General features: G+C 45.5%; 1 protein-coding gene across 1 annotated transcript; it reads left to right on the forward strand.

The window, feature by feature from the left end:
* Positions 1–178,292: 178,292 nt before the first annotated feature.
* Positions 178,293–180,518, forward strand: LOC123136945 (protein NUCLEAR FUSION DEFECTIVE 4). Its single transcript, XM_044556466.1, has 2 exons — positions 178,293–179,662; positions 179,780–180,518. Exons 1-2 carry the CDS (start codon positions 178,509–178,511, stop codon positions 180,228–180,230), a joined length of 1,605 nt encoding a protein of 534 aa, XP_044412401.1. The 5' UTR covers positions 178,293–178,508; the 3' UTR covers positions 180,231–180,518.
* Positions 180,519–288,358: the final 107,840 nt, after the last annotated feature.

Below are 288,358 nucleotides of genomic sequence, written 5' to 3' on the forward strand. Positions count from 1 at the left end.
CATTGACCAATACTATGTTTGTCAATCTACAATAAATTTTCTACTTATACATTTCCTTGTGTAATGTCATCACTTACCATAAGATTAGCATGTGATCTTTTGTTTCTATTTCCTTTCTTTTTATTGCAGCAAGAAAGTAAAGAAGGCAAAACTCAAACTAAACTTTATTATATCTTGCACACGATTACAAGGACTGGTCACTAAGAAAACTCACAAAAATAAAGGATCGAACTTATACTTTTATTCAACTAATAGAAAAAGATAACCATTGATCGAACTAAGAAAAATAAAGGCAAAAGATAGTGGAGATTGATACGATACCGGGGCACCTCCCCCAAGCTTGGCGGTAGCAAAGGGGAGTGCCCATACCCAATACTCAGTTTTCTTTTGGTCATTAGGAAGAAGATGGTGGTGATGAAGCAGATGCAATCCGGTCTTTGAGGATCTAGAGGCTCTCCAATCTTCAGATGACTCTCCGCAGGGAAGCGATGTGCTCCATGTGCAAAATATTTTCACGATTGAGATACTTATTCTGTATACGAACTGTATTGATGACCCTGAAGGCTGCAATCTCAATGGGGGTAAGATGAGCATAGTAGGGTTCAAGGATATCTTCCTCTACCTCGTCAAAGGGCAATGCTTGCTCGTCCATCGACACTTGATATCTGGGTGCCTCCTTGCTATTGTCCTCCTTAGCTGCTCCAACGAGGTCTTCTCTCTTCAGCTCAATCTTCATCAACCAAGCATCTTCTTCCATACGATCAGAGGGGGGAGAAGACATGATGCTTGGCTAAACAAATCTGACAGGAAGAGCAAGAAAAGAAAACAGGAGATTTCTCTACGATACGGAGGTTAACAGGTTCGGGAGGTATATATAGATTTTTATCTTGGGGAACAAGCAGAACGGAAGAAAAACGGAGATTGGAAAGTACCCGAGGTGGGAACAACCCACCTGGGCACGCCAGGCAAGCCTGGCGCGCCCTGGTGTATCATGCCCACCAGGGTCACTTTCCTGGAAGTTTCTTATTTTCCTAATTTTCTAAATATTCCAAAACTGACAAAAAATATTTTTGCAGATTTTTCGGAGTCCGTTTACTTACAGTATCACGTACCTCCTTATTTTCACGATTTTGGAGTGTTCCGGAAGGACTCTTTTATATGCTCTTCCGGTGTCAAAGTTTGAATAACATTGCTTTCTACATTAATGGGCGTACCTGATATATAGTGTTTTATTCGTTGCCCATTGACAACCTTCGGGTTAGTCCCTTCGGCGTTATTTATTTTGATAGCTCCAAATCGATAGACCTCCTCAATGACATAGGGTCCTTCCGATTTGGAAAGGAGTTTTCCTGCAAAGAATCTGAAACAAGAGTTGTACAAAAGAACATATTCTCCTACTTTGAACTCATGCTTTTGGATTCTTTTGTCATGCCATCTTTTAACTTTTTCTTTGAATAACTTAGCATTTTCATAAGCATGGGTTCTCCATTCATCTAATGAGCTGATATCAAATAACCTCTTTTCTCCAGCAAGTTTAAAATCATAATTGAGTTCTTTTATTGCCCCAAATGCTTTATGTTCTAACTCAAGCGGTAAATGACAAGCTTTTCCATACACTATTTTATATGGAGACATACCCATGGGATTTTTATATGCTGTTCTATAAGCCCAAAGTGCACCATCTAATTTCTTAGACCAATTCTTCTGGGACCTAATAACAGTCTTTTGTAAGATTAATTTTATTTCTCTATTGCTAAGTTCAACTTGACCACTAGACTAGGGATGATAAGGTGACACAATTCTATGATTAACATCATACTTAGCAAGCATCTTACGGAAAGCACCATGAATAAAGTGTGAACCACCATCAGTCATTAAATATCTAGGACTCCAAACCTTGGAAAAATAACTTCCTTAAGCATTTTAATAGAGGTGTTGTGTGATATGTCCATTTTGCATCATGCTTTTATATCGATATTTATTGCATTATGGGCTGTTATTACATGTTATGTCACAATACTCATGGCTATTCTCTCTTATTTTACAAGGTTCCACATGAAGAGGGAGAATGCCGACAGCTGGGATTCTGGACTGGAAAAGAAGCAAATATTGGAGACCTATTCTACACAGCTCCAAGAGTCCTGAAACTCTAGGAAAGTTATTTTTGGAATTAATAAAAAATATCCAGCGTAAGAAATACCTGAGGGGGAGGGGCACCCACCACCCACGAGGGTGGGGGCGCGCCCTACCCCCTAGGCGCGCCCCCTGCCTCGTGCGCCACCTGACAGCCCTCCGGTGCCCATCTTATGCTATATGAGGTATTTTACCCTGGAAAAAATAATAAGCAAGCTCACGGGACAAAACTCCGCCGCCACGAGGCGGAACCTTGGCGGAACCAATCTAGGGCTCCGGCGGAGCTGTTTTGTCGGGGAAACTTCCCTCTGGGACGGGGACATCACCATCATCATCACCAACGATCCTCTCATCGGGAGGGGGTCAATCTCCATCAATATCTTCACCAGCACCATCTCCTCTCAAACCCTAGTTCATCTCTTGTATCCAATCTTTGTACCAAAACATCAGTTTGGTACCTGTGGGTTGCTAGTAGTGTTGATTATTCCTTGTAGTTGATGCTAATTGGTTTATTTGGTGGAAGATCATATGTTCAGATCCTTAATGCATATTAATACCCCTCTGATCATGAACATGAATATGCTTTGTGAGTAGTTACGTTTGTTCCTGAGGACATGGGTGAAGTCTTGCTATTAGTAGTCATGTGAATTTGGTATTCGTTTGATATTTTGATGAGATGTATGTTGTCTCTCCTCTAGTGGTGTTATGTGAACATCGACTACATGACACTTCACCATTATTTGGGCCTAGAGGAAGGCATTGGGAAGTAATAAGTAGATGATGGGTTTCTAGAGTGACAGAAGCTTAAACCCTAGTTTATGTGTTGCTTCGTAAAGGGCTGATTTGGATCCATATGTTTCATGCTATGGTTAGGTTTACCTTAAAACTTCTTTTGTAGTTGCGGATGCTTGCAATAGGGGTTAATCATAAGTGGGATGCTTGTCCAAGAAAGGGAAGTATCCAAGCACCGGTCCACCCACATATCAAATTATCAAAGTAACGAACGCGAATTATATGAGCGTGATGAAAACTAGCTTGACGATAATTCCCATGTGTCCTCGAGAGCGCTTTTATCATTATAAGAACTTGTCCAGGCTTGTCCTTTGCTACAAAAAGGATTGGTCCACCTTGCTGCACCTTATTTACTTTCATTTCTTGTTACCCGTTACAAATTATCTTATCACAAAACTATCTGTTACCTACAATTTCAGTGCTTGCAGAGAATACCTTACTGAAACCCGCTTGTCATTTCCTTCTGCTCTTCGTTGGGTTCGACACTCTTACTTATCAAAAGGACTAAGATATATCCCCTACACTTGTGGGTCATCAAGACTCTTTTCTGGCGCCGTTGCCGGGGAGTGAAGCGCCTTTGGTAAGTGGAACTTGGTAAGGAAACATTTATATAGTGTGCTGAAATTTACTGTCACTTGTTACTATGGAAACTAATCCTTTGAGGGGCTTGTTCGGGGTATCTTCACCCCGACCAGTAGAGCAAAGAGTTGCTCCTAAACCTACTTAACCTACTGAAAATGTTTACTTTGAAATTCCTTCGGGTATGGTAGAGAAACTACTAGCTAATCCCTTTGCAGGAGATGGAACATTGCATCCCGATTTACACCTTATCTATGTGGATGAAGTTTGTGGATTATTTAAGCTTGCAGGTATGCCCGATGATGTTATTAAGAAGAAGGTCTTCCCTTTATCTTTGAAGGGATACGCATTGACATGGTATAGGCTATGTGATGATATGGGATCTTGGGACTATAAACGATTGAAATTGGAATTTTACCAGAAGTTTTATCCTATGCATCTTGTTCATCATGATCGCAATTATATATATAATTTTTGGCCTGGCGAAGGAGAAAGCGTCGCTCAAGCTTGGGGGAGGCTTAAGTCAATATTATATTCATGCCCCGACCATGAGCTCTCAAGAAAAATGATTATTCAAAAACTTTTATGCTCGGCTTTCTCTCAACAATCACACCATGCTTCATACTTCTTGTGCTGGTTCCTATATGATGAAGACTGTTGAATTCAAATGGGATTTATTGGAAAGAATTAAACGCAACTCTGAAGATTGGGATTCCAACAATGGTAAGGAGTCAGGTATGACACCTAAGTTTGATTGTGTTAAATCTTTTATGGATACCGATGCTTTTCGTGGATTTAACACTAAATATGGACTTGACTCTGAGATAGTAGCTTCTTTCTGTGAATCATTTGCTACTCATGTTGATCTCCCTAAGGAGAAGTGGTTTAAATATAATCCTTCCATTGAAGTAAAAGTAGTTGCACCTGTTACAGTTGAAGAAAAGACTATCACTTATAATGATCCTATTGTTCCTACTACTTATGTTGAGAAACCACCTTTCCCTGTTAGGATAAAGGATCATGCTAAAGCTTCAACTGTGGTTCGTAAGAGTAATACTAGAACATATACACCTCCTGAGCAAATTAAAGTTGAACCTAGTATTGCTATGGTTGAAGATCTCTTGGCTGATAATATTGATGGGCATGTTATTTATTTTTGTGAACAAGCTGCTAGAATCACTAGACCTGATGCTAAGACACATAGACTTGTTGTAGGCATGCCTGTTATTTTTGTTAAAATAGGATATCATTGTTATCATGGCTTATATGATATGGGTGCTAGTGCTAGTGCAATACCTTTTTCCTTATATGAAGAAATTATGCATGATATTGCACCTGCTGACATAGAAGAAATTGATGTTACAATTAAGCTTGCCAATAGAGATACTATTTCACCAATTGGGATTGTTAGAGATGTTGAAGTCTTGTGTGGGGAAGTTAAATATCCTGCTGATTTTCTTGTTCTTGGTTCCCCACAAGATAGCTTTTGTCCCATCATATTTGGTAGACCCTTCTTGAATACTGTTAATGCTAAGATTGTTTGCGAAAAGGATGTTGTTATGATTGGTTTAGGAGATATGTCTCATGAGTTTAATTTTGCTAAATTTCATAGACAACCCCATGATAAAGAATTGCCTAGTAAGGATGAAATTATTGGTCTTGCTTCTATTGTCGTGCCTCCTACTGATCCTTGAGAACAATATTTGCTAGACCATGAAAATGATATGTTTATGAATGAAAGAAGGGAAATAGATGAAGTATTCTTTAAACAGGGTCCTATTTTTGAAACACAACTTGCCTGTTGAAATCCTAGGGGATCCTCCTCCACCCAAGGGTGATCCCGTGTTTGATCTTAAACCATTACCTGATACTCTTAAATATGCTTATCTTGATGAAAAGAAGATATATCATGTTATTATTAGTGCTAACCTTTCAGAGCAAGAAGAGGAAATATTGTTGAAAACTCTGAAGAAGCACCGTGCTGCTATTGGATATACTCTTGATGATCTTAAGGGCATTAGTCCCACTCTATGCCAGCACAAAATAAAATTGGAGGAAGACGCCAAACTAGTTGTTGATCATCAACGACGGTTAAATCCTAAAATGAAAGAAGTGGTAAGAAAGGAAATACTTATGCTCCTCGAAGCAGGTATAATTTATCCCATTGCTGATAGTTAGTGGGTAAGTCCTATCCATTGTGTCCCTAAGAAGGGAGGTATTGTTGTCGTCCCTAATGATAAAGATGAATTAATTCTGCAAAGAATTATTACAGGTTATAGGATGGTAATTGATTTCCGAAAATTAAATAAAGCTACTAAGAAAGATCATTGCCCTTTACCTTTTATTGATCAAATGCTAGAAAGACTATCCATACACATTTTTGCTTCCTAGATGGTTATTCTGGTTTCTCTCAAATACCTGTGTCAGCTGAGAATCAAGAAAAGACCACTTTTACTTGCCCTTTCGGTACCTTTGCTTATAGACGTATGCCTTTTGGTTTATGTAATGCACCTGCTACCTTTCAAAGATGCATGATGGCTATATTCCCTGACTTTTGTGAAAAGATTTGTGAGGTATTCATGGATGATTTCTCCGTTTATGGATCCTCTTTTGATGATTGCTTGAGCAACCTTGATCGAGTTTTGCAGAGATGTGAAGATACTAGTCTCGTTTTGAATTGGGAGAAGTGCCACTTTATGGTTAATGAAGGCATTGTCTTGGGGCATAAAATTTCTATAAGAGGTATTGAAGTTGATAAGGCTAAGATTGATGCTATTGAAAAGATGTCGTGTTCCAAGGACATTAAAGGTATAAGAAGTTTCCTTGGTCATGCCGGTTTTTATAGGAGGTTCATTGAGGACTTTTCTAAAATTTCTAGGCCTCTGACTAATCTATTGCAAAAAGATATTCCTTTTGTCTTTAACGATGATTGTGTATAAGCATTTGAAATACGTAAGAAAGCTTTGATTTCTGCGCCTATTGTTCAGCCACCTGATTGGAATTTGCCCTTTGAAATTATGTGTGATGCTAGCGATTATGCTGTAGGTGCTGTTCTAGGACAAATAGTTGATAAGAAACTAAATGTTATTCAATATGCTAGTAAAACTCTAGACAGTGCTCAGAGAAATTATGCTACTACTGAAAAAGAATTCTTAGCAGTTGTATTTGCTTGTGATAAGTTCAGACCTTATATTGTTGATTCTAAAGTAACTATTCACACTGATCATGCTGCTATTAAATATCTTATGGAAAACAAAGATGCTAAACCTAGACCTATTAGATGGGTTCTCTTGCTCCAAGAATTTGATTTGCATATTATTGATAGAAAGGGAGCTGAGAACCCCGTTGCAGACAACTTGTCTAGGTTAGAGAATGTTCTTGATGACCCACTATCTATTAATGATATCTTTCCTGATGAACAATTAGCTCTCATAAATGCTTCTCATACTGCTCCATGGTATGTTGATTATGCCAATTACATTGTTGCTAAATTTATACCACCTAGTTTCACATACCAGCAAAAGCAAAAGTTCTTCTATGATTTAAGACATTACTTCTGGGATGACCCACACCTTTATAAAGAAGGAGTAGATGGTGTTACTAGACGTTGTGTACCTGAGCATGAACGGGAACAGATCATACGCAAGTGTCACTCCGAGGCATATGGAGGACACCATGCTGGAGATAGAACTGCACATAAGGTATTGCAATCCGGTTTTTATTGGCCTACTCTCTTCAAAGATGCCCGTAAGTTTGTCTTGTCTTGTGCTGAATGTCAAAGAATTGGTAATATTAGTAGACGTCAAGAAATGCCTATGAATTATTCTCTTGTTATTGAACCGTTTGATGTTCGGGGCTTTGATTATATGGGACTTGTTCCTGCCTCTAATGGATACACACATATTTTAGTTGCTGTTGAGTACGTTACTAAGTGGGTAGAAGATATTCCAACTAGTAGTGTTGATCATAACACCTCTATTAAGATGCTTAAAGATGTTATTTTTCCGAGGTTTGGAGTCCCTAGATACTTAATGACTGATGGTGGTTCACATTTTATTCATGGTGCTTTTCGTAAAATGCTTGCTAAGTATGATGTTAATCATAGAATTACATCTCCATATCACCCACAGTCTAGTGGTCAAGTAGAATTGAGTAATAGAGAACTCAAATTAATTTTGCAAAAGACTGTTAATAGATCTAGAAATAATTGGTCCAAGAAACTTGATGATGCATTATGGGCTTATAGAACTGCATATAAAAATCCTATGGGTATGTCTCCATATAAAATGATTTATGGAAAAGCATGTCACTTACCTCTCGAACTTGAACATAAGGCATATTGGGCCATTAAAGAGCTCAATTATGATTTCAAACTTGCCGGTGAGAAGAGATTATTTGACATTAGCTCACTTGATGAATGGAGAACTCAAGCCTATGAGAATGCCAAATTGTTTAAAGAAAAAGTTAAAAGATGGCATGATAAAAGGATACAAAAGCGTGAGTTTAACGTAGGTGATTATGTGTTGCTATTCAACTCTCGTTTAAGATTTTTTGGAGGAAAACTTCTCTCTAAATGGGAAGGCCCTAACGTTGTCGTGGAGGTCTATCGTTCCGGTGCCATAAAAATCAACAACTTCGAAGGCACAAATCCGAAGGTGGTGAACGGTCAAAGAATCAAACATTATATCTCAGGTAATCATATAAATGTTGAAACTAATATTATCGAAACCGTGACCCCAGAGGAATACATAAGGGACACTTTCCAGAATGTTTCAGACTTTGAAAAGGAATAGGTATGTGATACGGTAAGTAAACCGACTCCAGAACAGTTCTAATAGCAATTTTTCTCCGTTTTGGAATATTTAAGAAAATTGGAAAATAAGAAGTAGTCCGGGAAGGACACGAGGCATCCACGAGGGTGGAGGGCGCCCCCTACCCCCTGGGCGTGCCCCCTGCCTCGTGGGAACCTCGTGTTCTCTCCGGACTCTGTTTTCTTGCACGATACTTCTTTCGGTCGGTAAAAATTCATTATATAATCTCCTGAAGGTTTTGACCACCGTATCACGCAAAAATCCTCTGTCTTTGTTTCGAGCTATTTCTACCGCAGATTAGAGCAATATGTCGTCCCAGGATTCGGAGGGAGAAAGCTATGTGGCCGATTACCTTGCAGACCCTAAGGTCTACGGGGACTTGGAGCATTGTGGCTAGACCACTGAGGAAGAAGTAGATTACGAGCCTAAGGGAAAGGAGGAGACGAGCTCAGATGAAGATGAAGTCCCGTTACCTCAACTTGGGGACATGCATGTGGAGTTTAAAAAGTCAAGCCTCCCCGATAGGGCAAAGAAACCCAAGATCGAGTTTATCCCTTTTCGTCTCTTGCAGGAAAACAAACAGGAACTATGCAAAAGGATATGAAGCCTTGAGCATGAGATTGATGATCTAAGGGAGCAAAATTCCAATCTCAAGCACAAATTAAGGAAGAAGCCTACATCATCAACAAATCCTTCTTCACCACCTCCAAGGACATAATCACATGGGTATGGACACTCCCCTTGGCAGCTGCCAAGCTTGGGGGAGCTGCCCCGGTATCGTATCACCATCACACTCCTGTCTTTACCGTTTTTCTTAGTCCGATCCTTTTGGTAATATCATGATCTAGTAGAATAAAGTTTTGGTATGAATTAGTTTTGAGTTTTGCTTTGTGACCCCTCTATGTAATCGAGTCCGTGAGCTATATATAATAAATATTAGTGTTGAGTCAAGGGTTTTGCTATCTTGCTATGATCTTAAGTGCATAAAAGAATAAAAAGAAATATAAGATACCATATTGATCTTATGGATAGTAATGACTTCACATATAGAGAGTATGATGATTAAAAGTTGTTGAGAGTTGGAAAACATAGTTTTGGTCATCATTGCAATTAATATGAAGTAATAAAGAAAGAGAGGTTCTCACATATAAATACACTATCTTGGACATCTTTTATGATTGTGAGCACTCATTAAAGTATGACACGCTAAAGAGTTGATGTTAGACAAGGAAGACAACGTAATGGGTTATGTTTTCTCACATCTTAGTTAAAGTACATTATCATGGATCATTCAAACATGTTGAGCTTGCCTTCCCCTCATGCTAGCCAAATTCCTTGCACCAAGTAGAGATACTACTTGTGCTTCCAAATATCCTTAAACCCAGTTTTGCCATGAGAGTCCACCATACCTACCTATGGATTGAGTAAGATCCTTCAAGTAAGTTGTCATGTTGCATGCAATAAAAAATGCTCTCTAAATATGTATGACTTATTAGTGTGGAGAAAATAAGCTTTATACGATTGTGTGTTATGGAAGTAATAAAAGCGACGGACTGCATAATAAAGGTTCATATCACAAGTGGCAATATAAAGTGACGTTCTTTTGCATTAAGATTTCGCGCATCGAACCTAAAAGCACATGACAACCTTTGCTTCCCTCCGCGAAGGGCCTATCTTTTACTTTATGTCTTTTACATTATGCAAGAGTCAAGGTGATCTTCACCTTTCCCTTTTACATTTTATCCTTTGGCAAGCACCTCGTGTTGGAAAGATCCTGATATATATATCCAATTGGATGTAAGTTAGCATGAACTATTATTGTTGACATTACCCTTGAGGTAAAAGGTTGGGAGGCAACACTATAAGCCCCTATCTTTCTCTGTGTCTGATTAAGACTCCAGAACCATAAGTATTGTGTGAGTGTTAGCAATTGTTGAAGACTAAATGATAGTTGAGTATGTGGACTTGCTGAAAAGCTCTATTATTGACTCTTTCCCATGTTATGATAAATTGCAATTGCTTCAAGGACTGAGATTATAGTTTGTTAGTTCTCAATGAAGTTTATGGATCATACTTGACATTGTGAATAGATTGTTGCTTGAGCATAAGAAATCATATGACAAGTCCACATACTCAACTATAAGAATGATCATAGATAGTTGAGTATGTTATGATAAAATCTATATATGTTGCTGTTATAAGAATGATCATGATGCCCTCATGTCCATATTTTATTTTTATCGACACCTCTATCTCTAAACATGTGGACATATTTTTCAATATCGGCTTCCGCTTGAGGACAAGCGAGGTCTAAGCTTGGGGGAGTTGATACGTCCATTTTGCATCATGCTTTTATATCGATATTTATTGCATTATGGGTTGTTATTACACGTTATGTCACAATACTTATGGCTATTCTCTCTTATTTTACAAGGTTCAACATGAAGAGGGAGAATGCCGGCAGCTGGGATTCTGGACTGGAAAAGAAGCAAATATTGGAGACCTATTCTGCACAGCTCCAATAGTCCTAAAACTCCATGAAAGTTATTTTTGGAATTAATAAAAAATATCCAGCGAAAGAAATACCTGAGGGGGGCCACCCACCACCCACGAGGGTGGGGGGCGCGCCCTACCCCCCTGGGCGCGCCCCCTGCCTCGTGGGCTACCTGGCAGCCCTCTGGTGCCCATCTTCTGCTATATGAGGTCTTTTACCCTGGAAAAAAATAATAAGCAAGCTCATGGGACGAAACTCCGCCGCCACGAGGCAGAACCTTGGCGGAACCAATCTAGGGCTCCGGCGGAGCTGTTCTACCGGGGAAACTTCCCTCTGGGAGGGGGAAATCATCACCATCATCATCACCAATGATCCTCTCATCGGGAGGGGGGCAATCTCCATCAACATCTTCACCAGCACCATCTCCTCTCAAACCCTAGTTCATCTCTTGTATCCAATCATTGTACCAAAACCTCAGATTGGTGCATGTGGGTTGCTAGTAGTGTTGATTACTCCTTGTAGTTGATGCTAATTGGTTTATTTGGTGGAAGATCATTTGTTCAGATCCTTAATGCATATTAATACCCCTCTGATCATGAAGATGAATATGCTTTGTGAGTAGTTATGTTTGTTCCTGAGGACATGCGTGAAGTCTTGCTATTAGTAGTCATGTGAATTTGGTATTCGTTCGATATTTTGATGAGATGTATGTTGTCTCTCCTCTGGTGGTGTTATGTGAACGTTGACTACATGACACTTCACCATTATTTGGGCCTATAGGAAGGCATTGGGAAGTAATAAGTAGATGATGGGTTGCTAGAGTGACAGAAGCTTAAACCCTAGTTTATGCGTTGCTTCGTAAGGGGCTGATTTGGATCCATATGTTTCATGCTATGGTTAGGTTTACCTTAATACTTCTTTTATAGTTGCGGATGCTTGCAATATGGGTTAATCATAAGTGGGATGCTTGTCCAAGAAAGGGCAGTACCCAAGCACCGGTCCACCCACATATCAAATTATCAAAGTAACGAACGCGAATCATATGAGCGTGATGAAAACTAGCTTGACGATAATTCCCATGTGTCCTCGGGAGCGCTTTTATCATTATAAGAACTTGTCCAGGCTTGTCCTTTGCTACAAAAAGGATTGGGCCACCTTGCTGCACCTTATTTACTTTCATTGCTTGCTACCCGTTACAAATTATATTATCACAAAACTATCTGTTACCTACAATTTTAGTGCTTGCAGAGAATACCTTACTGAAACCCGCTTGTCATTTCCTTCTGTTCCTTGTTGGGTTCGACACTCTTACTTATCAAAAGGACTACGATAGATCCCCTACACTTGTGGGTCATCACTGTGATCAACACTATTGGTTGGAATAGCTTCTACCCATTTAGTAACATAATCAACACCAACCAAAATATGTGTATATCCATTAGAGGAAGGAAAAGGTCCCATGAAGTCAAATCCCCAAACATCAAATGGTTCAATAGCAAGTGAATAATTCATAGGCATTTCTTGATGCTTACCGGTATTACCTATTCTTTCGCATTCATCACATGATGAGACAAACTTACGGGCATCCTTGAAGAGAGTAGGCCAATAAAAACCAGACTGCAATTCCTTATGAGCGGTTCTGTCTCCCGCATGATGTCCTCCATAAGATTCGGAGTGACATTTCCGAAGGATTTGTTCCTGTTCATGCTCAGGTACACAACGTCTAATAATACCATCTACTCCTTCTTTATAAAGATGTGGGTCATCCCAAAAGAAATGTCTTAAATCATAGAAGAATTTTTTTATTTTTTTGGTATGTGAAGCTAGGTGGTACGTATTTAGCAAAAATATAATTAGCATAGTCAGCATACCAAGGTGTACTATGATAAACATATATTGTAGCTAGTTGTTCATCAGGGAAGCTATCATTAATTGGTTGTGGGTCATCAAGAATATTTTCAAGTCTAGACAAGTTATCAGCTACGGGGTTCTCTGCTCCTTTCCTATCAATGATATGCAAATCAAATTCTTGTAGCAGAAGAACCCACCTAATGAGTCTAGGTTTAGCATCTTTCTTTTCCATAAGATATTTTATAGCAACATGATCGGTGTGAACAATTACTTTAGAATCAACAATGTAAGATCTGAATTTATCACAAGCAAACACCACTGCTAAGAATTCTTTTTCAGTAGTAGCGTAGTTTTGTTGAGCACTGTCTAGAGTTTTACTAGCCTAATGAATAACATTTAGTTTCTTATCAACTGTTTGTCCTAGAACAGCACCAACAACATAGTCACTGGCATCACATATAATCTCAAAAGGCAAGTTCCAATCAGGTGGTTGAACAACAGGTGCAGTAATTAAGGCTTTCTTTAGTGTTTCAAAGGCTTCCATACAGTCATCATCAAACACAAAGGGAATATAATTTTGTAAAAGATTAGTAAGAGGCCTAGAAATTTTAGAAAAGTCTTTGATAAACCTTCTATAGAAACCAGCATGACAAAGGAACCTACGAATACCTTTGATATCTTTAGGACAGGGCATTTTTTCAATTGCATCAACCTTGGCTTTGTCCACCTCAATGCCTCTTTTAGAAATTTTGTGGCCCAAGACAATACCTTCATTAACCATAAAGTGGCACTTCTCCCAATTCAAGACAAGATTTGTTTGTTCACATCTCTGCAAAACTCGATCAAGATTGCTTAAGCAATCATCAAAAGAATTCCCATAAACAGAAAAGTCATCCATGGAAACCTCAACAATCTTTTCACAAAAATCATAGAATATAGCAGTCATACATCTTTGAAACGTAGCAGGTGCATTACATAAACCAAAAGGCATGCGTCTATAAGCAAATGTTCCAAAAGAACAAGTAAAAGTGGTCTTTTCTTGATCAGATTGTAAAACAGGTATTTGTGAAAAGCCAGAGTATCCATCAAGGAAGCAAAAATGTGTGTGCTTAGATAGTCTTTCTAACATTTTATCAATAAAAGGTAGAGGGTAATGATCTTTTCTAGTAGCTTTTATTTAATTTTCTATAATCAATTACCATTTTATAGCCCATGACAATTCTTTGTGGAATAAGCTCATTCTTATTATCGGGACAACAGTAATACCTCCCTTCTTAGGGACACAATGAATAGGACTTACCCATCTACTATCAGCTATAGGATAGATTATACCTGCTTCCAGAAGTTTCAATATTTCTGTTCTTACCACTTCTTTCATTTTCGGATTTAACCGACGTTGGTGATCAACAACGGGTTTAGCATCAGGTTCCATATTAATCTTGTGCTGACCTAGAGTGGTACTAATGCCCTTAAGATCATCAAGAGTATATCCAATAGCAGCCCTGTGCTTCCTTAGAACTTTCAATAATCTTTCTTCTTCAAATAGTCATGTTCTGAAAGGTTAGCACTAATAATAATAGGATATATCTTCTTTTCATCAAGATAAGCATATTTTAGGGTGTCTGGCAATTGTTTTAATTCAAACACAGGATCACCTTTAGGTGGAGGAGGACCTCCTAGAGTTTCAATTGGCAAATTGTGTTTAAGAAGAGGTTGTTGTTCGAAAAAGATTCTATCTATTTTATTTCTTTCACGCATATGCAAATCATTTTCATGGTTTAGCAAATATTGTTCCAAAGGACCAGTGGGAGGCACAACAATAGAAGAAAGACCAATAATTTCATCCTTACTAGGCAAATCTTTCTTATGAGGTTGTTTATTAAACTTGGAAAAATTAAACTCATGAGATTCATCACCAAAGCTAACACCGATAATTTGTTTCTTACAATCTATTTTAGCATTGACAGTGTTCAAGAAAGGTCTACCAAATATAATGGGACAAAATTTATCTTGTGGGGTGGTAAGAACAAGAAAATCAGTAGGGTATTTTAACTTCCCACACAAGACTTCAACATCTCTAAGAACCCCAATTGGTGATATAGTATCTCTATTAGCAAGTTTAATAGTAACATCTATGTCTTCTATTTCAGCAGGTGCTATTTCATCTCTAATTTCTTCATATAAGGAGAAGGGAATAGCACTCACACTAGCACCTACGTCACATAACCCATGATAACAGTGATCTCCTATCTTAACTGATACAATAGGCATGCGAACAACTGGTCTATGTTTACCTTCAGGTCTAACAATTCTAGAGGCTTCATCACAGAAGTAAACAACATGCCCATCAATATTATCATCTAAGAGATCTTTAACCATAGCAACATTAGGTTCAACTTTGATTTGTTCAGAAGGTTGGAACGTTCTAACATTACTTTTGTTAACCACAGTTGAAGCTTTAGCATGTTCCTTCATCCTTACAGGAAAAGGTGGTTTTTCAATATAAGTTGTGGGAACAACTAGATCAACATTATAAATCATAGTTTCTTCTTTAGCTTTTACCGGTTCTTTAATTTCTTCTTTAATTGGTGGGTGGTACTTAAACCACTTCTCCTTAGGGAGATCAACATGAGTAGCAAAAGATTCACAAAAGGAAGCTACTATCTCAGAGTCAAGTCCATATTTAGTGCTAAAATTTTGAAAGGCATCGGTATTCATAAAAGATTTAACACAATCAAACTTAGGGTCAATTCCTGACTCTTTACCTTCGTCGAGTTCCCAATCTTCAGAGTTACGTTTAATTCTTTCTAAAAGATCCCACCGGAATTCAATAGTCTTCTTCATAAAAGAACCAGTACAAGACGTATCGAGCATGGTTTGATCATTACGAAAAAGCCGAGCATAAAAGTTCTGGATAATAATTTCTCTCGAGAGCTCATGATTGGGGCATGAATAAACCATCGACTTAAGCCTCCCCCAAGATAGAGCGATACTTTCTCCTTCACGAGGCCAAAAATTGTATATATAATTCCGATCACGATGAACTACATGCATAGGATAAAATTTCTAATGAAATTCCGATTTTAAACGGTTCCAGTTCCAAGATCCAATATCATCGCATAGCCTATACCATGTCAATGTTTTTCCCTTCAAAGATAAAGGTAAAACCTTCTTATTAACTTCATCTCTGGGCAAACCTGCAAGCTTAATTAATCCACAGATTTCATCCACATATATCAAGTGCATATGAGGATGTTTGGTTCCATCTCCTGCATATGGATTAGCTAGCAGATGTTCTAACATACCTGAAGGAATTTCATATTCAATATTTTCAGTAGGTGCAGTAGGTTGAGGGGTAACTAATTGTGGTTCCGATCGAGGTGAAGATACCCCGAATAAACCCCTCAAAGGATTGTTTTCCATAGTATCAAGTGACAATAAATTTCAGCATGTAGTAATAATGTTTCCTTACCGATTTCCACTTACCAAGAGCGCTTCACTCCTCGGAAATGGCGCCATAAAATTGCCTTGATGACCCACAAGTGTATGGGGTAAATTGTATCCCTTTTAGATAAGTAAGAGCGTCGAACCCAACGATGAGCAGAAGGAAATGACAAGTGGTTTTCAGCAAGGTAATGTCTGCAAGTGCTAAAATTGTAAGTAGCAGAGTAGTTTGGTAGCAAGATAATTTGTAACGAGCAAGTAACAATAGTAGTAACAAAAGTGCAGCAAGGTAGCCCTATCCTTTTGAGTCAAAGGACAGGCCAAAACGGTTTCTTATGATAAGCAAAGTGTTCTTGAGGGTACACGGGAATTTCATCTAGTCACTTTCATCATGTTCGCTTAATTCGTGTTCGGTACTTTGATAATTTGATATGTGGGTGGACCGGTGCTTAGGTGTTGTTCTTAATTGAACAAACCTCCTACTTATGATTAACCCTCTCGCAAGCATCCGCAACTACAAGAAAAGTATTAAGAATAAATTCTAACCATAGCATTAAACTTTTGAATCCAATCGGTCCCTTACGGAATAGCGCATAAACTAGGGTTGTCACTCTCGCAACCCACCATCTAATAATTACTCCACAATGAATTCCCTTAGGCACAAATATGGTGAAGTGTCATGTAGTCGACGTTCACATGACACCACTAAGAGAATGGCAACATACATACCATCAAAATATCGAACACATATCAAGTTCACATGATTACTTGCAACATGATTTCTCACGTGACCTCAAGAACACAAAGTAACAACTCACAAATGATAAACATGCTCAAGATCAGAGGGGTATTGAATGGCATAATGGATCTAAACATATAATCTTCCACCAAATAAACCATATAGTAATCAACTACAAGATGTAATCAACACTACTAGTCACCCACGGGCACCAATCTATAGTTTTGATACAAAGATTGAACGCAAGAGATGAACTAGGGTTTGAGAGGAGTTGTTGCTATGAAGATGTTGATGAATATAACCATCCCCAAGATGGGAGAGTTGTTGGTGATGATGATGACGATGATTTCCCCCTCCGGGAGGGAAGTTCCCTCGGCGGAATGGCTCCGCCGGAGGGCAAAAGTGCTCCTGCCCAAGTTCCGCCTCGAGGCGGTAGCGCTTCGTCCCGAATGTCCTCCCCTTATTTTTTCTAGGTCAAAATGACTTATATAGAAGATGGGCACTAGAGGTGGGCCGAGGAGGGCAGCACCCACTAGGGCACGCCTGGACCTCCTGGCACGCCCAGGTGGGTTATGCCCACCTGGTGGCCCTCCTATGGTACTTTTGCTCGGATGTTCCTCAAATATTCCAAAAAAAATCCTCGGGGAGTTTCAGCTCATTTGGAGTTGTGCAGAATAGGTAGCTTGGCGTAGCTTTTTCAAGTTCAGATTTCCCGCTGCCAGAATTCTCCCCCTTGATGCATACCTTGCATATTATGAGAGAAGGCATTAGAATTATTCCAAAATGCATTATTATACAATAAAACAACATAAATAACAGTAGGAAAACATGATGCAAAATGGACGTATCAGCCTCCTCCCCCCCTCCTTTATATACGGGGGTAGGGGGGCACCCCAAAGGCACACCATTGTCTTAGCCGTGTGCGGTGCCCCCCTCCACCGTTTACTCCTCTGATAGTATCATCGTAGTGCTTAGGAGAGGCCCTGCGTGGATCACATCACCAACACCATCATCACGCCATCGTGCTAACGAAACTCTCCCTCGACCCTCTACTGGATCAAGAGTTTGAGGGACGTTATCGAGCTGAACATGTGTTGAACTCGGAGGTGCCGTACGTTCGGTACTAGATCGGTTGGATCGTGAAAAAGTTCGACTACATCAACCGCTTGAACCTAATGCTTCCGCTTTCAGTCTACGAGGGTATGTAGACACACTCTCCCCCTCTTGTTGCTATGCATCTCCTACATAGGTCTTGCGTGATCGTAGGGAATTTTTTTAAATTGCATGCTACGTTCCCCAAAAAAATAACCTCCTTTTGTATTATTTCCACAAAACCTAGGAAGATTCTTGCACATTTTTTATGTTTCTAGTATTCATCGAGATATGCATTCCTTATTTCTTAACACTATGTTCTTAAACATATATAATTGGAGCATGCCAAAGATACTCGATTTTTGTCTGCCTAATATGTCCTTGCTCTTTTGTTTCTGGTGCAGCTACCTTAAGAGTAATTTCCTTTCTTATTACACCATGTACCAAGCCCTGCTTCAATCTTAGTTGCGTCAACCTTGTATCACATACTAACTCAGGAGCGCTATCTCCTTTCCTCCTTCTAATTTTGATGTATTGCTCCTCCTGTCAATCACCTAGTTTCTACCTTCTCCTCCACTTCTACTCATTGATACATGCATTTTGCATCATGAATTCAATTCTTACACTCATTTAATTACTTTGAGCATATTTTATCTGGATACCATGTTTTATTGTAGAATTACACTAGAAAACTAGAAATTAATGATGATGTGAAAAAAATTGGATTTATAGAAAGATGAGAAAATTCATGCAAAGTTTTTTAGCCAAAAGAAGGCCACATCCAGTGGCGGAACTTCAACAAGAATTAAGCGGGGGGTAAATAAGTTTTTGATAGAGTTGAGGGGGCTAATTTAGCATATTATGTCAAATTTAGCCTATGTATTGGTTAGTATTAAGTGTTATATGAAGAAGATTAAAATATCTAGGGGGCTAGGGCCCATGTTGGCCCTAACTAAGCTCCGCCTCTGGCCACATCCATGAAGGATCCCCATGGGATGCCCAAAGAGCTAGTGCACCCAACCATTTGGGTGTGTAGGTCCTTGTTGGCCCCCCTCGGTTCACACCTTTTGACATGATGATGATCTCTTGAGAAGCCCTACCATATTTGTTTACAGATTTTTCATGGTGACTGTGTCGAGGGACTTCGTCCTCTTCTAGAGCTTAATTTGTCGGACATGCCATCTTTGTTGGGAGCACCTCCATTCTCACCTTATTCACCAATAACACCATCTTCGTCCCCAAGTCACCCCCAAATGTTTGGACCGCATAGTCTGAACATTTTTGGTCATCCAACGACAGTCACCAAAATAGTCTAGACCAATTCAGACGTCCAAATTCCACAAACCACAACCAAACTGGGGGGAGGTTTGGGGGAGTCCGGACGTCCACCACTTCGGACCCTGACACCCCTGGCCCACCCAAAAAAACCACACAGAGCCCTTTTGCCCCCACTCTCCCCCCTATTCTCAGTATCCATACCCTCGGAGACCAACTTTGCCCACCTCGACCGCCGCCTAGGCCTTGCCAGACTTCTGTCGATCCACCCATACGCCTACCCACCTTGGCCTATGCTGTCGTTCGACCCTGAATCCCACTGGTGCCCAGTATCACTCGCCCATGGTGACATCGTCCATGGCGGACGCCACACGCTACATGTATTTGGACAAATGCCATAGCGAAATATTTTCAACGCTGTAGTTGTTGACTTTGAAGGAAATACGATGACTTCCTACTCAATAAGAAGGATAGGCCACAAGTTTGAGTTTCAAGGCATGAAGCAAGAGGGCATGACATTTTGGCAAAGTGTGCAAGTTTAGCTCAATGAGCAAAAGCACTATGCGCCCCACAACATGGAAGTGATCCATGATCGCAATGCAAAGTCAAAAGGCCATCAACAAGTATTGCGGTGCGTATACGCAAGTGCATAGAACGTCACTGGAAGAGATCCTAGTTTTGTTTCATGTGGCTCTATATGTTTGTCATTTCATCACACCATTGTCTGGCACGGATGCCTGGGCGCATAGTACTAATGATGAAGGGCAAGCCCTTATTGATTCATTGCTGCATGAAGCTCAATGTGGATAGCAACTAGAGTCACAGATGTCATGAAGAAGTTCAAGCTCGATGAGAGGAAGCTTGAGATGAAGGCCACTTCCAAGGAGTGGAAACTAGAGGTCTTTGGCAAGGGCATATAGTTCTTTTGCTTTTGGAACTGGTGAATTTCAAAAACTTGTTGAACAGCCGGTGCATTCAAATTTAAATGTATGGTTGAATTGCTAATGTTCTAGACACATTTGTCAAAGTAAGAGGATGGACTAGAAATAGACATTTGGGTGAAAGCACTGCTCCTGCCGGAGCCGGTAAAGGTGATGCCTGTGGGCGCCACGAACCTCCTTGGAGGCAGTGCTTCATGGTGACTACCCCTTAGAAAATCTGGGAAACCCATGTTCCAGGTTCACCTGGAATAGAGGATGGCGACGTATTTTGGGTCACATCCCTTCTTGAAGGCATCATCTGGGTTTGGCTCGGTTGGTCTTTGTGGTGGCTGCTTGCTGCGTGTTTGATGGTGGTGGTGATGCAACTAGATTGGGGGTCGATGGTGGTGTCTGCTTTGTTGGTGAGGGAGGTGGTGTTCTGTCTTCGATATCATGGCTCAGCCGTGCACTGGAATGGGTATGATTTTCATCCAGAGTCGGGTTGGCGGGGTCGTTATCCTACTCAATGGATCACCTCGTTACCATATGCCATCTTTACCTCTATGTGGTGTTGTTGGGTGGCAATGAGACGACCAACGTTCAAGGCTCTTCTCCTTTCTTGGTTAGATGAAGATGTAAGTTATGGTCCTCCTCCTTGTTGGTTGTGCTGCTGATATTTGTGATGGTGGTCCGTGGTGGTGGTGCGTCTGACTTCGGATTGTCAAAAGGCCTTTTTCTGTGCCCTTTCCTCAGCGGGTCTTCCGGAGGTTCGGCTATATGTGTGTGCATGTGTATGTGTGTGTTTTCGGTTTTATCTCTTCTCTTGTTTCCCTGTGTATTCTAATTCACTTGAACCTATCTTATATGAAGCCGTGAGGCTTCTAGGCAAATTGTATTGAATATATTCATGTGGGGATCCCCTCCCCTAATAACCATTCATAAAAAAGGTGGACATTTGGTGTCTACTGTTGGATGACCTTCTTTCATATCGTTGTCTGTAGACACATCTAAACGTGTCTGTGGACATTTGATCCCGTCATTTTTGTGATCACTCTTTTTTCTCGATAGGGCTCGACCACATGAACCATGCCCGGGTTGTTGGGAAATGTTGCATGGAAAACAAAAAAAATCTACACACACACAAGATCTATCCATGGAGATGCATATCAATGAGAAGGGGAGAGTGTGTCTACGTACCCTCGTAGACCGTAATCGGAAGCATTTACTCACGCGGTTGATGTAGTCGAACTTCTTCACGCTCCAACCGATCAAGTACCGAACGTATGGCACCTCCATGTTCAACACACGTTCAGCTCGGTGACTTCCTCCGCCTTCTTGATTCAGCAAGATGGCGAGGTAGTGGATGAGTTCCAGCAGCACGACGGTGTGGTGATGATGATGGTGAATCTATCTCCGCAGGGCTTCACCTAAGCACTACGAAAATATGACCGAGGGTGTAAACGGTGGAGGGGGGCGCACACGGCTAAGCAATTGTCATGGTTGTGCTAGGCGCCCCCTCCCACATATATATAGGTCGGGAGGAGGAGGGAGCAGCCAGGAGGGCACCCCAAGTAGGTCGAATCCTACTTGGGGTCCTCCCCAAGTGGCACCCCCCTTTTCCTTATTGGAGTGCGGGAGGAAGGAAGGAGGAGGTGCCCCCCCCCTTTCCTTTCTCTCATGAGGAGGGAAAGGCAGGAGGGGCCACCCCTCCAATTTCCTTCCCCTAGGGCCGGCCAACCATGTAGAGGGGCGCACCATCCCCCTAGTGGGCTGGTTTGTCCCCTCCTATGGCCCATACACTTGCCGGGGGTGTCCGGAACCCCTTCCGGTGACCCGGTGACTACCCGGTGCACTCCGAAACTATTCCGGTGTCTGAATACCACCGTCCTTTATATCAATCTTTACCTCTTGACCATTTCGAGACTCCTCGTTATGTCCGTGATCTCATTCGTGACTCCAAACAACATTCGGTCACCAAATCATATAACTCATATAACACTATGTCGTCAATGAACGTTAAGCGTGCGGACCATACGGGTTCAAGAACTATGTAGACATGACTGAGACACCTCTCCGGTCAATAACCAATAGCGGAACCTGGATGCCCATATTGGTTCCTACATATTCTACGAAGATCTTTATCGGTCGAACCGTTATGACAACATACGTAATTCCCTTTGTCCATCAGTATGTTACTTGCCTGAGATTCGATCGTCGGTATCTCTATACCTAGTTCAATCTTGTTACTGACAAGTCTCTTCACTCGTTCTGTAATACATCATCTCGTAACTAACTCATTAGTCATTTGCTTGCAAGGCTTCTTATGATGTGTATTACCGAGAGGGCCCAGAGATATCTCTCCGATACTCGGAGTGACAAATCCTAATCTCGATCTATGCCAACTCAACAAACACCTTCGGAGATACATGTAGAGCATCTTTATGATCACTCAGTTACGTTGTGACGTTTGATAGCACACAAGGTATTCCTCTGGTATTCGGGAGTTGCATAATCTCATAGTCGAAGGAATATGTATTTGACATGAAGAAAGCAATAACAATAAACCGAATGATCATTATGCTAAGCTAAAGGATGGGTCTTGTCCATCACATCATTCTCCTAAAGATGTGATCCCGTTATCAAATGACAACACATGTCTATGGTTAGGAAACCTTTAACATCTTTGATCAACGAGCTAGTCTAGTAGAGACTTACTAGGGACACGGTATTTGCATATGTATTCACACATGTATTTAAGTTTCCGATCAATACAATTCTAGCATGAATAATAAAGGGATAATTAGATTTATGTCCCTAGTTGTGTCCCACTCGTCTGTTTTGCCCCTAATTCCCAAAAGTCACTAGTTCTGTCCAAGTCACTTTGCTCCTCTTATGCTTTTGCCCTTTGACCATTTGACTGTCAGTTTGAAAACTTCATAACTAATTCATACTAAATCATAAAAATGCAAATAAGATACCAAAATGTTCAGAAAAACATCACTTATATGTGAGTGTCATTTGCATTCATGAAAAAAGTGTTGGAAAGTGCACATCCGAGTTTTAGCTCTTTTGATACCACCATGAATAGTAAACTCTAAAAATCAGAAAAATTAAAAAAATATGGTGGCAAAGAACAACAAATGTTCTAAGTTCTTGCCAAGTTTCATTAGGGAACGACATTCGTGGAAGTTGTGGCAAAAAAATAATCTATTTTGGAGTGTTGATTGTTTTTTTTGCCACGACACCCATGAATGTTATTCCCTGATGAAACTTGGCAGGCACTTAAAACATTTGTCATTCTTTTCCACCAACTTTTTTTTTGAATTTTTTTGAACTTTTTTAGATTTTACTATTCATGGTGGTAGCATAAGAGCTAAAACTCAGATGGGCACTTTCCAACACCATTTTCATGAATGCAAATGACACTCACATATAGGTGATGTTTTTCTAAACATTTTGGTATCTTACTTGCATTTTTCTGATTTAGTATGAATTAGTTATGAAGTTTTCAAACTGACGGTCAAACGGTCAAAGGGCAAAAGCATAACAGGAGCAAAGTGACTTGGACAGAACCGGTGACTTTTGGGAATTATGGGTAAAACAGACGAGTGGGACACAACTAGGGGCATAAATCTAATTATCCCAATAATAAACCTTTATCATGAATAAGGAAATATAAAATAATAACTTTATTATTGCCTCTAGGGCATATTTCCTTCACGGGTTAGTGGCGACCATAGCTCCCAACAACCTACGTTGTCGATTGTATGCTTCCTCTCAATCACCATACAACATCTTGAAGTGACTTGCTTCGCCTTCCATGCCTTCTCGTATTTCACCTTGTAGTGGAAGAGTGCTTTCACAAGGTCCATGACGCTCTTAAATGCTCATTGTTGAAAGTGAGGAGATGGAGTTGGAAAGCTTCTAAGCGATGAACTCGGAGATGAGTTGTTTGTGGTCTTGGGACACAACGTTGCCATCAACCTTCTTGACTCGGCACATGTGAGTTGGTACACAACTCACTATGTGCCAATCGGGCCCTCCTTTCCATGGTCTTGCACGCACAATTCATGGACATCCATCCTCCTCACATGCATCCGTGTAACGCAGATTGATGTCCGAGTGAACCATCTTTTGCGGAAGATAATGCGTAATCGAGATGTCGTCGAGCCACATATTCAATTCCAAGAAAGTTTTGAACTTCGACCCGGGAGAAATTCCGTTCTTCCCATGTTCCATACCCCAGTAAGAAGTTGGCCAAACTCCAAGAAATATACCTTTGTCACCGTGAACCACGGCTTCATCTATGAGACTAATATCCTAAAACAATGGTATCCAATGATCCCATCGTAATACCTTCTCGAAAGCTTCCGCCTCCTTCGCCGTCAACTCCTCCTCATCAACTTCTTCAACTGGCAAGTAGTATAGCGTCTATCAGACTGGCGCTACTCCATGTCACATAACGCCTATGTGTAGGGCGTTGCTATCCGAAAGGGTTATGTCTGTGAAATAGTTTCGCGGAGAGTTTATTCTTTGAATATGATTCGTGTCTGGGTTATTTTTGTTCATTTTGCCACATACTATAGTGTTGTAAAAGTGTAAAATGCATTCAACCTGGTCGTGCAGTTCACCTCGTTTTAAGTAAATCCAAATGTTAGGAAACAGATAATCAAAGCAGACTGGCAAGCCGATCTGGCCCCGATTTCTCATTTGTGCTGGGAGGTTCCGTTGGACGCACATGCGTGCCGATCTGGCCCATGCATGCACTCGGACAAGTGTCGGATTAGCTGACGTCATGCATGACTCACTCGCTCAAAGGAATCTCTCCATCGGCACTGCTGACTCGTTAGTACTTTGGACTGTACTTGCATAGTTGCTTGACGTGACCGACTTATTGACTCATGCTGAGAATTTCAGCTGAAACCAAACCAAGCAATCTGTACAGTATACAGCTACAAAATATTCACTGTATACCTCGGCCGCGCATGTTGGACCTAGCTCCGCGCATGTTGGACTCTACCTCGGCCGCGCGCGGAAGTCCGGCTCTTTTCTTCTGCTCTTCGTCAAGTCCAATTTCATAACAGCAACTCCAACGGGCCGACCCAAACGGACGGCAATTTCGTCCGCTTTTTATTCGTTTGGATCGACGCCAGTCCGGCGTCCGTCCTGTTTTTCATATGGGTCGGCGGCGCGGCCAACGCGCCGACCCATATGTGCAGGCGTGGCCGGCTGGCCGCCCAATTTTGCATTGCATTCAACATATGTCAAATGAAAATTTTTAACAAACAAAATAGCCTGGCCAAATAAATAATATAGTTTTTACAGGCCAAATAAAAATAAAAATATTTTACAATAGTTTTACGAACGAATAAAAGTAGATACATCTATTGGTTGCCAACATGAGTCCGCATATGCTCAACCAAATCATTTTGCAGTTGCACATGAGTTTCCCAATCATGCATGTCTTCATGAAACTGACTGAACTGCTTAAATGTTGCCGCTACTCCATGCTCAGGCACAACATTCTCACCCTGAAACTGAAAGCCTTGATCGTACAGACGTTCCGAGCGCTCGTCTTCTACGACCATATTGTACCTTGGCAAACTGTCGAACAGCTTGCGGGCGTCGAAGAAGGAGACGGCCGGCAAGGGGAGACGCGGCGCCCACAGACCAGCTAGCTGCCCGGCCGGCGTCCGACGAGTGTGACGGCGTCCGACGAGCGTGCCGGTCGTATGTGGCGGGGGCGGCGAGGCGTCTTCTTGGTCGCGGGCGGCTGTGCGGTGGGGGAAGCAGCGGCGGGAAGTAGTTTGCTCCCCGGCGGCGGCGGGCGACTGGGGACAGGGGCGGCATTGCTGGGCGGATGTGGAGGCGGCGGCGGCTGGAAGAGTCGCCGCAAAAATGGGCGGCGGCGGTGGTGACGAAGGAGGCGGGGGGCGAGGGTTGCTTGTTGGCCGGGGAAAGAGAGGCCAATGTGTCACAGACCAGCGGGCCTGGGGACAGGAGTAGGCGACCGCGCGCGCGTCCGTCACGTGTCCGCGCCGACGCAAATCAGGCTTAAAAATGGGTCGGGAATGGGTCGCCCGCGGACGGAAAACGGACGCGCGTCTGTTTGGGTCGACGCGTTGGGCCGCCTTTTCTGTCCGCGGCGACCCAAACGGACGGCCGCGGACGAAATGGGTTGCCCCATTGGAGTTGCTCTAAGGACGCAGCCGCCGAAATCAGCAATAACACATACGCATCGCTTGTTGCAATTAGGAAGTTTGGTGGGATTGCTTCTGACACGTAGCGGCTTTTCCTATCGAAGCGTTTCCCTACCCTAGCCGCCGCCACGGGCGAGGCGACTAGGGAGGCGATCTTTTTCCACCGATCTTCACCGTCGAGAGCGTTGGTCCCCCCTCTCTTCGGGTGCTGCTCCGGCAGCAGGAGAGAGAGGGGACCCCGTTCCTTCGCTCTGTAGTAGGGTTTGGATTTGTAGGTCGTGGTGCGTCATTGGGGTGGTGGGAGCGGCGCCCGGACGAATAAATCTGCCTCAACTCCACTCCCACACTGGCGGTGTCCTTCATGGCGGCGTCTCGGAGTTGGTGGCATCGTGTGTTTGTCGATCCTTCAGATCGGCGATGTTAGGGTTCATGGATGGTGTCGGCGAGGCGGCGACGGCGACTCCATCAGGTGTGTCTCTCCTTCTACTCTGTCCCCGTTGCTGCGGCGTTATCTCCGACGTCATGGTGGAGCAGGGAGGTTTTGTCGTCCAGGAGTATGCGCAGACGCTTGTCTACACAAGTGATAGCTGAAAGATGGTGCATCTTGTGCTGGGTTTGTGGTTGAATGCTGACAGTTCTGGTTTCCTCCTCCAACGTCGTAGTCGTGCGGGGGTATCCGTTCTGGAGTTCGATGGCGTGTCCGGGGACACGTTGCCCCGGTCTGATTCTTTCAACGGTAGTGGTTTTGTTTCAAGCAAACTACTTTGGAGATCCGTAAAGCTGCTGATCAGCGATGGAGCCGCGTCGAACTTGGGTGAACACGTGATCTGTCTCCTTTTCCTTAGTGAAGAGGGCCAGGCGCTGGCTTTTTGCATAGGATTATCCTACCTTTTCAGTCTTGTAATATCGATGTTTACGTGGCTTGTAACTGAATCTTTTTGTTATTAATGAGACACATATTACTATGCAAAAAAATGCTTCTGACACGTAGCCGCGCAGGGAGAGATGTGCAGTTTCATTCGTGCTTCCTTTCATAGATTCAGTTTTTCAAAACGATCTATCTCTTGAACAGTGTTTGAAATAACAAACCATTTTCACTATTGTGTCCGTCACATCGAGATTTTCAAAATAGATTCCATGTCGATAAATTTTGACAAACCTTTTTCTGAGGTGAAATATGTGCTTCAAACTAACATGTGCTCCCATGTGGTGAAGCACAACTGTTATTATCAAAAGTCAACTAATTGTGCTTCTTTGGGGAAGCACAACTATGCCTTCACGCTGTAAGATGTTACTGAGTTGAATGTATTGGTTGGCAATTTATGCGCCTTTCTATGTTCAAACAAAAAAAAATTGTGCCTTCACGCAAAAAACACAAATGTGCTTCACGCAGTAACACAATGAGCAGATGAAAATTAAAATCATGAAAACGGAGAAAATAAGAAAATTGCTCTCTAGAGGAAACCGCCCAGCGCAACAGGGTGCCCCGGTGAGGCAGAGGGCGCTTTCCAATTAATTGCTCTCGACAACTACTTGTTTTTTTAGAGGGGCAAAGCTATGTCTCGCTTGCTGCGAGACGGTAACTGCCTTCGCCTAAACCACCTCCTAGACGGGCAGGCCCATCAATCACTCGGACGATAGCCTTTCTTAGCACTTCCTTGCTAGCGGTTGCATAGGTCCATTTTTGTCCAATTTTTCTTCTCTCTTAGTTTTGGTTATATTTTTAAAACTATTAATTTTTTTACTTAAAGTTATAAAAAAAAGTTGTAGCACATTAAAATATGTGGATGTGGTAGAAACATTTTCTCGCGCAACTTTAAACAAATTTACGATTCAAATGAAATGTTCTTCCCACTCAAAACAATGTTCGGGACATTGAAAAAAAAATTATGTGTTTCAAGAACTTGTTCATAAAATTTCACAAAATTATTTATACAATGCACAAAAATCAGGTATTTACAAATTCACATATTTTTTTAGAAATATCTTACCCTTCAAAAATATGGAAGTAAAAAAATGTTCATGCGTTTTAGAAAATATGTTCCTGACATTTTCACAAAAATTATACATTGTAAAAACAATGTATGCCTAATTTTTTAGATATGTTTCATACCGTTCAAAGATATTTTTGCAAAATTGAAAAACTAACACTTAACAAATGTTTTGTTCATTTTAAAAAGAATGTTTATGACACTTAAAAAAATGTTCACATGTTCAACCTGTACTAAAAAAATGTTCAAGTTGTATCTGAAAATAAATTCACAAGTTTTCAAAAAATGTTCAACGTGTATCAGACAAATGTTCTACATGAAAAAGTTTACATATATTCAAAAAATAGTTTAAACATTTATTAAAAATGTTCAACATGTATAAAACATTGTTCCAAAATTATAAGAAATATCTATAATATCCAGTAAAAAACTACGACATGTCATTAAGAAGAAAAAAAAATAGAAGCAAAGACAACCAAAGAAAACAGATGAAATCCTATACAGAAACAAACAGAAACAAAAGAAGAAGAAAACCATGCAAAAGATTCTAAAATTGCACATAGAAACTTCACAAAACCGCTTCCAGAAATCTAAATTAAGCCGGGCTATTAGCTACAACGCTATAGGCGAGACATGAGGTCGTCTCGCAATAGGTCAGACATATGCTTTGCGTGTCAAAAGCACCTCTTCAGGGGAGTCCCTGTTTGACGCATTTTGCGTCAAATAGGCGGTCAATCGTACTTGGGCAGCTCTAGTGGCCCATCCCATATAGCAACGCAGTGTATAGAGAGATCGCTATCTTCAGTGTTCCTTTGTGTTTTCTAATTATTTTCTAGAAAAGAAAATAACCAAAACTTTTTCGAAAATTGAACATATATTAAACTTTGAGATCATTTTTTGAAAATTTTGGGACCATTTTAAAGAAAACTGTGAATTCTTTCAATGTGATCCTTTCTTAAGAAAGGAAAATATTTTTTAAAATTATTTGAACACTTTTTGCATGAATTCTTTGAATTCTTGACAATTTTCTGAAAATGTGAACATTTGAATATTTGATATTGAAAATTTTATTTCCATACTCAAATTTTTTTGAAGGTTTCAAAAACGTTTCCCTAAAAGACAACCATTTTAAAAAAAATTGGCAACATTTTTAAGCACAAATATTTTTCAGAAAAAAACATTTTCAAATTTTGGTAACATTTTTAAGCAAAAATTTCTGGCAAATATTTTAAGCACAAACATTTTCAGAAAAAAAACATTTATGATAACACGAATATTTTTCAAATTTCATGATTGTTTAAAACATGAATTCTTTGAAAAAGTTATTTTTTTTTAAATAATGAAAATTTATAAGCTCGAGTATTTTTGACAATTATTTAAATATTCGGAAGCAACCAAAAAGACTATAAAAGGAAAACAGGAAATATAGAAAATCTTTAACAAAAGCTTCTAGAAGGTTCCCAAACCGGGAATGCGTTAACGGAAATCGCGTGTTAGCGGAAATCGCGTGTCACCTTCAATGTGCTAGCTAATGGGTCGGACCACTCGAGTGTTAGCGGAATGCATTAGAGGATTCTCCCCTCTTCTGTGCCTTAGGTTGGCGAACTGGGAAAACCCAATACGACGCATCCTGCATCATGTTGTCGAGCAATCGCACAGGGTTCGCAAGCGATTGATGACCAGAGCCGACCTATTCAGTGCTTTATCCATCCATGGTTTAAGAACCTTCTAGGAGTTTCATGAACCGGGTTTTTCTGTCTCTATTTCTTTTTAATTTTAATTTTTCTTCGTTTCTCCTTTTTTCTATTTCTCTTTCCTTTTCGTTTTCATTTCAATTTTTTAGTTCTATTACTTTTTTCAAAAAATCTTCGTGTGTTTCAAAATTGTTCGTGTTTTAAATTTTATTCAGCAGTTTCAAAAAATGTTCATGCTTCCAAATTTTGATCAGGTTTTCATTTTTATGGGAGTTTCAGAAAACGTTTCGTTTCCAAAAAAAAATCCCTGTTTCCAAAATTGTTTGCAAATTTTTAGATAATATTTCTATATTCAAATTTGTTCAGGAGTTTCAAATTTTATTCCTGTTTTTCAAAAAATGTTTCTGTTTCCATTTTTTCCTGTTTAGAAAATTGTTCGCAGATTTTCAAAAAGACATCCTGTTGTCAAATTTTTTCGGGAGTTTCAAAAAATGTTCCTGTTTTTCCAAAATTGTTCATGTTTTCATATTTTGCTAAGAGTTTGAAAAAATATATTTATATTCATAATAATATTGGTAATTGAGAAAAAATGTGCACATTCTTAGAAAATGTTTCTGTGAAACCTGTTCACATTTCATTAAACACTCATTTTACAAAAAATCTGGGTTTTTTTATAAAAATGAACAATTTTCAAAATCCTGATCATTTTTCCAAAAAAGGAAGAAATTTCTGAAGTTTTTGAACATTTTTAAAAAATACGAACAAGCTTTGGAAGCGCAATCATTTTTTGAAATTTGCCAAAAAAATGGAAACACGAACAGTTTTCTGAATTTTTGAAGAAATTTCAGGTTCGAGAATATTTTTTGGAATTTTGAACAAAAAATTCAAAAGCCAGAAAAAAAAAAGAAAAAGGAAATGTTTGGATCTGCGTTGGTATCATTCTTATAGGCTTGCGCTGCCATGTAATCACTAGCTCTCATTATCTATGTTGGCTAGCACGGAAAGATTGTTTGCTGGAGATCTTGTGATCGATCATCGGTAATGCTCCATTTTTTGCGAATTTATAGCCACTACAATGGTCGATCTATGGCACATCTGCTCGCTTCGCTCATTTGCTAGTGGGCCCGCTTAGGCGGGGGGGGGGGGTGCTATGAGTTTGTCCAACAGTCTACCGCAATAAGCGGCAGACAGGAGTTCCCGACGAACTGGCACTTACAAGGGCGCTTGCTTACTCAGTAGTTTGCTGGGAGCTCCTATATGGAAAAGGAAAAGTGCATATATGGGTCGAGTCATTCGTGTGGGTCTCGCACGTCGGCCCGACGTGGCGGATGCGTGTGGGCATCCCTATATCCGCTCCACATATGGGCCGGGTATGAGGGGTGTCAGACAACCCGAACGTATGACCTTGGTTTGGGGGGTCTTGGTTGGGTGGCGTTCTTCGGCCCGGGCGATGTTCGGGCAGCCGATCAGACATTTGGGGGGGGGGGGAGTGCGACTCATTGAAAACGAACATACAAGAGGCGTTGTGCACCTTCTAAAGTTGTATCTGAACTCATTGATGCTACCTCGGCATCGTGATATAAGTAGAGAGTCGATGAGGTGTTCAAGCCAATGGATGCCCGAGTGGGGCTTGGGATTCCCCTATTTACCAGGAACATGGCGGACTTCTGGAGTTGGATTCATGAGACTAATGGTTTCTAGGTAAAATCGGCCTATCGGATGCTAGTGTCGACATGCAACAGGAGGGAGGTGTGGTTGGCGGAGTAAGTTGGAAACTCCAACATGACCTTGGAAGGGGGTTCATGGAAGAAATCATGGCAAACTCAAGTGCCGGCGAAGGTGAGAATGTTCATGTGAAGATTATTAAAACACTCTATACCAACAAATGATGTGTGGGCACACATGCATATGGCTACATCCAATGCTTTTTGTGGATCACCAGATTCTTGGAGAGATTCTCTAGTAGAGTGCACGATGGCGAGATGCACGTAGGCATTGGTCGATGGCGAGTTGGCTTAGTCAATCATATCAAATACCGAGCCAAATGCAAAACATTGGCTTTTCTTGCAGATGGAATCACTATCGCATGATACTTTTTGTGAAGCTCGCAGTCACTCTATGGGTGATATGGTCTGCGCGTTGGAAGGCCATCCATGAGGGCGTTCTAGAGTCCACAAGCTACATTCAGTTTTATTATCAGGTTTATTGATAAGCTCGAGATGATCAAGCTGGCGCCGACCCCGACATCCCATGGACAACCAGCAATGCAACCGACCTTCGACCAGCGCCCAAAGGGCCCTTCGGGGGACTACGTGAAAATGCACGAGGACGCCAGGGTGCGCACAGGAGTGGTGGATCGGCCGCTGCCATATGCAGAGATCGAGACGGATTTTTTTCTAGGAAGCTGTTCACTGGTCATTGGAGGCATGGACGACCCTTCCATCTTGGAGGCTACCGCATGCAGAGAGGTCCTGTGTCATTGACACAAGACCTTCATCTCCATTGTATCATGATTGCTTCTGGCGCCAAACAGGTGATACGAGATTCAAAGTGGGAGCCAAGAAAGAAACGGACCCATTATAAGCGAGATCAAGTTGCAAGCGTCTTATTTAGATTGTATCTTTTCTTTCTATGATTGTGTTGTTAACAATGAAGCATATAGTTTAGCTAGATTTTCGCTTTCTTTAGGTCTGAGACGTCACGTTTGGCTTGGACAATCCCATGACCCGAACACTATTTCAGATTCTGTGGGTTTTGCCCAATAAAGTTTGTTTCACCCCAAAGAAAACCTTTCTAAATTTGTAAAAAAATCAGCGACACTTATTTTAGAATGAAGGAAGTATTATTTTATTTGCTAAGATATGTTAGTAACAAAATGTCCCAAGCTCCATTAAGATACTCCCTCCGTTCCCAAATATAAGTCTTTCTAGAGATTCCAACAAGTGACTACATACGGAGCAAAATGAATGAATCTACACTCTAAAATATGTCTACATACATCCTTATGTTATAGTCCATTTGAAATGCCTAAAAAGACTTATATTTAGGAACAGAGGGAGTAGTATACATGTATATCGTGCAAGGAAAGCAAAACCGTGCTGCGTTCGGCTAATTTTCTTTAAATAATACATTTTTTTTGTTAATTTTCATAAATATTACGCCGGATAAAAAAATTTCAAAAATAATACACCGTCGGCCCGCTGCAGGCCGACTGGGCCTAGTCGGCCCACAGCAGGCCGATTGGATTCCAGTCGGCCTACAGCTGGCCGACTGGCCCCTGTCGGCCCATTGTGGGCTGATTGCGTCCTGTCGGCCTACTGTGGGCCGACTAGAGCTAATTGGCATAAAAATATATGTTTAAAAAAATGTTAATCATGTAACTAAAAAATGTTAAACGTGTATAAAAAATGTTCCTGATGTATACAAAAAATGTACAATATATATGCAATAATGTTGACATAAAAAATATGTTTTGAAAAGTGTTAAGCATGTATTTAAAAATTGTTAAATGTGTGTATAAAAAATGTTCCTTATTTATACAAAAAATATAGAATGTGTATGAAAAAAAGTTGATACCAAAAAATTATGTTTGAAAAATATGTTTGAAAAGTTGACATTTTTTCAAATACTTGATTAAAAATTGTTAAATGTGTGTATAAAAAATGTTCCTTATCTATAAAAAAATATAGAATGTGTATGAAAAAAAGTTGACACCAAAAAAATATGTATGAAAAAAATGTTCCAGTTCCATACAAAAAGAGCAACCAATCATATTTTTTTCACAACCTTGATTTATTTTTTGTCATCAACTCACCAACATAATTTTTTGGTGTCAAATTTTTTTCATACACATTCTATATTTTTTGTATAAACAGGAACATTTTTGATACACATATTTAACAATTTTTAAATACATGATTAACACTTTTTAAAACATACTTTTTATGTCAACATTTTTGCATATATATTGTACATTTTTTTATACATCAGGAACATTTTTTTATACACGTTTTATATTTTTTAATTACATGATTAACATTTTTTTAAACATATATTTTTTATGCCTATTTTTTGCAAAAACTATTAGCCCACAGCGGGCCAATTAGCTCCAGTCAGCCCACAGTGGGCCGACAGGACCCAATCAGCCCACAGTGGGCCGACAGGGGCCAGTCGGCCAGCTGTAGGCCGATTGGAATCCAATCGGCCTGCTGTGGGCCGACTAGGCCCAGTCGGCCTGCAGCGGACCGATGGTGTATTATTTTAAAAAAAAATTTACCCAGCGTAATATTTATGAAAATTAATAAAAAAATGTATTATTTAAAAAAATTTAGCCTGCGTTCGCTCCTGGATGCGGCAAAGAGATCGATCGAGCAGGAAAAGCTGGCGTGCACCCGCATGCGGCAGCTGAGCACTGACGAACACCGACTGTCACCGAAATGGTAAAGTTGAGCACTTCGCTTGGTTCCCTAATTATACAACCTTTTAGTCCCGACTCGTCATCTTAGACACCGTTCGATAATTAGACACTCCGACCCTCACTGACCACTTTAGTCACTAATTCACTTTGGGCACGTACAATGCATAGCCCTAAGATGATGCCTCGTGTGTCACGTAGGATCAGATATCAGGTAAAGTAGATTCGAATAGGAAAGTGGGATCCTCTACAGAAGGTGGGTGCTTGTTGAGAAAAAATGTGGTCTGGTGTCAAAAGCTGAAAAGGTTGGAATGAAAAGTAGATATATATATGTAGTAGAGTTTTTATTTTTTATTTTTTAACGAGGCCCACTAGTGTAGGTGGCTCAAACTATTTTTTGACACGGGGCATCTGTATCCATATGCCATTATTGTACATTGCCCTTACTGGTCACTGTATAACTATGACATTGCTCCGCGGCGAGTCGATGCATCCTAAGACTATCCATAGTGAGAGTAACATAGATCATAATAGAACACATATCTAGGCAAAACAGATAACATGACACCTAATTATAGGGAAAGAAAGGCATGTGGTAGTTACTCATACTATGAATAACATACACATACCAAGATAAGGTGAATCTACAATCAAATAAATAAAATGTTGCATGACACCACATGTATGTTACTCCCCACTATAGAGCTAGCAACAATAGTTTAATAAGGGCATCCTCAACACCGACCCTCAAATCTTCCGCAACCGTCTGGATCGTGCTGTCCAGACCACGGAAGCCATCCAACGCAGTCCTGTGTCGGTCCGCTGAGCGATCCGGACGCGTTTTCTCCCTTAAATCGGAGACAAAAATGGGGGAGGTTTGCGGGAGTCTGGATTGATCCCAAGCCCGCTTGTGACCGCCCTGGCCCACCAAAAACCCCTCTCCCCTCCCGCACGCACTTCCCGCCCGGCGCCAGCTGTCCGCATTCATGCTGCTGTAGAACGCACCGCTCCGCATTGAAGGCGCCTCATGGCGGACGTGACCTCTTACTACCTCTGTCATTGAAGCGGCGCGCCGGCTGAGAGCGCCGCCCACTGCACGCCCAGCTGAACACACCTCCTCGACGCATTCATATGCCTCCATAAAATCTGCGTGGAAGCCAAGAAACCTACTTCGGCCACACGTCTGTTCATGAGCGGGCCGACATTAAACACAAACGCTGGGCGAGCTCGTCCTGTTTGCCCTCTATTTAAACGAGGCCAGTCGCCGGGCAAGAATCGCACCCCTCCGCCGCTCCCCGATCTCCTCCTTCATCATTTTCAACACTCTTCCGATGGGCCGGCTGGGTGGCCCATCGAGCCCGCCGAATACAAGCGAGCCAACTCGCTGCTCCACCTCCCTCGCCTAACTCGACGGAGCAAGTTGACGCCTCAAGTCAGCGCGTCATTCAACAACTCGCCGCTCCAAGCCAACTCGATGAGGAGTGGCGAGTTGCTCAACTTCGGCACAACGGGGAGCACGGCGGCACGGGCATCGCCGCATCCAGTACAAGCGACCGCGCCATCCGCCGTTGACACACGCGTAACCGCGCCATGCATGCAAAGAAAGAAGTCACATGCGCGGATGTCGATGAGGTGGCGGCCGGCACATCCGTTCCCGCCGCCATCATCGACGAGAAGCAGAACATGGGAGGCCGTCGCCGGTTGGGTCCCAAGAAGGCCGCCACCGACGCGTCGCCGGCTTGTACAGCCAATGACCTATCCGGTTCTTCTTTATCTTAGACCATCCTGGGCACCCGTCTGAGCTTCACGGAAGCACCCTCTTCGCCGGACATAGGGAAGATACGAGGGAAGAATATGCCCCTGGGACTCCAGCAATCCGGTGAGTGATACGTCTCCAATGTATCTACTTTTCCAAACACTTTTGTCCTTGTTTTGGACTCTAATTTGCATGATTTGAGTGGAACTAACCCGTACTGACGTTGTTTTCAGCAGAATTGCCATGTTATTTTTGTGCAGAAATACAAGTTGAATGACCTGAAACTTCACGGAGTCACGTTTTGGAATTAATAAAAAATACTGGCGAAAGAATCAACAGAAGGGGCCCCACACCCTATCCACGAGGGTGGAGGGCACCCCCCTAGGGCGCGCCCCCTGCCTCGTGCCCCCCCTGGACCTCCACCGACCTCAACTCCAACTCCATATATTCACGTCCGGGGAGAAAACAAATCAGAGAGAAGAATTCATCACGCTTTACGATACAAAGCAGCCGCCAAGCCCTGTTCTTCCTCGGGAGGGCAGATCCGGAGTCCGTTCGGGGCTCCGGAGAGGGTAATCCGTCGCCATCGTCATTATCAATCATCCTCCATCACCAATTTCATGATGCTCACCGCCGTGCGTGAGTAATCCCATTGTAGGCTTGCTGGACGGTGATGGGTTGGATGAGATTTACCATGTAATCGAGTTAGTTTTGTCAGGGTTTGATCCCTAGTATCCGTTATGTTCTAAAATTGATGTTGTTATGACTTTGCCATTCTTAATGATTGTCACTAGGGCCCGTGTGCCATGATTTCAGATCTGAACCTATTATGTTTCCATGAATAAATGAGTGTTCTTGATCCTATCATGCAAGTTATAGTCACCTACTACGTGTTATGATCCGGCAAACCCCGGAGTGACAATAGTCGGCACACTTCCCGGTGATGACCGTAGTTTGAAGAGTTCATGTATTCACTAAGTGCTAATGCTTTGGTCCGGTGCTCTAGTAAAAGGAGGCCTTAATATCCCTTAGTTTCCAATAGGACCCCGCTGCCATAGGAGGGTAGTACAAAAGATGTCATGCAAGTTCTTTTCCATAAGCATGTATGACTATATTCGGAATACATGCCTACATTACATTGATGAACTTGAGCTAGTTCTGTATCACCCTATGTTATAACTGTTGCATGATGAATTGCATCCGACATAATTATCCATCATTGATCCATTGCCTACAAGCTCGTTTCATATTGATCCTTGCTTAGTTACTTTTTCGTTGCCACTGTTAGGATTGCTACAAAACTGTTACTGTTACTTTTGCCACCGTTACTTCCATACTACTTTGCTACTAAATACTTTTCTGCAGATATTAAGTCTTTCAGGTGTGGTTGAATTGACAACTCAGCTGCTAATACTTGACAATATTCTTTGGCTCCCTTGTGTTAAATCAATAAATTTGGGTTGAATACTCTACCCTCGAAAACTGTTGCGATCCCCTATACTTGTGGGTTATCAAGACATTTTTCTGGCGCCATTGCCAGGGACCATAGTTCTATTCTTTGAGTCACTTGGGATTTATATATATTGATCACTATGAGGATTTGAAAGATCAAAGAACCAAGATTTTCCCCTCAACTACGAGGGGAGGTAAGGAACTGCCATCTAGCTCTGCACTTGATTCACCTTCTGTTTTGAGTAAACTTGCGACACCTACACCTGCTATTGATTTTGATATGTCCTACGTTATAGATGATGCCACTTCTGCTATGCATGATGCTTATGATGATACTACTTCTCTGCTTGATAATAACGTGCCACTAGGTGAATTTCTTGATGAACAACTTGCTAGGGTTAAAGAGAATGAAATTACTAAAACTGATGATATTAATGAAAGTGATGATGAAGATTCTCCCCCTAGATATGAATTTCCTGTTATACTCGAGGGTTATGTTATGGATGAAGGAGGGTTATGTTATGGATGAAGAAACTGCTAGAGACTTTCTTGCTTGCAATGATAGATATGATCTTAAGAAACTGTTAGCTAAGCTAAAAGAAAAGTCTTTGAATGCTAGAATGAAATATGACCCTGCTTTTGCTACTTCATCTATCTGTGTTACTGATAAGGATTATGAATTCTCCGTCGATCTTGAGTTAATTACTTTGGTTGAATCTGATCCTTTCCATGGCTATGAATCTGAAACTGTTGTGGCACATCTTACTAAATTGAATGATATAGCCACCCTATTTACTCACGAGCAAAAAATTCGCCATTACTATATTCTTAAATTGTTTCCTTTCTCATTAAAGGGTGATGCTAAGATATGGTTTAATTCTCTTTCTGCTGGTTGTGTGCGTAGTCCCCATGATATGATTTATTACTTCTCTGCAAAATATTTCCCTGCTCATAAGAAACAAGCTGCCTTGCGGGAAATATTTAATTTTGTGCAAACTGAAGAAGAGAGTCTCCCACAAGCTTGGGGGAGGCTTCTCCAATTACTTAATGCTTTGCCTGATCATCCTTTCAAGAAAAATGAAATACTTGATATCTTTTATAATGGACTAACCGATGCTTCCAGAGACCACCTAGATAGTTGTGCTGGTTGTGTTTTCATGGAAAGAACTGTTGAGCAAGCTGAATTGCTATTGAATAATATATTGAGTAATGATAATGATTGGATACTTCCTGAGCCAACTCCTAACCCAACTCCGAAGAAAAGGGCTATTCTATTTCTCAGTCCTGAAGATATGCAAGTGGCAAAGAAATCTATGAAAGAAAAAAGTATTAAAGCTGAAGATGTTAAGAATTTACCACCAATTAAAGAAATACATGGTCTTGATAACCCGACACAGGTAGTAAAGGTAAATTCTCTCTATATATTTGATGAAGGTGATATTCCTCGTAATAAGTCTGCTAGTCAATGCTTGGATGTGTTTGATAATTTCATTGTTCGACAAGAAAACTTCAATGCTTACTTTGGTAGACAATTGAAATGCAATGCTTATATGATTAAACACTTTAGTGATTATATGTCTAGAGTTAAAGGTGATGTTAAGCTTATTAGTAAACATGCTTCCATGGTTACAACTCAGGTAGAACATGTGCTTAAAGCACAAGATGATTTGCTCAGTGAGTTAAATAATAAGAACAATGATAACGATGTTAGAGTTATGACTAGAGGTGGTAAAATGACTTAGGAACCTTTGTATCCCGAGGGCCATCCTAAGAGAGGTGAGCAAGATTCTTAGAAAATTAGTAGTGATACACCTAGTCCTACTAAGAAAAAGAAAAAGAAAAATGATAGGACTATGCATGCTTCTAGTGAACCTGTTATAGACACACATGAGAATCCCAATAATATTTCTATTTCTGATGTTGAAACACAATCTGGTGATGAACATGAACCTAGTGATAATGTTAATAATGGTGTTCATGTTGATGCTCGACCTAGTAATAATAATGATATAGAGATTGAACCTGCTATTGATCTTGATAACACACAATCAAAGAATCAACATTATGATAAGAGAGACTTCGTTGCTAGGAAGCATGGTAAAGAAAGAGAACCAGGGATTCAGAAACCTATGCCTTTTCCTTCTAAGCCATCCAATAAAAAGGATGATGAAGATTTTGAGCACTTTGCTGAAATGATTAGACCTATCTTTTTGCGTATGTGTTTGACTGATATGCTTAAAATGAATCCCTAAGTATATGAAAGATATTGTCACAAATAAAAGAAAGATATCGAAAGCTAAAATTTCCACCATGCTTGCCAATTATACTTTTAAGGGTGGAATACCAAAGAAACTTGGAGATCCAGGAGTACCAACTATACCACGCTCCATTAAAAGAAACTATGTTAAAACTACTTTATGTGATCTTGGAGCCGGTGTTAGTGTTATGCCTTTCTCTTTGTATCGTAAACTTGATTTGAATAAGTTGACACCTACTGAAATCAATTTGCAAATGGCCGATAAATCAACTGCTATACCCATCGGTATTTGTGAGGATGTGCCTGTTGTGATTGCAAATGTTACTATCTTAACAGACTTTGTTATTCTTGATATTCCTGAGGATGACAGTATGTCGATCATCCTCGGTAGACCCTTTTTGAATACTGCAGGGGCTATTATTGATTGCAACAAAGGCAATGCCACTTTTCATGTTAATGGTAATGAGCATATGGTACACTTTTTGAAGAAACAACCTCAAGTTCATAGTACAAATTCTATTGGAAAAATTTCAACAATTACTATTGGAAGTCTTGAATTCCCTCTTCCTACTGTCAAAAAGAAATATGATATTCTTATTGCTGGGGACATGCATATCCCCGTTGAGGTAACATAGTGTTATTCGAAAATTCTCCGGTTTCATGTTATTCGAAAGAGGTTTGTTAACAAGACTTGATCAACGTTGTTAGTGGATTCCTTTTGATGAGCATGAGATGGATGAAGTTAGAAAGCACAACCTTATGTATCCTCCTTCTACTTTCTGTTATTTAGTTTAAATAAAGCAAAATAGTATTTTCTGTCTGTTTTCTGAATTACCCGTGTAATAAGAAAATACCCCAAAAATAAAAGTTCTCCAAATGCCCTAAAAATTCAGTATGATTTTTTGTAGAATATTTGAGAATTTCTGGCACTTAGAACACACCAAGGGGACCCACCATTTGGCCACAAGGGTGGAGGGCGCGCCCTACCCCCCTAGGCGCGCCCCCTGCCTCATGGGCCCCATGTTCCCCCTCCACTTATTCCAGTACCCACACACTTCGTCTTCCTCCAGAAAAAATCATCCCGTAGATCGAACTCGTGTTCTTGCTTGTTTTGCTGCCATTTTTGATCTCCTTGCTCATAGCTCCATTCACAAAACTGCTTTGGGGGATTGTTCTTTCGGTATGTGACTCCTCCAATGGTCCAATTAGTTTTTGTTCTAGTGCTTTATTTATTGCAAATTTTTGCTGCTGAGGTGACCCTGTTCTTGAGCTTGCATGTCAAATTTATATGGTCCAAAGTAGTTTTAAAGCATGATATAGTCTCTAGGTACTTGTGGGAGTAGTTTCTATCAATCTTGTTGAGTTTGGTTCACTTTTATTTTGAGTCACTAAAATTTTTAGAAATTTTCAGAGGAAGAAAATGTTGAAGATATTGTTGAGAGGCTCCTCGAGCCAAAGTTCGAACAAAAAGAAGAATGAAGAGAATAAAAAGCCCAAATACAACCTTCCCCGCACCGCGGAGGTTCGACCGTGTGAATGGCCTTGTGATGCATTCTTGAGGGCCGCTGGAATTTATGAAGAATTTTATTACTTGGCTGAGAATGCAGGCATCCCTGAATTCATCCACGATAAGTTGGATCAATACCTCCTACTCACTAATATTTTCGTGCAAAACTTTCATTTCCATGCTAGGAGATCAGCACCTTCGGTGGACTTTTATTATATGATGAGTTTAAGGAGATGTCACTCTATGATTTTTTTTGTGGTTTGCAAGTTGCCCTTTGAGGGCAGCGTCGAGGAACCACATCCTAGTGATGTGGATGAATTTATTGATAAAATTGTTGTAGGGGAAACAAGAAAAGTGTCAGATGCAAGAACTACTAGTATACATTTTCCTGTTCTACGTTACTATGCAATATTTGCTAGTAGATGTTTAATTGGTCGCGGGAACAGTGGGGGCCTTAGTGCTCCTGACCTTGCCATTTTGCGCCATGCTTTGCTTCGTGATAGAACTTTCAGTTTAGGTGCTATGGTTGCTAAACGGTTGAGTCTAAACCATACAAAGGGCCCCATTTTTGGAGGTATCTTTTCTTCACGTCTTGCTAAATACTTTGAGATACCTATTAGGCATTATGAGAAAGAGGAAAAGGTGTCGCCCACTATTTTCTTATACTATAAAGTATGGTAGCACATGATTTCATTGGTAATGATAAGGAGAAGACACTTGAACTTTGTATTTAGTAAAAACTACTTGTCAGATTATTACCTTGCCTGCACCTTCTTTGTTTAACATTCATTCAAGCATATACCTTATCATGACCGACGACATTTATGCGTACTGCGAGTGGACACAGTCCCTAGAGCCTGAGCCTGAGCCATCTCCTGATCCATATCAGGAGTCTATTTATCAGTGGAATCCGCAGGAGCTCGGTAACCAGTGGCACCCCGAGGATCCTCCTCAGTACACCGGAGAGGACCACTTTGATCCATGGGCATAGACCAACTTAGGCTAAAAGCCTAAGCTTGGGGGAGTACGTATTTCTCACGGACATTACATTCATGTTCACACACTCATTCTAGTTTTCGGTGTTCATACTTTTTTTATTGTACTATCCATGCTAGTTTATTTTCTTTCCTTGCTTTCTTCTTGTGTGTTTGAAAAACTTTGAGAACAAACCAAAAATAATTAGCTGTAGCTTTTAGCTAGTTTACTTTCCATGCTTGTAGTAGTATAATTAAAAGAAAGCCCCAAAAGATTTCTCGTTCTTCTTTTGCTTGTTGGGAGCTTTCCCATGTAAATAGTTTTTCCGGTTCTTTTCTTTTCTTTGGGGATCAAGAGGAGAAGACCACGATGAAAATGATGAGTGGCTCACTTATGCATTATTGTTGATCTAACAAAGAGCCCATATTACCTTGTCTTCTCCTTTGAATTAAATATTTGCAGATTCTAGCTTAGTCCAATGCACGTGCACTATTATTATTATCCACACCATTCGGTCGTGCAAGTTAAAGGCAATAATGACGATATATGATGAAATGATTGAGATGAGGAAAAGCTGGTATGAACTCGACCTATCTTGTTTTTGTAAATATGATTAGTTCATTGTTCCTGATTCAACCTATTATGAAAGAAACATGTTTGCAATGACAATTAGAGATTATAGTTACTCATGCCATGCTTAATTAGCTAGGAGTCTATAATGGTTTACCTTGCGTGCCAACATGCTACTAAAATGGTTGTGATGTGGTATGATAGGGTGTTATCCTCCGTTGAATGATTCGAGTGGTGTCGTGGAATTGTCACGGCAGATGTCCTTAGTGTGAGGACTTAGTCGCGAGGCCACCACATCTATGCAGTAGCTTGAGAGGGGTTGGGAGGAATCAAGAGACACAACACAAGACAAGGATTTAGACAGCTTCAGGCCCCGGGAAACATCATCCGGTAATAACCCTACATGTTGTTTATGGCTAGGTCTCATTATGATCATGAGGGAGTCGCCGGTAAGCCGACTCTTTGTGTCTAGCCGTAAAGATTGTTTTTCTGCCTCTCTTGGGTGCCCTACCCCTCCTTATATAATTTGAAGGGGCGGGTTACATGACTAGTCCTTGTAGGATTAGGATTACTCAATTACAAGTGGAGTCCTAGTCTTGCTTCCTTTGTAGGGGAATATTCCTTACGCTTTCCTCTTAAGCCGGCCCTCTGGGCCTTGGGCCTAGTCCTCTAACTGACTCGCCGTCAGGGACATCCGTGAGTCGCCAGGCTCGTGAGTCGTCAGACCAGTGAGCCGCCAGACTCGTAAGTCGCCAGTCCTCCGGCAAGTTACCAATGAAAATGACAAGCCCGGCCGGGTCATACCGCGGGATATATCCCAGACATTAGCCCCCAGTTTAATTTGGATTTATCCATGTCAAACTGATCCTGTAAAATAAACACAAGAACAAACTTGATAGGTTATGCTCCGGGTTAAATAATTTCCTGAACCGGCACCTGGTCATCCTTAAGTCCTTGTCATTTCCTCCTGGATGCATGCTCAAGATCTTATAGCAAATCTACTTTAACAGATATGTTCAAACTTTGCCAATGTAAAAAATCCAGATACTTCTTTTGAAAAATTCGGGTCAACAGGCCAGCTTCAGAACCAATTTGCTGACATTGGTCTCTTGTAGAGAAATATTGTAAGAAATAACCCTCTCGAGTCGGCTTCCAAAGTGCCGGCTTAAAATATAGGTCTTGAAATACTCATCTGATTTTCAACTGGCTTAAAGATGTAGATCTTGCCGAGTTATAATTTCCAAAATCTCCGGGTTATAAAGATTGATGGTGCCGAGTCATAATTGTTGTTGACACCGGGTCATGTAATTGATCTTCCTGATTTTCTCAAAACTGAGAATTTGAAGATGTTCCTCCTTTATATGCATAATACATGTAGCCCCCAAGTGCCGGGTTGTCATGCTTGCAGCAACCTGGGACTTGTAATTGCCTTATGCTCATAAAAACTTCAACCAGTGTAGCCCCCAAGGGCTGGGTCATTATGCAATAATGAGCAAGGACTTTGTAGATATAACCATGTAAACTTGAACAACAATGTGTAGCCCCCAAGGGCCGGCTCAATAAGATAATATTGAGCCGAGACTTTATATATACTTCTTTGAAAAGAACATCATATGATGTAACCCCATCATGGGGCTTGAACCCACGTCCACAAGGTTAAGAGCTTTGTGCTTTACCAACTGAGAAGTGGACCCTTCAATATAATGGATTAAGACTTGTGTACCTTGAATTGTTGATAGGAGCAATTGGTACCCCAAGGGCCGGCTCATTATGATCTGATGAGTCGGATCTTCAATAAGGCCAGTAAAAATGACTTTGCATTAGCCCCCAAGTGTCATGGTGCATGCTTGCAGTGACATGAAACTTGCATATTTAATGTAATCTTAACTTGAATAATGTAGCCCCCAAGTGCCGAGTCGTAAGCCTGCAGCAACTCGAGACTATTCCTTCCATTGTAGAATAAATTATATCCATTGATAAAATAATAGCCATTGCACCAAAGCGACTTTGAATACCTTATCTGTTGACAAGTAAATCCGGAGTTTTAAATACCCGGCGGCTCTTGGCCGATGGCGATTTAATACGCCTCCATTGTAAGCCGGAATTGTTATAACCCGGCGGCTTATAGCCTTTTCGCAAATCCAGAACGGATAATCATTTTGAAGCATCAATTTTAATGATGAGCTTGGACTTAAGCATTTATATAAGTCATAGTTCTGCAAATCCTGCACAGAGTTTAAACAACATATGCCCTGGCGACTTAACTTCAAAAGCCAGGGCGGGTAACAACCTAATATAGTCTTATGTAATTACTGAAAAGACTAAGCCAGGCCATTCAAGCCTAAACATATTGGCGACTTAAAGTCAAAAGCCAGTGCGGGTTAATAAACCTCACATATTTATATAACCAGGGAAACATACCTTTAGAATTGACTTAGACTGTCGATTTACATCACCATATCACTACAAAAAAAAACACTTCCGTGATGATACGTGTTTGTCACAGTAGGTCGCATTTTTTGTCATGCATGTACATCCATGACAAATTTATGACAAAATCAAGATAGTCATACCTGTGCATTCGTAGAAGTGTTCCATGACATTACCAAAATTATCATCACGGAAGTGTCCACTTCCATGACGATAAATCGCGCGCCACAGAAGTGCTTTCGTCAAGGGTGACCGACACGTGGCATCCACCGTAACGGAACGCCGTTAAGCTATCGGGTCGGGTTTTGGATCCGATAACCCGTTAACATCCCCGACCAATGGGGATTTTCCATGTGTAAAATCATCATTGGCTGGAGGAGACACGTGTCAGGTCCGCGCTGGCACAGGTGTCACTCATCCAATGGGCGAGACGCGCCTACGATATGTTGACACGTGGACCAGCCCCATCAAGTTTAAATGGGCCGGCCCAACTAAAGGCCCACAAGATTCTGCGGACCATAATGGGCCGGCCCAGCTAAAGGCCCACGAGATTTTGTGGACCATAATGGGCTGGCCCAGCTAACGGCCCACAAGATTTTGCGGGCCATAATGGGTCGGCCCAGGTAAAGGCCCACAAATTTTTGTGTGCCATAATGGGCCGGCCCAGGTAAAGGCCCACAAGATTCTTGCAGATCATAATGGGCCGGCCCGGCTAAAGGCCCACGATATTTCGCCGACATTAATGGGCCGGCCCAGCTGTAGGACCACAAGAATTTGAGGACCCTAGTAGGCCGGCCCATTAACTGGCTGCCATGTTTTGGGCCAAATGCCGGCCCATATTTGATCCGGTCCATTAATGGCCTGTCACGTTTCGGGCCTAATAGTGGCCCATATGAGATCCGGCCCGTTAAAAGCCTACCACGTTCTGGGCCAAATTACGACCCAGATCAGGTACGACCCTTTAAGAGGCTATGGGCTCAATTATGGCCCATATCAGATTCGGCCCGTCAACTGGACACTATGCTTTTGGGCCCACTTGCTAGAGGCCCACTTAGTAATTCGGCCTGACATTAGTTTTGGCCTCTTAAGGACCCGTTTAACATTTCGGCCTTATATTAATTTCGGCCTGTTAAATGCCTGTCATATAGTTGGGCCTAACTACGGCCCGGTTTGCATCCGGCCTGCTCGTAGCTGATATCTGATTGGGCCAAACAAGGACCGAGACAATTTTGGCCTGTTAAAAGCCCGTGATTTGATTCGCACAATCATGGGTCGGGGTTATTTCGGGCTGTTGCCGGCCCGTTAGCTGTTCGGCACGTTTCAGGCCCAACCTCCATCGTGATTGCATGATGGCCCGATTATGTACCATAATTTTACGGTTTGGCTGGTTTACTACGAAGACAAGATATATATACAGTAAAATAACTGCAACATCGTGAATAAGAAAAAACCTAGACTATACAATAAATAAATTACAGCATATTACATCCACTAGGCATCAAAGTTCGCCACTATGATAATAAAGCACAAGCAGATAGCAGATTACATACACTGGGCATCAAGGATCGCCACCAGTGCAAATAAACACGCCAACAAAATAATATACAAAACCGACAACACTTCAATAGAGTTCACGAAAGGTTAACCCTACTGGGGAGCTGCAACGCAAGCAGCTGAGCAAGATGATGAGACTGCGCTTGTTCAACACTTAAATCTTCCTCATTCTGAAAGATAAACAAGCAGACAGATGACAGGTTTTGCACATAAAAGTATTAGTGCTGACAATTCATCACATTTCTTACTGACGAATAAAGTGGCATAGTTTAAAATTGCATTAACACAATATGGTATTGTTTAGGTCAAGACATGGCAGGAAATGACATTGTGAAGGAGTTGGCAGCTTCGTGACACCACTGGATTACAGATCAAGAACTCATAAGTATCAATGGTTAGTGTGCTGTCAATTTATCCCATTTCAGATTGGCAAATAAAGAGATGGTTTAAAAATACTCCCTTCGTCTGGAATTACTTGTCATCAAAATGGATGTGTCTAGAACTAAAATACATCTAGATACATCCATTTCAATGACAAGTATTTTCGTACGGAGGGAGTAGTAGAATGATATGACATTGTTCATAGTTAAGACATTGCAGAATATGACATTGTGCTATAGTGGGTAGGTTCACCACACCACTGGATTACGGATGAAGAACAGAAGCATACATGCAGTGCAAAAGAAGATCACTTGCTCTGTATAGTTTAATTTACATGGTATGAATAAGAAACTTGGTTGTACAACTGAAAACTTAAATTGAGAAAGGACAAACTTTTGTTTATGAACTACATAATAAACTTTAAACATGCAATTTGATGCAAACACCAAAAATAAATAGCTGTTGCAGTCATGCCTAACCAAATATATACAACAAAGTTTGAAGACTTGAGATGGACAAACTTACATTATTGGTGAAGACAGTCTCTATAAAGGCCTTGTCCATGCTGATGGGGGGGGGGCAATTCAAGAAGTTTACCACAGAATCTTCTTCATAAGCATTGCCTTTATTCTACATTTTGTTAAGAGTAAATATAGATGTGATAATATACAAAAAAATGGAGAATATTTAAGATAAGATGAAGAGTGATGCTACATAACCAAGTAGCTATAAATGTAAGTGCAGGGATACAGGCAAAAGGTACAGCCAAGAGCAATGCACAACTAAACTTCTTCAGTACCAACCTTATGGTAAGAGTAACTATAGATCTGATGTGTAGAAAATGGAGGGCAAAGGAAAATAAGCTGCAGAGTGATGGTACATGAACAACTACCTATCATTATAAGTACACTAATAAAGGACAACATGTACTTACAAGAACAATGCAGAGCTAAGAAAACATTGGCATTGGATATATTCTACACTAATGTAACCATTCATACAGATTAGATAATTTGCAGCGAACAATTGATAAGCAAGCTATCATGCATACTGCTGTCACATAATGAACCAGGTATGTATGCAAGTACAGTGATACAGGACAACAGGTACTAACAAGAGCAAAGCAGTGGGCAGCATATTTGCGATATCCTGTCGTCTTTTCAAACCGGAATTCTTCTTCGAGCAGATTTCCTGCAAACAAGATCCGTAAGGCACATGCGGGAAAGTAGAAGTTTAAATTGTCATGTGATTTCATAGACAGTACCTCATCCTGGGAACGAGACCAGTGCATAACAAGGTTTTTCCATTCAATGTCTTCTAAATTTAGCACAGGAGACTTCACCGGAAATTCGTTTATAGATTTGCCACCAAAGTGTGATTTCCTCAGGTAACACCGATACTGCTGCAATGCTTCCTTGAAAAGCACAAGCAAGCTTTGCTCGTCATGACTATCCAGATGGACCCTCGCCTAGTTACAAAAATGTAATGTAAATCATTGATGTGTTCAATTAGCAGAAAACAGGAAAATAATAGCCATGAATAATAGCACTTACACGTAAGTTGGACAGGAAGATGTGAAAATGGTGTTTGTCTTCACAATAATCTTCCCATGATGGGAATATATGCACGTAGTCCCTAACAACATTGAAAGCATTGTCGTTTAAACTGGGAATAAATGGAATGGGGTTCCAATCTGTAGGAATTGGCCGTCTCTGCAGTTGGGATAGGTCTTCGGCCGGTGGACTTGCTGTACTTTTTGCTGGAGTGGGATTTTTCTGTGGTACAGCTGGTGCTATGGCAAATGAAATCGGTATACCTTTTGCTGGAGTGCAGGTCCTGTGTGGTGGGGCTAGTGGTGTGGCCAGTGAAGTATGGGTACAGTCTGCTGGAGTCGGTCCTACGTTTTGTGTCACTGGTTGTACATCCAATATAAGTGGGGTCCTGTCTGATTTCTCCGGCACCACCACGTTTTTCAAGGACTTTGCTGGTGCTCCTTTAGGTTCGGCAATCACCCTATTCCTTTTTGATGTCTGATGCACACGAACAACATTTGAGTGGAAAAACATGGTATGATGACAGATGGAATATGTATTGATAATGGATGGGCATGGCATCTCGACATATATGATGAGTACACTAAGCAGATGGCGGTGCAACAAAGTAGAAGAAATGCAAGACAACATATGCAAGATACCCGCAATCAATAAAACATTGCCAAATTAGAACAGGCACCTTGATGGGTGAACAGGACAGGCCATCTGCCTTTAACTCCTCGAGGTTAGAATAGTAATTAGGATCATATTCCAAACAAGAGTCAACAGGTGGGGAGCATATGAGTTTCATTGCATCCAGAATGGCACTCAATGCCTTGGTGCCAATTTTGTAAGTCATTGCAGTGTTTAGCTTCAAGAGTGGACTGCTGCTAGTGCGACACAAAGCAGCTACACAGATCATAGTGTAGATATAATGGGAAAACCTTAAGCATCAGAGTAAAATCAGCAAAGTGGAACTTGCTGGAATATATGTGCTAGTATTGCCGGTACAGCTAGAAAGGCTTCGAATACCAGCTCTCTTCAAGTGAAGGTGCGGTACTGTTAATATTAGTATAACTCTCAAAGGCGACACAGCTCCGCGCATTTCCTTGCTATTCTTATAGGATTCAAGTGGGCAGGCCACTACAAATCCTATTCCTATGTTTACAAGATCCTACGAATCAAAGAGGCTCAAAGTGTCCATCACAACCAACCATATAGACCTATACACTGCAAATGTCCCTGCTCATCTTCAGTACAAGGAACATATTGTACTACTAGCATACTCCCTCCATTCCAAAATATAAGTCTTGGTAGAGATTTCCACTATGGATCACATACAGATGTATCCAGATACATTTTAGAGTGTAGATTCACTCATTTTGCTCCATATGTATTCCATGGTGGAATCTATACAAAGACTTGTATTTAGGAATGGAGAGAGTACATATTAAAGAAGAACGGAAGAGGAACATGGTAAAGAAGAGCAAGCAGATTTTGGATAATAAAATGTTGGTTGCGCAGTGCCCACACATGATGAACTAGAGCGCGTTAAGAATGCAACTCCCAGCTGTCTCTCGACTATATCAGGCGGTTGGATGAAGATCCTACGTCTCCTAACCCTTCTTCTTCCTCGTCTCTGATTCTTCCCATACAGAACACCGCACGGGCCGCCGGCCGGACCACCGGCCCCCATCGCCTGTGTTCCTCTGCCACCCCACCCCCCACCCGCGTCGAGTTTTCTTTGTTCGGCGAGGCCCCACAACCACCCGAGCCCCTTGGATCGCACCGGCGAATTCCGGCGAGCTCTAGAAAATCGACTGACCCAATTTTGAAATTTAGTCTACTGTGATTTAACGAGTGTGGAATATAAAAGGGGAAAACCATAAGAATTGGGAGTATAGTGTTGAGCGTGCCATGGCGGATCTAAAGGTGCAAACCGAACAAAGGCAACTTCGCAACCAAGACAAGAAATCAGAGTAAAGCAGTGGCGATCTATTTTCTTGCTGCGATAAATAAGTTGAGCAGATACGAAAGAGTACCGCCTCCGGTGCGGTGCCGTGTACGCATCTGCTGAGAATTTGACGGTGCTACGGTAGCGATGGCTGTCGGCGGCGTGGAAGCAGATCTAGGAGGGTAGACGGTGGAGGCGGGGTGCGGTGGACGAGACGGTCGTAGGAGCGGCGCCGGCAAGGTGGACGACAGCGGGGATGAAGTGAGAGGACGGGATGCAAGGATCCCGGTCCGAAGGCGTGGATGAGAGAGGTCGATCTCTTGTAATGGACGGTGGCGTCGGTGTATCAGCTCCGGCATGGTGGAGGAGGACGGGATGGATGGGGTGGCGGACGGCGGCGGACGGAGGAGGGTGGGGTGGAGAGGGTGTTTTGGCGCCCACGGAGTACGAATGGGGAAAAGGGAGGTAGAGAGGAAGGGGGGAACCATGTATTCAGGACACGCTTGTCTCAAATGCGAGGAAATTTACAAACTTAGCCCCCGTTTCAAATTTCTACTACATCACAACAACATTAGTCGGTTGGGGATAGGACAGTAATCTCGCATACACCAAATATTTGCCGACGAGAGTTTGTTTTTGGCGCCCACCGTGTATGAATATGAATCGGGGAGGGAGTCGATTTCGGCCGAGGGCACACTGTGTTTTGGCGCCCACCGTGTATGAATCCGGGTGAGAGGCGGTTACGTCACGTTTGGGTGAAATTACAAACCTACCCTTATCGAAACCAATAGATATCCAGCAGATATGCTTTGCGTGGTAGGGATAGGCAGTAGTGATTTCCATCTCGCAGATTTTGGTTTCGGGCAGTTACTGCGACTTTCCCCGCTTCGTTCAAATTTTGCATAGTGCACGTTTACCGTGCCAACTCAATTCAAATGCCGTTTGTATTCTACTATTTTTTTTTGGGCAGGATCCATTTTCAATTGGAATTACATTCTATATACATCATTTTTTATATATACTTTCAAAAGCACAACAAAGAATTCTGCTCCTTTGTATGTATAATATGATTTACAAATACAACGATCTCGAAATCTTAAGGTTGAATTCGAATTTTTTTAACCAAATTATGTTCTACTAAAATGTATGGATCAGTAATATCTACATATTAAATAACATAGATGTGCTTGAATTCATATGAGTATGCATGTTTGATAGATCAATTTTGGTTCGAGTATGGATTACATGTACCATCATCTCGAATTCAAATATTTGAATCCCTTTTTGTTCACTCCTTTCATGCCCATCTCTCTCGCATGCATGCTCCTTCAGGTAGCTATCACTCTCTTTTCTCCAGCTCACCCGCACGCTCACATCATGTTTCTCCTATCCTCGCAAACATGGTCTCTCGATGTCTCCCTTGAGAAGTGTCACACTCTCCCTATCATTATACATTACACGGTTTTCATTATCTCTCACGTCTCTACTGTTCTCTGGTATCACTCGGTACCTAAGCTTTCTTTTTCACCGCCACACACAAAGTCTCCACTCGTCTTTCACTTTGTCTTTCTCTCTATGGGATTCTCTCACACACCCTATATGTCTCTACATATGACTCATACCACTAAAATTACTCTCTCTCTCTCCTGTAGACACAACATTTGTCGCGCTCTCCTTTTCGTCTCCATCCCAGACTGACACTGATCAGACAACCCCGACTACCGTCTCCTCTCTCTCTCTCTCACAGACACACACACACACAACTCCTGCTTCCACTCCCATTCCCGACTACCGTCTCTCTCTCACACACACAAAACTCTTGCTTTCGCACCCCGACTCGTATTTCTCTCACAAATATTTATTGACTAGCTAGCCTCTAGATAGGTTTATACACCCGCACACTCATGCTTCCACCATCGCATACATGTCTCTCTCCCGCTCCTTGTATCTATGTAGCTTTTTCTTGCCTTCTTGAGACACGCCCTCTTGATCGTGCACACACACACTATCGCCTCATTTTAAGCTGATATCTATCACACAGACACTACTTGTATCTTTGTCACACACGCACTCCGTCCTCCTCCACTCTCCCTCTCTCTCACACACACATGGGCTTTATGCAACAACTAGCAAGATGCCCATGCGTTGCACAGAACATCAAGATGCATTTGTATGAGTAGTTTATCTTGTGGGGGAAAAGGATGAACGAGGGAAGACCTTATTTGCAAATATGGAGAGGGGTTTGGGTATCTTTTTGCAAAATTGCCATAGTTTCCTTCCTATCCGTCAGATATAGATCGGACGGCCTATATTGCAGGATGGCAAGCACACGATCATCACCGACAATGCTTTTTATAAGAGTAGGGATAAAAAATAGAGTTGGTGATGATGGTGGGCCTGCCATCCTGCAATGTAGGTCGTCCAATTTATATCTGACGGATAAGAAGGAAAATATGGCAATTTACCCACACTCTTCACCACATTTGCAGATAAGGCCTTCCCTCATTCATCCTTTTCTCCCACAAGATCTTGATGTTCCGTGCAACGCACGGGCATCTTGCTAGTAAGAGTAGAAATTAGACATATACCACTTCTCGAATCTTGAAACCAACAACATTCCTCCCTTATCTCATCAAAACCGCCAAAGGAATATATTTTGAGTGAAACATAACATATTTTTAGTGATATACGTATTTCAAAACTAGACTTTTTTTCTATCAAATCGGTGAATATGTATTAATTTACTTTGATCGTGTGGCAACGTATTGGCACATTGCTAGTAGTTATTATAATTGTTTGGACACCAGGCAAACGGTGGAGTACATATACGAAGAGAAGAGGCGCACGCACACAGCCGGCCTCTTGCTGTCTCGCACACATGAGTGTTACGTAAAGGCGATGTTAACAAATAAACCCTAAAACCCTAGGTGCACGATTGCTGCATTCGTGGGTACCGAGTACGTTGTGGATCACCTTTGTAGGAGTTGATGGTCGGGACCACAGGTGAACGACTTGGAGCGCGGTGGCTTGCGAGTTGCCACAAATCGAGTAGCCACGTGTAAAATATCGTTTTTAGCGGGGTTAAGAGTTCCGATTTTCCATGGCACGTTATAAGTAGTAAGTAGTTTTTAGAACGATTGGTATGGAGCGAAAATGGAATTCATAGTACTACGTACCTCCTTGGCGCATGGTTGTATGGGTTTATGTTACGAGATGTTGAACCTGGTAGTTCTAGGGCAAATACTATGGTTTAGATTTAGATGTTGGTTTTCAGTAATCGGAAGGGGAAACCCTTCTTTGATTAAAAAAACTAGTACCTCCATTCTGGTTTACTAGTCCCCATCGTACTTTGGGTCAAAGTTTGTCCATGAATTTTACTTGTAAAATGTGAATGGAAAACGAGATTTTGTTATACCCAAACAAAAAAGGACTGGAGGGAGTGATTGCTCTGACACAGACGCTGCCTCTCATAGCACAGGCATTGAACCGGCGCGTCGGCCAAGAGGGCCGCACTCGCTGCAGGCCCGGCTGAGCACGCCTCCGCGCCGCGTGCAACCAGCTTAAGACTGCCCCACCTGCCTTCATTGAATCCGCGCATGTGCCGGCAACACGTCCTTCCGCGAGCCGGCAGGCATTTTCGAACAGAAAAAATGACTAAAATATAATTAATTTATGCATGGTCTTGACTTGTTGTGCTCGCACTGGTAACAGGAACTAGTAGAGGTTTTTGTTTATTTATAACTCTCCTCACATTTTTTTGGCTTTGAAGTGAATCATGGTTGTGGACATTATGTATGAATGTGCAGATATCTATGAACATGAGTTTGATGTGGAAGTTGAACTTGGAATGTCGGGCTTGCGTGTGAACTATACCATGTCCAATGCTTCGTCTGTTATTGTTTGGAAAGTAATTGTTGTTATTACATGACCCGAAAAAAACATTTTGTGCCACATCAGTAGATGCACAGACATCACAACATGCATGCTGACTGGATAAACATTTGAACCTAGCTATTATGAAGGAAATTTTGTATAGATAACAGTTTTAGATAGCAGGAGACGCCTAGCCTGCTCTGCCTCTGCTAGCTTATTTCTGGCTTCTTCCATCTCTTCTTTGGCTTGGGTGAAGAGAGCATCTGATTGCTCTTTTCGCTTCTTCAGGAATCGAGCTACATTCTCAAGGGCTGCTGCACGCTTTCTGTTAGCCTTTACTAATGCCACAAGGACACGAACAACTGACGACTCCACCTGGCTTGTGTGTAATCCAGCATCATCTGGGAATTTGCACCTTGTGTCTAATCCAGCATCATTAGGGAACTGGCACCTTGTGTGTAATCCAGCCTCATTTTGGAAACATGATCTCGAGGTTGACCATACTTCCCTCCTCGCAGGAACTGCATCCTCACATGAAGTTACTTCTTTTTTAGATCAATACTCAGAGAAACCTAGATCCATTTAGTAGAAGCCAGATAAACAGAACTCGGAGAAGTGAATTCAAAAGAAAAAGAAATATGAAAACAAACTACAAGGTGAGAACACCCACTTCCTACATCAAGTTAAAAACGAAAGCATTAGGACGATTAAGACTCTTCTTATTACACATCGAGAAACACCCCGCTTAAGAGAAACAGAAACTACAACATATACACATCGAAGAACACGAGGCTAAACGAAAGTAATTGAAAGGGTGTTACTTACCAAAGCTCGTTTTACAGGTTCGGTGCAGCTCCTCTTTAACTTGCCACGCTCCTTGAAGATGTCCCGAATATCCCGTGTTTGGTCTCCATTGCTCCTCTGCATGTTCACGCTCGTGGTTTTAAAATCTCAACATGGCAAGAAAAATACTACTAGTAATACTCGTGCATCTTGTGGGCAACATTAAAGCAACCGTCTGCCATGTTAGAGCATCTTCAACAGAATTGCAACTTGCGCTGCTTTAAATAAGCGTTTACAATGCTGAGATCGAGAAGTAGATACTAGAGAGTAGAGGATAGGTCTCAGCATAGATAGATAAAAAAAGATACCCATACCCCTCTCCAAATTTGCAAATAAGGCCTTCCCTCGTTCATCCTTTTCTCCCACAAGATAAACTACTCATAGAAATGCATCTTGATGCGTGCAACGCATGGGCATCTTGCTAGTTCTAAGAACCTTTCCATCATTTGCCACACTGCTGGTTGCAGATGAAAAACCTACCCAAGCACAGCGCGATACAGGAGCGATGCACAATTATAAACTGATATTCTGTTGGACAATGGAGGCTATAACCAATTACTTTTACGGGAACAATAGCACCCAGGAAAATTGAAGGGTAGGTATGAACAAAATTGGAACTGCACATGTACTGCTAAGTGATTCAATACACACATTACGAATCGAGGAGGAGAATGATGGTCGCGGCGGCCTCTGTGAGTCATGGTCGGCAACGGGAGTCAGTTCATTGTCCACGACGGTGGTACTTCTGCGCTTGGCGTCGGCTTCCGGGAAGCAGATCCGGGACCGTGGAAGACGATGCCGGGGAAGAGGCTCCGTCTATGACGACGACGGTGGACCGGCTACAGTGCGGCGTACGAGGTCATCGATGAGGCAGATGCGCTGCGGTGGACGAGTGCACCGATGTAAAGGGGAGGAGCACGAAGGCTGTGGTGCCGTGGAGAACTCTATTTTGCGGTGGGGATAGAAAATGGGGAGTATTCAGGTGTACTACTCTGGGTGCCCGGGTGGGGCTGACTGGGTAGGGTGAACCTGAAGTTACGAAAACAGCCCCCTACCAAGCATCGTCCGTAGGCCTGTTCCGAAGGCTATGATGGTAACTTCCCACTGCTCAAATCAGGGTCGCGGGAGATTTTCCTGCCGACCTCAAAATTTTGTGACTCTGGACTCCCCGTGTGGCGTGTTGAGTGATTCAGCTAAGCAACTAGCGAGTAGTAGTAGTAAACTCTGCATATTAGGTTTGACCAAAGTCAAACTTCCTAAAGTTTGACCAAGTTTATATAAAAATATAAACATTTACCATAACAAATATGTATGATGTGGAAGTACATTCAATAATGAATCTAATGGTATTTATTTATTATTGTATATGTTACTATTTTTTGTTATAAGCTTTTGAGAGTTTACAAAACTTGGCGTACACATTTGTTTTCTTAGTTTGTAGTGAACTAATCATTTGTTGAAATTGTGAAATAAATATATTAGGCTATTGACTTCGAATGTAATGGTCTATACAATTCAATAGTTACAATCATTGTCGAATCCCAAGATGTATACAAGGTCTATAGTACTTCACAACATGCTCAAACTCACATAATCCCAGTCAAATGAGAATCTAAATGCATTTCATAGTTATTACTTTGTAGGATGCAACAAAAACAACCAAAACTCTACATCAGCCATTATAGAAGCAACATTTTGACATATCTCATTGTGTGAATGGAACATGCAGAGAGAGCTTTTGAAGATGGAGTAGATAGGGCGGGAAAGATTGTATGTATGTGGACGAGAGAGTAGGAGACAAACCTAACGAGACAGACAGAGAGAAAGAGAAAGAGAGAGGAAGAAGTTAGGTCTGTGAGAAAGATGGAGACATGTAATATACGTGATTCTGTATACGTGGAAGGAGAAGAGACAACATGTTTGATGAGAGAGCTGGAAAAAATGGACAAGAGGGGAAGGATCTCATGGGTTGAGGGATTGACAATTTTGTGCGGGGGAGAGAGGGATTGGTAATTTTGTGCAAGAGAGAGAGAGCGAGGGTGGGGGGAGGAGTCAGTTAGCCGTCGTCACATCACCCTGCTTCCAAATGACCCCGCATTCTCTAGCGCGGTGTGGTCGTCGTCTTCGATCTGCTCGATGCCCTCTTTGAAGATTGAGGTGTTGTGCATGTTGGGGTGCAAAGAAGCACAAGCGAGAGTGGTCGCCGTATAACCTTGGATGGGGATGAATTGTGTGCTCGGGGGAGTGTGTGTGTGTGTTGTGCTGCGTGTGTGTGTGTGTGTGTGTGTGTGTGTGTCAGATATTGAGCGAAAACAAACCTAAGGAGAGAAATGGGTATTCACGAAGAGATTGTGCAGGCCTTGAGGTGGGCAGGGGCCGAGTGAGGGTGTCAAAATGTGCGCGTTGATGCATATGTTGCATGCGATCATGCGAGGGACGGACGAATCGAGAGAGATGGTTGTTGTGTTACGGATGATCCTCTATCTCTCTCTCTGTCTCTCTGTCTCTCTCTCTCTCTCACACACACACACACGTAAACTAGAAGACCGTTCTCTCATGTATACACAACGTATCGGCATCTGTCTCTGTCTCACTCATGCATGATCATTTGCACATTCACACCTCTCTATGTCTGTATCACACACACACCGTCTCCACATTGCCCTTCCGCACAACACACATATGGACACATACACACGTTCTCTCACGGTCACACACACAGAATAAGTATTAAAAAAACTAGGGCGCACCTAAAACGTCCAAATCCAAATAAACACAAACTGGAGCTAAATTCAAATATATGGAAGTATTGCAGCGTCAAGAACTTTCCCAGGAAAAAAAAGTTCAGTAATATTCGAGGATTGTTTTCACACACACAAAAAGGTTCGGTGGATGTCCTTCGAGCGCGACACGGTGGTGCACCGTTCGATCGACCGCGCGGCCGCGGTTCACGCGCTTGCACAGGATTCCGTATCATGGCTGTGGTACTAACTTCAATTTATTTTTAATAAAAGCGCTGCCTAAGTCTAATGTTTACGTGTACTAATACGGTTTTATTTTTAAGTTTGACCAACCTCATATAAAACTAAAGTAAGCTCCCATATGCGCACTCATCAATATGCCGCCGCCGCCATTGCACATGCCGGCGCCCGCCTGCTCCGGCCAACAATTTCTCGCCCATCACCGCCGTGTCGCCGCCATCCCTGTGCCATGAAGCCGAAGGCTCGCTCGCTCATGTCGTCTGCAGTCCCTCCTCGCCATGCCGCCGCGCTGCCAAGCACGCGAGCAGCTGGTGGAGCCGCATCTATGCACACAACATATAAAGAGGAGGACGAGCGCGTGCTCCAGCACGCCGGCAAGGAGGAACTAGCATGTCATTATCGTCTCCGCCCATGCGGAGGAGGCACGCATGGTGGCTGTCACGGCGGAAGCTGGTCGCGCGCGCGTCGAGCCCGCAAATCGGGTGCGGATGTGGAATCTACCTTGGAGACCTTGAATGCCACATGAATCCTGCAATCTGAAGGAGCAATTTGGGCCAGTCGACTCATGTGAGTCGTTTGATGCAACATGGATGGCTAGAAGGGCTTCTTCCACCTCTTCTGCCGTCTTTTTCCTTCGCTCCGTCGAACTTCTTTCACAAATCGACTGACCCAAATTATACTACTAGTACGAACGTATTAAGTACAGTAGGAACACGAAGGTACGAGCAGTAGTACCAACTGCAAGAAGAACAGTAGTAAGACATAGTACTACTACTACTCTACGTACTAAAGAGTTCAAATAACGAGAAAGAACATAAACATAGTTCTGCTGGGGCCTCAGCACAACACACCCTTGAAAATAAACTAAGCAACTAGTCCACTTGACACTGTAGTAGAACCAGCATGAGCGACGGCACTGCCACCTACTCGGAGTCCGAGTCCACGTCCTCGACTTCGTCCTCGTCCCTCTTCCTCTTCCTCTTCGCCGATGCTTCTTTGCTTGAACCGGACATTGGGCTCTGCTTCTTCATCCAACCCATGTAGATATTTAAACAAAGGTAGGCATCCATTGCTGCGTACAGGATGTGATCTTCATCTAATGTCTTCGACTCCCATGTATGATGGAACTCGTGATGAGGTTTCTTCAGTTTAGCGTATGAAGTATCAATCATGGCTGCTGCCAAGGTCAGCATTGAAGGTTGACAGGAGGACACCAGGCTTGCCTTCTGGAGATCGAAGGGCTGGCCTACAATGAGACCTATCGGACGCAGGACATCCCTGTCGTTCTTAAAGCCTACAGTAACGAATTTCACTCTTTTGTCCTTGAGGAAGTTCTTAAAATCCTGGCACTCAACGTCGGCATGGCATATGTGGTAGACCAAGCAAATGTTATGTACGCAAACCAGGATCACGACGGGCTTCTTCCTCTCTTCGTCCTTTAGATCCTTCTCTCATCCCAGAACTGTGGTGTACTCAACATCTAGCCCAGCGACCCACTCATCCGTTGAACTGTTGAACATGCGTAGGAAGCGAGCAAGCCATGCTTTCACCGTCGCGGATCCACATGTGTAGATGACGATGAACTGATCACCGGTGATGGCTCTAACCTGGTACTTAGCGGCGACCATGGAGATTTGGGAGGCCATGGATTTTGGAGGAGGCTTAGGAGAAGTTGAACTATTGTACCCCGCAAAAACTGGGAGCAAACTAATGTGAAAGGACGGGACGACTGGGAGCGAACTGTTGTGAGGTAGAAGACGGGGACGAGTAGGGCGTGCGAACGGCGTGGGGTTGCTGGCTTGCCCGGTGGATAAACGGCTGCAAGCCCCCAAAGAGTTCTCGAGAACTATGCAGGACCAACTAGATGTCATTTCTACTAGACCCATATCGTAGGCCTGACGGTATAGCTTCTGCCTGTTCGCACGCCATGCCGGCGTGTGGATGTAACTTCACTTAATTCCGTCAACCATTGCGCCTCCCACGACCTTCGCCTCCTTGCGCGGTCGCGCCCTTTGAGACTTCGACCGGCTATAAATGAGCAATTTTTTTTGCCTACTCCGCATGCATGATACTCCCTCTGGTCCTTTTTACTCCCATCAACCGTTTGCAAAGTGTTTGACCAAATATATACTTTTTTTGAACACCACCTTATATTAATTAACCAGCCACACCAGTACACTCATTCGATACAATATTCACCACACAGGGCGGTACGTTATTTACAAGAATACCATCTAATCTATTGTCAAAGCTATACTTAGCGATTAAGTGTGCCACCTTATTGGCCGAATGGCTAATCTTTGACAATTGAAGAGTTTTGATCAACTTCGAGATGCTCAACGCTTTCATCTTCAGGTCACGCATAGCAGACCTGTCATAGTCCCCCGATGCAAGGGACGCTACCACAAAAGTGCAATCAGTCTCTAAAATTACAGGATTATGAAGAGAAATACCTATGTAGAGACCGGCAATGCAAGCCCTAAGCTCCACTTCCTCTACGCTTTGACATGCATCAATGAAATCCCACGACCAAATTTATACTAAAAATATCAATATCTACAATACTGATTATAATGAGTATAAGAACTACGTTTTATAATGAGTGTAAAAATATTGATTTGACATTGTGAATGTTGATACTGCCTCCGTCTAGGTGAGTAAGTCATCTTAGGCTGTGCACCATGACCAAGGAGGAGGGGAAAACGAGAGACATTAATGTTTACTTGCTAATTAAATAGAATTGCATGCAACAAACTAACCACTGCATGTCATGTTTGATAGTCTGAGGTCATTAAAAGCATGCACACCCTCATCTCTTATTGGTTGATATGTCAAGAAACAAGAAACGAGGTAGAAGTTAATGCACCGCGCCTACGTGTTTTGGGATTATTTGGTTTTCGTAAGATGACTTACACACCTAGCTATTAGAGTACCACTACCTCCCTTCTAGTTTAAAGGGCTCGACTCAAAAATTTCACCTACTCTTAGCAAGATAGTAGAGGCGGTGGAATAGTTTTTGAAGTCTGCAAAAGTACTCAACTAATGCTGTCGTTCTTCACAAAAAAATGTGTTTACCAATGCATGCATGAACACTAGTTACTCTAACCCCCCTCTCTTCTTTAATTCTTTGCCACATCAGCATGTTTGCTATTCCCATGTGCATGATACGAGCTAAGATACCACCATGATGGACAACCTTAATCATCGCATGCAATAATTTAGTGCACCTTGAAATATGAACATGTGTGGGGCGTGTATGTTTTTAATGACTTGAGAGTATACCTAGCCCGGCATGCAAGATAACTTATTATGCACCGTTCCTCATACCTGCATGAAGCCTGTTCGTCTCCAAATCTTTTCCTCTCCATGTGTGGAAACAATATGCCTGCCAAACTCTCCTTCTCCCTCCGGCGGTCCCACTACTCCACCCCGTGTGAAAAAATCTGCATGCATGACTCTCCTCCCCCCACGTTCGTCCAATCCGTTGTGACCAGCAATATTTCAACCCCTTCGCTCCCCCATAATTTAATCCAACAAATATGCCCACGTAGCTTTTACTTAACTTCAGGTGCATTGGGTCACTGACATATGGGCCCAGCAGTGTACTGGCCCACATGTTAGTGACGCAACTGGACCTGCAGTTAAGTCAGTGCAGCTCAGTCCATCTCTTACGTAGGTGTGCCATTGCTAGCTATAAATACTGTGCCTCCCACGACATCGCTATCTCCTCCCCCTCACGTTCACGTTCATCGCTATCTCCTCCCCTCCCTCTCACGTCGACCACCATGGCATCGCCCCTCCCATGCCTTAGGAGCCCCTCGCAGCACCGCACGGACGGTCACGCGTCGCCGTTCCGTTCCTCGCCGCCACTAGTCGAGGAGGACGCGTCGGTGTTCCGCTCCTCGCCGCTACGTGACACGTCACTGTTCCGTTCCTCGCCGCCACTAGTCGAGGAGGACGCATCGGCGTTCCACTCCTCGCGGTGACGCGATGCGTCGCTGTTCCGTTCCTCGCCGCCACTAGTCGAGGAGGACGCATCGGTGTTCCGCTCCTCGCCGCGACGCGTCGAGGTGGACTGTAGGATCTTGAAGTATGTCTAGAGGAGGGTGATTAGACTACTTGACCAATTAAAAACTTAACCTTTTCCCAATTTTAGAGTTTGACAGGTTTTAGCATCTTTGGACAAGTCAAGCAATCATCACACAAATCAAGCAAGCATGCAAAGAGTATATAGGCAGTGGAAATTAAAGCATGCAACTTGAAAGAAAGTAAAGGGAAGGGTTTGGAGGATTCAAACGCAGTTGGAGACATGGATGTTTTTGGCGTGGTTCCGATATGTGGTGCTATCATACATCCACGTTGATGGAGACTTCAACCCACGAAGGGTAACGGTTGCGCGAGTCCACGGAGGGCTCCACCCAAGAAGGGTCCACGAAGAAGCAACCTTGTCTATCCCACCATGGCCATCGCCCACGAAGGACTTGCCTCACTAGCGGTAGATCTTCACGAAGTAGGCGATCTCCTTGCCCTTACAAACTTCTTGGTTCAACTCCACAATCTTTGTCGGAGGCTCCCAAGTGACACCTAGCCAATCTAGGAGACACCACTCTCCAAGAAGTAACAAATGGTGCTTGATGATGAACTCCTTGCTCTTGTGCTTCAAATGATAGTCTCCCCAACACTCAACTCTCTCTCATAGGATTTGGATCTGGTGGAAAGAAGATTTGAGTGGAAAGCAACTTGGGGAAGGCTAGAGATCAAGATTCATATGGTAGGAATGGAATATCTTGGCCTCAACACATGAGTAGGTGGTTCTCTCTCAGAACTGGTAAGTTGGAAGTGTAGGTTTGTTCTGATGGTTCTCTCCACGAAAGAAGAGGAGGTGGGGGGTATATATAGCCTCCACACAAAATCTAACCGTTACACACAATTTACCAATCTCGGTGGGACCAAATCAATAAACTTGGTCAGACCGATTTAGTCAACCTAGTGACCGTTAGGATTTTCGGTGGGACCGACATGCAACTCGGTAGGACCGATATGGTTAGGGTTAGGGCATAACGTAATCTCGGTGAGACCAATTACACAAACTCGGTAGGACCGATTTTGGTAATTAGCTAACCAGAGAGTTGGTCAAGTAAACTCGGCGGGACCAATTTGCTCTTTTCGGTGTGACCGAAATGTTACAAAAGGGAAACAGAGAGTTTACATTGCAATCTCGGTGGGACCGATCGCTCACTTCGGTTAGACCGAAACTTTACGAAGGGAAATAGAGAGATTACAATCCCATCTCGGTGAGACCGAGATCCCTATTGGTGAGACCGATTTGCCTAGGGTTTGTGGCAGTGGCTATGACATCTGAACTCGGTGGCGCCGGATAGAAAGAATTGGTGAGACCGATTTTGGCTTTTAGGCTTAGGTCATATGTGGATGTGAGAAAGTAGTTGAGGGTTTTGGAGCATATCACTAAGCACATGAAGCAAGAGTCTCATTAAGCAACACCTCATCCCTCCTTGATAGTATTGGCTTTTCCTATAGACTCAATGTGATCTTGGATCACTGAAATATAAAATGAAGAGTCTTGAGCTTTTGAGCTTGAGCCAATCCTTTGTCCTTGATATTTCGAGGGATCCACTTTCATCATCCATGCCATGCCATTCATTGAGCTTTCCTGAAATATATGTGTCGGGGAAAGCTGATCCACGAACACCTATGGGGACCGGCGGACCAAGCCCCTTTCGGTTCGGCGGGGGGCGGAGATCGCACGAAGAGCAGATCGAGGCGAAGCACACGAGCAGTTTACCCAGCTTCGGAGCTCTCCGGAGAGATAACACTCCTACTGCTGCTTGTCTGATTGCATTGAGTTCTTGCTCGGGAGCGCTGAGTGCTATAGTACACACGAGCTGCTAACGAGACCGGGCGTGAGTGCTTTTTGGGATCCAACCCCCTCCTACGTTGCGCAAGGGCCTCCTTTTATATGTTGAAGGGGTCACCGACAGGTGGCAACGTAGACAAGGGTAAATATGGAAAAGGGATTGTGGTTGGTACAGCTACCCGTACAGTGTATCCTACCTAACCCTGACGGCCGGGGACAAGGGCATTAAATGCCCGTCTGCATCGCCCAAACAGTGCAGAAAGGGACCATCAGGGACGCCACCGCTCGCCACGATGGCAGTCTTGTCAGCGTCGCTTGCCACCGCGCACCGCTGGCTGCACAGCCTCTTGCCACGCGCGCCTGGAAAGGCCCCAGGGCGACACGTTGGTGGATGTGCTGGAGCGCGGGTACAGAGTGGTAGCCTGCCGCGGCAAGCGCCTTGCCGCGGTTGTTGTCTTGTCGCGTCCGGAAGCTTGTCGCTCACCGGGCCTTGCCGGGACGCGTGGCGTGTCACGGCAAGTTCCTTGAGATGCCTTGGTTGGCCTTCGCGGCAAGCTCCTCTTGCCGGGGCGTTGGCTTCTTGGCTTAAACACTTTGTTCTTGAATGGCTCCAAAGGAACCACGAAGGACCTTGGCGGTCACCCGGCAAGCCTTGTCGCGGGGTGCTGCAACTGCCCGTGCACAAGTTCGGGATACTAGGGTACCCCTACTCTAGTACACCGACAGGAGCCTCCGGGCCTGGGCCACACACGATGCCGAGTGCTGTTGGGCTAGGCCCAAAACAGGGCACGGGCACGCGCAGCCTGGGTTACGTCGTATCTCACTCCGAATCCACCGCGCCCTCCCCGAACGGCACGCGTTGAATGCGGCGTCGTGGGAGAGATCGTGGGTGGTTTCTTTATTCGGAAAGACGGAACACCCACCCCCTCCCTCTTTATAAGCAGGGGAAACAGGGGCAGTTCGCCCATCTCACCGGTTGCTACTCCAATCTCAGAAATCTCCGCCGCTCCCCCCTTCTTCCCAAAACTGAAAGAGAGCAGCGCTCCGCCCCCCATCGCCACCGGCATCACCAACGCCGTCGATCTCCCCCACCACCTCCGCCATGGCTCCGAAAGCCGACAAGGGGAAGGTCGTGAAGTGGGCCGAGGCGCAGCGGCTCGCGGCACTTCGGAAGGAGCGGGCAATCTTCCCCCCAGCTCGGCGCGAAGGAGCTGAGGGAGTACTACTACCTCTTCTGGTCGACGGAGACGCGAGCGCATCCGCGTACGAAGGTACTCCCGGCTGCCGCTTCGGAACTGGCTCCGAATGGCTATCCTTTCTTCGCACTGTTCTTCTACTGCGGGCTCTGCCCGCCTTTCTCTGAATTCTTCTGCGATATCATGAACACCTACGGGTTCCGCCTCCTTGACTTCACCCCCAATGCCGTTCTGACCATGGCAGTTTTTGCACATCTCTGCGAAAACTTTGTCAGAGTCCATCCAAATGTAGCTCTTTTCCGCCACTTCTTTATGCCCCGAGTTGAGAGAGGAGAGCCTCTTTCCGGCGGAATCGCCTGGATCTCGAGAGCCGGCAAGAAGGAAGCTTATCTGGAGGGAGAGCTCCGCAGCAAGTGGGAGGAATGGAGAGCAGAATGGTGCTGGATTGTCGAGGAGAACCCGCAGCCATTTACCGCCCAGCACCAAGCCCCAATAGCGCGCGGCAACGATTGGAGCAACGTGGCCCCGGAAGATGATAGGCTGAAGATTGCCGTCACCCGGATCCTACGCCTCAGGCTTGCCGGGCTCACCGTAGGCGCTGTTGGCGCAGATTTTCTTCGCCGCCGCATCACCCCCCTGCAAGAGAGGAGGAGACCCGCCTGGGAGTTCCAAAACTCGGCGGATATCATGAGGCTGCGCCCGGGCCTCAACTTCAACTTCACTATCCTGGAACTGGACGCGATGGTCCTGGAGCTGTTCAAGCACGATCCTCAGCATCCCGAAGCGTTCATGTTGCCGAGGGGTGTCGTTCCACTGTGCAACAACTCCTCACTCGACCGCATCCGTGCAATGATGCCGCTGTGCGATTCACATGGAATTGTTCCAACCCGGCAAGAGCTTGCGGACGACGTCGTGCAGGATTTCTTTGACGGCTTGGTAGAAGTGCCGGTTCGCTCTGATGAACAGAAGAGCCTCACCCGCGACACCACCAATGCGGAGATGCAGCGCATCGCCACCAGGCTGGAAGAGGCGGCGGCAGCAGCTGCCGCGGGCGAGTTTGGTTTCACCATGGAGGAGGCAGAGGCAGCAGAGGCGGCAAGCCTTGTCGAGCGAGAGGAGTTTGCCGGCGAGGAAGAGCTTGCAGGGCCTGAAGCTGAGTCGAGCGAGCCCGCCGAGGACGCGAGCGACTCGTTGAAGATCGGCTCCTCCTCCTCCCAACCTTCAGCCAGCTCGCCACAAGCGGAGCCACCAGCTCCACCAAGAAGGCGTCTCCGCAAGGCCGGGGACATAGCGGGGCGGCAGACGAGTCAACAGCCGCCGTGCCACGCAACATGCTCTACCGCGGCAAGCACTGTTGCCGCGGGAGCGCCTCACGCCGCTGCGGCAACTGGAGCGGGGTCTTCCCGGTCCACCGCTACTGCTCCTACCAAGCGGATAAGGGAATCTACTCCTCTGCCTCGTCGCACCGGAGGCGAGCCGGACTTCGATCTCTCTGCGCTCAGCTCCAACGAGGAAGAGGAAGAGTAAGATTCTTTGCTGTACTTGTAGTTCTTCAATTCTTGCTGTTTTGTCTTGTATCTGATTCGCTTTACTCCGAACCCATTCCTTTTCAGGACTCTGGCCCAGAGAGCGGCGAAGAGAGCCAAGGTCCCGGTGATTGTCATCGAGGACGAACCTACCGCGACAGCAGAGGGCATGTCCGAGACCACCTTGCCGGACCCGGCAACCATTCCTCAAAGCAGCCCCCAGCGCAGCCCCCAGCGTAAGTATATGGTTTACTTCCTACTGTCAGGCGCGCATGGGTGCTCTTTCTTCGCTGATATCTGACTGTTGGTTTGTGTAGGAGCAGGGCAGCCTCACCAGGAGAGCCCGGAAGCCGCTCCCGAAATGCCATCTGCTTCGACTACACTGCCAAGGGAGAATTCCCCGGCAAGGGAGCGTTCTCCGGCAAGGGAGAATTCTCCGGCAAGGGACAGTTCTCCGGCAAGGGACATCACTGGCGATCCTCCGGTGGTTGAGACCACGACTGCAGATCCCAGTACAGGTAATCCTTTTGTTTGAAAACTTCCCTTGGGTTCTTCTTCTTCTGATTTTTTTGAATATTTTTTTGACTCTTCTCCTTTTTCCGTTCGTCAGATCCATCTGCCATGGAGCCGATGGAAACCGAGGTCGCCGGCGAGAAGAACGCGCATAGCAATACCAACAACACCGTTGCCACCGAAGCAGAAGCCGGCGCTGATGATCCTGCTGGCGAAGAGGCCGCCAAAGCTGCCGCCGTAGAAGCTGGCGAGGGATCCGGCGATCGCACTGACGGCCCCGAGGCCGCAGGAGCGTCAGGCGCTACGCCGACCGCCGATCCCTCCGCCACTGCTGCAGCGCCAGGATCCGAAGAGCCCCAGCCCGGCGCCTATTTGAAGGCCGGCGACGGCATCTTCATCAAGCTCCCCTGGGCGTCAAGCTCCAGGGCTCCGGTCGAAGGAGAAACCTTGGATGGAGAGGTGCTCGCCTCCGCTGGGCTAACGCTGGTCGACGCGCCAAGCAGCAGCAGCGACGAGCCTGAGGAGGAGCGGCTGCTACGGAAGCTGTTGTCGCTTTACCGCGCCCGACAAGCCAAGCTGGAATCCCGGGAAGCGCTTGTCACGAAGGCGGGAGTGGACATCGAGAAGCACGCGGAGGAGCTCCGGGGTCTCAGGCAGGAAGCTCTCCGGTCCCTGGCAGAGGAGCGGGAGCAAGTCGCCGAGGAGTGGAAAGCCTTCCTCCTTGAGAAGGCTAAGGTTGAAGAGCAACAGCGGCTCGCTGGCGAGAAGCTATCTGCGCAGGAAGGCGAGCTGGCGCAGCGCAAGGTCAACCTTGACAACCACGAGGAGGAGCTTGCCGCGCGCGAGCAAGGAATTGGCGGGGCTCTCAAGGAAGCAAAGGATGCTGCCGCAGCTGCCGAGGCCGCCAAGAAGGAGCTAGAGACGAAGATGGCGTAGCTGGAGGCCGATCTCAAGGCGAGCAGCGAGGAGCTTGCCGCGCTCAAGCGTGAGCGCGAGAAGGACGCCGACGCTCATGGCGAGCTGCAGGGTTGTCTCGCTGAGAGGAGCAAAGAGCTTAGCGCCGCCAAGGACTCCAATGCAGATCTAGAGTTGAAGCTGGCCACTTTGACCAAGACGCTGGACGGCGCCAGGGAGCAGGAGGTGGCCTTGAAGGAGAAGATCAAGGCCGACGAGGCGCTGCTGGCGAGTGCTGCTGCCGCCCAGAATGCTTTTAGGGAGACTGTGGAGCACTGGACCGAGGGTCTCGTGAATGTTGCCGCCGCCATCGACGGGGAGCTGGCGCAGCTGGGGATGGAGGACCTCGGGTATTCTTCCGACGAGCACCTCCAACCCAGCGCCAAGCTCAGATTGTTCTTCAAAGGCGTGGCGATGGCCCTCCAGCGACTCCGGGAGAAGATCCCAAAGCAGCTGGCCGACGAGTCGCGCAAGATCTGCGCGGGAGTTCTTCAAAAGGTGCTGGTGAAGGTGGCCTTCCGCAACCCAGGCCTCAACCTCACCAACGTCCTCAGGTCCTTGCCGCCGGATGCTGATCTAGAAGCGCTCAAGGCCCTTGTTGCACCCATTGTGGACAAGGTGAGCGAGATCAAGAGGGTTGAGGGCGATCGCGTAGACTAGGCCGCCCATTTTCTCTTTTTCCTTGTCGCTGTTGGTCATGTCATGAGAACAATCTGTTAGAGCTGCGAAAAGTTATCTTGTAATATAACTCTATTTTGGGTAGAGATTGCTGTGTTATTTCCTTTACTTGATTCCTTCCTTTGTATGTTTTTGCCCTACGCTTTTAGGGAACTTGTCGGCGCAGGCACCTGGGCCGCGAGCGCTGAGTGCGGGACATCAGCTGCCTGCTGGCAGTGCCTCTACCGACAAGAAACCTTGTCGCAACTAGTCGCAGCTCACTTAAGTTGTTGAGCGGACTCGAAACAAAGTAAGGGCGCAACTAGCTATGAGTTGGTTCCTCCGCGCACAGGTTTTCCATAGAAAGTACGGTCGTTCGAGGAAGATAACTTAAAAGTTAAAACTGATTGCTCAAACTTTGGCAACTTAGCTTTTCTGTCGTTTGCTTTCTGGTAAGGTGAAACTTCCTTGAACGATGCCTGGTCCACACCATTATCTCCTCCTTTCCCCCCGGCAAACTTGTGGGCGAGGGAACCTTCCTTTCCTTTTTGAGAAAAAGAAAGCAGAGAAAATAAAGATATGGAGCCTTCGGCTCGTTATTGCTTACCGGGGGTAGGCGCTGCACAAAGTGTCAGATAATGCATGCGAAGGAAAGTAGAAAGCATGAAATTGACAAGATGTGCGGGGCACATGCGTTTTACTTATGCACGGGTTCTGCGCCCGGCTTTGTACAAAGGATTACATGCAACATCGGCAAGACTTGTACAAAAGGTGGTTGCCGAAAATGGTTCCGGCAACCGCGCCCTACGGGTAAAACTTACGAAGATGCTCAATATTCCAGGAGTTGCTCACCGGAATGCCATCTTCGGTCTCAAGGCGGACATCGCCAGGCCTAGTGACTCGTTTCACCCGGTAAGGGCCTTCCCACTTCGGCGTCAACTTGTTGGAATTCTTGGCGCACTAAATGCGCCGAAGAACAAGGTCGCCTTCCTCGAAACTTCTGGCATTAACTTTGCGGCTATGGTAGCGGCGCAAAGCTTGCTGGTATCGAGCAGCTCGTACAGCAGCCTGAAGACGGTCCTCGTCAAGGAGCAGCGCGTCATCTTGTCGCAGCTGCTCTTGCTCAAGCTCATCATAAGCGAGCACTCGAGGTGATCCGTATACGAGTTCCGTGGGGAGAACTGCCTCTGCTCCATAGACTAGAGCGAAAGGTGTCTGGCCAGTGGCTCAATTTGGCGTCGTTCTGATCGACCAAAGAACCACCGGCAGCTCCTCAATCCAGTTCTTTCCGCACTTGTGCAGCCTGTCGAAAGTCCTGGTCTCGAGCCCGCGCAGCACTTCAGCATTCGCCCTCTCCGCTTGACCGTTGCTTCTCGGATGAGCAACTGAAGCGAAGCAGACCTTGGCGCCAAGATCTTGGACGTACTGCATGAAGGTGCGGCTCGTGAATTGCATGCCGTTGTCGGTAATGATCCTGTTAGGGATCCCGAAGCGGCAAACAATCGACCTGAAGAACTTGACTGCTGACTGTGCTGTCACCTTCATCACTGCTTCCACTTCCGGCCACTTTGTGAACTTGTCTATTGCAACGTACAAGTACTCAAAGCCCCCGACAGCTCGGGGAAAAGTGCCGAGGATATCAAGCCCCCAGACCGAAAATGGCCAGGATAAAGGGATCGTCTGGAGAGCTTGAGCTGGCTGGTGTATCTGCTTGGAATGGAACTGGCACGCTTCACACTTGGTTACTTGTGCAGTTGCATCCTGGAGGGCTGTCGGCCAAAAGAAACCTTGCCGGAACGCTTTGCCGGCAAGTGCTCTTGTGCCAATGTGGTGACCACATATGCCTCCATGTATCTCTGCCAACAGCTTTTGTCCATCCTCCCGGTGAATACACTTCAATTTCACACCGTTGAGTCTTCTTCTGTACAGTGTGTCGTCGACAAACTGGTACATACTTGACTGCCGGGCTACTCTTTCTGCTTCTTCTTGCTCTTCGGGAAGTTCTCCTGTCTGAAGGAAACGGACAATCTGCTGTGCCCATGCTGGAGCTTGCGGCTCGACAACAAGGACTAAAGGCACATCTGCTACTGCGGGAACATCCGCTTCTACGGCAAGAACCTGTGGCTCAGCCGGAGCTTGACGTTCCCTGGCAAGCTTGCCGGAGCAAAACTTGTCGGGAGCGTCTGCTTCAATGGAACAAACCCTAAGGCTTGCCGGAGCAGACTGCTCCTCAGCACCTTTGGTGTTGATCCTGAGGACTTTCTTGACGGCGGCTTCGGGGAGCTCTGCCGGAAAATAGTCACCAGAAATCAACTTCCTCTTCTTGCTCTGTCCAGTTGATGGTGTTACAGACGGTTGAATCAGCTTGAGCACAAAGATCCCTGGTTCCACAGGTAACTTCAGTGCGGCGCACTTTGACAGGCCATCGGCAATGTCGTTCTGAGCTCTTGGAACATGTTCCATCTGTAGGCCGTCAAAGTGCTCTTCTAGCTTTCTCACTTCATCAACGTAGGCTCCCATCAACAGACTCTGATAATTCTTGTTCACTTGGCGGACGACAAGCTGTGAGTCACCCCTGACAATGAGCTTCTTGATCCCAAGGTCTGCTGCGATCCTGAGACCGGCAAGCAAACCTTCATACTCTGCGGTATTGTTCGTTGCTTGCTCCTTGGGAAAGTGCATCTGGACTACGTACTTGAGGTGCTCTCCGGTGGGTGCAACAAGTAGCACGCCCGCACCGGTGCCTTGCAGCGAGAAGGCACCATCAAAGTACATCAGCCACTCTTTGCTTGCTTCCTTGACGGGGATGCTCGTTTCTGGAATTTCTTCATCTTGTGTTGGTGTCCATTCTGCTATGAACTCCGCCAATGCTCGCTTTGGATAGTTGAGGTGCTCTCAAACTTGAGGCCAAAGCTTGACAACTCCAGTGCCCACTCGACAATCCTGCCTGTTGCTTCTGGATTTTGCAGTATCCTCTTCAGCGGAAAACAAGTGACGACTGTGATCTCATGTGCTTGGAAGTAATGGCGCAGCTTTCTCGAGGCCATGAGAAGGCCGAAAAGCAATTTCTGCACACCAGAGTACCTTGACCTAGCCCCCTGCAGAAGGGAACTGACAAAGTAAACTGGGCGCTGCACCATCCTTTTCTGCATCTTCTCACGCGCCTGCGCAGATCCATCTTTGTCGGGACCAGAGCTTGCCGGCGAAGTCCCTTGCTTGTCGCTGGATGCATCTGCCGTGGTTGCTGGCTCATCATCCGCCTCCCTCTCCGCTACAAACGCAGCACTAACCACTTGATTGGTTGCCGCTATATGTAGCAGTAACTTCTCTTATGGCTTAGGTGCGACAAGTGTTGGAGTGGAGGACAGGTATCTCTTCAAGTCCTACAGCGCAGCCTCCACTTCCGGAGTCCATTTCATTGGACCTACCTTTTTCAATATTTTGAAAAATGGCAGGGCGCGCTCAGCAGACCTAGAGATAAACCTGCTGAGAGCAGCTACGCAACCGGCAAGTCTTCGTACATCCTTGACGCGCTTTGGTGCTTCAATCTGCTCAATGGCCTTGATCTTGTCGGGATTGGCTTCAATTCCCCGCTGAGACACGAAGAACCCGAGAAGCTTGCCGGAGGGGACTCCAAACACGCACTTCTCGGGGTTAAGCTTGAGGTTGATCTTGCGCAGATTCGCAAAGGTTTCGTCTAAATCTTGAATCAGAGTTGCCTTGTCCTTGCTCTTGACCACTATGTCATCCATGTAGGCTTCCACATTTCTGTGTATTTGCGGCTCAAAAGCGTCGTGGACTACCCTTGCAAATGTTGATCCCGCATTCTTTAAACCGAAAGGCATCCGTACGAAACAGTAGGTGCCACATGGGGTAATGAATGCGGTCTTCTCCTCATCCTCTTCTGCCATGAAGATCTGATGGTATCCTGAGTATGCATCAAGAAATGAAAGCAAGTCACATCCGGCCGTGGAGTCAACAATCTGGTCGATGCGCGGCAAGGGAAATGGGTCTTTGGGACAAGCTTTATTGACATCGGTAAAGTCGATACAAAGCCTCCATTTCCCTTTTGCCTTGCGCACGACTACAGGATTGGCCAACCACGTAGGATGGAGCACTCCTCTGACAAGGCCTGCTGCTTCCAATTTCTTGATTTCTTCTGCAATGAATTCTTGGCGCTCCACTGCCTGTTTCCTGACTTTCTGCTTGACGGGCCGCGCATGAGGACAGACGGCAAGATGGTGCTCGATTACTTTCCTGGGAACACCGGGGATGTCAGACGGTTGCCACGCAAATACATCGACGTTCGCCCGCAGGAAAGCAACGAGTGCGCTTTCCTATTTAGGGTCGAGAGTGGCACTGATGGTGAAGGTACCACTAGTGCCATCCTCCTTGGCGGACACCTTCTTGGTCTCTGGTGGAGCTGCCATTATCTTCTTACACTTGCCGACGGAGCTCGATGGTGCATCCTCGACGGTAGCGCAGCACTCCGAAGAGGTGCGCTTGCCGGAGTGGGCATCAGAACTCTTGCCGGACTTGGTCTTCTTCTTCGCCCCGGGAGCTTCAACGGCAAGTGACTTGCGATCTGTTGCGGCTGCTGCTTCCCGGTAGATCTTGTCGGCGCAGATAAGAGCATCCTTCTTGTCGCCAGGGACAGAGATGACACTTATCGGGCCTGGCATCTTCAGCATGTTGTATGCATAGTGAGAGGCTGCCATGAATTTGGCGAGTGCTGGACGGCCGAGTATCCCATTGTAAGGCAATGGAAAGTCAGCAACGTCAAAAGTGACCCTCTCAGTCCTGAAATTTAACTCGCTGCCAAACGTCACCGGCAACGTGATCTTTCCCTTCGGTTTGCTCCTTCCCGGATTGATTCCTTGGAATGTGCCGGTCTCTTCGAGCTCGCCATCAGGGATCTGGAGTTTCTGGAGTACTGCGGAGGAGATCAAGTTCAAGCCGGCCCCGCCGTCAACTAGCATCTTAGTGACCTTGAGGTTGCGGATAGTTGGTGAAACCAACATCGGCAAGCACCCGACCACAGTTATGCGATCAGGGTGGTCCTCAATATCAAAGATGATAGGCGTGCTGGACCATTTCAGAGGCTTGCGTGACTCGATGGGTGGTTCTGCCGCATTGACTTCCCGCACCCACTGCTTGAGCTGACGGTGTGAAGTATGCAGAGAAGCACCGCCGTCAACGCACAGGACCCCTGTGGCTTTCTGGAACTCCTGTTCATCGGTCTCGTCATCATCCATATCTTCATCATCGTCGTCATCTTCATCCTTGTCGCGGCCGCGGGGAGGTCTGTCTTCTTGCCGCTGCTTGGCCTTGCCGCGGCGTCCTCCCCGGCCGGGGCATTTCTTGCCAGCTCCTCCAGCACCTTCCTGGGCTTTCTCCTTGTCGCATCGCTCGTATTCAGCCTTTTGTTGCTCGACAAGCTGCTCGACCTTCTTGCAGCTCTGGAGGTCATGGCCCTTGGTGCGGTGGATCTTGTAGTACTGCTTGTTGGTGCCGTCCTGCTTGTCGGCGACCGCCACAGCCTGGTAGTCGGTGCCTGCGGTAATCTCCTTGCCGGAGCTACCAGCTTTGGCTTTCTTGGCGCCACCTCCGTTGCCGGACTGCTCAACGACTAGCACATCTTTGCCTTTCTTTTTCCTGTTGTTCCGCCGCCGGCTTCTCTTTGCCGGGACAGTCTCCTCACTATCAGATCCCCCTGCTCCTATATTTTCTCCGGGGAGTTTCCTCCCTTCCTCAGCACGTGCACACTTGTCGGCCAGGGCATATAGCTCACTGACGTCTCTGATCTTGCACATCGTCATCTCCTCCCGCATCCTGCGGTTTCGCACGTTTTGATGGAACGCGCTGATTATCGCGGCAGGGTGGACATCTGGGATGTTGTGCTGTACGCGGCTGAATCTCTGAATGTATTTGTACAGGGGCTCTCCTTCCTTCTGGGCGAGCAGATGAAGATCGCTCTCTTGGCCATGAGGCTTGTGGCCGCCTGTAAAGGCGCCAACAAACTGATGGCATAGGTCTGCCCAGGAGGATATGGAGTTGTCCGGCAAGTGCATGAGCCAGGATCTGACATTGGGCTTGAGCACCAGCGGGAAGTAGTTGGCAAGGATCTTGTCGTCCCGTCCCCCGGTAGCTTGCACCGCGATGGTGTAGATGCTGAGGAACTCCGACGGATGCGACTTGCTGTCGTACTTCTCTGGTACGTCTGGCTTGAAATTTTTCGTACTGGGCCACTAGACTTGCCGCAGCTCACGAGTGAACGCAGGGCATCCTACCGCGTACGGCAAGTCGCCTGGTTCCCCTGGCGCATGCATGTCGACAGAGGGCCCAGCGCGCTGGTCCGATTGACGCCGCGCTTCTCTTCGGCGCTCGATGCGAGTACGAGCATCTTCTTGTTGTCGTTCGTGAAGAACTTGGCGCTGATCGCGACGAGCTCGTGGATCTGATGATGCGGTGGAGTCGCTGTCAAGGTGGATCCGGCGAGTCGGCGATCTCGCCCTTCGGGGTGGAGAGTGCATGGTGGTTGCACCCCCACCGGTTTCATCGCCACCGGCTCGTGCCTGGTAGTCCTGCCGCGGCCGCGATGTACTCGACTGCCGCGGAGTGTCACCGTCAGCGAAGCCGATGAGACTTTGAATGGTGGCCCTCCATCCGTCGATCTTGTCTTCCATTGGAGGGTAATCCAGGAGCAGTTGAGCTCGCGCCAAAGCTTCTGCTGGAGTGGTGGGTGGTAATGGCGAACAGTGCGAGGAGCGGGATATGCTCGGACTTCTAACTATGTTAGAAGGAGCAGTATCCCGTCCAGGCGACCGTGTCTCGCTCGTGCTAGCATGTTGGCGTGCATGCTGGTCTTGAGCACCCCGAGATCCACCAGCTCGATCTTGGTCCAACAAACGTATGGCACTGCGAATACCATGACGTTGTCGGTCCTGCGCCTCATGAGATGGGCGCAGAACATGTACGGACGCCGAGGTCTGCGCAGCCTTGTCCTTGGACCTGGCAGCACCGTGAGCTCCCTCGTCGATGTCCGTTCTTCCGCCGGCGTCTACCCCACCACTCGTTTGCTCCGGTGGTGGTGGGACCGACGTGGACGGAATGGCTGCCGCCGAAGTCTTCTTCTTCGGTGGCATGTCGATGAAGAAGATGAAGATCTAGCTCGTGTGAACGCTGGATCAGGTTCACACAACCTCGACTGCCCCCTACCTGGCGCGCCAAAGATGTCGGGGAAAGCTGATCCACGAACACCTATGGGGACCGGCGGACCGAGCCCCTTTCGGTTCGGCGGGGGGCGGAGATCGCATGAAGAGTGGATCGAGGCGAAGCACACGAGCAGTTTACCCAGCTTCGGAGCTCTCCGGAGAGATAACACTCCTACTGCTGCTTGTCTGATTGTATTGAGTTCTTGCTCGGGAGCGCTGTGTGCTACAGTACACACGAGCTGCTAACAAGACCGGGCGTGAGTGCTTTCTGGGATCCAACCCCCTCCTACGTTGCGCATGGGCCTCCTTTTATATGTTGAAGGGGTCACCGACAGGTGGCAACGTAGACAAGGGTAAAAATGGAAAAGGGATTGTGGTTGGTACAGCTACCCGTACAGTGTATCCTACCTAACCCTGACGGCAGGGGACAAGGGCATTAAATGCCCGCCTGCGTCGCCCAAACAGTGCAGAAAGGGACCGTCAGGGACGCCACTGCTCGCCACGATGGCAGTCTTGTCAGCGTCGCTTGCCACCGTGCACCGCTGGCTGCACAGCCTCTTGCCACACGCGCCTGGAAAGGCCCCAGGGCGACACGTTGGTGGATGTGCTGGAGCGCGGGTACAGAGTGGTAGCCTGCCGCGGCAAGCGCCTTGCCGCGGTCGTTGTCTTGTCGCGTCCGGAAGCTTGTCGCTCACCGGGCCTTGCCGGGACGTGTGGCGTGTCGCGACAAGTTCCTTGAGATGCCTTGGTTGGCCTTCGCGGCAAGCTCCTCTTGCCGGGGCCTTGGCTTCTTGGCTTAAACACTTTGTTCTTGAATGGCTCCAAAGGAACCACGGAGGACCTTGGCGGTCACCCGGCAAGCCTTGTCGCGGGGTGCTGCAACTGCCCGTGCACAAGTTTGGGATACTAGGGTACCCCTACTCTAGTACAGCGACAATATGTCTTTGAATAGCATTAGCTCAATGAGATATATGTTGTTATGAATTACCAAAACCACCTAGGGATAGTTGCACTTTCAATCTCCCCCTTTTTGGTAATTGATGACAACATATAGATCAAAGCTTCGACATATGATAATAAGATTGAAAAACATCGTCGCTTTGAGAAGTATGTGATAAGCAAGAGCTCCCCCTAAATTTGTGCATAGTTTAAGATTTGCTTTGGACTGCAAATGCACAAGGAATTAGGCTCATGGGTTACTCTTCCATGTCACATACATCTTGGTGGAGCGCTCAAAATAATAAAGATTGAATACATGCACTCATCACCAAGCAAAGTGAATGATCATATAAGGATAAGTAAGATAATAACATATAATCAAGGATAAGTGTAGCTTATGATCAAACACATGATCATCAATGTCTCACAGGTAATGCATAGTATCTTCAAGCAATCAAAAGCAAACAAGTTTAACCAAGAAGACAAGAGAGAATAAAAAACAGCAAATCTCTCTCTCGAAGCCTATGATCTATACATTTTTCTCCCCCTTTGGAAACAAGTTACCAAAAAGTTCATAGAAAATGCATAGTTCTAGATCATCTCTCAGGCTTGGTCTTCAGTTGGTGGGGGAGTCCGATAACTCCAAGAATGAAGGCTTCAGTTGTTGTAGAGGGAGCTGGAGGAGTTGGTGCTGGAGCTGGTTTCCCTGGAGCTATAGGAGCTGTAGCTGGTGTAGATGATGTAGCTCTTGTGTCTGTCATAGGCACTGCAGCTGACCTCTGAGCTCTAGGCACTCTGGCAAATTCATCTGTGGTTGTCTTGCCCTTCCTCTCCTGCATGTCATCCTGAAGCTGTTCCACAACTGACTGAATCTCAGTTACTTTGACATCAAGATCATAGAATTTTTGTTCCATGATCCTTTCCAGGCTCTCCTAGTTTTGAGTTAGGGTGGACAACCCCTTCTCAATTCTCAGTGTTGATGCTATCAAGTAACCAAGCTGCTCTTGTTTGGTCTTTAAGAAATACTCAGATGCCTCCTCTTGAGTTGGCATCTTGGCAGCCTTCTCTTTCCTTGCTTTCTCTTTCTTCTCTTGAGCTTGCACGGATGATGGATCATTCTCATTCATGACAACTTGATTGTCCTCAAAGTCTGGATAGAGAGGAAAATGTTCCTTATCCAACTGATACTTTCCTGTGCCCATCTTTGAGTTAATCAACTCCTGAATCTGTGGGGCATATCCACAACTTCTCTTCTGATCTTGAATTTTTGGGGCACATCAAAAATGTGAAGCATGCTAATTGCATGCCCTCTTATCATGTTGTGGTCACCTGATTTGGGCAAAAGAGTGTGCCTTAAGATCCAGTTGATCGTAGGCAGCCCTGACAGAAGAAAATGGACTGACCCAAATGAGAAAGTCTTAAGGGCTTTGTCTGGGATCTCTTTGTACATATGTGACATAGAATTGTGTCCCATCTTCTTCTTGGCATATATATCCAAATCATCTTCACTCTCTTTTGGGGCATTGATCAGATTTGCCCATTCCTCTATGGTTGACTGATATCTTGTTCCTTCAGACATCCAAACTATCCTGCCATCTGGATAGAAGTGTGTTGTGGAGTAGAATTGCATAATGAGTTCATCATTCCAGTTGGTGAGCTTTTGCCCAACAAAATCTACAACTCCACAAGCAATGAAACTGTCTTGCACTCCAGGATAGTGTTCTTCATTTTCCTTTATGTAGGTCCAGTCGACCCATCTCATATCACACACTATAGGCTTCTTGTCCAACAAGATTGTCTCATAGAAGTCCTGCTGCTCCTTGGTGTGGAACCTGTAATCTACATCAGTCCTTCTCCTGGTGGCATATGGATCAGACAATCTCCATAGCCTCAACCCTGAGTCTTTCCTGATCTTCATGTTCTCAGCCACAGGATGAGCATCATTGTGGTATGGAATCTTGGGTTTGAGCTTTCTTAGGACCTGCCCTTCTTCATCTTCCTCAGCAGCAACCTCAGGCATTGGGGCCTTGTTCTTCTCAGCTGCTGGTATGCTCCTGGTATTTCTCTTTGGTGCAATTTTGGGCTTGGGGGCAGCTTTGGGTGCTTCTTTGGGCTTGGATATTGCAGCCCCTGACTTTATTGCATCACCCATAAGCTTCTGTGCCTTTGGTGCTGGTGCAGCAACCTCTTCTTCCTCTTCCATCATGGAAGGTTGACCAACAACTCTGGCCATGGTCTTCTTGACCCTTTCCTTCCTTTTCTTTCCTTCTACAGCTGGCTCTTCAGGCATCTCAGGTATTTGAGTTGATCCTCTGGCTTTGGAAATTGGCTGTCTCCCTGCTGGCCTTTTGATCTTCATGCCTGGCTTTATGTTCTTTGCCGAGCCATACTCCTTCTTGGGAACTACCTTCTTGGAAGTAACCTCATCTTCTGCTGCCACATAGTCCTCATCCTCTGAGTCTGAGGTTCTCTTCCTTCTAGCTCTTGTGGCTGCTTTGGGCAAGTTGCTAGGAGTACTTCTGCTGCCTTCATCTGAAGAACTTGAGTGACTAGTGCCCTCACTCATGTGAATCTACTCTTCTTCCCCGTTCTGACTGTCACTAAGGTCTGACATGCTACAAATCACTGACTGCTGACCCTGTGAATAGTTATAGTTGAGACAGAGTGGATGAGCATCAAAATGCAGAGATTTTTGCAAAAGAATGATTTAAAAACTTAGTTTTAGTTTCCACAGAAAGCATTTCGGATCTACCGATTTTCAAACTCGGTGATACCGAAGTAGTTTTGGAACCTAAACTAGTGATCTCGGTCAGTCCGAGTCACAGTTCGGTGGCACCGAGACTGCTAGGGTTTCATAAAGTTCTAAAATCGGTCACACCGATTTGTAATTCTCGGTCAGACCGAGACTTACTAGTGCAATGGCATTAGCCAAATCGGTGGGACCAAGTTTTTCAACTCGGTGGGTCCGAGATGGTTTCGGCGGAAACCTAACCCTATATTTTCGAATCACATCTATTCTAAGGATCACATTGGCTGGATAGGAGTGTTTCAATCGTGGCAAGATGCATTACGAACACAATGTGCTGAGAATCAGATGAGGAAAGCACTTTGATTGAGTTCATACCCTAGTTCGGTGGTGAACTCGCTACGGCGGCAACGGCGGAAAAGAAATACGTTGACGGCGGCGGAGACCAGCGACAGGAGGCGGCTGGCGACGAAGTCGATGATCCGTAGACCTAGTAGGCAGAGCGAGCTACGCGCGGGCGAAGGGGTTTGGAGGAATTTCCAAATTTTTGCCCGTGTCTATATATAGCCCGACACTGTCGGTGTGACCGAGTTGAACAACTCGGTGGCACCGAGATGCATAACTGTTAACAGTTACAGCAACTCGGTGTGACCGAAAAGTTCATATCGGTTGCACCGAGATGGAAAGCTTAGATCGATTTAGTGATCTCAGAGGGACCGAAATGGAGGAATCGGTCAGACCGAGAATCACAAAGAAGTTTTGGAAGTTTAAGTCTATGACGAATTGGGGACTCCAAGTGCTCCTCACACAGAGTGGTTCGAATCTGACTTGATCAAATTTTGTGATGTAGCATGAATAGAGTTTGAGATAAGAAAAGCATAGATAGCTAGAGAAGGTTCTTAGGCATTCTTGTCCATCCACTTGGTCAAAGAAAAGGAAACCAATCAATCAAACAACAGGTGGATGTCCTCGAATGAGTAAAATATGCAACCAGCATGCTCACACAATAAAGTGACAAATTAAATATGTGGCAAAGCATGCACAACCAATTCTAGCATCTATCAAACAATTGGCGATGACTAGGTCATCTATATATGAGTATATTGACTTAGGAGTCGAATGAGAACATTTGATCATAGGCCATACTCATCGTTTAAGCTCAAGTGGGGTTACCACTTTTACATAATGCATTGATGTGTTCACATCATTAGAGTTGCTTTGACTCAATTCTTAGAGTTAAGCTCCCCCTAGATGTGAGATCCCCGCTTAGAGGGATGAACTAACCTTGGGTTTTGTCGATGATGACTTCATGTAGGTGTTGAAGATGTGGATGCTCAATGTTGATGTAGATCTTTTGGAGCAATCCTTTGGAGTGAGTTGCACTTTCAATACCTACACGGGTTAGTCCCACAAGAAACAAAACAAGAATATCCATAGACATAGAGTGATGCACAGACAAGATGATGTCCATGAAATCATTTGGTTACCTTGTCCCTTGCCTTACCAACATGAGGGTTTGTGACTCCTTGAACTAGTGCAAGATGTGGAGGTTGATTGCACTTGTTCTTGCCATAAGGATATGAGTGAAGAATGTTGGCGGAGTCACCCTCAAGAACTCTCTAGTTCTTCTTCTTTGGGATCCACATCATCTTGATGGGAATCCTTGGAGTTGTAGTTGTACTTGATGAAGTAGAACTTGACGTATTCTTGGGAACCCACTTGACCAAGGCCTTAGGTGCTTCTTCAAATGCATCAATCTCCTCTTGAAGCTTGTCCTTGCCTTTATGGTCTTGTGGTGGAAGATCATCTTGACCTTGTGTTCCATTGAAAGAAGTAGGATCATACTTCTCTTGTTGAGGAACAAACTTCGTCTTGGGGTATTGATCTTCTTCCCACTCAACTCCATTGGCATTGAACTTTCGTTCAAAACCAACACCATGATTCTTCCGGTGCCTTCCTTGCTTGTGTACAATTTCCTCGAATTGCTTACTCCCGGCAAGGCTCTTGTATACACCTTTCTCTATAATTCCCTTCAATAAGCTATTTTCTTTCTCAAGTGTAACTTGGCTAAGAGAATCATTAGTGTAATCAAGAGAACTACTAGAAGCAACAATATTGGATTTAGCATAGTTATTGTTACTACTAGAGGAAGAATCTTTCTTGTTCTTGTTACTAGACTTGACTTGAGGCATGTAAGTAGATAAGAGTAAACGCTTGGCAATATAAGAAGAACTTTTCTTACGAAGATCATCATTGATTGCCTTTAAGAACTCATGCTCTTGCTCAAGATTGAGCTTTTCAAAGCGTAACTTCTCATGAGCCCTTAAAAGTTCTCGATGATTTTCGAAGATAGTTTCATGAGCTAACTTAAGAGTGTTTAGTTCTTTAGTTAGAAGCTCAATCTTCTCCTTATCATTGTCATTCGTTTTATCTTGTTTAGCATGATTAATTGACGTTTCATCATAGTATTCATCACTAGAGTTGTCAATAAGTAAATCATCATCACCTAGCAAGTCATCTTCATCACTATTGAAATCAACATACTCGGGATGTGTTACCTTTGGACCTTTGGCCATGAAGCATCTTCCAATTCCTTCATTTGGTGAGTCAAATATGTCATAGGAGTTGGTTGACACAAGTGCTAGACCGGCAACACCTTCATCTTGAGTATGTCTAGAGTCGGAGTGATAGCTTCTTTCAGAGTGATGTTCAGATTCGGAACCGGATACCCATTGACCAACATGAGCTTGATGTCTTCGTTTTGTGTAGCTCTTTGATGACTTGTCCTTCCTTTCCGAATCATTGCTTCTCTGTGAGGGTCTTCGTTCATAACGATCATCTCTACTCCTTCTCTCTCTTGGCGGTGATTCTTCTCTTCTACTTCTTCTTTTTGGAGAATCTTCTCTTCTTTTGTAGGATGCCGTACACTCATTGGAATAGTGTCCGGGTCTCCCACAATTGTAGCAGTTGTGCTCTCGACTGGAAGATCTTTTGTCATTGTAGGATCTTGACTTAGAGCTTCTTTCTTTGCTTCTACTCTTGTAGAAATTGTTGAAAATTTTCACCATTAAGCTCAATTCTTCATTGAAAGTTTGTTTCTCACTTGATGATGTGGGGGCTTCACATGAGGCTTTGTAAGCACCACTTGACTTGTTGTGAAGTTCCTCCTTATCCTTGAGTGACATCTCATGAGCAACAATTCTACCATTGACCTCCGTTGGCTTGAGATTCTTGTAATTGGGCATCATTTGAATCAATGTGCACACAGTATCATATTTTCCATCCAATGCTCTTAGGATCTTCTTGATGATGAATATGTCGGTCATCTCTTCACTCCCTAAGCCGGCAATCTCATTTGTGATAAGAGCAAGCCTAGAGTACATTTCAGTGACACCTTCACCATCCTTCATTTTGAACTTGTCAAGCTGACTTTGGAGCACATCCAACTTGGATTCCTTGACGGAGTCGGTACCTTCATGCATATCAATCAAAGTGTCCCAAATTTCCTTTGTATTCTCAAGACGCCTGATTTTGTTGAATTCTTTAGGGCACAATCCGTTGAAGATGATATCACAAGCTTGAGCGTTGTATTGCAGCATTTCAATTCTTCCGCATTAGCTTCACGGTTCGGCTCTCTCCCATCAAAGAAGTCACCTTGCAAGCCAATACAAATAATAGCCCAAACGGCGAGGTTATGTCCGAGAATATGCATTTTCATCTTATGCTTCCAACTAGCAAAATTAGTTCCATCAAAGTAAGGACTTCTACGGTGATAATTTTCCTCGCTAGACGTCATACTCTTTTAGGTTGTGAAACCAAGGCTATGACCACCAAAAGCTATGGAAATCAAAGCAAATGGAGACCAAGGCTCTGATACAACTTGTAGGACCTTGAAGTATGTCTAGAGGGGGGTGATTAGACTACTTGACCAATTAAAAACTTAACCCTTTCGCAATTTTAGAGTTTGATAGATTTTAGCATCTTTGGACAAGTCAAGCAATCATCACACAAATCAAGCAAGCATGCAAAGAGTATATAGGCAGTGGAAATTCAAGCATGCAACTTGCAAGAAAGTAAAGGGAAGGGTTTTGAGGATTCAAACGCAGTTGGAGACACAAATGTTTTTGGCGTGGTTCCGATAGGTGGTGCTATCGTACATCCATGTTGATGGAGACTTCAACCCACGAAGGGTAACAGTTGCGCGAGTCCACGGAGGGCTCCACCCAAGAAGGGTCCACGAAGAAGCAACCTTGTCTATCCCACCATGGCCATCGCCCACGAAGGACTTGCCTCACTAGCGGTAGATCTTCACGAAGTAGGCTATCTCCTTGCCCTTACAAACTTCTTGGTTCAACCCCACAATCTTAGTCGGAGGCTCCCAAGTGACACCTAGCCAATCTAGGAGACACCACTCTCCAAGAAGTAACAAATGGTGCGTTGATGACGAACTCTTTGCTCTTGTGCTTCAAATGATAGTCTCCCCAACACTCAACTCTCTCTCATAGGATTTGGATCTGGTGGAAAGAAGATTTGAGTGGAAAGCAACTTGGGGAAGGCTAGAGATCAAGATTCATATGGTAGGAATGGAATATCTTGGCCTCAACACATGAGTAGGTGGTTCTCTCTCAGAACTGGTAAGTTGGAAGTGTAGGTTTGTTCTGATGGCTCTCTCCATGAATGAAGAGGAGGTGGAGGGGTATATATAGCCTCCACACAAATCTAACCATTACACACAATTTACCAATCTCGGTGGGACCGAATCAATAAACTCGGTCAGACCGGTTTAGTAAACCTGGTGACCGTTAGGATTTTCGATGGGACCGACATGCAACTCGGTAGGACCGATATGGTTAGGGTTAGGGCATAATGTAATCTCGGTGAGACCGATTACACAAACTCAGTAGGAGATTTTGGTAATTAGCTAACCAGAGAGTTGGTCAGGTAAACTCAGTGACCGATTTGCTCTTTTCGGTGAGACCAAAATGTTACAAAAGGGAAACAGAGAGTTTACATTGCAATCTCGGTGGGACCGATCGCTCACTTCGGTTAGACCGAAACGTTACGAAGGGAAACAGAGAGATTACAATCCCATCTTGGTGAGACCGAGATCCCTATCAGTGAGACCGATTTGCCTAGGGATTGTGGCAGTGGCTATGACATCTGAACTCGATGGCGCCGGATAGAAAGAATCGGTGAGACCGATTTTGGCTTTTAGGCTTAGGTCATATGTGGATGTGAGAAAGTAGTTGAGGGTTTTGGAGCATATCACTAAGCACATGAAGCAAGAGGCTCATTAAGCAACACCTCATCCCTCCTTGATAGTATTGGCTTTTCCTATAGACTCAATGTGATCTTGGATCACTGAAATATAAAATGAACAGTCTTGAGCTTTTGAGCTTGAGCCAATCCTTTGTCCTTGATATTTTGAGGGATCCACTTTCATCATCCATGCCATGCCACTCATTGAGCTTTCCTGAAATATATGTCTTGGAATAGCATTAGCTCAATGAGCTATATGTTATTATGAATTACCAAAACCACCTAGGGATAGTTGCACTTTCATGGACGCGTCGGCGTTCCCAAACTCGCCAGCACGCGCGTCGGAGGACACGTCGGCTCCCCGCTACGAGGAGAATGCCGCGCCGCCCACCGAGCCCCCCCAGCCTTGAGGAGCTTTGGAAAGAAATGGATGTCGCCTTGTGGTAGGCTTTGCCTCCAGCAGAGCGCGCCAAATTAGAGGCGGAGAAGAAGGCCAGGAAGAGAAGCGCACCGCGCAACAAGCTTTCTGGGAGATCTATGTCGCGTCCGAGAGAGTCAAGCAATTGGTTCTTTAGCAGAAGGCTCGTGCGAGGGCCGTGAGGGTGGCGGAGGACGCCCGTGCCGACGCCCTGAGTGCAGTCGGGCCCAAGCGCCTCATCTACGCTTGGGGGTACGTGGACCGGGTGCATGCTTCCAGCCAGGAGGAGTACCTGTTGGCGCTGGATCACCACACCAGTGAGATCGCGCTCGCCCGCCGGCAAGCCGCCAATCAGCACCTCACGAGTTGCGAGGCTGAGGAAGAGGCGTTGTGTCGGCGCACTGGGAAACGGCCGCGCACTAGCGCACTCGTGGCGCGCCGCAAGCGCTCCTGCGAGCGCCGTGGCTTTTAGGAGGAGTATAATTTTTGTTTCGTAAGGCGATCTCATTAGTTTTGGGATGCAAATGATAAATCCCGAATGTTCAGGAATTTTTAGTGTCCTTAATTAAGTATGTAAAAGGGAAAGTTTGGAAACGTTGTGTATTATTACGCATTTTGCAAGTACGTGCATATAGCACAAACTTTACTATATACTATCGGACTACACGTCTCTCTCGATATATGCTTGCAGACTATGCTACTCCCTCCGTCCAGGTCAATAGGTCATCTTTGGTTGTGCACGGTGACCAAGAAGGAGGGAAGACTTGTACACCTAGACGGAGGGAGTACTACTATTTACTTATGTACGTGAAAATGCACGTTTTAACATTACGATGCGGTTTTTGTAAAAGTAGAAAAACATCAGCCCACTGAGAGGAGCAGTTCAAAGGAAGGACTGCGGCAAAAGCCACTCAAGTTTAACGACAAGCTTACAGAATCAAAAGCGGCAAAGACACGGGCCATAAGCGCCCACACACACACTACATGTTTTCTGAGTGCACTTGATAATGCATATGTCCAGGTGAACCTCCTTGGAGTCCCCGTGCACCGAGTCGGCGGGTAAAGGATGGAAGTGATGCCATGGGTTTTCCAAGTCCACATTGGCGGGATAGTCCCAGCTCCCCAGAGTCCAAGTCTGTGAGGACTTAGTCGCGAGGCCAACGCATCTATGCCGTAGCTTGAGAGGGGTTAGGCGGAATCGAGAGACGCAACACAAGACAAGGATTTAGACAGCTTCGGGCCCCGGGAAACATCATCCGGTAATAACCCTACATGCTGTTTATGGCTAGGTCTCATTATGATCATGAGGGAGTCGCCGGTAAGCCGACTCTTTGTGTCTAGCCGTAAAGATTGTTTTTCTGCCTCTCTTGGGGTGCCCTACCCCTGCTTATATATGTTGAAGGGGCGGGTTACATGACTAGTCCAAGTAGGATTAGGATTACTCAATTACAAGTGGAGTCCTAGTCTTGCTTCCTTTGTAAGGGAATATTCCTTACGCTTTCCTCTTAAGCCGGACCACCATAACATGAGACGGCCCTCTGGGCCTTGGGCCTAGTCCTCTAACTGACTCGTCGTCAGGGCCATCCATGAGTCGCCAGGCTCATGAGTCGTCAGACCAGTGAGCCGCCAGACTCGTAAGTCGCCAGTCCTCCGGCAAGTTACCAATGAAAATGCGAAGCCCGGCCGGGTCATACCACGGGATATATCCCCGACAAGTGGCTTCACTTGGCACATGTTCACGCATGTTGTTGAAACAAAATCAACATAGCCTCCATGATATTTATGTTCATGGTGATTTATATCCTACTTGTTGGGGATATAACTACTGGGTATGAACCGCCCAGAAAGGGCCGTGTTATACCACTGGCGTCTTATCAATGAAGATGGCGGGTCATAGCAAGCCCATTGATGACCCAAGACCCAGAGGCGACTTAAGGCCCAAGAGGATGAACCGCCATAGGTATGACTTGTATTGTAAGGCAAGTTTAGTTAGTCACCGAGCCAGACATGTTGTGTATGAGACGGCCGGACTCTATAAGCCGCCGGGTATCAACTTGTGTATATAAAGGGACGCCCCGGCGGCGAGTTAGCGGCAAGAAAGAAGAGATCGAGAACTAGGGCAAGCATATTCGCTTCCTGGTAATCGGAGCCCAAGCAATACCACCCAACACTGGATTAGGCCTTTACCTCCACCGCGAGGGGCCGAACCAGTATAAATTCTCTGTGTCCCTTGTCTTGTTTAACCCCTTCAAGCTAACTACGTCGCGATGGCTCCACACCTAAGTCCTTACGCTAGGGCATCTGACGTGACAATTCCACGACAGTTGGCGCCCATCATGGGGCCAGCGCACGGTGGTTTCAAGTTCTTGAAGGGCAGCTTCACAGGGCTCAAGGGGTATGCTGTGGGCTGGATGACCAAGAGTCGTCGCGGCAAGCTCTACATCGACGACAAGGGCTGGGGCCCCAAGGCCGGCTCAATCGAGTATGGGTACCGGGTCCCCTTTGGCGGAATCCACGTCTTCATTGGCATGATTGGTGAGTCGGAAGCTGAGCCGGACATCTGCACCAACATCGTTGAGTCGGCTCGGTGCGCATGACCCGCCAAGGTTAAAGCCTCCCCGAAGCATGTATTTGTTGGTTTCGTTCATGGAGCGGAGCTAGAAGGAGGATCGGAATCTGGTGGAGAGACGATTGTCTACTCAGGCGACGAGTCCTCTATCGGTGAGACTAACTCCATATATCAGGTTCAGGATGGCGGGCTTGGGTGATGTTCCGATGGTGACAGTATTCCGGACCCCTATGAGCCGCCACATCGGGTCAGGATCTTCATGGCCGGTACACAGCCAGGGTAGGATTCTACGACTGTAGCAACAATGATCTCCAGGTCAGCGACGACGATGGCTGCCGGGGCAGGAGGCCCTATGCGCCCGCCGGCTCAAGTCTTGTCCGATCTATTGGATCCTCTGACAACGTTGTTAACGGCGGAGGTTAACCCGGCGAATCAAACTCAGCATAACACGGAGGTTGCAAAATTGCGTGATGAGATAGTACAAGCCAAGGAGGAGCTAAACACGGAGAACACCCGGATGGCAATGGAGCGAGCCGCCTTACAGAGGGAGGCAGAACGGCTTCAGGCAGAGAGCTTCCACTTAAGCTTGGACCGGGACACATCAAATGATGTCTTCAATAGAAGGCATGTGAGCAGGCTGCCCTCGACTTACGACGTGAGGAACTTTTTCAACACTCCTGGGGCAGGAACCAGTAACCCTCCTGGTGTGGATCGGGCCGTTGAGTCGTCGGCGGTTGGAGAACCGGTTCAGCCACGAGCTGCAGACCCCCCACGTTTGAACTTGACCCATCCTTAGCATGTTCCAACACCTCTGGGGCATTTTTCTAACCCCTTGGATAACATGATAGCTGCGGCTACTCGACTGGCGGCTCTCCCAGCTCAGGATGAGTCGCCAACTGCAATGGAAATACTGCAAGCCAGAGAACTTCTTCAGACGTCTGTGGCCCAACAGGCGGCTTATTCATACAGTCGTGATCGTATCCACTCAACACCATGTCCAAGCAGGAGTTATAGCAGGCATATTGATGAACATGCCGTGTCAAGCAGTGAACGGCATTGCAATCGGCCTCGTAGGCCGGACCCGCTGTGCGCTGGTAATGATGCTCAGGCTTTGGTAGACCAGGGCAGAGCGCGGCGTGAGGCGAAGCTGGCGGCTCAACAACAATCTCTGGTTTATCCTTCAGCGTCCATGGAGGCAGGAGTGACCTCTAGAACCTTGGGTGTGCCATGTTTAGTGCCGGCTCTATGCAATGAGCGCTTGCCTAATGATTTCAAGGGCCCCCGTAAGGTGCCTAATTACACGGCGGATCAGCCCCCAGAGGATTGGATTGAGAGTTATGAGATGGCTATGGAGATGCTGGATGTCGGTGATGTTGCATGTGCTAAATATTTCACCATGATGTTGGATGGTCCGGCTCGTACTTGGTTGAAAAGCCTGCCCGCTAACTCTATTGGATCATGGGCAGAGTTGAAGAGGCATTTTATCCAGAATTTTAAAGACATGTGCAAGCATCCTATGTCAATCATGGATTTGGATTCTTGCGTCCAAGGTGAGGGTGAATCAACAACCCATTGGGTGCACTGGATCTCAGCTATCATACACTCTTCAGATAGTATCAATGCCGGTTCAGCAGTCCTGATGTTGGAGAAAAATTGTCGTTTCATCCCCTTAAGCAGAAGCTGGGGCGGCTTAAATGCCACTGCAATGACATGGGGGAGCTAATGGCTGCTCTCGTCAAATATGCCGACTCTGATAGTACCAAGGACCCCGAGTCTGATGATGAGAAGCCGGGTAAGGGAAAGAAGGGCGGTAATATGAAAGGGCAGCAACATAGCCCGGCAGGTCAAGGTGACAATGGTAAGCGCAAGGCTGATGGTAATTTAGACTTTGTGGCTAACACCAATACGCAGAATACTAATCAGCGTCACAAGGGAAAATCGGCCCGGTTTGGAGGACCATGATTTAATCTTGAGGCAATGATGAATCAGCCTTGCCCAAAGCATGGTACGCGTGAGAAGCCGGCTACTCATCCGTGGAAGAATTGCTTCATCATGGAGGAATATAGGAGTTCCAATTTTTTTCCTGAACAGTCATGGCCCGAATGGCGGTTCCGGATCTGGCTCTCATGGACCTGGCTTTGGTGGTGGCGGTTCAAACTCTGGCTTCCAGGGCCAAGGCAATCAAGGTGGCTTTAATCAACAATCTGGTCAAGGGAATCAGCAGCAGCAGTCTGGTTATCAAAGTAATCCAAAGCAGCTGAATGGTGGTCAGTATCATGTGTTCACTACAAGTCTGTGCAAGCGAGATCAAAAAATCCATAAGTGGGTAGTGAACTCTGTTGAGCCGGCGGTTCCTCGTTATTTAAGGTGGTCTGGGCAGCCTATTGTATGGAGCTGAGAGGATCACCCTCCCCGTGTTGACAATCCAGGTCAGTTGGCATTGGTGGTTGCTCCATAGGTGGGAGGATATAAGCTCACAAAGGTGCTCATGGATGGAGGCAGCAGTATAATTATCCTTTACTATGAGACCTTTTGTCGTATGAATTTGACTGACAAGGATCTTAAGCCATCTTCTACTATTTTTCAAGGAGTAGTGCCTGGTAAGTCGGCATATCCAGTGGGAAGGACAACACTGGAAGTGGCTTTTGGAGATGACAACGATTCCAGAGCTGAGAAGTTAACCTTTGAGGTGGTGAAAATCAAGAGCCCGTATAATGCTTTGTTTGGGCGGCTGGCTTACGCCAAGTTTACGACACGATCGTGTTATGTTTATTTGCAGCTCAAGATGCCGGGTCATAAGGGCACCATCACGGTGCATAGTACTAGAAGAATCGCTCCAGATTGTGAAGAGGGTGATGCTGCTTATGCTGAGTCGGCTTGTGCCACTGAGGAGTTGAAGTTTTATAAAAATAATGTTAACCCGGTGGATATGATGCCTTTGAAGAAGCCAACTACACAGAATGAGCCCTTAATGAAGTTTAAGTCGGCAGATGATACTAAGATGGTTGATTTTGTTCCTGGTGATTCATCAAAGCAGTTCAATATCAGTGCTAATATGGATCCAAAATAGGAAAGCGCGCTCATCGATTTCATCCGTGAGAACCGGTACATCTTTGCATGGAAGCCTTCTGACATGCCAGGTGTACCAAGGGAACTCGCTGAGCACACTCTTAATTTGGATCCAAAGTTTAAGCCGGTCAAGCAGTTTCTTCATCGGTTTAATAAGGAAAGGCACAAGGCAATTGGTGAAGAGGTGGCCCAACTCTTGGCGATAGGGTTCATCATTGAAGTTTTTCATCCTGAGTGGTTGGCTAACCCGTTGCTAGTACTTAAGAAAAATGGCACTTGGCGTATGTGTGTGGATTATACAGACCTTAACAAGGCCTGTTCGGCTGATCCTTTTGCTCTCCCGCATATTGATCAGATTATTGATGCTACAGCGGGTTGTGAGCGTTTGAGTTTTTTGGATGCTTACTCTAGTTATCATCAGATCAAAATGGCAGTTAAGGACCAGGAGAAGACAACTTTCATCACTCCCTTTGGAGCCTTTTGCTATGTGTCTATGCCTTTTGGGCTCAAGAGTGCCTAGACGACTTACAAACTTGTGTTCAAAATTGCCTCCATGGCCAGATTGGGCGCAATGTTCATGCTTGTGTGGATGCTATTGTTGTGAAATCCACGAAGAAGGAGACATTGATTGAGGATCTGAAAGAGACCTTTGACAATCTCTGGGTCTACAAGATGATGCTTAACCTGGACAAGTGTGTTTCTGGCATGCCAGCAGGCAAGTTATTGGGTTTCTTGGTGTCTGAGAGAGGCATTGAAGCTAACCCGGAGAAGATCAAGGATATCACCTCTTTGGCTAAGCCGGCGTGTATCAATGACGTCCAGCGTTTCGCGGGTTGTATCTCGGCTTTGAGCCGATTTATAAGTCGCCTAGGAGAGAAGGCTATCCCTTTGTATCAGATGATGAAAAAGACAAATGACTTTGTCTGGAGCGATGCTGCTAATGAGGTGTTTGAGGCACTTAAAAAGAAACTGGCTGAGCCGCCAGTTCTTGCAGCTCCTATTGAGAAGGAGCCCTTGATGTTATATGTGGTTGCAAACAACATGGCTGTCAGTGTGGCAGTTGTGGTTGAAAGGAAGGAGTCAGGCAAGGATTATCCGATTCAAAGGCTGGTTTATTATGTCAGTGAGATGCTCATTGAGTCTAAGCAGAGATACCCACATTGGCAGAAGTTGGTTTATGGCGTGTTCATGGCTAGTTGCAAGTTAAAACAATATTTCCTTGGTCATCCCATCATTGTGGTTAGCTCTGCTCCTTTGGGGGATATTATTCAAAACAGAGAAGCCATAGGTCGGGTAGCTAAGTGGGTCGTTGAGCTTGGACCCCATGGTTTGAAGTATGTGCCTCGGACGACTATAAAATCTCAAGCACTTGTGGACTTTGTCAATGATTGGACAGAGCTGCAGATGCCTGAGGATAAGCCGGACAATACATATTGGCCTATCACTTTGATGGATCCAGGCAGTTGGAAGGCTCGGGGGCTGGAGTTATATGGACTTCCCCATGAGGTGATAATTTTTGTTATGTTTTAAGGTTGATGTTCCCTTGTACTAACAATGTAGTTGAGTATGAAGCCTTACTCCATGGTTTTCGGAAGGCTAAAGAGATGAATCTAAGCTGGGTAAGATGTTTTGGCGACTCAGATTTGATGGCTCAGCAACTGTCAGGGATTTGGGATTCAAAGGATCCACTCATGGCGGCCTATCGCCAAGAGGTTGATACTAGTGCTGGTCACTTCTAGGGTTATCAAGTGGAGCATGTTGATCACAGGAAAAATGAGGCTGCTGATGCGTTAAGCCAGCTGGGGTCTCAGTGTAAGCCGGCCCCCCCAATGTTTTCCTTGATGTTTTGCATAACCCATAAGTAAAGTTGCCTACGGAGGAGGACTTGGCAGTTCTTGACACGGAGGCACAATTGGTGGCGGCTCTTCATGTTATCCCTGATTGGACAGTTCCATATTTGGCTTATATGACCCCAGGCAAGTTACCTGAGGATGAAACTCTGGCCAGGCAAATAACCCGGAGGTCTAAGTCAATGACTATTGTCAATGGTGAGCTTCACAGATGCAGTGTTACAAGGGTGTTTCAACGATGCGTTTATCCTGAGGAGGGCCATGAAATTTCAAGGGAAATCCATGAAGGAGATCGCGGTCATCATGCCCTCTAAGTCTCGTATTGCTAAGACCTTTCATCATGGGTTTTATTGGCCGATGGCTGATGCTGATGCAGAAGACATGGTCAGTAAGTGTGATGGCTGTCAGAAATTTTCAAGACGAGCTCATGTGTCGGCTCAAGAATTGGGGATGATTCCAATTACTTGGCCGCTTTCAGTCTGGGGGCTAGATATGGTCGCGCTTTCAAAAGGTCTACGGATAAAAAGACTCACCTCTTGGTAGCAGTTGACAAGTTTACAAAGTGGGTTGAGGCTGAGCCGGTCAGCAAATGTGATGCAGCCACATCGGTTCAATTCATCAAAAAGGTGATCTTTCATTTTGGATATCCTCATAGTATCATCACTGATAATGACACTAATCTGTCTAAGGGAGCAATGAGAAATTCTTTCAACAAGAGCATATCCGGCTTGATGTGTCATCGGTGGCTCACCCCCAGTCTAATGGCCAAGCTGAATGAGCTAATCAAGAAATCTTGAGAGGTATCAAGCCCCGACTTATGGTTCCTTTGCAGAGGACACCGGGTTGTTGGGTGGAGGAGTTGACCTTAGTGCTTTGGAGTATCAATACCACCCCCAACAGATCTACGGGTTACACGCCTTTCTTCTTGGTTTACGGAGCTGAGACGGTTCTCCCTAGTGACATACGTCACGATCCGCCTCGTGTGGCAGCTTATATTGAAGCTGGTAATGAGAAAGCATGTCAGGATGCTATTGACCTGTTAGATGAGGAGCGTGACCTTGCGGCAGCTCGTTCGGCGATTTACTAGCAAGATCTACATCGTTATCACAGCCGCCGGGTTAAAACCAGGACCTTTCAAGAAGGCGATTTGGTGCTCCTGGTCATCCATGATCAAACTGACATGCACAAGCTATCCCCACCTTTGGAAGGGCCCTTTGTGGTCAGCAAAAATTTGAACAACGGGTCATACTACCTTATCGATGTTCGAGACCACAAGGACTCACGCACATCGGAGGAAGAGACCCGCCGGCTGTGGAATATTGCTCATCTTTGGCCTTATTACACCTGAGCCACCGACTCTTGTGATGTACATATTTTGTCAATGTATATATTATAATGAATATAATAAAGCCGACATCGATGATAATTCAGGGTCTCCGTCATTTCATTTATGAGAATATGAGTCTTTATTGTCACTTCATACGATCACTTGGGGGCTTTCTGCTCACTGAGCATAGCTTTGACTACCCTTGATCCAGCTTGTATGCCATGATTAAAACATACTTGGGGGCTTCCTGCTCATTGAGCATAGCTATGAATACCCTACTGATCCGGCTTATATGCCTGGAATGAAATATTACTTGGGGGCCTTTTGTTCATGAACAGAGCTTTGATGACCCTTGTAATAGGCTTGGACACCGGGTGTATTCACCAAAAAATCCGGGTTATCCTACCTTTGTAAGTCTGCCACTCCGCCCAGGTAATCCTGGAATGACTCGCCGTACTCTTGACAGTCAATCTTATAAAGACCCTTGTCAGCATTCTGGATATGGGGGTATCCAGCCCTGCCTGCCTGCGACCCACCATGTGGCTCCATCGATGGCCTGGTACGGCCCAGCTACAACATCAACAACTCAAGACCCTCGCGAGGGGCCAAGCCTCGCAAGGTGGACGACGCCAAGACCCCCGAGGGGATCGGCCTCCTCAGGCTGGAACCCGAGGGGCGGAGAGTTCTATGCAAGGTTTACCTCACGAGGCTCAGCTGACATGAGCCATGACGACCAAGGCCAGGCGGGTGCCAGGCGGGCACAGAGCGCAGGTTTCCTCTTCGGTGCAAAGGAGGCAAGCCACAGGCATGGAGTCCCGAGGAATCAGCCAAAGGTTTCCATTCTGGTGCAACAAGACCAAGACCATCAGGACGGCAGCACGGAGGTCATTGACGAGCCCACCACAGCGTCACGACCAGAGGCTTTTTGCAGGCGAAGACTACTTTTGTCAGGATAAGCTGTACTACTTGTCCCCTTTCAAATCCGGCCATTGTGGGATCCCTTCCCGCCAACATTTGGGAAGAGGATCAATGCCACTATAAATAGGACTAGCCACCACCATAGAGGCAATACAAGCCGACTAGCACACACCACTGTAGGACCTTGAAGTATGTCTAGAGGGGGGGGGGTGATTAGACTACTTGACCAATTAAAAACTTAACCTTTTCCCAATTTTAGAGTTTGGCAGATTTTAGCAATCTTTGGACAAGTCAAGCAATCATCACACAAATCAAGCAAGCATGCAAAGAGTATATAGGCAACGGAAATTAAAGCATGCAACTTGCAAGAAATTAAGGGGAAGGGTTTGGAGGATTCAAACGCAGTTGGAGACACGGATATTTTTGGTGTGGTTCCGATAGGTGGTGCTATCGTACATCCACGTTGATGGAGACTTCAACCCACGAAGGGTAACGGCTGCGCGAGTCCACGGAGGGCTCCACCCAAGAAGGGTCCACGAAGAAGCAACCTTGTCTATCCCACCATGGCCGTCGCCCACGAAGGACTTGCCTCACTAGAGGTAGATCTTCATGAAGTAGGCGATCTCCTTGCCCTTACAAACTCCTTGGTTCAACTCCACAATCTTGTCGGAGGCTCCCAAGTGACACCTAGCCAATCTAGGAGACACCACTCTCCAAGAAGTAACAAATGGTGCGTTGATGATGAACTCCTTGCTCTTGTGCTTCAAATGATAGTCTCCCCAACACTCAACTCTCTCTCATAGGATTTGGATCTGGTGGAAAGAAGATTTGAGTGGAAAGCAACTTGGGGAAGGCTAGAGATCAAGATTCATATGGTAGGAATGGAATATCTTGGCCTCAATACATGAGTAGGTGGTTCTCTCTCAGAACTGGTAAGTTGGAAGTGTAGGTTTGTTCTGACGGCTCCCTACACTAATGAAGAGGAGGTGGAGGGGTATATATAGCCTCCACACAAAATCTAACCGTTACACACAATTTACCAATCTCGATGGGACCGAATCAACAAACTCGGTCAGACCGATTTAGTAAACCTAGTGACCGTTAGGATTTTCGGTGGGACCGAAATGCAACTCGGTAGGACCGATATGGTTAGGGCTAGGGCATAACGTAATCTCGGTGAGACCGATTACACAAACTCGGTGAGACCGATTTTGGTAATTAGCTAACCAAAGAGTTGGTCAGGTAAACTCGATGGGACCGATTTGCTCTTTTCGGTGAGACCGAAATGTTACAAAAGGGAAACAGAGAGTTTACATTGCAATCTCGGTGGGACCGATCGCTCACTCCGGTTAGACCGAAACGTTATGAAGGGAAACAGAGAGATTACAATCCCATTTCGGTGAGACCGAGATCCCTATCGGTGAGACCGATTTGCCTAGGGTTTGTGGCAGTGGCTATGACATTTGAACTCGGTGGCGCCGGATAGAAAGAACCGGTGTGACCGATTTTGACTTTAGGTTTAGGTCATATGTGGATGTGGGAAAGTAGTTGAGGGTATTTGGAGCATATCACTAAGCACATGAAGCAAGAGGCTCATTAAGCAACACCTCATCCCTCCTTGATAGTATTGGCTTTTCCTATAGACTCAATGTGATCTTGGATCACTAAAATGTAAAATGAAGAGTCTTGAGATTTTGAGCTTGAGCCAATCCTTTGTCCTTGATATTTTGAGGGATCCACTTTCATCATCCATGCCATGCCATTCATTGAGCTTTCCTGAAATATTTGTCTTGGAATAGCATTAGCTGAATGAGCTATATGTTGTTATGAATTACCAAAACCACCTAGGGATAGTTGCACTTTCAATCTCCCCCTTTTTGGTAATTGATGACAACATATAGATCAAATCTTCGACAAATGATAATAAGATTGAAAAAACATCGTCGCTTTGAGAAGTATGTGATAAGCAAGAGCTCCCCCTAAATTTGTGCATATTTTAAGATTTGCTTTGGACTGCAAATGCACAAGGAATTAGGCTCATGGGTTACTCTTCCATGTCACATACATCTTGGTGGAGCGCTCAAAATAATAAGGATTGAATACATGCACTCATCACCAAGCAAAGTGAATGATCATACAAGGATAGGTAAGATAATATCATCAAACATGCATAAGTGTAGCTTATGATCAAACACATGATCATCAATGTCTCACAGGTAATTGCATAGTATCTCAAGCAATCAAACAAGTTTAACCAAGAAGACAAGGGAGAACAAAAAATAGCAAATCTCTCTGTCGAAGCCTATGATCTATACATTTTTCTCCCCCTTTGGTAACAAGTTACCAAAAAGTTCATAAAAATGCATAGTGCTAGATCGTCTCTCAGGCTTGGTCTTCAGGTGGTGGTGGTGTACGGATGACTCCAAGAATGAAGGCTTCAGTCAATGTAGATGGAGCTGGAGGAGTTGGTGCTGGAGCTGGTTGCACTGGAGTTGTAGGAGCTGTAGCTGGTGCAGATGATGTGGCTCTTGAGTTGGCATCTTGGCAGCCTTCTCTTTCCTTGCTTTCTCCTTCTTTGCTTGAGCTTGCACTGATGATGGTTCATCCTCATTCATGACAACTTGGTTGTCCTCAAAGTCTGGATAGAGAGCAAAATGTTCTTTATCCAATTGATATTTTCCTGTGCCCATCTTTGAGTTAATCAACTCCTGAATATGTGGAGCATATCCACAACTTCTTTTCTGGTCTGCGGCAGTCCTCTTGATAGTTTCAACCATAAGGCTCATGACCTTGAATTTCTGGGGCACATCAAATACATGTAGCAAGTTTATTGCGTGCCCTCGAATCATGTTGTGATCACCTAATTTGGGCAAAAGAGTGTGCCTTAGGATCTGGTTGATTGTAGGTAGCCCTGACAGAAGAAAATGAACTGATCCAAACTTGAACATCTCAAGTGCTTCATCAGGGATCTCCTTGTACATATGTGACATTGAGTTATGATCCATTTTCTTCTTGGCATAAATGTCCAAGTCATCTTCACTCTCCTTTGGGGCATTGATCAGACTTGCCCATTCCTCAATGGTTGACTGGTATCTCATTCCTTCAGACATCCATACTATCCTGCCATCTGGATAGAAGTGTGCTGTGGAGTAGAATTGCATGATGAGTTCATCATTCCAGTTGGTGAGCTTCTACCCAACAAAATCTGCAACTCCACAAGCAATGAAACTGTCTTGCACTCCAGGATAGTGTTCCTCATTTTCCTTCATGTAGGTCCAGTCAACCCACCTCATATCACACACTATGGGCTTCTTGTCCAACAAGATTGTCTCATAGAAGTCCTGCTGCTCCTTGGTGTGGAACCTGTAATTTACAGCAGTCCTTCTCCTGGTGGCATATGGATCTGACTCTCTCCATAGCCTCAACCCTGAGTCTCTCTTGATCTTCATGTTCTCAGCCATAGGATGAGCATCATTGCGGTCTGGGATCTTGGGTTTGAGCTTCCTTAAGATCTGCCCTTCTTCATCTTCCTCAGCAGCAACCTCAGGCATTGGGGCCTTGTTCTTCTCAGCTGCTGGTATACTTCTGGTATTTCTCTTTGGTGCAATCATGGGCTTGGAAGCAGCTTTGGGTGCTTCTTTGGGCTTTGATGTTGCAGCCCCTGACTTTATAGCATCACCCATCAGCTTTTGTGCCTTGGGTGCTAGTTCCGCAACCTCTTCTCCCTCTTCCATCATGGAAGGTTGCCCAAAAACTCTGGCCATGGTCTTCTTGACCCTTTCCTTCCTTTTCTTTCCTTCTGCAGCTGGCTCTTCGGGATCAGGCTTTTTAGATACTTGAGTTGATCCTCTAGCTTTGGACATTGGCTGTCTTCCTACTGGCCTTTTGATCTTCATGCCTGGCTTTACTGCAGTTGAGCTGAGCACCTTCTTGAGCACTACCTTCTTGGAAGTAGCCTCATCTTCAACAGCAACCTAATCCTCATCCTCAGAGTCTGAGGTTCTCTTTCTTCTAGCTCTTGTGGCTGCTTTAGGCAAATTGCTTGGAGTGCTTCTGCTCCCTTCATCTGAGCTGCTAGAGGGACTAGTGCCCTCACTCATGTGAATCTGCTCTGCTGACTTGTTCTGACTATCACTTTGGTCTGACATGCTTCAAATCACTGACTGCTGACCATGTGAATAGTTGTAGAGGAGATAGAGTGGATGAGCATCACAAAATGCAGAGATTTTTGCAAAAGAATGATTCAAAAAACTTAGTTTTAGTTTCCACAGAAAGCATTTCGGATCTACCAATTTTCAAACTCGGTGATACCGAAGCAGTTTTGGAACCTAAACTAGTGAACTCGGTCAAACCGAGTCACAGTTCGGTGGCACCGAGACTGCTAGGGTTTCACAAAGTTCTAAAATCGGTCACATCGATTTGTAATTCTCGGTCAAACCAAGACTTACTAGTGCAATGGCATTAGCCAAATCGGTGGGACCGAGTTTTTCAACTCGGTCGGTCCGAGATGGTTTCGGCGGAAACCTAACCCTAAATTTTCGAATCCCATCTATTCTAAGGATCACATTGACTGGATAGGAGTATCTCAATCGTGACAAGATGCATTACGAACACAATGTGCTGAGAATTAGATGAGGATAGCACTGTGATCAAGTTCATACCCTAGTTCGGTGGTGAACTCGCTACAGCGGCAACGGCGGAGAAGAAATCCATTGACGGCGGCGGAGACCAGCGACAGGAGGCAGCTGGCGACGAAGTCGACGATCCGTAGACCTAGTAGGCAGAGCGAGCTATGCGCGGGCGAGGAGTTTCGGAGAAAGTTTTCCAAAATTTGCCCGTGAGTATATATAGCCCAACACTGTCGGTGTGACCGAGTGGAACAACTCGGTGGCACCGAGATGCATAACTGTTAACAGTTACAGCAACTCGGTGTGACCGAAAAGTTCAAATCGGTTGCACCGAGATTGAAAACCTAGATCGACTTAGTGATCTCGGTAGGACCGAAATGGAGGAATCGGTCAGACCGAAAATCACAAAGATGTTTTGGAAGTTTAAGTATATGACGAATCGGGGACTCCAAGTGCTCCTCACACAGAGTGGTTCGAATCTGACTTGATCAAATTTTGTGATGTAGCATGAACAGAGTTTGAGAGGAGAAAACCATAGATAGCTAGAGAAGGTTCTTAGGCATTCTTGTCCATCCACTTGGCCAAAGAAAAAGAAACCAATCAATCAAAACAACAAGTGGATGTCCTTGAATGAGTAAATTATGCATACAACATGCTCACACAATAAAATGACAAATGAAATATGTGGCAAAGCATGCACAACCAATTCTAGCATCTATCAAACAATTGGCGATGACTAGGTCATCTATATATGAGTATATTGACTTAGGAGTCAAATGAGAACATTTGATCATAGGTCATACTCATCGTTTAAGCTCAAGTGGGGTTACCACATTTACATAATGCATTGATGTGTTCACATCATTAGAGTTGCTTTGACTCAATTCTTTAGAGTTAAGCTCCCCCTAGATGTGAGATCCCCCCTTAGAGGGATGAACTAACCTTGGGTTTTGTCGATGATGACTTCATGTAGGTGTTGAAGATGTGAATGCTCAATATTGATGTAGATCTTTGGGAGCAATCCTTTGGAGTGACTTGCACTTTCAATACCTACACGGGTTAGTCCCACAAGGAACAAACAAGAATATCCATAGACATAGAGTGATGCACACATAATATGATGTCCATGAAAACATTAGGTTACCTTGTCCCTTGCCTTACCAACATGAGGATTTGTGACTCCTTGAACTAGTGGAAGATGTGGAAGTTGATTGCACTTGTCCTTTCCATAATGGTATGAGTGAAGAATGTTGGCGGAGTCACCCTCAAGAACTCTCTAGTTCCTCTTCTTTGGGATCCACATCATCTTGATGGGAATTGTTGGTGTAGTAGTTGTGCTTGATGAAGTAGAACTTGACGTAGTCTTGGGAACCCACTTGACAAAGGCCTTAGGTGCTTCTTCAAATGTATCAATCTCCTCTTGAAGCTTGTCCTTGCCTTTGTTCTTGTGGTCTTGTGGTGGAAGATCATCTTGTGCTTGTGTCCCCTTGAAGGAAGTAGGATCATACTTCTCTTGTTGAGGAACAAACTTCGTCTTGGGGTATTGATCTTCTTCCCACTCAACTCCATTGGCATTGAACTTTCATTCAAAACCAACACCTTGATTCTTCCGGTGCCTTCCTTGCTTGCGTACAATTTCCTCGAATTACTTACTCCCGGCAAGGCTCTTGTATACACCTTTCTCTATAATTCCCTTCAATAAGCTATTTTCTTGCACAAGTGTAACTTGGCTAAGAGTATCATTAGTGGAATCAAGAGAATTACTAGAAGCAACAATATTGGATTTAGCATAATCATTGTTACTACTAGAGGAAGAATCTTTCTTGTTCTTGTTACTAGACTTGACTTGAGGCATGTAAGTAGATAAGAGTAAACGCTTGGCAATATAAGAAGAACTTTTCATGCAAAGATCATCATTGATTTCCTTTAAGAACTCATGCTCTTGCTCAAGATTGAGCTTTTCAAAGCGTAACTTCTCATGAGCCCTTAAAAGTTCTCGATGATTTTTGAAGATAGTTTCATGAGCTAACTTAAGAGTGTTTAGTTCTTTAGTTAGAAGCTCAATCTTCTCCTTATCATTGTCATTCGGTTTATCTTGTTTAGCATGATTAATTGACGTTTCATCATAGTATTCATCACTAGAGTTGTCAACAAGTAAATCATCATCACCTAGCAAGTCATATTCATCACTATTGAAATCAACATACTCGGGATGAGTTACCTTAGGGCATTTATCCATGAAGCATCTTCCAATTCCTTCATTTGGTGAGTCAAATATGTCATAGGAGTTGGTTGACACAAGTGCTAGACTGGCAACACCTTCATCTTGAGTATGTTCACAGTCGGAGTGATAGATTCTCTCGGAGTGATGTTTAGAGTCGGAACCGGATACCCATTCACCAACATGAGCTTGATGTATTTGTTTTGTGTAGCTCTTTGATGACTTGTCCTTCCTTTCCGAATCTTTGCTTCTCCCTGAGGGTCTTCGTTCATAACAATCATCTCTACTCCTTCTCTCTCTTGGCGGTGATTCTTCTCTTCTACTTCTTCTCTTTGGAGAATCTTATCTTCTTTTGTAGGGTGCCATACACTCATTGGAATAGTGTCTGGGTCTTCCACAATTGTAGCAGTTGCGCTCTCGACTGGAAGATCTCTTGTCATTGTAGGACCTTGACTTAGAGCTTCTTTCTTTGCTTCTACTCTTGTAGAATTTGTTGAAATTCTTCACCATTAAGCTCAATTCTTCATTGAAGGTTTGTTTCTCACTTGATGATGTGGGGGCTTCACATGAGGCTTTGTAAGCACCACTTGACTTGTTGTGAAGTTCCTCCTTATCCTTGAGTGACATCTCATGAGCAACAATTCTGTCAATGACCTCCGTTGGCTTGAGATTCTTGTAACTGGGCATCATTTGAATGAATGTGCACATGGTATCATATTTTCCATCCAATGCTCTTAGGATCTCCTTGATGATGAATCTGTCAGTCATCTCTTCACTCCCTAAGCCGGCAATCTCATTTGTGATAAGAGCAAGCCTAGAGTACATTTCAGCGACACCTTCACCATCCTTCATTTTGAACTTGTCAAGCTGACTTTGGAGCACACCCAACTTGGATTCCTTGACGGAGTCGGTACCTTCATGCATATCAACCAAAGTGTCCCAAATTTCCTGTGCATTCTCAAGATGGCTGATTTTGTTGAATTCTTCGGGGCACAATCCGTTGAAGATGATATCACAAGCTTGAGCATTGTATTGCAGCATCTTCAATTCTTCCGCATTAGCTTCACGGTTTGGCTCTCTCCCATCAAAGAATTCACCTTGCAAGCCAATACAAATAATAGCCCAAACGGCGGGGTTATGTCCAAGAATATGCATTTTCATCTTATGCTTCCAACTAGCAAAATTAGTTCCATCAAAGTAAGGACCTCTACGGTGATAATTTCCCTCGCTAGACGCCATACTCTCATAGGTTGTGAAACCAAGGCTATGACCACCAAAAGCTATGGAAATCAAAGCAAATGGGGACCAAGGCTCTGATACCACTTGTAGGACCTTGAAGTATGTCTAGAGGGGGGGTGATTAGACTACTTGACCAATTAAAAACTTAACCTTTTCCCAATTTTAGAGTTTGGCAGATTTTAGCAATCTTTGGACAAGTCAAGCAATCATCACACAAATCAAGCAAGCATGCAAAGAGTATATGGGCAGCGGAAATTAAAGCATGCAATTTTCAGGAAAGTAAGGGGAAGGGTTTAGAGGATTCAAACGCAGTTGGAGACACGGATATTTTTGGCGTGGTTCCGATAGGTGGTGCTATCGTACATCCACGTTGATGGAGACTTCAACCCACGAAGGGTAACGGCTGCGCGAGTCCACGGAGGGCTCCACCCAAGAAGGGTCTACAAAGAAGCAACCTTGTCTATCCCACCATGGTCGTCGCCCACGAAGGACTTGCCTCACTAGCGGTAGATCTTCACGAAGTAGGCGATCTCCTTGCCCTTACAAACTCCTTAGTTCAACTCCACAATCTTGTCGGAGGCTCCCAAGTGAAACCTAGCTAATCTAGGAGACACCACTCTCCAAGAAGTAACAAATGGTGCGTTGATGATGAACTCCTTGCTCTTGTGCTTCAAATGATAGTCTCCCAAACACTCAACTCTCTCTCATAGGATTTGGATCTGGTGGAAAGAAGATTTGAGTGGAAAGCAACTTGGGGAAGGCTAGAGATCAAGATTCATATGGTAGGAATGGAATATCTTGGCCTCAACACATGAGTAGGTGGTTCTCTCTCAGAACTGGTAAGTTGGAAGTGTAGGTTTGTTCTGATGGCTCTCTCCACGAATAAAGAGGAGGTGGAGGGGTATATATAGCCTCCACACAAAATCTAACCGTTACACACAATATACCAATCTCGGTGGGACCGAATCAACAAACTCGGTCAGACCGATTTAGTAAACCTACTGACCGTTAGGATTTTCGGTGGGACCGGAATGCAACTCGGTAGGACCGATATGGTTAGGGTTAGGGCATAACGTAATCTCGGTGAGACCGATTACACAAACTCGGTGAGACCGATTTTGGTAATTAGCTAACCAGAGAGTTGGTTAGGTAAACTCGATGGGACCGATTTGCTCTTTTCGGTGAGACCGAAATGTTACAAAAGGGAAACAAAGAGTTTACATTGCAATCTCGGTTGGACCGATCGCTCACTCCGGTTAGACCGAAATGTTACAAAGGGAAACAGAGAGATTACAATCCCATCTCGGTGAGACCGAGATCCCTATCGGTGAGACCGATTTGCCTAGGGTTTGTGGCAGTGGCTATGACATTTGAACTCGGTGGCGCCGGATAGAAATAATCGGTGTGACCGATTTTGACTTTAGGTTTAGGTCACATGTGGATGTGGGAAAGTAGTTGAGGGTATTTGGAGCATATCACTAAGCACATGAAGCAAGAGGCTCATTAAGCAACACCTCATCCCTCATTGATAGTATTGGCTTTTCCTGTAGACTCAATGTGATCTTGGATCACTGAAATATAAAATGAAGAGTCTTGAGCTTTTGAGCTTGAGCCAATCCTTTGTCCTTGATATTTTGAGGGATCCACTTTCATCATCCATGCCATGCCATTCATTGAGCTTTCTTGAAATATTTGTCTTGGAATAGCATTAGCTCAATGAGCTATATGTTGTTATGAATTACCAAAACCACCTAGGGATAGTTGCACTTTCCACCATGCCAGCTCCCTTGAGCTCAAGAACACCTCACCTCCTGAGGCCAGTTCATCCACCTTACTAGTTCATCCTCAGCCCTCCAAGGTAATCCACCAAAACACTGGAGTAGGGTATTACACCGCAAGGTGGCCCGAACCAGGATAAACTGTTGTGTCTCTTTGTCTCTTTGAGCTTGTCACGCCAGGCTTAGGAGGATCGCGAGTAGGCAGGCTGGGTAGGTTGAGATCTCCGCATGCACCCCAGAGTTCAAACCTCTCAAGGGTTTGCGGAACCCGTAATCCAACATTTGGCGCGCCAGGTAGGGGTGTGTCGGATTATCTGCTCCGTTGATCAATCCACCGCCACTCCGACACCTCCATGGCCGATGCACGCCGAGCTCGCGCTAAGCATCGGGCCGCATTCGCCTCCCACGTCGCTCAGACGGCTCCGGCGGAAAATGTCTGTGCCCGTCGTGCTACGTCTCCGGTGGCCAACGCCGCCACGGGCCCTGCCGGCCACGAGCAGCAACCTTCATCGCTGCACCCGTCAGTGCATCGCGACGAGCACACCGCTACTCCATCATTAACCCCGACAGCTTCGTCATCCCACGCGCGTCGCGGTCAGGCAGACACACAGGCCGCTCTGCTCATGGCGCGAGAGCTCCGCTACCGCCCGGTGGGTGACCTCTACGAGGAGTGGCTCGAGCGGATAGATGAGCTCGTCAGCGTGGCGCACGGGGGCTCCACCGATCTGGCTTGCTCACTGCCTCAGCAGCCTCCTGCAGCGGGCGACATGGCGCATGGGGCTCCTGCACCACCTTCGGCCTAGGGCGCCGTCGTCGGACCAAGGTGTACGGCACCACGGCGCGACCTTCCGCGCCTCACGCCAGCTCGGGAGGACGTGAGCTGCCATGTGGTGCAGCGACCTCAAGGAGTAGCACGCTTGCTTCCAGCACCTCAGCACCAGGCCCGTGCACCGCTGCAGGAGGTGGCGGTGCGCGTGCACTAGGACCAGTCTCCACCCCATCGACGACCTCCGGTGGCCATGGTAGGGTGCCGTGCGTTCACCCTGGAGCTCCGCAACGTCATCTGGCCAAGCAAGTTCAAGCCTGACCTGCCTCCGCGCTACAACAGCACCGCCGACCCCGTCGAGTTCCTACTGGGGGGAGGGGGTGCAACCTTCTCCTTTGGCGCCGCGCCACAACCGCGCCACCGCGCGATCTGCAAACTACGCTGCTGTCGGATGTTGGGTTCCTGCAGACCCTTAAGGTTCGAACTCTGGGGTGCACGCGAAGATCTTCCCCCTACCACTCTATGTCCGATTGCCTCGCGAGAATCTAAGCTAAATGACGAACAACACGAGGGGCACAAGATTTATACTGGTTCGGGCCACCATTGCGGTGTAATACCCTAGTCCAGTGTGTGGTGTGGTGGATTGCCTCAGGGGCTGATGATGAATAGTACAAAGGACGAACAACCTCACGAGAGGTGTTCTTGAGCTGGTGTGATGAACTGCTTGGATGAGTTTGGTCGCCTATCGATCTAATGAGAACTCGATCAGAGAGATCCCTTCCACTATGGTGGCTAGCCCTATATATAGAGGCCCTGGTCCTCTTCCCAAATATTGAGCGGGAAGGGCGCCAACAACGGCCATTTTGAAGGGAAACATCTAGTACAAGTTATCCAGACTAAAGTTGGTCTTCGGCTGCGAAAGGCACTGGCAATGACGCCGTCCTGGGCTCCACGGTAACCTCCATCCTGCCGCCCTGCAGGACTTGGTCTTGGTGCACTGAAATGGCAACCTTTACCTGATGCCACGGTACTCCATGCCTGTGCTTGCCCCCTTTGCACCAAAGAGGAAACAAGGACACTGCACGGGCCGGCGCCCGCCTGGTCTCAATCGTCACGGCTTGCATCTCGAGCACCTCGCAAGGTAGCCCTGCCTTGATCTCTCCGCCTCCTCGCGAGCCTGCCCGGCAAGGCCGCTCCTAAGGAAGCCTCGAGTCGTCCGCCCCGCGAGGCTTGGCCCCTTGCGAGGGTCTTGATTCTTGTGCTGATGAAGATCGGCTGTACTGGGCCACCACTCGAGCCACGCCGCAGGCCGCAGGCAGGCAAGTCCGGGGACACCCATTCCCAGAACGCCGACAGTAGCCCCCGTGCCCAAGGCGCGCTCGGACTTGGCTTAGCAGAGAAGCGAAGGGGCAAGTGCGGAGCGCCGCGGCCCCCATCAGCCTGCGGCCTTGGGCGCCGCGTGGCAGTTGATTGGACATGGGCGTCTCCGCTTCCCCACTCTCCCTCATTACGCGCCTGGCTAGGCAACCACGAGGCTTGTACACAGTTATTCTCCCTTTGCTGCCTGCACGCTTCTTGTTCCCTTTTCCTCCTCGAGCCTCTGCTTCTGCCTCCAATCAATCTTGACTTCTTTCCCCTTTCCGTTGCCATGGCGCCAACGAAAAAGGAGAAGGGGAAGAAACTTGCGCCTTCGTCCAGCGCGCCTCCGGCGGCTGCTCTCGCCGTCGATAAGTCACTCATACTCAATCTGGAAGCCTTGGAGAAGGTCTGCTCCACGCTCGCCTCTAGCTTCAATGAGTGCAGGAAGACGACGGTCTGGCCCGCATCCATGCCTCCTTCGACAGGATCGTCACGGAGGTCCGATTCTTTGCCGATGCCTTGTGGGCGGGCTTGGTTCCCCCCTTTTCCGCTTTCTTCATGATGCATCTTGGTCCCCCCTCTATTACCCTACTTGCCATCTTCGCATTCGTCTGCGAGGCCATGTTGGGGATTCCTCCTTTCGTTGCCCTTCTGCGCCACTTCTTCTCTCTGCGCTTGTCTGACCCTTCCCAATGTTCGGGATGCGTGAGCTTCCAGGCCGTGCCGGAGACGGCCGCCTCGGGGATCAATTTTGGCCTCCCACCTTCTACGAGCGGGTTCCGGGAGCGATGGCTGTATGTGGACGTTGGGGTGCCCAGCCCCTGATCGCGCACCCAACATTGCCTGCTATCCCCAATCGGCCTGGTTGGGGTCACGAGGAGCTTGCAAGCCCCCAGCTTGCTTTCGTCTGGCATAGCTTCGAGAGGCTGAGTACACTCGGAGTGACAATGCCCCAGGTGGTGAAGGAGTTTCTCCAATGCCGCATCGCCCCTCTCCAGTGCCATTCTCGCCCAATGTGGGCCTTTTCCGGGCATCAGGACCGCATGAAGCTCCAAGAAGAGGGTCTCGAGCCTGAAACACTGAAGAAGGTGCTGAAGTTTCTGACTGGCGACCCCTCCCCAGGCGGCGTCCGTCATGGGGGCGCCCTCTTGTATCTCTGCTCGAACAGGGTCGAGTTCGTGAGGCAGATGCCCCGCTTCGACGAATGGGGGCTGTGCCCGGCTAGCCTCGCGGGGCTCTGCGAGAACCCGGTTGTTGTCCTTCCCCCAGTCGCCCGCGCCGACCTTGCCTCAAGAGTCGTTGCAGGGAGGCAAGCATTGGCAGGAGCTGGGTGGCCTGATGTCGAGGCGCTGATGTCGCGTGGGGCTCCCGAGGCGTCATCCTCTGAAGCTTACGGATCTCCCCTCGAGGTGGTGGCTGATGAGGGGGCGCGACTTGCGGCTCCTGAGGCCGAAGCCCCCGAGGCCTCGGCAGGCCACCAAGGGGTGGCACCTGATCGCTCCTCTCAGGCGGGTGCCCTTGATGTAGGCCGCCCTGATGCTCCGGCTCCTATGCCGTGCGCCGACCCTCACGTCGTGAGCTTGGGCCGGTTCCTCATATATTTCAAGGCCCTTCACAAGAGGAAGGAGGCTTCCGGCGGTGATGATCGTCCGTGCCGCCCATTGAAGCACATGAACTAGTTTGTCGTGGATGAGTAAGTCCCTCCTTCTTATTGTTCCTTGTTTGCCTCCCCTTGCTGACCGTGGCCTTTCAGGATCCCTCTCACCGAGCTCGTGGAGCCAGCTGAGGAGCCGCTTCCTCAGGCTTCTCCTCCACCGCCGGTCTTGATCGCCCCAAGTCCGTGTGCCACCCTCGGTGCGAGCTCAGGTGGAGAGGTAGGCCGGCCTGTGGTGCGCCTTGTACCTGTGGGCGCGTCGTCCCTCCTTTGCGAGGTCTCCCTGGACTCAATCAGCTAGCCCCGGGCTCCTCCGCTGATCATAGGTGGCGCGTGGTTGAGGTCGATCTTCGGTTCCTCGTCGGGAGGCGAATCGGTGCCTGGCTGGGTCCCTTGCGGGCCGGCCCGACGATCGTGGGGCGCCAGCCCCAGCACCCTGTCGAGAAGGGGCGAACCTCTCCAGGTTTCTCCGCCAGCGTTGATGGCGGAGGATGACGTTGATGACATGCTCAAGCGTGCGCGGGAGCGCAGCGCTGTCTGACGAGAGTTCCTCTAGAAGGTGACAGACGCAGTGAGCCAGCTTGGTGCAGAGCTTGCAGGCGAGGACGCGTGTCTCAAAGCTGAAGGCCTGTGGCTGATTGAGGAGCGGCGCAAGCTGAAGGCGACTGTTGGTCTCGCGCGCCATCAGCGTAATCTTGACAACGCCAAGGCCGAGGCATCTCTGGTGGCCTCTCGGGAGGCCTGCGCCCGGGCCATTGAGGAGGCTCAGGAGGCAGATAGGTGACGTGAAGCCACGGAGGAGTAGGTGGAGTTGCGCCTAGCCGCCCTTGCGTCGCTGAAAGTGGCACCCGCTGAAGAGGAGGAGCTCCGGAGGCGCGAGGAAGCGCTAACATTGGAGGCTGCCGAACGCAACCTTGATCTTGAACGGTTGGAGATAAGGGAGTGCCAGGTCACCAAGGCTGAGGACGACGTCGATGCGCGGGAGGCCCGGATCCAGGAGGTGATCGACCGTCGCATGGCGGAGGCTTGCGCCGGCCTTGAGCGCGAGTATGAAGAGAGGTTGGAGTTGATCAAGGCCGAGGCTGCAGGCAGAACTGTTGCCCTCAGGACCAGGCTAACCGAAGCCACGCAGCAAGCCGAGGCCTCTGCAGCCGCCCTAAGCACGGCGCCGGCTGAGCTGGCCTCCTCCCACGCTGAGTTGCTCCTTCTTCAATGACAGGTCGATGATCCCGAAGCCGTTGCACGGAGGAACGAGGATGAGATTCGCCAGCGGCAGACACTGGAGCACAAGCATGGCCACATGCTCCAAACACTCAGGGAAAGGGCTAATGTAGCCTTGGGCAACATCTGTGAGGTAGCCGCCGAGGAGCCACGTGTGATCAATTACGCCGGCAATCTCCGATTTTTCACGGATGTAGTGACACAACTGGAGAACCGCTCCGAGAGGTCTCGCCAGCTGGTGGAGGAACGGAGCCGTGGCCTACTCGCACGGGCATTCTCCCGCGTCTTCAGCTATCTCCAGAACATCGACCCCCTCTTCGACTTCGACGCCGCTATTGCCCCGGTGCCTGTGGCTGTCCGAGGCGACCTAGCGCGATGGGTGGAGGACAATGTAGATGCACTCGTCCGGGCCTTCACTTCTGATGACGATGGGGTGATCGTTGCCGCCAACGAAGGCAACATGGTGAACGGTGGAGAAGACGGTGCCAACAACGACGAAGGGGAGGCCAGCGGCAGCGACAGTGGTGCTAGCGATGCCTCTGGAGACACCCTGGGGGATGCGGTGAGCGACATGTCTGATTGATCCCATGCTCCCTCCTACTGTTTATCCTGCGCAGGAAGAGACTCAGGTGTGGCCCTGAAGGTTGTAAGAGCATTTTGGGAGGGGAAACCCCTCATGTAAAAAGATTGTTGCCTATGCGCCGTTGAGGTTAGTGCTAGATGGGCACCCGTATGACATTATGATTTCTGCGATGAGTTAGTTGTCGCGGTTTTACCTTTGCCTTGGCGGGCCCTGAATAGGCCCACAGCGTCCACCCGAGGGTCTCGTGAAGGTCCTGTTCGGCCGCGTGGTGAAAGCCTAGCGAGAGCAAACACTAGCCACAGGACGGCGGGCACGCATGCTGGGCCCTGCCCTGCTTGCAAGGGGCTCGCGAGAGGGAGGCGGCTGGTGTGAATTCCAGCTTGAATGAAAATCGGAACACGAGAAAACACACGAACGAGACAAGACACCCCTCCCCGCATACGCAAACACGAATTCGACTTCAACTTAGATCCGAAACGAGAAAGCTTGTTCGCACAAAAGGAAGCAAAAGCAAAAGGCCGCGTCCGGCACCTAGTCTAGTCTTCGACGTCTTCTCACCAGCGCGGAGCTAAGTGCTGCCACTGGGCGTGGGCGGGAGCCCCCGAGGCCCGAGGGCGGCTCTCCGGAGACTCCGGGGCATGTACAGCCCCAACTCCTTATTACTCATTATTATGTGAGAGTGTCATGGGTGGCGAGCTTCACATGCACTGGGCCTTCTTCATAGGTACCGGCCTTGCTTCATATTGCCAGATGAGGGCCCCGCCTTGGGCCACCCTTGACCACCATCGACGGCGACCGGAAACCAGGACGACGCCAATGGGAAAAAGGGGACGCCAGCGATTTCCCCAATGACCATGGGTCCTCTGCCGGGGGCAGGCCCTGGGGCGCCTTCCCGACAGAGGGCCTACCTCCGAAGAACACCTTGCTTCGCATGCCGTGGGGAGGAGCCTAGCTCCCGGCCCCTCTCCTGCTGCCCCCATAGCCCTCCTCCTGAGGGGAGGGAGGCTGCTGCACTGGGGCAACCTTCCGCTGCAGCGACCTAAACCTCCTACGATCCATGGTTAGCATAAGCTTGCTCCTAAGGAATTAGCGGTACCCGATAGTTGCTGCCGCCGGCACGGTTGTCCATGCTTTCGTGAGGCTCCTGAAAGAGCTCGGCTTCTGGCGCCTCTTCCTCCCAGCCTGGCCCGAGAAACGAGCCATGGTCTTCTTCCAGTCCGTACTCTCGATCCACCATCTGGGGCACATAGGCATCCAGGGTCACCACCCCAAAGGCCTCGCCGCAGTGCTCCACGCGCCATGCAGTTCGATTGGGAGCTCCATCTTGGGGGCGGTAGGGCGGCGGCCTGCTAGGGCCGTAGGCGGTGGTGCGCATGCCCTCGCTTACCAGGGGCGGTGCCGGCGCAACTTGCCGCCCGACACTGATGGCCAGGCTGGTGTTGATGAAGCCATCGGGCGCGCCCGGGGACGCGTGGGCATGGATCGGCCCGCAACATGATCCGCCCGGGGCCTGGGGAGGAAGCTGGACGCAGAACGGGGGTGCCCCTGAAGTAGCGGTGTCCAGGAGCTCGGCGACGCGCTCCAACAGCACATCGTGGCCGCTTTCTTGCAGTCTGCACCACAGCAGCTCTTGCACCACTGTGAGCGCGGCCTTCATGTTCGCCTGCTCCCGTCGGGTGTGCGGTGCCGTGGCCGCAGCATGTCTTGAGGCCCTCGCTGCCGATCATACCTGCAGCGGAGTGAGGGCATGCGACGCTTGGCCGCGTCGCCCGCGGCCCGCAGTGCTCTGCGGGGCGAGTTCTGCCTGAGGTGCGTGGTTGAGGTCACCTTGGGCAAGCGGCACGGCATGGCAGGCCATGCCGCCCAGCGGTCGGACTCGGCCGTTGGGTCGCCGGACATGGAGGCGGTGAAGCGGCGGAACGCAGGACGGAAGAAGGAAGATTTTAGCGCACACCTACCTGGCGCGCCAAATGTCGGATGTTGGGTTCACGCGGACCCTTAAGGTTCGAACTCTGGGGTGCGCGTGAAGATCTTCCCCCTACCACTCCATGTCTGATCGCCTCGCGAGAATCTAAGCTAAATGATGAACAACACGAGGGGCACAAGATTTATACTGGTTCGGGCCACCGTTGCGGTGTAATACCCTACTCCAGTGTGTGGTGTGGTGGATTGCCTTAGGGGCTAATGATGAAAAGTACAAAGGACAAACAGCCTTGCGAGAGGTGTTCTTGAGCTAGTGCGATGAACTGCTTGGATGAGTTCGATCGCCTATCGATCTAATGAGAACTTGATCCGAGAGATCCCTTCTACTGTGGTGGCTAGCCCTATATATAGAGGCCCTGGTCCTCTTCCCAAAATATTGAGCGGGAAGGGTGCCAACAACAGCCATTTTGAAGGGGAACATCTAGTACAAGTTATCCTGACTAAAGTTGGTCTTCGGCTGCCAAAGGCACTGACAATGATGCCATCCTGTGATCCACGGTGACCTCCATCCTGCCGCCCTACAGGACATGGTCTTGTTGCACTGAAATGGCAACCTTTGCGTGATGCCTTAGTACTCCATGCATGTGCTTGCCCCCTTTGCACCAAAGAGTAAACAAGGACACTGCGCGGGCCGGCGCCCACCTGGCGCCCGCCTGGTCTCGATCGTCACGGCTTGCGTCATGAGCACCTCGCAAGGTACCCCTGCCTTTATCTCTCCGCCTCCTCGCGAGCCTGCCCGGCGAGGCCGCTCCTGAGGAAGCCTCGAATCGTCCGCCCCACGAGGCTTGGCCCCTCGCGAGGGTCTTGAGTCTTGTGCTGATGAAGATGGGCCGTACTAGGCCACCACTCGAGCCACGCCGCAGGCCGCAGGCAGGCAAGTCTGGGGACCCCCATTCCTAGAACACAGACAGCTGCAGCAACCGCACTGCACACACGCAGGGAACATGCAAACATGCGGGCGGCGGTCATCGTGGCTCAAGAGCTCTTGAGGTGCAGGCTGCTGGAAAGTGACAGCGAAGCCCTGCTGGAATGGGTCGCCGAGCTGCTGGATGCAGCGTGCAGGGGAGCAGCACAGTTCTGCACCCTGCCCATGTCGTAGGAGGTGGCGGGGGCGCACGCCCATCCCTGACACAACTGCGCGCCCCCTCCCAGGGCCCCTGAAGAGCCTCTTGGTGCCGGCCGGCCCCGCGGAGCAGCCCGCACCCCTCCGAACATGCCACCTCAGCATGGGGCTGCTCTGGGCGACACCACCAGGGGCCGCATTGGGGCACCGGCCCCAGGTCGATGGGACCAGAGGGCGACTGAAGAAGGCAGGAACGTGAGGCAACCAGGCGGTGGATCTGGCGCAGCCAGCCCGAAAGTCTATGTCCTTGTCGCGATAAACCTGAGGCACGCGTCGGGAGAAGGCCCCAGCCGATCCCCCATGCCAGGTTGGGTGCTGGATGTACACGAAGCTGAGATCCCTTTCGAGCCGCCGCCGAGCCCCGCCAACATCTCCAACGGCGACGAGCTCTGGGTACAGCTAATGCCACAGGGGCATGCTTACATTAACCATGGATCACAGGTGAACCAGGGTGCAGCTACCACGAGGACTCTCAGGACAGCGGATCCACTACAAGAGCGCGAGGGGCATTGAGAGCAGCGTGGGGGAAGCCAGCGGCAGGGCCTTCCTCGCGCTGCATGGAGCAGGGCCCTGCCTAGAGGTAGGTTCCCCGCCGGGGAAGGCACCGGCGAGCCCTTCCCCCCGGTGGGGGGCCTACGGTTGCCGAGGATGCCGCCATCGTCCCCCTTGCCCCTTGGTCTTGTCCTAGTTTCCGGTCTCCCCAATAGTGGTCGGGGGCGGTGCAGGGCGGGGTCCTCGTTGGGCGACACGAAGCAAGGCTCCGGCCTATGAAGGTCTCCGCTCATGACACTCTCACTTAATAATGAGCGGGGTTGTACATGCCCGGAGTTTCCTGAGCGCCGCCATGGGGCCTCACGGGGGCTCCCACCCACATCCTAGTGGAAGCACCATGCTCCGCGTTGGCCGTCGACACTGTCCCAAATGACTATGCCCAGCCAGTGGAAGCACTTAGCTCCGCGCTAGTGAGAAGACTTGAAGACTAGCTAGGCACCAAACACGGCCATTTGCTTTTGCCTCCTTTTTGTACTTGTTCGTCGGCTTTTTGAAGCAGCTTGGTTCTTGTGCATTTATAAAAATGGGGGGAGTTTTCTCGTCTTGTGCTGCACTCTTGCCTTCTGTTCTTGCATTTTTCTGAAGCTCGTGACTGTCGCCCTGCCCTCAAGCACCTCGTGAGTGGGGGCTGGATACGATGTGCGCGCTGGGGTTGATCGCTCCCCCCCCGGGGGCTGAAGGGTGTGGTCGCCACGCGCGCCCACCTCGCCACGATCTGGCAGTTGGTTTCTCATGAAGCACTCTAGGATAGGCCAGAAGGCCCCTCGGGAGGCTAAGAACCTCGCGAGCCTGCGGCAGGCTCACCTCAAGAGAAGAAGCACCACTGCGACACCAGGGCTCACTAGAGACCTGCAGAGCCAAAGATAAGTCATAACAACTACCCTGCTTGGGAGCCCGCAACCCTGCTGGGTCGTGTTCCGGGTGTTACTTCAAAATCATTTCACAATCTCATACATCATAAGGGGCACCCCCTTTTCAAAATGCTCTCACGAGGATGCGTTCAAGTTTTTTTCATACAGGTCAAAGTGAAAAGAAACGCGGGCCTAGCTGGGTGCACCATCTTCATCACCTCCGTCCGCGCTGCTTGCGTCGTGGCGGCCATCCTCCTCACCATCGCTACCCACGCCGTCTTCTTCAGCTGCAATGACGATCGCGTCATCCTCCAGAGAAAATTCTGCTACCAAGGTATCCACATGATCGTCCACCCACCCAGCCAGGTTGTCCTGAATAGCCAAGGGCACGGCGGCTAACACAGCATTGAAGTTGAAGTGAGGATCACGGTTGAGGAGGTGGCTGAAGACGCGTGAGAATGCACGCCCAAGAAGACTCTGTCTCCTCTCCTCTACAAGCTCGCGAGCCCTCATGACCCGATCCTCCAGGCGGGTCACGATGTTGGTAAAGAAGCTGAGGTGGCTTGCATAATCGTTCTCGTGCGGGTGAGGAGAGATCTCGCCATAGACGGTACCCAAGGCGTAGTTAGCTCTGACTCTGAGATCCTGGAGCATCAGGGTGTGCTTGCACTGCAGCGTCCGGTGGCGATTCACTTCGTTCGCGGTTTTCTCTACCAGGGACACGGTATCCTTGATTTGTTGTTGAAGGGAAGACAATTCGGCGCAGGCAAAGGCCAAGGCAGATTCGGAAGAAGTCAGGTCTTCTTGAGCGGCGCTCTCATGCTGTTCCACAGATTGTAGCTTTGCCTTCACGGCAGAGGTCCTACCTTCAAGCTCGGCCTTGAGCAGCTCCAAATCTAGGCGGTGCCCCTCAGCTAAGTCCGCACGCGCCTTTGCCACCCTCTCCTCCACCTCCAGCTGGACCTAGGCTTCTCGGGTGGCGACGACATCCTTAGCCGCGGTAGCTTGGCGCTCCCTCACCTCCATCCTCTCCAGCGCCATGCTGTGCTCCACGGTCTCCAACATCGAGTCGTCGTAGCGCCTCAGGAGCTCCGCCTCGGCAAAGACCGCCTCATCTGGTGAGGAGGCCAGGAGGATGCGATGCTCCTCAACTTCTTGCTCAAGGGCCGCATTCGAAGACAGAAGCTTCCGCTCCCGCTCCTCGGCCGCCTTGCGACGGCGGTTGGCAGCCTCGGCCTCCTCCATGGCACGAACGCAAGCCTCGCGAGAAGTCACAAGAGAGGCCGTTGCAAGCGCATCAGCCTCGTCACGCTGAAGTCTCCCGAGGTTGATGGCAACCTTCAGCTGCTACCACTCATACGCCAGGTGGCGGCCTTCCGCCTCAAGCCTGGTGTCAACATTAGCAAGCTCCCCGCCAAGATGGATCATCGCATGCATCACCTCACCGAAGAGCTCGAAGCACACGGCACTGTGCCCGCGTGCAAGTGTCGGCGCATCACCAAGGCCTTCTTCGGCCCTGGAGGCTGCCGAGGAGGCACTGGGCGTCACGCCTGCCACCGCCTGGGGGCTGGCAGGTGTAGCCCCGCAACCTGAAGACGAAAGCCGCCCAAGGGGTGCCCCCCTGTCGGCAACGACTATAGGAAGTATCGCCGGTGCGTTCCCCGTCTCACACGGTGAGCCACGGAGATAGCATGCAGGAAGCTTGGGGCCAGGGCTCCCTTGCGGCATCATGGCAGCTGGAGTCAGGCCCACACCCTACGCAGGATCTGGGCGCCGGGGGCTGTGTGTTGGCGTCAAGCTGGGATCCTTGGAGGCGCTCACCTCCCGAGGTTTTGTCTTCGCGGGATCCCTGCAAAGCCTTGGTCAGGAGGAAACGCAGCACGCAATGAATCAAGAGCAATGATACTTACTCATCGATAGCCACATATCTCCTTAGCTTCATCGGCCGACGGGTGCCATCACTGTGGCATGGAGATCTCTTCCTCTTCAGGAGCGATTCAAGACTCGGGCGGGGCCGACCAGACCCCGGCGGGCGATCCTCGGGAGCAGGAGCGCTCGGCGGGGCATCCGGGCAGAGGCCCCAGGAGCAAGGGCGTCTGGCAGGGCCTTCTAGCCAGCGGCTCCGGAGCCGTCGGTGAGTGCCTCGCTGTCGGCAACCACCTCAAAGCCATCGCCCCGAGATTCAAGAGCCACTGCCTCCAGAGCATGAGGTTCCATCAGCTTCGCAATGACCCCCTTCTGAGCCTCAGGAGCCCCAATCTCTTGGGCCATCATCGGCGCCAGGCCTCTGGAGGAGCCTTCAACGGCTACTGGCGGCGAACGCCCCCTGCTTCCACACTTGGGGCGCACGCAGCAGGGTCAAGTAGAAGGGGTGACACGAAGACAGGGTTCTCGCGAGGCCCCTCGAAGCCCTCCGGAAGCAACCCCCACTCGTCAAATAGGGGGATCTGCCCCACGAAGGCCGCCTTGTTCGAGCATTGATAGAGGAGGCAGCCACCCCCAGGAAGGTCAGCGGGCTCGGATTCGCCCGTCAGGAGTTTAAGCACCATGCTCAAGGTCCCAGCAGCCAGCAACGGCCTCTACAGCCTCATGGGATCCTCAACACCGGCAAGGTCCCACATTGGGCGAGAATGGCGCTGAAGGGGAGCGACTCACTGGTTGACGAATTCCTTCACCACCATCGGTGCAGTCACCTCCATCTCTCGCAACCTCTCCAACCTCTTCCAGGCGAAAGAAAGGCGCCTGTCGGAGAGCTTCGTGTGGCCCCGGATGAAGCTCGGCGAGGCCAGCGCCCAGGAGTCAGGAGCAGGGGGTTGTACATGCTGACATCCATGAGCAGCCACTGCTTCTGAAACCCCTTTGCAGCGGGCGAAAGCTCGAAGTAGATCCCCGAGCTAGCGGTTGCGGCCATGGCTTCGAAGTCCGTGTACCCTAAGCACTGGCGAGCATCGACCAACCGGAGCAAGAAGAAATGGCAAAATAGGGCCACGAAAGGAGTAATGCCGACCATGGCCTCACAAGGGAAGGCAAAGACGGCGAGAAGGATAACAGAGCGGGGGTCCAGATGCAGCAGGTGGATCTGGTAATGCGAGATTACAACATTGAAGAAGGGAGATAAGGGAGGAACCAGACCCGCAAGGAGAGCATGGAGATATATGGGGATCTCAGTGGCACTCATCTCACTCACGCGCCAAGACACATGACGGACAGTCGTCGCCTTGCACTCATTGATATCTTTTATAATGGACTAATCGATGCTTCCAAGGACCACTTGGATAGTTGTGCTGGTTGCGTTTTCAGGGAAAGAACAGTCGACGAAGCTGAAATATTATTGAATAATATGTTGACTAATGAAAATAATTGGACTCTTCCTGAGCCAGTTCCTAAAGTAATTCCTGAACCAATTGAGCCAACTCCTGAGCCAATTCCTAAACCCACTCCGAGGAAGAGAGGTGTTTTATTTCTCAGTCCTGAAGATATGCAAGAGGCAAAGAAATCAATGAAAGAAAAAGGTATTAAAGGTGAAGATGTTAAGAATTTACCTCATATTGAAGAAACACATGGTCTTAATCTACCGCCTGAAGAACCACATTGTCTTGATAATCTGACACAGGTAGTAAAGGTAAATTCTCTCTATAGATATGATAAAGTTGAAATACCCTCTACTAAATTTCATAGCCCATGCTTAGATGAATTTGATGACTTTATGGATAGACAAGAAAGTTTTAATGCTTATGTTGGTAGAGAGTTAAAGAATAATGCTTTTGAGATAGGATGCATAGGTGATAATCTAGATAGAGTTAAAGATGAACTTCACCGCCTTAGAAAATATGCTTCTATGGTTGCTACTCAAGCTGAGCAAGTACTCAAAGCTCAAAATGATCTGCTTGATGAATTGAATAATAAAAATGACTTTGCTGTTAGAGTGGCTACTAGAACTGGTAGAATGACTCAGAAACCATTGTATCCTGAAGGCCACCCTAAGAGAATCGAGCAAGATTCCCAGAGAAATAATTTATAGGCACCTAGTTCTTCTAAGAAGAAGAAAAAGAAAGACAATGGAACCTTACATGCTTCTAGTGAACCTACTGTAAACACACCTGAGAATCCCAATGATATTTCTAGTTCTGATGCTGAAACACAATCAGGTGATGAACATGAACCTAGTGATAATGTTAATGATAATGTTCATGTTGATGCTCAACCTAGCAAAAACAATGATGTAGAGATTGAACCTGTTGTTGATCTTGATAACCAACAATCAAAGAATCAATGTTATGATAAGAGAGATTTTTTTGCTAGGAAGCACGGTAAAGAAAGAGAACCATGGGTTTAGAAGCCCATGCCCTTTCCTCCTAAACCATCCAAGTCAAAGGATGATGAGGATTTTGAGCGCTTTGCTGAAATGATTAGACCTATTTTCTTACGTATGCGCTTAACTGATATGCTTAAAGTAAATCCTTATGCTAAGTATCTGAAGGATATCATCACAAATAAAAGAAAGATACCGGAAGCTGAAATTTCCACCATGCTTGCTAATTACACTTTTAAGGGTGGAATACCAAAGAATCTTGGAGATCTGGGTGTTCCAACTATACCATGCTCCATTAAAAGAAATTATGTTAGAACTGCTTTATGTGATCTTGGAGCTGGTGTTAGTGTTATGCCTCTCTCTTTATATCATAGACTTGAATTGAATAAGTTGACACCTACTGAAATATCTTTGCAAATGGCTGATAAATCAACTGCTATACATGTCGGTATTTGTGAGGATGTGCCTGTTGTGGTTGCAAATGTCACTATCTTAATGGACTTTGTTATTCTTGATATTCCCGAGGACGATAGTATGTCTATTATCCTTGGTAGACCTTTTCTTAATACTGCAGGGGCTGTTATTGATTGTAACAAAGGCAATGTCACTTTTCATGTTAATGGCAATGAGCATACAGTACACTTTCCGAGGAAACAATCTCAAGTTCATAGCATCAATTCTATTGAAAAAGTTCCAACTATCATTTTTGGAGGTTTTGAATTTCCTCTCCCTACTGTCAAGAAAAAGTATGATATTCTTATTGTTGGGGATTTTCATATCCCCATTGAGGTAACTTAGTGTCATTCGAAATTTCTCCGGTTCCGTGTTATTCGGAATGAGTTTGTTAACAAGACTTGATCAACCTTGTTAGCGGGTTCATTTTGATGATCACGAGATGGATGAAACTAGAAGGCACAACCTTCTGTACCCTCCTTTTACTTTATGTTCTTTGGAATAAATAAAGCAAAAATAGTATTATTCGTCTGTTTCCTGAATTGTCCGTGCAATAAAAAATAGTCCGAAAATCAAAGTGCTCCAAATGCCCTGCAAATTTAGTATGATTTTTTCTGGAATATTTGAGGATTTTAGGCACTGAAAACACTGCAGGAGGGGCAAGCACAAGGCCACGAGAGAGGAGGGCGCCCCCCTGTAGGGCGCGCCCCCCTGTCTCGTGGGCCCCCGGTGGCTCCCCTCCACTTATGCCAGCACCCACACACTCCATCTTCTACCCAAAAAAATCCCCATCCGGCTCAAGCACGAGTTCTAGCTCGTTTTGCTGCGATTTTCGATCTCTTAGCTCAAAGCTCCATTCACAAAACTGCTTTGGGAGATTGTTGCTTGGTATGTGACTCCTCCATTGTTCCAATTAGTTTTTGTTCTAGTGCTTTATTCGTTGCAATTTTTTGCTTCTTAGGTGACCATGTTCTTGAGCTTGCATGTTAAATTTTTGAGGTCCCAAGCAATTCCAATGGATGATATAGGCTCTAGGCACTTGTAGGAGTAGTTGCTATCAATCTTGCTTAGTTTTATTCACTTTTATTTTGAAGTTACTAAAATTTCAGAAATTTTCAGAAAAAGAAATATGCTTAGAAGAATGTACCAAGGAGGTTCCTCGGCAAAGAAAGGGCCAAGAATTGCTATACGTGAACAAGATGTTAATTTGCCAAGGGATGCAAATGTATGGGCTTGTGAATGGCCATCCGATGATTTTATGGTCGAAGCAGGCTTCAAGGAAGAATTTGACGCGTATGTGCGTAATGCCGAGCTGGAGGACTTCTTACAAGATAAGTGTCCTCAATATTATCAATTGACCAATTCCTTTGTTCGGAGGTTCGAATATATTTCTGCGCGTAATTCTCCTAGTGTCATGTTTGATATTTATAATACATCTTATACTATGGATTTAGAGGATTTGACAACTGCTTGCAAACTCCCTCAGTTGGGTAATATCAATGATCCTCGCAAATCTGAATTTAGAGATTTCCTTGCTAGTATTACCGTGGAAGAATCGAGGGACGTAGCACAAGCTACCATAGGGAGCATTCACTTTCCTTCTATACATTACTTTGCTCTCTTTATTGGTAGATGCATTAACGGTAAGGACGAGGTATGTCACATGTGTGCCCCTGATCTTTGTGTCCTCAAGAGTGCTGTGTCAGGTTATAAAGGTTATAACTTGGGGGCAATAGTTGCACGTAGGTTGCAGAATAATAGTAAAAGGGGAGATTTCTTTGGAGGAATTTATGCAACCTGTGTGGCTAATTTTCTTAATATAGCTCCACGAGAGGGGGATATGATTGTACCTCCTGGTTATTTGTATAAAGAAGCTATGTTTGATCATCAATTTCTTGAGATGAATGAACAATTCCTCCATTATCGACTAATCTATGACAGACGCAACATCGTCCGTGTTACTCTTCCTGTTCCCTACCTTTTTGATTATCAGGCAAAAGGAAGATATGTAATCACCAGGGAAGAAGCAGCTGAATACGAGAGGGGAATGGAGGCAGCTCGCCAACATGCTGCTGCTCAGGAGGCGGTCGCCTCTGCATCTCAGTACTACCCAAGTTTCACTTATGGATATCAGCCAGGCGGTCCTTGGTATTAAACCAACTTAGGCCGAAAGCCTAAGCTTGGGGGAGTACGTATTTCTCACCGACTTTACACTCATGATCACACACTAGTCGTTGGTGCTCTTACTCTTTCATTGTATTATCCATGCTAGTTTAAATTTCTTTTTCTAGTTTTCTTATTGTGTGTTTGATAAACCGTAAGAAAAACCAAAAAAAATAGTTAGTTTAATTTCCTTGCTTGTAGTAGAATTAAAATGAAAACCAAAAAATATTTCTAGTTCTTCTTTTACTTGTTGGGAGCTTTCCAGTGTAAATAGTTTTATTTTCTTTTCTTTCCTTTGGGGGTCGAGAAGACCATAATGAAAATGTTTAGTGGCTCTTATATGCTTGATTGTTTATTTAATTAAGAGCCCATATTACTTGTCTTCTCTCTTGAGTTGAATGCTTGCAGATTCCAGCTTAGTCCAATGCACGTGCACTATTATTATTATACACATCGTTTGGTCGTGCAAGTGAAAGGCAATAATGACGATATATGATGGACTTATTGGGATGAGAAAAGCTGGTATGAACTCGACCTCTCTTGTTTTTGTAAATATGATGAGTTCATCGTTCCTGAGTCAGCTATTATGAAGTAAACATATTTGCAATGACATTTAGAGATTATAGTTGCTTGTGCCATGCTTGATTAGCTATGAGTTATAATGGTTTACCTTGCGTGCCAACATGCTATTAGAATGATTATGATGTGATATGATGGGATGGTATCCTCCTTTAAATGAATTGAGTGACTCGGCTTGGCACATGTTCACGCATGTATTTGAAACAAATCAACATAGCCTTCACAATATTTATGTTCATGGTGGATTATATCCTATTCATGCTTGTATTCGGTGTGAATTAATTTTAATGCATGTTTATGACTGTTGTCGCTCTCTCAGTTGGTCGCTTCCCAGTCTTTTGCCAGCCTTCACCTGTACTAAGCGGGAATACTGCTTGTGCATCCAAACTCCTTGAACCCCAAAGTTGTTCCATATGAGTCCACTATTCCTTCCTATATGCGGTATCTACCTGCCGTTATAAGTAAATTTGTATGTGCCAAACTCCAAACCTTCAAATGAAATTCTGTTTTGTATGCTCGAGCAGCTCATGTTAAAACTAGGGTTGCCTATATCTTCCATGCTAGGTGGGTTATTCTCATGAGGAGTGGACTCCGCTCCTCATTCACGAGAAAGGGCCGGTAACCGGGATGCCCAGTCCCATGATCCAAAAAGATCAAAGCAAATCAAAATAATTAAATAAAACTCCCCCAGGGCTGTTGTATGTTGGAGGCACTCGTTGTTTCGAGCAAGCCATGGATTGATGTTTGTTGGTGGTTGGGGGAGTATAAACATTTACCATTCTGTTTGGGAACTGCCTATAATGCATGTAGTATGGAAGATACAGCCATCTCATAGTTGTTGCGTTGAAAGTGAAAGTATGCCGCTCAAAATTTTATTCAATCTCTATTTTAAAATCGAGCTCTAGCACCTCTACCAATTCCCTGCTTCCCTCTGCAAAGGGCTTATCTATTTAATTTTATGTTGAGTCATCACCCTTCTTATTAAAAGCACCCGCTGGAGAGCACTCTGTCATTTGCATTCATTACTATTGGTTTATATTGGGTATGACTTGACTGGATCTCTTTTACCATGAATTACAATGTTTAGTCAGTCCTTGATCTTTAAAGGTGCTCTGCATTTATGTTTTGCGGTCTCAAAAAAGGCTAGCGAGATACCATTTTGTTATATCATGTCATAATTATTTTGAGAAAGTGTTGTCATCCGAGTTTTATTATTATGGCTCGCTAGCTGATTATGCTATTGATATGAGTGATTGTGAGAGCTAAGTGTTATTGTGAGTATGGTTAGTTCATAATATTTGCTGAAACTTGAATGCTGGCTTTTCATGTTTATAACAACAAGAGAAAACAGAGTTTGTAAAAGCTTTTTCTTTATCACTTTCAGTTTATCAACTGAATTGCTTGAGGACAAGCAAAGGTTTAAGCTTGGGGGAGTTGATACGTCTCCAACGTATCTACTTTTCCAAACACTTTTGCCCTTGTTTTGGACTCTAACTTGCATGATTTGAATGAAACTAACCCGGATTGACACTGTTTTCAGCAGAACTGCCATGATGTTGTTTTATGTGTAGAAAAGAAAAGTTCTCGGACTGTCCTGGAAATCCACGGAGGCACTTTTTGGAATTAATAAGAATTTTTGGTGAACGAATTAATGCCAGGGGGCCCACAGGCTGTCGACATGCCCCCCCTAGGGCGCGGCCTCCTATCTCGTGGCCCCCCTGGACCTCCACCGACCTCAACTCCAACTCCATATATTCCGTCTCGGGGAGAAAAAAATCAAGGAGAAAGTTTCATTGCGTTTAACGACACGGAGCCGCCGCCAAGCCCTAATCTCTCTCGGGAGGGCTGATCTGGAGTCCGTTCGGGGCTCCGGAGAGGGGGATTCGTCGCCGTCGTAATCATCAACCATCCTCCATCACCAATTTCATAATGCTCACCGTCGTGCGTGGGTAATTCCATTGTAGGCTTGCTGGACGGTGATGGGTTGAATGAGATTTACCATGTAATCAAGTTAGTTTTGTTAGGGTTTGATCCCTAGTATCCACTATGTTCTGAGATTGATTTGTTATGACTTTGCTATGCTTAATGCTTGTCACTAGGGCCCGAGTGCCATGATTTCAGATCTGAACCTATTATGTTTTCATGAATATATGTGTGTTCTTGATCCTATCTTGCAAGTCTATAGTCACCTATTATGTGTTATGATCCGACAACCCCGAAGTGACAATAATCGGGATACTTCTCGGTGATGACCGTAGTTTGAGGAGTTCATGTATTCACTTTGTGTTAATGCTTTGGTCCGGTTCTCTATTAAAAGGTGGCCTTAATATCCCTTAGTTTCCGTAAGGACCCCGCTGCAACGGGAGGGTAGGACACAAGATGCCATGCAAGTTCTTTTCCATAAGCACGTATGACTATTTACGGAATACATGCCTACATTACATTGATGAATTGGAGCTAGTTCTATATCACCCTATGTTATAACTATTGCATGAGGAATCGCATCAGGCATAATTATCCATAACTGATCCATTGCCTACGAGCTTTTCATATATTGTTCTCCGCTTATTTACTTTTCCATTGCTACTGTTACAACTACTACAAAAACCCCAAAACATTTATCTTTACTGTTGCTACCGTTACCATTACTATCATACCACTTTTGCTACTAAACACTTTGCTGCAGATACTAAGTTATCCAGGTGTGGTTGAATTGACAACTCAACTGCTAATACTCAAGAATATTGTTTGGCTCCCCTCGTGTCGAATCAATAAATTTGGGTTGTACTTCACCCTCGAAAGCTGTTGCGATCCCATACACTTGTGGGTTATCAGGGGCTACAAGTTTTGACTCAGACGCATAGCTAAAAGACTATCTAACAAGTCTAAAATATATTTTATTCTATCATATTCAGTAGACTTGGGGGCTAAAGGAATATATCTCATATGAGAGCAAGAATTAATACCTCATGTTTCTGATGCATGTGCTTGACCATGTCAATCTCCAAATCACGGCTGTTGTGTACTTGATTAAGATAGCGGGAGAAGATTTCACTAATGCTTAGATGAGAATAATTGGCCATGTCAAATTTCACCTTACACCTCTCGATCATTTCTTCCCTGGCCGAATGTTTTGCTAGAGCAATAGGATTCCCCGGTTCTTGAAAACCAATGCCAGTGATCCGAACTTCCTCAGTGTTTGGTTCTGAAGGCTTAGTTGGGCTTGGCGGTTCAGCACCCAAGGGGTCAACAACTATATGATCAGCAGAGGTACCACGATTTTCTGGTGGCGGGTCATTAGCAAGTTCCTCCAGCTGTTGCACGGAGGCCTCGGATATTGGTGCTTGTTTTCCGGTTCATGAATCTTGGGGTCTTCTGTGGGCTTGTTCATTTTGGCATTTTTGCTAGGCTTTGCTTTCCCACTACAAGAGGATTCAAAAAGTCAGTATGAGTTTAGAGATGTTGAAAAAACATAGATTAAGTTGGTACCCAGGGGCTGTCTTGAAAGCCGGAAGCAGAGTCTAAGATGAATCGCCGGACGAAGAGCGAGAGGTCCCCTGGTAATTTGAGTTAGAAGTATGAAGTACTTGATGAATAAAACCTGCTTTAGAATAAATAGAGTTGGAATTTTTAAGTACCTCATTCCGGCGTTTGCATGGGGCTGGCATGTTAGGTAAATCAGAGGAAAGTTTTGCGCCTCCACTGGTCCGGGTTCTGCACTGGTGCTCATGCTGTTGTAGCTTCAAAATATAGTTGGGATCCAAGTGAGCTAAAGGGTGAGAAAACCTTACTTTCCGGGTCACACGTCAAATTTTCTGTCTTGGCAAGGGCTCTGAGTCGGAGGAAATAGTGGTTACCTCGTCATCGCTCGCCTGGCTAGTCTTCGCGTCGTCCTGATAGCAATCAGCGTCAATAAGATGGATGAAAAAAGAGCCAAGGGAATCAAGATCTACCTTCGACTCATCATCTTCGTCCATGTTAAATGCATCAGAAGCAGTGGATTTCTTTTTGTTCTTCTTCATGGCTTTGGTCATAGCTGTTGGGGAACGTAGTAATTTCAAAAAAATTCCTACACACACCCAAGATCATGGTGATGCATAGCAACGAGAGGGGAGAGTGTTGTCCACGTACCCTCGTAGACCGAAAGTGGAAGCGTTAGATCAACACGGTTGATGTAGTCGTACATCTTCACGATCCGACCGGTCCAAGTACCGAACGTACGGCACCTCCGAGTCCAGCACACGTTCAGCTCGATGACGTCCCACGAACTCCGATCCAGCAGAGCTTTGCAGGAGAGTTTCGTCAGCACGACGGCGTGATGACAGTGTTGGTGATGCTACCGACGCAGGGCTTCGCCTAAGCACCGCTACGATATTACCGAGGTGGAATATGGTGGAGGGGGCACCGCACCCGGCTAAGAGATCAATGATCAATTTTTGTGCCTAGAGGTGCCCCCCTGCCCCCGTATATAAAGGAGGGAGAGGAGGAGGGGGCGGCCAAGGAGGAGAAGGCGCGCCCAAGGGGGGCAATCCTACTCCAAGTAGGATTCCCCCCTCTTTCCTAGTCCAAGTAGGAGAGGGGAAGGGAGGGGAGGAGAAGAAGAAGGAAAGGGGGCCCGGCCCCCTAGACCAATTCAGTTTGGGCTAGGGGGCACGCGCCCCTAGCTGGCTGCCTCTCCTCTTTGTCCACATGGGCCCATGAGGCCCAATAACCCCCCCCCCCCGGGAGGTTCCGGTAACCTCCCAGTTCCCTGGTATTTATCTGATAACCCTCAGAACTCATCCGGTGTCCGAACATAACCTTCCAATATATCAATCTTAACGTCTCGACCATTTCGAGACTCCTCGTCATGTTCGTGATCACATCTGGGACTCCGAACTACCTTCCGTACATCAAAACACAAAAACTCATAATACGATCGTCATCGAACTTTAAGCGTGCGGACCCTACGGGTTCGAGAACTATGTAGACATGACCGAGACACGTCTCCGATCAATAACCAATAGCAGAACCTGGACGCTCATATTGGCTCCCACATTTTCTACGAAGATCTTTATCGGTCAAACAGCATAACAACATACGGTGTTCCCTTTGTCATCGGTATGTTACTTGCCCAAGATTCGATCGTCGGTATCTCAATACCTAGTTCAATCTCGTTACCAACAAGTCTCTTTACTCATTATGTAATGCATCATCCCGCAACTCTCATTAGTCACATTGCTTGCAAGGCTTATAGTGATGTGCATTACCGAGAGGGCCCAGAGATACCTCTCCGACAATCGGAGTGAAAAATCCTAATCTCAAAATACGCCAAATCAACAAGTACCTTCGAAGACACCTGTACAGCTCCTTTATGATCACCAGTTATGTTGTGACGTTTGGTAGAACACAAAGTGTTCCTCCGGTAAACGGGAGTTCCATAATCTCATAGTCATAGGAACATGTATAAGTCATGAAGAAAGCAATAACAACATACTAAATGATCAAGTGCTAAGCTAACGGAATGGGTCAAGTCAATCACATCATTCTCCTAATGATGTGATCCCGTTAATCAAATGACAACTCATGTCTATGGCTAGGAAACTAAACCATCTTTGATCAACGAGCTAGTCAAGTAGAGGCATACTAGTGACACTATGTTTGTCTATGTATTCCCACATGCATTATGTTTCTGGATAATACAATTCTAGCATGAATAATAAACATTTATCATGATATGTGGAAATAAATAATAACTTTATTATTTCCTCTAGGGCATATTTCCTTCAGTCTCCCACTTGCACTAGAGTCAATAATCTAGATTACACAGTAATGATTCTAACACCCATGGAGCCTTGGTGCTGATCATGTTTTGCTCGTGGAAGAGGCTTAGTCAATGGGTCTGCAACATTCAGATTCGTATGTATCTTGCAAATCTCTATGTCTCCCACCTGGACTTGGTCCCGGATGGAATTGAAGCGTCTCTTGATGTGCTTGGTTCTCTTGTGAAATCTGGATTCCTTTGCCAAGGCAATTGCACAAGCATTGTCACAAAAGATTTTCATTGGACCCGATGCACTAGGTATGACACCTAGATCGGATATGAACTCCTTCATCCAGACTCCTTCATTTGCTGCTTCCAAAGCAGCTATGTACTCCGCTTCACACGTAGATCCCGCCATGACGCTTTGTTTACAACTGCACCAACTGACAGCTCCACTGTTCAATATAAACATGTATCCGGTTTGCGATTTAGAATCATCCGGATCAGTGTCAAAGCTTGCATCAACGTAACCATTTACGACTAGCTCTTCATCACCTCCATAAACGAGAAACATATCCTTAGTCCTTTTCAGGTACTTCAGGATGTTCTTGACCGCCGTCCAGTGATCCACTCCTGGATTACTTTGGTACCTCCCCGCTAAACTAATATCAAGGCACACATCAGGTCTGGTACACAACATTGCATACATGATAGAGCCTATGGCTGAAGCATAGGGAACATCTTTCATTTTCTCTCTATCTTCTGCAGTGGTCGGGCATTGAGTCTGACTCAACTTCACACCTTGTATTACAGGCAAGAACCCTTTCTTTGCTTGATCCATTTTGAACTTTTTCCAAACTTTATCAAGGTATGTACTTTGTGAAAGTCCAATTAAGCATCTTGATCTATCTCTATAGATCTTGATGCCCAATATATAAGCAGCTTCACCGAGGTATTTCATTGAAAAACATTTATTTAAGTATCCTTTTATGCTATCCAGAAATTCTTTATCATTTCCAATCAACAATATGTCGTCTACATATAATATTAGAAATGCTACAGAGCTCCCACTCACTTTCTTGTAAATACAGGCTTCTCCAAAAGTATGTATAAAACCATATGCTTTGATCACACTATCAAAGCATTTATTCCAACTCCGAGAGGCTTGCACCAGTCCATAAATGGATTGCTGGAGCTTGCACACTTTGTTAGCACCTTTTGGATCGACAAAACCTTCTGGTTGCATCATATACAACTCTTCTTCCAGAAATCCATTCAGGAATGCAGTTTTGACATCCATTTGCCAAATTTCATAATCATAAAATGCGGCAATTGCTAACATGATTCGGAGAGACTTAAGCATCGCTACGGGTGAGAAAGTCTCATCGTAGTCAACCCCTTGAACTTGTCGAAAACCTTTTGCAACAAGTCGAGCTTTGTAGACAGTAACATTACCATCCGCGTCAGTCTTCTTCTTGAAGATCCATTTATTCTCGATGGCCTGCCGATCATCGGGTAAGTCAACCAAATTCCACACTTTGTTCTCATACATGGATCCCATCTCAGATTTCATGGCCTCAAGCCATTTTGCGGAATCTGGGCTCATCATCGCTTCCTCATAGTTCGTAGGTTCGCCATGGTCAAGTAACATGACCTCCAGAATAGGATTACTGTACCACTCTGGTGTGGATCTTACTCTGGTTGACCTACGAGGTTCAGTAGTAACTTGATCTGAAGTTTCATGATCAATATCATTAGCTTCCTCACTAATTGGTGTAGGCGTCACAGGAACCGGTTTTTGTGATGAACTACTTTCCAATAAGGGAGCAGGTATAGTTACCTCATCAAGTTCTACTTTCCTCGCACTCACTTCTTTCGAGAGAAACTCCTTCTCTAGAAAGGATCCAAATTTAGCAACAAATGTCTTGCCTTCGGATCTGTGATAGAAGGTGTACCCAACAGTCTCCTTTGGGTATCCTATGAAGACACATTTCTCCGATTTGGGTTCGAGCTTATCAGGTTGAAGTTTTTTCACATAAGCATCGCATCCCCAAACTTTAAGAAACGACAACTTTGGTTTCTTGCCAAACCATAGTTCATAAGGCGTTGTCTTAACGAATTTTGATGGTGTCCTATTTAACGTGAATGCAGCTATCTCTAAAGCATAACCCCAAAATGATAGCGGTAAATCAGTAAGAGACATCATAGATCGCACCATATCTAGTAAAGTACGATTATGGTGTTCGGACACACCATTGCATTGTGGTGTTCCGGGTGGCGTGAGTTGCGAAACTATTCCGCACTGTTTCAAATGTAGACCAAACTCGTAACTCAAATATTCTTCTCCACGATCAGATCGTAGAAACTTTATTTTCTTGTTATGATGATTTTCCACTTCACTCTGAAATTCTTTGAACTTTACAAATGTTTCAGGCTTATGTTTCATTAAGTAGATATACCCACATCTGCTCAAATCATCTGTGAAGGTGATAAAATAATGATACCCACCGCGAGCCTCAATATTCATTGGACCACATACATCAGTATGTATGATTTCCAATAAATCTGTTGCCCGCTCCATAGTTCCGGAGAACGGCGTTTTAGTCATCTTGCCCATGAGGCATGGTTCGCAAGTACCAAGTGATTCCACAAGTCCATCAGTATGGAGTTTCTTCATGCGCTTTACACCAATATGACCCAAACGGTAGTGCCACAAATAAGTTGCACTATCATTATCAACTCTGCATCTTTTGGCTTCAACATTATGGATATGTGTATCACTACTATCGAGATTCAACAAAAATAGACCACTCTTCAAGGGTGCATGACCATAAAAGATATTACTCATATAAATAGAACAACCATTATTCTCTGATTTAAATGAATAACCGTCTCGCATCAAACAAGATCCACATATAATGTTCATGCTCAACGCTGGCACCAAATGACAATTATTCAGGTCTAAAACTAATCCTGAAGGTAGATGTAAAGGTAGCGTGCCGACCGCGATCACATCGACTTTGGAACCATTTCCCACACGCATCATCACCTCGTCCTTAGCCAATCTTCTCTTAATCCGTAGTCCCTGTTTCGAGTTGCAAATATTAGCAATAGAACCAGTATCAAATACCCAGGTGCTACTGCAAGCATTAGTAAGGTACAGATCAATAACATGTATATCACATATACCTTTGTTCACTTTGCCATCCTTCTTATCCACCAAATACTTGGGGAAGTTCCGCTTCCAGTGACCAGTCCCTTTGTTGTAGAAGCACTCAGTCTCAGGCTTAGGTACAGACTTAGGTTTCTTCTCCTGAGCGGCAACTTGCTTGCCGTTCTTCTTGAAGTTCCCCTTCTTCTTCCCTTTACCCTTTTTCTTGAAACTGGTGGCTTGTTGACCATCAACACTTGATTCTCCTTCTTGATTTCTACCTTCACAGCTTTTAGCATTGCGAAGAGATCCGGAATAGTCTTGTTCATCCCTTGCATATTATAGTTCATCATGAAGCTCTTGTAGCTTGGTGGCAGTGATTGAAGAATTCTGTCAATGACACTATCATTGGGAAGATTAACTCCCAGTTGAATCAAGTGATTATTATACCCAAACATTTTGAGTATATGTTCACTGACAGAACTATTCTCCCCCATCTTCCAGCTATAGAACTTATTGGAGACTTCATATCTCTCAATCCGGGCATTTGCCTGAAATATTATCTTCAACTCCTGGAACATCTCGTACGCTCCATGACGTTCAAAACATCGTTGAAGTCCCGGTTCTAAGACGTAAAGCATGGCACACTGAACTATCGAGTAGTCATCAGCTTTGCTCTGCCAGACGTTCTTAACATCGTCAGTTGCATCTGCAGTAGGCCTGTCAGCCAGCAGTGCTTTTGGGACGTAATTCTTCTATGCAGCAATGAGGATAATCCTCAAGTTATGGACCCAGTCCGTGTAATTGCTACCATCATCTTTCAACTTAGCTTTCTCAAGGAACGCATTAAAATTCAACGTAACAACAGCATGAGCCATCTATCTACAATAATATTGACAAGCAAAGATACTATTAGGTACTAAGTTCATGATAAATTAAAGTTTAATTAATCATATTACTTAAGAACTCCCACTATCGGTGTCAAAACCGGCGGATCTCGGGTAGGGGGTCCCGAACTGTGCGTCTAAGGCTAATGGTAACAGGAGGTAGGGGACACGATGTTTTACCCAGGTTCGGGCCCTCTCGATGGAGGTAATACCCTACTTCCTGCTTGATTGATCTTGATGATATGAGTATTACAAGAGTTGGTGTACCATGAGATCGTAGAGGCTAAACCCTAGAAGCTAGCCTATGAGTATGATTTTTGTTGTCCTATGGAGTAAACCCTCTGGCTATATAGACATCGGAGGGGGCTAGGGTTAGATAGAGTCGGTTACAGAGAAGGAGATCTACATATCCGAATTGCCAAGCTTGCCTTCCACGCATAGAAGAGTCCCATCCGGACACGGGATGAAGTCTTCAATCTTGTACCTTCATATTCCAACAGTCCGGCCAAAGTATATAGTCCGGCTGTCCATGGACTCCCTTAGTAGCCCCTGAACCAGGCTTCAATGACGATGAGTCCGGCGTGCAGATTGTCCTCGGCATTGCAAGGCGGGTTCTTCTCCAAGTTCTCCAGAGTATTGTAGTAGCGAGCAGTGTCCGGCTCCTCATCAATGTCGCGCTCCTCGGCTTCTGTGCTTTAATAATGGCTGTCTCCATGTGTCGAGCGAATGTGAGAATTCGAGGTGTTTTTACATTTGCCACCCAGACCCAACGAGTAAATCGTCTATTTAAAGAGACGGGGATCCTCGGATCCAAATCACACCATCTCCTCCCAGCGAGCATTCATCAGAGTGCGTCCTAAAAAATCCATACCACCATGGATGGTCGTCGCGGCTCCTCCTCTCGGCCCCTTAGCACCAGGCCAGGCGATTGGGAGAAATGTTCTGTCCACCACAGCCGACTAGTAGAGTTGCAGACCAAGGGGTTTCTCCCACCTGCGTACATGGTCCCCGTCCGAGCTGGACTAGCCACTTATAATGGCGGGGAGCAAGCGGAGAGTTCTCCAAACCCATCCAAGGGAGAGCGGGTATGCTTCATCCCATGTTTGCTGAGGGGACTCGGATTTCCAATCCATCCTTTCCTCCATGGGCTCTTGGAGTTCTACGGCCTCCAGCTGCATAACTTTACCCCAGCCTCCATACTGCATATCGCGGGCTACGCTGCCTTCTGTGAGCTATTTCTGGGTTGCGAAGCCCATTTCGAGCTGTGGAAGAGGCTATTCTGCCTCGTACCCCGCACTCAGGAGGGGTCGGTATATCAAGTGGACGGAGCCGAAATATGGCGCATCGCCAGGACCGAATACCTATCCGGTACCCCGAAGAAGACATCCGAAGACTGGCCTTCGGAGTGGTTCTACATGGAGGATGTCCCTCTTCCGGACCCTAGTAGGAAAGGCCTTCCCGAGTTTGTAAATGCCCCGTTGAAGAAACGCCACAGCTGGCGCCCTAGGAGCCCCCCGGAGGAAGATAACAGAGAAATCATTTTCCTGATGGACAGGATAAATACGTTGGCCAAATCAGGATTGACAATAATTGAAGTTGTGTCAATATGTGTAATGCGGGGAGTGCAGCCACTTCAATATCGGGGGAAACCGATGTGGCACTTCAATGGAGAAGACGATGCCACCCGCTGCAGCCGTAAAGGCCCGGACTCTCCCGTCGCTCTAGCGAAGATATTGTCTAATTTGTACAAAGGAGAAGAGGAGGAGTTCATCCATATCAAGCCACGGGATGGATTCTCCATGTACAACCCCCCAAGCTGGGTGAGTCTCTATCTTGTGTTCTAGCCTTTCCCGCATTTTTTAGCACAAATATACCTTGACAATTCGTAGCAGGAACTGTGAAGAGCTACGGGGGAGGTTCACAGCCCGTCTCCACAGCCAGAGAACCCCAACCGGGCCCTCGACCCCGGACTCAAAGAAGATCCGGACACGTTTGTGGAGCTCGTTGACAGGAGATTTTATCAGTTAAGCCGCGAGGGTGCGTTGGTGGCCATCATAGCCGATTATCCTGGCCTACTCCCTGTATCACATGTAAGTAGGACCGGAGTCCCGTCTTCCAAAAAGGAATCCCTCTTCGCGCCTCAGCCACCACACATATATTGTGTTTTATAGGGAAGGCCATTGGGGCGCCTAGCCGAACCCGCGGTGACTCGTCAACAAGGGGCACAGAAGCCGGGTAGACTTAAAAGGAAGGCGGTCAGGACCGAGAAGCCGCTGCAAAGGTATGCTTAAAAACCTGCCACAAAATTATCATCGTTAAAATATAACAATGTCCATTGTCTTCTGGCATAAAAAGCGCTCGCCGGACTGTATCTGGAGAGCCTGCCGGTCACGCCTCCACAAGCCGGACTTCAAGGACGGACTCAAGGGTGGAGGTCAACATAGACGATCCTCCAATAGAGGATGCGGATAGATTTTCTGCTACAAACTCCAAAGTGGAGAGCGCCATGAATCATAGGCGCCGATGGCTGCACTACGTGACCCTAATTTCTCTAAAGAGGCGTTCGATGCCTTCAACTCAGGGGACACGTACATCCGGGCTGCTCAAGGTGGCCTTGCCAGGACCACGGACCAGTACGTAAAGGATATACAGGTAAGAAAATTTGATAAGTATGTATATCAGTAGCCCCTGAGACTTGAAACAGTTGGCATAACTGATTTAAGGATCGTCGTGTGCATAGGTTCTAACAGAGAAGAATACCCAGCTGCCTAAAGAGCTGGAGGAGTGCCAAGCCCAACTGCGGGCCGCAATTGCTGTAATGGAGTAGTCTGCGAAGGCCCCATCTGGTAATATTTGTTTTGATCAAAAATAATGTCATGGCATGTACCAGTTTAGTATTCGGCATGAATGCAATTCTAACAATAGATTCTGCAGACAATCCCGGAGGCAATCCGGAGATCGTACCAGAGGCTGGCGAGTGTGTTCTTACCAAGGTTATAAAGGAGAAAAATACTCTCCAGGATGCGAACCCGACTGGACGTCGAATTAAAGGATGTTCGGGCCCAGCTTGCTGACTCTGTAAAGGAGAATAAGAGGCTTCGACACGGCATATTCAGTAAGTGCTCTGATGAACCACTATAAAGTTCGGCGAAGAAGCGTGCTAATAGAATTATGTCTGTAGGCATGCTGACAGGTCATCCCGAAGAGGAGATGCCTGGATCTGCAGGCGATCTTCTACCGGAGCTCTCACAACTGCACGAACAAGTTCGGCAAGTGATGCGAGGCATTGCCCAAGCCTTGTGGCCATCCGCCTCCCTGCCAGGAGGCATGGGGGAGCTTGTGGAGATGCTCAAGGGAGCACGGTGACGCTTCCGATTATGGAAGATATCGGCCTACCGACAAGGTGCGAGGGTATCCTGGGCCATGGTGAAGACGCGATATACCAAGGCTGACCCGAACCACATGGCCGAGGTCGGACCTATAGGATCAGATGGGAAAGAGATCCATGTAAGTCTAGTATATGACCAGATAGCATTAGCTGCTAAGTATTCCCAACAGGACTGTAGGCTAGACAGCATGTTGGATGGTATAGAAGAAGAATTTAGTCAGTCTAAGTGACTTTTGTACTTCGAAGGACACATTTTTCCCTAGCCGGATTGTAAATCATTTGTCTTGGCGGACCTTTTCGCTTCTACCTCTGGACCCGACAGTCCGGAGTGTATGCGAATACCCGCTCGGTTATTTGAGAACCGGGGTACGCGTGGAGACCAGGCGTAGGGGTCATAAGTGCTTGAACAGACAAGTACCCAACTAGTTATGTTATATTACATGGGTAGTAAGAAACATCTTCCAGGGAGAATAGTTCCATTAAGGGTTCCTTTCCCTGGGTGTGCATGTAGTAAGGTGCGTGCCCGAACTGTGAAAAATGACGCAGGATATAATCATCTGGGGTCATGTTTTGTAATAAGTAAAAGACATCTTTTGTTCACCGACCGAATATTCCCTTAAGAACGCTAGCTTTTGGCTTCACCCAGTCTGAGGTACACATCCGGCTGACCCGGCAGTAACAATCATAGAGGTGCTCCCCTTATGCCCTAGCCAAATTAATGGGATCGTAGGGCATAAACACAAGAGCCAGGCAACCCAGCTTGGCCAAAACTTAAGTCATATCGATGAATATAATGGTGAAAAAAGGCACATATGGGGAAACGCATATGTGGTGGGCGTAAAGCCCAGAAGGTAACTATATTAAGCTTCTGCATAAGAAGCCCCCAGGTATATTGAGCACGCATAGCGCGGCATGAGTGTGCGGTCAAAAGCGTACTGGAAGCTTTTAAAGCTATATATAAGAAGGAGAGAGAGACGATAAAATTTAAAAGGGGAGACGGAGGTAAGGAGACAAACACAAAGTTCGGCACTAGGCGTAGAATCTTTGGAGTCTGGCCGCGTTCCATGGGTTCGGTTCGAGTCGATTATCTGATGCATGACGCAGGCGGTATGCACCTCCAGTGAGAACTTTGTCAATGATGAAGGGACCCTCCCACTTGGGCTTGAGCTTGTCCTTTTTATTCTCTGGTAGGCGTAGAACGAGTTCGCCAATGTTATAAGTTTTGGCCCGCACTTCTCTGCTTTGATACCTTCGAGCCTGTTGTTGATAGAATGTGGAACGAGCCTTTGCAACGTCACGCTCCTCCTCCAGGGCATCTAAGCAGTCCTGCCGATCCAGCTCGACTTCTCTCTCTTCGTACATGCACACTCTAGGTGAGTCATGGATGATATCACAGGGTAGCACTGCCTCTGCGTTGTACACCATAAAAAATGGTGTGTATCCGGTTGTGCGATTTGGCGTGGTCCGCATCCCCCATAGTATGGAGTCGAGCTCCTCGACCCAGTGCGTATCTGATTCCTTCAAGGATCGCACTAGTTTGGGTTTAATGCCGCTCATAATAAGACCATTCCCTCGTTCGACTTGACCATTTGTTTGGGGGTGATAGACGGAGGCATAATCAAGTTTTATGCCCATTTTGCTGCACCAGGTTTTCACCTCATCGGCTGTAAAGTTTGAGCCGTTATCGGCGATGATGTTGTGGGGGACACCGTAGCGGTGTACGACCCTGGATATGAAGTCTATCACTGGTCTGGATTCAACCGTTTTAACTGGTTCAGCTTCTATCCATTTGGTGAATTTATCGACCATGACCAACAAGTATTTCTTCTTATGGCTTCCTCCTTTAAGGGGTCCAACCATATCAAGCCCCCATACCGCAAAGGGCCAAGTTATGGGGATTGTTTGGAGGGCGGTGGGTGGCATATGGCTTTCATTTGCAGAAAGCTGGCAACCGACGCAATGTTGGACAAGGTCTTGTGTGTCTGTCCGGGCTGTCGGCCAGTAGAAACCTGTACGGAAGGCCTTGCTTACGAGCACCCGAGCTGCGGCATGGTGGCCGCCAAGTCCGGCGTGAATTTCGGCCAGGAGCTGCCGCCCTTCCTCTTCGGAGATGCATCTTTGGAGCACTCCGGTCGCGCTTTTCTTATAAAGCTCTCCCTCGTGGACTTTGTAGGCTTTAGAGCGCCGCACAATGCAACGTGCCTCATTTTGGTCCTCCAGGTGTTCCTGCCTATTTAATTAGGCTAGGAAGGGTTCCGTCCACGGGGCGATGACCGCCATAATCACGTGGGCCGAAGGTGTGATTTCGGTGGCGGAGCCTCCAATTATGTCAGATTGTTCAGGATCTGGGGTTGTATGCGGATTCGGACTGGTGTTGCCGGTCTCCCCTTCCCATACCACGGATGGCTTGAACAGCCTTTCCAAAAAAATATTTGGTGGGACGGGGTCGCGTTTAGCGCCGATGCGGGCAAGAATATCCGCCGCTTGATTGTTTTCTCGAACCACATGGTGGAATTCAAGCCCCTCGAATCAAGATGACATTGTGAGAACGGCATTGCGGTAGGCTGCCATTTTCAGGTCCTTGGCATCAGAGTCTCCATTTATTTGAGATATTGCGAGATTTGAATCCCCACGCACTTCTAGGCGTTGAATGCCCATGGAGACTGCCATCCGGAGACCATGCAACAATGCCTCATACTCGGTTGCATTGTTGGAATCGGTGTATAGTATTTGGAGTACTGATAACCCGCAATTATATGGGATAGTTGTAGCCTCTTTCGATAAGTAAGAGTGTCGAACCCAATGAGGAGCTAAAGGTAGAACAAATATTCTCTCAAGCCCTATCTGCCACTAATACGACTCTACACACGCTTAGTGTTCGCTTTACCTAGAACAAGTATGAAAGTAGAAGTACTTTTTAGGTGTTGTTGGATAGGTTTGCAAGATAATAAAGAACACATAAATATAAACTTGGGGCTGTTTAGATAAAGAAGCAATAAAGTAAATATAGCGAGTGTGGAAAAGTGGTGGTAGGAGTTGTGAAATTTTCGCTAAGCAATTGACTATGTTACTAGACTGGTAATCACTATTGCAATTCTATTTGAGGGAGAGGCATAAGCTAACATACTTTCTCTTCTTGGATCATATGCACTTATGATTGGAACTCTAGCAAGCATCCACAACTACGAAATATCATTAAGGTAAAACCCAACCATAGCATTAAAGTATCAACTCCCCTTTGTCCCATACGCTAACAACCTACTTACTCAGGTATGTGCTTCTGTCACTCACGCCACCCACCATAAGCAAATCATGAACATATTGCAAACCCTACAGCGGGGACCCATCATGCTTGCGCGACACTGAGAGCACTATAGGATAGCACCAATAAAAAAAACATGCAACTCAAACCAATCATAGCAATTCATCAATCACCGACAGGACAACGAAAATTTACTCAGACATCATAGGATGGCAACACATCATTGGATAATAATATGAAGCATAAAGCACCATGTTCAAGTAGAGAGTACAGCGGGTTGCGGGAGAGTGGACCGCTGAATATAGATAGGGGTAAGGTGATGGAGATGTTGGTGAAGATGGCGGAGGTGTTGGTGTAGATCATGGTGATGATGATGGCCCCCGGCAGTGCTACCTCCGGCGCCACCGGAAGCAAGGGAGAGAGAGCCCCCCTTCTTTTTCTTCTTCCTTGACCTCTTCCCTAGATGGGAGAAGGGTTTCCCCTCTGGTCCTTGGCTCCCATGGCTTGGGAGGGGCGAGAGCCCCTCCGAGATTGGATCTATCTCTCTGCCTCTCGATGTTTCTGCGTTCTCTGATTCTGCCCCTTCACCGTTTCTTTTATATCTGGAGATCCGTAATTCCGATTGGGGTGAATCTTTCGCCCAGATTTTTCTCATAAAATTAGCTTTCTTGCAGCAAAAGAAGGGCATCAACCGCCTTACGGGTGGCCCACGAGGGTGCCAGGTGTGCCCAGGGGGGGAGGGCGTGCCCCCTGTCTCGTGGCCACCTCGGGCACCGTTTCGCGTTGATTCTTCCTCCGGAAATTCCCAAATATTCCAAAATAATTCTCCGTACGTTTTTATCCCGTTTGGATTCCGTTTGATATTGGGTTTCTGCGAAATATAAAACATGCAACAAACAGGAACTGGCACTGGGCACTGGATCAATATGTTAGTCCCAAAAATAATATAAAAAGTTGCCAAAAGTATATGAAAGTTGTAGAATATTGGCATGGAACAATGAAAAATTATAGATACAACGGAGACGTATCAGCATCCCCAAGCTTAATTCATGCTCGTCCTCGAGTAGGTAAATGATAAAAAGATAATTTTTGATGTGGAATGCTACCTAGCATAATCTTAATCATATGTCTAATCATGGCATGAATATTAAGACACGAGTGATTCAAAGCAATAGTCTATCATTTGACATAAAAACAATAATAGTTTGAGCGTAGCAATAAAGTAATCATGTCTTTTCAAAACAACAAGGCCAAAGCAAGCTTATCCCTACAAAATCATATAGTTTGGCCATGCTTCATTCTCGTCACACAAAAATGCTCCCATCATGCACAACCCCGATGACAAGCCCAACAATTGGTTCATACTTTTTAACATGCTTCAGCTTTTTCAACCCTCACGCAATACATGAGCGCAAGCCATGGATATAACACTATAGAAGGAATAGAATATAATGATGGAGGTTATGTGGAGAAGACAAAAGAGGAGAAAGTCTCACATCGACGCGGCTAATCAACGGGCTATGGAGATGCCCATCAATTGATGTCAATGCGAGGAGTAGGGATTGCCATGCAACGGATGCACTAATAGCTATAAGTCCATGAAAGCTCAAACTGAAAACTAGGTGGGTGTGCATCCAACTTGCTTGCTCATGAAGACCTAGGGCATTTGAGGAAGCCCATCGTTGGAATATACAAGCCAAGTTCTATAATGAAAATTCCCACTAGTATATGAAAGTGATAATATAGGAGACTCACTATATGAAGAACATGGTGCTACTTTGAAGCACAAGTGTGGAAAAAGGATAGTAACATTGCCCCCTGTTTTCTTTTTTTTCTTTTTCTTTTTTTGGGTGGGCTTCTTTGGCCCCCTTTTATTATTTAGGCTTCTTTGGCCTTTCCTTTTTATCCTTTTTTTCTTTTCCTATTTTTCATGGGGCAATGCTCTGTAATGATGATTATCACACTTTTATTTACTTACAACTCAATATTACAACTCGATACTGGAACAAAGATATGACTCTATATGAATGCCTCCGGCGGTGTACCGGGTTGTGCAATGGTCTAGCATAGCAATGACATCAAAAAACAGACAAGCCATGAAAACATCATGCTAGCTATCTTACGATCATGCAAAGCAATATGCAATAAATGCTCAAGTCATGTATATGATGATGATGGAAGTTGCATGGCAATATATCTCGGAATGGCTATGGAAATGCCATGATAGGTAGGTATGGTGGCTGTTTTGAGGAAGATATAATGAGGCTTATGTGTGATAGAGCGTATCATATCACGGGGTTTGGATGCACCGGCGAAGTTTGCACCAATTCTTGAGGTGAGGAAGGGCAATGCACGGTATCGAAGAGGCTAGCAATGATGGAAAGGTAAAAGTGCGTATAATCCATGGACTCACATTAGTCATGAAGAACTCATATACTTATTGCAATAGTTTATTAGCCCTCGAAGCAAAGTACTACTATGCATGCCCCTAGGGGGATAGATTGGTAGGAAAATACAGTCGCTCGTCCCCGACCGCCACTCATAAGGAAGACAATCAAAGAAACACCCCATGCTTCAAATTTGTCACACAACGGTTACCATACGTGCATGCTACGGGACTTGCAAACCTCAACACAAGTGTCTCTACAATCCACAACCACCCACTATCATGACTCTAATATCACCATCTTGATATCACAAAAATACTGCAAGGAATCAAACATATCATATTCAGCGATCTACAAGTTTTATGTAGGATTTTATGACTAACCATGTGAATGACCAATTCATGTCATCTCTCTAAATAGATATAAGGGAAGAAAGAGAGTTTAATTCTTTCTACAAAAGATATGCCCGCGCTCTAACAAATATAAGTGAAGCAAAAGAGCATTCTACAAATGGCGGTTTTCTATGTAAAGAGAAACATGGAATCCAAATTTCAAATGATATAAGTGAAGCATGTGAAGCATTCTATAAAGCCATACTAAAAAGATTTAAGTGAAGTGCAATGAGCATTATATAAATCAACCAAGTACTATCTCATACCAGCATGGTGCATAAAATAAAAATGAAAACTAAATGCAAAAGACGCTCCAAGACATGCACATAATGCATGAACGAAACGAATCCGAAAACATACCGATACTTGTTGAAGAAAGAGGGGATGCTTCCGGGGAATCCCCATGCTTAGACGCTTGAGTCTCCTTGAATATTTAATTGGGGTGCCTTGGTCATCCCCAAGCCTGAGCTCTTTCCTCTCTTCCTTTTCCTCATATTGAGACCTCCTCGATTAGACACTTCATCCACACAAAACTTGAACAGAAAACTCGGTAAGATCCGTTAGTATTATAAAGCAAATCAACACTCTAAGTACTGTAGCAAACCAATTCATATTTTGTTTTCACATTTTGTTTACTGTAATATAACTTTTCCATGGCTTAATCCACTAATATAAATTGATAGATTCATCAAAACAAGCAAACTATGCATCAAAAACAGAATCTGTCAAAAATAGAACAGTCTGTAGCAATCTGAACACCCACCATACTTCTGATAGCCCAAAAATTCTACCACAATTAGGAAAAATAAAAAGTTGTATAGCAAGATAGTGCAAAAAGAATCAGAACCGTTTGACGTTCCAGTTAAAAATGTAAAATCGCGCACTACAGCCAAAGTTTCTGTCCTGCACCGTACATACCAACAAGCATTGTAAACATCCTAAAGGCAAACCTTGGCACATTATTTTTATAATACAATGGAATTGTACAAGGGGATAATTATTTTTGATGAAAAGTTTCTGTAATCAAGATCCACAAAGTTTCCGTGAGCATGAACAAAGTTCAAGGAGCTCTCCCACTTCAACAATGCTTGTCTTTCTTACTTTCACTTTCCTTTTTGAAAAGTTTTCAGGTTCCCCTCTTTATTTTTTTGTTTTTAAACTATATAAAAGCACTCAACAGATATAAATGACTCTCTAAAACTTACGGGTTGTATCCCTAACAACGCTTTCTTTAAAGCCATTAAGCTAGGCATATAGTGCTCAAGTAATGAATCCACCCGAATCCCAAGGTATATCAAAGCTAATTTTAATTAACAATGATTTGTAATTTAGTAGTGAGCACAAAGTAACATATATCATGTAATGATGCAGTCTAACTCTCTTCTCGTGCATCAGCATGTCATAAAAGAACAATTCATGCACACAAAGTAAAGGCCAATGCATAGTATAAGCAGTTTCTTGCAATTTTATCATATTGGAAACATAGAGAGGTGAAGATATAGTTCCTCTCTCATAATAATTGCAAGTAGGAGCAGCAAGCACATGCATATTATATCTATCGAAATCATCATGTGTAGTAGTAAAACGCAGCCCATCAATATAATCCTTAATAAGCACAAACTTCTCCGATATAGTGTAGTTTGGAGAATTCAAAAAGATAATAGGACTATCATGCGTGGGTGCAATAGCAAAAATTTCATGTTTAACATAAGGAACTATAGCAAGTTCATCTCCATAAGCATAATTCATATTGGCATCTTGGCCACAAGCATAACAAGCATCATCATAAAGGGATATTTCAAGAGAATCAACGGGATCATAACAATCATCATAGCAATCATCCTTCGGTAAGCACGAAGGGGAATTAAACAATGTATGAGTTGAAGATTTACTCTCATTATAAGGTGGGCACGGGTGATCAATCCGCTCTTCCTCTTTTGTTCTTCACTCTCCTCATTATCTTTTTCATCCAATGAGCTCACAGTTTCATCAATTTCTTCTTCCATAGCTTCCTACAAAATATTAGTCTCTTCTTGGACAGCTGAGACTTTCTCAATAAATGCATTAATATTGTAATTGTATTCATAATTTTCATAGCAATATCTAAGTATAGCAACATTTTCTTGTCTATAAACTGAATCATTAAAATCGTCAAATGCTTTAAACATAGATTCAATCTCATAAGCACCCATAAAAGCAACAAATTCTTCTATTTGTTCCACATCATAGTAATCATAGATACCATTAGCATAAGAAGATAAGGTTTCATTATCATTAAATTTGCATGAAAAGGGAAGGTATGGAGCCTTCATCCTAGAGCAGCAAGTATAATCATGTATCAAGCATAGTTGCCTAGCATACCACTTCAACATTTGAATTTGATCCCATAATAGTTTCCCTTTTTGTGTCAACCGATAATCCCTAAAGTATTCACGTTGATCCAACGTTACTCCCATTATAAAGTTCAATGGGGTTTTCTCAGGATTATCAAAGTAGTACATAATATTTTTCACATAATGATCATCGAGGGTTTTAGGAGGTTCCCCATCTCCATGAGCAGCAAGTACACCTATTTTTTTGGTATTTCGTGTTCCATATCCATAACTAAAGATAGAGAAAAACTAAGAACAACAAATAAAAATTACTTAGTGATAAAGCAAACAAGCACACACGAGAATGTTCACCCCACGCTATGACTCCTCGGCAATGGCGCCAGAAAAAGGTCTTTATAACCCGCAAGTATACGGGATAGTTGTAGCCTCTTTCGATAAGAGTGTCGAACCGAATGAGGAGCTAAAGGTAGAACAAATATTCTCTCAAGCCCTATCTGCCACTGATACGACTATACGCACGCTTAGTGTTCACTTTACCTAGAACAAGTATGAAATTGAAGTACTTTGTAGGTGTTGTTGGATAGGTTTGCAAGATAATAATGAACACGCAAATATAAACTAGGGGCTATTTAGATAAAGAAGCAATAAAGTAAATATAGCGAGTGTGGAAAAGTGGTGGTAGGAGTTGTGGAATTGTCCCTAAGCAATTGACTATGTTACTAGACCGTTAATCACTATTGCAATTCTATCTGAGGGAGAGGCATAAGTTTTCTCGTCTTGGATCATATGCACTTATGATTGGAACTCTAGCAAGCATCCGCAACTACTAAAGATCATTAAGGTAAAACCCAACCATAGCATTAAACTATCAAGTCCCCTTTATCCCATACGCAAAAAACCTACTTACTCGGGTCTGTGCTTTTGTCACTCACGCCACCCACCATAAGCAAATCATGAACATATTGCAAACCGTACAACGGGGATACCTCACACTTGCGCGACATGGAGCGCACTATAGGACAGGACCAATAATAAAACATGCAACTCAAACCAATCATAGAAATTCATCAATCACCGATAGCACAACGAAAATCTACTCAGACATCATAGGATGGAAACACATCATTGGATAATAATATGAAGCATAAAGCACCATGTTCAAGTAGAGGGTACAGCGGGTTGTGGGAGAGTGGACCGCTGAATATAGATGGGGGGAAGGTGATGGAGTTGTTGGTGAAGATGGCAGAGGTGTTGGTGTAGATCGCGGTGATGATGATGGCCCCCGGCAGCGCTCCGGCGCCACCGGAAGCAAGGGAGAGAGAGCCCCCCTTCTTTTTCTTCTTCCTTGACCTCCTCCCTAGATGGGAGAAGGGGTTCCTGTCTGGTCCTTGGCACCCATGGCTTGGGAGGGGCGAGATCCCCTCCGAGATTGGATCTATCTCTCTATCTCTCTCTGTTTATGTGTTCTCTGATTCTGCCCCTTCACCGTTTCTTTTATATCCGGAGATCCGTAACTCCGATTGGGGTGAATCTTTCGCCCAGATTTTTCTTATAAAATTAGCTTTCTTGCGGCAAAAGAAGGGCATCAACTGCCTTACGGGTGGCCCACGAGGGTGCCAGGCGCGCCCAGGGGAGAGGGCGCGCCCCCTGTCTCATGGCCACATCGGGCACCGTTTCACGTTGATTCTTCCTCCGGAAATTCCCAAATATTCCAAAATAATTCTCCGTTTGTTTTTATCCCGTTTGGATTCCGTTTGATATTGGATTTCTACAAAACATAAAACATGCAACAAACTGGAACTGGCACTGGGCACTGGATCAATATGTTAGTCCCAAAAATAATATAAAAAGTTGCCAAAAGTATATGAAAGTTGTAGAATATTGGCATGGAACAATAAAAAATTATAGATATGACGAAGACGTATCAAGTACGTATTGGACTGTATCTCCGGTGGGGGACATCAGGATGACACCAGCCCCTAGACCAGCTAGCATCTTAGAGCCGTCAAAGTGCATGATCCAATTGGAGTACGCGTTGTACTCTTTAGGGATTTCAGCTTCTGTCCATTCGGCGACGAAGTCAGCCAGTACTTGTGACTTAATGTCTCATCGTGGTTTGTATGCTATGTCAAACGGGAGGAGCTCGATAGCACATTTAGCAATCCGGCCCGTGGCATTGCGGTTATTTATTATGTCATTGAGTCATACTTCGGAGGCCACCGTGATTGAACACTCTTGAAAGTAGTGTCGTAGTTTTCGGGATGCTATGAAGACCGCGTATGCTATCTTTTGATAATGTGGGTACCGTGACTTGCATGGAATGAGGACAGTGGATACGTAGTATACCGGCTTTTGTGGTGGGAATTTATGTCCATCTGTCTCTTGTTCGACGACGAGCACTGCGCTTACAACCTGGTGTGTTGCAGCTATGTATAGCAGCATGGGTTCGCCAACCTTTGGCGCTGCCAGGATTGGATTGGTGTCCAAGAGGGCCTTTATTTCTTCCAGCCCAGCCGTAGTCGCATCCGTCCACTCGAAGTGTTCGGTGCGTCGAAGAAGGCGATAAAGGGGTAGTGCCTTTTCTCCTAATCGGGAGATAAAGCGACTTAGGGCGGCCACGCATCCAGTTAATTTCTGGATTTGCTTGAGGTCTGTTGGGGTAGCCAACTGTGACAGAGCTTGGATTTTAGCCGGGTTTGCTTTGATTCCTCTATTGGAAACAATGAAGCCCAAGAGCTTTCCGGTTGGTACGCCGAAAACGCATTTTTCTGGGTTGAGCTTGATGTCATATGTTCGGAGATTGTTGAATGTAAGCCTCAAGTCGTCTATTAATGATTGGACGTGTCTAGTTTTGATGACCACGTCGTCTATATAAGCCTCCACTGTTTTGCCGATTTGTGTTTCCAGGCATGTCTGGATCATGCGTTGATAGGTTGCACCGGCGTTTTTTTAGCCCGAAAGGCAATGTGTTAAAACAGAAGGGGCCGTATGGAGTGATAAATGTCGTTGAGGCTTGATCAGACTCCGCCATCTTGATTTGATGGTATCCGGAGTATGCGTCGAGGAAGGACAATGAGTCGTGTCGTGCGGTAGCATCGATAATTTGATCGATGCGGGGAAGGGGGAAGGGATCCTTAGGGCAAGCCTTATTTAGTTCTTTGAAATCGACGCAAAGGCGCCAGGATTTGTCCTTCTTTGGTACCATCACCAGGTTTGCTAACTAGTCCGGATGTTTTATTTCTCTTATGAATCCGGCTTCGAGTATCTTGGCTAGCTCCTCTCCCATGGCTTGTCGCTTGGGTTCTGAGAAGCGCCAAAGAGTCTGCTTGACCGGCTTGTATCCTTTTAGTATGTTTAGGCTATGTTCGGCCAGCCTGCGTGGGATACCTGGCATGTCTGAAGGGTGCCAGGTGAAGATGTCCCAATTCTCCCGCAAGAACTCTCGTAGTGCGGCGTCTATTATGAGATTCAACTGTGCCCCAATTGATTCTGTTTTTGTAGGGTCCATTGGGTGGACCTGGAATTTGACTATTTCGCCTGCTGGTTTAAAAGAGGTGGACTTGGGTCGTTTGTCGAGTATCACATCATCCCCGTCCACTGTGGAGCGCAGCGCAGTTAACTCTTCGGTCGCGAGGGCTTCGGATAATTCCTCCAGGGCTAGTGTGGCGGTTTTATTTTCGGCGCGGAGTGCTATGTCCGGATCACTGGCTAGAGTGATAATTCCATTGGGCCCCGGCATCTTGAGCTTCATGTACCCGTAATGGGGTATAGCTTGGAAGCTCATGAATGTATCCCGTCCTAAAAGGGCGTGGTATCCACTTCTAAATGGGGCCACTTGGAATGTGATTTCTTTAGACCTATAATTCTCCAGCGTGCCGAATACCACATCCAGTGTGATTTTTCCCGCGCATCGTGCCTCCCGACTGGGGATGATTCCTCTGAAGGTCGTACTGCTTTTCTCAATGCGGCTCTTATCTATTTCCATTTTGTTAAGAGTTTCCTCATAGATGAGGTTTAACCCACTGCCGCCGTCCATGAGCACTTTAGTAAGCCGGAATCCGTCCACAATTGTACTAAGGACCAAAGCGGCTGGTGCTCGGACTATTCGGAATTGAGGTTCGTCGCTGGCGTTGAAAGTTACGGCCATATCGTTCCACGGGTTTATTGCTGCGACGTGGCAGACTTCGACGAGGCTGTGGAGCGCTCGCTTGCGCCTGTTGTTTGAGGCGAAAGTCTCGAAGACTGTCAGCACTGTATTGTTATTTTCTGCGGGATGGTGCTCTGTGGTATTGTTGATGAGAAGGTCCTCGCCGCTCTTGGCCACCTGCCGGAGTATCCAACATGCTCTAAGGCTGTGTGTTGATATGATGCCCGGTGTGTTGTGAATTTTGCATGGCCTGTTGAGCCATCCCTCCAGTACGGTTCCACGCCCTATAGAGGGTTTTGGCTTTTTTGTAATTGGGTTGGGTGACTTGCGAGAGCGCACCCTTTTATTTCGGATGAGGGGTTTAGTTAGGGCCGGAGGATCCTAGAATTTTGTTTGGGTTTTCCAGGTGCTTTCCATCGCACAGTACTTCTGTACTATGGCCGCCAAGTCGGCAAAGTGTGCTATGTCATGGCGACTTATGGCATTGAGAATTCCCTTATCCATGCAATTTTTGAAAAAGAATGAGATTGCGTCTTCCTTCTGACAATCCTTAACCTTGCTCATTACAAGGAGGAATCTGGCCCACAAGTGGTGTACTGTCTCTTGGGGCTCTTGTTTCATGTGGGAAAGATCACTTGTGTCTGGGTGGGTGGGTAGACTTAAGTCCACATCCTGAACCAATCTGAGACCCAGGGGCAAAGGAGCTCCCGAGTTTGGCAGCTCGGGCTCCAGGATGTTGCCCAATATTTGTGGCTCGTTGCCGATTCTAAGTTCAGAGCTTGGGCCACGTCCTCCCGTAGACGGGTATCCGGATCGGAGACGGGAATCCAGACATACTTCATCCTCAAAATATAAGAAGAATTGTTGTTTTGTTCCTCCACCACCGCTATCTGATGGGTGATCGGCGGAGAGTTAATCTTCCTTAGGTCAGGTTTAAGCCCAATCCGATCATAGTCCGTAGCGACTCCCAGGGCGGCGATGCGATCCAAGAGCTCGTTTAGGGAGGAGAGCTCCATTGGATCCATCTACTCGGTGAATTCCGGGCTGACGTGGAGGCTGTTCTTGATGCCCTGAGAAGTCATCGTCGGCGCGGCGGCCGAACGGGCGGCCATGACGAAACCGCCCAGCCGGAGAGTTTGGCCTACAGCCAGGGATTCTCCAGAGGTGATGTTGTCCTTGACAACAAGGCAAGCCATCAAGCCTTATCGCGATGGCACAGTGGAACTCTCAATGAAAGAACCAATGTCGGTGTCAAAACCGGCGGATCTCGGGTAGGGGGTCCCGAACTATGCGTCTAAGGCTAATGGTAACAGGAGGCAGGGGACACGATGTTTTACCCAGGATTGGGCCCTCTGATGGAGGTAATACCCTACTTCCTGCTTGATTGATCTTGATGATATGAGTATTACAAGAGTTGATCTACCACGAGATCGTAGAGGCTAAACCCTAGAAGGTAGCTTATGATTATGATTGTTGTTGTCCTACGGACTAAACCCTCCGATTTATATAGACACCGGAGGGGGCTAGGGTTACATAGAGTCGGTTACATAGAAGGAGATCTACATATATGAATTTCCAATCTTGCCTTCCACGCAAAGGAGAGTCCCATCCGGACACGGGACGAAGTCTTCAATCTTGTACCTAGTCCAACAGTCCGGCCAAAGTATATAGTCCGGCTGTCTGAGGACCCCTTAATCCAAGACTCCCTCACCCACTTAGATAGACATCCCTCTAATCATCTAAGTGATCATGTGATCCAAATCAACTAAACCATGTCCGATCATCACGTGAGATGGAGTAGTTTTCAATGAAGAACATCACTATGTTGATCATATCCACTATATGATTCATGCTCGACCTTTCAGTCTCAGTGTTCCGAGTCCATATCTGCATATGCTAGGCTCGTCAAGTTTAACCTGAGTATTCTACATGTGTAAAACTGTCTTACACCCGTTGTATTTGAATGTAGAGCTTATCACACACGATCATCACGTGGTGTCTCGGCACGAAGAACTTTCGCAACAGTGGATACTCAGGGAGAACACTTATACCTTGAAATTTAGTGAGAGATCATCTTATAATGCTACCGTTAATCAAAGCAAAATAAGATGCATAAAGGATAAACATCACATGCAATCAATATAAGTGATATGATATGGCCATCATCATCTTGTGCTTGTGATCTCCATCTCTGAAGCACCGTCATGATCAACATCGTCACCGGCGCGACACCTTGATCTCCATCGTAGCATTGTTGTCGTCTCGCCAACTATTGCTTCTACGACTATTGCTACCGCTTAGTGATAAAGTAAAGCAATTATAGGGCGATTGCATTGCATACAATAAAGCGACAACCATATGGCTCCTGCCAGTTGCCGATAACTCTTGTTACAAAACATGATCATCTCATACAATAAAATTTAGCATCATGTCTTGACCATATCACATCACAACATGCCCTGCAAAAACAAGTTAGACGTCCTCTACTTTGTTGTTGCAAGTTTTATGTGGCTGCTACGGGCTGAGAAATAACTGTTCTTACCTACGCATCAAAACCACAACGATAGTTCGTCAAGTTAGTGCTGTTTTAACCTTCTCAAGGACCGGGCGTAGCCACACTCGGTTCAACCACCCTCCAGCCACCTATGTGCAAAGCACATCGGTAGAACCAGTCTCGTGTAAGCGTACGCGTAATGTCGATCCGGGCCGCTTCATCCAACAATACCGCCGAACCAAAGTATGACATGCTGGTAAGCAGTATGCCTTGTATCGCCCACAACTCACTTGTGTTCTACTCGTGCATATAACATCTACGCATAAAACCTGGCTCGGATGCCACTGTTGGGGAACATAGTAATTTCAAAAAAATTGCTACGCACACGCAAGATTATGGTGATGCATAGCAACGAGAGGGGAGAGTGTTGTCCACGTACCCTCGTAGACCGAAAGCGGAAGCGTTAGCACAACATGGTTGATGTATTCGTACGTCTTCACGATCCGACCGATCCAAGTACCGAACATACGGCACCTCCAAGTTCAGCACACATTTAGCTTGATGACGTCCCACGAACTCCCATCCAGCAGAGCTTTGCGAGAGAGTTCCGTCAGCACGACGGCATGATGACGGTGTTGGTGATGCTACCGGTGCAGGGCTTCGCCTGAGCATCGCTATGATATTACCGAGGTAGAATATGGTGGAGGGGGCACCGCACACGGCTAAAATATTAATGATCAATTGTTGTGCCTAGAGGTGCCCCCTGCCCTGTTATATAAAGGAGGGAGGAGGGGGAGGCCAAGGAGGAGGAGGTGCGCCCAAGGGGGGCAATCCTACTCCAAGTAGGATTCCCCCCGTTTTTCTAGTCCAAGTAGGAGAGGGGAAGGAAGGGGCGGAGAAGAAGAAGGAAAGGGGGGTCGGTGATAACCCGCAAGTATACGGGATAGTTGTAGCCTCTTCCGATAAGTAAGAGTGTCGAACCCAATGAGGAGCTAAAGGTAGAATAAATACTCTCTCAAGTCCTATCGGTCACTGATATGACTCTACGAACGCTTGACATTCGCTTTACCTAGAACGAGTATGAAACTAGAAGTACTATGTAGGTGTGATAGGATAGGTTTGCAAGATAATAAAGAGCATGTAAATAAAAAGTAGGGGCTGTTTAGATAGAGAAGCAATAAAGTAAATATAGCGAGTGTGGAAAAGTGTTGGTAGGAGTTGTGAAATTGTCCCTAAGCAATTGACTACATTACTAGACCGATAATCACTATTGAAATTCTATTTGAGGGAGAGGCATAAGCTAACATACTTTCTCTACTTGGATCATATGCACTTATGATTGGAACTCTAGCAAGCCTCCGCAACTACTAAAGATCATTAAGGTAAAACCCAACCATAGCATTAAAGCATCAAGTCCTCTTTATCCCATACGCAACAACCTACTTACTCGGGTTTGTGTTTCAGTCACTCACGCAACCCACTATAAGCGAATCATGAATGCATTGCAACACCCTACAGCGGGAATCGCTCACGCTTGCACGACACGGAGGGCACCATAGGACAGCACCAATAATAAAACATGCAACTCAAACCAATCATAGCAATGCATCAATCACCGATAGGACAACGAAAATCTACTCAGACATCATAGGATGGCAACACATCATTGGATAATAATACGAAGCATAAAGCACCATGTTCAAGTAGAGGGTACAGCGGTTTCGGGAGAGTGGACCACTGAATATAGAAAGGGGAAGGTGATGGAGATGTTGGTGAAGATCGCGGTGATGATGATGGCCCCTGGCAGCGTTTCGGTGCCACCGGAAGCAAGGGGGAAGGAGCCCCCTTCTTATTCTTCTTACTTGACCTCCTCCCTAGATGGGAGAAGGGTTTCCCCTCTGGTCCTTGGCTCCCATGGCGTGGGAGGGGCGAGAGCCCCTCCGAGATTGGATCTATCTCTCTGTTTCTGCGTTCTCCTGCATTCCTTGATTCTGCCCCTTCACGGTTTCTTTTATATCCGGAGATCCGTAACTCCGACTAGGGTGAATCTTTCGCCCAGATTTTTCTCGTAAAGTTAGCTTTCTTGCAGAAAAAGAAGAGTGTCAACCACCTTATGGGTGGCCCAGGAGAGTGTCAGGTGTGCCCAGGGGGGTGGGTGCGCCCCCCTATCTCCTGGCCACCTCGGGCATCGTCTCGAGTTGATTCTTCCTACAGAAAATCCCAAATATTACAAAATAATTCTCCGTCCATTTTAATCCCGTTTGGATTCCGTTTGATATTGGGTTTCTGCGAAACATAAAACATCCAACAGACAGGAACTGGCACTGGGCACTGGATCAATATGTTAGTCCCAAAAATAGTATAAAAAGTTGCCAAAAGTATATGAAAGTTGAATAATATTGGCATGGAACAACCAAAAATTATAGATACGACGGAGACGTATCAGCATCCCCAAGCTTAATTCCTGCTCGTCCTTGAGTAGGTAAATGATAAAAAAGATAAATTTTATGTGGAATGCTACCTAGCATAATTTTGATCGTATGTCTAATCATGGCATATGAATATTAAGACACGAGTGATTGAAAGCAATAGTCTATCATTTGACATAAAAAATCGATAATACTTCGAGCGTACCAATAAAGCAATCATGTCTTTCCAAAACAACAAGGCCAAATCAAGCTTATCCCTACAAAATCATATAGTTTGGCCATGCTTCATTTTCCTCACACAAAAATGCTCCCATCATGCACAACCCCGATGACAAGCCGAGCAATTGGTTCATACTTTTTAACGCGCTTCAGCTTTTTCAACCCTCACGCAATACATGAGTGCAATCCATGGATATAGCACTATAGGTGGAATAGAATATGATGGTGGGGGTTTATATGGAGAAGACAAAAAAAGGGAGAAAGTCTCACATCGACGCGACTAATCAACGGGCTATGGAGATGCCCATCAATTGATATCAATGCGAGGAGTAGGGATTGCCATGCAACGGATGCACTAGAGCTGTAAGTGTATGAAAGCTCAAACTGAAAACTAAGTGGGTGTGCATCCAACTTGCTTGCTCATGAAGACCTAGGGCATTTGAGGAAGCCCATCGTTGGAATATACAAGCCAAGTTCTATAATGAAAATTCCCACTAGTATATGAAAGTGACAACATAGGAGACTCTCTATATGAAGAACTATTGGAAATATGCCCTAGAGGCAATAATAAAATGGTTATTATTATATTTCCTTGTTCACGATAATTGTCTATTGTTCATGCTATAATTGTATTAACTGGAAACCGTAATACATGTGTGAATACATAGACCACAACATGTCCCTAGTGAGCCTCTAGTTGACTAGCTCGTTGATCAATAGATGGTTATGGTTTCCTGACCATGGACATTGGATGTCATTGATAACGGGATCACATCATTAGGAGAATGATGTGATGGACAAGACCCAATCCTAAGCATAGCACAAGATCGTGTAGTTCGTTTGCTAAGAGCTTTTCTAATGTCAAGTATCATTTCCTTAGACCATGAGATTGTGCAACTCCCGGATACCGTAGGAATGCTTTGGGTGTACCAAACATCACAACGTAACTAGGTGGCTATAAAGGTGCACTACATGTATCTCCGAAAGTGTCTGTTGGGTTGGCACGAATCGAGACTGGGATTTGTCACTCCGTATGACGGAGAGGTACTCTGGGCCCACTCAGTATTGCATCATCGTAACGAGCTCAATGTGACTAAGTAGTTAGTCACGGGATCATGCATTACGGAACGAGTAAAGTGACTTGCTGGTAACGAGATTGAACGAGGTATTGGGATACCGACGATCAAATCTCGGGCAAGTAACATACTGATTGACAAAGGGAATTGCATACGGGATTGCTTGAATCCCCACATCGCAGTTCATCCGATGAGATCGTCGTGGAACATGTGGGAGCCAACATGGGTATCCAGATCCCACAGTTGGTTATTGGCCGGAGAGATGTCTCGGTCATGTCTGCATGATTCCCGAACCCGTAGGGTCTACACACTTAAGGTTCGATGACGCTAGGGTTATAGGGAAGAGATGTACGTGGTTAAGGAATGTTGTTCAGAGTCCCAGATGAGATCCCGGACGTCACTAGGAGTTCCGGAATGGTTCGGAGGTAAAGATTTATATATGGGAAGTCCCGTTTTGGACACCGGAAGTGTTCTGGGTGTTATCGGTAACATACCCGGACTACCTGAAGGGTTCGGGGGTCCACCGGGAGGGGCCACCAACCCCAAAGGCCTGCGTGGGTCAAGTGTGGAAGGGACCAGCCCCTAGGTGGGCTGGTGCACCTCCCACAAGAGGCCGAAGGCGCAAGGAAGGTGGTAAGGGGGAAAACCCTAGGCTCAGATGGGCCTACGGCCCACCTAGGGTGCGCCCCCCTCTCTCCCCCTCTGGCCGCCCCCAGATGCATCTAGGGCTGGCCGCCACCCCTAAGGGGGGGAACCCTAGATGGGGGTGTAGTCCCTCCCCTTCCCCTATATATAGTGGGAGTTTTGGGACTGCCAAAGACACGAGTCTCCCTCTCTCTTGGCGCAGCCCTACCCCTCTCCCTCCTCGTCTCTCGCAGTGCTTGGCAAAGCCCTGCTGGAGTTCCACGTTCCTCAATAACCACCACACCATTGTTCTGCTGCTGGATGGAGTCTTCCCCAACCTATCCCTCTCTCCTTGCTAGATCAAGGCACGGGAGACGTCACCGGGCTGCACGTGTGTTGAATGCGGAGGCACCGTTGTTCGGTGCTTAGATCGGATTCGGCCATGATCTGAATCGCTTTGTGTACGACTCCACCGACCGCGTTCTTGCAATGCTTCCGCATTGTGATCTTCAAGGGTATGAAGATGCACTCCCCTCTCTCTTGTTGCTAGCTACTCCATAGATTGTTCTTGGTGATGCGTAGAAAATTTTGAATTTCTGCTACGTTCCCCAACAGTGGTATCAGAGCCAGGTTTATGCGTAGTTTCTATGCACGTGTAGAACGCAAGTTGTTGTGGGCGTCGATTTTGTCAATTTACTTAGCACTACTAGTCGTATCTTGATTCGGCGGCATCGTGAGATGAAGCGGCCCGGACCGACCTTACACGTACGCTTACGTGAGACAGGTTCCACCAACTGACATGCACTAGTTGCATAAGGTGGCTAGCGGGTGTCTGACTCTCCCACTTTAGTCAGATTGGATTCGATGAAAAGGGTCCTTATGAATGGTAAATAGCAATTTGCATATCACGTTGTGGTTTTGGCATAGGTAAGAACCGTTCTTGCTAGAAACCTATAGCAGCCACGAAAAAACTTGCAACAACAATTAGAGAACGTCTAACTTGTTTTTGCAGCATATGCCGTGTGATGTGATATGGCCAAAAGGATGTGATGAATGATATATTTTGTGATGTATGAGATTGATCATGTTCTTGTAATAGGAATCATGACTTGCATGTCGATGAGTATGACAACCGGCAGGAGCCATAGGAGTTGTCTTAATTTATTGTATGACCTGCGTGTCAGTGAATAACGACATGTAATTACTTTACTTTATTGCTAAACCGTTAGCCATAGTAGTAGAAATAATAGTTGGCGAGACAACTTCATGAAGACACGATGATGGAGATCATGGTGTCATGCCGGTGACGAAGGTGATCATGTCGTGCCTCAAGATGGAGATCAAAGGCGCAAGATGATATTGGCCATATCATGTCACTTTATGATTTGCATGTGATGTTTGTCATCTTTACATCTTATTTGCTTAGAACAACGGTAGAATAAATAAGATGATCCCTCACTAAAAATTCAAGAAAGTGTTCCCCCTAATTGTGCACCATTGCGAAAGTTCGTTGTTTCGAAGCACCACGTGATGATCGGGTGTGATAGATTCTAACGTTCACATAAAACGGTTGTAAGCTAGATTTACACATGCGAAACACTTAGGTTGACTTGACGAGCCTAGCATGTACGGACATGGCCTCAAAACACAAGAGACCGAAAGGTCGAACATGAGTCGTATAGTAGATACGATCAACATGGAGATGTTCACCGATGATTACTAGTCCGTCTCACATGAAGATCGGACACGGACTAGTTGACTCGGATCATGTATCACTTAGATGACTAGAGGGATGTCTATCTGAGTGGGAGTTCATTAGATGAACTTAATTATCATGAACATAGTCAAAAGGTCTTTGCAAATTATGTCATAGTTTACGCTTTAGTTCTACTTCTTAAGATATGTTCCTAGAGAAAATTTTAGTTGAAAGTTGATAGTAGGAATTATGCAGACTGGGTCCGTAAACTAAGGATTATCCTCATTGCTGCACAGAAGGCTTATGTCCTTAATGCACCGCTCGGTGTGCTGAACCTCGAGCGTTGTCTGTGGATGTTGCGAACATCTGCCATACACGTTTTGATGACTACGTGATAGTTCAATGCGTAATGTTTAACGGTTTAGAATTGAGGCGCCGAAGCCATTTTAAAACGTCGCGGAACATATGAGATGTTCCAAGAGCTGAAATTGGGATTTCAGGCTCGTGCCCATGTCACGAGGTGTGAGACCTCCGACAAGTTTCTTAAGCCTACAAACTAAGGGAGAAAAGCTCAATCGTTGAGCATGTGCTCAGATTGTCTAAGTACTACAATAGCTTGAATCGAGTGGGAGTTATCTTCCAGATGAGATAGTGATGGTTCTCCAAAGGCACTACCACCAAGCTACTAGAGCTTCGTGATGAACTATGACATATCAGGGATAGACATGATGATCCTTGAGCAATTCGCGATGTTTGACACCGCGAAAGAAGAAATCAAGTAGGAGCATCAATTGTTGATGGTTAGTAAAACCACTAGTTTCAAGAAGGGCAAGGGAAAGAAGGGATACTTCATGAAACGGCAAATCAGTTGCTGCTCCAGTGAAGAAACCTAAGGTCGAACCCAAACCCGAGACTAAGTGCTTCTGTAATGAGGGAACAGTCACTGAAGCAGAACTACCCTAGATACTTGGTAGATGAGAAGGCTGGCAAGGTTGACAGAAGTATGTATTGGACATACATTATATTAAATGTGTACTTTACTGGTACTCCTAGTAGCACCAGGGTATTAAGATACCGGTTCGGTTGCTAAGTGTTAGTAACTCGAAATAAAAGAGCTACGGAATAAACGGAGACTAGCTAAAGGTGAGATGACGATGTGTGTTGGAAGTGTTTCCAAGGTTGATGTGATCAAGCATCACATGCTCCCTCTACCATCGAGATTGGTGTTAAACCTAAATAATTGTTATTTGGTGTTTGCGTTGAGCATAGACATGATTGGATTATGTTTATCGCAATACCGTTATTCATTTAAGGAGAATAATGGTTACTATGTTTATTTGAATAATATCTTCAATGGTCTTGCACCTAAAATGAATGGTTTATTGAATCTCGATCGTAGTGATACACATGTTCATGCCAAAAGATATAAGATAGTAATGATAGTATCACCTACTTGTGGCACTGCCATTTGAGTCAAACTGGTATAAAACGCATGAAGAAGCTCCATGTTGATGGATCTTTTGGACTCACTCGTTTTTGAAAAGTTTGAGACATGCGAACCATGTCTATTAGTATGTACGCATGAAGAAACTCCATGATGATGGATCATTTGGACTCACTTGATTTTGAATCACTTGAGACATGCAAATCATACCACATGGGCAAGATGACTGAAAAGCCTCGTTTTCAGTAAGATGGAACAACAAAGCAACTTATTGGAAGTAATACATTTTGATGTATGCAGTCCAATGAGTGCCGAGGAACGCAATGGATATCGTTATGTTCTTACTTCACAAATGATTTGAGTAGATGCTGAGTATATTTAGTTGATGAAACACAAGTCTGAATTATTGAAAGGTTCAAGTAATTTCAGAGTGAAGTTGAAGATCGTCGTGACAAGAGGATAAAATGTCTATGATATGATCATAGAGATGAGTATCTGAGTTATGAGTTTGGTATACAATTAAGACATTGTGGAAATTGTTTCACAACTAATACCACCTAGAACACCATAGTGTGATGGTGTGTCCGAACATCATAGGTGCACCCTATTGGATATGGTTCATACCATGATGTCTCTTATTGAATTACCACTATCGTTTATGGGTTAGGCATTAGAGACAGCCGCATTCACTTCAAATAGGGCAGCATGTAATTCCGTTGAGATGACAACGTATGAACTATGGTTTAGAGAAACCTAAGCTGTCGGACTGCGAAGCTTATGTGGTAAAAATTTAGCCTGATAAGCTCAAACCCAAAGCGGATAAAATGCATCTTCATAGGACACCCAAAAACAGTTGGGTATACCTCCTAATTCAGATCCTAAAGCAAAAGTGATTGTTTCCATAAACGGGTCCTTTCTCGAGGAAAAGTTTCTCTTAAAAGAATTTTGTGGGAGGATGGTGGAGACTTGATGAGGTTATTGAACCATCACTTCAACTAGTGTGTAGCAGGGCACAGGAAGTTGTTCCTATGGCGTCTACACCAATTGAAGTGACAGCTAATGATAGTGATTATGAAACTTTAGATCAAGTCACTACCAAACCTCGTAGGTCGACAAGGATGCGTACTACTTCAGAGTGGTACGTAATCCTGTCTTGGAGGTCATGTTGCTAGACAACAATGAACCTACGAGCTATGGAGAAGCAATGGTGGGCCCGGATTCCGACAAATGGCTCGAGGCCATAAAATTCGAGAGAGGATCCATGTATGAAAACAAAGTATAGACTTTGGACGAACTACTTGATGGTCGTAAGGCTATTGGGTACAGATGGATTTTAAAAGGAAGACGGACAATGATGGTAAGTATCACCATTAAGAAAGCTCGACTTGTCGTTAAGACGTTTTCCGACAAGTTCAAGGAGTTGACTGCGATGAGACTATCTCATTCGTAGTGATGCTAAGAGTCTGTTAGAATTATATTAGCAGTTACTGCATTATTTATGAAATCTTGCAGATAGGATGTCAAAACATTGTTTCCTCGACGATTTTCTTGAGGAAAGGTTGTATGTGATACGACCAGAAGGTTTTGACAATCCTGAAAGATGCTAACAAGTATGCAAAGCTCTAGCAATCCTTCTAAGGACTTGAGTAAGCATCTCAGAGTTGGAATATACGCTTTGATGAGATGATCAAAGATTTTGGGTTTATACAAAGTTTATGAGAAACTTGTATTTCCAAAGAAGTGAGTGGGAGCACTATAGAATTTCTGATGAGTATATGTTGTTGACATATTGTTGATCAGAAATGATGTAGATTTTCTGGAAAGCATATAGGGTTATTTGAAAAGTGTTTTTCAATGGAAAACCTAGATTAAGCTGCTTGAACATTGAGCATCAAGATTCTATAAGGATAGATCAAGATCGCTTGATAGTACTTTCAAACGAACACATACCGTGACAAGATTTTGAAGGAGTTCAAAATAGATCGGCAAAGAAGGAGTTCTTGGCTGTGTTATAAGGTGTGAGTATTGAGTAAGACTCAAGACCTGACCATGGCAGAATAGAGAGAAAGGATGAAGGTCGTCCCCTATGCTTTAGACGTAGGCTCTACAATATTGCTATGTACCGCACCTGAAATGTGCCTTGCCATGAGTCAGTCAAGGGGTACAAGTGTGATCCAGGAATGGATCACATGACAGTGGTCAAACTTATCCTTAGTAACTAGTTGACTAAGGAATTTTCTCGATTATGGAGGTGGTAAAAGAGTTCGTCGTAAAGGGTTACGTCGATGCAAACTTTGACACTAATCCGGATGACTCTGAGTAGTAAACCGGATTCGTATAGTAGAGAAGTTGTTTGGAATAGCTCCAAGTAGTGCATGGAAGCTGCATCTACAAGATGACATAGAGATTTGTAAAGCACACACGGATCTAAAAGGTTCAGACCCGTTGACTAATAACCTCTCTCACAAGTGAGATATGATCAAACCCCATGGGTGTTGAATTCATTACAATCACATAGTGATGTGAACTAGATTATTGACTCTAGTGCAAGTGGGAGACTATTGGAAATATGCCCTAGAGGCAATAATAAGATGGTTATTATTATATTTCCTTGTTCACGATAATTGTTTATTGTTCATGCTATAATTGTATTAACTGAAAACCGTAATACATGTGTGAATACATAGACCACAACATGTCCCTAGTGAGCCTCTAGTTGACTAGCTCGTTGATCAATAGATGGTTATGGTTTCCTGACCATGGACATTGGATGTCATTGATAACGGGATCACATCATTAGGAGAATGATGTGATGGACAAGACCCAATCCTAAGCATAGCACAAGATCGTGTAGTTCGTTTGCTAAGAGCTTTTCTAATGTCAAGTATCATTTCCTTAGACCATGAGATTGTGCAACTCCCGGATACCGTAGGAATGCTTTGGGTGTACCAAACATCACAACGTAACTAGGTGGCTATAAAGGTTCACTACAGGTATCTCTGAAAGTGTCTGTTGGGTTGGCACGAATCGAGACTGGGATTTGTCACTCCGTATGACGGAGAGGTACTCTGGGCCCACTCGGTATTGCATCATCATAATGAGCTCAATGTGACTAAGTAGTTAGTCACGGGATCATGCATTACGGAACGAGTAAAGTGACTTGCCGGTAACGAGATTGAACGAGGTATTGGGATACCGACGATCGAATCTCGGGCAAGTAACATACTGATTGACAAAGGGAATTGCATACGGGATTGCTTGAATCCCCACATAACGGTTCATCCGATGAGATCATCATGGAACATGTGGGAGCCAACATGGGTATCCAGATCCCGCAGTTGGTTATTGGCCGGAGAGATGTCTCGGTCATGTCTGCATGATTCCCGAACCCGTAGGGTCTACACACTTAAGGTTCGATGATGCTAGGTTATAGGGAATAGATGTATGTGGTTAAGGAATGTTGTTCAGAGTCCCAGATGAGATCCCAGACGTCACTAGGAGTTCCGGGATGGTCCGGAGGTAAAGATTTATATATGGAAGTCCCGTTTTGGACACCGGAAGTGTTCTGGGCGTTATCGGTAATGTACCGGGACCACCTGAAGGGTTTGGGGGTCCACCGGGAGGGGCCACCAACCCCAGAGGCCTGTGTGGGTCAAGTGTGGAGGGACCAACCCCTAGGTGTGCTGGTGCGCCTCCCACAAGAGGCCCAAGGTGCAGGGAAGGGGGGAAGGGGGAAAACCCTAGGCTCAAATGGGCCTAAGGCCCACCTAGGGTGCGCCCCCCCCCCTCTCTCCCCCTCTGGACGCCCCCCCCAGATGCATCTAGGGCTGGCCGCCACCCCTAAGGGGGGGAACTCTAGATGGGGGCGCAACCCCTCACCTTCCCCTATATATAGACCCTATATATAGTGGGGGTTTTGGGGCTGCCAGAGACATGAGTCTCCCTCTCTCTTGGCGCAGCCCTACCCCTCTCCCTCCTCGTCTCTCGTAGTGCTTGGCGAAGCCCTGCTGGAGTTCCACTCTCCTCAATCACCACCACGCTATTGTGCTGCTGCTGGACGGAGTCTTCCCCAACCTCTCCCTCTCTCCTTGCTGGATCAAGGCACGAGAGACGTCACCGGGCTGCACGTGTGTTGAACACAGAGGCACCGTTGTTCGGTGCTTAGATCAGATTCGGCTGCGATCTGAATCTCTTCGTGTACGACTCCACCGACCGCGTTCTTGCAACGCTTCCGCATCGCGATCTTCAAGGGTATGAAGATGCACTCCCCTCTCTCTTGTTGCTAGCTACTCCATAGATTGATCTTGGTGATGCGTAGAAAATTTTGAATTTCTGCTACGTTCCCCAACTAGAACATGGTGCTACTCTGAAGCACAAGTGTGGAAAAAGGATAGTAACATTGCCCCTTTTCTTTTCCTTTTTTCTTTTTTTCTTTTTTTGGGTGGGCTTCTTTGGCCCCCTTTTTTATTTAGGCTTCTTTGGCCTTTCCTTTTTTTTCCTTTTTTTCATGGGGCAATGCTCTATAATGATGATCATCACACTTTTATTTACTTACAACTCAATATTACAACTCGATACTAGAACAAGATATGACTATATATGAATGCTTCCGGCGGTGTACCGGGATGTGCAATGATCTAGCATAGCAATGACATCAAAAAACGGACAGGACATGAAAACATCATGCTAGCTATCTTACGATCATGCAAAGCAATATGACAATGAATGCTCAAGTCATGTATATGATGATGATGGAAGTTGCATGGCAATATATCTCGGAATGGCTATGGAAATGCCATGATAGGTAGGTATGGTGGCTGTTTTGAGGAAGATATAAGGAGGCTTATGTGTGATAGAGCGAATCAAATCACGGGGTTTGGATGCACCGGCGAAGTTTGCACCGACTCTCAAGGTGAAAAAGGGCAATGCACGGTACCGAAGAGGCTAGCAATGATGGAACAGTGAAAGTGCGTATAATCCATGGACTCACATTAGTCATAAAGAACTCATATACTTATTGCAAAATTTTATTAGCCCTCGAACCAAATTACTACTATGCATGCCCCTAGGGGGATAGATTGGTAGGAAAAGACCATCGCTCGTCCCCGACCACCACTCATAAGGAAGACAATCAAAGAAACACCCCATGCTTCAAATTTGTCACACAACAGTTACCATACGTGCATGCTACGGGACTTGCAAACCTCAACACAAGTGTCTCTACAATCCACAACCACCCACTAGCATGACTCTAATATCACCATCTTTATATCGCAAAACTATTGCAAGGAATCAAAAATATCATATTCAGCGATCTACAAGTTTATGTAGGATTTTATGACTAACCATGTGAATGACCAATTCCTGTCATCTCTCTAAATAGATATAAGTGAAGCAAAAGAGTTTCATTCTCTCTACAAAATATATGCCCACGCTCTAACATATATAAGTGAAGCAAAAGATCATTCTACAAATGGCGGTTTTCTAAGTAAAGATAAACAGGCAATCCAAACTTCAAATGATATAAGTGAAGCACATGAAGCATTCTATAAAGCCATACTAAAAAGATTTAAGTGAAGTGCAATGAGCATTCTATAAATCAACCAAGGACTATCTCATACCAGCATGGTGCATAAAAGAAAAATGAAAACTAAATGCGAAAGACGCTCCACGACTTGCACATATCGCATGAACGAAACGAATATGAAAACATACCGATACTTGTTGAAGAAAGAGGGGATGCCTTCCGGGGCATCCCCAAACTTAGACGCTTGAGTCTCCTTGAATATTTACTTGGGGTGCCTCGGGAATCCCAAGCTTGAGCTCTTGCCTCTCTTCCTTTTCCTCATATCGAGACATCCTCGCTTAGACACTTCATCCACACAAAACTTCAACAGAAAACTCGGTAAGATCCGTTAGTATAATAAAGCAAATCACTATTCTAAGTACTGTTGCAGACCAATTCATATTTTGTTTTTGCATTGTGTCTACTGTAATATAACTTTTACATGGCTTAATCCACTGATATAAATTGATAGATTCATCAAAACAAGCAAACTATGCATCAAAAACAGAATCTGTCAAAAACAGAACAGTCTGTAGCAATCTAAACATTTACCATACTTATGGTACCTCAACAATTCTACCAAAATTAGGAAAAATAAACAAGTTTTACAGAAAGTCAGTGCAATAAGAATCAGAACCGTTTGATGTTCCAGTTAAAAATGTAAAATCACGCACTACAGTCAAAGTTTCTGTCCTGCACCGTACAAACCAACAAGCATCATAAACATCCTAAAGGCAAACCTTAGAACATTATTTTTATAATACAATGGATTTGTACAAGGGGATAATTATTTTTGATGAAAATTTTCTGTAATCAAGATTCACAAAGTTTCCGTGAGCATGAACAAAGTTCAAGGCTAGCTACCACTTCAACAATGCTTGTCTTTCTCACTTTCACTTTCCTTTTTGAAAAGTTTCTAGGTTCCCCTCTTTATTTTTTTTGTTTTTTGACTATGTAAAAGCACTTAACAGAAATAAATGGCTCTCTAAAACTTCCGGGTTGTCTCCCTGGCAGCGCTTTCTTTAAAGCCATTAAGCTAGGCATATAGTGCTTAAGTAATGAATCCACCCGGATCCCAAGTTATATCAAAGCCAATTTTAATTAACAATGATTTGTAATTTAGTAGTGAGCACAAAAGTAACATATATCAAGCAATGACGAAGTCTAACTCTCTTCCTATGCATTGGCATGTCATAAAAGAACAATGCATGCACACATAGTAAAGGCCAATGCATAGTATAAGCAGTTTCTTGCAATTTTATCATATTGGAAACATAGAGAGGTGGAGATATAGTTCCTCTCTCATAATAATTGCAAGTAGGAGCAGCAAGCACATGCATATTATATCTATCAAAATTATCATGTGCAACGGTAAAAGGCAACCAATCAGTATAATCCTTAATAAGCACAAACTTCTCTGATATAGTGTAGTTGGGAGAATTCAAAAAGATAATAGGACTATCATGCATGGGTGCAATAGCAACAATTTCATGTTTAACATAAGGAACTATAGCAAGTTCATCTCCATAAGCATAATTCATATTGGCATCTTGGCCACAAGCATAGCAAGCATCATCAAAAAGGGGTATTTCAAGAGAATCAACGGGATCATAGAAATCATCCTTCGGTAAGCACGAAGGGGAATTAAACAATGTATGAGTTGAAGAGTTACTCTCATTAGAAGGTGAGCATGGGTGATCAATCCGTTCTTCCTCCTTTTGTTCTTCGCTCTCGTCATCATCTTTTTCATTCAATGAGCTTACAGTTTCATCAATTTCTTCTTCCATAGCTTCCTGCAAAATATTAGTCTCTTCCTGGACAGCGGGGCATTTCTCAATAAGTGCATTAATATAGTAATTGTATTCATATTTTTCATAGCAATATCTAAGTATAGCAAGATTTTCAGGCCTATAAACATCATCATCAAAAGCTTCATACCTTTCAAACAAAGATTCAATTTCATAAGCAGCCTTAAAAGCAACAAATTCTTCTATTTGTTCCACATCATAGTAATCATATATACCATTATCATAAGAAGCTAAGGTTTCATTATCATTAAATTTGCATGAAAAGCGAAGGTGTGGAGCCTTCATCCTAGAGCAACAAGTAATATCATATCTCAAGCATAGATCCCGGGCATACCAACGCAACATAATAAATTGGTCCAATAATAGTTTCCCCTTTTGTGTCGAGCGATAATCCCTAAAGTATTCATGTTGATCCAACGTATCTCCCATTATAAAGTTGAATCGGGTTTTCTCAGGATTATCAAAGTAGTACATAATATCTTTCACATAATGAGAATCGAGGGTTTTAGGAGTTACCCCATCTCCATGAGTAGCAAGTACACCTAATTTTTTTGGTATTTTGCATTCCATATCCATAACTAAAGATAGAGAATAACTTAGAACAGCAAATAAAAATTACTTAGTGATAAAGCAAACAAGCACACACGAGAATATTCACCCCACACTATGACTCCCCGGCAATGGCGCCAGAAAAAGGTCTTGATAACCCGCAAGTATACAGGATAGTTGTAGCCTCTTTCGATAAGTAAGAGTGTCGAACCCAACAAGGAGCTAAAGGTAGAACAAATACTCTCTCAAGTCCTATCGACCACTGATACGACTCTACGCACGCTTGACGTTTGCTTTACCTAGAACAAGTATGAAACTAGTAGTACTTTGTAGGTGTTGTTGGATAGGTTTGCAAGATAATAAAGAACGCGTAAATAAAAGCTAGGGGCTGTTTAGATAAAGATACAATAAAGTAAATAAAGCGAGTGTGGAAAAGTGGTGGTAGGAGTTGTGAAAGTGTCCCTAAGCAATTGACTACGTTACTAGACCGGTAATCACTATTGCAATTCTATTTGAGGGAGAGGCATAAGCTAACATACTTTCTCTACTTGGATCATATGCACTTATGATTGGAACTCTAGCAAGCATCCGCAACTACTAAAGATTCATTAAGGTAAAACCCAACCATAGCATTAAAGCATCAAGTCCTCTTTATCCCATACGCAACAACCTACTTACTCGGGTTTGTGTTTCAGTCACTCACGCAACCTACTATAAGCGAATCATGAACGCATTGCAACACCCTCCAGCGGGAATCCCTCACGCTTGCGCGACACGGAGGGCACCATAGGACAGCACCAATAATAAAACATGCAACTCAAACCAATCGTAGCAATTCATCAATCACCGATAGGACAACAGAAATCTACTCAGACATCATAGGATGGTAACACATCATTGCATAATAATATGAAGCATAAAGCACCATGTTCAAGCAGAGGGTACAGCGGGTTGTGGGAGAGTGGACCGCGAAATATAGATGGGGGAAGGTGATGGAGATGTTGGTGAAGATGGCGGAGGTGTTGGTGAAGATCGCGGTGATGATGATGGCCCCCGACAGCGCTCCGGCGCCACCGGAAGCAAAGGGGAGAGAGGCCCCCTTCTTCTTATTCTTCCTTGACCTCCTCCCTAGATGGGAGAAGGTCTTCCCCTCTGGTCCTTGGCTCCCATGTCTTGGGAGGGGCGAGAGCCCCTCCGAGATTGGATCTATCTCTCTGTTTCTGCATTCTGTAATTCTGCCCTTGCATCATTTCCTTTATATCTGGAGATCTGTAACTCCAATTGGATTGAAACCTTTGCCCAGATTGTTCTCCAAAAATTAGCTTTCTTGAGGCCAAAGCAGGTCATCAACCGCCTTACAGGTGGCCCACGAGGGTGGGGGACGCGCCCACTTTAAGTGGGCGTGGGCCCCTATCTCGTGGCCACCTCGGGCATCGTCTCGCATTGATCATTCCTCCCAAAAATCACAAATACTCCAAAATAATTCTCCGTCCGTTTTTATCCCTTTTGGACTCCGTTTGATATAGGGTTTCTGCGAAACATAAAACATGCAACAGACAGGAACTGGCACTGGGCACTGGATCAATATGTTAGTCCCCAAAAATAGTATAAAAAGTTGCCAAAGGAATATGAAAGTTGTAGAATATTAGCATGGAACAATCAAAAATTATAGATACGACGGAGACGTATTAGGTATGAACCTCCCAGAAGGGGCCGAGTTATACCACTGGCATCTTATCAATGAAGATGGTGGGTCATAGCAAGCCCATTGACGGCCCAAGACCCAGAGGCGACTTAAGGCCCAAGAGGATGAACCGCCATAGGTATGACTTGCATTGTAAGGCAAGTTTAGTTAGTCACCGAGCCAGACACGTTGTGTATGAGCCGGGACTCTGTAAGCCATCGGGTATCAACCTGTGTATATAAAGGGACGACCCGGCGGCGAGATAGGGGAAAGAAAGAAGAGATTGAGAACTAGGTCAAGCGTATTCGCTCCCTGGTAACCGAAGCCCAAGCAATAACGCCCTACACTAGATTAGGCCTTTACCTCCACCACGAGGGGCTGAACCAGTATAAATTCTCTGTGTCCCTTGTCCCATTTAACGCCTTCAAGCTAACTACGTCGCGATGGCTCCACACCTAAGTCCTTACGCTAGGGCATCTGACGTGACAATTCCACGACACTACTCATGCTTGCACTCATTGTTGGTTAATCTTAATGCATGTTCATGACTGTGTCGCTCTCTAGTTGGTCGCTTCCCAGTCTCTTTCTAGCCTTCACTTGTACTAAGCGAGAATACTGCTTGTGCATCCACTTCCATAAAACCCAAAGTTGTTCCATATGAGTCCACCATACCTACCTATATGTGGTATTTACATGTCGTTCCAAGTAAATTTGCATGTGCCAAACTCCAAACCCTCAAATGAAATTATGTTTTGTATGCTCGTATAGCTCATGTATCAACTAGAGTTGTCTATATCTTCCATGCTAGGTGGGTTATTCTCACGATGAGTGGACTCTTCTCATCATTCACGAGAAAATGACCGGTAACCAGGATGCCCAGTCCCATGCTCAAATCAAATCAAAATAATTGCAAACAAAACTCCCCCGGGATTGTTGTTAGTTGGACGGTACCCGTTGTTTCGGACCAGTCGTGGAATGTGCTTGTTGGTGGTGGGGGAGTATAAACTTTACCATTCTGTTTGGAAACCGCCTATAATGTATGTAGCATGGAAGATATCAAGATCTCTTAGTTGTTATGTTGACAATGAAAGTATGCCACTCAAAATATTATTTATCTCTGTTCCAAAACTCGAGCTCTGGCACCTCTGCAAATCCATGCTTCCCTCTGCGAAGGGCCTATCTATTTACTTTTATGTTGAGGCATCATCCTCTTATAAAAAAAGCACCCGTTGGAGAGCACCACTTCCATTTGTATGCATTGTTATTAATTGATATTGAGTATGACTGTGACTGGATCTCTTTTGCCATGAATTATAATGTCTAGTCAGTCCTTGATCTTCAGGGGTGCTCTGCATTTATGTTTTGCGGTCTCAGAAAGGGCAAGCGAGATACCATCTTGTTATATCATATCATGATTGTTTTGAGAAAGTGTTGTCATCTGAGATTTATTATTATTACTCGCTAGTTGATTATGCCATTGATATGAGTAAATGTGAGACCTAAGTGTTATTGTGAATATGGTTAGTTCATAATCTTTGCTGAAAACTAGATTGCTGGCTTTACATATTTGCAACGACAAGATCAAACAGAGTTTGTAAAAGTTTTTCTTTATCACTTTCAATTTGTCAACTGAGTTGCTTGAGGACAAGCAAAGGTTTAAGCTTGGGGGAGTTGATACTTCTTCAACGTATCTACTTTTCCAAACACTTTTGCCCTTATTTTGGACTCTAATTTGCATGATTTGAGTGGAACTAACCCGGATTTACGCAGTTTTTAGCAGAATTGCCATGGTGTTATTTTTGTGCAGAAACAAAAGTTCTCGAAATGACCTGAAACTTCACGGAGTCGTGTTTTGGAATTAATAAAAAATACTAGCGAAATAATCAACATAAGGGGGCCCACACCCTATCCACGAGGGTGGAGGGCGCCCCCCTAGGGCGTGGCCCCCTGCCTCGTCGGCCCCCTGGACCTCCACCGACCTCAACTCCAACTCCATATATTCATGTTCGGGGAGAAAAAATCAGAGAGAAGGATTCATTGCATTTTACAATACGGAGCCATCGCCAAGCCTTGTTCTTCCTCGAGAAGGCAGATCTGGAGTCCGTTCGGGGCTCCGGAGAGGGGAATCCGTCGCCATCGTCATCATCAACCATCCTCCATCACCAATTTCAGGATGCTCACCGCCGTGCGTGAGTAATCCCATCGTAGGCTTGTTGGACGGTGATGGGTTGGATGAGATTTACCATGTAATCGAGGTAGTTTTATTAGGGCTTGATCCCTAATATCCATTATGTTCTAAGATTGATGTTGCTATGACTTTGCCATGCTTAATGCTTGTCACTAGGGCCCGAGTGCCATGATTTCAGATCTGAACCTATTACGTTTCTGTGAATATATGAGTGTTCTTGATCCTATCTTGCAAATTATAGTCACCTACTACGTGTTATGATCCGGCAAACCCCAGAGTGACAATAGTCGGGACACTTCCCGGTGATGACTGTAGTTTGAGGAGTTCATGTATTCACTAAGTGTTAATATTTTGGTCCAGTACTCTATTAAAAGGAGGCCTTTTTTATTTATATTAAAAGGAGGCCTTAATATCTCTTAGTTTCCAATAGGACCCCGCTGCCACGGGAGGGTAGGACAAAAGATGTCATGCAAGTTCTTTTCCTTAAGCACGTATGACTATATTCAAAATACATGCCTACATTACATTGATGAACTGGAGCTAGTTCTGTGTCACCCTATATTATAATTGGTGCATGATGAATTGCATCCGACATAATTATTCAACATTGATCCATTGCCTACGAGCTCGTTTCATATTGATCCTTCTTAGTTACTTTTTTGTTGTCACTGTTACGATTGCTACAAAACTGCTACTGTTATTTTTGTCACCGTTACCGTTACTTCCATACTACTTTGCTACTAAATACTTTGCTGCGGATATTAAGTCTTTCAGGTGTGGTTGAATTGACAACTCAGCTGCTAATACTTGAGAATATTCTTTGGCCTCCTTGTGTTGAATCAATAAATTTGGGTTTGAATACTCTACCCTCGAAAACTATTGCGATCCACTATAGTTGTGGGTTATCAGTGAGCGGCTTGCCGGACTTAAGGAAGACAAAAGGACCCGCTGCGGCCGACTATACACTAGTATAGTGTATCTGTGTCGTGGGAGTGGAGCTCCGCACAACCGTACGTGCTTAGTTTTACCTTTTTAGTTAAAATATCTTCAAAACATAACCGTTTTTTGTCCAGTTTGTAAAAAATTCGTCATGGTTATATGAAATTTGATCATGTTTGCATGAATTTCATCCGGTTTGCAGAAAAGGAATTTGAAGTATATGCGGCTAACGTTGGATGACGTCCTCCCGCATCCGTGTCAGCGGACTGGTCCCTCTGTCCGCGAACGGATACGGGTGAAAATTTGCAGGTCGCCGTTGGAGATGCCCTAACATATGCATTACTCCCCTCTATGAGTAGTTTAAGCAGACCTTTGAATGCCGATCGAGCTGATTGCTCGGGCCACAAAAGCTTAGATTTCCACTCTGGATGGACCAATGGCGCCACAAGTGTAGGTGCTCGGTCGGTTTAATTATATCTGTACCATCCAGCCGGCTGAGTGAACCAGATAATCGTAAAGGGAAATGAAATGGATCAAGTTGGTAAAGTGCTAATGGCCTTCGGTGGTGCATGCATGGTGCGTTTGTTGTATTCCTACTGGTCTGTTTCCTGTGTGAAGCTGCATGGAGATCCTGGGCGATCATTTGGTGGGGGCAAGAGTATCCATAGCTGAAGTTAGCAAACCCGGACCCCTAAACGCGCGTGGACAAGCCCGATCAGTGCTCGGACATGTTCGTTTTGAGTCCATTGTTTGTCCATGCAGTCATACTTTTTATTATTCTCCTTATATATCTGGTCACTTATATATGATTGATGAAGATAAGGAGAGAAAAAAAAGAAAGAATAAAGAGAAAATTTGGTCTGTGTGTCATACATGACGGACTGACCGAGCGCGTCGATGAGCCCTCATATCCTTCATAAATTTGGTCTCAATATGCGGGTTCGCGGACAGCCGAACGTAAAGTGATGATATGAAGGGTTCGGTTAGGTTTTCTTTTTCTTTTTCTTTCCTGTCCGGTCGCACCGAGCACGTTCATAGGCGTTTGAGAAGGAATTGAGGAGGATGTCCATAGATTCTCTAATAGTTGCTAATTTTACATCTTTACTACAGAACAACATATTCTACGTAAAAGGTTCTCAGAGGCTAAAACGTTGAATTTAGTGAGGAAATTGCTTTGAGTGTATGCTCAGCATCTGCGGAACGCATCTACGATTGGCTGTGTTAAAAAAGGTGAGAAAAAACACCAAAAACAATTGATTTCTTGAACTGTCGCCGTTCCAGGAGCACTTTTCGTTGAGTGGACCAGTTTCAGGAATAAGTACGTTACCAAGAGAATGAGAGTCAGATTGCTCCGGCCCAATGAGGCTCAAACAGGCCCATATGTACAGTAGTTCGTCTATGCTTGTCCTAAAAAAAACAGTTCGTCTATGCCTTCTCCTCTTCGAGAACTGTTCCTCCACGCCAGCTTGATGTGATCTCAGTTTATCACAGCACACAAAAGCTACACAAAATGCAGAGTGGTTTACCAGATGATCCATACACAAACGAAACTTATTCTATAAAAATAAACTGAATTAGGCCTCCATTTGATTCATACGATAGGAATGTATTATAAAAATAAAAAGTTATATGAATTGAGATAACATGTATATCAAATCCTTTAGGCTTGTTCGGTTGCAACAATTGAAGGGGATTGAAGTGGATTAAGTTCCATACAAGTCAAAATCTCACTGAATCCCCTCCAAACCTCTTCAATCCCCTCAAGAAGAGGTTTAACCGGACAAGGCCTTAAGAAGAAAATATGCCATTTGTTTTTTTACCATTAGATGTAAGCTAATGTCCCTTGAATGTGAAGTATAGAAACCAAATCTATATTGGAATATGAATCCAATTCGCGCAAACCAAAAGGCTCGAATGGATACATGAATTCTATCATATAAAAGGTCTACAAAATCCCCGTAAATCAAAGGAGGCCTTAGCTTACTAATACATGCGGCTGATTGCATGGTTCATGCTTACCTAAACAAGCTAGTCTCGGCATTCTAATGTGGGAAACATTGGTTCTCTCTCAACCCTTCTCTCCCCCTCAACCTTTGAGAGTCACCTTCAAGCTCTCAGGCATCGGCCGATCTCGTATCCTTTTTGTCGGTGTCGCTGGCCAGAGTCAAGATCGGGGAGAATCTCGGTGCCTGTCTGCAAATACTAGTAGTTGTGGATTGGAATTTTCTCATTGTGGTATTTGGTGTCTGTAGATGGGTTTGGTCCTGCCGGAGCAGGTGAGTTGCTCCATGTGGCTTGCAATTTTTTCATTGCACCCCGGCATATAGATTCGAGGGCCATGGCGTTGTTGGGGAACGTTGCATGGGAAACACAAAATTTCCTACGAACACCCAAGATCCAATCTAGGATATGACCATCTACGAGAGGAGAGATTGGATCTACATACCCTTGTAGATCGCTAAGCGGAGGCGTTAAGAAATGCAGTTGATGTAGTCGAACGTCTTCGCGATCGAATCACGATCCGTCCCGCGAACTTCCGATCCAAGTGCTGAACGGATGGCACCTCCGTGTTCAACACAAATACGACTTGATGATGCCTTCACCTCCTCGATCCACCGAGCAATGGTGAAGTAGTAGCTCGAGTTCTCCGGCAGCACGACGGGTGGTGGCGGTGGTGGTGGCGGAATCTTAGCAGAGCTTCACTAAGCACTACGGAGAGGAAGAGGGATGCGAGGGAGAGGAGAGGTTGCGCCGTGGCGAAGCGATGTGTTCAAGGGTTGCGGCTGCCCTCTCTCTACCTCTCTATATATAGGGGAAGGGAGGAGGGAGTGGCGCCCCTAGGGTTGGGGCGGCGGCCAGGGCAGATGGGATCTCCCCCAGGGTGACTTGCCCCCCAAGCCAGGTGGAGGGAACCCTCGGGGGGGCGCCCCACCTCTCCTGATTACGTGGGAAAGAGTGAGGGGGGAGCACATACCCTTAGTGGGATGGTTTGCCCCCTCCCATTGGCCAATGGGGCCCCCAACACTTGCCCCCCCCCCCCCCCCCCCCGAAACCCCTTTCGGTGACACTGGTCATCACCCGATACCCCCAGAACAATTCCGGACTCTAATACCATTCGTCCAATATATCGATCTTCACCTCCGCACCATTCCGGAGTTCCTTGTCACGTCTGGGATCTCATCCGGGACTCCGAACAACCTTCGGTAACCACCATAATGGCTCAACTATACTTATATCGTCACCAAATGTTAAGTGTGTAGACCCTGCGGGGTCGAGAACTATGCAGACATGACTGATACACCTTTACGGTCAATAACCAATAGCGGGACCTAGATGCCCATATTGGTTCCCACATATTCTACGAAGATCTTATCGGTCGAACCTCAATGTCAAGGATTCTGCTAATCCCGTATGCAGTTCCCTTTGTCTATCGGTATGTCACTTGCCTAGGATTCGATCATCGGTATCTCCATACCTAGTTCAATCTCTTTACCGGCAAGTCTCTTTACTCGTTCCGTAATACAAGATCTCGTGACTAACTCATTAGTCACATTGCTTGCAAGCTTCTTGTGATGTTGTACTACCGAGAGGGCCCAGAGATACCTCTCCATCATACAGAGTGACAAATCCCAGTCTTGATCCATGCCAACTCAACAGACAGCCTCGGAGATACTTGTAGAGCCCCTTTATAGTCACCCAGTTACGTTGCGATGTTTGGTACACGCAAGGTATTCCTCCGGTGTCAGTCAGTTGCATGATCTCATGGTCATAGGAATATATATACTTGACATGCAGAAAACGATAGCAATAAACTTGATACGATCATATGCTATGTTTATAGTTTGGGTCTTGTCCATCACATCATTCTCCTAATGATGTGATACAATTATCAAAATGACAACTCATGTCCATGGCTAGGAAACCATAGCCATCTTTGATGAACGAGCTAGTCTAGTAGAGGCTCACTAGGGACACGTTGTTGTCTATGTATCCACACATGTATCTGAGTTTCCGATCAATACAATTCTAGCATGAATAATAAACGATTATCATGAACAGGGAAATATGATAATAACCAATTTATTATTGCGTTTAGGGCATATTTCCAACAGGCGTTGCTCCTGTTGTTCTTCTTTCGCGGCCATGGAAGTGGAAGAGAAGAGTAGCTTAGGGCGATGTCAGTTCACATTTTAGCTGTTAAGGCATTTTGATCCTTGACTTCAGTCCCGACGGTGTTTGGATCACGGCAACCGACCTCTGCTTGCTCACACCGTCTGGTCGAATGGCGACAACTTGGCAATGTGGCCTCTTTACCTCCCGGCACAAAAACCAAATGGGAGGTTGTAGACCTTGGCGTGGGTGTGGCGGCAAGTTCCCCGACCCGGTTCTCAGGGACTAAATTCCTATCAAGCTTTCTAATCTGGGGTCCTTTTCATAAAAAATGAGGATTTTTTGTGCCTTGTTGTTAGTTTGGGGTCCTGGTGCTCGCAGTAAATTGTAAGGGCATCTCCAATACCGTGCAGCAAACCAGACACATCAAATATCCACGGAACATTCGGATGCAGACAACAGTTAGGTAAGAGGCCATCTAACCTGGTGCACCAAATGCCCGCCCCTATTTATTCCTATCTCCAGAGCACACAAAAGAATTAAAGATAAATATCATCATTTGTTCATAATCGTGTTGCGCAAATATTCCAATGCAACAATAATTCAAATATAAATACTATTATACTTCAAACATGAAGTTTTCCAATAAAATAGTTTACATTTGAAAATTCAATTAATTGCCTCATGCATCATCATCGTTTCATCCTCACTTGACGAGAAGTATCAATGAACACGGTGTAGAAGTACTTCTCGTCCACATCCATGATGTTGCTTCACAGTAAACAACAACATGTCAATAGATTTGGCTACGACATTTGGCCGAACATTTGCTGGGCATGTCCGCCATGGACACAAATGTGCAGGGCGGAGGGTACCTGGGCGACGCCCAGACCAGGGGTGGAAGGAAGGCGTAGGCGTCCAGTTAGAGCGACGGAGGTCCAACAAGGCTTAGGCGGCAGAGTGAGTGGTACAACAACGGTGTCGGTCTCAGACTACGCGGATAGAGAGCAAGGGGAGGGGCAAAGTGAGAAAATCGAGGCTCGGGTGAGATTTTTGTGTGGGCTGTGAGTGTCAAAGGCCTACGTGAAGGATGTCTGAATGTGTGCAAACTTCCTCCGATTTTTCTTCCGGTTTATGAAATTTCTGATGTTTGGACCACACTGCGGATGTCTGATGCACGGCGTTGGATGACCTAACGTGTTCCATGTCATGGACCTGACATTTGTGGGCTTTTATGCACATATCTGGAGCTGCCCTAACGTAGCGTTTCGGGGTCCTTCCGGACCCTTCTTTGTGTTAAAAAAAGATGGGATAGGTGAATAGCTGCCTAATTGGCACGCGTGGCAGCCACCAGCTGGGTACATACTACATCGGTCCTGGTTTATTGGTCCTTTTTGTATTTTATGCCAAACTTTGACCTTAACTTTAACTAATAAAATATTAATGCCCAAAAAATAATATCATAAAAATTATATTCAAATACGAATTAAATGATATAAATTTTCGTGACATGCACTAACATTTTGTTAGTTAAATTTATGGTCAAAAGTTGACACAAAATACAAAGAGGACCAGTAAACCAGAGGTAGTAGTACATAGTACCTCCGTCCTGGTTTTTTGTCCTCTTCGTTTGACCATGCATAGACTGATAAAATTTTGATGCATGTCTAAAAAATTATATCATTGGAATTTGAATATATTTTGCAACGCTACTATTTTTTGGGACGTGCATTAACATTTTGTTAATTAAACCAATGGTTAAAATCTAGCATAAAATACTAAGGGGACCGAGGGAGGTAGTAGGTACTCCCTCCTTTCCAAAATGTAAGGCGCGGTTTGACTTTTCTGATCTTCGTTACATAACTTTGACTAAGATTTTCATGTACTCTATGTCTATAAAATTAGTATACATACATATGAAATAAAATTGTTCTGCAAGACAAATACGATGATGCCATTTATACGTGTTCAATCCATATACATTGATATATATTAGTGGTCAAAGTCGTGCATCAAAGACCGTAAAAAGTCAATCGCGCCTTATATTTTGGGAAGGAGGGAGTATTACGGGAATCCAAGTCGAAAGTCCTTTGAAGTGAGTGACTGAGTGAGCGAAACGACACGTATGATTGCTGACAAGTTTAACCCAATGCACATCAGCACGAGACGGAACACATGTCCAGCACATGGGGTCATTGTCTTCTTGTCTGCAGAAACGTGCCAAGTGCAACCTCGACCCACGCAGTTAGGCCTGCATGCAATACATGCACACGTGTCCCGTACGAAACCATGATCGGATGCATGAGTATAGCTGTATAGGCACACGACGTCTACAGGGCGGCCACCCCGATTTTCGGTAGCCCTGATGCAGTCACCCCAAGTTTTTGCCCTCTCTGGCATGCCTCATCCACTGCTTTGACAGCTGATACGATGCAATTCCACTCTCTGGATCAGCGACCTCTCAGCCTGATACGTACGTTCGCCGGTCGGACTCCCGGCGCCGCCGTCCGGCCGGTCTACGGACGTCGGTCGAAACGTGGGCCGCGGCTCCGATGAGTGCATGTGAGCCAGAACCTAGCAGTTTGAATCCTTCACGTACGTTGTTAAAGTGTCTAGTCTTACTACTTACTCCAACCACCAATCTTTTCAACGTTGCCAATCCCGGCCGGGCGCCGGCCGTGTCCATCAGGTCAGCTCAGCTCAGGTGCATGTCATGTCACACGATCCACACCCCGGAGCACTATATAACCTGCGCGCCACAGGCCATAATGGAGACATCGAGAGCACACTAGGAAAGCACATAGGCAACGCTGATATATCCTGATCGATCCATCCATCGTGGCCGGCCACAGCCATTAAGCCGACCCGTCCATCCGTCGAGCGCCGTCGCCATCGCGCGTTTATCGCCGTCCGGTGGATCGTGGAGACCGCATAAGTACCACGCCTCCAGCCGCTAGCCTGCGCCGGTAGCTTGCCAGCCAGGGAGAGAAGGAAGAAAAAATCATGCCGTCTCCGACCTCGGTCCACTGGCTGAGCCTGGTGGGAAGCGTCTGGCTGCAGACCATCAACGGCCCCAACTCCGACTTCCCCGTCTACTCGTCGGAGCTCAAGAAGGTCAAGGGCATCTCCCAGGTGCAGCTCAACTTCCTCGCCTTCGCCTCCGACGCCGGGAAGCTCTTCGGCTGGTTCGCCGGCGTCGCCGCGCTCTACGTCCCTCTCTGGCTCGTGGCCGTCGTTGGCGCCGCCTTCGGGCTCATCGGCTATGGAGTCCAGTTCCTGTTCCTGGACAGCCCCCGGCTCGCCTACTGGCACCTGTTCGCGCTCACCTCCCTCGCCGGCAACGGCATCTGCTGGATCAACACCGTCTGCTACCTCCTCTGCATCAACAACTTCGCCTCCGACAGCCGCGTCGCCGTCAGCCTCGCCACCAGCTACCTCGGCCTCAGCGCCAAGTTCTATACCACCATGGAGGACACGCTCAAGGGGCCCCGCTACTCCCCGGCCGAGAAGTACCTGCTCCTCAATGCCGTCGTGCCCATGCTCGTCACCCTCCTGGTGGTGCCGTCGCTCCGGGTGGTGAAGCCCGGGAGCGGCAAAAGGACCGAGTTCGGGTTCTTCGCCATGTTCGCCATCACCCTGGCCACCGGAGCGTGCGCCATCGTGGGCAGCATAGGGTCAAAGTCCCTCGGAGTCTCGTCCAAGGAGCACTTGATCAGCCTCTACGTGATGCTCGCCGTCCCGATCCTGATCCCGGTGGCGCTCAGGATCCGGGAGAGCATGGCCAAGATACGGGAGGCGGCCAACAAGAGGGTGCACAGAGTGCACGACCTCGGCGAGAACGGCATGTGCTGGCTCAACAAGGAGATCGAGGTGGCCACCAACGTGAAGGAGGAGGAGGAGGAGAAGGAGGCCGCCGGCGTGGAGCAGGGAGGTCAGGAGGAGGTCGGCGGCCTCGGGTTGCTACGGAGGCTCGACTTCTGGATGTACTTCTTCAGCTACATGTTCAGTGGCACGCTGGGTCTGGTCTTCCTCAACAACCTGGGCCAGATCGCCGAGTCCCGCCGGCTCGGCGACCCCTCCACTCTGGTCTCCCTGTCGTCTTCGTTCGGATTCTTCGGCCGCCTCCTTCCCGCCTTCCTGGACTACTACACTGCAAAGTGAGCCCACCTCACTCGCTCCGCTCTCTTCATCGTCACTTTTAATAATCTTTAGTCTTTGTTTATTACTGTACTTGATAGTACTAGGTTCTAACTGAGATGCTTTGACTTGAGCAGGAGCGGCTACTCGATATCGAGGACGGCGTCGATGGCGTCGCTGATGGCGCCGATGGCCGGCGCCTTCTTCCTGCTGATGGACCCGAGGGACATGCTGCTGTACACGAGCACGGCGGTGATCGGGACGTGCACGGGCGCCATCACCTCGGTGGCGGTGTCGGCGACGAGCGAGCTGTTCGGCACCAAGAACTTTGGGGTGAACCACAACGTGCTGGTGGCCAACATCCCCGTGGGGTCGCTCTGCTTCGGCTACCTCGCCGGGTTCCTGTACCAGCGGGAGGCGCGCGGGGCCAACCGCTGCGACGGCCCCGCCTGCTACCGGGACACCTTCCTCCTCTGGGGCTTCACATGCGCCGTCGGGACGGCGCTCTGCGCCGCCCTCTACGCGCGCTCCGGCAAGAGGAGCGGCGGTAACGAGGGACCAGAAGTTTCTGGTAGCGCAGGGGTGTAGCTCGAGGCGCCACACAATGGCACAATCGAGTGAATAAAAAAAAAAGATCTTCGTAGCTAGGTGATGTAACATCTTCTTGTTTCTTTCTTTTTTCCACTAGGGAAACATTCTGTTTGTTTTGTCTTGTTAGTTTTCTTGACTAAACTTCTCTCTGATCCCTGCCCTTTGAGGATCTGCGAAGCTCGACGCATGTAAAAGAACAGAACAGAGCACACGCATATATATAGAACTGGATGCTGAAATTCACGGTTTGTTTGAATAAAGTTACCAGTGAATTCTCTGTTAAAATGGAACTTTGATGCAAAGTTTTTGGCGAATCGTCGATCCAATCAGATTTCCAAACGTTGGAGTACATCTACCAGCAAGTTGTTATTAGGCATAAATAGGCAGTTTGTTCGCCTGTTTCGATATACCAAAGGGAGTTCAGTTCTGTGTTTGTTTTGTCCTTGCACCTTGCAGTCTTCAGGTTTCTAAACTCGGCTAATGGATGATGCATTTGCCCTTGTACATAAGCGCCAACATATATATCCTACAATAGTAATACAGTTCCATGCGCATCATGTCACGATCAACACAAAAGTTTTACCCGGTCTATCAGCACTCTAATACTCTGCTGTGGCTGAAAAAAATGCCTGCTTCTGTGGTGGACTGGTGGTCCTTGAAAAAGACGCCACTGAAGAAATGAGACGTCATCGAGGGTGGAGTGCGACTAGCCACATGTTAATAGTTTCATGAAGAAGAACTCAAAAATAGAAGTTTGATAGAGACCTTTCCAACAATGAACGGTTACACATGAATGAGCCTCTAATTAATGGATAGTTCTATGTTGACTCGGAGGAAAATTATCCCTTAACTTAACTTACTGCTTCAGTCACAAAAAAGTTTGATCACACTCTTCTGTATATGAATACTCGAGGTGTGCCTAAAACTGACCCTGTTTTGAGGTTTGAAAATGTATGGTTTCTTAGGGAATGAACTACCTGGAATGACCACAGCATAGTAGGTTATAATATTGAAAGATGTCAACTTTTTTTAGGATTCTTAATAGTGTTGGAAATATGCCCTAGAGGCAATAATAAAAGCATTATTGTTATATTTCCTTGTTCATGATAATTGTCTTTTATTCATGCTCTAATTGTATTATCCGGAAATCGTAATACATGTGTGAATACATAGACCACAATACGTCCCTGGTGAGCCTCTAGTTGACTAGCTCGTTGGTCAACAGATAGTCATGGTTTCCTGACTATGGACATTGGATGTCATTGACAATGGGATCACATCATTAGGAGAATGATGTGATGGACAAGACCCAATCCTAAGCATAGCACAAGATCGTGTAGTTCGTTTTGCTAGAGTTTTTCAATGTCAAGTATCTCTTCCTTAGACCATGAGATCGTGTAACTCCCGGATACCGTAGGAGTGCTTTGGGTGTACCAAACGTCACAACGTAACTGGGTGACTATAAAGGTACACTACAGGTATCTCCGAAAGTGTCTGTTGGGTTGACACGGATCGAGACTGGGATTTGTCACTCCGTATGACGGAGAGGTATCTCTGGGCCCACTCGGTAATGCATCATCATAATGAGCTCAAAGTGACCAAGTGCTTGGTCACGGGATCATGCATTACGGTACGAGTAAAGTGACTTGCCGGTAACGAGACTGAACGAGGTATTGGGATACCGACGATCGAGTCTCGGGCATGTAACGTACCGATTGACAAAGGGAATAGTATACGGGGTTGCTTGAATCCTCGACATCGTGGTTCATCCGATGACATCATCGAGGAGCATGTGGGAGCCAACATGGGTATCCAGATCCCGCTGTTGGTTATTGACCTGAGAGCCGTCTCGGTCATGTCTGCATGTCTCCCGAACCCGTAGGGTCTACACACTTAAGGTTCGGTGACGCTAGGGTTATTAGGAAGACTTGTATGTGATTACCGAATGTTGTTCGGAGTCCCGGATGAGATCCCGGACGTCACGAGGAGTTCCGGAAGGGTCCGGAGGTAAAGATTTATATATGGGAAGTTGTCAAACGGACACCGGAAAGTTTCGGGGGCATATCGGTATTGTACCGGGGCCACCGGAAGGGTTCCGGGGGTCCACCGGGAGGGGCCACCCCTCCCGGGGGGCCACATGGGCTGCGTGGGGCAGGAGCCAGCCCCTGGAGGGCTGGGCGCCCCCCCCTTGGGCCCATGCGCCTAGGGTTGGGGGGGGAACCCTAGAGGGGGCGCCCCCCTTTGCTTGGGGGCAAGTCCCCCCTCCCTGGCCGCCGCCCCCCTCTAGATCCCATCTAGAGGGGCCGGCCCCCCTTGCCCCTTCCCCTATAAATAGAGGGGTGAGGGGAGGGCTGCACACCCAAGCCAAGGCGCAGCCCCTCCCCTCCCCAACACCTCTCCTTCTCCGTCACGAGCTTGGCGAAGCCCTGTCGGAGTGCTGCTTCTCCACCAACACCACGCCGTCGTGCTGCCGGTGGAGCTGTCTTCCTCAACCTCTCCTTCCTCCTTGCTGGATCAAGACGGAGGAGACGTCGCCCGTACCGTACGTGTGTTGAACGCGGAGGTGCTGTCCGTTCAGCACTTGGTCATCGGTGATCTGAATCACGTCGAGTACGACTCCATCATCACCGCTCCCTCGAACGCTTCCGTACGCGATCTACAAGTGGTATGTAGATGCAAACTCACTCCCTTGACTCGTTGCTTAGATGAACTCATAGATGGATCTTGGTGAAACCGTAGGAAAATTTTAATTTTCTGCAACGTTCCCCAACAGTGGCATCATGAGCTAGGTCTATGCGTAGTTCTCTATTGCACGAGTAGAACACAATTTTGTTGTGGGCGTAGATCTTGTCAACTTGCTTGCCGCTACTAGTCTTATCTTGCTTCAGCGGTATTGTGGGATGAAGCGGCCCGGACCAACCTTACACGTACGCTTACGTGAGACCGGTTCCACCGACTAACATGCACTAGTTGCATAAGGTGGCTGGCGGGTGTCTGTCTCTCCCACTTTAGTTGGAGCGGATTCGATGAAAAGGGTCCTTATGAAGGGTAAATAGAAGTTGACAAAATCACGTTGTGGTTATTCGTAGGTAAGAAAACGTTCTTGCTAGAACCCAATTGCAGCCACGTAAAAGATGCAACAACAATTAGAGGACGTCTAACTTGTTTTTGCAGCAATTGTCATGTGATGTGATATGGCCAGAAGTTGTGATGAATGATGAATGATATATTGTGATGTATGAGATCATGTTCTTGTAATAGGAATCACGACTTGCATGTCGATGAGTATGACAACCGGCAGGAGCCATAGGAGTTGTCTTTATTTTTTGTATGACCTGCGTGTCATTGAAGAACGCCATGTAAATTACTTTACTTTATTGCTAAACGCGTTAGCCATAGAAGTAGAAGTAGTCGTTGGCGTGACAACTTCATGAAGACACGATGATGGAGATCATGATGATGGAGATCATGGTGTCATGCCGGTGACAAGATGATCATGGAGCCCCGAAGATGAAGATCAAAGGAGCTATATGATATTGGCCATATCATGTCACTACTTTATATAATTGCATGTGATGTTTATTATGTTTTATGCATCTTGTTTACTTAGAACGACGGTAGTAAATAAGATGATCCCTTATAATAATTTCAAGAAAGTGTTCCCCCTAACTGTGCACCGTTGCTAAAGTTCGTCGTTTCGAAGCACCACGTGATGATCGGGTGTGATAGATCCTTACGTTCACATACAACGGGTGTAAGACAGATTTACACATGCAGAACACTTAGGGTTAACTTGACGAGCCTAGCATGTACAGACATGGCCTCGGAACACAGAGACCGAAAGGTCGAACATGAGTCGTATGGAAGATACGATCAACATGGAGATGTTCACCGATGATGACTAGTCCGTCTCACGTGATGATCGGACACGGCCTAGTCGACTCGGATCGTGTAACACTTAGATGACTAGAGGGATGTCAAATCTGAGTGGGAGTTCATTAAATAATTTGATTAGATGAACTTAATTATCATGAACTTAGTCTAAAACTTTTGCATAATATGTCTTGTAGATCAAATGGCCAACGCTCATGTCAACATGAACTTCAACGCGTTCCTAGAGAAAACCAAGCTGAAAGATGATGGCAGCAACTATACGGACTGGGTCCGGAACCTGAGGATCATCCTCATAGCTGCCAGGAAACAATATGTCCTAGAAGGACCGCTAGGTGACGCTCCCGTCCCAGAGAACCAAGACATTATGAATGCTTGGCAGTCTCGTGCTGATGATTACTCCCTCGTTCAGTGCGGCATGCTTTACAGCTTAGAACCGGGGCTCCAAAAGCGTTTTGAGCAACACGGAGCATATGAGATGTTCGAGGAGCTGAAACTAGTTTTCCAAGCTCATGCCCGGGTCGAGAGATATGAAGTCTCCGACAAGTTCTATAGTTGTAAGATGGAGGAAAATAGTTCTGTCAGTGAGCATATACTCAAAATGTCTGGGTTGCACAACCGCCTGTCCCAGCTGGACATTAACCTCCCGGATGAGGCGGTCATTGACAGAATCCTTCAGTCGCTCCCACCAAGCTACAAGAGCTTTGTGATGAACTACAATATGCAGGGGATGGTGAAGACCATTCCTGAAGTATTTTCAATGCTGAAGTCGGCAGAGGTTGAAATCAAGAAAGAACATCAAGTGTTGATGGTCAATAAGACCACTAAGTTCAAGAAGGGCAAGGGTAAGAAGAACTTCAAGAAGGACGGCAAAGATGGTGCCGCGCCCGGTAAGCCAGTTGCCGGGAAGAAGTCAAAGCATGGACCCAAGCCTGAAACTGAGTGCTTTTATTGCAAGGGGAAGGGTCACTGGAAGCGGAACTGCCCCAAATACTTAGCAGACAAGAAGGCCGGCAACACTAAAGGTATATTTGATATACATGTAATTGATGTGTACCTTACCAGTACTCGTAGTAACTCCTGGGTATTTGATACCGGTGCCGTTGCTCACATTTGTAACTCACAGCAGGAGCTGCGGAATAAGAGGAGACTGGCGAAGGACGAGGTGACGATGCGCGTCGGGAATGGTTCCAAGGTCGATGTGATCGCCGTCGGCACGCTACCTCTACATTTACCTACGGGATTAGTTTTAAACCTCAATAATTGTTATTTAGTGCCAAGTTTGAGCATGAACATTGTATCTGGATCTCGTTTGATGCGAGATGGCTACTCATTTAAATCCGAGAATAATGGTTGTTCTATTTATATGAGAGATATGTTTTATGGTCATGCCCCGATGGTCAATGGTTTATTCTTAATGAATCTCGAACGTAATACTACACATATTCATAGTGTGAATACCAAAAGATGTAAAGTTGATAACGATAGTCCCACATATTTGTGGCACTGCCGCCTTGGTCACATTGGTGTCAAGCGCATGAAGAAGCTCCATGCTGATGGACTTTTAGAGTCTCTCGATTATGAATCATTTGACACATGCGAACCATGCCTCATGGGCAAGATGACCAAGACTCCGTTCTCCGGAACAATGGAGCGAGCAACCAACTTGTTGGAAATCATACATACCGATGTGTGCGGTCCAATGAGCGTTGAGGCTCGCGGAGGATATCGTTATGTTCTCACTCTCACTGATGACTTGAGTAGATATGGGTATGTCTACTTGATGAAACACAAGTCTGAGACCTTTGAAAAGTTCAAGGAATTTCAGAATGAAGTAGAGAATCAACGTGACCGAAAGATAAAATTCTTACGATCGGATCGTGGAGGAGAATATTTAAGTCACGAATTTGGTACACACTTAAGAAAATGTGGAATCGTTTCACAACTCACGCCGCCTGGAACACCTCAGCGTAACGGTGTGTCCGAACGTCGTAATCGCACTCTATTGGATATGGTGCGATCTATGATGTCTCTTACCGATTTACCGCTATCATTTTGGGGATACGCTCTAGAGACAGCTACATTCACTTTAAATAGGGCACCGTCTAAATCCGTTGAGACGACACCGTATGAATTATGGTTTGGGAAGAAACCTAAGCTGTCGTTTCTAAAAGTTTGGGGATGCGATGCTTATGTCAAGAAACTTCAACCTGAAAAGCTCGAACCCAAGTCGGAAAAATGCGTCTTCATAGGATACCCTAAAGAAACCATTGGGTATACCTTCTACTTAAGATCCGAGGGCAAGATCTTTGTTGCCAAGAACGGATCCTTTCTGGAAAAAGAGTTTCTCTCGAAAGAAGTAAGTGGGAGGAAAGTAGAACTCGATGAAGTACTACCTCTTGAACAGGATAGTAGTGCAGCTCAGGAAAATGTTCCTGTGATGCCTACTCCAACTGGAGAGGAAATTAATGATGATGATCAAGGTACTTCTGATCAAGTTGCTACTGAACTTCGTAGGTCCACAAGGACACGTTCCGCACCAGAGTGGTACGGCAACCCTGTCCTGGAAATCATGTTGTTAGACAACGGTGAACCTTCGAACTATGAAGAAGCGATGGCGGGCCCAGATTCCAACAAATGGCTTGAAGCCATGAAATCCGAGATAGAATCCATGTATGAAAACAAAGTATGGACTTTGACTGACTTGCCCGATGATCGGCGAGCGATAGAAAACAAATGGATCTTTAAGAAGAAGACGGACGCGGATGGTAATGTCACCATCTATAAAGCTCGACTTGTCGCTAAGGGTTATCGGCAAGTTCAAGGGATTGACTACGATGAGACTTTCTCTCCCGTAGCGAAGCTTAAGTCCGTCCGAATCATGTTAGCAATTGCCGCATACTATGATTATGAGATATGGCAGATGGACGTCAAAACGGCATTCCTTAACGGGCATCTTAAGGAAGAACTGTATATGATGCAGCCGGAGGGTTTTGTCGATCCTAAGAATGCTAACAAAGTATGCAAGCTCCAGCGATCCATTTATGGGCTGGTGCAAGCATCTCGGAGTTGGAACATTCGCTTTGATGAGATGATCAAAGCGTTTGGGTTTATGCAGACTTACGGAGAAGCCTGCGTTTACAAGAAAGTGAGTGGGAGCTCTGTAGCATTTCTCATATTATATGTAGATGACATACTCTTGATGGGAAATGATATAGAATTCTTGGACAGCATTAAGGCCTACTTGAATAAGTGTTTTTCAATGAAGGACCTTGGAGAAGCTGCTTATATATTAGGCATCAAGATCTATAGAGATAGATCGAGACGCCTCATAGGTCTTTCACAAAGCACATACCTTGATAAGATTTTGAAGAAGTTCAGAATGGATCAGTCTAAGAAGGGTTCTTGCCTGTATTGCAAGGTGTGAGATTGAGCTCGGCTCAATGCCCGACCACGGCAAAAGATAAAGAAGAGATGAGTGTCATCCCCTATGCTTCAGCCATAGGATCTATTATGTATGCCATGCTGTGTACCAGACCTGATGTAAACCTTGCCGTAAGTTTGGTAGGAAGATACCAAAGTAATCCCGGCAAGGAACACTGGACAGCGGTCAAGAATATCCTGAAGTACCTGAAAAGGACAAAGGACATGTTTCTCGTTTATGGAGGTGACGAAGAGCTCGCCGTAAAGGGTTACGTCGACGCTAGCTTCGACACAGATCTGGATGACTCTAAGTCACAAACCAGATACGTGTATATGTTGAATGGTGGAGCAGTAAGCTGGTGCAGCTGCAAGCAGAGCGTCGTGGCGGGATCTACATGTGAAGCGGAGTACATGGCAGCCTCGGAGGCAGCGCATGAAGCTATTTGGGTGAAGGAGTTCATCACCGACCTAGGAGTCATACCCAATGCGTCGGGGCCGATCAAACTCTTCTGTGACAACACTGGAGCTATTGCCCTTGCCAAGGAGCCCAGGTTTCACAAGAAGACCAGGCACATCAAGCGTCGTTTCAACTCCATCCGTGAAAATGTTCAAGATGGAGACATAGATATTTGCAAAGTACATACGGATCTGAATGTCGCAGATCCGTTGACTAAACCTCTCTCGCGAGCAAAACATGATCAACACCAGAACTCTATGGGTGTTCGATTCATCACAATGTAACTAGATTATTGACTCTAGTGCAAGTGGGAGACTGTTGGAAATATGCCCTAGAGGCAATAATAAAAGCATTATTATTATATTTCCTTGTTCATGATAATTGTCTTTTATTCATGCTATAATTGTATTATCCGGAAATCGTAATACATGTGTGAATACATAGACCACAATACGTCCCTGGTGAGCCTCTAGTTGACTAGCTCGTTGGTCAACAGATAGTCATGGTTTCCTGACTATGGACATTGGATGTCATTGACAACGGGATCACATCATTAGGAGAATGATGTGATGGACAAGACCCAATCCTAAGCATAGCACAAGATCGTGTAGTTCGTTTTGCTAGAGTTTTTCAATGTCAAGTATCTCTTCCTTAGACCATGAGATCGTGTAACTCCCGGATACCGTAGGAGTGCTTTGGGTGTACCAAACGTCACAACGTAACTGGGTGACTATAAAGGTACACTACAGGTATCTCCGAAAGTGTCTGTTGGGTTGACACGGATCGAGACTGGGATTTGTCACTCCGTATGACGGAGAGGTATCTCTGGGCCCACTCGGTAATGCATCATCATAATGAGCTCAAAGTGACCAAGTGCTTGGTCACGGGATCATGCATTACGGTACGAGTAAAGTGACTTGCCGGTAACGAGACTGAACGAGGTATTGGGATACCGACGATCGAGTCTCGGGCATGTAACGTACCGATTGACAAAGGGAATAGTATACGGGGTTGCTTGAATCCTCGACATCGTGGTTCATCCGATGACATCATCGAGGAGCATGTGGGAGCCAACATGGGTATCCAGATCCCGCTGTTGGTTATTGACCTGAGAGCCGTCTCGGTCATGTCTGCATGTCTCCCGAACCCGTAGGGTCTACACACTTAAGGTTCGGTGACGCTAGGGTTATTAGGAAGACTTGTATGTGATTACCGAATGTTGTTCGGAGTCCCGGATGAGATCCCGGACGTCACGAGGAGTTCCGGAAGGGTCCGGAGGTAAAGATTTATATATGGGAAGTTGTCAAACGGACACCGGAAAGTTTCGGGGGCATACCGGTATTGTACCGGGGCCACCGGAAGGGTTCCGGGGGTCCACCGGGAGGGGCCACCCCTCCCGGGGGGCCACATGGGCTGCGTGGGGCAGGAGCCAGCCTCTGGAGGGCTGGGCGCGCTCCCCCCTTGGGCCCATGCGCCTAGGGTTTGGGGCGGAACCCTAGAGGGGGCACCCCCCTTTGCTTAGGGGGCAAGTTCCCCCTCCCTGGCCGCCGCCCCCCCTCTAGATCCCATCTAGAGGGGCCGGCCCCCCTTGCCCCTTCCCCTATAAATAGAGGGGTGAGGGGAGGGCTGCACAACCCAAGCCAAGGCGCAGCCCCTCCCCTCCCCAACACCTCTCCTTCTCCGTCACGAGCTTGGCGAAGCCCTGTCGGAGTGCTGCTTCTCCACCAACACCACGCCGTCGTGCTGCCGGTGGAGCTGTCTTCCTCAACCTCTCCTTCCTCCTTGCTGGATCAAGACGGAGGAGACGTCGCCCGTACCGTACGTGTGTTGAACGCGGAGGTGCTGTCCGTTCAGCACTTGGTCATCGGTGATCTGAATCACGTCGAGTACGACTCCATCATCACCGCTCCCTCGAACGCTTCCGTACGCGATCTACAAGTGGTATGTAGATGCAAACTCACTCCCTTGACTCGTTGCTTAGATGAACTCATAGATGGATCTTGGTGAAACCGAAGGAAAAATTTTAATTTTCTGCAACGTTCCCCAACAAATAGCAGTATACCACATGGTTTTCCGCTGTCATGACTGATTGTGGTGGTAGTGGTGGTTCGGGGGGGGGGGGGGTTAATAGCGGGTGGGTGTACTAGTGACCTCAACCGACCACACAGTATTCTTTCCCTGGTTCTTGTTGTTGGGAAACTCAACAGAAAACAACAATTTTTCTGTCCTACGAATCAAACTACATTTATATAGTCCAGGGCGTGGTCGACTAGGGGAGGGGATTGTCCCCATCTAGGGCCGACGCACCAAAGCCCCACTAAACCTAACTGCCACTTGGGACTTGCACCCCAATCAAGGCTGTGGTAACCCTAATGGGCCTTGCGGCCCAATTTGGCCTAGCCAAGTGGCAACTCTGTGCCGCCATCTAGAAATTTTGGGAGGCTCCAAAAACTTCTAGCTCCTTTTGGAGGGTTTCTAGGGTAACCCAGAATTTTATCGGTTCTCCTTTTTTTTCTCCCCAAAAAAACCCGTTCTCTCTTCGAAACACTTTTGTTCCTTTAGAAACTTTTCTAGTGCAATTATTGTAAACTCATTGTGACGGCCCCGATTCAATCGTACACTAATCATGCACGCAAATGTGTACGATCAAGATCAGGGACTCACGGGAAGATATCACAACACAACTCTACAAATAAATAAGTCATACAAGCATCATAATACAAGCCAGGGGCCTCGAGGGCTCGAATACAAGTGCTCGATCATAGACGAGTCAGCGGAAGCAACAATATCTGAGTACAGACATAAGTTAAACAAGTTTGCCTTAAGAAGGCTAGCACAAACTGGATACAGATCGAAAGAGGCGCAGGCCTCCTGCCTGGGATCCTCCTAAACTACTCCAGGTCGTCGTCAGCGGGCAGCACGTAGTAGTAGGCACCTCCGGTGTAGTAGGGGTCGTCGTCGACGGTGGCGTCTGGCTCCTGGACTCCAGCATCTGGTTGCGACAACCAGGAAGAAGGAAAGGGGGAAAAAGGGGGGAGAAAGCAACCGTGAGTACTCATCCAAAGTACTCGCAAGCAAGGAGCTACACTACATATGCATGGGTATATGTGTAAGGAGGCCATATCAGTGGACTGAACTGCAGAATGCCAGAATAAGAGGGGGATAGCTAATCCTGTCGAAGACTACGCTTCTGGCAGCCTCCGTCTTGCAGCATGTAGAAGAGAGTAGATTGAAGTCCTCCAAGTAGCATCTCCAAGTAACAACTCATAGCATAATCCTACCCGGCGATCCCCTCCTCATATCCCTGAGGTAGAGCGACCACCGGTTGTATCTGGCACTTGGAAGGGTGTGTTTTATTAAGTATCCGGTTCTAGTTGTCATAAGGTCAAGGTACAACTCCAAGTCGTCCTGTTACCGAAGATCACGGCTATTCGAATAGATTAAACTTCCCTGCAGGGGTGCACCACATAGCCCAACACGCTCGATCCCATTTGGCCGGACACACTTTCTTGGGTCATGCCCGGCCTCGGAAGATCAACACGTCGCAGCCCCACCTAGGCAAAACAGAGAGGCCAGCACGCCGGTCTAAACCTAAGCGCGCAGGGGTCTGGGCCCATCGCCCTGAGCACACCTGCACGTTGCGTGGGCGGCCGAAAGCAGACCTAGCCTAGTGGCGTTCCAGTCCAATTCGGCGCGCGCCGCTCCGTCGCTGACGTCTGAAGTGCTTCGGCTGATACCACGACGTCGGGATACCCATAACTACTCCCACGTAGATGGTTAGTGCGTATAGGCTCGTAGCCAGACTCAGATCAAATACCAAGATCTCGTTAAGCGTGTTAAGTGTCCGCGAACGCCGAACAGGGCCAGGCCCACCTGTCTCCTAGGTGGTCTCAACCTGCCCTGTCGCTCCGCCACAAAGATCCACACAGAGGGCCGTCGGGACAAAGGTCCTTTCAGCCCCCAATCCGTGAATCACTCGCGGGTACTCTTCGAGCTGACCCGACTTTAGTCACCATCTGTATAGTATGTATGTATGTATAGTATATACCCGTGATCACCTCCCAGGTGATCACGGCCCGATAGTATAGCAAGGCAGACTGACAAGAATGTAGGGCCAATGATGATAAACTAGCATCCTATACTAAGCATTTAGGATTGCAGGTAAGGTATCAACAGGTGTAGCATCAATGTCAGGCTATGCATCAGAATAGGTATAACAGAAAGCAGTAACATGCTACACTACTCTAATGCAAGCAGTATAGAGTAGAATAGGCGATATCTGGTGATCAAGGGGGGGGCTTGCCTGGTTGCTCTGGCAAGAGAGAGGGGTCGTCAACTCCGTAGTCGAACTGGGCAGTAGCAGCGTCGGTCTCGTAGTCTACCGGAGAGAAGAGGGGGAAGAAACAATGAATACCAAGTAAACAGGTGCATATCGAGGCATGACATGTCAAGAAGCGATGCTAGGCGTGCCCTAACGTGGTATAAGGTGGTACTGGTCAAGGGGGAATCATCCGGGAAAGTATTCCCGGTGTTTCGTGTTTTCGGGCAGAGGAGCCGGAGGGGGAAAGTTGCGGGTTCGATAGGTTAGGGGTGTGTGGTGGACGAACGGACTGCGTATCCGGAATCGTCTCGTCGTTTTGAGCAACTTTCATGTTGAAAATATTTTAATCCAAGTTACGGATTAAAAGATATGATTTTTAAAAGATTTAAACAATTTTGGAATTTAATTATTTATTTATTTAATTCGAAAAAATGTATTTATGACGTCAGCATGATGTCATGCTGATGTCAGCAGTCAACAGGGGTTGACTGAGTCAATCCTGACATGTGGGTCCAGTGGGACCCACCTGTCATTCTCTATTTAGGTTAATTAGGGTTTAGGTTAATCTAATTACAGTTTAATTAAACTTAACTAGTTAATTAATTTAATTAAACCGGATTAATTAACTTAATTAATTAATTAATTAATTAATAATATTATTAAATCATTTTAATTTTATTAATTATATTTATTGTTTTTATTTATATTATTATTTATTATTTATTTATTTATATTATTCTTTTATTATTATTATTATTATTATTATTATTATTTTAAATGTTCTGGGGCGAGGGCCCCGTTTCTCATAGGCACAGAGGCCTTGCGGGTCGTGTGGGCAGGTAGGTCTCGGGCGACGGGCGGGCGCCCGTTAACGGGCGCACCCGGGCGATGGCCAGCGGGCGTGGACGGGCGCCGGCACGACGTCAGCGAGGCCACGCCGAGGCGGGGCCGTGGCGAAGCGGGTAGTCGCCGAAGGGGGACGACGGGGCCGTGGAGGGTGCGGCCGGACCAGGACGACCCGAGCAAGGGCTCGTCGGCGCTGGCAAAAGCGCAACGGGGGAGGGGCTCCGGTCTTGTCTGCTGCTGTTGGACGCGGGCGACAGTGCGCGTCGGTCTACGGTGACGGGCATCGCGGGGGGGGGGTGCACTGGGTCGTTGGCATCGGTCTCGACCAAGGCAAAGGCGGCAAGCGACGTAGAGCAGCGCGCAGCAGCCGCAGGCGGCAGCGCCAGCAGGGAGCGGGGCGGCGCGCAAGTGCGGCGCGACGGCGGCCACGGGATGCAGCAGGAGTGCGCGGTGACGGTGGCGCGCGTGCACAGAGGAGGAGATGGAGGAAGAGGGAGGCAGCGGCTCACATGGGAGCGGGAGGGGCATGGCAGCGGCTCGGGGGCGACCCGTGGGGAGGAGGACGGGGACGACGCTCTGGCGTGGTGACGAGGTCCGGTGGTGCGGGGGACGGCTTCGGGCGATGGGTGGCGGCGCCAGGGGCGTCGGGGATGGGCGCTTGCGTCGGGGTCGGGCGCGATGGCGGCGGGTCGCGCGGTGGTCGAGCAGCGGCGTCGGGGAGGATGGCGCGGTGTTGGAGGGGGAGGAAGGAGACCGGGAGGGTGGCGCTGCGGTGACCGAGCAGGGCGCGGGGCCGGGTGGCTCCGATCTCGATCTGGATCGGGGAGGCACCGTAGAAGGGGAGAAGTGGGACGAGTGGGGGGAGTGGGTGCGGTCAGTGGTGGCTAGGGTTTCGGTGGGGTGGATAAGGGGAGTGAGGTGGACCGGCCTGGCGGCCTTTACCAGGTTGGGCTGAGGCCCAAGGAGGGGGGGGGGGTGCGGCCTGCCGGGCCGAAGCCCAGGGGGTAGGGTGTTTCTCCTTTTTTTTTTGTTTTGTCTTTTTGTATTTCCTTCCTTTTACTTATTTTCTCTTCTGTTTTGGCTAATTGTTTGGGCACCAAATGAGTTTTGTAAAATATGAGCGTTGGCCCACAATTCACAACACAATATACCCTACCACCAAAAACTAGTTTGGGGTAATTATCATTTCATATTTATTTTTTTATTAATAAAAAGGTTAGTAAATAATGTTTTCAGCCACTGTTTGAGGTTGTTTAAGTCACTTATCAAATTTCAATAATGTTGTTTACAATTTTATCATAGCCTCTGATTTATCTACTATTTATTGAACATTTTAGCTCTAATATTTGAAAAACTTTTATTGTTTGCTTGATTTTGATTTTGAATTTGAATCGGTTTCGAGCTAACGCGAGATTACTAACAGTAATCAAAGTGACGTGGCATCGTTAACGTGGGATTACTGTAGCCTAATTATCCGGGCGTCACAATTCTCCTCCACTACAAGAAATCTCGTCCCGAGATTTAGGAGCGGTTATAAGGGGGAAGGGATCTGGTTTCGAAATTCTACAGATTCTTCTCGGTCATAGTTGCTCTTCTCGAAGAGGTCGATCCATTACATTGATGTCCTCGGTCCTCTGCTTCAGGTCGTCATGATGAAGTCACCGTCCTTCCTTCAGGACCATCACCGAACTTACGAAAGGGTGAGAAGGGAAAACTGTATATGGATGGATTCTAACAAGATCGAGCATCAGACGGTTAACTCAGGGAAGAAGCATAAGTTTCTCTCGATTTGAAACTTAAGAAGATATCAAGAGCAAAGTAAGAAGGTACCATGAGAAGTTTCAAACGGATAGGCAATCGTCCGATGCCTAATCAGAAGGTGAAAGGGTTTCAGGGCAACGAGAATAGGTATTGCGCCTCATACCAGAATAGATCACTAGACAGGTGGTCCGTGAATTACATACGAAGTCGAGCGTGAGGAACAACCTTGGGAATAGGTGTTGTATAGGAGAGTCAGGTTTCGATCCTGTGGAACTGTGGGTTATGGGCCCACCATGTGGGATAAAAGTAGGAGGGGTGACATCTTGCATGGTCACGATAGCAAGGCATGTCAGAGGCTAGTCTGTCAGTTACGTCGGCAACAACATCGATACCAAGGGCGAGGGACGAAGAGAACCATTCTCCTGCTCGTTGAACGAGGCGGACCAATAGGCAAAGTTCTCATCCATCGGTGGTTACCGGAATGTCATCAACAATAGAAACAAGGTCTTACTGACAGAATTGTACACCGAGGTGTTTACCTAAGTAGGAGAAAACTACTGCTTACATCATATAGATCACAAGAAGGTTTAAACAATCCCAATGGAAAGGAAAAGTGATTGTCAGGTTTAAGCAGAACAATGGAAAGGAAAATGTGTTTAAACATATATTTCAAGGGTATATCCTTCCCAAGGACAAGCAGAGTAAGATATCCATGACAGGATATAATGTAGAAAACCCTTTAGAAACGGGGAGAGAAACTTCATGACATTACCTATACATCGGTGTTTGGATAATTTAGCAGGAAACATTTAGCATTGGCTTCAAATGTCCTTGTTGACAATCGGAGTACCACAAACATGCTTCGAGAGAGCATTACATGGTCTTCAAGCAAGTTCAGACTTGGATATACAAAGGATTCACCAGGAACAACTTATAGAATAAGCATTACAATTTCCTTATGGAAGAATGGATAACCTTGCTGTAAAGGAAACCTTAACACTAGGTCCTCCGACCAGGTGTGCTAGGCATGACATCACCTTACCGATATATAAGGACCAATGTTATAACTCTTGGGAAAAATGTTCCAACCATCATATCTGACCGAGATTCAGATCCGATTGGTGTCAGGATACCTGAGACTCAGGATGTCCGAGAAGAAAAGGCGCAACACAAATCGTTGAAATGGCATTGCAAGCTTCTCGGGAAATGAACTATGGGAGCGGTTTTCTGAAGCAATAGTTCACCATTAAACCAGGGAGAGGACAAGGAGGTGTCTGGTGAACTCAACGGCAGTTCACCGAGATTCCCAAAAGATGGATTTCCACCATTAAGTGAACAAGGAGATAACATTTGTCAGATCAACTGATATAAGGAAGTATGCTCGAGGAAAACATACACAATTAAACATTGGTTGAAATGTGCGCCCGAAATATGGGTTGGGTTGCACGACCAATGTCAGAATGGTGATTCAATCAGCGAAGGACTTAGAATGAACTATCACCCATTCACTTCAAAGCAATAGGGTTGTTAGAAGTTTTGAATTCACACGTCATAGCTCCATTGTCGGTATTCCGGTTGAAAACAATACGAGGACCAAGGAATGAACGAAGATGGCAAGAAGTATTATGATATCAAGAATTATTAAGAGGTGGTGAAATTCTCACCACATTCTTGACAAAAAGAGATGGTAATACTTCCGAGGTAAGGAAGATCAACTGCTGGGTAGCAGTGATCTCAAGGTTTACACCAAACACGAACAAGTTGTGTTGAACGGAAGGCAATAAAGTGGTCGATGAGAATAGGAATCATCGAGGGGCAAGGATGGTATTACCCATCATGAATTCAATTGAATTCCTGGAAGAGCTCATAAGGTTGATGATGATCACGACACAATTGTCGAGAGATTTCATGCAGATGTAGTCAATCAGCGACGACATCCAGTCAAAGGAATGATGAAGCAAGAGGTTATTGGAACCACAATTACGACACGAACTCGAACTCAAGCTTGTTGTTTAGGGCGAAATGATATGACGATGAGGATCGACGTAAGGTTAGTTCATCGTCGAAAATTGTGCTCCGAGAAGAAGGGCCGGGTAACACAGTTAAAATCATCACGATAAAGATATAGCCAAACAGGCTAGGAATGATGGGAAGGAATATTAAACTCATAAGCAACGAAAATTACTTAGGGTTATCGAACCGAAATGTGGAATCGGTGTTCTCGATTGACGACAACCCAGAACCCGAGAAAATTGGAATCAGTGAGAATTAATAGTTGATGAAGAACCCATAATAAGTTATGCAGTTCCATGATATTCTTAATATACCAGAGCTTAATACTCAACAGTAGAGCAAAGTAAAGGTTGGACAGGTGCAATGATCTGCAGAAGACAAGTACTTCAACTTGTCCAAGAAACGGTATTAAAAAGGAGAACATGGCCGGAACCACGATTCCAAAAGGCCGAATCCTAGATATAAGAACTTATACCAAAGAGGGTTTAAGAGGAGCACCCATGATAAGATTAGCATCGTGTCCATGGGCATGAACGCAAGGTTCAAGGTCGACTCCCACTTCTCCAATACACAACTTCTCATTTACTACTCTAAGTTAAGAATGTTTAGAGTTTGAAAGTTTAACTTGCGGAATACCGGAACGTTATGACCCATGAAAACTCTTGGGTTCACACAAATTAAGGAAGGTATACGTTCAACCCATCGGGGCATCTTAGAATCCTATACCAGAATCTTTTAGAAGTAATTAACTCAAGCTCGAAGACAGAGCATGGTTAAGAAAGCAGAGGATACAATTTACCAAAGGCATTATGTATCAGAGGAAAGGCTCACAAGGTTATTGAATATGAAGGGCGTTGTCAGATAAAATCCAACAAGGATCTGGTGGTCCACAAGGGATCTGACGTGAGCATCGGTACTCAACTAGAGGAAGAAGATTGCAAGGAGATCAGATTATAGAAACAACTGACTAACTCAATTGTCAAATGCAAAGGAATTATGATTTCCAAATCAAGGGATCAGAAGCAATGCTCTGAGTAGGGATGGATAAGTTGAATAGCCTTAGGGTACAATCAATGACAATTGGATTGGTCGAGAACCAATTCCAGTTAAAAGAATGGCAGCTCAGCCGGAAAGGTAATTTATAAGGATCAATGATGATTGCGTGTATTCGCAACATATTGAGTCAACAGACTCAAAATGATAATGACAAGGAATGCCTATAAGATTTCTATACTTACGGGATTAATCATAATGAAAGCAAACAAGAAATTCCAGAGCAATAGGTTGCTGAGGATTTTCGGAATATCGGGTGGTATTTCGAAGACTTTTGTGTAACACATGAATAACTGGGGGATGAGCGGATACTCGATAAGTGCAAGAATTTATTTGAAGGGGGTAATCATGTGGCAAAGAACTGCTAGGCAGTAGGCACAAAGTATTCTCGGAACAATAGAGAAAACTTCGGGGTATCTTGTAATAATAAGATCAATGGGGGATGATCGTATGAATGGCAAGTGTAAGTAGTTATCCATAAGGATTTATCGGTGGAAGGGGAATTGCAAACGCGATGAACACAAGTTCTCGGGTTAACAGCGGACAGTATCTTCAGGGGTCTTCACGTGCAGCAGACGATCGTCCGTAATAAGGGGCCCTCCGGGTGAAAGTGATAACGAGATCCTAATGTTAGATTTGGTAAACTTCATTTATCCCGAATAGAGGAGAGATCAGAGTCCCAGAGTAAAGGTCGAGGAGTAAAAGATCCTACTACCACCCAACGGCGACGTGGGCCCGTAAGGCACACAGCCATGTTAGTAAAAGTTTTGCAATGTCTAGACTCGACTTCGGCCAAGGAGTTAGAAGGGGGATTCCTACAGGCAGTCGGCTCTGATACCAACTTGTGACGCCCCCGATTCAATCGTACACTAATCATGCACGCAAATGTGTACGATCAAGATCAGGGACTCACGGGAAGATATCACAACACAACTCTAAAACATAAAATAAGTCATACAAGCATCATAATACAAGCCAGGGGCCTCGAGGGCTCGAATACAAGTGCTCGATCATAGACGAGTCAGCGGAAGCAACAATATCTGAGTACAGACATAAGTTAAACAAGTTTGCCTTAAGAAGGCTAGCACAAACTGGGATACAGATCGAAAGAGGCGCAGGCCTCCTGCCTGGGATCCTCCTAACTACTCCAGGTCGTCGTCAGCGGGCAGCACGTAGTAGTAGGCACCTCCGGTGTAGTAGGGGTCGTCGTCGACGGTGGCGTCTGGCTCCTGGACTCCAGCATCTGGTTGCGACAACCAGGAAGAAGGAAAGGGGGAAAAAAGGGGGGAGAAAGCAACCGTGAGTACTCATCCAAAGTACTCGCAAGCAAGGAGCTACACTACATATGCATGGGTATATGTGTAAGGAGGCCATATCAGTGGACTGAACTGCAGAATGCCAGAATAAGAGGGGGATAGCTAATCCTGTCGAAGACTACGCTTCTGGCAGCCTCCGTCTTGCAGCATGTAGAAGAGAGTAGACTGAAGACCTCCAAGTAGCATCTCCAAGTAACAACTCATAGCATAATCCTACCCGGCGATCCCCTCCTCATATCCCTGAGGTAGAGCGACCACCGGTTGTATCTGGCACTTGGAAGGGTGTGTTTTATTAAGTATCCGGTTCTAGTTGTCATAAGGTCAAGGTACAACTCCAAGTCGTCCTGTTACCGAAGATCACGGCTATTCGAATAGATTAAACTTCCCTGCAGGGGTGCACCACATAGCCCAACACGCTCGATCCCATTTGGCCGGACACACTTTCTTGGGTCATGCCCGGCCTCGGAAGATCAACACGTCGCAGCCCCACCTAGGCAAAACAGAGAGGCCAGCACGCCGGTCTAAACCTAAGCGCGCAGGGGTCTGGGCCCATCGCCCTGAGCACACCTGCACGTTGCGTGGGCGGCCGAAAGCAGACCTAGCCTAGTGGCGTTCCAGTCCAATTCGGCGCGCGCCGCTCCGTCGCTGACGTCTGAAGTGCTTCGGCTGATACCACGACGTCGGGATACCCATAACTACTCCCACGTAGATGGTTAGTGCGTATAGGCTCGTAGCCAGACTCAGATCAAATACCAAGATCTCGTTAAGCGTGTTAAGTGTCCGCGAACGCCGAACAGGGCCAGGCCCACCTGTCTCCTAGGTGGTCTCAACCTGCCCTGTCGCTCCGCCACAAAGATCCACACAGAGGGCCGTCGGGACAAAGGTCCTTTCAGCCCCCAATCCGTGAATCACTCGCGGGTACTCTTCGAGCTGACCCGACTTTAGTCACCATCTGTATAGTATGTATGTATGTATAGTATATACCCGTGATCACCTCCCAGGTGATCACGGCCCGATAGTATAGCAAGGCAGACTGACAAGAATGTAGGGCCAATGATGATAAACTAGCATCCTATACTAAGCATTTAGGATTGCAGGTAAGGTATCAACAGGTGTAGCATCAATGTCAGGCTATGCATCAGAATAGGTATAACAGAAAGCAGTAACATGCTACACTACTCTAATGCAAGCAGTATAGAGAAGAATAGGCGATATCTGGTGATCAAGGGGGGGGCTTGCCTGGTTGCTCTGGCAAGAGAGAGGGGTCGTCAACTCCGTACTCGAACTGGGCAGCAGCAGCGTCGGTCTCGTAGTCTACCGGAGAGAAGAGGGGGAAGAAACAATGAATACCAAGTAAACAGGTGCATATCGAGGCATGACATGTCAAGAAGCGATGCTAGGCGTGCCCTAACGTGGTATAAGGTGGTACTGGTCAAGGGGGAATCATCCGGGAAAGCATTCCCGGTGTTTCGTGTTTTCGGGCAGAGGAGCCGGAGGGGGAAAGTTGCGGGTTCGATAGGTTAGGGGTGTGTGGTGGACGAACGGACTGCGTATCCGGAATCGTCTCGTCGTTTTGAGCAACTTTCATGTTGAAAATATTTTAATCCAAGTTACGGATTAAAAGATATGATTTTTAAAAGATTTAAACAATTTTGGAATTTAATTATTTATTTAATTAATTCGAAAAAAATGTATTTATGACGTCAGCATGATGTCATGCTGATGTCAGCAGTCAACAGGAGTTGACTGAGTCAATCCTGACATGTGGGTCCAGTGGGACCCACCTGTCATTCTCTATTTAGGTTAATTAGGGTTTAGGTTAATCTAATTACAGTTTAATTAAACTTAACTAGTTAATTAATTTAATTAAACCGGATTAATTAACTTAATCAATTAATTAATTAATAATATTATTAAATCATTTTAATTTTATTAATTATATTTATTGTTTTTATTTATATTATTATTTATTATTTATTTATTTATATTATTCTTTTATTATTATTATTATTATTATTATTTTAAATGTTCTGGGGCGAGGGCCCCGTTTGTCATAGGCACAGAGGCCTTGCGGGTCGTGTGGGCAGGTAGGTCTCGGGCGACGGGCGGGCGCCCGTTAACGGGCGCACCCGGGCGATGGCCAGCGGGCGTGGACGGGCGCCGGCACGACGTCAGCGAGGCCACGCCGAGGCGGGGCCGTGGCGAAGCGGGTAGTCGCCGAAGGGGGACGACGGGGCCGTGGAGGGTGCGGCCGGACCAGGACGACCCGAGCAAGGGCTCGTCGGCGCTGGCAAAAGCGCAACGGGGGAGGGGCTCCGGTCTTGTCTGCTGCTGTTGGACGCGGGCGACAGTGCGCGTCGGTCTACGGTGACGGGCATCGCGGGGGGGGGGGTGCACTGGGTCGTTGGCATCGGTCTCGACCAAGGCAAAGGCGGCAAGCGACGTAGAGCAGCGCGCAGCAGCCGCAGGCGGCAGCGCCAGCAGGGAGCGGGGCGGCGCGCAAGTGCGGCGCGACGGCGGCCACGGGATGCAGCAGGAGTGCGCGGTGACGGTGGCGCGCGTGCACAGAGGAGGAGATGGAGGAAGAGGGAGGCAGCGGCTCACATGGGAGCGGGAGGGGCATGGCAGCGGCTCGGGGGCGACCCGTGGGGAGGAGGACGGGGACGACGCTCTGGCGTGGTGACGAGGTCCGGTGGTGCGGGGGACGGCTTCGGGCGATGGGTGGCGGCGCCAGGGGCGTCGGGGATGGGCGCTTGCGTCGGGGTCGGGCGCGATGGCGGCGGGTCGCGCGGTGGTCGAGCAGCGGCGTCGGGGAGGATGGCGCGGTGTTGGAGGGGGAGGAAGGAGACCGGGAGGGTGGCGCTGCGGTGACCGAGCAGGGCGCGGGGCCGGGTGGCTCCGATCTCGATCTGGATCGGGGAGGCACCGTAGAAGGGGAGAAGTGGGACGAGTGGGGGGAGTGGGTGCGGTCAGTGGTGGCTAGGGTTTCGGTGGGGTGGATAAGGGGAGTGAGGTGGACCGGCCTGGCGGCCTTTACCAGGTTGGGCTGAGGCCCAAGGAGGGGGGGGGGTGCGGCCTGCCGGGCCGAAGCCCAGGGGGTAGGGTGTTTCTCCTTTTTTTTGTTGTTTTGTCTTTTTGTATTTCCTTCCTTTTACTTATTTTCTCTTCTGTTTTGGCTAATTGTTTGGGCACCAAATGAGTTTTGTAAAATATGAGCGTTGGCCCACAATTCACAACACAATATACCCTACCACCAAAAACTAGTTTGGGGTAATTATCATTTCATATTTATTTTTTTATTAATAAAAAGGTTAGTAAATAATGTTTTCAGCCACTGTTTGAGGTTGTTTAAGTCACTTATCAAATTTCAATAATGTTGTTTACAATTTTATCATAGCCTCTGATTTATCTACTATTTATTGAACATTTTAGCTCTAATATTTGAAAAACTTTTATTGTTTGCTTGATTTTGATTTTGAATTTGAATCGGTTTCGAGCTAACGCGAGATTACTAACAGTAATCAAAGTGACGTGGCATCGTTAACGTGGGATTACTGTAGCCTAATTATCCGGGCGTCACACTCATACCACTTCTAGCACTCAACAGATCGATGACTCTTAAGCGTGACCCTGCAGGTTCGGTGAAGTGAAGACACATGACTCGGAACTATTCCGGTAAATGACCAATAGCGGGAATCCGGGCATCCATATTGACCCCTATATTTACATGAGTCGTTATCGAGTGAACATTTAGTTCCCATTTAGCATTCAATTTGCTTTGTGATACTTACAAAACCAGAGGTGTGACTTTTGGCATCTGTGTGAAGCAACAACTTCATAACTATAGTAATTTATCGTTATTTCCCATTTTATTCTTTTTTTTCATTACCGTATTCTAGCATCCCTGTGAAATATTTCCAACACTTGTGGCTTCCATTCTTTATAATTTTACTTTGCACACCCCTCTTAATTGTTTATATTTCATGATGCTACATGGATACTGCTACCTCTTGAGCTTGCGTTGGTTTTTCCCTTGAGGAGGAAAGGGGAATGCAGCAAAGTAGAGTAAGTATTTCCCTCAGTTTGAGAACCAAGGTATCAACCCAGTAGGAGATAACGCACAAGTCACCGAATACCTGCACAAACAATCAACAACTTGCACCCAACGCGATAAAGGGGTTGTCAATCCCTTCACGGTTACTTGCAAAAGTGAGATCTGATAGAGATAGATAAACAGTAAAGTAAATATTTTTGGTGTTTTTGCTTTATAGATTGGAAAGTAAAGATTGCAAATTAAAGAAACAGCGACGAAAATTGGCAAGTTGATGGGAAACTAATATGATGTAGAATAGACCTGGGGGCCATAGGTTTCGCTAGTGGCTCCTCTCAAGATAGCAAATATTACGGTAGGTGAACAAATTACTGCCGAGCAATTGATAGAAGAGCGCAAAGTTATGACGATATCTAAGGCAATGATCATGAACATAGGCATCACGTCCATGTCAAGTAGACCAAAATGATTCTGCATCTACTACTATTACTACACACATCGACCGTTATCCAACATGCATCTAGAGTGTTAAGTTCATAAAGAACGGAGTAACGCATTAAGTAAGATGACATGATGTAGAGGAATTAACTCAAGCAATATGATGAAAACCCCATCTTTTTATCCTCGATGGCAACAATACAATACATGCCTTGCTGCCCCTACTGTCACTGGGAAAAGACACCGCAAGATTGAACCCAAAGCTAAGAACTTTTCCCATTGCAAGAAAAACCAAACTAGTAGGCCAAACTAAACCGATAATTCGAAGAGACTTGCAAAGATATAAAATCATGCATATAAGAATTCTGAGAAGACTCAAATAATATTCATACATAATCTGATCTTAAATCCACAATTCATCGGATCTTATCAAACACACCACAAAAGAATATTACATCGAATAGATCTCCAAGAACATCGAGGAGAACATGGTATTGAGAATCAAAGAGAGAGAACAAGCCATCTAGCTCTTAGCTATGGACCCGTAGCTTTGAAGTAAACTACTCACGCTTCATCGGAAGGGTAATAGTGTTGATGTACAAGCCCTCTGTGATTGAATCCCCCCCCCCCGGCAGGACACCGGAAAAGGCCACTAGATGGGATCTCACAGGTACAAAAGGTTGCAGCGGTGGAAAAGTGGTTTCATGGCTCCCCTGGAAGTTTTTGGGGTATAAGAGTATACATAGGCAAAGGAACTAGGTCAGGAGACCCATGAGACAGGGGCGTGCCCTACCCCCTGGGCGCGCCCTCCACCCTCGTGGCTGCCTTATTGCGTCTCCAACTTCATCTCCAAGTCTCATGGTTTGCTTCTGGTGCAAGAAAGATCATCGCGAAAGTTTCATTCCGTTTGGACTCTGTTTAGTATTCCTTTTCTGCGAAACTCTAAAACAGGCAAAAAACATAAACTGGCACTGGGCTCTCGGTTAATAGGTTAGTCTCAAAAATAATATAAAATTGCATATTAATGTTTATAAAACATCCAAAATAGATCATATAATAGCATGGAACAATAAAAAGTTATAGATACGTTGGAGACGTATCAAGTATCCCCAAGCTTAATTCCTGCTCGTCCTCGAGTAGGTAAATGATAAAAACAGAATTTTTGATGTGGAATGCTACCTAACATATTTATGCATGTAATTTTCTTTATTGTGGCATGAATGTTCAAATCCGAAAGATTCAAAACAAAAGTTTAATACTGACATAAAAGTAGTAATACTTCAAGCATACTAACAAGGCAATTATGTCTTCTCAAACTAACATGACCAAAGAAAGTGATCCCTACAAAATCATATAATCTGGCTATGCTCTATCTTCATCACACAAAATATTTAAATCATGCACAACCCCGGTTTCAGTCAAGCAATTGTTTCATACTTTATTATTCTCAAACCTTTTCAACTTTCACGCAATACATGAGCATGAGCCATGGACATAGCACTATAGGTGGAATAGGATATGCACTACAGGAATCCAGTACTTTGCCATCTGCCATGGCGGACGGCAAAGGCAGGGACGGCTGACGGCAAAGCACTTTGCCGCCGTGGACTTTGCCGTCTGCTTTCCAAGGCGGACGGCAAAGAGCCCTTTGCCTACAGCGGCGGACGGCAAAGAGGGGGGGCGGCGAAATGTGGCACGTCCGCCATTGTCACTCCGTTAGGCGGCTAACGGAGGCCTTTGCCGTCCACCAGCGGACGGCAAATTAGTGCGCCTCTTTGCCGTCCGCCAGGTGACATCAGCAATACCTCAGCGTCCGTTTTTTTGCCGTCCGCCCAGCTGACGGCAAAGGCGAAGTCTTTGCCGTCAGCCAGGCTTTGCCGTCCGCCACTGTCGGCAAATTGGCCAAATGGTCCACCCCAGGAAGCACAGGTGGGCGCCACGTTCCCCCTTTGCCGTCTGCCACCGACGGCAAAGGGGTCTTTGCCGTCTGCCGCGGACGGCAAAGAGCCTGCACTGCCTCTTTTTTTTCTGTTTTTCTTATATCCAACAATTATCACAACAAAAATTTCACAGCACATATATATCCATCACATAAATATCCATCACATAGTTCCATCACATCACATATATATCCATCAAAAATTTCACATCACATATATATCCATCACATAGTTCCATCGATCCATACATATTACAATATGCAAAGTTTCTTCATAGCAAGCCAGCAGAATACAAGTGCATCAAAGGAAAAAACAGGAAAAAGCAAGCAATCCATCATAGGAAGCTGGCTTCCGTGAAGTGAATGAAACCTGCAAAATGACAAATAAGAAAGTTAGAAAAAGAAGACTAGAAGAAGAATTAGACTAGAAGAAAAAGAATAGAAGAAGAAGACTAGAAGAAGAAGTATATGCCATATATTAGCTAACTTAGGTGAAATGTATCGTATATGAGCTAACCTAGGTGAAATGGGTAGTTTATGAGCTATCCTAGGTGAAATGGATCATTTTGGAGCTATGTTAGGTGAAATGGGTCGTTTATGAGCAAACCTAGGTGAAATGGGTCGTTTATGAGCAAACCTAGGTGAAATGGGTCGTTTATGAGCAAACCTAGGTGAAATGAGTCGTTTATGAGCTAACCTAGGTGAAATGGGTCGTTTATGAGCTAAGTTAGGTGAAATGAGTCGTTTATGAGCAAACCTAGGTGAAATGGGTCGTTTATGAGCTAACCTAGGTGAAATAGGTTGTTTATGAGCTAACCTAGGTGAAATGGGTCATTTATGAGCTAACCTAGGTCAAATGGGTCGTTTATGAGCTAACCTAGGTGAAATGCCATGTTTTTGAGCTAACTAAGGTAAAATGGATCGTTTTTTAGCTAACTTAGGTGAAATGGGTCATTTTGGAGCTAACCTAGGTGAAATGGGTCATTTTGGAGCTAACCTAGGTGGAATGGGTCATTTTAAAGCTAATGTAGGTAAAATGGATCATTTAGGAGCTAATCTACGTAAAATGGGTCATTTTCGAGCTAACTTGGATAAATTGGATCACTTGTAAGCTAACTAAGGTAAAATGAGTCATTTTAGAGCTAACTTAGGTAGAATGGATGGTTTATGAGGTCAGTAAGCTTATTAAGTCATTTTGGAGGAAAAGAAGCTAACTCTAGGTCATTATGGTAAGCATATTGGAGGAAATAAAGCTAAGTCTAGGTCTTTATGCATTTGTTAAGCAAAACCCTAGAGAAACTTACCGTGATCACGGAGGTGTAGGAGCGGGCTGGCTCGCGCCGGTAGCTGGAGAAGGAGTGGGCTGGCTCGCGCCGGTAGCTGGAGAAGGATCGTGCGATGCGTTTCTGGAGTTAAGCTGCACCAAAGATCATTTCCAATGTCTCGTTAGCATTATGACACTCAAATGTTAAGACAAGCAAGTAATGTCCATTCAAATTAAACTCACCGTGCTCCCAGGAGCAATCACTGGCATCGGCGGAGCGGTCTGACCGGACTTCTCGCACACAGACTGCACATTTGGTTTTCACAACAGAGTCATACTAGTTAGTAATGAGACTCAAATGTTAAGACTAGCAAGTAATCTGCAGAAGAAACTTACCACAAGGAGCTCGTACATGGCCCTTGCCTGCATGTCATTCCGTGCCCTCTCCTCCTCCAACATCTTTGTCGTCTTCTCCTCCAACTCCCGCTGCCTCTCCGCCGCCTCCGCCAAAAGTTTCTCCGTTCTATCTCTCTCACTCTGTATAGCAGCCTGCAACACCACTCACATGACCATTTGTAATCATTGATGGAAGCGCACACAATGTAATGGAGAAAGATAGCTGAGTACGTATAACTAACCTTGATGGCGAGTTGGACTGGCCGTTCACGAGGCCTTATCTCAGGAGCGGAGCTCGACTGGCGCGCCTTGATCTCCGGGAGAGTGCTAGGACAACGGATAAGTCCATCTCCCATGGCTATGGAGCCATGGGACCTCCCGCCACCAGATATCATCAGCAGCTCTGTATCAATGGGACCCTGGCTCGGGTTAAAGTCCTCCCCTTTCCTCGCCTTCCCCTGATCTCTATATTGCACGAGCTTCTCGTGGGCGGAGATGTTGGTGAAGTTCTTTGGATCATCGAGGTCAGACGCAGAGAATGCCTTGACTTTCTTGTAAGGGCCAGTGTGGGCCATGGCATACAGGTCGTACACCTCTGGCACCTTATCCGCCTTATTGTAGCATGCCTGAAAGAGAGAAACAAAGTAAATTAGTAATTAAAGGGCTAAAGCTAGCATGATGAATGAATTGCATGAATCATGAAGCAAACCACATACCCAGTTCCGCCCGTACTGAAATAAGTCGGAGCTGCCTTGGTGGTGTGGCACACCTTCCATTTGGGCACGTTTGTCCTTGGCCTCTTTGTGGGTGGCCAGCCATTCTTCTGAGCACCACGCATTAACCAACACCTCCCAACAATCCATCCGATCCGCACACCATCTCGGAGGGGCCTAAGTTAGAAAATAGAAACTTGAGCGCTAAGGCTATGAATTACTAAATGAAGGAAGTAAGTACAAGGCCTTAAGAATTACCTTCATGTACTTCTCCTTACTCAAGAACTTATCGCGGCACTCCTGCTTGGGCTTCTTGATACCACGCCCGGCGTAGTAGTCTCGAACAGCCTGCACCCGAACCTCATGCCGTAAGTTCTGAAGTAGGCGCTTGCACTCCTTGTGGATAACATGATCCGCCTCCTCCTCGTATCCCTCCTCACACCTGTAGAATGTCTGCAATCAAATGAGACAATATTGATTAGTACAATTAATAACTAGCTAGTTGAAGATTTTAAATTGCGTAAAGGAGCAATTACCCAGAACTTTCTGATCACGACGTCTGCCCTCGTCTTGCATAAGACACCGTCGATAATCTCACCCGGCGGGGCCGGGGCAGCCAAGTAGTGCTCCCAAGTCAATCCAACCTCTGGAAGCCGACCCTCACCAGGAAACGTGACAAACCCCGAGAAGTTTTGCCGAATCAGAACTCCAAGGACGGAGTTGGGCCGGCGGACACTTTCATGGTGGTCCCAACCCCTGCAACATGACAAGGCCAACACATCAGTTATTTGAAGAAACGGGAATGCAGAAGGTACAAAAAGATTAAATGCGTTGGATAGTTCCGTTTGCTAAAGGCGTCGTATGTCTTGAACCCATTATCCCAGGCTTCTTGCAATTCGTCCTTAAGCGGCTGCATGTACACATTCATATTTTTGCCCGGATAGTTGGGTCCTGGAATTATGGACGTTAGGAAAATGTTCTTTCTTTGCATAATCTGTCCGGGGGGGGAGATTGAGTGGAAAGACAAATACGGGCCAACAACTATATTGGGCTGCTGTCATACCAAACACACTGAACCCATCCATGCTGATGCCGACTCGAGGATGCCTCGGATCTGCCGCTTTGTCAGCATGTAATTCATCAAACTTTTTCCACACAACACCATCCGATGTGTGTACCATCATCAGATTCCCATCTGCATCTAGTTCGGTTCGTTTGCCTGTTTTGTGCCATGTCATCTGTCTGGCCGTCTCTTCGACCATGAAAAGACGTTGAAGTCTTGGTACGATTGGCATATACCGAAGAACACTAACGGAGATTTTGGTCTATGTCTTCTCACCCATACCGTTGTCTACCACAATATACCTGGAAGACTTGCAAATGGGACAATAGTTCAAGTCCGCATAGTCAAGCTTAAATAAGGCACATCCTTTCTCATAAGCATGTATCTTCTCATAGGGCATCTTCAGTGCACGGAGGATTTTGTCCGACTGGTACAGGTTTGCAGGCATTACATGGCCTTTGGGTAGAAAGCGTCCAAATACTGTCATAATTGCGTCATAGCATTCTCTGCCCAAGTTGAACTGAGCCTTCAGAGCCATTACTTGTGAGATGGCATCCAACTGACAAAGCTCAGTGTGCTCGTGGAGCGGACGTTTTGAAGACTCCAACATTTCATTGAAAGCCTTTGCAGATTCCTCCATCTCCTCGTCCGAATCCCGAGCATCATCATAGCCTTGCACCATGTTTTCCATCCCGGTACCATGCTCGTCGGTGCGACGATGATCCACCTCAGCTCGGTCACGTTGGGCAGACTCACCATGAAATGTCCACACCGTATAATCGGGCGTAAAACCACTCTTCTGCAGGTGTTTGCCCATTTCAGCCTCTGTCTTCTTTTCCCAATTGCCGCACCGGAAACAGGGGCACCAGGTTTTCTTTTGGCCATTTGCAAATGCGGCTTGCACAAACCCCTTGGTTTTTGTGAACCATTCAGCGCTCCATTTGTTCTGACCAGTGTGACCGGTATACATCCACGCACGGTCACTCATCTTGACTTTCAGAGCTACTGGACACACAACAATTATATATGTAATTCACCATGTATATATTCATCAGTTTATCTATTTTGTCAATTTTATTACGTCCATGCAACCTACACTCTAATAGGTAATGATAGGTCCTAATCCCACCCGTGTATGTGTAGATTGAGTTCATTTTCCCATGCTATGCTCCGGATCCGGCGCAATAAACAGAGAGGATGTGTACCCGGAGAACAACAGGGGAGGCACTGACGAAATTTATGCGTCGGATCCGGAGCAAAGCATATGGGAAAACGAACCCAATCTACACATACTCGGGCTGTCCATGGATAGCGTTGGACAATTCGAAAGAATCAAGGTTATAAATATGCAAATGCATGCATATTTATAACTATGACGCTTTCGAACGGGAGACACATATTGGTTACGCATACTGATGATTCAAGACACATATATAGCTAGCTATCAAGTTTCATCGGAATAGATCAAATAATTAATGGGGGAGGAGGACTTGTCATTTGTGCTCACCCACGAACGAAGGGGCAGAGCTCGTCAAACGCACGGCGAGGTCGTCGAACACCAAACCTCACAGCGATGAAACAACTGCACATTTAAAACTACACGATCAACACAATTATATATGATGTTTTTCATAACAAAATCGAGAAATATATGACCTAACTAATAATTCACAAATATATGACCCCGTCGGCCTCTGGAAGCCAAAAACACCTTTTCGGGAGGTGTCGGTGGTCGGGGTGTCCTGTCGGTGTCGGGGTGCCGTGTCGGGGTCGGGGTGCTGTTCCGGGGTCGGGGGTCGGGGTCAGGGGGTCAGGTTGTCAGGGTGTGGTGTCGGGGTCGGGGTGTCGGGGTCGGGGTGTCGTGTCGGGGTCGGGTGTCGCGGTATCGGGCTGTCGTGTCGGGGTCGGGGCGTGGTGTCAGGGTGTCGGGGGCCGGGGGTCGGGGTCGGGGTTGTCGGGCCGGGGTGTCGGGGTGGCGTGTCGGGGTCGGGGTGTCGGGGGTCGGGGTCGGGGTGTCGGGGTCGGGGGTCGGGGGTCGGGGTGTCGGGCCGGGGTGTCGGGGTGGCGTCTCGGGGTCGGGGTCGGGGTGTCGGGGGTCGGGGTCGGGGTGTCGGGGGTCGGGGTCGGGGTCGGGGTGTCGGGCCGGGGTGTCGGGGTGTCGGGGGTCGGGGTCGGGGTGTCGGGGGTCGGGGTGGGTGTGTCGGGGGTCGGGGGTCGGGGTCGGGGTGTCGGGGTGGCGCGTCGGGGTCTTCTTCTTCTTATTACTCTTTCTTCTTCTTTCTTCTTCTTCTTTTCTTTCTGCTTCTCCCTCGTCCTCTTCCTCCTCCTCCTCTTCTTTCTTCTTCTTCTTCTTCTTCTTCTTCTTCTTCTTCTTCTTCTTCTTCTTCTTCTTCTTCTTCTTCTTTCTTCTTCTCCTTTTTCCTCTTCTATATTGTTATATTTTTCAACTTTCTTCTTATTCTTCTTCCTTTTTTTCCTTTTTCCTCTTCTTCTACTTCTTCTTTTTTTCAACTTTCTTCTTCTTCTAATAATCTAAACCTATATCTAGCACTAACCTAAACCAACCACTAACCTAAACCTATCAATAACCTAATTAAACCTAAACAGCAAAGAAAAACAGTAGAAAAAACAAAAAAATGCTCACCTTGGCTCCTCTCGATGGAGGATGGAGGGGGCGGCGCGGGCGCAGGGGCGGCGGCGAGCCTGGCTCCGGGGCAGGGGGTGCAAGGCGGACGCACTGGCGGGGGGGGGGAGGGGGCGCAAGGCAGACGCAGGCCTAGGGCGAGCCTGCCTCCGGGGGTGGCGCGGGCGCAGGGGCGGCGGCGAGCCTAGCTCCGGGACGGGGGGGGCGAGGCGGACGCAGGGGGCCCGCGACGAACCTGGCTCCGGCGCGGGCGACGGGACACCGGGGCGGTGGCGGGTGGTGGGGGCGACGGGGCGAGGGGCGATGGGGCCAGGGGGCAGTGGCGGGTGGCGGTGGTCATCGGGGAGGAGAGGGGGACAGATCGAACAGAGAGAGATGCGCGGGGTGGGGCGCCGTTAGTAACCTAAACGTTTGTCGTCCGCCACTTGCTCTTTGTCGTCCGCTAGCGGACGACAAATAGGGGGGGGGCGTTAAGTTTTTTTAAACCAGCTCGTCGGTGGCGCCCCTCCCTCTTTGCCGTCCGCTAGCCGACGACAAAGCTTCTTTGCCGTCCGCTAGCGGACGGCAAGGAACTAGCTGATGGCAAAGAAGTACTTTGCCATCAGCCAGTTCTTTGCCGTCCGCTTTTGGGTAGATGATGACAAAGAGCTTGTTTGCCGTCCGCTAGCAGACGGCAAAGAGCTGGCAGATGGCAAAGTAGCTGTTTCCAGTAGTGATGGTGGCTGAGGAGAAGACAAAAAGAAGGAGATAGTCTCACATCAACTAGGCATACCAACGGGCTATGAAGATGCCCATCAATAGATATTAATGTGAGTGAGTAGGGATTGCCATACAACGGATGCACGAGGAGCTATAAGTGTATGAAAGCTTAAAAAGAAACTAAGTGGGTGTGCATCCAATTTGCTAGCTCATGCAGACCTAGGGCAATTTGAGGAAACCCATCATTGGAATATATAAGCCAAGTTCTATAATGAAAAATTCCCACTAGTATATGAAAGTGACAAAATAGGAGACTCTCTATCATAAAGATCATGGTGCTACTTTGAAGCACAAGTGTGGAAAAAGGATAGTAACATTGCCCCTTCTCTCTTTTTCTCTCATTTTTTTATTTTTTTATTTGGGCCTTTCTCTTTTTTATGGCCTATTTTTTCGTCCGAAGTCTCATCCCGACTTGTGGGGAAATCATAGCCTACATCATCCTTTCCTCACATGGGACAATGCTCTAATAATGAAGATCATCACACTTTTATTTACTTACAACTCAATACTTAGAACAAAATATGACCCTATGTGAATGCCTCCGGCGATGTATTCCTCGGGATGTGCAATGACTCAAGAGTGACATGTATGAAAGAATTATGAATGGTGGCTTTGCCACAAATACAATGTCAACTACATGATCATGCAAAGCAATATGACAATGATGAAGTGTGTCATAATAAACAGAACGGTGGAAAGTTGCATGGAAATATATCTCGGAATGGCTATGGAAATGCCATAATAGGTAGGTATGGTGGCTATTTTAAGGAAAGTATATGATGGGTGTATGGTACCGGCGAAAGTTGCACGGTACTAGAGAGGCTAGCAATGGTGGAAGGGTGAGAGTGCGTATAATCCATGGACTCAACATTAGTCATAAAGAACTCACATACTTATTGTAAAAATCTATTAGTTATCGAAACAAAGTACTACACGCATGCTCCTAGGGGAAGGGTTAGTAGGAGTTAACTGTCACGCGATGCCGACCTCCACACAAAGGAAGACAATCAAAAAATAAATCATGCTCCAACTTCATCACATAACGGTTCACCATACGTGCATGCTACGGGAATCACAAACTTTAACACAAGTATCTCTCAAATTCTCAACTACTCCACTAGCATGACTCTAATATCACCATCTTCATATCTCAAAACAATCATAAAGAATCAAACTTCTTATAGTATTCAATGCACTTCGTATGAAAGTTTTTATTATATCCCTCCTGGATGCCTATCATATCAGGACTAAATTTATAACCAAAGAAAATTACCATGTTGTTTAAAAAAGACTCTCAAAATAATATAAGTGAAGCATGAGATTTTAACAATTTATATAAAATAAAGCCACCGCCGTGCTCTAAAAAAGATATAAGTGAAGTACTAGAGCAATATTATCTAGCTCAAAAGATATAAGTGAAGCACATCGAGTATTCTAATAAATCAAGATTCATGCGTGTCTCTCCCAAAAGGTGTGTACAGTAAGGATGATTGTGGTAAACTAAAAAGAAAATACTTAAATCATACAAGACGCTCCAAGCAAAACACATATCATGTGGTGAATAAAAATATAGCCTCAAGTAAAGTTACCGATAGATGAAGACGTAAGAGGGGATGCCTTCCGGGGCATCCCCAAGCTTAGACTTTTTGTTGTCCTTGAATATTACATTGGGGGTGCATTGGGCATCCCCAAGCTTAGGCTCTTGCCACTCCTTATTCCATAGTCCATCAAATCCTTACCCAAAACTTGAAAACTCACAACACAAAACTCAACAGAAAATCTCATGAACTCCGTTAGTATAAGAAAATAAATCACCACTTTGAGGTACTGTTGCAAACTCATTCTTTATTTATATTGGTGTAATATCTACTGTATTCCAATTTTTCCATGGTTCATACGCCCCAATACTACCCATAGATTCATCAAAATAAGCAAACAACACGCAAAAAACAGAATCTGTTAAAAACAGAACAGTCTGTAGTAATCAATAACTCTCGAATACTTCTGTAACTTCAAAAATCCGGAAAAATTAGAAAAACCCGAGGAATTTGTGTACCAATCAAGAGCAAAAAGAATCAGATCGAAAACACATTTCTGCGAATTATGAAAACTAATTTACTGGGCGCAAAAGTTTGTGATTTTCAGTACAATCAACACAACTATCACCGTAAGCTATCCTAAATGTTTAACTTGGCACAAACACTAATTAAAACATAAAACCACATCTAATCATAGGCTAGATGAATTATTTATTACTAAACAGGAACAAAAAGCAAAGAACAAAAATAAAATTAGGTTGCCTCCCAACAAGCGCTATTGTTTAATGCCCTTAGCTAGGCATAAAACACGAATAGATCTAGGTATTGTCATCTTTGGTATGCAATCCATAAGTGGCTCTCATGATAGATTCATATGGAAATTTAATTTTCTTCCTAGGAAAGTGTTCCATGCCTTTCCTTAACGGAAATTGGAATCTAATGTTTCTTTCTTTCATATCAATAATTGCACCAATCATTCTAAGAAAAAGTCTATCAAGAATAATAGGACATGTAGGATTGCAATCTATATCAAGAACAATGAAATCTACGGGCACATAATTCCTATTTGCAACAATAAGGACATCATTAATACTTCTCATAGGTTTCTTAATAGTGGAATCCGCAAGATGCAAATTTAAAGAACAATCATCAAATTCACGGAAACCTAACACATCACACAAAGTTTTTGGAATCGTGGAAACACTAGCACCCAAATCACGCAAAGCATAGCATTCATAATCTTTAACCTTAATCTTAATAGTAGGTTCCCACTCATCATAAAGTTTTCTAGGGATAGAAACTTCTAATTCAAGCTTTTTTTGAAAAGATTGCATCATAGCATCAACGCTATGTTTAGTAAAAGCTTTATTTTGATTATAAGCATGAGGAGAATTTAATGCGGATTGCAACAAGGAGTACAATCTATTAAAGAACAATTATCATAATTAAATTTCTTGAAATCCAAAAGAGTGGGTTCATTGATACTTAAACTCTTGACCTATTCAATCCCACTTTTATCAATTTTTTGCATCTATATCTAAAAACTCGGAATCATTGGGACGCCTTTTAACTAAAGTTGAGTCATCTCCAGTCCCATATTTATCAAGATTAATATTGGAAAACAAAGAATTAATAGGAGTCACATCAACAGTGATTACCTTTGGCTCCTAGGTACATATGCACCCATTGTCGAAATACACATTTCGAAAAGTAAAAAAATTTGGAACAAAAATCCCACGTGTATATCCGGACATTTTATGTGCGTGCACAAGGTTTCGGTGAAAAACGACGTTTCTTGTGGCTTGTGTAAAAAAGACAATTTCTGATGCTTCATTCTAACTATTCATGAGGCATTTCTTTATCTTTTTTACACATGCCACAAAAAACGTCATTTTTCACCAAAACCTTGTGCATGCACATAAAATGTCCGGATATACACGCGGGATTTTTGTTCCGAATTTTTCAACTTTTCGAAATATGTATTACGATAATGGGTGCATATGCAGCTAGGAGCCAAAACACTGTTCTAATCACATCAATAACTTTTACATCTTCATCATTATTATCATGAAAACTAGAATAACACGTTTTACAAACCAATCTTTTTTAGCACGCATCTTAGCGGTTCTTTCTTTGCAATCATCAATGGAAATTCTCATGGCTTTGAGAGACTCATTAATATCATGCTTAGGTGGGATGGATCTAAGTTTCAAAGAATTAACATCAAGAGAAATTCTATGCATGTTCCTAGCCAAATCATCAATCTTGAGAAATTTTTCTTCAATCAAAGCATTAAAATTCTTTTGCAAACTCATAAATTCTTTAACACTATTCTCAAAATCAGATGACATCTTATTAAAATTTCCGTAGGAATTTTTGTAGGAATTACCATAATTATTAGAGGAATCACTAGAAAACGGCCTAGGATTAAAATTACCTCTATACGCGTTGTTACCAAAATTGTTCCAACCAAAAAATTCACATCCATAGATTCATTATTATTCTCAATCAAAGTGGACAAAGGCATATCATTAGGATCAGAAGAGACACTCTTATTAGCAAATAATTTCATAAATTCGTCCATCTTTCCACTCAAAACATTTGATTTCTTCAATCACATGAACTTTTTTACTAGTGGGTCTTTCGGTGTACCATTGAGAATAATTGACCATGGTATTATCTAGGAGCTTAGTGGCCTCTCCTAAAGTAATTTCCATAAAAGTGCCTCCCGTGGTCGAATCTAAAAGGTTTCTAGAAGCAAAATTCAATCCGGCATAATTTTTTTGTATAATCATCCACAACTTCAAACCATGTGTAGGGCAATTTCGTTCATCAATTTCATACTCTCCAAAGATTGTGCAGCATGCTCATGATCAAGTTGCTTAAAATTCATAATATCGTTCCTAAGGGAGATGATTTTAGCGGGAGGAAAATACTTAAAGATGAAAGCATCTTTACACTTATTCCACGAATCAATACTATTTTTAGGCAAAGATGAAAACCAAGTTTTAGCACGATCTCTAACCAAAAACGGAAATAGCTTCAATTTAACAATATCATTATCCACATCTTTCTTCTTTTGCATATCGCACAAATCAACAAAATTGTTTAGATGGGATGCAACATCTTCACTAGGAAGGCCAGAAAATTGATCTTTCATAACAAGATTCAGCAAAGCAGCATTGATTTCACAAGATTCAACATTAGTAGTGGGAGCAATCGGAGTGCTAATAAAATCATTGTTGTTGGTATTGGAAAAGTCACACAATTTGGTATTATCTTGAGCCATCGTGACAAAGCAAGCAATCAAACACACAAGCACACCGGAAGCAAGCGAAAAAGACGAATGGAAGAGGGGCGAAGAAAAGGCAAATCTTTTCGAAAATCATTTTAGAGGTGGGGAAGAGGAAAATGAGAGGCGAATGGAAAATAATGTAATGCAAGAGAGAAGAGTTTATGATGGGTACTTGGTATGGCTTGACTTGACGTAGATCTCCCTAGCAACGGCACCAGAAATTCTTCCTGCTACCTCTTGAGCTTGCATTGGTTTATGCAGCAAAGTAGAGTAAGTATCTTCCTCAGTTTGAGAACCAAGGTATCGATCCAGTAGGACACAACGCACAAGTCACATCTACCAGCAAGTTGTTATCAGGCATAAATAGGCAGTTAGTTTGCCTGTTTCGATATACCAAAGGGAGTTCAGTTCAGTCTTCATTCTGTCCTTGCACCTTGTAACGGAGATTCAGATATGTAAAGAACCAACATATATCCTACAATAGTAATACAGTTCCATGTTCATCACGTGGCGATCAACACAAATTTTTTACCCGGTCTATCTGTACTCTAATACTATGTTGTGGCTCAAAAAATGTCTGCTTCTGTGGTGGACTGGTGGTCCTTGAAAAAGACGCCACTGAAGAAATGAGACGTCATCGAGGGTGGAGTGTGAAGAGCCACATGTTGATAGTTTCATGAAGAAGATCTCAAAAATAGAAGTTTGATGAAGACCTTTCCAACAAAGAACGGTTACACATGAATGGGCCTCTATGGGTAGTTCTATGTTGCCATGGAGGAAATTTAACCCTTAACTGAAGTTACTGCTTTAGTCACAGAAAAGTTTGATCGCACTCTTCTGTATATGAATACTTGAGGTGTGCCTAAAACTGACCCTGTTTTGAGGTTTGAAAATGTCTGGTTTCTTAGGGATGGAACTACTTGGAATGACCAAAACATAGTAGGTTATAATATTGAAAGATGGTAACTTTTTTTAGGATTCTTAATAGCAGTATACCACATAGTTTTCCGCTGTCATGAGTGATTGTGGTGGTGATTGGGGGTGTGTTAATAGAGTATTCTTTCCGCAGTTCTTGTTGTTGGGAAACTCAACAGAAAACAACAATTTTTCCGTCCTACGAATCAAACTACATTTATATAGTCCAGGGCATGGTCGCCTAGGGAAGGGGTTGTCCCCATCTATGTCTGGCGCTCCAAAGCCGCCCCCCCCCCCTAAACCTAACTGCCACTTGGGCCTTGCACCCCAATCAAGGGTGGGGTAACCCTAATAGGCCTTGCGGCCCAATTTGGCCTAGCCAAGTGGCAACTCTGTGCCGCCCTCTATAAATTCTGGGAGGCTCCAAAAACTTCTACCTCCTTTTGGAGGGTTTCTAGGGTAACCCGATATTTTATCGGTTCTCCTTTTTTTCTCCCCAAAAAAATCTGTTCTCTCTTTGAAACACTTTTGTTCATTTAGAAACTTTTCTAGTGCAATTCTCGTAAACCCATACCACTTCTAGCACTCAACAGATCGATGACTCTTAAGCATGTGACCCTGTAGGTTCGGTGAAGTGAAGACACATGACTCGGAACTATTCCGGTAAATGATCAATAGCGGGAATCCGGGCATCCATATTGACCCCTACATTTACATGAATCGTTATCGAGTGAACATTTAGTTTCCATTTAGCATTCCCTTTGCTTCGTGATACTTACAAAACCAGAGGTGTGACTTTTGGCATCTACGTGAAGCAACCACTTCATCACTATACTAATTTATCATTATTTCCCATTTTATTCTTTTTTTTCATTACCGTATTCTAGCATCCTCGTAAATATTTCCAACACTTGTGGCTTCCATTCTTTATAATTTTACTTTGCACTCCCCTCTTCATTGTTTACATTTCATGATGCTACATGGATAGTCCTTATAAAACCAATATATTTGTCCACAAAAATTTCATTGTGTGTTCACATATTTTTATTCTATAATTATTTTCTCCGTGAAGTTTCTCCTATCTAGGATTAAGATTGACCACCGAAGCATTTGATACTTTTCAGAATGAGTGGCACCACGAAATATGTCAAGCACATGGAAATAATAATATGTCATCATTCAACATGTTAAAGCGTAATACATCAACCCTATTGGTGAATTTTCCACACCATCTCAAATTTCAAGAGTTGCTCGATTGAAATGGGGATCATTTTGCTAAGCATTACGACATGACAACCGTTATATTCAACGACTCTAGAACTAAAGACAATGCATGGATGCATACACATGGTGAATCTAATTAAGAGTATAAATAAATAACATGCCATATTGTTTTTATCTCCAGGATATAATGGCATATGTTTGTCTTGTCTTATTTGAATCGTTACATACCAAGTGTTGACTACTATAAATTTTATATTCTAAAATGTCCAGAAAGATGGATTTGGGTCACAACTAGCTCTTTTGAAAAAGGGATTGCAACTGTCGTCCCCGGCAAGGCCGCCGGTGCCCTCTCAATTTGTCTATCGCTCCAAGGATGGGAGGTAGCAGGGCCCCAGACCATTGGTCCATTGCACGGAGGAATAAAATAGCTTTTGTCTCTGACTGGAAGTGCCTAACTATGTCGTTGTTGTCAAAGTGGAATAAGATCTCCCTGTCACGCCCTCATTTCAGTGGCGCTTCTCCATATCATGGGGAGGCACGTGGAGGATGGTGTGTCCCCAGCGGAACACAAATCTCACATGCCTTGGCCTCATCCGGGAGCGTGTGAGATTTGTGTTGCTCGAGTTTGTGTGGTAGGACCTATGCATGGTGTTGTACAAGTTCTCTCCAACATTTTATTCTCCATGGCGGCGATTATATCTACGAGGATAGTGCAAGCCAGCACCTTTTGGTCTACATCAATGACTTCCTAGCGTTGCTTGTACAAGCTCCTGGTTTTCAACAAGTTTCCTCTGCCGAGGCCAGGGCCCAGAGGCACAACAATTTTTGCTGACAGTGAGTCATTGTGGAGTGTGGGCGACAAAAACTTTGACACCCCAAGGACTTGGATATTTTTTATTTCTTTAAGGGTATATACGTAAGGGTCTATGCAACTTAATATATGTTTTTGGCCTTTCTGCAAAGAAAATCTAGCTAACGGTAAGGTCCTTAATTCATTTGTTTAGTGTTGCTGTCATAAATCCCAAGATTTCTTGATGACCAAATATATCCTCTAGGTGCAACTTAGGTTTATATGTGCCATGTGTGTACATGTTCACTTGCATGACCTTGTCAATGCATCGATGTACCAGATCCCCAATGAGACTTTACTCATGTCATAAGGTTCAACAACAGTTATTTCGTTCCTCCTGCTTTTGTGTTATCTCCTTACCCCATGACTACTTTGTTTCTTCCATATATGAGCATTGCCTGTTTTCCACTTGCGCAAAAATCAAAATGCTTGGTAATTAATCTTGGTTGGAGCATGAAGTTTCATTGGATGCTGATTAGGATGCAAAAAAGTCTTCTTGTATCCTTGGAATGGGCGGCAGTGGGAGCCTAACAAGCAGGAAATGGTGACCATTTAATCGACAATAGGTTAACTGATGCACCCGAAAAGATGATGATGCTGATGAGAGGGAGAAGTGACCAAATAGAAATGTTGTATGGTTACATTCTAAATTTGAAATCTTGAAATTAGTTTTAAATTTGAGGAGAAAAACAAAGTGTAATGCAAAGATTTGGATTCCATAGTTTGTGGAGATGGAGAGAAGGTTATAATTAAGATGATGATGAGGCATTGCGGAGATACAACGAGCCACCACATTATATTCCATCACTAGTTCTTCTGGCTTCCCTTATTTCTTATGTTACTTCACACACCACTCTTGATTATTCCTATCTGTCTATCAGTCTATGCTACTCAGATGATCCTTATAAATCCAACACATTAATCAACCAAATATTCAGTGCATGTTCACATGTCTTTGTTATGTTGTCATTTTGTCTGTGAAACTTCAATCGTTTGGAAGTTAAAATATATGAGCATCATGCATTGGTCGTTTTCTGCAATGAGTGGCACCATGAAGCATGCCAAGCACATGCAAATGATCATATACTAGCATCACCCATCAACACAATTGGTCCCCATTTTTCACACCTCTTGCTTTTCAAGAGAGTGGGTTGATTGAATCACATATCTTTTGCTAAGCAAGTCCATTGGACAACTATTCACTAGTGATAGAACTATAGGCCATGCAGGGACACATAGACATGTTGAAACCAATTAAGTATATAAATGAATAACACGCATGTTGTTGTTTTTACCTCTCGGATATCTAAACGGTGTACGTTTGGCTTGCCTTAACCTAATTGTTGCATAGTAAGTACTGACTCTAATAAAATGTACGAAAATGTGGATTTGTGTCACATCTAGCAAACATCAAGCTCCTTTAACTCATTTATTCAATATTTTTTAGGGAAAAAACATGTATCTGCTACATATTTTTATTGGCAATCATAACTCCAAAGTTTGCTTCTTGACACCAACTCATCTGCGTGCGTCTTGGGTCGATCCATGCCATGTGTGCATATGTTCATTTGCATGACCTTGTAATGCATCAAACGTACAAGAGCTCTAGTGTGACTTCACTCCCATCATAAAGGTTCAACAACTCTTATTTTCCTCTTCCTATCTATGTGTATATCTCTGCTCTTAAATAACTTTTATGTTATTGAAGTCTCACATGGTTACTTTGTTGTTATTATATATAAGAATCATTTGTCTTTCTCATGTGCATAAAACAAGATCAATAATCTTAGTTACAGCGCGACGTTTCCTTAGATGCCGACCGAGAGGCAAACAAGTATTCTAGTGTCCTTGGAATGAGTGGCCCCGGGAACACGTTAATCGGCAAAATGATGATCTTGGGATCTAGGTATGATTCACCATGGCACCATGAGTTTTGTATAGTCCGATTGAAAAGGAGGAATGCGGGCAGATGCACATACAAGCACATCTTGGAGGACAAAGAGTTGTGCCCAATGGTGAAGTATTGCAACCCACGTCTTTGCTTGGGTGAACATGAATGCACATCTCTTAATTTTGCAATTAACTCTTTCATCAAAAGGTATATGCGTATGCCTTAAATTTAAGAAAGATTGTTCTAACCAACTAAATTTACCTTTTTAATATAAAAGGTTCGTCCGCTCCACGAATTTCTGTTAAGGAAAACCACCAACTCAATACTACATTACAAATGAAAGTCGAAGCTGCAAAATAGAAAACCAAAAGACCATGCCCACATCTCCACTATATATTTACATCAGAGTCGACATCCTCAAACATTTCAGTTGATCAGCCTTGACGGTATGGACACGCTTGAGAATATGGTAGTCGGTCGAAAAACCATCATCATTCTTCGAAATCCTTCACCGAGCTCTTATATACTTAAAAGAAAGAATTAGATTTGCGGGTGAAGCGATTCGGTGCCCAGGCTCATCTGCACCTGGTCAGAAAAAATTCAAAACAAATACTAGAAAAATTCAAAATAATTCTACTTTTTTTCCCATGGTAGAAAATTTATTACGTGAGGTTCACTCAAAATATTAGCTCATTTGGACAACTGAGTAGCTCTCAGCAAAAAAAAAACAAATCGGGTCAAAACAATACATGAACAGTAAACTGTTTTACAGATCCCGAATTTGTCTTTTTTGCCGAGAGTTGCTCATTTCTCCAAATGATTTGAAAATTAGGGCAGGCCTCACGTATCAAATTGTCTATCATGGGAGAAAATTGATTTTTTTTTAAAATTTTTTTTTTCATTTGTTTTGATTTTTTTATTCAACATGGGTGCAGATGAGTCCGGGCTCAGAAAAGGATTTTCATAGATTTGCCTCTTACTTGGACTAAAAGTAGTGTAGCTTCTAAAATACCCTCTCGAGACCGGAAACAAAACAACATTATTTTTTTGACCCGAATGGAACGACATTGTTGTAGCCTAGAAGATGTGATACATGAGGCGGCTGTTGGGACCAAAGATATGGCCACTAAACCACGGACGGTACACCATTCCGTCTCCTGACAGGCGTCTTCGCATGTCGTGCGATGGCCATGGCACTCCATGTCCTTAGCTTGAGTTAGATACACGTAGTAGGCTAGGTGCTATTAAGGTGCACAACCACTTAGGTGACATGTTTCTCTGGTGTGAGGACTTACGATCGTGTCGGTTGTTGGCCAGATGAGTGTGCACGTACGAGAGTTGGTGCAGGCATATGATGGTCCGTCCATTTCGGGTCCACCCGTGGGTGTGCAGATTTTAGAACGGGGATTCACCGATCCACAAAGTACTCCCTGCACTCTCTGCATATAAGTTTTATTCGAAATCAAAGTATCTCTACTATGATCAAACTTATTGAAAAAAGTATCAACATTCACAAAGCCAAATCAAACACTGATAGATTCATTATTTAATGTAGTTTCATATATAGTATATTTTTTTGATATTTTAGATTTGATATCTTTTTGCATAAATTTGATCAAATTTTACAAAGTTTGACTCAGCACAAATCTAATACTTAGAGTAAAAAGGACCGGAGGGAGACGTACTTAAAAGATCCACACGCAGACCGCGCATGTGGAAAATTTGAAAACGAGAGGGAATGTTTAGCTATCGCGTACTCCAACGGGCGATCAACGGCATGTCTCCAGGTCAGGCACGTCTGCCGCCTGGTTTGCCGCCAGCCACACACACGAGTCCAAGTCGGCCAAGCACGCACGTACGTGAGCCAAGTCTTCCGAGTAGCAATCCTTGCAAGATTCCACGCTTAACTGGTGTGTTGTGCATGTGGGCGTGGTGGTCCAGAACTCCCAGAGTGAAGAGGTCGACGTAGCTCGAGGACAACACCAATATTATGCCGAATTGCCGAGCACAGGACGATCAAATTCTCACGTCCAAAGAAAGTTGGCAACCGTCAGGCAGTCATGTGCCGGGAAAGGGACGGCCGGACGGCCGCGACGAGGCGCGGGTGACTAACCGGCGATTCCGTTCTTCATGTTTCACTGGTGGAAAAAAGGCCTTTGGTCGCGGTTCGCAACTGCCATTAGTCGCGGTTGCGCAACCGCGACCAAATAAGCGCGACTAAAGCCCCCCACCTTTAGTCGCGGCTGCTTAAGAACCGCGACTAACGGCCCGTCCACGTGGGCGCCAGGCGGCCGTCGGGGCGGAGGACCTTTAGTCGCGGTTCTTCTGGCCAACCGCGACTAAAGGCCGCCACAGGTTTAGGGTTTTAGCCCCCCCCCTAAACCTGTTTTCTGTTTTATTTGTATTGTTTTATTTCTTTTGTGCTTTATTTTAATTTTGAAGGAGTTTCATATATTCTACGGTACTACATACATGCATATGAATGTACAATTTCAAATAAATTTGAAATTAGAACCAAAAAGAATTCAAGAGGAATATACAATATATATTCAATATCATCGGATGACCATATACAATTTTGAACAAGTTTCCATACATGATTTAATGCATATAAAGTTCTACGTCCTCGTAATAGTGTTCTCCTTTAGGATGGAGGACTTCCCTGCTGAACCATCCAGCTAGTTCCTCTTGAAGTGGTCGGAAGCGAGCTTCTGGACTAAGCATCCACCGGAGGTTATTCCTCTGAGCATTGGTATCACTCGGAACCCGCTCAGAGGTGTATCTCCGGATCATCTCACAGACATAGTATCCACATAGATTGGTCTCCGGTGGCTGAATATCCCCAGCATTCTTAGCCTTTAACATTTTGAATTCTAGCTCTTTTTTGAATTCACCGACCTTTGTATCTACGAACCGTCTCCAAACCCTACGAGGCAAAGAAAATTAAATGAACAAGAGAGTTATTAGTTACTTGATATTAGGAAATGAACGAAATAGGCCGATCGATATAGAGCGCAAATGAATGAAAATAATTACTTCTGCAGCATTCTTCTCATGCCGCCCCAAAGCTTTGGATCCATATTCACAGAGTCGTGGACGAGACATTCTGAGGTGTTAACTTTAATTACTAGCAGAATCCAGTGGAACCTGCGGACACGATACATGCACAGTACGTCATGCATAACTCATCGATTAGCCGGCCACATACCATGCATGGAGTAAACAAAAGAGAATGTGCTCAAGACAGAAACACTCACTCAAAATGGTAAGGAAATAGAATATCACTTTTGAGTTCCTGCTTTGTAAGAAACTGCCACAGGTCTGCCTCCACGTCGGCGGGGTGACGCTCCAACACATGTCCATTAACGATGTGTGGGTCAATGAACCCAACATCATGGATGTTCCTTACTCTGCATTCCTTAATCTTCATTCTGCATGTATAATAGCGGACACAACAATATAGTTAGGACATATATATAGTGCAGGCAATATGAACGAGATGGGGTAGAAATTAATAAATCACTTACAGAACGTAGCAACTGATGATAGATTTATCGAGCTCGCGCAGATTGAAAAGCTGGAACAATTCACTCAGTTCAATTTGTACATAGTAATGTTTGAAGTGATGCTCATGTCTAACTTCCGCATAAATATATTCTTTGGCGTTTTTATTTTTTATGTAACCCTTGTACCATTTCAGCAGACCTTTCATTTGTGGAGGTAGATCCTTTTCCTGCGCAGGCTCGACGAGAGGCCCATTCTTGACATATGTAATTACTACCTCCTTCACTGGCGCCTCATCAAGGCCTAACAGTTCACGAAGAGTAATACCTAAGTTGGCCGCTTGTTCTCTGGCACTCGTTACAGTCAATCCCTGTGCTGCCGCAGCTTGTATGATCTCGGGGGCATCCGGACAGAAGGCTTCCACTATAAGCGGGGCAATCGATTGTTTACTTTGTTCCCCGAGCTGGGCAACTTGTTTCCCGCTTTTTTTACTTTCGGCCTTCTCCCGCTCTTTGTTCTCCTTGAACATGAGTGCCTGCCTGCGAAGTTCACGTGCATAGTCGTTAGGCAGATTCTTCGCGGCTTGGGACGGTGTGCTCAAAAATGACTTAGCCCACTTCTTTTGCTCATCAGAAAATACTGGCTTGGGCTCGGGCTCTCTTTTCTTCTTGCAGTCCGCCTTCCATTTCTCCAAATCAGCAGCCGCGGCCGCGTCGACTTCCTCGGCACTACGTTCCCAAGGCCTTGTGGGGAGAGGCTTCAGTGATGGCTCCGGTACCTTTGTGGTCTTAGGTACATAAGGGTCCGGGTTAATAATCCAGGACTGCTTCTGCTTCTTTGCCGGAGGTGGATTGGGGGGCGGCGTCTGATCACCCGCCGGACGAGGACTGGGGGGCGGCGGCTGATCACCCGCCGGACGTTGTGGACTGGGGGGCGGCGTCGGCTGACGTGACGGAGGTGTAGGTGAACCGCCACCACCACCACCACCACCACCACCGCCACCGCCACCACCACCACCGTAGGGGGGTGGACTTGTTGTCCTTGGCGCCTCGCCTGGAAACTTGATAAACTTCTTTTGCCATAGAATGAAATGGCGCTTGACATCTCCAAGTCTTTTCTCCCCTTCAGGTGTAGCAATGTCAATCTCCAGGTCCTCAAACCCTTGGACTATGTCCTCCACCGTGACACGAGCATAGCCATCTTGAATGGGGTTGTTGTGGTGGAGTGCTCCAGGTAAACATGGTAAAGCACTGCCGATGGCTACCTTCATGGACATGTTCCCGATAGGATAATACAGATGACATTCTTTCATCTCCTTTATATCGTCCACGGGGTAGCGAGGAGGCTCCGGTGAAGTAATTTCGACCACCAGAGGCTCCGGTGCAGTAATTTCGACCACCAGAGGCTCCGGTGCAGTAATTTCGATCGTCGGTGCATCTGCACCAGCCGGTGGGGCCTCCGTGGAAGCCACGCTGCTTCTCCGCTGCTGGCTTCCGAGATCCGCTGGATGATCTTCATGCTGCACCCGAGCTGCATCTCTTTCGGCTACTAGTACACTCATGGTTTTCTTCATCACATCCATTTCCGATGCCAACCGCGCCACAACATCTGCTTCCCGATCCATCTTTCTCTTACGGCTTCTGTAACCGTACGGGTCATCGTTCTGGGGGAACCCTATTTTCCACGGAATGTGCCCCATGCCTCGTACACGTCCTCCGTGTTCAGGATTCCCGAGGGCTTTTGTCAGCGCGTCGTTCTCTCTGTTGAACTTGATCTTCCCCTGTTGAGCATCCCTCATTGCGTTAATAAGGGCTTGGGTGGGTTTAATTAATTTGCCCCGGTAAACACACTCCCCTGTCTCCGGGTTCAGCGTTCCCCCATGCCCGTACCACCAGCTTTTGGCCCTTGGGTCCCATCCCTCCGTACCTGGACGGATTCCTCGCGCCCTCAGCTCGTTCTCCATCTTCTCCAACCTAGGCACCCAAATGCGATACCCTCCTGGCCCCATAACATGATTGTACTCCTTCTTAGCCGCATTTTCCTTATTTTTTTTCGATATTTGAATGAACTGCTCCGATTTCTTTTGCTTCACAAATTCTGGCCAATCATGTTTCAGTTTCTCATATTGTCCTTTGAAATCCGGAGTCTTGTTCTGCTTGACAAAGTCATGGGCTAGATTTTGCTTGAATTTCCGGAATGCGTCGGCCATCTTATGAAGAGCGAACTGTTTGACTAGCCTCCTCCTCTCCTTGTTTTCCTCAATCTTGTTACCCTCCTCATCGAATTTGTTGTATTCCGGAGGTAGAACGAAATGTTCCATAAGCTTCTTGAAGCAATCTTTTTTTGTTCTCTTATCGACAAAAGTGAAACCATCAATTCGTGCCTTCTTTGGCTCATTCCACTCCTGGACGGTGATCGAGACGTTGTCTCTAACAATGGCTCCGCATTGGCTGACAAACTTGGTGGCGTTCTTGCGGGGCTCCAGCGGCCTGCCGGTTGCACTGTCGACAACCTCGATGGTGCATGTTTCTCCTTGTTTCATCGTCTTGGTTGCGCCACGCTTTGACGACGTACTCGATTGTTTCGACGATCCGGCCGAGGGCTAAAATAAGAAAGAGTCGCGCGCGTTAGTACACACATATTTATTCAAATCAGTTAGTTTGTATCACCAGAGGCTCAATGTATATATATACCTCGGCGCCGGAGGTGGTTGCTACTTCCATTTGAAGATCGTCGTTTATCGACGTTTGTTCGGCATCATCTTGCTGACGGCGCCCTTCATCTTCACCGTCAAGGTTCAGATAAGAAGAGATATCATCTTCTTCTTCTCCGGTCGGCACATATAGAATATCGCCGTTTATGATGCCGAACATATGTGCTTCACCGTCCGGATCATAGTTGTCCATAATCGGGTCAGCTCTATCGTCCGCCATTATGTCAGTCCTGAAAACATGTAGTAAAAACAAATTAATTAAGTGAAGAAGGGGGGCGGTGGCGGTGGCGGTGGCGAAAGGGCGGTGGCAAAAGGAGGGGGCGAGGAAGGGGTGGGAGAGGGTGTCGCGGTAGAGCGCGAGACGGGGCGGCAGACGACGGCGTCACGGAGAGGGAGGCGAGGACAACACATTTATAACCCTCGCCGTCCCCTCTCGATCCCTAAAAAAACACCGCGCGCATCGCCGCCCCCCTCGCCGCCCCCTCTCCGTATATACGTTTTTTTTGTTAATTATCAAATTTTACGGTTTTTTTTGTTAATTATCAAGTTTTAAGTTATTTACCGTTTTTGTTAAACTAAGTTATTTACCGTTTTTGTTAATTATCAAATTTTACCGTTTTTTTGTTAATTAACTAGTTAAAAAATTCTCTCCTCTCTCTCTCTCTCTCTCTCTCTCTGCTCTCTCTCTCTCTCTCTCTCTGCTCTCTGCTCTCTCTCTCTCTCTCTCTCTCTCTCTCTCTCTCTCTCTCGATCATCGCTCTGTAGAGCAGTTGAGGGCGGCGAGGCCGGCGGCCCGAGGATGGATTGGGGGGCGGCGTTGAGGGCGGCGAGGCCGGCCGCCGGCGTTGAGGGCAGCGAGGCGGCGCGGTGGGCGAGGGAGGCCGGCGGGCGGCGTACTAGGGCGAAAGGGGGCGACGGGCGCCGTACGTGGGCGAGAGGGGGCGGCGGGCGACGGCGGGCGGCGTCGAGGGCGAGGTCGACGGCGGGCGGCGTCGAGGGCGAGGGCGGCAGGCCTTCGGCGCGGCAGAGAACGAGCAGAGAAATGGAGGCGACGGGTCGGGCGGTTGTATTTATAGCCCCCCCCCTTTAGTCGCGGTTGGGGAGGCGACCCGCGACTAAAGGGCCTTTAGTCGCGGTTGGGGAGGCGACCCGCAACTAAAGGGAACCTTTAGTCGCGGTTGGGGAGGCGACCCGCGACTAAAGGGTAACCTTTAGTCGCGGTTGGGGAGGCGACCCGCGACTAAAGGACTTTTTTGGCGGGTTTTTCGTTCCCGCGCGCAACCACCTTTAGTCGCGGTTGGGCAGGCCAACCGCGACTAAAGGTATTTTCCAAATACTTTTTCTTTTTGAAAATCTTAAAAATACAAATAATATATCAAAAAATTCAGAAAAATATAACTAATTCAATTCAATATGTTAAAAACACAAATATTATATCAAAAAATTCAGAAAAAAAAACTAATTCAATTCAAAATTCTAAAAATACAAATAATATATCAAAAAATTAAGAAAAATAAAACTAATTCAATTCAAAATGTTAAAAATACAAATAATATATCAAAAAATTCAGAAAAATAAAACTAATTCAATTCAAAATTCTAAAAATACAAATAATATATCAAAAAATTCAGAAAAATAAAACTAATTCAATTCAAAATTCTAAAAATACAAATAATATATCAAAAAATTAAGAAAAATAAAACTAATTCAATTCAAAATGTTAAAAATACAAATAATATATCAAAAAATTCAGAAAAATAAAACTAATTCAATTCAAAATTTTAAAAATACAAATAATATATCAAAAAATTAAGAAAAATAAAACTAATACAATTCAAAATAATATACCAGAGGCCGGTCGTCGGCTATGGTGGTACGGCCGGACTCTGCAGAGCGTCATGGACTACACACTCCAAATTTCATGTATCATTCGAAAATGGACACCAAACACATCACGGGTAATATAATTCACATGATCCATTCAACAAAGTTTGGTACAATAAATTATTACACATCATTTCTTCCCTTGTGTCCCTGCTTGCTTACGATTGTGCCGTATCCATGGAGCATCCTCATCATTTAACTTAATGCTTGGGTCGGTGTTCACTTTGAAGGGCGGAATTTCAGCAAACATATTATAATCTTCTGACATGTCTGTCTTGTCCTCCACTCCCACGATGTTTCTTTTCCCTGAAAGAACAATGTGGCGCTTTGGATCATCGCATGATGTACTGATCGTTTTCTTATCTTTCCGTTTCCTCGGTTTGCTACTCATGTCCTTCACATAGAAAACCTGAGCGACATCTTTCGCTAGGACGAATGGTTCGTCAAGGTAACCAAGATTGTTGAAATCCACCATTGTCATTCCGTATTGCTGGTCCACCTTTACCCCACCTCCTGTTAGCTTGAACCATTTGCACCGGAACAAAGGGACCTTAAAGGAGGGTCCATAGTCAAGTTCCCATATCTCCTCTATGTAACCATAATATGTGACCTTTTGCCCATTCTCGGTTGCTGCATCAAAGCGGACACCACTGTTTTGGTTGGTGCTCTTTTTATCTTGGGCGATCGTGTAAAATGTATTCCCATTTATCTCGTACCCTTGGAAAGTCGTTATAGTCGAAGATGGTGTCTTGGCCAACATGTACAGCTGATCTACAACATCATTGTCATTCATTAAATGTTTTCTCAACCAACTGCCGAAAGTCTCCATGTGGGCCTTCCTAATCCAGGATTCAGGCTTCCCCGGGTTGTCCGAGCGTAAAATATTCTTGTGTTTCTCAAAGTACGGAGCCACCAAGCTGGAATTGGTCAGTACAGTGTGGTGTGCTTCAGTCAGAGAATGGCCGTCCATACATATCGTTGATTTCCTTCCGATCGTGCCTTTTCCACTTAGTCTCCCCTCGTGCCGCGATCGAGGAAGACCAATCGGCTTAAGGTCAGGAACAAAGTCAACACAAAACTCAATTACCTCCTCATTTCCATAGCCCTTGGCGATGCTTCCTTCTGGCCTAGCACGGTTACGAACATATTTCTTTAATACTCCCATGAACCTCTCGAAGGGGAACATATTGTGTAGAAATACAGGACCGAGAACGAAAATCTCTTCGACTAGGTGAACCAGGAGGTGCGTCATAATATTGAAGAAGGATGGCGGGAACACCAACTCGAAACTGACAAGACATTGGATCACATCGTTCTGTAACCGTGGTAGAACTTCTGGATTGATTACCTTCTGAGAGATTGCATTGAGGAATGCACATAGCTTCACAATGGCTACTCGAACATTTTCCGGCAGGAGCCCCCTCAAAGCAATCGGAAGCAATTGCGTCATAATCACGTGGCAGTCGTGAGACTTCAGGTTTTGGAACTTTTTCTCCGCCATGTTTATTATTCCCTTTATATTGGACGAGAATCCAGACGGGACCTTCATACTGCTCAGGCATTCAAAAAAGATGACCTTCTCTTCTTTGGTCAGAGCGTAGCTGGCACGACCTTGAAACCATTCCGGATGCCGGTCATCAGGGTCTTTCAAACGTTGCTGGTCCTGCCGTGCTTCCTTTGTATCATTTGTCTTCCCATACACGCCCAAGAAGCTTAGGAGGTTCACGCAAATATTCTTCGTAACGTGCATCACGTCGATTGCAGAGCGGACATCTAGGACTTTCCAATATTCTAGCTCCCAGAATATAGATTTCTTCTTCCACATGGCTGCGTGCCCGTCAGCTCCCTTCGGAACTGATTGTCCGCCAGGACCCTTTCCAAAGATGACTTTCAAATCCTTGACCATATCAAATACCTCAGCACCAGTGCGTTCCGCAGGCTTCGGCCGGTGATCTGCCTTGCCGTTGTAATGCTTGCCTTTCTTTCTTACTGGATGAATTTTCGGAAGAAATCGACGATGCCCAAGGTACACGTTCTTCTTACAATTTGGCAAATGTACACTTTCAGTCTCATGTAAGCAGTGCGTGCATGCATTGTATCCCTTATTTGACAGTCCCGAAAGGTTACTAAGAGCAGGCCAATCGTTGATGGTTACGAAAAGCAACGCTCGTAGGTCAAATTCCTCTTGTTTGTGCTCATCCCACACACGGACACCACCCCACAGCTGTAAAAGTTCATCAACTAATGGCCTTAGGTACACATCGATGTCGTTGCCGGGTTGCTTCGGACCTTGGATGAGCACTGGCATCATAATGAACTTCCGCTTCATGCACAACCAAGGAGGAAGGTTGTAGATGCATAGAGTCACGGGCCAGGTGCTATGGCTGGAGCTCTGCTCGCCAAAAGGATTCATGCCATCCGTACTTAGAGCAAATCTTATGTTCCTTGCGTCAGCTGCAAAATCTTTGAACCATCTGTCGATCTTTCTCCATTGCGTTCCATCTGCGGTGTGTCTCAACTCCCCGTCCGACTTACGGTCCTCTTTGTGCCATCGCAACAACTTGGCATGCTCTTTGTTCCTGAACAGACGTTTCAACCGTGGTATTATAGGAGCATACCACATCACCTTGGCGGGAACCCTCTTCCTGGGTTTCTGGCCCTCAACATCGTCACCAGGGTCATCGCCTCTGATCTTATAACGCAATGCAGTGCATACCGGGCATTCATTCAAATTCTCGTATTCACCGCGGTAGAGGATGCAGTCGTTGATGCATGCATGTATCTTCAGAACCTCTAAACCTAGAGGGCAGACAACCTTCTTTGCTTCGTACGTACTGGCGGGCAACTCGTTATCCTTTGGAAACATATTCTTCAACATTTTCAGCAAGTTTTCAAATGCCGAGTCAGCTACACCTGCCTCTGCCTTCCATTTCAGCAAATCCAGTGTGCAGCCCAGCTTTTTCAGACCATCATCGCATCCGGGGTACAGCGCCTTTCTGTGATCCTCTAACATGCGATCCAAATTCTCCCTCTCCTTTTCAGTTTCGCAGCGTCTCCGTGCATCAGCAATGGTCCGACCAAGATCATCAACGGGATCATCACGTGCCTCTTCTTCACCTTCCCCTTCACCTTCAGCATCCTCCATGAAAGTATCACCGAAATGAGCAAGATAGCTTTCATCGATGAAATCATCCCCTTCTTCATCTTCTTCCATTATAACCCCTCTTTCTCCATGCTTGGTCCAACAATTATAGCTTGGCATGAAACCGTGCCGAAGCAGATGCATGTGAACATCTCTTGAGGAAGAGTAACCCTTCTGATTCTTACAGATAACACATGGACAGATAACAAAACCCCCCTGCTTGTTCGCATTAGCCACTACGAGGAAATCTTTCAAACCCGTAGTGAACTCGCCGGAGAGTCGGTTACCGTACATCCATTGCCGATTCATCTGCATTATTATAATATAAAATATATAATTAACCATCATGCATTTGTTAAACTAACTAGCTACAAACAATATAAATTAAACAATGAACTGCACACATGCATATTTTATCAATGACACATCAAAGGTTCATCAAGTTGCTAACCGCGATCGAGGAGTGTGGCTCCAACACTTCATGTCATGTTTGTTTCATGCTCTTGGGGCATTTCATCAAACACCTTATGTGCATAAGAGGAACCAAAAGCAAACCTACACCCACTTGTGAAGAGAATGGCTCCAAATGGCTAAGTGTTGGCTGCTGGATGGGTATATATAGGGGAGGGGCTTTAGTTGCGGTTGGCCTGGCAAACCGTGACTAAAGGTGCCCGAAGGCCTTTAGTCGCGGTTGTCCTGGCCAACCGCGACTAAAGACCCTCACGTGCGCCAGCTGGCCACCGAGCGCCCTGGGCCCAGGCCTTTGGTCGCGGTTCACCTCCAGAACCGCGACTAAAGGTCCCATTAGTCGCGGTTCCTACAGCTTCGCGACTTATGGGGCTGGACGGAAGCCTGTTTTTCCACCAGTGTTTCGTCGTAAACCGTAATAACGACGAGAGGATTGATGGGGTGACTGCCGCCGTGCGTGCGTAAAAGGAACTTTGAACGTACGTTACGTGCCGACCAGGCCTATATTCTCTCCAGATCTCTAGACTTTGCATTCCCGACTCTGATCGAAGAACGATGCTACACACACGACGATATTGGACGATCACCGAACGATGCTACACATCAAATCGTCCATGCGTTAGAGCAAACGTAGCTAGCACCGTTCATTCTGGCATCGTGCAGAGTTCGGCCGGGCAGTGTCGTCCGTGTAGTAGTTTCGGGGTCGGCAGCAAAAGGGAGAAAGTGGTTGACGTGCCGCCATGGTTGACTCGTCGGCGGCGCCTCCGGTACGATCTGATCTGGCCGGTGCCGCTGGCGGTGGTGGCCATCTCCTCCGTCGGAGATGGTCGGCTGAGGCTGGATGGTCCGATCTCGAGATCCGTCATCTAGTCCCGGCTCCGAGTTGGGAAGACATAGTTGCCGATGAAAACTTAGCCGATGGTAGGCGATGATGGCGTTTTGCGTCGTTACCTTGATGAATGCATCACCGTGTAACTGCTGTCGACCCACTCATGCTGCTCCGAGGAAAACCCTAGGATCTGGTCTTCCAGATCGGACGATGGTGGTACTGCGGTGTCGTTTTCTTTTTTGGGAGCATCGTTTGTGGAGCAGAGCTGGAAGATAGAGGCAGGAGGTGGAGCGGCTTCGTCTTGCACGGAGCATTCAGTGGAGATGTCAAGTCATGCTTGGCCGACAGGTGCTACGTTGTGTCATGCCTGGTCGACAGGTGCTGCGCACGACATATCTTTCAGAATGTTCGTGGCTGGACGGACGAGCGCGGGATGGTGGCGTCGTTGGGCGCCGTCGTGGCGTCAACGGATGGACGGACTGACAAGGATGATGCAGATCTCTCTCCTGAAAATGGGTCAGCGGTTCGATGATGATGGCGGCGTCTAAAACGTGTGCATGTTTATACTTTAGGTCTGCTGCATCGGCTGTTCGTTCTGATACGTCACGTGGATGGATCGGCGACGACACCGGTTTTAGATATGGAGAATGAGAGCACTCCACGTTATCGAGTTTTGTATGTGTGAGTGGTGGCTTCGGGTGGCTTGATATATGTTCTTGTTAGACCTATGTTGAATAATAAATAAAGATGGCCGTATGCATCGATTGATGTAGAGGCCAGGGGTCTTAACCTCATTTTTTTTTAAAGCAAAAGGGAGAAAGTGAGCTGCGCCTTTCTTTCTTTTGTTAGGAGTACGTACTTAACTTTCTAGTATCTCCACTAAATCCTCCGCGTGCCTGCGTGATTGTTCGTCATGACAAGGTAATGCATGCTTCCATGCCAATGACACTTTGATTTATAGCTTCGGTTCGGCCTGCCTAGTGCCTAGCTAGTACAGTCTTGGGGAGACGGACCCTTTAGTCAAGAAATTAGGGATTCGGGAGACCGTCAAGAAAATGCATGCGTTATGCGTAGCAATCAAGCTCAAGAAATTTAGGACAAGCCGTATTGGGCGGGCTCTTTTCGGCACCGCACAAACTAAGACAAGGCGCACGCGCGCGTGATAGCTAGAAAGAGGGAAAGAGATGCGCGCCCACCCATGATCGATGGATCGATCGATCGCTTAATAAAGCGACCAAAGCTGCGCGGATACGCATAGCCGGTGTATATCCAGCGCATGGTGCGCGGGGCGGGCGAGGGGGGAGGGATCAGGAGATAGCAACGGCACAGGGTGGACGATGTCCTCGGCGCGAGGGCACCCGCGCGCGCCTGGCGCCGCACCGGCCGGACGGACACAGTGACCCGGAGGAAGAGACGAGCGGGTCGCCGTTGCGGAGGCGGGAAGCGCCAAGGATGGCCGGCGTCGCCACGCGAACCGGCCGGGACGCGTACGAGCGCTACCTTTTCGCGAATCATGGACCATGGTGATGGTGTGGCCGTGGAAGGAGGTGCCTAGTTGTAGCTGGGTGGCGAGGTTTGAATTGAGCTGCTACTGACGTGGATGATTATACCCTACCTATCGAGCGCGCATGCAATGCAATGCAAGCATGGCGTACGAGTTACGACTGCCGTGAAAAGTAGCCGGCCTGCCTGCCTGCATGCATGCACTTTTCTACCGCGCCGTAATAAGCTGATTATTTGTTGTTTGAGTTACTTTCTACGTGCACTAGCAGTAGCAGAACATAATCATTCCCGGTTACAACCAAAAAAGGTGACGCCGACGGTCCATTAACCCGCCCGGGCGATCCTCATCGATCGGGGACTTAATCGCATATGCTTAGCACACTGACGAGCGACGATCGAGCAAAGTTCCGAGCTTCAAGATATAAATGGACACGCCGCCATTAATCGTGGTCGTGGCGCCCGGCGTCACAGTGACCCGGCCGTGACGCCATAAACCATGGACCCGGTGACCGTCGTATTCCAATGCGTACCTTAATTCTGGCTGCTACCGCTGCTGCGGCTGTGTCCATGAGATACCTAGCAAATTGCAGATATGGAAACGTAGGTTACACTACATTTTAAAGTTGGATCACTACATTAGTGATTCAAATGATTTTTATATGTTTTTACAGAGGGAGTATAAAACAATAACGACATGTCATTAGTAGAAAACAGGGCTTTCGTTCGGGACAGATAAGTCCATTAGTCCCGGTTCAGTCATGAACCGGGACTAATGTGAGCATTGGTCCCGGTTCATGCGGCAAAGACATTAGTCCCGGTTCAAATGGGACCTTTAGTCCCGGTTGGTGCCACGAACCGATACTAATGGATGCGATGCCCATTAGTAAAGGTTCGTGGCACAAACTGGTACTAAAGGTCTAACCTTTAGTACCGGTTTGTGCCACGAAACCTTTAGTACCGGTTCGTGCCACGAACCGGTACTAATGGGGTTTGAGGCATTAGTACCGGTTCGTGGCACGAACCGGTACTAAAGGTCCCATTTTCAAACTACCCCCCCCCCCCATCGCCTTTTCAGATTTGTAAAAAGCAAAATAAAATGATTAAAACTTCAAAAATTAAAATCCTTCGACATGTAGTTATGTTACTACATCTACTAATTAGGAAAATTTAAAAACTTAAATTTGGACATGTTTTGCAAAAAGTGTAGGGAAAATCTAAAACGGCTATAACTTTTGCATACTATGTCAGAAAAAAACGTATAATATATCAAAATGTTCAGCACGAAAATCCGCATCCAATTTTGACTGCCTATGACCTGTTTGCAAATGTTTAGAATCCTCAAATTCTAAAAGGAAAAAAAGTTATGCTCAAATTTTAGTTTTTTTCATTTTTTTTAAATTTTGTTAAATCTGGTCAAACTATGGTCAAACTACTTATTCAAGAAGTATTAGTGTTACTAAATAATTATTCAAGAATATTAGTGTTACTAAATAATTATTTCAGTTTTTCTGAATTTTGGTCAAACTGTGGTCAAACAATGGTCAAACTACTTATTCAAGAAATATTAGTGTTACTAAATAATTATTTCAGTTTTTTTTGAATTTTGGTCAAATCTGGTCAAATTGTGGTCAAACTATGGTCAAACTGTGGTCAAACTACTTATTCAAGAAATATTAGTGTTACTAAATAATTATTGTTTTTTAGAACAATAATTTCAAACTCATACAGTGAAATGTGTGACTTCATGCTCAAGCTAAATTCCTGAGGGTTAATAGGATTGACATCTTACTATTATGAGGAAAACAACAAGTGCAGACTTGAAAACGAGGGAGAATAGAACCCGGAAGTTAAGCGTGCTCAGGCTGGAGTAGTGAGAGGATGGGTGATCATCCGGGAAGTTAGATGATTTGGAATGATAAGGGATGATTAGAGATTAGAGGTTCAATTGAGCAGTGATGAGGAGTGATTAGAGATTAGAGGTTAAAAAAATTTGAAAATAAAAAAAATTCAAAACAAATTTCAAAAAAAAATCAAAGAAAATCATAAAATTTGCTTTAGGACCGGTTGGTGTTACCAACCGGGACTAAAGGTGGACCTCCAGGCAGCGGCCACGTGGACGGCCTTTAGTCCCGGTTCGTGTAAGAACCGGGATTAAAGGGGGAGGCTTTAGTAACGACCCTTTAGTACCGGTTCCTGAACTGGGACAATAGGCCTTTTTTCTACTAGTGTGTCCTCACTACATGTCCTAGCGATGCCAGCTAGCTTATGGTTTTTACAGAATACTCTAACAGCATCTACAACACCAAAATCCGTCACGCAAATGTCCGCGGATGCGCCCCGGGCGCATCCACAGACAGTGCGTGGACAACACACAAAAATCGCCCGCTACATCCTTACCTCAAAAACATACAAGTCATGCCGATTAAAAACCTATGTATTACATAGTAATCCTATCTACTCATTGTCGGAGATGTCTACGATCCCCGTGCCCGGCTCCAAGTAGATGGGGCAACTATGGGAACTCCGCCGCGTGTGGCAGCTCCGAATCATCGTTGGACGAACTAGAGGTGAAGAGCACATCGATCTCCACCCTCAGTTGCTAGATGAAGCACCGGTTGGCCTTCACATAGGCATTGTCCCGAATGGACTCGAGGATGACGGTTTGCTCCTTCATCTCCTCTGTATGGACGAGCTCAAACTCCGCCATGGTGTCTTCCATGGCGAAGCCCGCAGCCGGCTTTGCTTCCTCCTCCAGATCCGCCGCGTCGCCATCTGATACGTCTCCAACATATCTATAATTTTTTATTGTTCCATGCTATTATATTACCCCTTTTGAATGTTTATGGGCTTTATTTTACACATTTATATCATTTTCGGGACTAACCTACTAACCCGAGGCCCAACCCGTATTGATGTTTTTTTTGCCTATTTCAGTATTTCGAACAAAAGGAATATCAAACAGAGTCCAAACGGAATGAAACCTTCAGGAACGTGATTTTCGGAACGAACGTGGTCCGGAGGACTTGGAGTGCAAGCCAAGAAGCAGCCTAGGCGGCCACGAGATAGGAGGGCGCCCCCTCCTGTAGGGCGCGCCCCCAGGCTCATGCGCCCCTCGGGCGGCCACCGACGTACTTCTTCCTCCTATATATACCTACGTACCCCGAAAACATCCAGGGAGCACCCGAAACACAATTTCCACTGCCGTAACCTTCTGTATCCGCGAGATCCCATCTTGGAGCCTTCGCCGGTGTTCTGCCGGAGGGGGAATCGACCATGGAGGGCCTCTACATCAACATCCTTGCCCCTCCGATGAGTTGTGAGTAGTTTACCACTGACCTACGGGTCCATAGTTATTAGCTAGATGGCTTCTTCTCTCTTTTTGGATCTCAATACAATGTTCTCCCCCTCTCTTTTGGAGATCTATTCGATGAAATCTCTTTTTGCGGTGTGTTTGTCGAGATCCGATAAATTGTGGGTTTATGATCAAGTTTATCTATGGATAATAATTGAAGCTTCTCTGAATTCTTTTATATGATTGAGTTATCTTTGCAAGTCTCTTCGAACTATCGATTTGGTTTGGCCTACTAGATTGATCTTTCTTGCCATGGGAGAAGTGATTAGCTTTGGGTTCAATCTTGCGGTGTTCTTACCCAGTGACAGAAAGGGTTGCAAGACACGTATTGTATTGTTGCCATCGAAGATAAAAAGATGGGGTTTATATCATATTGCATGAGTTCATCCCTCTACATCATGTCATCTTGCTTAAGGCGTTACTCTGTTCTTATGAACTTAATACTCTAGATGCAGGCATGAGTCGGTCGATGTGTGGAGTAATAGTAGTAGATGCATGCAGGAGTCGGTCTACTTATTATGGACGTGATGCCTATATATATGATCATGCCTAGATAATGTCATAACTATTCGTTTTTCTATCAATTGCTCGACAGTAATTTGTTCACCCACCGTACTACTTATGCTATCTCGAGAGAAGCCTCTAGTGAAACCTATGGCCCCCCGGGTCTATCTCTTATCATATTTGCTTCCAATCTACTTTTATTTGCATCTTTACTTTTTTGCATCTATATTATAGAATACCAAAATTATATTTATCTTATCATACTATCTCTATCAGATCTCACTTTCGCAAGTGGTCGTGAAGGGATTGACAACCCCTTTATCGTGTTGGTTGCGAGTTCTCAGTTTGTTTGTGTAGGTGCGTGGGACTTTTGAGGAGCCTCCTACTGGATTGATACCATAGTTCTCAAAACTGAGGGAAATACTTACTCTACACTTTCTGCATCACCCTCTCCTCTTCGGGGAAAACCAATGCAAGCTCAAGACGTAGCAAGAAGGATTTGTGGCGCTGTTGCCGGGGAGGTCTTCGCTCAAGTCAAGACATACCCAGTACCCATCACAAACCCATCTCCTTGGCATTTACATTATTTGCCATTTGCCTCTCGTTTTCCTCTCCCCCACTTCACCCTTGTCGTTTTATTCGCCCTCTCTTTCCCAATCTTCTCTTCTCTCTTTTGCTTGCCCTTTCGTTGCTCGTTTGGTTGGAATAGATGCTTATTTATTGCTAAGCAGAGAACCTAAGATCTATGGATCCTCATCCGCTTGCTAATCTTTTTAAGAGATCCAATTATGATGAACCAATTGCTGGTGAGTCTTGTGCACTAGATTATCTTTATGAAGCTTTGCTCAAAATTTGTGAATCTGAAAATTATGATGAAGAAATTTATGAAGAGATTCACGATAACTCCTTGAATAAAAAGCATGATTGCAATGATTTTCCTATAAATTCTCTTGATGTCAATTGTGCTAATAATATGCAAAACCCTAAGCTTGGGGATGCTAGTTTTGCTATGTCTACTACTTGTTTCAATGATCATGATTGGGGTGATTCTTCTTATAACCTTGAAAATTTATTTAAGCCCCATGATGAATATGAGATTGATAATAGTGTTTGCAATAAAATTGAAAGTGGGTTTGGAAGAGTGTCAACTTTAGATCCCACATATTTGGAGTATGTTCAATCTTATGATATTTTTGATAAAAGTGGGTTCGGAAAGGTCATGACTTTAGTTAATGTTAATCCCACTATCTTGGAAGAGTGTCAACTTTGCATGCATGTGGATCATGTTGAGAATATGTTTTGTGATAGCTATTTTGTTGAATTTGACTATGATCCAACATGTAATTATTATGAGAGAGGGAAATATGGTCGTAGAAATTTTCATCTTATTAAATTACCTCTCATCATGTTGAGATTGCTATCGTCTCTTTCTTCTTCCTTGCATATGCTAGTTTTTGCTTGCCTTGAATTTTTTTTGCTTATAATATGCCTATGCATAGGAAGTATGTTATACTTAGATGTGTTTGTCACGTGTTTCATGATGCTCTGTTTGTGCTTCAATTCTTGTCTTTCATGTGAGCATCATTAAAATTATCAATGCCTAGCTAGGGACATTAAACGATAGCGCTTGTTGGGAGGCAACCCAATATTTTTCCCTACTGTTATTCAATAAATCTTGCATATACTCTCTGTTTAGATGTGTTTTTATCTTTTAGTTAGTGTTTGTGCCAAGTAGAACCTATAGGATAAACTATGATGATAGTTGATTTGATTCTGCTGAAAAACAGAAACTTTGCGCTTACGAGAAGAAATTCAATAAATCACAGAAACGTGATTTTGCATTGGTTATTTTTGCTGCTGATCAATAGACAAATTATCCACTACTTTCTATTTTGGTAGGATTTTTAGAGTTCCAGAAGTTTGCGTTAGTTACAGATTTCTACAGACTATTCTGTTTTTGACAGATTCTGTTTTTCGTGTGTTGTTTGCTTATTTTGATGCATCTATGGTTAGTAAAATATTTTATAAACCATAGAGAAGTTGGAATACAGTAGGTTTAACACCAAAATAAATAAAGAATAAGTTCATTGCAGTACCTTATGTTGTGGTTTTGTTTTCTTTCACTAACGGAGCTTATAAGATTTCCTGTTGAGTTTTGTGTTGTGAAGTTTTCAACTTTTGGGTAAAGCTTTTATGGACTATGGAATCAGAGTGGCAAGAGCCTAAGCTTGGGGATGCCCATGGCACCCCAAGATATTCAAGGATAGCCAAAAGCCTAAGCTTGGGGATGCCCGGGGAAGGCATCCCCTCTTTCGTCTTCGTTCATTGGTAACTTTACTTGGAGCTATATTTTTATTCGCCACATGATATGTATTTTGCTTGGAGTGTCGTGTATTATATTAATCTTTGCTTTTTAGTTTACCACAATCATCCTTGCTGTACACACCTTTTGGGAGAAGCCTATTTAGAATTTTGTTAGAATACTCTATGTGCTTCACTTATATCTTTTGAGCTTGATAGTTTTTGCTCTAGTGTTTCACTTATATCTTTTAGAGCACGGTGGTGTCTTAGTTTTGAAGAAATTGCTAGACTCTCATGCTTCACTTATATTATTTTGAGAGTCTTTTAGAACAACATGGTATTTTCTATGGTTACAAAATTGGTCCTAGAATGATGAGCATCCAACTTGGATATAATAAAAACTATCATAGGAAGTGAATTGGATGCTATGATCAATTTGATACTTGATAATTGTTTTGAGATATGGAGGTAGTGATATTAAAGTCATGCTAGTTGGGTGATTATGAATTTAAAGAATGATTGTGTTGAAGTTAGCAAGTCCCATAGCATGCACGTGTGGTTAAAGTTGTGTAACAAATTTGAAACATGAAGTGTACCTGGCTTGTGCATCCTTATGAGTGGCGGTCGGGGACGAGCGATGGTCTTTTCCTACCAATCTATCCCCCTAGGAGCATGCGCGTAGTACTTGATTTTTGATGACTTCTAATTTTTTGCAATAAGTATATGAGTTCTTTTGACTAATGTTGAGTCCATGGATTATACGCACTTTTACCTTTCCACCATTGCTAGCCTCTTAGGTACCGTGCATTGCCCTTTCTCACCTTGAGAGTTGGTGCAAAGTTCGCCGGTGTATCCAAACCCCGTGATACGATATGCTCTATCACACATAAACCTCCTTATATCTTCGTCAAAACAGCCACCATACCTACCTATTATGGCATTTCCATAGCCATTCCGAGATATATTGCCATGCAACTTTCCACCGTTCCGTTTATCATCTTCATGACATATATTACTTTTGTCATATTGCCATTGCATGATCATGTAGTTGACATCGTATTTTTGGCAAAGCCACCATGCAATATTTTTTCATACATGTCACTCTTGATGCATTGCACCATCCCGGTACATCTCCGGAGGCATTCATATAGAGCCATATCTTGTTCTAGTTTCGAATTGTAATTCATATGTTGTAATCAATAGAAGTGTGATAATCATCATTATTAGGGCATTGCCCAAAGAAAAAAAAGAAAAAAAAGAAAAAAAAGAAGAAAGGCCAAAAAAAGAAAGGCCCAAAAGAAAAAGAAAAGAAAAAGGAAAGAAAAAAAAGGAAAGAAAGAAAGAAAAAAAGGGGAAAAAGAAACAAAAAGGGTAATGTGACTATCTCTTTTCCCACACTTGTGCTTCAAAATAGCACCTTGTTCTTCATGTAGTGAGTCTCATATTTTGTACTTCAAAGTAGCACCATGTTTTTCATATAGTGAGTCTCATAAATTGTCTTTTTCATACTAGTGGGAATTTTTCATTATAGAACTTGTCTTGTATATTCCTATGATGGGCTTCCTCAAATGCCCTAGGTCTTCGTGAGCAAGCAAGTTGGATGCACACCCACTAGTTTTCTTTTGTTGAGCATTCATTTATAGCTCTAGTGCATCTGTTGCATGGCAATCCCTACTCCTCATGTTGACATCAATTGATGGGCATATCCATAGCCCGTTGATTATCCTTGTAAATGTGAGACTTTCTCCTTTTTTGTCTTCTCCACACAATCCCCATCATCATATTCTATTCCACCCATAGTGCTATATTCATGGCTCACGCTCATGTATTGCGTGAAGGTTGAAAAAGTTTGAGATTATTTAAGTATGAAATAATTGCTTGGCTTGTCATCGGGGGTATAGAAGTTGGGAATATCTTTGTGTGACGAAAATGAAGCATAGCCTAACTATATGATTTTGTAGGGATGAACTTTCTTTTGCCATGTTATTTTGAGAAGACATGATTACTTTGATTAGTATGCTTGAAGTGTTACTATTTATTATGTCAATATGAACTTTTATTTTGAATCATTTGGATCTGAACATTAATGCCACAATAAAGAAAATTACATTATAAATTATGCTAGGTGGCATTCCACATCAAAAATTCTCTTTTTATCATTTACCTACTCGAGGACGAGCAGGAATTAAGCTTGGGGATGCTTGATACGTCTCCAACTTATCTGTAATTTTTGATTGTTCCATGCTATTATATTACCCCTTTTGGATGTTTATGGGCTTTATTTTACACATTTATATCATTTTTGGGACTAACCTACTAATCGGAGGCCCAGCCCGTATTGTTGTTTTTTTTGCCTATTTCAGTATTTCGAAGAAAAAGGAATATCAAACGGAGTCCAAACGGAATGAAACCTTCGGGGGCGTGATTTTTGGAACGAACGTGATCCGGAGGACTTGGAGTACAAGCCAAGAAGCAGCCGAGGCGGCCACGAGATAGGAGGGCGCCCCCCTGTAGGGCGCGCCCCCTGTCTCGTTGGCCCCTCGGGCGGTCACCGACGTACTTCTTCCTCCTATATATACCTACGTACCCCAAAAACATCCAGGGAGCACCCGAAACACAATTTCCACCGCCGTAACCTTCTGTATACGCGAGATCCCATCTTGGAGCCTTCGCCGGTGTTCTGCCGGAGGGGGAATCGACCACGGAGGGCCTCTACATCAACATCCTTGCCCCTCCGATGAGTTGTGAGTAGTTTACCACTGACCTACGGGTCCATAGTTATTAGCTAGATGGCTTCTTCTCTCTTTTTGGATCTCAATACAATGTTCTCCCCCTCTCTTTTGGAGATCTATTCGATGAAATCCCTTTTTGCGGTGTGTTTGTCGAGATCCGATAAATTGTGGGTTTATGATCAAGTTTATCTATGGATAATAATTGAAGCTTCTCTGAATTCTTTTATATGATTGAGTTATCTTTGCAAGTCTCTTCGAACTATCGGTTTGGTTTGGCCTACTAGATTGATCTTTCTTGCCATGGGAGAAGTGATTAGCTTTGGGTTCAATCTTGCGGTGTTCTTACCCAGTGACAGAAAGGGTTGCAAGACATGTATTGTATTGTTGCCATCGAGGATAAAAAGATGGGGTTTATATCATATTGCATGAGTTTATCCCTCTACATCATGTCATCTTGCTTAAGGCGTTACTCTGTTCTTATGAACTTAATACTCTAGATGCAGGCAGGAGTCGATCGATGTGTGGAGTAATAGTAGTAGATGCAGGCAGGAGTCGGTCTATTTGTTATGGACGTGATGCCTATATACATGATCATGCCTAGATAATCTCATAACTATTCGCTTTTCTATCAATTGGTCGACAGTAATTTGTTCACCCACCGTAATACTTATGCTATCTCGAGAGAAGCCTCTAGTGAAACCTATGGCCCCCGGGTCTATCTCTTATCATATTTGCTTCCAATCTACATTTATTTGCATCTTTACTTTTTGCATCTATATTATAAAATACCAAAAATATATTTATCTTATCATACTATCTCTATCAGATCTCACTTTCGCAAGTGGCCATGAAGGGATTGACACCCCTTTATCGCGTTGGTTGCAAGTTCTCAGTTTGTTTGTATAGGTGCGTGGGACTTTTGAGGAGCCTCCTACTGGATTGATACCTTGATTCTCAAAACTGAGGGAAATACTTATGCTACACTTGCTGCATCACCCTCTCCTCTTCGGGGAAAACCAACGCAAGCTCAAGACGTAGCACCATCCTCCTGATCCGTTGCCTCCATGGGCTGGGGGTCTTGCTCCACCTATGGCCATTGCTGCCCCTCCTCGGCCTCCTCCTCCTCCGGGTCCAGCGAATCCGCACGCAGAATGGCTGAGACACAAGTAGCACGCCTTTCCCGGATCTCCTTCTCGAGCTGCAGCTGGCATTCCACGGGTCAACATCATGTAGGTGGTGATCCTGTGCCGGGTCATGGCTAGCAGCTACGCGAGCGGATGGAAGCTGGCGGCACGGGTGGGAGGAGAGGGAAGGTATCGGGACGTATAGGGTTCAGCTGCTGCCGTCCGACTTAAATAGCCGAACTTGCTCCCTCGGGCAGCACGCCAGAGCGGCGCCACGCGGCGCGAAGCAAAGGAGGCGCCTGTTGGAGCAACACTCGCTCCGCGTCCCCTCGTGGGCCATTGCCGTCAGTCCAATGTGGCGCCCGCATTCGGACGCGTCCGGGCGTCCCCATATCTGCCCCTGATATGGGCTGGGTATGGGGAGTGCCGGTCAGCCTGGGTCAGCTCGAGTGTTTGGGACAGATGTGGGTGTTCTGTTGGCTGACAAATTTCGTCGGAGTAGTGACCGGGTAGCCTGCGCGGGCGTTTGGGACAGGTAAGGGGTCCCATTGTACATGTTCTATTGTTCTTTTTACAACACAAGAGTGTGGGTTTTGGAGCAGATTTTTTGAACCAGCATTTACACAACATTGACATTGCCACAAATAATATATTTGCGAGCGCAAAAAACTATACAACTTGTTTTTGGATCTTGACCCAGGAAAACGCTTACTAGTCACATGCCACTTAATAGTCACAGGCCACTCATTACATTTCACAGGAATGCACGTGGTGTGAAGACGAGGCGAGAAATCGACCCCTGCCAATACTGGTATTAGAGCATCTATAACCAGACGCCTCTAATGATCTCTCATACGCTCGCGGACGCACCTGCTCAATGACCGGACAGGAGAGAGAAGAAAAAACATCACCCAACCGGACCCCTCATATCATCCCTATACGTCTGGGCTGTCCGTAAACCCTCATATCCATTTCAAATATGGGGAGGATATGAGGGCTCCTCGACGCGCCCGGGCAGTCCACCGCGTAGGACGTGGCTCACCCTGGACCACCTTTTTCTCTTTGTTTATTCTTTCTCTTTCTTCTCTCCACCAATCACATGCAAGTAAACATGCAAGTGACCGGACATATAAAGGAGAAAATGAGAAGTGTAGATGTATGAACGAAAAAATAGGGGCTCAAAACGGACACACCCGGTCACTGACCGGGCGCTTTCGCGGGCGTTTGAGGGGTCGAATTAGAGGTACTTGGCTGAAGATGCTCTTATCACTTTCAGTGATTCGTCTTTTCATGACATATGTCAACTCAGTTTTTTATGAGAAGGTTTTGCAACCTAATTTTGAACTAATAAAAGCAAGAATGGTCGAACAATGCAAACTGTTGATGCAATCCTCTTAGGAAGCATATCAAAGAAGAAGCTGAACTTAACAAAGCAAAATAATATAGATGAAGCGAGAATTTCAAATCATGAAATTAATTATAAATTCGATGAGAAAACCAAATTGTAATGCACACTTTTGGATTTTGTAGCTTGTGGAGATTGTGATGAAAGGTTGGAACTGAGATCAATTTGGCACATTTCCAGACATGACAAGTCACCACATTGTAGTCTTCCCCAAGTTCTTGTGGCTTCCCTTCTTTCAGACGTTACTGTGCACACCATCATTTTTCACATCTTTCTAATGCTACCCCGAGGGCCCGTATAAATTCAGCACATCCATCCACAAATATTCAGTGTGCGTTCACTTCGTTTTGCTCTTTGTATAGTTTCTTGATGTAGTTTCACTCATTCAAGAGTTAAGACATAAGCATCAGTGCATTGGATGTTTTTTTTGAAATAGTGGCACCTGTAAACATGTCAAGTAAATGTCAATTATAGAGTGCTCGTGCCCTACAGGGTAACAAATCATCCATCAGCACCATTGGTCAATCTTGTTCACACCTTCTAAAATTTCAAGAGAGCGATTTTATTGCACGAGGGATCTTCTTGCTAACATGACAACATGACAGCTATTCACCAGCCATAGAACTACACACAATTCAGGGATGCATAAACATGGTGAAACTGATTAAGAGTATAAATGAATAGCATGTCATGTTCTTTTTTACCTCCACAATATGTAAATGATGTATGCTTGGCTTGTCTTAACCTAATCATTGTATACTAAGTATCAACTCTGGTAAAGTTACATAATCTAAAATGCACATAAGTGTGGGGTTGGGTCACAACTAGCTAACATCAAGCTACTTATCACTTGTTCAATTTCTTCGTCATAAAACCCAAGGCTTCTTCATGGCCAACTCCTCACTTGTATGATAGGTATGTTTGTGCCATGTGTCATGTTCGATTGCATTGTTGTACAATAGATCCAATGAGATTTTTCACTCATGTCAGAAAAGTTCACCAACTCCTATTTGCTTCCTTCCATCTTGGTGTATCTATCCACTCTAAAACAAATCATGACTTCTCTAGAGTTTTCCATGATTATTTGGTTGCTTTCATATTTGTGCATCACTCATTTTCCTCTAGTGCAAAAAACATGCTCAATAAGATTGGCTACCATAGATATCGGTCGGGACGCAAAGGACTGCTTGTGTCCATGGAATAGGCGACACCGGGAGACTATTACACGGCCAATGTTGATCCTTGGATTAGTTATTATTCAGCGATGCACCAGCATGAATCATGGTGTGAACGAAAGGGAGCAAGGTTTCTTAGATGCATATACATGCACATATTTGGTGAAAAAACAATTGTGCTTAGTGGCAACCACATGGAAATTCTACTTCCATACCAATGTTCGGGTGGAACAGAAAACCTTTATAATTGGATTGCTAGTGTACTTGGTAATCTCTTCATTATATAATTAAATATTGGGTTAATACTTTCTAAGCTCGCATGCACTTACACCCTCTACAATTTTTTGATATATTTTATATAACAAAATATGAGAAATATCAGCAAAGTTATCCCGACCTATAAAGTTTTACATTGATATGATATGTTGTTTGAGACAAAAATATGAATCCATATATTTTCTGCCACATGTTATTTCTGTATGCGCCACATATTATTGACTCTTTACATTGCCGGGATGGATATACATGTTTTTTTTGCATCCGAGATATGTAAATGATGTATGTTTTTGACTTGTTTTAATCTAATTATTGCATACTAAGTATTGAATCTAAATTATGTAACTGTACGGATATGCGGATTTGGGTCACAACTAGCAAACCTCAATCTATTTAACTTATTTGTTCAATTTTGCTATCATAAATCCAAAGATTGCTTCTTGACCAACTCCTTTGTGTCCATCTTAGGTTCATCCAAGACATGTGTGCATATGTTCACTTGCAAGACTTCACTCCCTTAATAAAGGTTCAACAACTCTTATTTGCCTGCTCCTATCTCTGTGTATCTTCTTTCTTTAAATAACTTTTATGTTCTCCAGACTCTTACATGATTATTTTGCAACCATAATATATGTGCATCGCTTGTCTTCCTCTTATCCAAAAAAACAGGCTCAATAATCTAAATTAGAGTTTGACGTTTCCTTAGATGCTGAATGAGAGGCAAACGAGTCTTCTTGTGTTCTTGGAATGGGCGTCACCGGGAACACTGGCGGCGCCACAACCCGGCAAGCCTGCGCAGTTGCCGAAGCTCAGTTGGTGAACTATATGGAAATTGTACTCCCTTCGTTCGGAATTACTCGTCGAAGAAATGAATGTATCTAGATATATTTTAGTTGTAGATACATCCATTTTTTGACAAGTAATTCCGAACGGAGGGAGTACAAGAGAGCAAGGATTGAACAAGGAACCTGCACCAGCAAACACTCGACACCCCAATTAGAAATCTACATTTCACAGGCTCTGACAACGGACTTGCTCTGCCACTGACCAAGAAGATGATAACAAGTAAATGGTGATCTTTTTTTTTCGAAAAGGATGTTATCCCCCGGCCTCTGCATCATAACGATGCATATGGCCATATTCTTAAAAAGCAAAAGGTTCAACAAAGTCTCCATATCTCAAAAAGTAAAAAAAATGCTCACAAAGAGCAATGATACAAAAAACAGGATAGCCACAACCGGCATGCAACTAAACACCTATACGATTACATAACTGCCATCCAAACTGGTTCAAGATAGCCCGAGCTACCGTCTCCCACCGGATAGACCCAGTAACCATACGCTCCTTGGCATCCGTCGGAGTGAGTAGCTGATACGTCTCCAACGTATCTATTTTTCCAAACACTTTTGCCCTTGTTTTGGACTCTAACTTGCATGAGTTGAATGAAACTAACCCGGACTGACGTTGTTTCCAGCAGAACTGTCATGGTGTTGTTTATTGTGCAGAAAACAAAAGTTCTCGGGATGACCTGAAAATCCACGGAGATAATTTTTGGAAAATATAAAAAATACTGGCAAAATATGAAGGCCGGGGGCCCACACCCTGTCCACGAGGGTGGGAGGCGCGCCCCCTCCCTCTGGGCGCGCCCCCTGTCTCGTAAGTCCCCTGATGCTCCACCGACCTCAACTCCAACTCCATATATTCCGTTTCACGGAGAAAAAAAATCAGAGAGGAAGTTTCATCGCGTTTTACGATATGGAGCTAACGCCAAGTCCTAATCTCTCTCGGGAGGGCTGATCTGGAGACCGTTCGGGGCTCTGGAGAGGAGGATTCGTCGCCGTCGTCATCATCAACCATCCTCCATCACCAATTTCATGATGCTCACCGCCGTGCGTGAGTAATTCCATTGTAGGCTTGCTGGACGTTGATGGGTTGGATGAGATTTACCATGTAATAAAGTTAGTTTTGTTAGGTTTTGATCCCTAGTATCCACTATGTTCTGAGATTGATGTTGCTATGACTTTGCTATGCTTAATGCTTGTCACTAGGGCCCGAGTGCCATGATTTCAGATCGGAACCTATTATGTTTTCATGAATATATGTGAGTTCTTGATCCTATCTTGCAAGTCTATAGTCACCTATTATGTGTTATGATCTGACAACCCCGAAGTGACAATAATTGGGATACTTCTCAGTGATGACCATAGTTTGAGGAGTTCATGTATTCACTATGTGTTAATGCATTGGTCCGGTACTCTATTAAAAGGAGGTCTTAATATCCCTTAGTTTCCACTAGGACCCCGCTGCAAACCGGAGGGTAGGACAAAAGATGTCATGCAAGTTCTTTTCCATAAGCACGTATGACTATATTCGGAATACATGCCTACATTACATTGATGAACTGGAGCTAGTTCTGTGTCACCCTATGTTATAACTATTACATGAGGAATCACATCCGACATAATTATCCATCACTGATCCAATGCCTACGAGCTTTTCACATATTGTGCTTCGCTATTTACTTTTCCTTTGTTACTGTTACAATCACTACAATACTACTATCTTTACTTTTGCCACTGTTACCATTACTATCATACTACTTTGCTACTAAATACTTTGCTGTAGATACTAAGTTATCCAGGTGTGGTTGAATTGACAACTCAACTGCTAATACTTGAGAATATTCTTTGGCTCCCCTTGTGTAGAATCAATAAATTTGGGTTGAATACTCTACCCACAAAAGCTGGTGCGATCCCCTACACTTGTGGGTTATCAAGACTAATTTCTGGTATCGTTGTCGGGGAGCATAGCTCTATTCTTCGAGTCACTTGGGATTTTTATCTGCTGATCACTATGAAGAACTTGAAAGATGCAAGAACTAAGATTTTTCCCTCAACTACGAGGGGAGGTGAGGAACTGCCATCTAGCTCTACACTAGATTCTCCTTCTGTTATGAGTAAGCTTGCGACACCTAAATCTGCTACTGCTATGAATTTTGATATGTCGCATATTATTGATGATGCCACTTCTGCTATGCATGATACTTATGATGAAACTACTTCTATGCTTGATACTACTATGCCATTAGGTGAATATCTTGATGAACAACTTGCTAGGGTTAGAGAGAATGAAATAATTGAAAATGAAATCATTGATGAAAGTGATGATGAAGGTTCTCCCCCTAATTATGAAATGCCTGTTGTTCCTGAGAGTTATGTTATGGATGAAGAACCTGCTATAGCTATATTTGCTTGCAATGATAGATATGATCTTATGAAGTTATTAGTTAAATGGAAGCAACAATCTCTTAATGCTAGAATGAAACCTGGCCCCACTTTTGCTACTTCACCTATCTGTGTTACTGATAAGGATTATGAATTCTTTGTTGATCCTGAGATAATTACTTTGGTTGAATCTGATCCTTTTTATGGCAATGAATCTGAAACTGTTGTGGCACATCTTACCAAGTTGAATGATATAGCCACCCTGTTTACAAATGCTGAGAAGTCTTGCTATTATTATATCCTTAAGATCTTTCCGTTCTCATTAAAGGGTGATGCTAAAACTTGGTTTAATTCTCTTGATCCTAGTTGTGTGCGTAGTCCCCAAGATATGATTTATTACTTCTCTGCTAAATTTTTCCCTGCTCATAAGAAACAAGCTGCCTTGCGGGAAATATATAATTTTGTGCAAATCGAAGAAGAGAGTCTACCACAAGCTTGAGGGAGGCTTCTCCGATTACTTAATGCTTTGCCTGATCATCCTCTTAAGAAAAATGAAATACTTGATATCTTTTATTATGGACTAACCGATGCTTCCAATGACTACTTGGATAGTTGTGCTGGTTGTGTTTTTAGGGAAAGAACGGTAGACCAAGCTGAATTGTTATTGAATAATATCTTGACAAATGAAAATAATTGGACTCTTCCTGAGACAATTCCCGAGGCAATTGCTGAACCAATTGAGCCAACTCCTGAGCCTATTCTAAATCTACTCCGAAGAAGAGAGGTGTTCTATTTCTCAGTCCTGAAGATATGCAAGAGGCAAAGAAATCAATGAAAGAAAAAGGTATTAAAGCTGAAGATGTTAAGAATTTACCTCCTATTGAAGAAATACATGGTCTTAATGTACCATCTATTGAAGAAACACATTGCCTTGATAACCCGACACAAGTAGTAGAGGTAAACTCTCTCTATAGATATGATAAGGTTGAAATTCCCTCTACTAAATTTCATAGCCAGTGCTTAGAAGAATTTGATGAATTTATGGCTAGACAAGAAAGTTTTAATGCTTATGTTGGTAGGGAATTAAAGAATAATGCTTTCGAGATAGGACGCTTGAGTGATTATATGGCTAGAGTTAAAGGTGAACTTAAACTCATTAGCAAATAAGCTTCTATGGTTACCACTCAAGCTGAGCAAGTACTTAAAGCTCAAAGTGATTTGCTCGATGAATTGAATAATAAACATGATTTTGTTGTTAGAGTGGCTACTAGAACTGGTAGAATGACTCGGGAACCTTTGTATCCTGAAGGCCACCCTAAGAGAATCGAGCAATATTCTCAGAGAAATAATGTAGATGCACCTAGTCCTTCTAAAAAGAACAAAAAGAAAAATGATAGGGCTTTGCATGCTTCTAGTGAACCTCTTGCAGACACACCCGAGAATCCCAATGATATTTCTATTTATGATGCTGAAACACAAGCCGGTGATGAACGTGAACCTAGTGATAATGTCAATAATGATGTTCATGTTGATAATCAACCTAGCAATAATAATGATGTAGAAATTGAACCTGCTGTTGATCTTGATAACCCACAATCAAAGAATCAACTTATGATAAAAGAGATTTTGTTTCTAGGAAACACGGTAGAGAAAGAGAACCATGGGTTCATAAACCCATGCCCTTTCCTCCTAAACCATCCAAGACAAAGGATGATGAGGATTTTGAGCGCTTTGCTGAAATGATTAGACCTATCTTCTTACGTATGCGCTTAACTGATATGCTTAAATCACACCCTTATGCTAAATATATGAAGGATATCATTACAAATAAAAGAAAGATACCGGAAGCTGAAATTTCCACCATGCTTGCTAATTATACTTTTAAGGGTGGAATACCAAAGAAACTTGGAGGTCCAGGAGTACCAACTATACCATGCTCCATTAAAAGAAACTATGTTAAAACTGCTTTGTGTGATCTTGGAGCCGGTGTTAGTGTTATGCCTCCCTCTTTATATCGTAGACTTGAATTGAATAAGTTGACACCTACTGAAATATCTCTGCAAATGGCTGATAAATCAACTGCTATACCTGTCGGTATTTGTGAGGATGTGCCTGTTGTGGTTGCAAATGTCACTATCTTAACGGACTTTGTTATTCTTGATATTCCCGAGGATGATAGTATGTCGATTATCCTTGGTAGACCCTTTTTGAATACTGCAGGGGCTGTTATTGATTGCAACAAAGGCAATGTCACTTTTCATGTTAATGGTCATGAGTATACGGTACACTTTGCGAGGAAACAACCTCAAGTTCATAGCATCAATTCTATTGGAAAAAGTCCAACTATCATTATTGGAGGTTTTGAATTTCCTCTTCCTACTGTCAAGAAAAAGTATGATATTCTTATTGTTGGGGATGTTCATATCCCCATTGAGGTAACTTAGTGTTATTTGAAATTCCTCCAGTTCCGTCTTATTCGGAATGAGTTTGTTAACAAGACTTGATCAACCTTGTTAGTGGATTCATTTTGATGATCATGAGATGGATGAAACTAGAAGGCACAACCTTCTGTACCCTCTTTTTTTAGTTTCTGTTATTTAGAATAAATAAAGAAAAAATAGTTTTATCTGTCTGTTTTCTGAATTATCCATGCAATAAAAAAAATATCCCAAAAATAAAAGTGCTCCAAATGCCCTGCAAATTTAGTATGATTTTTTATGGAATATTTGAGGATTTTAGGCACTGAGAACACTACAGGGGGGTAAGCACCTGGCCACGAGCGTGGAGGGCGCGCCCACACCCCCTGGGCATGCCCCTTGTCTCGTGGGCCCATGGTAGCCCCCCTCCACTTATTCCTGCACCCATACACTTCGTCTTCATCCCAAAAAAATCCCCATCTAGCTCAAGCACGAGTTCTAGCTCGTTTTGCTGCGATTTTAGATCTCCTTGCTCAAGGCTTCATTCACAAAACTGCTTTGGGAGATTGTTGCTTGGTATGTGACCCCTCCATTGGTCCAATTAGTTTTTGTTCTAGTGCTTTATTCATTGCAAATTTTTGATACATAGGTGACCCTGTTCTTGAGCTTGCATGTCAAATTTGTGAGGTCACAAGTGATTTTAATGCATGATATAGGCTCTAGGCACTTGTGGGAGTAGTTGCTATCAATCTTGTTCAGTTTTATTCACTTTTATTTTGAAGTTACTAAAATTTCAGAAATTTTTCAGAGGAAGAAATATGTCCAGGAAAATGTACCAAGGTGGTTCCTCAACAAAGAAAGGACCTAGGCCTGCTATGCGTGAGCAAGACGATGAACCACCAAGGGAAGCTGAAGTGCGGTCTTGTGAATGGCCGTCAGAAGAGTTTATGGTCAATGCAGGCATTAACGATGAATTTGATACATATGTGTGTAATGCCGATCTTGAGGACTTCATGAAAGATAAGTGTCCTTAATACTACTACCTAACTGATTCATTCGTGAGAAGGTTTAAATTTTCATCTTCGCGTAATTCTCAAAGTGTCCTGTTTGATATTTATTAGCAATCTTATACCATGGACTTAGAAGATTTACAACTGCTTGCAAACTCCCACAGTGGGTTAATGTTAATGAACCCCGCAAATCCACAACTGCTTACAAACTCCCACAGTGGGTTAATGAAGCCCAACCACCTGTGCCCGAGCTCCCTCCTCCGCCTAGGGTTCCTGCACCACCGCCGGCGGCTCCCCCGCGCGGGGCCACGGCCGCGGCCGGAGCCCGCCGTCGCCGCGCGCCTCTCCTTCTCCCCCACCCTCCCCCGCCCCTCCCCCTTCCCCGTACCCCTCGCGTCACCTCCCCAGGCGAGGCGGCCGGGGGGCCCTTCTGCCGCTCCCCTCCAGGCTCTCTCCTCGCATCTCCTTCCTCCCGCCACCGCCAGTGTGCACCACCAGGCCTCGGCCGCGTGGTGCTGGCGGCGGTGGGCCTGCCCTTCCCCGTGCGTGGCCCCCCATGCCCGGCCGGTGGGGGCTGGCGGCGGTGCTCCTCGGCAGGCGTCGGTGTGGCCCGTCGGCGGTGATGCCGCGTGCCACGGTGGTGCTCGACGCGGCGGTGCGGCCGTTGGCCGTGGGGCGACGCGGTGGCGCTGGTGGCTGGAGGCGCCCGCCCAGCCCAGATCTGGGCCCTTTTGGGCCCCATATGAGTTTGGGTGGGCCGGTGGCTCGGTGTTCCGCGGCGTCGTTTCCTGGGATGGCATGGTGGCGGCGGTCTGGGGTGGTGAGTATTTCGTCGGTCGGTGAGCTGCAGCGTGGCGACAGGATTGTCCGGGTCCAAGTGGACCCGAGCGGGCCGTCGAGGCCCGGCAAGTCCTCATCGCTGCGTCCGGTCGGCTCCGCTGCAGCGGTGGAGGTTGTCCCCTCCCCCCGTCCGAGTTGTGCTCGCTCCCGTGGCCGGGGTCTCCTTGCCTGAGCTAGGCCTCATGTTGGCAGCTCCAGAGAGGCAGTGGGGGTGTCCGGTAACCGTGGTGGCACAGGCTGGTGGGCGGCTGTTGTGGTGGTGCATCTTGAAATACCTCGGGTGATGGTGGTGGTTGTGGATCGGGAGAAATCGTTGTCGGCTTGTCCGGCATCGACGCAGTGACGCTTGCGGGTGCCATTGGACCCTCCTGAGGGGCGTCGGATATATCTCTTCCCCACCATCCCTCGCGTACCTGGGGAAACCCTAGAACTTGTTCGGGCAACTGCGGTGGCGGCGTCGCATTCCTTCTTGAAGGTGTTGCTTGGTGCGAGGCGCTTCGAGATGCTGGGAGCGCGGTGGCACTTTGTCGAAGGGTGCAGCGGTTGCCGGTCTTCCTTTCGTCGTTGATCTGCCGGTGTCGGCATTCATTTCTCTTTCATTTTCTTTTGTTTTCTTTTGGGCTTATCTGTGCTGCGGCCCCAGCGTGCTGGATGTATCGGAGATTTGCTTTATAATATAAAGCGAGGGGAAACCCTTTTTCTCAATCTGAATATAAACACTTTCTTGCAAGTATCACTGTGGGAGAATCTAGGGATATAGCACAAGCTACCATAGGGAGCATTCATTTTCCTGCTATACATTATTTTGCTCTTTTCATTGGTAGATGCATTAACGGTAAAGACGAAGCATGTCACATGTGTGTCCCTGATCTTTGTGTTCTCAAGAGTGTTGTACTAGGTAATAAAGATAACAACTTGGGGGTAATAGTTGCATGTAGGTTGCATAATAATGGTATTTCTGGAGATTTGTTTGGAGGAATTTATGCGACCCGTGTTGCTAATTATCTTGGTATACCTCCGCATGAGGGTGATTTAGAGTTACATGCCACTTATTTACATTATGATGCGATGGTCAAACATCGTTTTTCTTTTGAGGAACGAACAATTCCTCCAGTATCAACTAATCTTTGACAGACGTAGTTCTGTCCATGTTACTCTCCCTGCTCCTTCCCTTTTTGATTACCAGGCAAAACGAAGGTATGTTGTTACCAGAGAGGAGGCAGCCGAACACGAGGGGAGAGCGGAGGCGGCTCGCCAACGTGCCGCAGCTCAAGATGCATTTGCTGCTGCATCTCAGTACGACCCCAGTTATAAATTCGAATATCAGCTAGGTTACCCACAACATTAGACCAACTTAGGCCAAAAGCCTAAGCTTGGGGCAGTACATATTTCTCACCGACTTTACATTCATGTTCACACACTATTCTAGTTGTCGGTGCTCATACTCTTTCATTGTATTATCCATGCTAGTTTAATTTCCTTTTGTTTGATAAACCATATGAAACCAAAAAAATTATTAGTTAGTTTAATTTTCATGCTTGTAGTAGTAATTAAAATGAAAACCCAAAAAGATTTCTCGTTCTTCTTTTACTTGTTGGGAGCTCTGCCATGTAAATAGTTTTATTTCTTTTCTTTTCTTTGGGGGTCAAGAGTATAAGACCATATTGAAAATGTTTAGTGGCTCTCATGTGCATGATTGTTGATTTAACTTAGAGCCCATATTACTTTGTCTTCTCTCTTGAAATGAATGCTTGCAGATTTCAGCTTAGTCCAATGCACGTGCACTATTATTATTATACACACCGTTCGGTTGTGCAAGTGAAAGGCATTAATGACGATATATGATGGAATAATTGAGATGACAAAAGCTGGTATGAACTCGACCTCTCTTGTTTTTGTAAATATGATGAGTTCATCGTTCCTGATTCAGTCTATTATGAAGTAAACATATTTGCAACGACATTTAGAGATTATAGTTGCTTATACCATGCTTAATTAGCTAGGAGCTTATAATGGTTTACCTTGCGTGCCAACATGCTATTAAAATGATTGTGATGTGGTATGATGGGATGGTATCCTCCTTTAAATAAATTGAGTGACTCGACTTGGCACATGTTCACGCATGTAGTTGAAATAAAATCAACATAGCCTTCACGATATTTATGTTCATGGTGGATTATATCCTACTCATGATTGCACCTAGTGTAAATTAATTTCAATGCATGTTCATGACTGGTGTCACTCTCTCAGTTGGTTGCTTCCCAGTCTTTTGCCAGCCTTCACTTGTACTAAGCAGGAATACTCCTTGTGCATCCAAATTCCTTAAACCCCAAAGTTATTCCATATGAGTCCACCATACCTTCCAATATGTGGTATCTACTTGCCGTTCCAAGTAAATTTGTATGTGCCAAACTCCAAACCTTAAAATTAAAATTTTGTTTTGTATGCTCGAGCAGCTCATGTTTCAACTAGGGTTGTCTGTATCTTGCATGCTAGGTGGGTTATTCTCAAGAGGAGTGGACTTCGCTCCTCATTCACGAGAAAATGGCTGGTAACCGGGATGCCCAGTCCCATGATCAAAAAGATCAAAGCAAATCAAAATAATTAAAACAAAACTCCCACAGGGATGTTGTTAGTTGGAGGCACTCGTTGTTTCGAGCAAGCCATGAATTGATGCTTGTTGGTGGTGGGGGAGTATAAACTTTTACCATTCTATCTGGGAACCGCCTATAATGCATGTAGTATGGAAGATATCACCATCTCATAGTTGTTGCGTTGACAGTGAAAGCATGCCACTCAAAATGTTATTCATCTCTATTTTAAAATCAAGCTCTGGCACCTCTACAAATCCCTGCTTCCCTCTACGAAGGGCCTATCTATTTATTTTTATGTTGAGTCATCACCCTCTTATTACAAAGCACCCGCTGGAGAGCACACTGTGATTTGCATGCATTATTGTTAGTTTATATTGGGTATGACTTGACTGGATCTCTTTTACCATGAATTACAATGTTTAGTCAGTCCTTGATCTTTAAAGGTGCTCTGCATTTATGTTTTGCGGTCTCAGAAAGGGCTAGCGAGATACCATCTTGTTATAACATATTATGATTGTTTTGAGAAAGTGTTGTCATCCGAGTTTTATTATTATTGCTCGCTAGTTGATTATGCCATTGATATGAGTAAACATGATACCTAAGTGTTATTGTGAATATGGTTGTTCATAATGTTTGCTGAAACCTTGAATGCTGGCTTTACATATTTACAACAACAAGAGCAAACAGAGTTTGTAAAAGTTCTTCTTTATCACTTTCAGTTTATCAACTGAATTGCTTGAGGACAAGCAAAGGTTAAAGCTTGGGAGAGTTGATACGTCTCCAATGTATCTACTTTTCCAAACACTTTTGCCCTTGTTTTGGACTCTAACTTGCATGATTTGAATGAAACTAACCCGGACTGACGCTGTTTTCAGCAGAACTGCCATGGTGTTGTTTATTCTGCAGAAAACAAAAGTTCTCGGAATGACCTAAAAATCCACGAAGATAACTTTTGGAAAATATAAAAAATACTGGCAAAATATGAAGGTCAGGGGGCCCACACCCTGTCCATGAGGGTGGGGGCGTGCCGCCCTCCTATCTCGTGGGTCCCCTGATGCTCCACCGACCTCAACTACAACTCCATATATTCCATTTCGCGGAGAAAAAATCAGAGAGGAAGTTTCATCGCGTTTTATGATACGGAGCCACCGCCAAGCCCTAATCTCTTCGGGGCTCCGGAGAGGGGGATTCGTCGCCGTCGTCATCATCAACCATCCTCCATCACCAATTTCATGATACTCACCGCTGTGCGTGAGTAATTCCATCGTAGGCTTGCTGGACGGTGATGGCTTGGATGAGATTTACCATGTAATCAAGTTAGTTTTGTTAGGGTTTCATCCCTAGTATCCACTATGTTCTAAGATTGATGTTGCTATGACTTTGCTATGCTTAATACTTGTCACTAGGGCTCGAGTGCCATGATTTCATATCTGAACCTATTATGTTTTCATGAATATATGTGAGTTCTTGATCCTATCTTGTAAGTCTATAGTCACCTAGTATGTGTTATGTTCCGACAACCCCGAAGTAACAATAATCGGGATACTTCTCGGTGATGACCGTAGTTTGAAGAGTTCATGTATTCATTATGTGTTAATGCTTTGGTCTGATACTCTATTAAAATGAGGCCTTAATATCCCTTAGTTTCCACTAGGACCCCGCTGCAAACCGGAGGGTAGGACAAAAGATGCCATGCAAGTTCTTTTCCATAAGCACGTATGACTATATTCAGAATACATGCCTACATTACATTGATGAACTGGAGTTAGTTCTGTGTCATCCTATGTTATAACTATTACATGAGGAATCACATCCGACATAATTATCCATCACTGATCCAATGCCTACGTGCTTTTGACATATTGTGCTTCTCTTATTTACTTTTCCTTTGTTACTGTTACAATCATTACAATACTGCTATCTTTACTTTTGCCACTATTACCATTACTATCATACTACTTTGCTACTAAATACTTTGCCGCAGATACTAAGTTATCCAGGTGTGGTTGAATTGACAACTCAACTGCTAATATTTGAGAATATTCTTTGCCTACCTTTGTGTTGAATCAATAAATTTTGGTTGAATACTCTACCCTCGAAAGCTATTGCGATCCCCTACACTTGTGGGTTATCAGTAGCAACCACATACGGATTAGTGCAGTGGACCGAAAAATAACCTGCAAGAAATGAATATGTGTTGTTCTGTTAAAAACTAAATCATTCTTGCAATTCCATATTGCCCATAATAAAGCACCTACTCCTCCACGGATATGTCTTGCCGTTTCTGACTGGTCCTGAGATCTACTAGGTATGATTCACCAATACATTAGGAGTTTCTGGTTATCTTAACGGAAGGGGACAAGGTGGAGTAGATGCATGTACAAGCACATCGTGTGTGATAAAGAGTTGTGTCAAATGGCAACCCATGTAATGTTGTTTCCATTAAAAGCCATACGTGTCGATCTCAAATGAAAAATTGTTGTTTTAACCAATTAAATTACCTTTTTTTATTCATCAACGAATGAGATCGTTGATATGCGTACAATGTTCTGCGTCCTATTAATGTGCAATTGTGCACATCTAAGAACATCTACACTAGTAGAAAACCCCCCACTAGTCCCGGTTGGTAAGGCCCTTTAGTCCCGGTTTTTGAACCGGGACTAAAGGGTCGTTACTAATGCCTCTCCCCTTTAGTCCCGGTTCTTAAACGAACCAGGACTAAAGGCCACGGCCGCGTGGAGCTCCACCTTTAGTCCCGGTTGGTAACACCCCTCATCATTGCTCAATTTATCCTCTAATGTCTAATCACCCCTCATCATTCCAAATCATCTAACTTCCCGAACGGTCACCCATCCTCCCACTCCCCCAGCCTGAGCACGCTTAACTTTCAGGTTCTATTCTCCCTCGTTTCCAAGTCTGCACTTGTTGTTTTCCTGACAATAGTAAGATGTCAATCCTATTAACCCTCAGGAATTTTGCTTGAGCATGAAGTGACACATTTCACTGTTTGAGTTTGAAACTATTGTTTTAAAAACAATAATTATTTAGTAACACTAATATTTTTTGAATAATTAGTTTGACCATTGTTTGACCACAGTTTGACCACAATTTGACCAGATTTGACCAAAATTCAAAATAACTGAAATAATTATTTAGTAACACTAATATTCTAGAATAATTAGTTTGACCATTGTTTGACCATAGTTTGAAATTTTTTCGATTTTTTCCACTCTAGATCTTAAAAGCCCAGTAACTTTTTTTCTGCTAGGTTTTTGAGAATTTTGAAAATGTTTAACGGGGTTCCCCGTTAAATTTGGATGTAACTTTTCGAGTAGATGATTTTTCATATAAAAAACTTTTTCATCCGAGTTAGTATGCAAAAGTTATGCCCATTTTACTAAATTCTAGAGAGATTTTGCAAATAAAGTCGAAATTCATATTTGTAAATTTTCCCAACAACTAGACCATATATCACATGGAAAACTTATTTTCTTTTATTTTTTTGACATTTTCATCATTTTCTTTTATTTTTTTAAAACTGAAAAGACGATCCGGGGGGGAGTAGTTTTAAAATGGGACCTTTAGTATCGGTTTGTGCCATGAACCGGTACTAATGCCTCAAACCCCATTAGTACCGGTTCGTGGCAGGAACCGGGACTAAAGGTCTAACCCTTTAGTCCCGGTTGGTGCCACGAACCGGGACTAATGGGCATCGCACCCTTTAGTCCTGGTTCGTGGCACCAACCGGGACTAAAAGGTCCAGACGAACCGGGACAAATGGCCCACGTGGCCCCTGGGCGCATGAACCGGGACTAATGCCCCCATTAGTCCCGGTTCTAGACTGAACCGGGACTAATGGGCTAACCCGGGGTGGACCAAAGCCCTCTTTTCTACTAGTGCTATAACCAGGATCAACTAATTTGGTGCCGTGTATGCCTGCGGGCGTGTCCGGACATGCTCGCTGGCAGTGCCCGGGCAGTAGCCAATTTTCACTATGCACAACCACAAACTCCAAATTTGAATACCCTATTTCATACAAAGTCATGCAGTCTACGTTGATCATATAGATAGTATAAAACTTATGCAATTCGGACATCGGACATGCTATTGGTTCATCCAAAAGGGCCAAGATATTTCAAATTCAACGTAAAACAAAAATAAAACAAGTAAAATATAAACATGGCTAGGAGGACGGCGGCCAGAGTTCACCGCTTGGCCAGGCCCTTCCCTTTCGGCCGGCTGCGCCGCGGTCCATCTTCTCCATGTACGCGTCAGCGGCAGGAGGGTCGTCGTCGTCATCCAAGGTGATGCCGCTCTCCGATACAGTTGAAACGTAGCCGGAGAGTCGGCTGTGGAGGCGTTGTTCCTCCTTCGCGTGGTGGGCAGCGGTCTCCTTCTCCCGCGCAAGCGCCGGAGGCGCCCCATGTCGGTGTCCGCCATGGTTAGCGACCTCTGCATCACCTCATGGAGGAGCGTCTCCTCTAGGCCGATGTGAACGGAGCGCGCCCACTGGCAAGAAGAGTCGGGCTTCCCCGCGGACGCCGCCCGCTGTCGCTTGCGCCGGGCTGCCTTCGGCTCTAACTCCAGCATGCATGCGCATCCGCATGAGAGCCGCGGGCATGAGCACCCACCGTTGCCCTGGCAGTGTTGGTGCCGGTGGGGAAGGGAAGACCCTGCTCCGACTCTGGAGTGGCGCTAGAGGGGCGGGTGCGGCACTGACGGGCGTGGCCCACATTCCCCCGGCGGGGCATGGAGGTGCTCATTGCGGAAGCGGCTGAGCATGATCTCCCGCCGGTGTCTACGCACAAGCGCTGAATGGCGATGCGAAACGCGAGCTCCTCCTCGTCGGATTCCTCCTTCACCAAACCGTCCCAGTCCATGGGATTGATCTCGCTGCTGGAGTCTTGACCGAAGTGTTGGAAATATGCCCTAGATGGAATAATAAAAGGATTATTAGTATATTTCCTTGTTCATGATAATTGTCTTTTATTCATGCTATAATTGTATTATCCGGAAATCGTAATACATGTGTGAATACATAGACCACAATACGTCCCTAGTAAGCCTCTAGTTGACTAGCTCGTTGGTCAACACATAGTCATGGTTTCCTGACTATGGACATTAGATGTCATTGACAACGGGATCACATCATTAGGAGAATGATGTGATGGACAAGACCCAATCCTAAGCATAGCACAAGATCGTGTAGTTCATTTTGCTAGAGCTTTTCCAATGTCAAGTGTCTCTTCCTTAGACCACGAGATCGTGTAACTCCCGGATACCGTAGGAGTGCTTTGGGTGTACCAAACGTCACAACGTAACTGGGTGACTATAAAGGTGCACTACAGGTATCTCCGAAAGTGTCTCTTGGGTTGACATGGATCGAGACTGGGATTTGTCACTCCGTATTACGGAGAGGTATCACTGGGCCCACTCGGTAGTGCATCATCATAATGAGCTCAAAGTGACCAAGTGTCTGGTCACGGGATCATGCATTACGGTACGAGTAAAGTGACTTGCCGGTAACGAGACTGAACGAGGTATTGGGATACCGATGATCGAGTCTCGGGCAAGTAACATACCATCTGACAAAGGGAATAGTATATGGGGTTGCTTGAATCCTCGACATCGTGGTTCATCCGATGAGATCATAAAGGAGTATGTGGGAGCCAACATAGGTATCCAGATCCCGTTGTTGGTTATTGATCGGAGAGCCGTCTCGGTCATGTCTGCATGTCTCCCGAACCCGTAGGGTCTACACACTTAAGGTTCGGTGATGCTAGGGTTGTATGAATATGAGTATGCAGCATACCGAAAGTTTTTCGGAATCCTGGATGAGATCCCGGACATCACGAGGAGTTTCAGAATGGTCCGAAGGTAAAAAATTATATATAGAAAGTGCTGTTTCAGCCATCGGGAAAGTTTCGGGGTCACCCGGTATTGTACCGGAACCATCGGAAGGGCCCGGGGGTCCACCGGGTGGGGCCACCTATCCCGGAGGGCCCCGTGGGCTGAAGTGGGAGGGGAACCAGCCCCTAGTGGGCTGGTGCGCCCCCCTTGGGCCGCCCCTGCGCCTAGGGTTGGAAACCCTAGGTGGGGGGCGCACCACTTGCCTTGGGGGGCACTCCACCCCCCCTGGCCGCCGCCCCCCTTGGGAGATTGCATCTCCCAGGGCCGGCGCCCCCCCTAGGGGCCTTTATAAAGGAGGGCAGGGGGAGGGCAGCCGCACCCAAGTCTTGGCGCCTCCCTCCCCCTGCTACACCTCGTCCTCCTCCCGCAGCAGCTTGGCGAAGCCCTGCTGGACTTCTGCTGCATCCACCATCACGCCGTCGTGCTATTGGATCTTCATCAACCTATCCTTCCCCTTGCTGGATTAAGATGGAGGAGACGTCACGCTGACCGTACGTGTGTTGAACGCGGAGGTGCCGTCCGTTCGGTGCTAGGATCTCCGGTGATAGGATCACGACGAGAACGACTACTTCAACCCCGTTCTTTTGAACGCTTCCGCTCGCGATCTACAAAGTGGTATGTAGATGCATCTCTCCCATGACTCGTTGGTTAGATGAACTCATAGATGGATCTTGGTGAAACCGTAGAATTTTTTTTATTTTCTGCAACGTTCCCCAAGAGTGGCATCATGAGCCAGGTCTATGTGTAGTTCTGTATTGCACGTGTAGAACACAATTTTGTTGTGGGCGTAGATCTTGTCAGCTTGCTTGCCGCTATTAGTCTTTTCTTGCTTCAGCGGTATTGTGGGATGAAGCGGCCCGGACCGACCTTACACGTACGCTTACGTGAGACAGGTTCCACCGACTGACATGCACTAGTTGCATAAGGTTGCTAGCGGGTGTCTGTCTCTCCTACTTTAGTTGGAGCAGATTAGATGAAAAGGGTCCTTATGAAGGGTAAATAGAAGTTGACAAAATCACGTTGTGGTTATTCGTAGGTAAGAAAACGTTCTTGCTAGAACCCAATTGCAGCCACGTAAAAGATGCAACAACAATTAGAGGATGTCTAACTTGTTTTTGCAGCAATTGTCATGTGATGTGATATGGCCAGAAGTTGTGATGAATGATGAATGATATATTGTGATGTATGAGATCATGTTCTTGTAATAGGAATCACGACTTGCATGTCGATGAGTATGACAACCGGCAGGAGCCATAGGAGTTGTCTTTATTTTTGTATGACCTGCGTGTCATTGAAGAACGCCATGTAAATTACTTTACTTTATTGCTAAACGCGTTAGCCATAGAAGTAGAAGTAGTCGTTGGCGTGACAACTTCATGAAGACACAATGATGGAGATCATGATGATGGAGATCATGGTGTCATGCCGGTGACGAAGATGATCATGGAGCCCCGAAGATGGAGATCGAAGGAGCTATATGATATTGGCCATATCATGTCACTACTATATAATTGCATGTGATGTTTATTATGTTTTATGCATCTTGTTTACTTAGAACGGCGGTAGTAAATAAGATGATCCCTTATAATAATTTCAAGAAAGTGTTCCCCCTAACTGTGCACCGTTGCTAAAGTTCGTCGTTTCGAAGCACCACGTGATGATCGGGTGTGATAGATCCTTACGTTCACATACAACGGGTGTAAGACAGATTTACACATGCAGAACACTTAGGGTTAACTTGACGAGCCTAGCATGTACAGACATGGCCTCGGAACACAGAGACCGAAAGGTCGAACATGAGTCGTATGGAAGATACGATCAACATGGAGATGTTCACCGATGATGACTAGTCCGTCTCACGTGATGATCGGACACGGCCTAGTCGACTCGGATCGTGTAACACTTAGATGACTAGAGGGATGTCTAATCTGAGTGGGAGTTCATTAGATAATTTGATTAGATGAACTTAATTATCATGAACTTAGTCTAAAACTTTTGCAAAATATGTCTTGTAGATCAAATGGCCAACGCTCATGTCAACATGAACTTCAACGCGTTCCTAGAGAAAACCAAGCTGAAAGATGATGGCAGCAACTATTCGGACTGGGTCCGGAACCTGAGGATCATCCTCATAGCAGCCAAGAAAGATTATGTCCTAGATGCACCGCTAGGTGAAGCACCCATCCCAGAGAACCAAGACGTTATGAACACTTGGCAATCACGTGCTGATGATTACTCCCTCGTTCAGTGCGGCATGCTTTACAGCTTAGAACCGGGGCTCCAAAAGCGTTTTGAGCGACACGGAGCATATGAGATGTTCGAGGAGCTGAAAATGGTTTTTCAAGCTCATGCCCGGGTCGAGAGATATGAAGTCTCCGACAAGTTCTATAGTTGTAAGATGGAGGAAAACAGTTCTGTCAGTGAGCACATACTCAAAATGTCTGGGTTGCACAACCGCCTGTCCCAGCTGGAGATCAACCTCCCGGACGAGGCGGTCATTGACAGAATCCTTCAGTCGCTCCCACCGAGCTACAAGAGCTTTGTGTTGAACTACAATATGCAGGGGATGGTGAAGACCATTCCTGAAGTATTTTCAATGCTGAAGTCAGCAGAGGTTGAAATCAAGAAAGAACATCAAGTGTTGATGGTCAATAAGACCACTAAGTTCAAGAAGGGCAAGGGTAAGAAGAACTTCAAGAAGGACGGCAAAGATGTTGCCGCGCCCGGTAAGCCAGTTGCCGGGAAGAAGTCAAAGAATGGACCCAAGCCTGAGACTGAGTGCTTTTATTGCAAAGGGAAGGGTCACTGGAAGCGGAACTGCCCCAAATACTTAGCGGACAAGAAGGCCGGCAACACTAAAGGTATATTTGATATACATGTAATTGATGTGTACCTTACCAGTACTCGTAGTAACTCCTGGGTATTTGATACCGGTGTCGTTGCTCATATTTGTAACTCACAGCAGGAGCTGCGGAATAAGCGGAGACTGGCGAAGGACGAGGTGACGATGCGCGTCGGGAATGGTTCCAAGGTCGATGTGATCGCCGTCGGCACGCTACCTCTACATTTACCTACGGGATTAGTTTTAAACCTCAATAATTGTTATTTAGTGCCAAGTTTGAGCATGAACATTGTATCTGGATCTCGTTTGATACGAGATGGCTACTCATTTAAATCCGAGAATAATGGTTGTTCTATTTATATGAGAGATATGTTTTATGGTCATGCCCCGATGGTCAATGGTTTATTCTTAATGAATCTCGAACGTAATGTTACACATATTCATAGCGTGAATACCAAAAGATGTAAAGTTGATAACGATAGTCCCACATACTTGTGGCACTGCCGCCTTGGTCACATTGGTGTCAAGCGCATGAAGAAGCTCCATGCTGATGGACTTTTGGAGTCTCTCGATTATGAATCATTTGACACATGCGAACCATGCCTCATGGGCAAAATGACCAAGACTCCGTTCTCCGGAACAATGGAGCGAGCAACCAACTTGTTGGAAATCATATATACCGATGTGTGCGGTCCAATGAGCGTTGAGGCTCGCGGAGGATATCATTATGTTCTCACTCTCACTGATGACTTGAGTAGATATGGGTATGTTTACTTGATGAAACACAAGTCTGAGACCTTTGAAAAGTTCAAGGAATTTCAGAATGAGGTAGAGAATCAACGTGACCGAAAGATAAAGTTCCTACGATCAGATCGTGGAGGAGAATACTTAAGTCACGAATTTGGTACACACTTAAGGAAATATGGAATCGTTTCACAACTCACGCCGCCTGGAACACCTCAGCATAACGGTGTGTCCGAACGTCGTAATCGCACCCTATTGGACATGGTGCGGTCTATGATGTCTCTTACCGATTTACCGCTATCATTTTGGGGATACGCTCTAGAGACAGCTACATTCACTTTAAATAGGGCACCGTCTAAATCCATTGAGACGACACCGTATGAATTATGGTTTGGGAAGAAACCTAAGCTGTCGTTTCTAAAAGTTTGGGGATGCGATGCTTATGTCAAGAAACTTCAACCTGAAAAGCTCGAACCCAAGTCGGAAAAATGCGTCTTCATAGGATACCCTAAGGAAACCATTGGGTATACCTTCTACTTAAGATCCGAGGGCAAGATCTTTGTTGCCAAGAATGGATCCTTTCTGGAAAAAGAGTTTCTCTCGAAAGGAGTAAGTGGGAGGAAAGTAGAACTCGATGAAGTACTACCTCTTGAACCGGAAAGTAGTGCAGCTCAGGAAAACGTTCCTGTGGTGCCTACACCGACTGGAGAGGAAATTAATGATGATGATCAAGGTACTTCTGATCAAGTTGCTACTGAACTTCGTAGGTCCACAAGGACACGTTCCACACCAGAGTGGTATGGCAACCCTGTCCTGGAAATCATGTTGTTAGACAACGGTGAACCTTCGAACTATGAAGAAGCGATGGCGGGCCCATATTCCAACAAATGGCTTGAAGCCATGCAATCCGAGATAGAATCCATGTATGAAAACAAAGTATGGACTTTGACTGACTTGCCCGATGATCGGCGAGCGATAGAAAACAAATGGATCTTTAAGAAGAAGACGGATGCGGATGGTAATGTAACCATCTATAAAGCTCGACTTGTCGCTAAGGGTTATCGGCAAGTTCAAGGGATTGACTATGATGAGACTTTCTCTCCCGTAGCGAAGCTTAAGTCCGTCTGAATCATGTTAGCAATTGCCGCATACTATGATTATGAGATATGGCAGATGAACGTCAAAACGGCATTCCTTAACGGCTATCTTAAGGAAGAGTTGTATATGATGCAGCCGGAAGGTTTTGTCAATCCTGAGAATGCTAACAAAGTATGCAAGCTCCAGCGATCCATTTATGGGCTGATGCAAGCATCTCGGAGTTGGAACATTCGCTTTGATGAGATGATCAAAGCGTTTGGGTTTATGCAGACTTATGGAGAAGCCTGCGTTTACAAGAAAGTGAGTGGGAGCTCTGTAGCATTTCTCATATTATATGTAGATGACATACTTTTGATGGGAAATGATATAGAATTCTTGGACAGCATTAAGGCCTACTTGAATAAGTGTTTTTCAATGAAGGACCTTGGAGAAGCTGCTTACATATTAGGCATCAAGATCTATAGGGATAGATCGAGACGCCTCATAGGTCTTTCACAAAGCACATACCTTGATAAGATTTTGAAGAAGTTCAAAATGGATCAGTCCAAGAAAGGGTTCTTGCCTGTATTGCAAGGTGTGAGATTGAGCTCGGCTCAATGCCCGACCACGGCAAAAGATAAAGAAGAGATGAGTGTCATCCCCTATGCCTCAGCCATAGGATCTATTATGTATGCCATGCTGTGTACCAGACCTGATGTAAACCTTGCCGTAAGTTTGGTAGGAAGGTACCAAAGTAATCCCGGCAAGGAACACTGGACAGCGGTCAAGAATATCCTGAAGTACCTGAAAAGGATAAAGGACATGTTTCTCGTTTATGGAGGTGACGAAGAGCTCATCGTAAAGGGTTACGTCGATGCTAGCTTCGACACAGATCTGGATGACTCTAAGTCATAAACCGGATACATGTATATGTTGAATGGTGGGGCAGTAAGCTGGTGCAGCTGCAAGCAGAGCGTCGTGGCGGGATCTACATGTGAAGCGGAGTACATGGCAGCCTCGGAGGCATCGCATGAAGCAATATGGGTGAAGGAGTTCATCACCGACCTAGGAGTCATACCCAATGCGTCGGGGCCGAGCAAACTCTTCTGTGACAACACTGGAGCTATTGCCCTTGCCAAGGAGCCCAGGTTTCACAAGAAGACCAGGCACATCAAGCGTCGCTTCAACTCCATCCGTGAAAATGTTCAAGATGGAGACATAGATATTTGCAAAGTACATACAGATCTGAATGTCGCAGATCCGTTGACTAAACCTCTCTCGCGAGCAAAACATGATCAACACCAGAACTCTATGGATGTTCGATTCATCACAATGTAACTAGATTATTGACTCTAGTGCAAGTGGGAGACTGTTGGAAATATGCCCTAGAGGCAATAATAAAAGGATTATTATTATATTTCCTTGTTCATGATAATTGTCTTTTATTCATGCTATAATTGTATTATCCGGAAATCGTAATACACGTGTGAATACATAGACCACAATACGTCCCTAGTAAGCCTCTAGTTGACTAGCTCGTTGGTCAACACATAGTCATGGTTTCCTCACTATGGACATTAGATGTCATTGACAACGGGATCACATCATTAGGAGAATGATGTGATGGACAAGACCCAATCCTAAGCATAGCACAAGATCGTGTAGTTCGTTTTGCTAGAGCTTTTCCAATGTCAAGTATCTCTTCCTTAGACCATGAGATCGTGTAACTCCCGGATACCGTAGGAGTGCTTTGGGTGTACCAAACATCACAACGTAACTGGGTGACTATAAAGGTGCACTACAGGTATCTCCGAAAGTGTCTGTTGGGTTGACGCGGATCGAGACTGGGATTTGTCACTCCATATTACGGAGAGGTATCACTGGGCCCACTCAGTAGTGCGTCATCATAATGAGCTCAAAGTGACCAAGTGTCTGGTCACGGGATCATGCATTACGGTACGAGTAAAGTGACTTGCCGGTAACGAGACTGAACGAGGTATTGGGATATCGACGATCGAGTCTCGGGCAAGTAACATACCGTCTGACAAAGGGAATAGTATACGGGGTTGCTTGAATCCTCGACATCGTGGTTCATCCGATGAGATCATCGAGGAGTATGTGGGAGCCAACATGGGTATCCAGATCCCGCTGTTGGTTATTGACCGGAGAGCCGTCTCGGTCATGTCTGCATGTCTCCCGAACCCGTAGGGTCTACACACTTAAGGTTCGGTGACGCTAGGGTTGTATGAATATGATTATGCAGCATACCGAAAGTTGTTCGGAGTCCCGGATGAGATCCCGGACGTCACGAGGAGTTTCGGAATGGTCCGGAGGTAAAGAATTATATATAGGAAGTGCTGTTTCGGCCATCGGGAAAGTTTCGGGGTCACCCGGTATTGTACCGGGACCATCGGAAGGGTCCCGGGGGTCCACCGGGTGGGGCCACCTATCCCGGAGGGCGCCGTGGGCTGAAGTGGGAGGGGAACCAGCCCCTAGTGGGCTGGTGCGCCCCCCTTGGGCCCCCCCTGCGCCTAGGGTTGGAAACTCTAGGTGGGGGGGGGGCGCACCACTTGCCTTGGGGGGCACTCCACCCTCCCTGGCCGCCGCCCCCCTTGGGAGATTGCATCTCCCAGGGCCGGCGCCCCCCTGGGGGCTTATATAAAGGAGGGCAGGGGGGAGGGCAGCCGCACCCAAGTCTTGGCGCCTCCCTCCCCCTGCTACACCTCGTCCTCCTCCCGCAGCAGCTTGGCGAAGCCCTGCCGGAGTTCTGCTGCATCCACCATCACGCCGTCGTGCTGCTGGATCTTCATCAACCTCTCCTTCCCCTTGCTGGATCAAGACGGAGGAGACATCACGCTGACCGTACGTGTGTTGAACGCGGAGGTGCCGTCCGTTCGGCGCTAGGATCTCCGGTGATAGGATCACGACGAGAACGACTACTTCAACCCCGTTCTTTTGAACGCTTCCACTCGCGATCTACGAAGTGGTATGTAGATGCATCTCTCCCATGACTCGTTGCTTAGATGAACTCATAGATGGATCTTGGTGAAACCGTAGAGCAAAATTTATTTTCTGCAACGTTCCCCAACACGAAGTTGGCCATGGTGGATGGTAGGGGAAGGGTTTGAGAGGAATCAAAGGAGCCGAGGGAAGTGGATGAGAGGAGTGTGGACTGAGAAAGTGGGTTTGACTAGGGTTTCGTCCGATTGGGTGGGGGTTTTTGTGGGGGCATCAGTAGGGGCGATGCAGACCATAGCGGACCAGGCCTACATGGCGGGTGCGGGGCATCCCCATATCTGCCCTAGATCTGGGCCGGATATGGGGAGTGCAGGTTAGTCTGGGTGTTTGGACCGACTATGGGTAGACCGGTTGGGTAACATTTTTGTGTCCGGACACTGACTGGACAGTCCATCAGGGCGTTTGTGCAAGTGTGGGGATCCGATTGTAGATGCTCTAACCATCGATACAGATTCATATCAGAGCACACCACATGATCTATTGTCGGACAGGGGTCAGATACAAAAGTGTCGTGCGCACAGAAGTTTCGTGCAAATGAAAGCCGAAGCTGCAAAACAGAAAACCAAAGACCATGCCGAAGAGCAATAATACTAGAGCTACGGACCCTTACAAGCATTTACAGAGCCCTTTACTTAAATCTCTCCGCCCACCTGAGGGCATGTACAATGGTGTTATCTTAAGAGTTTCACGTAGGATAAACGTTGATGTGGAGGAGAAAGAAACCATAAAAAAAGCTTGTCTTCTTTTATTTAAGAGATGATCTCTTAGCATAATATGTCTCACCATGTTTAAAAAATTTTTGCTAGTTATTAAAAATAAAACTAAAAAATAACACATTGTAGAAATGCTTTATTGTCATATCTAAATTACATGCAAGACTTATGATAAAACTATCTTATCAACCATTATACATGCCCTAAATTCTAAATGGAGTGGTCCCGCCTCGCTCTCCTTCTTTCCAATCCCATTTAGCCAACTCAGCCCGTAATTTTCTTTTCAAGGAAAACTCAGCCTGTAATTAACCTTTGCCTATAATTGCCCGTACGTGTAGCATTACTGTGCCGAAGAGTGGACATCCCCAAACATTTCAGTTGATCAGCCCTTCGCGGCTTCGCGCACCCATGCACACGCTGACAGAGAGAGTCCTCGCATGTCTGTCCTGAGCTTGATATTGATTTAGATGCGCGTTGTAGGCGTAGTAGGTGCTATACATTTATGGGCCGCAACTACTGTATTGCCAACCATTATTTCAACAAAAAAGAAACTATTGCCAACCATTTAGGTGCCATGTCTCTCTGGTCTAGTGAACAACGATCGTGTCGGTTGTTGGGCAGACGAGCCGGCACGTACGTGAGTAGGTGCAGCCTATGATGGTTCGGTCCATTTCAGTGGACAGTCATCGATGTCTTAGCTAATCCCTACTCAACTCTTCAATGCATGCATGGACCCCCACTTGCGACGCATGACGCTCACATCGCCCCAGCCAAGCTAGGCCAGCATGCTGCAGGCTGTAGAACGGGATTCACCGATCCACGAAGTAATTAAGATCCACATAGACCACGCATGGGGAAAATCGGCAAACGAGAGGGAATGATGCCACCACGTACTCCAACCGGCGATCGATGGTACTCCTCCAGGTCTGCTGCCTGGTTTGCCAATTGCCACAAGCCACACACTAGCAGACACGTACATACGAGTCCAAGACGACCAAGCCAAGTGAGCAGGGGAGCCACACCATGAGACCTTCCAATCCTGGCAAGATTCGTCGCTTAACTTGACTGGCGCGGTGTGCATGTGGTCGTGGCGTGGTCCAGAAGCCCCACAGCGCAGAGGCCGACGTAGCTCGACGACCACGACACATTCGCACATCCAAAGAAAGTTGGCAACCGTCAAGGGACGGCCGGGCGCGCCACGATGAGGCGCGGGTGACTAACCGGCGATTCCGTTCCTTTTGTTTCGTCGTAAACCGTAATAACGACGAGGGGATTGACGGGGGGATTGACGGGGTGATCGCCGTCGTGCGTGCATGCGTAGAAGGAAGCGTGAACGTACGTTATGTGCCGACCTAGCTGGCCTCTGGTCTGTTTCCCCCAGGCTCCGACTGAAATGGGACGGCAACAAAAGGGAAAACTGAGCTGAGCTGCGCTTTTCGTTCTTTTCTACTCTACTTACTTTCTGGAGTAGTAGGCGCGCGCTGGCATTTCCACACAATTATGCGCGTGCGTGCATGCCTGCTTCTTCGTCACTCCATGCGAGTCGGGAGGCAGCCCGACAGCGATGTGGGTGGCTTGCCTCGGCCGGATATCCTGCTCGATCTCGTAGCGGCGCTCCAGTATCAACATGATGTAGTAGGTGATCTTACTCCGGACCATGGCAGAATGCCGGAGCGTGGGCGGAGCACCGGCGCGGGAGAGGGAGGAGGTGGATGGGCTGGGACTGGCGATGCGGAGAGGGGGGAGGGTTGCAGGACGCCGGCCGGTTTAAATAGCCGGATTTGGTCTTGGGCGGCGAGGCGGAGCGGCGTCACGCGACGTTCACACCGCAGGAACAGACGCGGCGTCCATCGAACCACCGGATTTTCGACGTTTACCCGTGAGACCCCTTCGTTAGTCCAACGTGACGGGCGTGCGCGAGCGCGCCTGGACGCCTCATATCCATCCCATGTTTAGGCTGGACATAGGGGTGCCGGTGAACCCGGACGATTGAGACCCGTTTAAGAAGCCTGTCTGGATCGAAAAAACGCGACCGCACAGTGACTGGGCGGCCCGCCCGGACGAATGAGGCGGGTTTAAGGCGCCCGACTTTGGATGCTCTAAGGTCATATCGCGCCGCCTATGGCTAAAAGAAGCAGCTGCGCAGTACGCATAGCCCATGGATTGAGTGCATAGTGCTCGGGGCGGGGGAGGCGGGGGAGAAAGCAACTGCGCATGGTGGACGATGGCCTCGGCGCGAGGGCACCCACGCACGCCGGGCGCCGCACCGGCCGGATCGGCACAGTGACCCGGAGGAGGAGACGAGCGGGTCACCGTTGCGGACGTGGGAAATCGCCAAGGCTGGCCGGCGTCGCCATGCGAACTGGCCGGGACGCGCACGAGCGCTACCTTTTCGATCGCGTAGTACCATGGACCATGCTGTGGCCGTGCGTGACCTAGTAGCTGAGTGGGGAGGTTTGAATTGAATTGAGCTGCCGCGGCTAGGCTAAGCATTTGTGGACGCCATCTACCGCGATCTAACGCGCATGCAATGCAGGGCAAGCATGGTGTACGAGTTACGACTTCCGTAAAAGGTAGTACTACTGTGTGGCTGGCTGGCTGCCTGCCTGCATGCACTTTTCTACCGCGCACCAGGAAGTTAACTTGATTAGTAACTAGTAAGCATGTCGTGTAAAATATCAATAAAATGAATAAAAATATAAGCAAGGCAATAGAGAATTAGAGATGTTTAACAATTGTGAAAATAATCATAACCTGATGTAAAAATAAGATCATAACTTGCAAAAATTAAATGTATAGCAAAAATAACCTAAACTTGCCGAAATAATAAAGATGTACATAGCATCTTCTACTCTCTCAGTTCGAAAATAAACTTTGCAGTATTGAAGTTCTTTAAGAACGTACATATGTACATAGTATCTTCCAAAAACCGAAGTTGCTTCTTTCTTTATGACAACGTTTGAGGTGTACAACACTGAACAAAAGAGACTATAGGAACATGTAGTGTCTTTAGCACAAAAGAAGTTGTACAAGTTATTCCAAGATGTCAAGATGAAATGTTAGTAGATGCACCAGCTGACATCGGGAATCTTGCTAGGCCACTGTTTAGAGGTCCTAAACTGCAGTGTTGCATCTGAGTATGGACACTCTAGCTACAGTTACAATCCATTGGACAGATGAACTGTGAAATCTCAAACCATTTTTCAACTCTCACATGCCACACCTCTGAGAGTTTCGGGAAAAGTAGAAGTTCAAATATTAGCCGTGGTACAAATATTAAGAAACTTGATGTACTATCTTACATTTGTTTGCATAGAAACCAATAAACAAACATCACTCCAGTCCAGAGTAGCACGACAAACAAAATAAAGACTATCTGTAGACAAGAACGAAAACTATGTTAATAAGCTACACAGTGCCACTTGAATGGGAGAATACATATTGCTAATACACTTTGTCACTCCTCTCATGGAGAATGAATGAATTGCAATTGGCAAAACTTTCTTCCAGGTGAATGAGTGCATCGAGGTAAAATTGCAGACATGATTATATCATTCGTGGGGACAAAAATACTTTAAAGAAAGCAACAACTCCAAAGGATAATTTACGACTTTCAGCTCAAGACGATTTGCCTCTATCACCGGCATTTGAAAGACCGATAACTGAAGATCTAAGGTGCCACAGGCATAGAAGTTTCAAGTGATATTTCTATTTTTAGTAAACTGAAGAAATATAGTAATAAAAGGGAAGCTAATGCCATGTGTGCACAACCAGCATATGAAAGACCAATGTATTACAGGAGGGTATATTTAGTTCATAGATAATCAGTGAACAAGAGGGCATAATTTCAGTTCATAGCCAGCCTACTATATAATTCATGCTAATTAAAAGACACTACTTTTAACCCTGTCTTCAATAATTCTACAGCGAGAGCAAATTAGAACACAACCTTTAATTATAAATTCATTTTCTAAGAAGACATTTTCATCACCATGTCGTGTTTTACAAAGTTCCCCTGGCCAACGGTTAAAATGTAAGAAAAAATACATTTCAACAGTCATGCTCTCTAGAAACACAACTTTTTGGTACTGTGTGTAAGGTGGGTGGTTTGGTAACCCCGTTTATAGAAGTTTAATGGTGAATAAACCTCTATGTGAGAGTGGGTCTTACCACACTTCCAAGGACTTTAAAGCCTCATCAGGAGCATTTCAAGCCAAATTCATGGCCAGGCTATAAAATCTCCAGAAAATAATACAGGTGAGGTTAATATTGCAAGGCAGCCTTATCAGAGAACCCTTGTTACAGCTTGAAGAGATAAATGCTTTAGCAATTATGAGAGTTTTGCTGACCTGCGAGTTTATCTGGCACCATGAGGGGGCATCAGGAGAGAGTGGCCGATTTTCAGTGAATTTATGCTATACTGTCATCATGGGAGAGAGGAGTTAATACATACTGAATGAATGCGGCAAAAAGCATTATAGATGCTCTTGCATTTAATTGGAACCACGAATAGCTAGAAACAAGTGGGGCCTGACCAAAAGCTGCAAGTAGAAACACATGATGTTAGATATGAGAATTGTTGTACAGAGATGAACCATAGCACAGTCTAATAGAAAAATACATGTTTGTGATAATTGGTCATGGTTAAGATAGTTGAGAGCTGCAACTCCCTTTTGTGATCAGGATATATGATGTTTCGTGTTGTATTCCGCTTTCTTCTCATCAAACGTTGGATTATGTGTCATATTTGCACTACAATCCATAGTTATGTTTCCTTAAACAGGGAACATTCTCTTGATTCAAACAGAGGCACATCAATTTTTTTCTTACTCATTTGCAGATATAAAGTACAAATGATAAACAATATATAGAAGGGCATAGAGATAGTGGTGAATATCATTTAGGCACGAAGTATAGTAATGTGAACCAGATCCTGACTATTATGTACAAAGCATCACCAAACAGTTTCATAAAAATAAAATAAAGATTTGAGTATTAACCGCTATATGACTTGGGAGAAATGTACGTGTATAATATAGTTTTAAATAATTTAGGGTGTTTGGCATCAACAAATATTGCAGTTATAAACCATAGTATCATATATACTGTATGTTTTGAGTATTAAAAAAACAGGTCAGGACCTCTTTTTTCTAAACTGAGAACGCTTTTTCCCCTTCTCTTTCTCACCCCATCCACACTTCACTACTGCCTAGTCTTTTCTACTTGAGTGCTTCAGTTGCATCTTAGTTCTGAGCCGTGCGTACAAACTTTAAAGCATTTGTTAGACAAAGATACTTGTTCATCGTTCATCATTCAGGATACTGATGGGTAAAAGTGGACAGTGGTTGTGGAAGGTCCAGGTCCTTCAACATGGCATCAAGCATGGCTCTGATTGGGATTTCGACGATGCCCATGGTCTCAACCTATGAAGAATGCATGGTGTCATTGGGTAAGGCAAAGGAGGAAAATAACAACTGGTAGTTTCATATAAAAAGCACTCTACAATTGATCAATCTGGAAGAAGGGTGATTCTAACCTTCAGTGTCATTCTGGACTATTCTGGACTTCTGGTGACGATTTCCCCGCAATAAAGGTATTCTTTCACCGCTATAGTTCAGAACTATCAAACCAGGGTGGAGAATAGATTATGGCAGATGGTGCAAAATTGGGTTGAATATGTCTTCTTGAAGAATAAATTAATCATAAATCATGGTGACAATGTCACCCCCCCCCCTCTACATCCCTCTCAATAACAGCCAAAGCAATCACCAGAAGACAATTTGTTTTATTACTTTCACCCATCATTCTACCCCTCGATTCACTCTATTTTTCACCCACTTTGTTACAACACATTGATTCTCCACTGTGGCCTGACAACTAACAAAGAGACATCATGTGCCATATATTAACATGAATATCAAATTTTAAAAAGCCATGTAGAATTCCAATTGCACATAACACTATTGCCAATTCATGCACGACAAATTTGATAATCACAATACCAGATATTCTACTATAAACAATTCACAAATACAATGTACAATATTGGAACTTCAGGTCTGAAAGATCGTGGATGTCGCCTAGAGGGGGGTGAATAGGCGTTTTAAAATAATTACGATTTAGGCTTGAACAAATGCGGAATAAACCTAGTGGTTAATTTGTCAAGCACAAAACCTAAAACAACTAGGCTCACCTATGTGCACCAACAACTTATGCTAAGCAATATAAGCAACTATGTGATAGCAAGATATGTGACAAAGAACAATATGGCTATCACAAAGTAAAGGGCATAAGTAAAGGGCTCGGGTAAGAGATAACCGAGGCACGCGGAGACGACGATGTATCCCGAAGTTCACACCCTTGCGGATGCTAATCTCCGTTTGGAGCGGTGTGGAGGCACAATGCTCCCCAAGAAGCCACTAGGGCCACCGTAATCTCCTCACGCCCTCGCACAATGCAAGATGCCGTGATTCCACTAAGGGACCCTTGAGGGCGGTCATTGAACCCGTACAAATGGCGACACTTGGGGGAGATCACCGAACCCGTACACTTTGGCAACCCTTGGAGGCGGTCACCGGTACCCGTCAAATTGCTCGGGGCGATCTCCACAACCTAATTGGAGACCCCGACGCTTGCCCGGAGCTTTAAACCACAATGATTGAGCTCCGAACACCACCAACCGTCTAGGGCGCCCAAGCACCCAAGAGGAACAAGCTCAAGGGCACCAAGCACCCAAGAGTAATAAGCTTCTCAACTTGTAACTTCCACGTATCACCGTGGAGAACTCAAACCGATGCACCAAATGCAATGGCAAGGGCACACGGAGTGCCCAAGTCCTTCTCTCTCAAATCCCACCGAAGCAACTAATGCTAGGGAGGAAAATGAGAGGAAGAACAAGAAGGAGAATACCAAGAACTCCAAGAACTAGATCCAAGGGGTTCCCCTCACATAGAGGAGAAAGTGATTGGTGGAAATGTGGATCTAGATGTCCTCTCTCTTTTCCCCCAAAAACTAGCAAGAATCCATGGAGGGATTGAGAGATAGCAAGCTCGGAGAAGGTCAACAATGGGGGAAGAATGCGAGCTCAAAGGATAAGGTTCAATGGGGAAGAAGACCCCCTTTTATAGGAGGGGGAAAATCCAACCGTTACCCCACTGAACATCCCCGCACAGAGCGGTACTACCGCTAGGGAAGGGCGGTACTACCGCTCCGGGCGGTACTACCGCTCAACCCAGCGGTACTGCCGCGCTGCCAGGGCCATGACCCCAGGGCGGTACTACCGCTCCTACTGCCGCCCTTAGTGCCGCAAAACCCGACACGAAAAACTTCATACGAGAATCGAGGCGGAAGTAGCCCAGACGCACAGCGGTACTACGACCGAAAATCCCAAGCGGTACTACCGTTCGGAGAGCGGTACTACCGCTTGGAGCGGTACTACCGCTCTTAGAGCGGTACTACCGCTGGGGAGCTTCGGTGGTACTACCGCTGTGGTCGCAGTACTACAGCTGGGGCCAACCTTATGCCTCAACCACGAAAACAAAGAATACTCCAAGGAAAACTAGAACTGCCATAACTTCTTCATATGAGCTCCGAATTGAGCAAACTCAAGCTTGTTGGATAGAGCAAGATGAGTAGCATCAAAACAGCGAAGGAGAGGCAGGGGAGGTATGCTTAGCAAACAAAGGAGTGAAACCTCCAACCGAGAAGAACCGGCATACCCTCCAACATCGAAAACATCATAGAAGATGCATGAGAACTCCGTTTTCGATGAACTCGAGCTTGTCATAAAAATGACCATAAGCTCCAAAACTCACAAGGAGAAGACCCAAACAAGAACCAAAAAGATGATGCAAGGATGCAATGGTTTGAGCTCTCTACGAACGATACGATCAAGCAACTCATCGAGAGCCCCCCTTGATAGTACGACAAATGATCCTATAACCTTTCTCCCACAACTACCATGAGACCAGTAAAGTAGAAAACCTATCAAGGGCAAACCTTTGCCTTGCACATGGTCCACTTGAGCTAGATGATGACGATCTTGACTCCCTCAAGTTGGACCACCTTTCTTGATTGCATTGGCTCGAAGAAGACTAGTTGATTGCTCCCCCATACTCCACTATGGGTGAGCCACTCTTCTGCACATCTTCACAAGTCCATTGTCGCCACAATGGACGGCAAGCTTCAAGCATATGATCTCTTCATGATGATTCAACTTGAGCTTGCACACCGCAACCTAACCCCACAAAGAACTCTCACGAAGACCATGGGTTAGTACACAAAGCGTAATTGACCATGCTTACAATACCATGGGATCGCTTGATCCCTCTCGGTACATCTTCTATGCTTTGCGTGTTGATCAACTTGATTCATTCTTTGACTTAGTCTTGATCAAACTTGAATCTTTCCAACTCTCTTCATTTGGATGATGTCTTGAAGGTAAACATGAATGATCACACAATCTTCTTCTTCAAGACATGCTTGCAATAAGCTCAACACTCATAAGACCAATCTTTGGATAATTCCTTAATAGCAACTTGGTCATCACAAACTCTCCTTGAAACCAACAAATGGACTCCAAGAAAAGCCTATGGACAAACCCTTCAAATATAACTCAAGGCAACGATTAGTCCATAGAGATTGTCATAAATTGCGAAAACCAAACATGGGGGCACCGCATGTTCTTTCAAGGTCTAAAAGAGAAATTGGATTACATGCATAAGACAATAAGTATCCTTGGTAGCCCCCATGTATCTGTTGGGTACTCATGCTTCAATTCAACATGACCAGTACTACATGGGTGGTCATTTTGAATTTTTGACCTAAACTGAGCATGGCCGAAAGGGCACTCTTTTGTAAACTATGTCAGCTCTCTTGGAAAAAGAAAACCACTACCAACAATTTTTTATCCTAGAATTTCAAAAAATATATCATAAAAAGCCCATTTCATTCTGGAAGGAGCTGAGTTTCATCAATGGTCATCATTCTTCTGAGGATTATGAGATACGGTAAACAACAATGCTTGCTTCATGGCTTGCAAGCGCATAAAAAATGGTAGTAACATTTGTAAGTTTGTGAAAATCAAATCATATATTGTTGATTATAATGTGAAACAGCATGATCATCCATTTATAGCAAGTCCATTTCAATGCTTGCTTCATGAATTGCAGCTAGTGAAAATCATGTATGGTGTTTTGTGTCCTTAAATCAGTTTACAATTCTACCCGACTAGTAAATGACATAGGTGGCAAAAAATTCAACTGTATTCAAATAACAAGGTTGGGACAAAGTTTTGTATAAGAGGGTACTATTACTCATGAATAAGGCAGCCCATACAAAAATTGAAAACATAGAACAACCAAAATGAAACAACTAAAAGACACATAGTAAGCGTAACGTACTGAAATTATAGTTGCAGAAGTAAATATGGTTTGTTTAAATACCAGCAGGTATGAACTTCTTGTGAGAAACATGTATCAAGCTTCCACTCTGCTAACAAGGATAATCACATCTCTGTCTACCCTGTTTCAGTAACTTGAAACAGGTTGATCATATTACAGTCTTGTATGTTCTCTTGGACAAACACCCATCATCTTTGTGTATGGAGGTCAATGCAAAATATTATCAGAATTATTGTTATATGATGGCGAAAGATTTATAAATAGTGTTATTTGTTTGCAAAAGGAAATGAAAGCACTACTGCTGGTAATCTTACTGCCAATATTTAAGTGTACTTTCATGTCCCATATATATGATATCACAAAGTTAATCATTGGTCAGGGAACAGAACAGTCCAGACTGGTTCGCTCTAAAGAACTGATGTTTGAAGAAGCAAAGTAGTTGTTTTAGCACTCACCAGAGCCTTTGGTGCATTGAAATTGAATGGTCGTACATCAATACATGTTTGTACCATCCAAACTAAAGCTCCACCTTGTCTTTCACAACTGATGCGTCGCCACAAACCTGGTGATTCCTACAGTTTTTTTCCATCCACTTCATGCCCTCTAAGAAGAAAATCAATCAAATAAGTAGAGACCAAACCTGAATGGCTATGCCAGGTTGCTTCGTGGCTTCGTCCGCCATCACCAAGAGCTTTCAAAATCACATGAGGAATATATGTGTTAGTTATTGCTCACACTTCGCAAACCCAATATGGAATCACAATCACATGCATAACTCATTTGTATGCCATATAACAATCATATATCGTTTTTGTATATGTATATGTGTGTGAAAAATAAGTACATCTAAGAAGACCTTTTATATGTACATCATTTTTTTATTTATAGGAAAATAATAAAGAACATTCAGCACCATACAATCAGAGCCGCCCTTGGGCCATGGCGGCGAGTGCGACGGCCTAGGAGCCAGCCCGATCAGGCGCGACCCTGTGCTTGCCTACTGCATATGTATTGCTAGAAAAAAAATACTACTATTACGCAAAGAAACAGGCCCAACCCATGAAAGGAGGCAAGTCACGTGCAAAAACGCATTCCTTTCCTTCGTTCTCTCACAGAAACACCCCGTCAATCATCTAAAAAAAACACCGTCAATCCAGTCTCTCCATCTTCTTCTTCCCCAATTGATTGTCCCCAGTTTCTAAGAGGCGACTCCAATTCCCCAAGCTAATCAATGATTCTTGGGTATGTTTTATCCTATAAACTACCCCAAAGCCCTTATGTGGGTGGAGGCGAGAACGGCAACCCGTAGTGTGACCATCTATCATCTAGGCCATGGCTAGGCTCAGAGGGCAGGCCATGTAGAGATGGAGTCCGGGCACTATTCAAGCGAAGCGCTCAGGCCATCGTCGATTCATGTAAATTTTTTCATCTCAATTGTTTGAACCTGGTCTATTTGTTTCTGGTATGCTATGATTACTTGATGTTACATTGGCTTGATTATCTCTTTTACAACATTACAATCAGGTAGGTTCTGCTGATTATGGCACTGCTTGCATTTGGATTATTGGATAGCTGGAGTGTGGGCTTTCTTCTAATTTACTCCAGGGACATGATTCTAGAGTTCAGGTGTTCTCTCCCCTATATTGAACAATGTTGCCAGAAGAAACAACATTTATCTGGTTGTGTGAAAATAAAAAGAGGAAACTTGCAGATCAATTTGCTGAATTCAGAAAGGTGCTATGCATAGATTCGTTTTGTGAAATGTCACTGGCGAGGAGGTGTTGGATGTTCATAGTATTGAAGAATAACGACCTCATGAAAACTTAATTGTGAAAAGTTGTGTCAATGAGAGTTCTACAAATTTGCTAGAGAAATTTACACTTGCCTTTATAATGACTTCTCGTGGTAGACGATGCATAGGATAGTACCTTCTGGTGCGACGGACGGCGGCTCCGCGGCTCCGGCTCGCCCGTGGCGAACGGCGGCGACTTGGGGCGCCTCTCCCACGGCGCGCGACGGGCTGCGACTTGCCGGCAACTCCCGCAGCAAAGGGCAGCGGCACCGGCTCTCCCACGGCGAAGGGCGGCGACCTGCGACGGCTCTCCCCCGGCGTGCGACGGGCGGCGGCTCCGGCTCTCCCCCGGCGAAGGGCGGCGACCTGCGGCGGGGCTCCCCCGGTGCGCGACGGGCGGCGGCTCCGGTGGGGCTGCTCCCGGGGCGACGGGCGCGGCGATCGGCGGCGGCCCCGGTGGGGGGGCTCCCGGGGCGACGGGCGCGGCGACCGGCGGCGGCTGCAGGAGGCGGAGAAGGGCGCGGCGGGGCGGCTCCGGTGGCTGGGGAGGCGACGACCCGTGGCGGAACGGCTCCCGCGGCGGGGGCGTGCTCCCGTGGCTGGGGAGGCGGTGACCCGCGGCGGGGGCGGGCTCCCGCGGCTGGGGAGGCGGCGAACGGCGCGGCGGGGGCGGGCTCCCGGTGAGCTGCGGCGGCTTCCCGTGGCTCCGGCGGCGCGAGGCAGCGGTGAAGGGCGCGGTTTCCTGTGGCTCGGCGCGAGGCTGCGGGAGGCGAACGACGGGGGAGGAGAAGGTGGAGGTCGTGCGGGCGACCGGTTTTCTTAGTGCGGGGCGATTAGCGATCGATCGTGGCTTGTTGCGTGGTTGGTAACATTAAACATAGAACGATTAAGGGCCATTAGATTTTGATGATGAATGGGTGTGATTGTTTGGATCTGCCCCTCTCTTTCTTTTATAATAGTAGTAGATAAACTAATAATTTGAGTTACTTTCACGCATTGCTCGGTTGCTGGCAAAGCCATCGCAGAACGAATGAGGTTGTAGCTAATACGAGGTCTACTGCTCATGCTACTACGTGCACGTGCACTACGAGGCATAATCATTCCTGGTTACAGTGGGTGACGCTGACCGTCCATTAACCCGGCCGGGCGATCCTCATCGATCGGGGTTTAATCGCAGATGCTCAGCATACTGACGGGTGAGAGTAAATTGCAAAAAGCCATCACAATTGTATTGAAGTTTTCAATGCTTCAGAAAAAACCCACCAAAAAACATGCATTTTGGTGGGTGTTTGATGATATTTGCACAATTGTGGTGGTTTTTTGCAATGTATTCGACGGGTGACGAGCGAGCAAAGTTTCGAGCTCCAAAATATAAATGGACAAGCCGCCATTAACGTGGTGGTGTCGCCGGGCGTCACGGTGACGTGGCCGTGACGCCATAAACCACGGACCCGGTGCACTCCATTGTATTCCACTTCATAGCTTATTTCTGGCTCCCTGCGCTGCTGCGGTTGTGTCCATGAAATACCTGGCAAATTTGCAGATATGGAACGTAGGAACGGTCCGGGATAGCATCATGCACGCACCCAGCTGACCGCTACACTTCTGGAACTACCTAGGTCGTTTCCCTCTCTCCAGTTTGCGAACCGTCGTCGAAGAGCTGGCATATACTTGTAGGATATTTTTGGGCGGGCCCATGTTGCATGCATCCATGCATCACGCTGACGCGGGCAGTGATGCAACGGGCGTTAAGATGTGCACGCTACTCTCTACAACACTTGTTGTGCTGATCATATAGTTGCTCCTAAGTGGCCGGCCTTTGCAGCCTTGGTGTGCTGTGCCTGCCCGGTTTCGTCAAGTTTATCGGCGAGTCGATCGTGCCTGCGGCCTCATCGGCTACATCGTCTGCTCGTGTCTACCTAGCATGCATGCATGCAGTACGCTGACCCTTCTATCCTGTGCCGCGCTGCAAGATGCGGGCTCAAATCGGTCGGTGCTAGCTAAGTCCAGTTAGGCTAGGTTGGCCGTGCCTAGCTAGCACGAGCATGCACAGCTAGTCCAGCTGGTAGGGTACTTGCATGCGGTACTCCATGAACATTTGATGGTGTGCTGTGGTACGCTTCTGATCGATAGGATGAACGCAAGCCGGAGCAGAGGATATTCCTGGCTCTTTTTGGCCAGCCGGTGCGCGCGACGTGTCGAAGATGCCAACAAAGCCTCTCGGACGGGAAAAATATCGGTGCAGGTCATGATTTTTCTCATACTCGGCCTGTAGTGATAGGAAACATATCTGGTGCACCAAGGGGATTGGTGCTACCGGTGCACCGGACCCCTTTGCACATCTTCAAAAAAATTTAGAAAATTTTTCGTTTATCAACACAACATCAATGTATATTGTCACAAAAATTTGAATCAAAATTCAAAACAATGCTCAAGATACAAAAATGACAAATTTGATGTCAATGTGCTAATGGGCCAAAACTGAAGCCCAACTTGTGTTATGTACTATTCAATGTCATATTTGTTATTTTTGTATCTCCAACGATGTTTTGAATATTTTTTTAAAATTTTATGACAACGTATATTGATGTTGTGTCAATGCACTAATTTTTTTTCGTATTTTTTCAAACATTTTAGAATATGCAACGGACGACCGGTGCACCGGTAGCATAAATAGTCCCGGTGCACCAAAAACATTCCCTGTAGTGATAGACGTACGGAGAACGGAGGGGTGCGGCCTCTAGCTCGTGCTTCGTGCCAGTTGTGCGTGGTTGACCTGACTGATGATGAGACTGAGATATATGTGGGCTCTCCAAGTGCAATGGCGGGATATGATTAATCTGGCAGGGAAAAGGCGGACCGGGGGATGTGAAGCTGATCGATGGAGAACATGGTGGAAGGGGATGATAGTAGTAGGACAAAACTAATATTCTCTATTTTAGTGATTTACAATTATAAAATTTAGAGCAAGTTTATCTATTTTCTAGGTTGTGCATTTTACTGCTTGTAATTCCCCCATAAAAGCAAACCATATGTGATTGATGGTTAGGAGGACAGTGGTATCCCAACACATCAGAGTTCAACTCATAGACTTACATTGATGCTTGCGTCATTGCTGGATTTATTCCATACTTCCGGCGATGTTCACTCAGTGGAAGGAGACGTCCCCAATGACTGCGAGGTGTTTATGATGATTTCATAAAATCTGGAGATAATGTTATGCTGGCTCCGTCTCTTGGAAGTGCTCATAGGGGTAGGGTCTGCATGCGTGCGTAGGGGCGAGTGTATGCTCATGTTTGTGAGCGACCTCGATTATACTGTGCTAACAAAAATTTAACTTTCACTGTTAAGTTCTCGTTCGATCGTGTTTCAACGAAAGAAATATTTTTTTTGTAGCCGGCAAAATAATAAAGGGCCAAAACTGGGTGGATGAACCCAGCTTCATGACCTATATATTTAATTAATATCGATATCGTAAGAGCATCTCCAGCCGCGCCCATAACAGGCCCCTCAGGGCGATCTTTTCGGCGCCGGCGCCCAAAAAATGGCCCAGCTGCGCCCCAGGGTCTA

This window comes from Triticum aestivum, chromosome 1B, assembly GCF_018294505.1.
Source record: "Triticum aestivum cultivar Chinese Spring chromosome 1B, IWGSC CS RefSeq v2.1, whole genome shotgun sequence".
Taxonomy (NCBI): Eukaryota; Viridiplantae; Streptophyta; class Magnoliopsida; order Poales; family Poaceae; genus Triticum; species Triticum aestivum.

Bases quoted from the DNA above. Each gene is read 5' to 3' on its own strand.
- LOC123136945 (XM_044556466.1), top strand. From the start codon at position 178,509: ATGCCGTCTCCGACCTCGGTCCACTGGCTGAGCCTGGTGGGAAGCGTC. The intron at 179,663-179,779 runs GTGAGCCCACCT...TGACTTGAGCAG, and splicing joins CTGGACTACTACACTGCAAA to GAGCGGCTACTCGATATCGA.